This window comes from Drosophila ananassae, assembly GCF_017639315.1.
Source record: "Drosophila ananassae strain 14024-0371.13 chromosome 4 unlocalized genomic scaffold, ASM1763931v2 tig00000054, whole genome shotgun sequence".
Taxonomy (NCBI): Eukaryota; Metazoa; Arthropoda; class Insecta; order Diptera; family Drosophilidae; genus Drosophila; species Drosophila ananassae.
The window spans coordinates 6,174,768-6,463,125 of NW_025319037.1; the positions used below are offsets into that span (position 1 = coordinate 6,174,768).

At 39.7% G+C, this 288,358-nt stretch overlaps 2 protein-coding genes across 4 annotated transcripts; both read left to right on the plus strand.

The window, feature by feature from the left end:
- Positions 1 to 27,270: 27,270 nt before the first annotated feature.
- Positions 27,271 to 27,819, plus strand: LOC6505444 (protein cornichon-like). Its single transcript, XM_032455883.1, is given in 2 exon segments — positions 27,271 to 27,578; positions 27,581 to 27,819. Coding segments are annotated over 2 exon segments (480 nt in total). The 5' UTR covers positions 27,271 to 27,322; the 3' UTR covers positions 27,805 to 27,819.
- Positions 27,820 to 46,441: 18,622 nt separating this feature from the next.
- On the plus strand, positions 46,442 to 224,940 carry LOC6505445 (tau-tubulin kinase homolog Asator). 3 transcript variants are annotated; one of them, XM_044717660.1, is made up of 15 exons: positions 46,444 to 46,675; positions 62,176 to 62,321; positions 62,426 to 62,635; positions 113,166 to 113,531; positions 157,502 to 157,891; positions 157,961 to 158,167; positions 158,366 to 158,434; positions 158,493 to 158,804; positions 158,863 to 159,615; positions 160,671 to 160,813; positions 171,693 to 171,837; positions 172,171 to 172,558; positions 183,778 to 184,371; positions 223,568 to 223,667; positions 223,727 to 224,940. In XM_044717660.1, exons 2-15 carry the CDS (start codon positions 62,259 to 62,261, stop codon positions 223,803 to 223,805), a joined length of 3,819 nt encoding a protein of 1,272 aa, XP_044573595.1. In that variant the 5' UTR covers positions 46,444 to 46,675; positions 62,176 to 62,258; the 3' UTR covers positions 223,806 to 224,940. The 3 variants fall into 3 exon arrangements, with proteins under 3 accessions (XP_044573597.1, XP_044573596.1, XP_044573595.1); XM_044717661.1 differs by lacking the exon at positions 183,778 to 184,371 and having other exon boundaries at positions 46,443 to 46,675; XM_044717662.1 differs by lacking the exons at positions 183,778 to 184,371; positions 223,568 to 223,667; positions 223,727 to 224,940 and having other exon boundaries at positions 46,442 to 46,675; positions 172,171 to 172,243; positions 172,315 to 172,520.
- Positions 224,941 to 288,358: the final 63,418 nt, after the last annotated feature.

Consider the following 288,358-nt stretch of genomic DNA (forward strand, 5'->3'; position numbering starts at 1 on the left):
GCTAAACACAAATTTTGAAATTTGTTGCATTCAACGTTAGATCACATGACTTCTGAGATATAAAAACCACCCAGAGAGTCACCAGCTGGTCACAATCAGACAGAAGATTCAAAACAAATCGAATATGTATACCACCTAGTGGATGATAGATGTGCACCGGAAGTCAAAATTATTATGCAGGCTATCGATTAAATGTCTTATCCATTAATGATGAATATATACATAGAACGCGGATATAACCTATTTAGCAGCATTGATATCCTTCGTGGATTTGTTTTTATTGTAATCCTCAAGATAAAAGGTAGAGCAAGTTAAAAGGCAAACTTTTTTTTATATAAAGTAAAATCATAAGTATAATATCGGCTAGAAATCAAAAGTGCTTGCGTTCTAGCCAGGAGTAGAAATCCCTGGCAATTATTAGCCCCTATAAGGTGGCCCATTTGTGTGAGTTAGTAAAAACTGCATATTAAGGTTACTCACACTAGTTTTTCGCGTTTAGGCGGCCTGCAAAAGTTTAAAGCCTGCTCCCCAAATCCCCGTTGTGTCAACATCCAGCTAGTCGTTCGATCGCCGCCTCAAGTGCTGGGTCGCGAAGCGAAGGGAATCGGGAACAAGGGTGCATAAGTGGAGTCCGCAGCGTCAGCGCAGCCCATTAGAGGCCGTCAGCAGTTTTAAAAAAATTCAGTATTAAGTTAGCGTCAACACAACAAAAACAAAAATAAAATAAAATTTAGATGTCAAATTTTAGATAAAATAAAAATTTAGAAAAAAGTTAAGCGCTAGATCGCTTGTCTCAGTACACTGAGAGTATGGCAACGGGAGCAAAGGTGAACAAGTTGTTATCTCCATTAGGAGATAATTAAGGTAAGCAAAAAAAGCAAATATAATTTTAAAAGAATTTTTAAAAAGAAAATGAAAAATGAATTTATTTTACCCTGAAAACAAAACGAAACGAACCGTCAATGTAAATAAAAATTAGTAAAGTTGTCTCATACAGTAATTTAATGTATCTGTAAAGAATTAACTAAAATATAAATATCTTGCAAGAAAAAATAGTAAGAAAAAGAAATGAACATATAAATAACTGTTAACCGATTCGAGCGGTCTCAAAATAAGTGTTTGTCACTGAGACTTTGAGCAAAAAGTCTGAGAGCAACCGATTGAGTTGCTCGGATACAAATTTTGCTCGCGCTCAGTCAAAGCACACTTTTTTCTGTTTTCGTTTGGTCTGCTCATTCTAGGACCGTTTGCTTGCGTTCGACGATTCAAAAAGTCTTTTGTGCATGTATGTGTGTATGTGAAGTTTAGTGGGCTCAACTTGTCAATTTGCTTTGTAAATCTCTCGTGTGAGCAGTGATTCATCAAATTTATTGAAAATGGAACGAGAACTTAATAAAAAAGTGCATCAATCAACAACAAAGTTGTCCAAAGTTTAGTTGTTAAGCTTAACTCAAAATGAATTTAAAAGGAAACTATTCATTTTTTAATTAAAATAATATATATATTAGTGTTCAAGCATTGAACACGATAAGAATTTCAACATAGAATGTAGGAGATCGGACCCATGGGAATAAGTGATTAACAGTATGGTTTGAAAGACGATCTCCTGCAGTCTAACCAAATATTTATGTAGTGCACTTGAAGCACTTAAGAAAGGGTCACATAGTATGTCAGCGTGCAGTCCGTTGATAAGTAGTTTTAAATAGATTTAAGATTTTCATGTATGTTTCTTGTAAGAGAATTGTAAGAAATAAAAACAGTTTTAAAACGGAACTCATTGGAGTAACACCATTATTTAAGGGGCTCCTCTTAACAATTAGTTTGAAATTGGAAAATTCACGTTTAAAATTTTAATAAGTTTTTTCGTCAAATTTCATGTACCATGTGCCACTGTGCAGCGAAATGAAAACAAATTATTGAAAAGACTTTTTGCGCTGACTTTTTCAGTCAATCGGTCTTTTACTGAGTCTCTCTGTGCGAGTGTCACACAAATCTCTCATTGAGCGATGTTCGGTAGATGAGAGTTTCATGATTTGCTCATCGTAATTCGTTCAACAGAAAACCAAAACAAAACAAATCAAAGCCTGCTGCTCAGAGAGGAACCGAAACGGCATGCTTTGTATCGGTTGCTCTCGCAAACAAAGCGTAAGCAAAAAAACGGTTAACAGTTATTTGCAAGCTATGGAAATGAATTATAAGATTATGTAATTTCCTCAAAAATTTTTTTTTCTTTGCGCGGTTCCCACTGCATACGTACAGCCCACCTCCCGTCCAACCGACCGAGGGACGCTGCCGCGTAACGTACGGCTCGAATTGCGGGAATAGATCCGAGATAGATAAGCGAGGATTAGGAGAAAGATATTACGAGGAAGAGTGTTGCATAGATAAGGCGGTTAATATAAGCGATTTAAGATTGTTAGTAGAGCAAAGTGATAAGATGTGGTAGAGACCGAACATAATACCCTGAACGGATCGTGTTGGGCATATGTCGAACTACAATGGCTGAGGAGTAGAGGACGAAAGTTTCTGGTCCTTCTACTAGGAATGTTAAAGTTTAAACGTGTTAGTAAATGCTGGCTGTCTATATTTCCATAAATAAGATTATATAGAAACATGACACCCAGCATCGTTCTACGATTTGTTAATGTTGGTAAGTTGATTAGTAAAAGTCTACTATGATAAGAGGGGAGGTAAAGATTTGCATCCCAATTAAGTCCCCTAAGAGCAAAAGTAAGGACATTTTTTTGTACAGATTCAATGTGATCTTGGTGTACTCCATATTGAGGACTCCAGACACACGATCCATACTCAAGAATCGGACGGACCAGTGATGTATATAACGTTTTAGTTATGTACGGGTCATTAAATTCTTTTGACCATCTTTTAATAAAACCAAGCACACCCATAGCTTTATTAACCATGGTAGATACATGGTCGGTAAATTTAAGTTTCAAATCTAATAGGACACCTAGATCGTTAACCTGAGTTAATCGTTCTAAGGCGTTCCCATAGAGAAAGTACATAGCCTGGTGGGGACTAGATCGGTAAAAAGACATAAGTTTACATTTCGATCCATTAAGCTTTAGGTTATTTGCTAAACACCAATTTTGAAGTTTATCCAAATCGGATTGAAGTCTAGACTGGGCGCTAGTGAATTTATACTGAAGGCATAGCTTAACGTCATCAGCGTACATAAGTACAAGTGAATTAGTTAAGGCAAGGGGCAAGTCGTTAACAAACAGAGTAAAAAGTAGGGGTCCAAGATGGCTTCCTTGGGACACCCCCGATGTGGCGCGGACTACACGCGAGGTAACATCTTTAAAGAAAACACGTTGGGTTCTCCCTGATAAGTAGCTCGAAATCCACATAAGAAGATCAGTTGGGAATCCCAAAAGACTGAGTTTACTTATAAGAAGCGAATGGTTAACAGAGTCAAATGCTTTACTGAAGTCAGTGTATATGACGTCTGTTTGTAAGCCATTCCGGAAGCCATCCGTGATAAAAGATGTTAGCTCCAATAAGTTGGTAGTGGTGGAACGGCGCTTCATGAAGCCATGCTGGCACGGGGTTATTATTGAACTACATAGGTGTTGCAAATGTGGAGTGATAAGTTTTTCAAAAAGCTTTGGAATTGCTGACAATTTAGAGATGCCTCTATAATTAGCAGCGTCGGATTTTTTCCCTTTTTTATGCAGCGGAATAATGAAGGATTCCTTCCACATAAAGGGAAAGATCGAAGTTTCCAGCGATAGATTAAAGAGTTTAACAAGCGGTTTGCACAGTGCCTCGGCGCAGTACTTCAGAACACAGCCTGGTACTCCATCAGGGCCTGGCGAATACACGGGCTTAACCTTAAGAAGATCCGATAACACACCACTTTGATCGAAAGATGGGCAAAATATAAGGTTGGCTGATTGGATATTATAAGTGTAAGGCTGAGCTAAACTGCTGCTAGTTGAATAGGTAGTTTGAAAAAACTGTGCAAAGAGATCGGCCATTGCCTGATCGGTGTTCGCATAAGAGTTCTCAAACGTAAGCAGTGGGGGAAAAGATACATGTTTACGCTTAGTGTTTACAAAGTTATAAAACTGCTTCGGATCCTGAGTAAACTGAATCCTGCAGCGGCGAATATAACTCCTATAACATTCTGCGTTATGCACGGTGAAATTGGACCGAGCTACTAAGTATCTTGAATAACTAACTGTACAGCCAGATAATCTATGTTTGTTTAAAAGTCTACTCATACTATTCTTTAAATTTATAAGGTGCCTTGAATACCAAGGCGGATTCGTTGAAGCGGACGGATATTTCCACGCAAGCGTCGAACAATATGTTCAAAGTGTAATAAAATTTTTGTAATGCGATGTTTATATCCTCGCATGCCAGTAAATCAGACCAATCAAATTCCAAAATTAACTTGTTTAATTTCATAAAGTCAGCCTTACGAAAGAAACGAACTTTCTGAGATTTAACAGTAGACTTAAGGTCAAAAAAGTAATTATTTTCGATTGAAACCTCAAGAGTGGGATGATATGGATCCTCAGGGTTAGAAAGTGGCAAAGTTCTGGAAAGAGTAATTCCATTAGGATCAGAAACGAAACATAAGTCCAACAGCCGACCTAAAGAATTTCTAACGTGGTTAATTTGCCCGAGTGACATGTCGAACATGCCCTCAGGGAAGTCATGGTGGGAGTTAAGCTGTAAAGACGGTGAATTATCAACATTTGACCACATAAGTTCTGGGATATTAAAGTCACCCAGAGCTATCAGCTGGTCACCATCAGACAGACGATCGAAAACCAAACGAATAGCGGACAAATGTTGCCAGTATGTTGGCGGTTCGGACGAAGGTGGTATGTACGAACAGGTAACATACAAAGATTGATCGGACAAAGTGATTTTGATGCAAAGAAATTCAATGTCACCAAACTCTTGTGATTTTACTTCTTCAGAAGCGAATTTGGAGTCTACAGAAATTAGCACTCCTCCTCCCCTTCGCAAAGTTCTATCACATCTAAAAGTGGTGTACCTACTAGGAAAAACTTCGGAGCTTAAGATCTCCGGCTTTAACCAAGTTTCTGTAAATACAATAATGTGGGATGCAAAAGAAGAACTATCAGAATACAGTTTGGGAAGTTTACTACGTAACCCTCTTGTATTCTGATAGGTAAGTGTTAATGAAGACATTAGTTTTTTGAGATTGAGGAAGATGAGGTGGAAGGTTGATCAGTGGCCTTAACATGTGGGAGTTTTACACCCACAGGTTTGGTTATCTTTTTTTTCACCGTACTTGGCTGATGTTCTTGGACGAAAATGTTCTCTGGCCAAAAGCTGGCGGAACAGATCGTCTTGAACATCTGCAAGGGCACACGTATTTTGAAAGATGACGTGTGCCTGGTGTAAGAATATTTGAATTTTGTAATATCCACCACCTTTATGTCGGCTTTTGCTTTGGCTTTGATGTAAGCCGAGATATCAATCTCCGAAGTATCAGGGGCAAGCCGGGAAACAAAAATGTGTTTTGATGGTGGGATCACCTGCAAGGGTTTTGGTGCCGCCGTAACTAATACTGCGGCATCAGTGCGTACCGGGGGTCCGGACGGTTTATTACCCTGTTTGGTGACTGTTACAGGAGTTTGAATTATTGGGTCTGGGATCACTTGAAGCGATGCCACAGAGGACATATCGGACAATTGCTCATTGAGTCCGAGACATTCGGAAGCCTAATTTTTCTCAGGTCCGGCCCTTGGGGTGGCCAGAGATATCAGCGGCTGCATAGTTGTCGGCTGAGCAGGCTGAAGATTATTCGACCCGAGCACATCACTAAAAGCGGATTTCTTACGCTTTGGAGACTCATTTAGTAGTTGAAGACTACTAAACTGTGTATCAAGCGCACAGAGTTGGTCATTGATTTTTCGAAAACCACTAATCAACTCCTTGAAACCGCTTTTAGTCTGCCTCATGAACGACCTCATTTCGTCCTGAACAGCACGACAACCGTCACAGCAAAAGTGGAGTCCAGACCTACGCGAGATTGCATCCGACACTGAGGCCGTGAACCCGGCACACTTAGCGTGTAAAACGTTTTCACAGAGCCAGCAATGGATGGTAGGCTGGGAAGACGAGATTGTCTTATTGCAAGACTTTAATGCACAGACCAATTTAAAATCCATAATTATTAAAAATTTAAATAATTAATTTATTAAAAATTATTTAAAATTAAATAATTAATTTATTAAAAATTATTAAAAATTAAATAATTAATTTATTAAAAATTATTAAAAAAATTAATAATTAATTTAAAAATATTATTTGATTTTATTAATGAGGAACCTTGAACCACTGTACCAAGGAAAAGAGAAGGGGAGATTAAAGATTTAAAGAAATAGAGATAAGAATCTCTATTGAGCGAGAGTAGAAGCAAAAGAATAGCAACAACACCGTAGGAGATGAAGAAGCAGAGCAGGGCTATGTTTGGAAAGTAAGTTAAATAAATTATTATTTTACCTCCAAATATATCACTGCACACGCGAAGCGATACGGATCTAAAAAATTGCAATTTGTTTTTATATCAGTGAAGAAATAAACACCGATTGTTTATAGAAAGCTTGCAAATTTTACAAAAACGTAGTGCGCACAAAAAAACCGCTTTAAAACCGTAGTCCGCTTTAAGATAAAGAGAGGAAGTTTTTAGAGACAATATAAAACAACATTGAAAGAAAAAAGAACTACTTAAAGCGGCGAGCATATTAGAGTGATAAGCGAGATAACAATAAGATTTGTTTTGTGCCTTCTCTCTAATCCTAAGTTTATAGCTGCATCATACAAGGAAGCGCTTTCATCGGTGGATGAAATGCAATCATCGAGGAAATGCATTTAAAGTAATTAATTTTAAAATTTAAGTAGAATTAAAATATAGTTTAGTTTAAGAAGTTTAAGAAAGAAATGATCCGTCTGAAATTATTATATTATAACCAATTCTTGTGAAAAAATCATAGAAATTTAAGCAAATATTTTTATCTAAATTTATCTTATGTTAGTTTATATTTTTAATATTAGTGAATTTTTTTTTTTACAATGTCTCAGTAATTGTCCTTTTTCTCCATGCTGATCGAGGAGCCGCCGTTTGGTTAATCAAAAGTATTAGATTTATTCGTTTCTGAGCTTCATTAGCGACTGACTTCAATAAAATATAATAGACTGCACGCACGCAGACGAACTTAGAAACATAAGTAAGCGACAATTAGTTTACAGTTAAGTACATAACCATCCACATAGTGCGTTGTACACTCATGTATAAATTTATAATTCCAACACTCCTTCTCAACGCATTATGTCTTCATTACAAAAGTCCTAGTAGACTAATACATTTCTCATGTTTTACTCTATTCAAATTCTTTGTTAATACATCAGCAATCATATTCTCAGTAGATACATATTCAATATTTATAATTTTACTTTTATACATATCCCTGACATGATGATACTTAATATCAATATGTTTGCTTCTCGCATGGAACTTTGGATTTTTGGCTTAACATTGTGCACTTTGGTTGTCGCTAAAGACCTGTAACGTTTTAATGCCACCAAACCCCATTTCGGTAATCAGCTTCTTGATGTACATTGCCTCTTTAGCAGCGCCAGACAACGCAATATATTCTGCTTCGGTGCTGCTTAGTGCCACTACGCTCTGCTTCTTCGATTCCCAACTGAAAGCAGCGCATGCAGCAAAGAACGCCCATCCAGTGTACGACTTCCGATCTGTCGAGTCGCCTGCCCAATCAGCATCCACGTAACAATGGGTATCTCGACCTGTGCGTTTGAAACAAAGTTGTAGCTCCGATGTGCCTCTCAGGTATCTCAGTATACGCTTAGCAGCTGCCTCGTGCTCCCCATGCGGACTTGCATTTCGCTGAGCAAGTTTTACTGTAGAGTGTAGGATATCTGGCCGGGTAGTCATTGCCAGATACATAAGCGATCCAATAAGGGATTGGTACTTGACTTGGTCCACTTGGCTGCATCCTTCATTGTCCCATTTGATTTGATGTCCAACTTCTAGGGGTATACTATTAGGCTTACAGTCTTGCATTTTATACTCACTAAGAAGTGTCTCAATATATTGTTTGTGACCAATCCTTACTCCACCAGTGTCACCCTCTCGCTCAATTTCCATACCCAGGAAATGTTTCAATGTGCCATTGTCGACCACATCAAACGACTGTGAGATTAGCACCTTGATCTCATTCAGGTCATCTTTGCTCGAACTGGATATGATCAAGTCGTCAACGTACACAACTACAATTCCCATGATGCCTTGGGTATTGCGTATGTACAAACATGGCTCACTCGGACACGGAGTAAAACCAATCTTCAATAGAACGGCATTGAGCTGCTCATTCCATTCTCGCCCACTCTGCTTAAGGCCGTACAACGATTTGTGAAGCTTCGGGACCCGTTTTGGAAACTGTTTGTCAACAAAGCCTTCAGGCTGCCGCATATATACCTCGTCTTGCAAGTAACTGTTGAGGTATGCTGACGAAACGTCCATCTGATGCAGAAACATTTTATATTCCACGGCCAGGGCGATGACAAGTCTAATTGTTGAATATCTAGCAACTGGAGAAAAAGTTTCGAAATAATGAATACCTAGGCGCTGTGCGCACCCTTTAGCAACCAGTCGTGATTTAAACGTCTCGACGTTGCCAAACTTGTCTCGTTTAACTGCAAATACCCATTTGCATCCAATGGTCTTCTGGCCTTCGGGTAAGTCAACTAATGACCACGTACCATTGGCTTTCAAACAATTCATCTCCTTCTGAATCGATGCCTTCCATTTGTCTCCATGCTCTGAGCTTAGTGCCATGCTGTAACTACTCGGTACTGAGACATCCTCAGTTGTCAGGATATTTAGCATGGTATATTGCTTCTTCGGGCGTCCAGGTAGCCCAGTGAGTATCATCTTTGGTCGTCCTGGTCCTCTTCTAGAGGACTTCTTCTAAAATGCTAGAAATCACCTCAGGTTCTACTTGCAAACACTCATCAACTGGAGTTTCACATTGGAGTTCAACGATCTGATATTCAGACACCTTAGCCAAATCCTTTTTGGTAAAATCGTCTTCAATAAAAATTACGTCACGGGCTGTGATGACTCTTCTTTTCTCAAAATTATATAAGCGGTATGCCTTTGACAATTCTGCATATCCTACCAAAATATGCTCTTCACCCTTTGGAGAAAATTTCCTCTTTCGCATCTTGTTAAGAACAATGGTCTTCGCACCGAAAACTCGCAAGTGCCCTACGCAAGGTTTTCTGCCAGTCCATACTTCAAAAGGGGTCATACCATGTAAAGTTGACGTCTCTGCGCGATTTCTCAAGTAGGATGCAGTCTTGATAGCTTCTGCCCAGAAACTTTCATTGAGTCCAGCCTGTACCACCATACTACGCGCCATTTCAACCAAGGTTCTGTTTGCGCGCTCAGCTACACCATTCTGTTGCGGTGTGTATGGCACTGATAATTGTCTCTCAATTCCATTGTCAATCAAAAACTGCTCGAATGCCCCACTCAAGTACTCTCGGCCGTTATCGCTTCTCAAGACTTTCAACCTTTTACCGGTTTGATTCTCAGCAAGTGTCTTAAATTCTTTAAATTTTTTTAAAATCTCATCCCGTGATTTTAAGAAGTACACAAACACATATCTAGATTTATCATCAATAAATGTTGCAAAATATCGTGCACCTCCAATAGATGCTTGATTAACCGGACCACATATGTCTGTGTGCACCAAACCGAGAATGTCTTTTGCGCGGCTCTCACTGGCCTTTGGAAATTTCTTTCCGCTGATTTTGCATTTCGCACATATTTCACACACATCATGGTTCTCAAAGTTCGACTTTAGGCCGTTCACCATATGTTCCTTAACCATTTTGTTAAGGCTCCCGAAATTTAAATGTCCAAATCTACTGTGCCATAATTGTGGTGTCGTCACCCGCGTAATATTAAAACACTTATTATTTTCGCTTTCAAATATAAACAAACCGTTTTGTCTCTTGGCAGTCAATATAACCGTGCCATCGTTCTCAATTACACTTGCGTTATCTCTTGTAAATGTAACATTAAGTCCATTGTCAATCGCTTTTGACACCGACATAAAATTACACTGCATGTGTTTCACGTACAGCACATCCATTAATGTAATACCGAAATTTTTCCAGATTACACGTACACTGCCACGGCCTTCTGACTCAACAAATTTATTGTCAGCTAAGAGTATACGCTCTTTATGTTCTTTAAAGTTAGTAAACCGCGATTTTTCACAACATAAATGAGCTGTGGCCCCACTGTCCAAACACCACATCTTTCGACTAATTTCGTTCGGCTGCGCACTTAGACAAACGCTGGAGTATGATTTCTCACTTCTCCCATTCACCGTTTCTTTCTTAGAGTCATTTCGTTTTTTGCAGTTTGCAGCTTTGTGGCCATATTGCCCGCACGACCAACACTCTAACGGCTTTCTCGCATTCGATTGGCGCCCGAAATTTTTTCTGTTCTTTGTGTTATCTCTGGTTTTCTCATTTACGGTGCCCGCTGAATATGCAGTTTTTTCAACGGTTTCTTCATACACCTCGATTCCTTTATGCCGTTCACCTTCTTCTAGAAGCTTCGACTTCACTTGTTCAAACGAAGGCAGTTTATCACGCGTCTGCATAGCAACAACGAAAAGTTCGAATGATTTGGGCAAACTCGATAGAATCATTATTACTTTCACTGGATCAGATAGCACAATATCCAATTCACACAGTTTATTACATATCTCAACAAATTCGTTGACGAATTGTAACACACTCCCGCCTTGTTGCAATTTTAGCCCTAACAATCTTCTATAAAGTTGAAATTGTTGGACAGGGCCATCCGGCATATGCAACTCTTTTAGTTTAGTCCACATTTCGCGGGAGGTCATACACTTTTTCACTTGTGTCATTTGCGCCCCCGTCATGTTCATTACTATGTATGCTCGAGCCTTTTTATCAGTTTTAATCCATTTGACTAAATCGGCACCGTCTTCTGGTTTAACCAGATCACCACTGACACATCCCAGAGGTCTGACGCTATCAGGAAACTCTCCATGGTCATGCACCATACATCATAGTTACTTTCATTTAATTTTTCAATTTGCCACAATACACTCATTTTTGCAAATTCGAGTCACTTTTCGGAATGTTCAGAAATTTTAGGTTACACGCAGTTTATACGCACTCTGGGCCCATAACCTATTAGATTTATTCGTTTCTGAGCTTCATTAGCGACTGACTTCAATAAAATATAATAGACTGCACGCAGGCAGACGAACTTAGAAACATAAGTAAGCGACAATTAGTTTACAGTTAAGTACATAACCATCCACATAGTGCGTTGTACACTCATGTATAAATTTTGTAATTCCAACAAAAAGTACAGGCAATGGTAGAGTATCTGTCTCTTCACCCTCTCAATTTTACTGTGTTGAGCTTATCTCTCTTTTCCGGCCAGCATTGCAATCAAAATTTTTTTTTGCATCTGAGGAGGGATTTTACTCCCACAGGCTTGGTAATTTTTTTCACTGTACTTGGTAAATGTTCTTGGACGAAAACGTTCTCTGGCCAAAAACTGACGGCACAAATCTTTTTGAACATCTGCACGGGCACACGTATCTTAAAAGATGACGTGTGTCTAGACCAAACCGACGAGATATAGTATCCGAATCTGAGGCCGTGAACCCGGTTGTACATTTAACAGCATAGAAGAATTCCATATTTAATTCCATATTAGTATACAAATAATAATTGTAGTACCTTTCACCACTTTATCACTGAACCGAAAAGGGAGCTTAATGACAGCGAATAATGAGAGTAAGTAACAACTTTTACAGTTACATTACAGAGATAAGAATTTCTATTGAACGAAAATAGAAGAAACACAGAGCTTAGATGAAGAACAGAGCAGAGCTATGATTGGAAGAAAATTAACTAATTCATTAATTTACCTCCAAAAATACCACTGCACACGCCAAGCGATATGAACTTAAAATCGATTTTAAATAAATATTAGTAATAAATAAAGGGTAATTTTTAAGGAGTTAAGTTTTTCATTTTGACATCACTGGTTGGTATTGGCATCCAAACGTCATCTGTGAAAGTGAAAAATTTTAAGTATATTATATTTTTTATTTATTTTTAAATTATTATATCTGCCATTTCATCATGGCAGACTTACTAAGAAAGAAAGACTTACAAAGGAGCAACGATTGCAAATTGTTGAAATTTATTATCAAAATTGTTACTCTGTGAAAAACGATATACAAATAATATACAATAATTGTATTATTTGTATAGCCATGGTTTGTTATATATTGTTACCAAAATATGGTCAACAAAATAATCTGAATTAAGTCTTTGTGTCCCCATTTCTTGATAAGATGACTCGCGGAAAAAATTATCCTCATGGATCAATGTTCAATGTTCATTGTACATAAAGCCAAAATATTAAAAATTGTCTGTGCGCTTCCTATTTGAATAAATAACAAGAAAGAAAAGCTAAATTCGGGTAGAGGCGAAGTTTATATACCCTTGCAGTTAAGGTTGTGCTATTTCCGATCGTTCCGTTATATGTCGTCTATAGGATATAGTCCGCCGATCCTTATGAAATTTGGTAGGTTATATTTCCCAAAACAGGATCCGTAGAAAGTCCCACAATTCTAGCTTAAAAGACACCAAAGTTATGCCAATTTAAAATTTGAAATTTAGGAAATCGGATTATTTTGTACCAAGCCCCATCTTTCTAACTTTAAAAACACTAAAGTTATGCAAATTCCGATCAGCTATAGGATATAGTCGGCCGATATGAAATTTTGCAGATAAGATATCTTGGACAAATTTAACATGCGTGCAAAATCCCAACCTTCTTATTTAAAAAAATACCACAGTTAAGGCATTTCCGATCAATCAGTTATATGGCAGCTGTGGGATATAGTCGACCGATCCTGGCCGTTCCGACTTATATACTGCCTGCAAACAAAAAAAGGATGTTTGTACTCGATAGCTTCAAAACTAAGAGACTAGTTTGTGTAGAAACAGACAGGCGGACATGCTTATATCGATTCCGCATGTGCGTTCTGCACCAAATGCGCGTTCTGCACCAACGCTGGGAAGGACGAGGAACACGTGGCTGGAAATGGGAAGTGCCCGATATTTAGGAGCGCCCTCTTAAATACGAAGAAAATATGAAATACACGCAAATAAACCTCAACCACTGCGAGGCAGCACACTCGCTGCTAAGGCAGGCGGTCATAGACGGCGGAACACAGGTCGTCCTCATATCGGAGCCGTACAGGAGCATCCCAGGAAACGGATGGCTTTCAAGCAGCTGCAAGGGAGCTGAGCTATGGTCGACGGAGACGGCCTCTCAGAACACTAGGACATCCTGCGAAGGCTTCGTCCGAGCCTGCATAAAGGGTGTTACCTTTTATACCTGCTACGCCCCGCCGAGATGGGACATTTCGCGCTTCCAAAGGATGCTGAGGAGCCTAGTTTGGGACGCAAGAGGTTGATCGCCAGTGGTCATTGGGGGAGACTTCAACGCTTGGTATCCGGAGTGGGGAAGCAGAGTAGCCAACGAAAGGGGCATCAGCCACTTCGCGACCCTGGATGTGGTCCTTGCCAATCGAGGCCAAAAGTGGACTTTCAATAAAGCGGGGCACGGGTCGATTACCGACATAACATTTATAAGCAGCGCACTAATAAGAAAGTGCGACTGGGAAGTCAGCGATTCTTTTACTTTCAGCGACCACCAAGCCATACACTTTACCCTTGGAGGGGAAAGTAGGAAATGGATTCCCAAGGTGACAGGACCGAAATAGAAGGACTCCAGATAGCTCTCCAGACGCACGACTGGACCCAACCATCTTCTCCAGAGGAGTCAGCAAACGACCTATCGAGGTCTATAGCAGCTGCCTGCGACTGCGCCATGCCTACGAGGACACGGTGCAGAAGAAGAGCTTCGGTATACTGGTGGAATCAGGACATCCAGCGACTCAGGACTGCCTGCCTGCGAGCAAGGAGGCGATTCCAAAGAGCAAGGGTGGCAGAGGATCGGATCACTAAAATGGAGGAATTCAAGGCAGCCAAGAAGGCCCTGAAACTGGCAATAAAAGCCAGCAAGCGATAATGTTTTAGGAAGATCTGCGACGAGGCACAGGTGGACCATGGGGGATCGCCTACAAAGTAGTTATGAAAAAAATGAAAGGGCAGGAATACCTTAGGCCAACATGCCCCATTTTACTAAGGAAAATAGTAGAATCACTGTTCCCAAAGCATCCGCCCAAGCGGGAAATTCTAATTGCCGGAGACGCGGATACCTTCACTCCAGTTTCGGAAGAGGAGGTCAGAAGCTACGCGAAAAAGATCGGCACTACGAAGACTCCAGGGCCCGACGGAATCCCAAACGCCGCCCTAAAACAGGCAATGGAGGAAAAACCGGAGGTCTTCGCAGAGACCTTCAAAGACATTGGAAGATGCAAAATCTTATTTTGCTGCCGAAAGGGAACAACCCGACTGATGACCCATCAGGATACAGGCCCATATGTCTCTTGGACATGGTAGGGAAAGTCCTCGAGATGACCATTGCCACTCGCATCCCCAAAACCATTGAGGAAAAAGGAGCGCTCTCTGGGAACAAATATGGATTCCGGAGGGCACGCTCTACGATTGACGCGATCGAGGCGGTGACCGACATGGCTGAAGCTGCCAACGCAGGATCTAGGTGGAGATGGGGCGATAAGGAGTACTGCGCGATGATAACATTAGACATCCACAACGCATTTAACTCGGAAAACTGGAGACGCATTCACAGAGCCTTATTATTGGCAGGAACCCCAGTATACCTGCAACGGATAATATCCAGCTATCTCTCAGGAGACGGAGGAAGGAACGAAAAGGTACGATGTGACAGCGGGTGTTCGACAAGGATCGGTTCTCAGACCGCTCCTATGAAACATCATGTACGAAAAAGATCTCAGGATTGAGCTTCCGGAGGGATGTAAGCTCATTGGCTTCGCGGACGACCTCGCCCTGATGGTGGTGGCCAAGGAAACCAAGGAAGTACAGACCAAGGCGAACAATGCGAAAAAGTGAATTTCGGCATGGATGGCGGACTCGGGACTAGACCTGGCGGCACACAAAACGGAGGCGGTCCTCTTCACAAGCAGGAAGAAGGTGGAACATATCACCATCCAAGTGGGCAACTGCCAAATAAGATCTAAGAACGCAATAAAGTATTAAGGAGTTATGCTGGACAACAGGCTGTCTTACGGAGCTCACGTGGACTACGTGACCAAAAAATTAACGGGAATCCAAGGAGCACTATCTCGGATGTTGCCAAACATTGGAGGCCCAAAAGAAGGCAGGAGACGCCTTCTGGCCAGTGTCGTTACGTCGGTCCTACTGTATGCCGCGCCGATATGGGCAGCATTAGTCAGGTGGCCTAGGGCTTAAAAGGAAGCTAGGCGCATCATACCGGCTCGCAGCGCTACGAGTCATATCGGGCTTCAAAACGAAAAATATATCATATTTCTTTATATATACTTTTTAGGGTCGAAAATCCTTCACTGCTTTGGGCACTTTTCAATAAAATTATAAAGTTTATAAAATATATAAAATTTTCAAAGGTATGTAATAGAGAATAGAAGGAATATAATGTATTAGAATGAATGAGTGCAAGGGAAAATCGAATTGGGTGAGTAGGAGTAAAAGAGGAAGAGAGCATTCTCATTCATTGCCATTCCTTTTTTTGAGCCCAAATAAGTTGGAATGGAAAGGAAATACAGTTCTTTAGGAATACCAAAAGAAGTCGGATAACTCGATTGGGTTTTGAAACACTCTATAATTCATTGAATATTTTTTTGTTAAAACACACTGATAAATGAATGTTCTGCCAGTCCCGCACTCACACATTCTTTCGTCTCTTCATTCTGTGCTTTAAATGCTCAATTTCGTTTTTTTAGCTATGCATGCAGACCTCTACTATGCAACAGAGAATTACAGAAATCACTTTTTTCTTGCCATAGTCGATTTTTAATATGCTACTCTCTTTTACCATAACAAATGCTTCTAGTCAATAATTTGGAAACTGGTACTAAATCAGTATCGAATGAGTTGGAAATAACATATTTTGCTTTTTTTATTGTATTACTGTATTGTGATGTGATTGATTTTCATCATTTGGTCATTTGTATTTATTTTATTCATTTTTAGTATTTTGCTAGGTAGTTATTATGTTAGGTAGTAATGGAGGCAGTGGCATGCAACCAGACATGATTGGGGGCGATGTAACTCCAGGGTTAACTGTCGTGTCCCGGGTCCGTCACACCGTCACATTGAGGATGTGAGCTAGGTGGTTAACCTCATATCACCTTCCTAGAAAATTCGCACACTTTGTTCCCCACAGGAGTTGGACTATTTATAGCCTACTTATTTATACCATATCGCTATGGTGACTATGTCTTAATATATAGTTCATATATATAATAGTATAGTTAAGAAAGTTCATTCCTATCAACAGATCAGCAGTATAAGGAACGTTATCCTTGTTGGTTGTTCTGCAAGCTTTTCCCCAAGCTTGATGCATTGCGTGTGTTCATATCAGGCCTAAGGCGAAACCTGACAGATGTGCTCTTCGCGGCAAGGCCGAAAGACTACCATAAGAGGTGGAGTCCAATCACGAGAGGTACGCCTTCGCAGCTACCTTCACAAAAAATTAAGAAGATAGGGAGCGTAGACCGAGCGAAAAAACGCAAGGTCGCTAAAAGGTTGCTAAAAGGAACACTCCTCAGTCGACAAATGCTTAAGTTCCTGGCGGAAAAAATCCACACTTCAACGAACTGCACAAAGTTCAGGTTTATGTTGATCAGAAAGGTTACAAATATCAAAGCACCCCTAAGCCAAAACCTATGGAGGTCGATCCTTCTCTCTCTAAAATTATTCCGCCTACCTACACCCAGCCACATTAGAATAGGATGCCTGCTAATTCCTAACGGTCGAATGTCCCAAAAAAACAGCAAAAACTGAACCGCATTGGCCAGGGCGCAGGGGAGACATACGACCGTAACGCTTCCGACGTGGCAAGGGAAATAGACGATGATGCCATCTGTGACTATGATTCAGATGCCATTACTTTTTTAGGGAAAAGTCCCTGCTACCTCTCGTCAGACGAAGAGTAGCGGGGATGGAGATGAAGTTTCTAATCGACACTGGTACATCCAAGAACTTTATCCGACCCCACAAGGTGTTGCGGGGTCTCCGCCCAGTGGATTCCCCTTTTTCCATTCACTCAATTCACGGCGAAACTAGCATAACAAACAAATGCTTTGCCCGCCTATTCAACATAAAAGCAACGTTCTTCAGACTACCGGACTTGTTATCCTGTGATGGGATAATCGGTCTCGACCTGTTCAAGCAGGCAGCGGCATCCTTTTACTTAGCTTCTGACCACCTCAAATGGGGCACAGAAGTTGAGAAGATTTCATTTCATAAGTGCGCTGATGTCAACTTTACGAAAATAGATTGCCCAGACGCACCCCCTTTGGTTTAGACGGCTTTCTTGGAAATGCTAAAGAATAGGAAAAAATCCTTTGCAGATCCAAACTAGGCCTTACCCTACAACACCTCAGTTGTAACCACCATAAGAACGGTGAGCTAACACCCCATTTATGCCAAACTTTACCCATATCCTATGGGAGCAGTGGATTTCGTTAACATTGAAATCCTAGACCTGTTCAAAAACGGCATAATTCAGAAATCAAGCTCCCCTTATAACAACCCAATATGGGTTGTGGACAAGAAAGGAACCGATGAGGCAGATTAGTGATAGACTTTCGCAAGCTGAACGAAAGAACGGTGTCCGACTGGTATCCCATGCCAAGCATCTCAACGATATTGGGAAACCTGGGCAAAGCCAAGTACTTCACAATCGGCTGGATTTAAAGTCGGTCTATCATCAAATCATTATCGCCGAAAAAGACCGCGAAAAAACGTTTTTCTCGGTAAACAGGGAAAAATATGAATTTCGAAGACTCTCTTTTGGACTAAGAACACGGCCAGCATATTTCAAAGAACCATTGACCATTGCGAGAGAAAATCGGCAAGTTTTGCTATGTCTATGTTGATGACGTCATAATTTATTCGGAAGACGAAAACTCCCACATCAAGCACGTAGACTGGGTTCTAAAGAGCGTGTACGATGCAAACATGAGAGTCTCAGCACAAACATCTAGTTTAAAAAAAAAAGCGTTAATTTTGTCGGGTTTATTGACACCAGTAAAGGGGCCACAACAGTCGGAATAATATAAGTCGGAACGGGATCCGGCGACTATATCCTATAGCTGCTTATAACTGATAAATCGGAAATGTCATAACTTTGGTGTTTGTGGGTTGGGACTTTCCACACATGTTATATTTGGCCAAAATATCTTATCTAAAAAAACGATATTCTATAGCTGTTATAGAACGATCGGAATTGGCATAACTTTGGTATTTTTTAAGTTAGAAAGATGGGACTTTTGTATTCTTATGGCCAACTTATCCGTTCTACCAATATTCTTCGGATTAGTTGCATAAGATCGCTTTGGATCGGAAATGACAAAACTTTTATGTTTTTAGTGATATAATATTGGGAGTTAATACAGATTCCATTTGAGGTGTAGAGATAAGATAGATTTTTAAATAGATTAGATATAGATTTGTAGATATATATCTACATATCTATAGATGGAAAATAGAAATGGAATTGGAAATTGAATGGAATCGAAAATCTAGTATAAGGTAGCATTAGGCGGAGCGGGAGCGCAAGAAAAGCTCAGTTGCGCCCAATAGGTAAAGTAGGCTTAAGTGTAACATATTTAAGGTTGGCGTTTTCCTTGCACTAAGGGCGGCCAAAAATTCCCACGACTTTATAAGGCAAATGCTTTATAAGGCGTCGCGGTAACTTTAAACCCAAAAAATAAGTGTAACATGAAATAAAGTTCGAAATACCTAATACTTAATACTTAATACTTAATACTTAATACTTAATACTTAATACTTAATACTTAATACTTAATACTTAATACTTAATACTTAATACTTAATACTTAATACTTAATACTTAATACTTAATACTTAATACTTAATACTTAATACTTAATACTTAATACTTAATACTTAATACTTAATACTTAATACTTAATACTTAATACTTAATACTTAATACTTAATACTTAATACTTAATACTTAATACTTAATACTTAATACTTAATACTTAATACTTAATACTTAATACTTAATACTTAATACTTAATACTTAATACTTAATACTTAATACTTAATACTTAATACTTAATACTTAATACTTAATACTTAATACTTAATACTTAATACTTAATACTTAATACTTAATACTTAATACTTAATACTTAATACTTAATACTTAATACTTAATACTTAATACTTAATACTTAATACTTAATACTTAATACTTAATACTTAATACTTAATACTTAATACTTAATACTTAATACTTAATACTTAATACTTAATACTTAATACTTAATACTTAATACTTAATACTTAATACTTAATACTTAATACTTAATACTTAATACTTAATACTTAATACTTAATACTTAATACTTAATACTTAATACTTAATACTTAATACTTAATACTTAATACTTAATACTTAATACTTAATACTTAATACTTAATACTTAATACTTAATACTTAATACTTAATACTTAATACTTAATACTTAATACTTAATACTTAATACTTAATACTTAATACTTAATACTTAATACTTAATACTTAATACTTAATACTTAATACTTAATACTTAATACTTAATACTTAATACTTAATACTTAATACTTAATACTTAATACTTAATACTTAATACTTAATACTTAATACTTAATACTTAATACTTAATACTTAATACTTAATACTTAATACTTAATACTTAATACTTAATACTTAATACTTAATACTTAATACTTAATACTTAATACTTAATACTTAATACTTAATACTTAATACTTAATACTTAATACTTATGCCTATTCCGATCGTTCTATGACAGGTATAGGATACACTCGGCCGATCCTTCTGAATTTTTGTATATCAGATATTTTTCCATGCGTGGAAAGTCCCAATTTTCTAACTTAAGTCGACCAATCCCGGCCGTTCCGGCTTATATACTGCCTGCAAACAAAAGAAGGCTGTGTGAAACGTTTCAACTCGATAGCTTTGAAATCGAGAGACTATTTGGAGTCGGAAATGTCTCCTTCACTGCTTTGCACACTTCTGACCAAAATTATAATACCCTCTGCAAGGGTATACATAACGTGGCATCATTGTAAATCAAAATCAACTTCAAAACTTTGAAGTCTGTGTCACTTTGCGCCAAGGGTACGCTTTAAAAAATTATAGTACAATTTTGCTTTATATGGTGGGACTACCATATAAATTGATTCGTTTATAGAATCCATTGAATTTTCTAAATTCCTGTATGAGTCATTATTTTTTTGTAGTGAAGGTTCATATACCATTTGCTTGCCCGTAAATATTCTTCAATTTTTCTCATACTTCTTTTAGCATTATAATTATTGTCAAAATCCAGTAATAAATGCAAAACTTAATTTTGTTCTTCCCCTTTTAGAGTACTTTTAAGGTAGCACAGCTTCAAGGATGGACCTAAATCCCCTCATAAATATAGCTTTTAAACTCCTAAAAAGTAGAAAAAAATTTATCTCTATTTTGGAATTTAAAAAGAAAATAGGAAAATAAATTTTTATTTTCCTTCATCCGTCTCTTAATATTAATGAGATCTGAGGCAATGTCTACTCTGCTCAGACACAACCTAAATTTTCTAATTGTATTGTAAAATAGTCATGCCCTGTCGGCCATAGTTTATATCACTGGTTGTGATTTGCATAAAGTCTAACTTCTTAAGCAACTAATAATGACCGTTCCTCATCTGTGTATGCATTTTGGCACTGCCTCTCCAATCGTATGTTATGTCCGCCGCCGTTTTTCTTTCTAGGAGTTCTGCGCTCGCTCTGGTTTTATCCGTGCCGCATCTAGGAGTTTCTGCTCAGCACATCCGCTTCATCCGCTCTTCTTATATTCCCCGCTGTTGTTGATGTTGATGCTGCTTTATGTTTCTGCTGATATTGTTGATGCTTTTTTTGTTGTTAGATATATTTTTTTGATGTTTTGCTGTTTTTTTTTGTACGTGTTTATTGAGCAAAAAATGAACGTTGATAAATTGACCTTGGACGAAAATGTGTTTTAATATTTTGAGTGACCCCTTTTGGCATCCTAGTTTTGGCACCTAATCTCAAGATTTCCTTATTATAGCAACCCAAAACCGAGAACTTAGGTACGGTCTCTATTCTGAGAGCTGATATTCTTCTTGTAGCTTTTTGTAGCTAACCTACCGGTGGAGAAAAAATGCTCGTATCAGCAAATTATTTATCACCTATCACCTAATTCATTGTGATGTTTGTGAAGTACATACATGATTTTTCATGTCTTCCAGTACATAAAAAAGTATCCTGCCATCGTTTGTTTTCCTATTTCATCGTATTTCATACAAAAAATGATTTTCTTAATCATTTGAATATTTTTCTCATACCCTTGGAAAATGCCTTGTCTTATAAACTGTTTGTTTTTGCTATTAAAATATTAGTGCACATACTAAGGGCATCAACATGCTGCGTTTTTTTTACCGATCTGTATCAACTCATTGTCATAATTCTGCAATTCCAACGCCCAACAAGCAATTTTAGGATAAAGCTCAATTTTATTTAACGTAAGAGTTAACGAAGTCTGTAGTCTGTGATTATATTAATATTTTATATTAAATATTTTTGTGATTATATAATATATTTTTTTTTAAATATATTTATTGTGATTATATTAAATATAAATAATTCAACCATTGAAAAAGAATTATTAGCCGTAGTATGAGCAGCTAAATATTTTCGACATTATTTAGTTGGAAGAAAATTCAAAATCACATCCGATCAGTGTATTGTGATCAGATTTGGTTTCACAACATTAAAGAGCTTTATGTATATTTTAAATATATATTATTAGGAAACCACTATATATGGGTATACTTATACTTAGTGGTATAAATTACATCAGAGGAAAAGAAAATTATTTGGCAGTCGCTTTATCGACCGATTTGATTACAAAAAAAAAGTCAAACCAAGAACAACTAGAAGCAACATTCCAAAACGAAGATGATTTACAAAGTACAGGAGCTGGTAACAGCTCCCAAGAAGATAATGGCAACTGTATTCAAAATACAGAACGATAAATGTTTTCAATAATTATATTTATATACTTTAATAAAACTATTAATACAATAAAATATAGTAACGTGACAGAAATTAAAGGGTTTCTTAATAGGAGTTACCGGGTTTTTTTTTTATAAGGATCGGCCGACTATATCCTATAGCTGTCATAGAACGATCGGAATTGGCATATATTTGGTGTTTTTTAAGTTAGAAAGATGGGACTTTGTAGAGATTCCATTTTGGATTCGGCTAAGATTGCATGGGATGATTGAATGGGAAAATTTATTTTCTTTGTTATTTTTTTTGTCTACTATTAGACCCTTGGTCTTAAAAAAAATGTCTTAAATATCTATTTTAAAGATATTGTTGGGCTAAGCAGCCACCAGATAGGCTAATTAGAATATTGATAATTTGTTCATCTGCAGCGGCATTTAATCTTCTCTTTTGACTCCCAGATTCGCATGCACTTTGTTGTCATTTTTGTAGCACATGCGCTTTTGGGAGCTTTGGAAGAGCTTCTGCGCCAAAGCTGTTCTTCTTCTTGTTGTAGTTGAAGAGTTGTTATTGACGGGCCGCTATTTGTTTTATTGTGCGGAATTAGCTCAATAAATTAAATATAAACAATTGAATCTCGTCTTTAATTCGGTCGCTATCAAAAAGTTGATCGCTCAACATTGGTGACCCCGACGTGATCGCGCCCGAAGTTCAATCAGTTTAATTGCCCGAGAAACTGAAAAAACTGCGGTACGAAAACCTCATAAACAAAAAAAAATAACAAACTTCTCTTGGTTTTCGATTTGATTCACACGCGCTGGAGATTTGCGGGATGGAGTCTGGATGTGGAACTATTGGATCTGCTGCCGCAAGCCGGGAAAGGATGCTGCGGAGAAGAGCAGAGGTGACCTGCCAGGAGATGGAGGCGCTGCATCATAAGGTGAAGGCTGCAGCGCGGAATGAGGATGGCACCATTGTGGCGCTGGAGTCAGTGGAGAAGCGTTTGCGTGAGCGGTTCACCGCGCTTCAAGAAGAGTTGGAGGAGCTTAACTTCAGCGAGATCGGGAGTGACCTTTATTGGAGATTCTCGCAGCTGGCGACTGATGTGCAGGTGGACATTCAGGTGGAGGTTGCCAAGCACTCCATTAGAATTGCTGCCCACTCCACACTTCTCGACGGTGCCGGTGTCTCACCCATGCCATACAAGCCAGCCCCTTCCTTACCAGCGTTGCCGATGCCAACATTTAGCGGCGGCTATGTTGACTGGCCGGATTTCTTCGCCCTGTTCAAGGCCACGATTGACAGCCATCCGCATCTAACAAATATGGAAAAGCTCCGGTGGCTCATTTCATGCCTGCGCGAGTCAGCCTTGGAGACGGTGAGAGCGCTGGAAATTACTGACGCGAACTACGATGTGGCTCTTGACCTATTGCGCAATCGGTTTAGTAATAGGCGATTAATTTTCCAGTCTCACATCAACGAGATCCTGCAGCTTCGTGTGGTCGAGCCAGGTTCTGTTGCTACGTTGCGGGAGCTGTCGGATCGGTTCAATGGGCATATGCGGGCCCTCATGAGTTCCGGATCAGCTGCCGAGATCCAAGGATGCTTGCTCATCCAGATTGTCCTTCAGAAGTTGGATCCGGCCACAAGAGCCAAGTGGGAAGACACTCTCGCCGGAAACAACGACAGCCTTCCGTCTTGGGAGTCCATGGCACGATTCTTGGAGCAAAGGTGCCGGACTCTTGAATGCGTCGACTTTTCTTTGGCTGCGTATCCACCATCTAACCAAGTGGGCCGAGGGAGATCTTCGAATAACCGATCGTCATGCATGATTATCAACGCCCGTCCAGCTCTATGCGCCCTGTGTGGTGTTTTGGCGCACCCGCTTCCTACATGTCCAAGCTTCATTGCCTTGCCACTTAGTCAACGGTACGACGAAGTGCGACGGCTGACCCGCTGCTTTGTATGTTTGGAGGATGGTCATTTTGCACGCGGATGTTCAGCTGCCCGTTGCCCAAAGTGCAATCGCCGACATCATGCTTTGTTGCACCATTGCGGGAAGCTGCCCAGCTCAAACAATTCCCCACCACTACGAAGCTTGGGTTCCGCCGTTGGTGTTGCCGTTGCTACCCCACCGTCCCAGTCAATCAACACGGTCTTGACGCAGGATCGCCCTACTGAAGTGCTTCTGCCAACCGCCAATATCCTCATCCGTGGTCGATCAGGTGCCTTCCTGCCTTGCAGGGTGTTATTGGACTCTGGTTCACAAGTTCACCTTATCTCATCGCGGCTGGCAAGTCAACTTCAGCTTCGTCGCACCAAAAGCTGTGTAGCGGTCGCCGGTCTCGGCGGCACTGAGTTTGCTACGGATGGATCCTCCGTTAATGTGTGTGTGAAGTCTCGACTAACCACATATTGTGCGAACCTTGAGGCGGTTATAGTGTCTCATATTGCGGACTGTCAGCCCAGCTTTAAAATTGATATTTCGAAATGGAAGATTCCTCACGGCGTAGCGCTGGCTGATCCCAACTTCCACAGACCGCAAGGTGTGGACCTGCTAATTGGAGCCAGCCTGTTCTTCAACCTATTGTCAGTTGGCCAAATCCAATTAGGTCACTGCCTCCCAGTTGTCCAAAATACACTATTTGGATGGGTAGTTTCTGGACGCAATGGACTATCGCGGGATGCTGGATTGCCCTATGCAGAAGGAGAAGAGGAGAAGAATCAACGTTCCGGACCCCCTGCACTCGTTAGGAGAACTCGACTCCCGCATTGGTCTATTGGGGGGAGCAATGCATGGTCAAGAGTTTGGAAGAAGTTGGTGTGCCTTGACGTGTCTGCTGGCCTTCTAAAATTGTTATTGAAGGCCCACCCTTCAATAGGGGGAGGATGTTGGGCTAAGCAGCCACCAGATAGGCTAATTAGAATATTGATAATTTGTTCATCTGCAGCGGCATTTAATCTTCTCTTTTGACTCCCAGATTCGCATGCACTTTGTTGTCATTTTTGTAGCGCATGCGCTTTTGGGAGCTTTGGAAGAGCTTCTGCGCCAAAGCTGTTCTTCTTCTTGTTGTAGTTGAAGAGTTGTTATTGACGGGCCGCTATTTGTTTTATTGTGCGGAATTAGCTCAATAAATTAAATATAAACAATTGAATCTCGTCTTTAATTCGGTCGCTATCAAAAAGCTGATCGCTCAACAGATATTTAAAAAACCTTTTCAAAGTTGTAAAGCACTTAATATCTTCCTTGATTAAGAAGTAATGAATTTTTTAATTAGGAAAATTTTTTAACGTAAGCTTAAGGTATTTTAAAAAGTTGTAGAACAAATGTTGCTCATATTTTAGTAACAAACATCTCAAATTTTTTTCAGGATTTCCAAGAAAAAATAGTGCAAACAGACAACCAGACAAATAGAAGGACAAACTGCCTTCATTTGGAAAGAGCTGTAAAAATCGAATTTCTTGAAGTATCAATCAATGCGTCTTAAGGATTAAAATACGAATAAAGAAAAATATTTTATCTGGGGACTAAAATGTCTCCACCAGCCCCAATTTAGTAATTCAAAATTTTTTTACTTTCACCCTAATTTCTCCCAAACCAAACTTTTTTTTGGAAAATGTTTGGAAAAAATTATTTAATTATAATAATACCTTTCTATTGGTGTATAATTCATTTAGATCGGAAGCCTACAAAATCTATAATTCTTCGGCTATATATAGAGTCTCCTCGCGCACGCAAGGCATGTGGACTGCCGTCCAAAGAGATTTCTTTTGAAATGCACGATTTTATAAGAAAAGAAATGGCGATGCCCGAGTCTATAAGCCAGATGTGTGTTATGATCGTTTTGGCCATATGTAAAGCTACAATGGCTAAGGAGTAGAGGACGAAAGTTTCAAGTTCTTCTATCGTTAAATTTAAAGCGTGTTTGTTGATGCTGGCATTTCTGCATTACCATTGATAAAGTTATGTAGACATACGACATCTAAGTTAGTTACTAAAAGTCTACTATGGTATGAGGGAAGGGGAATTTAAGTCCTCTAAGGAAAAAATCAGGAAGTTTTTCTCCGTATTCAGCACTTCCGACCCACGATCAATACTCAAGTATCGGGCGGACGAAAGATGTGTATGCAGTTTCTGTTGTATAGGTTGATTAACTGTTGACCATCTTTTTATTAAATCAATCACATCCATTGCTGCGGTCGGAAAATTTAAGTTTCAAATCTAATGGGACACCCAGATCGTTAACCTTATTCGAAGGGGCTAGTCGTTAATAAACAGTTTAAAGAGAAAGGGTCCAAGATGGTTTCCTTGGGGCAGTCCAGATATGGTGCGGACTAAATCTGTGGCGCGAGGTAATATCTTGAAAGAAGATTCATTGGGTTCTTCCAGATGAGTAGCTCGAAATCCAGATAAGGAGATCAGTTGGGAATCCCAAAAGACTGAGTTTACTTACAAGAAGCGAATGGTTAACAGAGTAAAATGCTTAACTGAAGTCAGTGTAAATTGTGTGTTTGTAAGCCATTCTGGAACCCATCCATGTGAAAAGATGTTAGCTCCAATAAGTTGGTAGTGGTGGAGCGTCGCATCATGAAGCCATGCTGCCACGGAGATATTATTGAACTACATAGGTGTTGCAAAAGTGGAGTGATAAGTTTTTCAAAAAGCTTTGGAATTGCTGACAATTTAGAGATGCCTCTATATTTTGCAGCGTCGGATTTTTTCCTTTTTTATGCAGCGGAATAATGTATAATGTATAATAAGGTATAAGAGTTCTCAAACGTAAGCAGTGGGGGAAAAGATACATGTTTGCGCTTAGTGTTTACAAAATTATAAAACTGCTTCGGATCCTGTGTAAACTGAATCCGGTTAAGTTGAAGCGGACAGATATATTTCCACGGCACGCAAGTGTCAAAAAATATTTTCAAGGTGCTTGAGTCATAGGAAATTAAGACGAGATGGCCTTCAACTTCACCGCGTTCACCTATATAGTAGCCTTAATCGGCGATGCTTTTTTGATATTTTTCGCCATATTTCATGTGATTGCATTTGACGTGCTGAAAACTGATTATAAAAATCCAATTGACCAGTGCAATAGTCTCAATCCGTTGGTTCTACCGGAGTACCTGCTGCACATCTTCCTCAATTTACTCTTCTTGTTCTGCGGGGAATGGTTTTCTCTGTGCATCACCATTCCCCTCATAGCCTATCATATTTGATAGGCTACGGGGGATAGGCTACGAGACCCGGACTCTACGACCCAACCACTGTTCTTAAAACGGAAACCCTATCCCGAAACATGCGCGAGGGCTGGATCAAGCTGGCAGTCTACTTGATTAGCTTTATCTACTACATATACGAAATGGTTTATGGTGCCTGGTGCCTGGGGATCTCGTTGTTGCCGCCAGCGCATCCGCATTGTGTATTAATTGTCATTTAACTCGGGTCATCCTCCCTGTTTGGCGGGAAGTACCTCTTCTAAACCGCGAACAATACATACTTCACTTGTAAATTTTAGTGTAAATCCATAAAGACATCGCCTCGTTTGTTTTTTTTATAATTTGTAATCAATTGTGTGAAGTTGGAGACTTGTAACGTATTTTAATAATGATTATTTTTGCATTTGCATCTTTGGTGTAGTTGGATTTTAAGCTATTTTAATAAAAAGGTGTAATAAAAATTTTCGGACCAATCAAATTTCAAAATTAACTTATTTAATTTCATAAAGCCACCCTTACGGAAGAAACGAGCTTTATGAGATTTAAGTGTAGACTTAAGGTCAATTAAGCTGTTATTTTCTATTAAAACCTTAAGAGTAGGATGGCACAGTTCTGGAGTAATTCCATCGGGATCAGAAACGAAACATAAGTCCAACAGCCGACCTAAAGAATTTCTATCGTGGTTAATTTGCCCGAGTGACATGTCGAACATGCACCCAGATCTATCAGCTGGTCACCATTAGAAAGACGATAAAAAACTAAACAAATAGCGGGAAAATGTTGCCAGTATGTTGGCGGTTCGGACGAAGGTAGTATGTAAGAACAGGTACAAGGTCGGACAAGGTGATTTTAATTCAAAGAAATTCAATGTCACCAAACTCTTGTGATTTTACCTCTTCAGAAGCGAATTTGGAGTCTACAGAAATTAACACTCCTTCTCCCCTTCGCAGAGTTCTTTCACATTTAAAAGTGGTGTACCTACTAAGAAAAACTTTGGAACTTAAGATCTTCAGCTTTAAAAAAGTTTCTGTAAATACAATAATGTAAGATGCAATGAAAAAACTATCAGAATACAGTTTGGGAAGTTTGGACGAAAATGTTCTCTGGCCAAAAGCTGGCGGAACAAATCGTCTTGAACATCTGCAAGGGCACACGTATTTTGAAAAATGACGTGTGCCTAGTGTATGAATATTTGAATTTTGTAATATCCACCACCTTTATGTCGACTTTTGTTTTGGCTTTGATGTAAGCCGAGATATCAATCTTAGAAGTATCTGGGGGAAGCCGGAAAACAATAATTTTTTTCGATGGTGGCATCACCTGCAAGGGATTTGGTGCTGCCGTAACTAATACTGCGGCATTAGTACGTACCGGGGGTCCGGACGGTTGATTACCCTGTTTGGTGACTGTTACGTGGGTTGGAATTATTGGGTCTGGGATCACATATCGGACAATTGCTCATAAATTTTAGGTATTCGGAAGCCGGATTTTTCTCAGTGCGGCCCTTGGGGTGGCCAGAGATATAAGCGGCTGCATAGTTGTCGGCTGAGCAGGCTGAACATTATTCGCTACAAGCACGTCACAAAAAAAGGGTTTGCTTTGGAGACTCATTTAGTAGTTGAACACTACTAAACTGTGTATCGAGCGCACAGAGTTGGTCATGAATTTTACGAAAACCGCTAATCAACTCCTTGAATCCACTTTTAGTCTGCCTCATGAACGATCTCATTTCGTCCTGAACAGCACGACAACCATCACAGCAAAAGTGGAGACCAGACCTACGTGAAATAGCATCCGAAACTGAGGCCGTGAACTCGCACCCTTAGTGTGTAAAACGTTTTCACAAAGCCAGCAGTGGATGGTTGGCTGGGAAGAGAAGATTGTCTATAATTTATTATAATTGGCCAATTATAATTGATGCCTGATTTTTTCCATTTTTATAAAATAAAATAACGTTACATACCACCCACATGAGGGAAAAGGTCGAAGCTTCCAGAGATAGAATAAAGAGTTTAAGGAGAGGATTGCACAGTGCCTCGGCACAGTTGTTCAGAAAACAGCCTGGTACTCTATCGGGGCCTGGTGAATATACGATCTTAACCTTAATATGATTCGAATAAACCACTTTTATCAAAAGATGGGCAAAATATAAAGCTGGCTAATTGGATATGATAAGTGGCTGGTGAACTGATGGTATTATTCCAAATACTATATAAACTGGGGTGAAAGAAAAGAGGAAAAGACCCAATCTAAATGCCAATAAGCTAAGCTAAGTTAGGGTTTCTGATAAACCTTTTTAGCTTCGATTGGACCTAGCTCATCCTATTCCCCGAACTCCTTCAGGGCTTCTGGCGTTAAGTCCAACAGGATAAGTCCCACATTGAAGCTAGTATTCTCTGCTTTTTCTACGTGATCCGGTTTTGTGAAGAAAACGACGCTATAAAGGCTAAAGAAAGTGCAAGCGCAGCCTCTTTAATGTGAGTGCAGAAGAGAGGCTGCAGCGAATGAGACAGCGCATAGCGCATGGGTTAATTTTAATTATTTTTTGTTAAATAATTTTTTCAAGAGTGCATCGGCCTGTCTAAAGTCACCGTATGAGCGTGTTAATTGTGCAAATAGTTTAAACAGTGAAGCATCCTTTTAAAACAACTTAAATTGGGTTGGGTTAAAAAAAAGGAGCCATGATAATAGCAGCGGATTCCATCCGATAGATCTCGAATGTCCGGTTTTTTTTATTTGGTTCGGCTTGAATCTAATTTATTATAATAAGCTCAGCCTTCATGAAGCTTTCTTTGTGTTCGGAAGTTCTATTATTCTGACCATTTCACCTCTTGTTTCTACTGAGTGCAGTGAAGAAGCTACTGCAATTTCGAGGGTGTGAGGCCGATCAGGGATCGTCGATTTGCCGCCGTGCCTACCATACCACCTGTGTAGATTTTGCCTTTGAGTCTATTAAAATACTCATAATCATACCATACTTAATGTGGCAATTTAATAGCTGTTTCATTAGAAATGATACGCATTCGAATATTAACGAGCTTAAACACAAAGTTCTGGATCCGGAATCCCTTTACCAGAGCTTTAATTCTAAATTGGACTTGCATCCTAAAAAGTCAGTAGTTTTGTTCGTAGAGAGTTTTCTAAGGTTATTGACCTTCCGGCAAGAATCCCTCTATCAAACACTAGTTCTCAAAAAACCCGCAGTTGGAGCTGTTATTTTCAGCACTTCTCATTTTTCTACTTGTCATCATGTTCTCTCCTTGCTGCGCTACCAACAACAATCGGCGCTGGAACTTGGTGACTGTTGACCCATTTTTCACTTCCTCCGATATTATGCTCCCATCGATGCATAATTTGCCTACGTCCGAAGCGTTTAGAATTGTAAAACCTCGGTGCCTTGCAGCCGGATAGTTTAAAAGATGGTGACGGGTCAAGCAGCCGCCGGAAAGAAGTTTGGCCGGCAATAATTTATTGAATTCGTGGCGTCACTTTCTTTTACATTTATGTTCGCGTCGCCCGCTCTCGTGCATTCGATCGGCCACCTGCATCTGCCTTTTTGCGCTAGCGTTTGTCTCGCTCACTTGAGGGATCTCTCTGTCGCTCCGCAGCATCAAGCGTTGAGTCGCGCTCCCGCGTCATTATTCAAATTCGGTCGTCAACCCTATTCAGTCACTTATGTCTATATATCATTTGTAGAAACGCCAAAACAATTAAATAAATTGTATCAATATCTATAAATCGAACTGTGCTTGTTTTATTAAAGACGATATTTAGAACACAAAAATAAAGCTACCGAAAACGCTCAGTAACTAAACATTTGGTGAACCCAGACGTGATTGTGCTTAGGAAATTTTCCGTTGAAAATTTGAGCTGCGCGGCTTAAAATATATAAACATAAACAAATAAACAAATTAAAAAACATTATTCAGTTTGTGATTTGTGCGCGAAATATTATCATCTGTTGACATACCTACATACGCTGGTTACAGAGTGCTACAATCGCTCATACATATATTACCCCGTGATATAGAAGTTGCACAGTGGGTCGTGAGCTAACAATAAATAAACGAACTAAAAAAATATTTGTGTTGCGAAAATTAATCCGTTTTTCGATTCTTCTGGAAGAAAAGAAGTCCTGAGCCTTAGTGCAGTTGTCCTTTTTGAGGACCTTCAAGGTTTTTTTCCTCCTTGAAAGAAGTGGAGAAATTTCCGGAGGCGATGATAAATATGCGGCTCAGCGAATTAGAGGTATCGTCGCGGATTTCAAGACCACACACAAGGAGCTGTCCGAGCTGGATGTTGCAGAACTCAGGAGCGATCTGCGCGTCAACTTCAACGATGCGGCGAGGGAGGCACGCTTCATCCTGGACCAGGAGATTATGCGGCGCTACAGTTTGTTGCTGGCGAGTTCGACGCTGATCAACGCGTCTTCTGCCACCAATTTTGATGCGTCGTTTGGCAGAACTTTGAAGGCTTTGCCGTCACTGCGACTTTCCACTTTTAGTGGTGGTTATGCGGAGTGGCTTGAGTTTCGGTCACTGTTCTTGACCATGGTGGACACAAACCCATTCATAAGTCGGGTCGAGAAGCTTCAGCGGTTATGGTCCTGCCTTCGAGAATCTGCCTTGGAGACTGTTTGATTGTTGGAGCTCACGGACAAAAATTATGACGTCGCATTGCTAAACAAAAAGTTTAGTAATCGCAGGATTATTTTTCACGCTCATGTTAATGAGATAATGCATCTGAGGACCGTGGAATCCGCATCGGCGAATATGCTTCGCGAGCTTACCGACAAATTTAATTCGCATATGCGAGCCCTGGCAACCATGGGCACAACGAAGCAGATTGCTAGCTGCATTATAATCCAAGAGGTGTTGCAGAAAGTTGATGATGCCACGCAGTCTAAGTGGAAGGAAATGAAAGCTGACTCAGATTCTTTGGATTCCATTGCAACGTTTCCTTGAGCAGCGATGCCAGAGCTTGAAGACCATGGATTTGCCGACGACATGTACCAAACTTTGCGGTACTACGACTCTGCATTTGTGATTTCAAAATCTTCCGCATGCATGATCTGTGATGGCCATTCTCACGTAATAAACTCCTGCCCAAGTTTTTTAAGCTTGTCGCCTGAGGATCGTTTAGGCGAGATTAGGCAATTGGATTTATGCAGTAAATGCCTTGGATCTGGGCACCTATCTCGGCATTGCAATGCATCAAGGTGCCGTGTGTGTGGACGCAGGCATCATAGTCTGCTTCATTTTGGTGGCAATTCGCCATCTGATATGCATGGCCAACAACCCTCTCCCAAGATTTCCGCATCTAGCGACGCTGTTTCTCGGTCAGCGTCCGCAGTTTTGGTAATGAGGTGCTGCTAGTCCCTGCCAATATTCTGCTTAGGAACCGCTCCGGGGTTCTACTGTCCTGCCGAGCGCTGTTCGATTCGGGCTCGCAGGTGCATCTAGTCACTTCAAGGCTGGCGGACCAGCGGCAGCTGCGGAAGATAAGGTCTCCGGTGACTGAATCTGGTATAGGGTTCTTCGCAGGGTTCTATAGATGGGTAGTCTGTGCAATTGCCTCCAACATTATTGACCTTCAGCCCAATTTTGCATTGGACGTCAGCTCTTGGAAAATTCCCGCCAATGTAAAGCTAGCGGACCCCCAATTTCACCAGACTTAGTGAGTTGATTTGCTAGTTGGAGCTGCACTTCTTCGCCGTTCGTTCTGGGAAGTGAAAAATGGCACCGATCCGATTGTGAATGCGTCAAATGGAGAACTTATTGCAAGAGTAATTTTGCTAAGAGCTTCGTGCGGTTAGATGGAGGTGTCTATGCAGTCAGGTTGCCAATTTAACATAGCTCCGGTGTACTGGACGACGCGTACTCGCAGGTTCTGGTTCCGCCGGAGTTGCATCGAGATTGCATATATTTTCTGCCCCATCAGCGTGCTAAACGTGCTAAAGCGTGCTAAAGAAGGACAGCACCACGTCGAAACTTAGAGTGGTGTTCTTCGGTTCCGCTGTTACCACCTCAGGTTATTCTCTGAATGACATTTTAATGGCTGGGCCTTGTCATCCAACCTAAGCTTTTCCACATCCTGCTGAGGCTTCGTTCGCATCGGGTAGCGCTGTCTGGCGACATTTGTAAGATGTACCGTTGTGTGAGGATGGCGTCGTCTGACAGCTACTTGCATTGCATTCTTCGGCGAGATTCCCCTCTGGAGGAGCTATAAACATATAAATTGGACACTGTTACATATGGAACACAGCCGGCGTCCTATCCATCTGTGCGATCGATGCACCAATTGGCTAAGGACGAGGTAGGACTTTCCAGTGGGATCCGAAATCTTGCTTCGAGATTTTTACGTCGATGATCTTATTTCTGGTGGCAGCTCCAAGGAGGAGGTTTTTGGAATTTTAGGGCAGATTTCAGCGCTTTTGTCCAAGGGCGAATTTCAGCTGCGGAAATGGTGCTCCAATATCCCTATCGTGTTGGACGACGTGCCTTCAGAGAATCGGGAGTCTTATCTAACTTTTGATGACGGCAGCAACATCATGAAAACGTTAGGGTTGGCTTGGGATCCTTCCACTGATCAGCTGCTGCTTTCATTTTCTGCTCTTCAGTCCACTTCAAAGCCGTCGTGATACTCCAATGAGTTCCGTTTAAAAACTGTTTTTATTTCTTACAATTCTCTTACAAGAAACATACATGAAAATCTTAAATCTACTTAAACCTACTTATCAACGGACTGCACGCTGACATGCTATGTGACCCTTTCTTAAGTGCTTCAAGTGCACCACATAAATATTTGGTTAGACTGCAGGAGATCGTCTTTCAAACCATGCTGTTAATCACTTATTCCCATGGGTCCGATCTCTTACATTCTATGTTGAAATTCTTATCGTGTTCAATGCTTGAACATTCTGCAAAGGGCCACAAAAAAGGTGTACATTTTATATATTTTTAAATAGCGTACTGTATATGTTTATGTGTACTTCTGCTTTTGTATTAAATTTATAAATTTCTTTTTTCAATATTAGAAAATATTATTATTATGATTCTTCGATAACAATATGTTGTTCATTATATCATTCTATTACATATTTTTAAATATTTTAACATTGTTTAAGTTATTTTATTAGCTCCCATGTTCAACTTAATGTTTAAACATCCTGCAAGGGGCCACAAAAGTGCTTGACTTGTGTTTACATTTTTAAATGAATTATTATTTTTCTTAGATTTTTTAGTGGACTGTAATATTATATATATTTTTCAATTTTTTGATTTTAGTGGACATCTTGAAAACTTTTTTCATTCGATATTTTAGTGGGCTGTAATATTATATATATTTTTTAATTTTTTGTTTTTAGTGGACATCTTGAAAACTTTTTTTTTAATTAAAATTAAATTGAAGTTATAAAACCAAAAAGAAAACAAAACTTGCCGATGACTATAATTGCTGATGTTATTTTGCTGCTCTTGCCGATGCTTTTGTTTCCGTTGTTGCTTTGGCTGCTGTTGCTCCTGATGTTGCTGTCGCTCGGATGTTGCTTCTGCTTGGGGTGCTGCTGCTGCTGTGACTGATGTTGCTTTTGCTGGGGTGCTCACTGCTGCATTGGCTGATGTTTTTTAAATTTTTCGATGTAGGGCCTCGGATACGCCAACACCTTTATAATTTTATTTTTTTATAGTTTCATATGTTATTTATTCAGGTGCTGTCCCGGAAAAAATACCATAGAAAGGAACGATTTTAAACTGGGCTCTTTTTTGCCCAGATCGCACCCTTATTTTATGCTCATTGGCATTTAAACAATTTTACTTTCTGTGTTCCTTACCTATTGGGGGAAACGACAGTTTTGTTTTTTTTCATGACTACGATTTTAAAACTGGGATCTTCTTTGCCCAGATCGCAGCCTTATGTTATGCTTATTGGCACTTTTATAATTTAATTTTCTGTGTTCCTTACCTCTTGGGGGGAAACGACAGTTTTTTTTTTTTCTGACTACGATTTTAAACTGGGATCTTTTTTGCCCAGATCGAACCCTTATTTTATGCTCATTGGCATTTTTATAATTTAATTTTCTGTGTCCCTTACCTCTTGGGGGGGAAACAACAGTTTTTTTTTTTTTCCTGACTACGATTTTAAACTGGGATCTTTTGTGCCCAGATCGAAGACTTATTTTATGCTCATTGGCATTTTTATAATTTAATTTTCTGTGTTCCTTACCTCTTGGGGAGAAACAACAGTTTTTTTTTTTCTTTGACTACGCGATTTTAAACTGGGCTCTCTATTGCCCAGATCGCAGCCTAACCTGAGTCTCTTACCACAGGGGGGAAAACGTCAGGGTGTCCCGAAGGACCACATGATAAGAGGAGCCCCTTATACAAAGGTGTTACTCCAATGAGTTTTCAAATGAAACCTTATTAGTATAGGGGCATCTCCTATCAAGTGATCCGGCTCGAAGGATCAAATGTTAAGAGGAGCCCCGTAAATATTCGTGATATTCCAATGAGTTCCGTTTAAAAACTGTTTTTATTTCTTACAATTCTCTTACAAGAAACATACATGAAAATCTTAAATCTATTTAAAACTACTTATCAACGGACTGCACGCTGACATGCTATGTGACCCTTTCTTAAGTGCTTCAAGTGCACCACATAAATATTTGGTTAGACTGCAGGAGATCGTCTTTCAAACCATGCTGTTAATCACTTATTCCCATGGGTCCTATCTCTTACATTCTATGTTGAAATTCTTATCGTGTTCAATGCTTGAACACTGGGCCTTGTCGGTCCAGTTGTTACTAAAGCAAAAATATTATTGCAGAAGCTGTGCCGTGAGCATATTTCTTGGGATGAAAACTTAACTCAGGGTTTTTACACGGAGTGGCAGAAGATCTGCCGGAACTTCAATCACACCCAACGTGCAGAATTTCCTCGGCTGGCGCTTACGTCTGGAGCACTCGTGAAGATTCATGGAATTTGTGACGCCAGCATTGAAGCCTACGGAGCATGTGTCTACATAGTTTCCAGGTCGCCAGGGACTGAGAACCACCTATGTGAGAAGGCTCGATTATCGCCTCTTAAGACGTTAACTGTGCCAAAGTTAGAGCTGGCTGGAGCTGAGTTGTTTGGGAGAATGATGGGTGAGGTTCACAGTCTAGGCGCTTACAAAGGGAAGTATTTTTGTTGGTGCAACTCTTCAGCCGTGTTATCGTGGATTCGAGATAAGCCTGCCAAGTTAAACGTTTTTGTCGCTAACCGCGTGTCAATCATCCAAAATCTGACGATTTCCATGGAGTGGCGAAATCCAGCTGATATCTTGTCTCGTGGAGCCCTTCCTACTGAGTTTATCGGATCCAGGTTATGATGTCAAGGGTCGCCCTATCTGCTAAAGATACAGGAGCACTGGCCTGCGACGATAGTAGTCGAAAAGCAAGCTTCAATACAGACCTCGTGGCGACATGCAAATACGTTAACTCCTTTCCAGCTCTTCAGCGAGTGTTTGTGTACGTCTATAAGTTTGGCAGCCGGGTTCGGCATGAAGGAAATACTGTTCATGATCTCAAGGCGGGGACTCGCATGTTTTTGTAGGTAGTTCAGCGAGCTTATTTGGGTAATGAAATTAGGACGTGACAGACAAAGGGAATAGTTGCCTCCCCCAGTTCGCTGGCTTCGTTATTCCCCTTTTTGGATCAGTTTGGATTGCTTCGAGTAGACGGGCGTCTCAAGAATTTATCCTTAGATTACGATGGTCGTCACAGTTATTTTGCCCAGGAGCCATCCGGTAACGCGAAACATAATCCTTAGCTTTCATGAACACAACCTGCACGCTGGTCCTCGATCGTTATTGTCGATGATAATTTCTTAGTATTGGCCGATTGGGGGGAGAAAAACTGTGCTCAAGGCGACAAATAAATGTGTGACATGCTTTCGGACGAATCCTCGTTTGTTGGAGCATGTAATGGGCGATCTTTGATGTAACCGGCATCGATTTTTGCGGTCCTGCGGCTTTCATGAACACAACCTGCACGCTGGTCCTCGATCGTTATTGTCGATGATAATTTCTTAGTATTGGCCGATTGGGGGGAGAAAAACTGTGCTCAAGGCGACAAATAAATGTGCGACATGCTTTCGGACGAATCCTCGTTTGTTGGAGCATGTAATGGGCGATCTTGGATGTAACCGGCATCGATTTTTGCGGTCCTTTCTTCTATAAGTCGGAGGTTCGCAACAAGTCTCCCATAAAATGTTACATTAGCGTCTTCATTTGTTTCACGTCAAAGGTCGTCCATTTAGAGCTGGTAAGGGATCTGTCCACCGCCGCCTTTCTGCATGCACTGAGGAGGTTTATTTCTATCAGGAAAAAGCCTCGACAGATCTGATCCGACAACGCTACCAATTTCGTTGGAGCCAAAAATCAGTTGAGCGAATTAAAGAGACTATTTCTTAGCGACGAGCACCAAAGAGCTGTCTTGAATATATATAGCCGGCAAATCCTTATAAAAATCGGCAAATCATATTATTTTATCCAAAATAGAATCTGTACCATGTCCTATCTTCCTAACTTAAAAAGCAACAAAGTTATACCAATTCCGATCGTTCTATGACAGCTATAGGATATAGTCGGCCGATCCTTATGAAATGTACCTAAGATATTTTGGCCAAATATACCATGTGTGGAAAATCCCAACTGTCTAACTTAAAAAACACGAAAGTTATATCATTTCCGACCAAATAGTTATATGGCAGCTATATGATATAGTCGACCGATCCTGGCCGTTCTGACTTATATACTGCCTGAACCTAAAAGAAGGATGTGTGCAAAGTTTCAAGTCTATAGCTCTAAAAGTGAGAGAATAGTTTGCGTAGAAACAGACAGACTCTGGAGGTGATCCTGATATATATACTTACTGAATATATATACTTTATAGGGTCGGAGATGTCTCCTTCACTGCGTTGCACACTTTTGACCAAAATTATAATACCCTCTGCAAGAGTATAAAAAATCTTTACAGATTTTGGAGGTAGCCATTTTTGAAAATATGAGATTAAAAACTCCTATTTAATAGAAGAAAATGTTGTTTAACAAAGTATAATAAAAAAATTATAATTATTTTGAGTTTTCCCTTAAATTCAAAATTTAAATATAGTATAATCTACTGATTTCAATAAGAAAAAAATATTTGTGATATTTCTATTACTGTGGATGGAAGTCCACGAGGTGACGACCAGCATGCCTTGGCGTGCGCGAGGAAACTCTATATATAGCCGAAGAATTAAAAATTTTCTGTGGGCAACCGATCTAAACGAATTATATAACAATCGAAAGGAATTGTTTCAATTAGATAATTTTTGTCGAAACATATTCCAAAAGGTATTTGGTTTGGGAGAAATAAGGGTGAAAGTAAAAGGTTTTAAATCACTAAAGTGGGAGGGTGACACATTTTAGTCCCCAGATAGAATATATTTATACATTCTAGAGCTAAATACGCGTCAATTGGTACCTCAATAGAACCGATCCGACATTTCATTCAGAAGTTATTCGAAAAATTCGATTTTTTCTACTTCTTCAAAATGAAGCCAGTCGTCGGTTTGTCTGTTTGCACTATTTTTTTCCTAACAATCCTGAAAAAAATTGGAAAATGTTTGTTACTGTCATATGAGCAACTATTGTTCTACGACTTTTTGAAATACCTTAAGCTTACGTCAAAAAATTAAAAAAACTTTGTAAATTAAAAAATTTATAACTTTATAATTAAGAAAGATATTAAAAAGAGCAAAAGAGACCGTTGAAAGGGGGTTTTAAATATCTATTTCACTTTTTTGTGACCAAACGTCTATATAGTACACAAAAAATAAATACACTGAAAATAAACTTTTTTTTTAAGAAAAAAAAATATTTTTCAAAATTTGCTCGTTTTCTTTTTATATTGCACGGAGATAGCTTGTGAGATGACGCAACTTTTGATATATCGCTCATATCTGGCAAAATTCGTTAACTCAAGATATAGTCCTGTAAGTGCAGCTACCCATTTTGTGCAGCCTCCTGAGAAGCTTGCATTTACTTATACATGTGTGTGTATTTGATTGGCAACTTTGCTTTTTGGAGTCTGCATATATTTGGGCAATACCCTAAAAAATATGGAGTATATCTTTTCAGATTTTAGTTTAGAGATTTATTTAAAAATAATATCAAAATAAAAAAGGGCTTAAAAAGTAAAACATAAACATTGACTCAACTAGGACTAGAACCCAGGCCCTCCGTGTTAGAAACCTCAACGCTCTTCACTCGGCTAACCTCGAACTTCGTAGCTTGATGGCAAATTTTGATGTAATTCTGCTTTGTGTTTCAGTGTCTCATTTCTTAATTAGAAGACTCACAAGATTGGTACTTTTACCGACCCGGGCCGACATTTCTTTCAGAAGTTATTCAAGAAATTCGATTTTTACAGCATTTTCAAAATGAAGCCAGTGTGTCTGTTTGCTTGGTTGTCTGTTTGCACTATTTTTTTCTTGGCAATCCTGAAAAAAATTGGAGATGTTTGTTATTTTCATATGAGCAATTATTGTTCTACAACTTTTTGAAAAAGATGTAAAAATCGAATTTCTTGAATAACTTCTGAAGAAATGTCGGATCGGGTCGGTTGAGGTACCAATCTTGAGGTACCAAAAAAAAAAAAAAAATTTTCAAAATTGGCTCATTTGGTCATATTCATATTGCACGTGGAGATAGCACTTGAAATGTCGCAACTTTTGATAAATCGCTTAGGTATATCTGGCAAAATTCGTTAACTCAAGATATAGTTCTGTAAGTGCAGTTACCAATTTTGTCCAGCCTCCTGTGAAGCTTGCATTTACTTATACATGTGTGTGTATTTGATTGGCAACTTTGCTTTTTGGAGTCCGCATATATTTGGTCAATACCCTCAAAAATATGGAGTTTATCTATTCAGCTTTTAGTTTATTTATTAAAAAATAAAATCCAAATAAAAAAAGGGGCTTAAGAAGTATAACATAAACATTGACTCAACTAGGACTCGAGCCCAGGCCCTCCGTGTTAGGAACCACGACGCTCTCCATTCGACCAACCTCAAACTTTGCTGCTTAGTGGAAAATTTTGATGTAATTCTGCTTTGTGTTTCAGTTCATGTCTTAATGAGAAGACTCACAAATGCACAATTTTATGAGTAAAATGCACAATTTTACGAGTAAAATGGTTTATATGCATATGCCCCCACTGAACATATAATGCATATAAATAAAACACTGCTTTACTTAAATTACAGCCACCGCCGTTTTTGGGCCAAATCATGGATTAAAGGCTAAAAAAAAACTAGGCAAACCAATTCCGCAAATACTTTTCTAATATTTATTATTATATATCGCACACCCAAAATAAAGTGTTATATTCAACAATTGGTTTAAATAGAGAAACTTTTTTATACCCTTGCAGAGGGTATTATAATTTTGGTCAAAAGTGTGCAACGCAGTGAAGGAGACATCTCAGCTTTAAAACTGAGAAACTAGTTTTCGTAGAAACAGACAGACAGACGGACATGCTTATATCGACTCAGGAGGTGATCCTGATCAAGAATATATATACTTTATAGGGTCGGAGATGTCTCCTTCACTGCGTTGCACACTTTTGACCAAAATTATAATACTCCCTGCAAGGGTATAAAAACCTCTTGACGAGGTAAAGTACCGGTGACGAACCTGCATGCGAAACCCAAAATATCTGATATCAATTTTAGTGACGACAATATGCTATATAGGTGTACAAAATTGCATATAAAAAATATTCTTGTTCGGCACGTGCAAGAAAAACAAAAAAAAAATCAGTCACGTGCCGAACTAGAATATTTTTTATTTGCAATTTTATACACCTATATAGCTTATTTTCGTCACTAAAATTGATATTTTTGTCGAAACATATTCCTAAAGTTATTTGGTTTGGGAGAAATTAGGGTGAAAGTAAAAAAATTTTTTATCACTAAAGTGGGGCTGGTGGACACATTTTAGTCCCCAGATAGAATATTTTTATATATTCTAAAGCTAAATACGCGTCGATTGGTATCTCAATCGACCCGATCCGACATTTCATTCAGAAGTTATTCGAAAAATTCGAAATTTTTTCTTCTTCTTCAAAATGAAGCCAGTTTGCGTCGGTTTGTCTGTTTGCACTATTTTTTCCTTAAAAATCCTGAAAAAATATGGAAAATGTTTGTTGCTATCATATGAGCAACTATTGTTCTACAACTTTTTGAAATACCTTAAGCTTACGTCAAAAAATTAAAAAAACTTTGTTAATGAAAACATTCATAACTTTATAATTAAGAAAGATATTAAAAAGAGCTTTACACCGTTGAAATGGTTTTTTAAATATCAATTTCACTTTCTTTGAGACCAAACGTCTATATAGTACACAAAAAAAAATACACTGAAAATAAACTTTTTTTTTAAGAAAAAAAAATATTTTTCAAAATTTGGTCGACTGATCCTTTTTATATTGCACGTGGAGATAGCTTTTGAGATGACGCAACTTTTGATATATCGCTCATATCTGGCAAAATCCGTTAACTCAAGATATAGTCCTGTAAGTGCAGCTACCCATTTTATACAGCCTCCTGTGAAGCTTGCATTTACTTATACATGTGTGTGTATTTGAATGGCAACTTTGCTTTTTGTAGTCTGCATATATTTAGTCAATACCCTAAAAAAAAATGGAGTATATCTTTTCAAATTTTAGTTTATATATTTAAAAATAAAATCCAAATAAAAAAGGGCTTAAAAAGTAAAACGTAAACATTGATTCAAGTTGGAATCGAACCCAGGCTCTCCGTATTAGGAACCACGACGCTCTCCACTCGGCTAACCTCGAACTTTGTTGCTTGATGGCAAATTTTGTTGTAATTCTGCTTTGTGTTTCAGTGTCTCATGTCTTAATGAGAAGACTCAGAAGATTGGTACTTCAACCGACCCGGTCCGACATTTCTTTCAGAAGTTATTGAAGAAATTCGATTTTTACAGTTTTTTCAAAATGAAGCAAGTGTCTATATTTTTATACCCTTGCAGAGGGTATTATAATTTTGGTCAAAAGTGTGCAACGCAGTGAAGGAGACCTCTCCGACCCTATAAAGTATATATATTCTTGATCAGGATCACCTCCTGAGTCGATATGAGCATGTCCGTCTGTCCGTCGGTCCGTCTGTCCGTCTGTCTGTTTCTACGCAAACTAGTCTCTCAGTTTTAAAGCTATCGAGTTGAAACTTTGAACACACCCTTCTTTCCTTTGCAGGCAGTATATAAGTCGGAACGGCCGGGATCGGTCGACTATATCCTATAGCTGCCATATAACTGATTGATCGGAAATGCCATAACTTTGGTGTTTTTTAAGTTAGTTACATGTTATATTTGACCAAAATATCTTATGTACAAAATTTCGTAAGGATCGGCCGACTATATCCTATAGCTGTCATAGAACGATCGAAATTGGCATAACTTTGGTGCTTTTTAAGTTAGAAAGATGGGATTTGGTACAGATTCTATTTTGGGAAAAACAATCTGATTTGTCGAATTTCATAAGGATCGGCCAACTATATCCTATAGCTGCCATATAACAGATTGATCGGAAATGCTATAACTTCGTTGTTGCCAACTATATACGATCCGATATATATCTAATAATATAAGATGCGTGGCGCCACCTAGCGGACTGCGACTCAACTGCAAGGGTATATAAACTTCGGCTCCGCCCGAAGTTAGCTTTCCTTTCTTGTTTTCTTTGCAATACTGAATAAAATTGGAGATTTTTGTTAATGTCATATGACTCATATGATATGAGCAATTATTGTTCTACAACTTTTTGAAAAAGCTGTAAAAATCTAATTTCTTGAATAACTTCTAAAAGAAATGTCGGACGGGTCGGTTGAGGTACCAATCTTGAGGTCCCAAAGAAAAAAAAGAAAGGAAAGCTAACTTCGGGCGAAGCCGAACTTGATATACCCTTGCAGTTGTGCCATTTCCGATCGTTCAGTTATATGGCGGATATTAGATATAGTTGGCCGATCCCTATGAAATTTGGCCAATAAGATTATTATGCCCAAAATGGAATCTGTACCAAGCCCCATCTTTCTAACTTAAAAAACACCAAAGTTATGCCAATTCTGATCGTTCTATGACAGCTAATGGATATAGTCGGCCGATCTTTATGAAATTTTGTACATAAGATATTTTCAAATATTTCAAAAATAAAATCCAAATAAAAAAGGGCTTAAAAACTAAAACATAAACATTGACTCAACTAGGATTAAAACTCAGGCCCTCACGTGTTAGAAACCACAACGCTCTCCATTCGGCTAATCTCGAACTTCGTTGCTTGATGGCAAACCAGGCAAACCAACTCCGCCAATACTTTTCGAATATTTATTATTTTATATCGCACACCCAAAATAAATTGTTACATTCAACAATTGGTTTAACTAGAAAAACTGGAAAAACATAATTTCCAGTTTTTTTTAATTTTTTATCTTTGCGCATTTATTTTAGATATAATACATGTTTATTATATGATTGATCGGATATGCCATAACTTTGTTTTTTTTATAAGTTAGAAGGATTGGACTTAGTACAGATTGCATTTTGGGAAATCTTATCCGATTTGCAAAATTTTATTAGGATAATTGGCTTAACTTTGTTGTTTTTGAAGCTAGAATGATGGGACTGTCTACGGTTTCCGTTTTGGGCAATCTAATCGTATGTTCATAAGAATCGGCCAACTATATCCTATACCTGCCATATAACTGAACGATCGGAAATGGCACAACCTTTCTATTTTTAAAGATGCTTGGGGCTGTTTCCAATATTTTTATTAGAAATTTTGTTGATGGTGAAATTCTCATAAGGATCGGACCACAGATTGCAGAGGGTATTATAATTTTGGTCAAAAGTGTGCAACGCAGTGAAGGAGACATCTCCGACCCTATAAAGTATATATATTCTTGATCAGGATCACCTCCTGAGTCGATATAAGCATGTCCGTCTGTCCGTCTGTCCATCGGTCCGTCTGTCCGTCTGTCCGTTTCTACGCAAACTAGTCTCTCAGTTTTAAAGCTATCGAGTTCAAACTTTGCACACATCCTTCTTTCCTTTGCAGGCAGTATATAAGTCGGAACGGCCGGGATCGGTCGACTATATCCTATAGCTGCCATATAACTGATTGATCGGAAATGCCATAACTTCGTTGTTTTTTAAGATAGAGGGTTGGGATTTTCCACACATGTTATATTTGACCAAAATATCTTGTGTACAAAATATCATAAGGATCGGCCGACTATATCCTATAGCTGTCATAGAACGATCGGAATTGGCATAACTTTGGTGTTTTTTAAGTTAGAAAGATGGGATTTGGTACAGATTCTATTTTGGGGAAAACAATCTGATCTGCCAATTTTCATAAGGATCGGCCGACTATAAACGATCCGCTATATATCTAATGAAATAAGATGGGTGGCGCCACCTAGCGGACTGCGACTGAACTGCAAGGGTATATAAACTTCGGCTCCGCCCGAAGTTAGCTTTCCTTTCTTGTTTTTTAATAATTTATTATATAGTGGAACTCTCATAAGGATAGGCCTCTCATCTGTTCATTTGTTAAAATAATTTGGTTTCCCACAACTACGAAACAATTTTGGATTTTAAATACATTTTTGGGCAAATTTTTAATTAAAATTTTTAAACTAACCAAATTCCAAAACCTTTGTAAATTAAAAATACGTATAACTTCAGATCCACTGAAGCTATCGAAAAATTCTTTACGTCTTTGGAAAGGTTTTTAATTATTCCACCTTCTTGAATGTCAAAATCTATAGAGTTAAAAAAAAAGAGTTTTGATGTTTATCCCAAAATATCTGATATCAATTTTAGTGACGAAAATATGCTATATAGGTGACTGATTTTTTTTGTTTTTCTTGCACGTGCCGAACAAGAATATTTTTTATATGCAATTTTGTACACCTATATAGCATATTTTCGTCACTAAAATTGATATCAGATATTTTGGGTTTCGCATGCAGGTTCGTCACCGGTACTTTACCTCGTCAAGAGGTTTTTTTATATGATTATATTTTGGTCAAACGTGTGCAACGCAGTGAGACATCTCCGACCCTATAAAGTATATATATTCTTGATCAAAATCACCTCCTGAATCGATATTGTTACGCAAACTAGCCTCTCAGTTTTAAAGCTATCGACTTGAATCTTTGCATAAATCCTGCCACATCCAAGAATCGGTCGATTTTGTCCTATAGCTGCCATGGTTTTATATTATTTGATAATATGATTTTGTAGATAAGATATGTTAGCCAAAAATAACATTTATGAAAAGTCGCAACCCTTAAACTTAAAAATATAAAGTTATGGCATTTGCGATTAATCAGTTATATGGCAGTTGTAGGATGTAGTCGACCGATCCCGCAAATAAAAGAAGGATGTGTGCTAAAACTGCTAGTATCTCAGAAAAGTAGAAAATGACAGACGGATGGACGGACAGATGTACATGCTTATATCGACCCAGGAGGTGATCCTAATTAAGAATATATATACTTTATAGGGTCGAAAATGTCCCATTCACTGCGTTGCACACTTTTGCCCAAAATTATAATACCCTCTGCAAGGGTATAAAAATGGTTATTAATTAGTTAAAATGGTTTTATTATACTAAATCATTTAACGCACATTGTGTTGTTAGAAAGTAAATTTAAAAATTCAGTTAAATAAATTTTTTGTTTGTTTTTCTTTCGATGTAGTAATCGATAACTATACATGCATTAATCGAATGTGTCCTTGCGCCTCATCTGGGCATGCGCGAAAAGTCTTAGAAGATGGAAACTTTTTGTGTGTCAGCTGGCTTTCAATATATTTGCAGGGAAATTTTCTTGGAAGTAAAAGCACCCTAAGCTTACCAATCAATACATTTGTCATTACAAACAAAAAAATTATATTTTTTAGAAGTATTTTGGTGTTAAAGTGCGCGGCAAAATATAATCAAAATTTTCATAGATGTGGATATTGTAAAGCTTTTCATCGGAATAAGGCAAGATATATAATTATATTAAAAAAAAAACGCCCTGTCGTAACACATTCATATAAAGTGCGTAAGAAACCGTTTATATATAGCCTCTTATATGTATATGTATATATAACGACAATTCTTGAAATTTTCAAAGAAAATACAATTTTTTTTCAACTCCGCAGCTAAAAAAAAAAGTTGATAAATTTATTACTTTATACATAGCAGATCGTTACCAAAATTACCATTTCACTAACATTTTCTATGGATTTACTTAGCGGGCGTAACTAAGCGGGGTTGTTTTTCAAGACGGGAAAAACTCGAAATTCTGGTTCCTATGGCATCGAATTAAATAGTTTATAGAAAAACCTAAATTCAGCTAAAAAATGCAATCTAAAATATTTTTTTATATTTAACATATTCAAAATTTAATGTATCTAATTTAATTGAATTATATGTTAAAGAAATATAAGGTTTTAAACAACACTAATAGATATATTCAAGTTTATTAAGGACAGCTGTAGTTGTGTTATGCGACCATATGATACCTGGTACTCTACTGTTCCACATCAATCCCTATCTTTAAAATCTATCTTTATACCCCTGCAGAGGGTATTATAATTTTGGTCAAAACTGTGCAACGCAGTGAAGGAGACATTCCCAACCCTATAAAGTATATATATTCTTGATCATGTTCACCACCTGAGTCGATATGAGCATGTCCGTCTACGGACCGATCTTTAGACAGATGGGATGGGAAAGATGGGTACAGATTACATTTTGGGCAAAGTAATTCGATTGGCAAATTTCATAAGGATCGGCTGACTATATCCTATAGCTGCCATATAACTGAACGATCGGAAATGGCACAACCCTGCTATTTTTAAAGATGCTTTGGTCTGTTTCATATAAAATTCAATAAAAATTATTACAAAAATGATTTGACGATGAAATTCTCATAAGGATCGGCCAACTATATACGATCCGATATATATTTAATATAATATATATTATAAAAGTTGCTACCTAACTGCAAGGGTATATCAACTTCAGCTCAACCCAAAGTTATCTTTCCTTTCGTGTTGTATTTTAATATATTTATTAAAGCTATTCATTATATGGACTATTATAATTTTGCAATAAATGAATATATAATTTATTTATGATCAGAATATGACCTCATCAGTCAGTGTGGGCCTATTTGGGGCCCCTCTTCGGTTGTTTCCTCCAAGTCTGGCTTCCGGACGACAAATGTCGCTGTGGGAAGTGCAGGGATCCTCAGCATAGCTAGGATGGTACTAGCTCCGGCTTCTCCGTTAGCCATACGCGGCCCTCGGTTTGCTGGGGATCTGATCCCAGTCCACTACCTCCAGTTAAGCTCCCGGCTACACCTCTTCAAGCAACGCTATCATTCACATGTAGAGGCATACGGATCTGATATCTTGGTTCTCTATTACCTTGATGCTACCTTGGTACCAGAGTAAAATCAAGATCAAGATCAAGGTATCAGTTGGGAATCCCAGAGTTGGGAAAGACTGAGTTTACTTACATGAACCGAATGGTTATCCGAGTAAAATGCTTTACTGAAGTCAGTGTAAATGATGTCTGTCTTAACCTGTCTTAACTGGCTTAACCTTAAAAAGATTCGATAATAAACCACTTTTATCTAAAGATGGGCAAAATATAAGGCTGATTGGATATTTTAAATGTAAGGCTGAGCTGGAATGGTGCTAGGAGAATACGTTGTTTGAAAAAATTGTGCAGAGGATCGGCCATTACCTAGGTGCAGATAGGTTTTTTATGTTCATTTAACAGTGTTTTCTTGATGTTCTTTAAATTTAATGGGTGCCTTTTATACCAAGGCGGATATGTTGAAGCGAACGGATGTTTCCACGGCACGTATAAGTCGAAAAATATATTCAAAAAACTTATCTAAAGTTTATTTTTCACTTTGATATTAAATTATTAGTGTATATAACACTAGTAGTCACACTATATAGTTATATTACACTATAGTTTATATCATCATATATCAGTTATATTACACTATAGTAAAAAAACAAAGTTTATATAATCACATGGCAGTTGTTTCATACTACTCATACTATTTAGTTACTTATTTAGTTTCATAAAGTCAGTCTTACGGAAGAAGTCACCCAGAGCTACCAGGTGGTCACAATCAGAGAGACGATTGGAAACGAATTGGAAACAAAGAAATAAATGTAAAGAAATAGTGCAAAGAAATAATATGTCACCAAACTCTTGTGATTTGACCTTTTCAGAAGCGAAATTAAAAAATATATAATTTAAAACCAATACAGCTATCTAAACATGGTATCATTTATTAGGGAGGTTTTTTTAATATCAATTTCACTTTTTTTAAGACCAAATGCCAATATAGTAAAAAGAAAACAACACTATACGAGTTTGTTATTTTAATTTTGGAAATGGTTCTTGATATAATTAATATTTTAATATATCGTTCATATCAATGTTAATGCGCTAACACAATATATAATCCGATAAGTAAAGCTACGGATTTTTATGAATTCAAATAAATAAATATTAATAACAGTACATAAATATTTTCGGTTGGCAATTTATTTTTGGGCACATTGGAGTTTGGGCACATAAAAATATACAAAAACAAATAGAAAACATTTAGTTTTAAGCATTTATTTTAGTGAATGATTTTAGATCCCCAAAACAATTTGAAATTTGAAGGAAATTGGCAAAAATGAAATAAGTGTTAGATTCATTTTATTGGTCTTCTTAGCGTCTTCTTTTGTTTATCTCTATATCTACACCGAAGTAGTTTTATTGATTATAACACAGGCCGACAATTTCCACCTTTTTTTTCCTCCACGCATAATTTTACCTGCTCCATATCCTTTAGGCTCCCCTGAACCAAAGTCCAGAACTGACATAGGCTCTATCACCCACAGTTTCCGCGGTACACCATGACTTTTTGAAAATATGAGATTAAAAACTCCAATTTAATTGACGAAAATATTGTTTTAACATCTATAATAAATGCAATAAAATTATTCAAGTTTTTTCTTAAATCCAAAATTAAAACATTGTATGATCTACTGATTTCAATAAGAAAATAAAAATCTTCTATAGAAAAATTATTGGTTAAAAATCATACATGACTAAAAATTAATGTAAACAAGAAAGGAAAGCTAACTTCGGGCGGAGCCGAAGTTTATATACCCTTGCAGTTGAGTCGCAGTCCGCTAGATGGCGCCACGCATCTTATATTATTAGATCTTGGTCAAAAGTGTGCAACGCAGGGAAGGAGACATCTCCGACCCTATAAAGTATATATATTCTTGATCAGGATCACCTCCTGAGTCGATATAAGCATGTCCGTCTGTCCGTCTGGCTGTCGGTTTCTACGCAAACTAGTCTCTCAGTTTTGGAGCTATCGAGTTGAAACTTTGCACACATCCTTCTTTTTCTTGCAGGTAGTACATAAGTCGGAACGACCGGGAACGGTCGACTATATCGTATAGCTGTCATATAGCTGATTGATCGGAAATGCTAAAACTTCGTTGTTTTTCAAGTTGGAGCGTTGGGACTTTCCACACACGTTATTTTTAGCCAAAATGTACAAAATTTCATAAGGATCGGCCGACTATCCTATGGACGCCATATATGTGATCGATCGGAAATGGAACAACCTTAACTTCAAGGGTATATCAACTTTATTTTGATATAAAAGGGTATATTAGCTTTCCTTTCTTGTTTTTTAATTTTAGTTGGTACACAAAAATTTCAAAAATAATATGTACTAGATACAATGATGGTCATCGTCATTACACGGCCATTACATCGCCATTACTTCATGGTGCACAGCGAGCAGGGAGTCTAATTGTACGCCGGGGTCTTAAAGGTGAGGTTGTTTCCGATTGCTCTCCCAGAGCCTGTAGGTGTGGTCCTTTATTTGGTGGTTCCAGCGTTGAGCTTTTGTCTATCGGGTGTTGCATTTTTACGAAGGCGGGCTTGAGGCGGTCCACTGATACTTTGACTGTACGTCCAGCGACGGATAGGGTGAAGTGTTTGTCGTTCCTTTCGATGACTTCAAATGGACCGTCGTATGGAGGTTGAAGTGAAGTTCATCATTTCGTAGGAATACATGTGAGGTGGTTTCCAATTCCTTAAATATAAATGGTTTGGAGGTGTCATGATGAGCTGTTTGTGCTGGACGGATCTCTTGCATGATTTTTTCCAATTCTTTGGCATACAATCCGTTTGGGATTGTATTTTGTTTGATTGGTGGAAAAACACTCCCGGCAACCTAAGCGTAGTTCCGTATACTAGCTGTGCGGGTTTTGCTTGAATGTCCGGTTTGTAAGCTGTGCGAAGTCCTAAAAGAATTATTGCTAGTTTCTGTGGCCAATTCGCCTGGTTTTTGCTCATGATGGCAGCTTTTAGTGTTCGATGCCAGCGTTCGATGATTTCGTTTGCTTGTGGATGATATGCGGTTGTACGTAGGTGATCGATTCCTAGTAGCATTGATAATTCATTGAATAGCCTGTGATTCGAGCCGGTATGCAAAAACTGGAGATCCAGGAGCGAATGAGGGCGGATGCTATGGTATCGGCTTGCATGTCTTCAATAGCGATGGCTTCTGGCCACCTCGTGTACCTATCTATAATGGTGAGGCAATATCTGTACGGGCCAGATTGTGGTAGTGGTCCAATAAGATCCAGATCCAGGGTAGTGTAAAGTGTTGAAGAGGTGAGCGAACGTGGTGATTTTTGATCTTTGGCAAGGAATGCAGTGTTTTACGAACTCGGAGATTTCTTTGCGCATGGAGGGCCAAATGAATCGTTGTTTTAAAAGTTTTATAGTTGCCTTAACTCCACCGTGTGCAATGTTGTGTTGCTTCTCAATGATTTTGTTTCTAAGCGGCTGTGGTATGAAAGGCCGTACGCTAAAAGTCGATACATCGCAAATTAGCGAGTGATGTGTATGAGGAATATATACTGCTTTTAACTGACGCAACCTGGTGTTGGAATTGAGTAGCTTTTGGAGTTCTGGACAGCGTAATTGCGCATCGCTTATTTCATAATAATTAATGCAATTGTCTCCGATGGCTTCGATGCGGGAAAGCGTCTCTACGGTTGTATTTTCGTCTCCTGCTACGTGTGTTATAGATGTGGTGAATTGTCCTATGAAATCCAATTGGAGAAGTTGCCGCGGGGTTGCTTTTTCGGGTTTTTGATCGAAGGCGTATACCAAGGGTTTGTGGTCTGTACGGATGTGAAAAACCCTGCCTTTCAGCATGTAGCGGAAATGTTTTATTCCGAGGTAAATTTCTAGGGGTTCCGGATCGTATGTGGTATATTTTCGTTGTGTTTCAGAGAGCTTAATGCTAAAGAATCCCATTGGTTGGTATTCCGAGTTGATGACTCGATGTAGAACCGCTCCCACTGCTATGTTGCTCGCGTCTGTGCTTAGCAAAAGGTTTGCGTTCGGTGCAGGATGTGCCAATAGAAGAATTTTTTCAACTGTTGAATTTGTCGATTGTTTCTGTTGTCCAGTTGATTGGGGTGGAATCGTTTTTCTTATTACCTGGAATAAGCTGCACCAGTGGAGCTTGATGTTGAATAGAATTGGGGAGGAATCGTCTATAAAAGTTGATCATTGCGAGGAATCTTCGTAATTCTTTGGCCACCTTGGGTAAGGGGAAATTTATAATGGCTTTTACCTTGGTTTGAAGAGGTTTAATACCCTGATGGTTAATTTTGTGTCCTAAGAACTCAAATGATTCTTTTTCGAAACTACATTTGCTGGGGTTTATCTTGAGATTGTACAGATTGTACTTGCAGTTTCTGGAAAACTTGGCGCAGATGGATATGATGTTGTTGTATGTTGGCCGATGCGACGGCTATATCGTGTATGCATATAGCGTTGAAATGTTTGAGCTGCGCTACACGGTCCAAATGTCATGTGTGTGAATTCACACAGACCAAATGGAGTTGTTATGGCCGTTTTAGGGATGTCTTTAGGTTCTATTGGGATTTGATTGTATGCGCGGTTGAGATCGATCTTGGAGAAAATGGTTTTTCCATAGATCACGTGTGTGCAACCTTGTATGTGTGGTAGCGGATACCGGTCCGGTATGGTTTGCGCATTGAGGGCGCGGTAGTCACCGCATGGTCTCCATTCACCAGTAGGTTTTCGTACCATGTGTAAAGGTGAAGCATATGGGCTTTTAGAAGGTCTGCATACTCCCATGCCCATTAAATATTGGAACTCGTTCTTTGCTGCTCGGATTTTCATTGGGGTCAGTCTTCGTGGTCGCGCGAAGGGTGGTGCTCCTTTGGTGTCGTTAACCTGGGTGACGCTAGTCGTTGACGATGGCCGATGTGTGATTGTGTTGAATTGTGTGACGCCTTTGAATTCCTCCAACAGTTGAGCGAATGCGTTGGATGTGTTAAATGTTTTAATAATTGATGAATTTTGATGTGTGTGGATACCACAGCATGTCAAGCGTGTTTTGGCATCAACTAACTTAGCCTTCTTGATGTTGACAAGGAGGTTGTAGTGGTGTAGAAAATCGGATCCAATGATTGGAGTATTGGTATCAGCAATAACGAAGTTCCAAGTGTAAGGACGACGTAGTCCTAGGTCCAGTGTCAAGCGGATGGTGCCGTATGATTTATTTCTGTGCAGTTCGCTGCAAAGAGTGTATGGCGATTGGCGTTTTGTATATTCTTGTGAATAGTACTGGATGGAATGATCGAAACGTCGGCTCCTGTATCGACTAAAAATTTTCTACCAGATTGGGCGTACGAAAAGTCGGTTGCAGTAAGAAATTCATTGAACATTGATTTGAAACGCTTGATGATAAGAAGAGGCGAAATTACTTAATCCGTCAAGGTTGCCTCCTGATCCTCTGACGGTTGCATTTAGTTTTTTTGGTCGTCCTCGTTGAACACTGTAAAGGAGCATGGTTGGCTGCAACGCTGTGCATCTCTGCCGTACTTGTTGTGGTACCAACACAGTTGTTGTGACGTTAGAAGGTGCATTGTAGCGGTAATAATTTTGGGGTCGCTGATTATTTCTGCCACGCGTTTGATTGTGATTTAGTAACTGTCCCAGTTTGTTGTTAATCTGCTGCAGAGCCTTATTATCGTCGAGTCATTTTGTCAGCGTTATGACGCGTTCTTCTTGATGAGACTGCTGTTGTTTGTTTTTTGAAAAAGCATATACGTTGTCAGCCGCATCGTCGTTTAAGGAATCCATAACTGCATCGGCTGCTTTTGCCAGTTGTGAGAGTTTGGTCTGCGGTGAGCTTCCTATCATGCCGACAATTACCGCGCGCACGGGAGGAGGCAAACGTTTGATCCAGTACCGTCGTACTACAGATTCGTCGCAGGTTGCCTTGGTTTGTTGCAGTTGGCAGAGTAAGTGGCTTGGGCGGCTGTCGCCGAGCTGAATTCCAGTTGCGAGTCTGTCCAAACGAACCATTTCCGAGTCCGTAAACTTTGAAAGGATCGCTTCCTTTAAGGTGGAATAAGGGGCAGTTTCGGGTGGATTGTTCACAAGATCGTGTACTTGTTCCAGGTATTTGGGGTCTGCGTAAGCGATGACTGCAGTGAACTTTTCCTGTTCTTTTCGTGCACCAAGTCCTTGTAGTGCGAACCAACTTTCTAACTTCGTGAAGAACATTTGTATGTTTGTGATTGATTGTAAATTTGGGAACGGCATCTTTCCAAATACGGATTGGATCATGGCTGAGCTAGTGAATTGCGCAGCGTCTTGCTCGTCAGCGAAGTCTTCATTTTTGGCCATGTTGTGAAATACTTGTGTGTATGCACTCAAGACTTTGATGTGATTTGAAATTGTTCTAGTTGTCGAGGGTCACCAATTATGGAGACTTATATGCTCCAAATAAATATAACCACGTTGGTTAATAACTATTAATATTTATTAAAGATAGGGTGGATACAAAGATTTGGTTTAATGTCTAGGTTGTGAATATTAAGACTTCTTGAAGAGTGAAGATTATTGTAGCGAGTAGTCTTTCAGTAAGCCCAAAGGGTTTTTTGATACTATGGCGAAGAAGAATTTATTCGTCGCTATTTTAAATTGTGTCGGTTGACTCGCCACAAACTTATAACTTATAAACTGCATGCAAAGAAAATAAATATGTGTGTAAAATTTGAAAATGATAGCTCAAAAACTAAGAGACAAGTTCGAATAGAAACAGATCTGATTAAGAATATATACACGTCATAGGGTTGGAGACACAAAGTTTGCTTCACTGTGTTGCCCACTTTTGACAAAAATTATAATACCCATTTTTAATTAATTACACTGTGCGACAAAATTTAACCAAATTTATGTTTAAGTTACTTTTTTGATTGTTTTCGGTTAAGGGGCACTAATTATGCACAAAAATATTTATGCCACCTTTTAAGTTATAAGATTTATCTTTTTATGATAAATTTTTGATGATCAAAAACGCGCTTTTTTGCATATTTCACGCCCATATAATTACATATTGGGAAAACATTTTTTTTTTTATTTTTTTATTTAAAATATTTTAAGAAAATATACCGTTAGACTTTTATAACAATGCTTAAAAACTTGTTTCTCCCAGCTCTATACAAAAAAGCGACTATGGAACTTGCTACGCGAGGATACCTCTAAAAAAACCAAAACAAGAAAGGAAAGCTAACTTCGGGCGGAGCCGAAGTTGATATACCCTTGCAGTTCAGTCGCAGTCCGCTAGGTGGCGCCACGCATCTTATATTATTAAATATATAGCGGATCGTATATAGTCGGCCGATTCTTATGAAATTTGGCATATTGAATTATTTTGCCCAAAGAGTAATCTGTACCAAGTCCCATCTTTGTAACTTAAAAAACACCAAAGTTATGCCAATTCCGATCGTTCTATGACAGCTATAGGATATAGTCGGCCGATCCTAATGAAATTTTGTACATAACATATTTTGGTCAAATATAACATGTGTGGAAAGTCCCAATCCTCTAACTTAAAAAACACCAAAGTTATGGCATTTCCGATCAATCAGTTATATGGCAGCTATAGGATATAGTCGACCGATCCCGGCCGTTCCGACTTATATACTACCTGCAAAGGAAAGAAGGGTGTGTGCAAAGTTTCAACTCGATAGCTCCAAAACTGAGAGACTAGTTTGCGTAGAAACCGACAGACAGACAGACAGACAGACGGACAGACGGACATGCTCATATCAACTCAGGAGGTGATCCTGATCAAGAATATATATACTTTATAGGGTCGGAGATGTCTCCTTCACTGCGTTGCACACTTTTGACCAAAATTATAATACCCTCTGCAAGGGTATAAAAAATCTGGGAGAAAATTCAATGTCGCACAGTGTTATTAATGCAACCTGCGTCTATTTGTTCTAGGATGTTTGATGAATTCTTTTATTATTTTAGAGTCATGAAATTAGTAGGAGGGAGATCAGAATCGTTTGGATCAAAATCCCTAATTTAATTTAGGTGTAAATGAACAAGCCTAAGTTGAAAAAGCCAAGGGCAAGTTTTACACTTTTATGACAATTACGGCTTGATGGCCCAATAACGTATTGTTAAACATACCAATCGGAAGTTCAAAAAGCGACTATAAATACGCATATTAGGATATTGGAGATAGGGTATATTTTTAACCCCTTCTATCGGACAAACTACTGCCTTCACTGCCATATGTGAGCAACCCTTCATAAATGAAGTGTTAAAAAAAATATTCCCCCCATCAACATTTTTTACTGGAAATTGTACAACCTTGCTTTAAAGATGCTTGGGGCTCTTTCCATCATATTTATTTGAAAATTGATTTGATGGTGAAATTCTCAAAATGAGTTGAAACTTAGAAATAACAATAACGACGAACGAAATATTAGCTTAAAACAAACCCAAGCTTCACCAATCTATTTCTGATAGAAAAGCTCGAACGTCCTGGTTTACAATATTGTTGCACTGGCCGTGTATAAATTTTATGTTGTTCCTCTTATAAAGGGAAACTACTTAGCACTACTGAAATTCATTTCACCGCCATTTCAGGCCATAATGTCAAGTTTCGTTCGAAAAACAAAATCAATTTCGTAAGGTTAGCTTTTCAAACGTCAAAACGAAGTAGTAATTCTGCGCGCCCTCTGCTACTGCTAGAGTTCAAAATTACGCATACTCGATTGGTTATTAATTACTAATATTTTGTTGTCATACTTAATATTTGACGTGGAAAACTTTAACCCCATGGTTCGATGATTAAGATATCTGTCTGTTAATCGTAAGGTCGTGGGCTTAATTCCCAGCAGAAAAATCTTTATTATGAGTTGATTTTTGTTTACTTTATTTTTTTTTAATATCGTAGTCTCAAAATAAACTGTTTTATTCAATATTTAGTATTTTTAATAATTGAGATTGTTTTAAACATGCAAATTTGCATTACATCTTATTTTCGGCCAAATAAAATCAGGGAGCTAAAACCAACAAATTCTGGGGACTTACTAACCCTAAAGTGCTAACTGTTGGGCCAAGTATCCACACAAAAAACTGATTTTTTTTCTTCTTTTTTAAGTGTTATTGGATTGTTTTGGGGCTAAATATCCAAAATGAATTCTGAACTGCGCCTAGATTATTTATCGATCTAGATCTTTTGAAAACGCTTGCTAGCCCAACATTTGGTGATCCCGACTTGATTGCATTTTTTTTGGGCTATATCTGAACCAAAGTAAATATTGAAGATGAACTGCGCCTAGCTTATTTATTGTCGCTTAATTATTTAGTGTCGAATTAATGAGATCCTCCAGTTACGGGTGGTCAAGCCAAGATCTATTGCAACTTTGCGGGAGTTACCCGATCGATTCAACGGTTACTTGAGAGCTTTAATAAGTTATAGGTCGGCGGCTGAGATCCAAAGAAGTCTTTTGACCCAATCAGAAGCTGGTTTATCATTCAAAAGCTGGACCCTGCCACAAGGGCCAACTGGGGAAGACTCCCTCGCCGGAAGCAATGATGATAGGCTACCAACTTGGGAGTCTATTGCTCAATGGCTAGACCGTAGAAACCGTGGATTTGACTTTAGCTGCGAATCCGCCAGCGAATCAGGTGGTTGGTCGTAGACAATTAAATAATCGATCATGCATGTTCTTTAATGATCCTACATTAATGCTTCACATCCCGGCATCATGCCTTGTTTAATTCTTGTGAGTAAATATACGGCGCCAACCCAGTTCCCGCTTTAGTTGTGGAGACTGCCAATGAATCTTTCGTATGGACCCCTCAGACTCCACCAGGTAACACGTTTGTGGCTAAGAATTGCTACACTAAAGTAGGGTTTCTGGCAACCTAAATTCTCGTATGTGGAAGATCAGAAGCCTTCTTTACGAGCAGAGCGTTACTTGACACCGTCTCTCAGGTTAACCTTATAACCTCGCGAGTGGCCTTCACCGGTAAACTTCAGCTTTCAGCTTTGTCAAAATGCTCTGAAGTGGTGACTAACCTTGAAAACGCTGGATTCACCATCTATGGAGGATTCGTCACGGATGGAGCCATAGTAAATGTTTGCCTAAAGTCTCACCTTCTCACGTATTCCGTACACATAGAGGCAGACATCGCAGAAAATTTGCTCGGAATCAACATAGATATCTCCAACTGAAAAATTCCTGTGTACGGGGTTCTTGCTGATCCAATATTCCACAGAGATTGGATGCACAATCCGCAGCGTGTGGATTTGCTGATTGGAATCAGCATGTTCTTTAATCTGCTATTAGTTAGCCAAGTCCTGCTATTAGTTGGCCAAGTTCTTCTACTTGTCTTCTTCGCCAATTCTGGGAATTGGAAGCTGATCGTTCAGGCTATTAAAAAAGAGCTCGATGGCGTGGAGCTGAATTATCCCCCTGGATTTTTGTGGGGATGACCTCATATCCGGTGCCCCGTCAAAGATAGAAGCTATTAAAAAAAAGCCCGATTCTGAAGAATAGCCCGATTGATGGATAATTTTCAATTGAGGAAGTGGTGGTGTAATAACCCAGAGATCTTGAAAAGCCTGGCCATAGATCGGACGGAGCCTGGTCGACGGACGACTGAAGAACTATGCTTTAGATTTTGATCCGATTATTTCTCTTAGAGGCCATATTTATAAGAAGAACCTAAACTTGGGTCTTCGGGCGGTCATAACAAAAATTCGTTCCCCATTGGGGAGAGAAAGACTTTTTCATGAATGTTGAAGAAATGTATACGCTGTTTCCTACTATTCTATGGATACTTCTATGCTACAAGGCTGTTCTACAATATAGAAATAAGCACCATAAAATTTTACCTTTTATAAATTGTGTTGTAAATGTTATCAATGTAAATTTTAGTACAAAGGCGTACCTTTGTGGGCGCCAAAAATGAACATATCGAGTTAAAGCGACGGTTGCTCAGCCAGGATCACCAAACTTCCCTTTACGAGTTTTATCTATCCGAAACTAAGTAGTTTATTTCTCTAGCCTCTCACCATTTTGGTGGCCTATAGGAAGCAGCAGTACACACACACGTGCACACTACAATCGGGCAGTTGGTCGAGAAACTGAGTACCTTGTTATACCACATATCTTCAATTCAAGAAATCCGGCTGACCCGATGTGCTAGGTGCTGCTCATTTTTTGAATGGTACTTTTAACCTTAACCGTCTGGATGGGGCATAGTACTCATAGTTAACAGATTAAAGAACATGCTGATTCCATTCAGCAAATCCACACGCTGCGGATTGTGCATCCAATCTCTGTGGAATATTGGATCAGCAAGAACCCCGTACACAGGAATTTTTCAGTTGGAGATATCTATGTTGATTCCGAGCTAATTTTCTGCGATGGCTGCCTCTATGTGTACGGAATACGTGAGAAGGTGAGTCTCCGTCTGCTCCTGACTCTGTCGATGAGTGGATGCATTCAGTGTGGCCTAGCATTCACACACCAAACTGCTTAGAATAGTTTCAAATTTTTTTCAGGTGTTAAGCAGCTCCGACATTATACAGACCAATCAGCCTAATATCTGGTTTGTCTAAATTATTCGAAAAATGTTTTCTAACTCCCATTATACCATAACTAAAAGCTCAGAATATTATCCCGGCACACCAACTTGACTTCCGAAAAAAACATTGAAAAATAGAGCAAGTCAAGAGAATAGAATCAGAAATACGTTTAGTTTTCGAGCATCAAGAATATCTCAAGCCTTCTATTGGGCTGGCTTCATTGTATGATGCATTAAATCAGAAGGCATTTGCCTTCGTACACATTAAGCTACTTAAATCGTATCTGTACAATAGTGTATTCTCCATGAGATGCAACACAGCAACATTAACAAGATGGTGCATACTAGGACTTTATTTATGCTATCCTATCCAAATGACTGACAACGTCTACTTTTGGAGCCGATAACACTTTTCTAATTCGCTCTAGATTCCCAATGTAAGCTGATCAATTAATGTCTGTCTGACAGGCGTATAAAACGTGAAAAAACTTTAAACAGATCCCCCAAGCTAACGAAGTAGCGTCACCTAGACAGGTGTCTAACCAGGTGTAGAGACATCAATTGGAAAAAGATGTACTTAAAACTTAAAGCTAGCAGCCTTCACGTGATTATAATCACTTGGTCGCTGTGTCTGTGCCTGGACTAAAAGATTTGTCTCTATAAATCAACACTGAATATAGATATTAGCGCAATCCTGACAATCAAATCCTGAAAACTTTCACTGAAGCACCATGGTATGTTCGCAATGAAACTTTCTATAGGGAAATGGGTTTTTTTTACCCACATAGATATATCGACTCTGCTGTTGATGCTGATCAATAAAATTTTTAAATTTGAGTCTAGTTAGAAGTTCTAGTTTCAAAGAACCCGACTTCAAACTTAACGGACATCCATTTGCACGCAGTATATAAGTTGGAACGGCTGAAATGCTATAACTTTTATTATACCCTTGCAGAGGGTATTATAATTTTGGTTAAAAGTGTGCAACGCAGTAAAGGAGACATCTCCGACCCTATAAACTATATATTCTTGATCAGGATATAAGCATGTCCGTCTGCCCGTCTGTCTGTCTTTTTCTACGCAAACTAGCTTTAGATTTTGATCCGATTATTCCTCCTAGAAGCCATCTTGTAACTTCTGCTATGGTGATTCATTTTTATGAGGTGAACCTACACTAGTCGGAATAATTATTTTGACAAAAAACAAATAGTTCAAGTTTTTAAGTAACTTTGCAATTGTTTAATACAAACTTAAAAATAATAAATTCAACATTTTATCATATGAACTTGAAAAAATATAAGCTTTAGTAATTTTCAAGTGGTGGCATAAGTATTTTGACAAGTGTCTTTTAATATGAATAATGAAGTTTAAACTTAAAAAAAAATTAAAGAAAAAAAGGTATTTTAGTAAAATATATAATTTCCTTTAGTTCCAATAACTTTTTCCAGGCGTTCCGGTACTGAATCGATTAAATTTTGGATGATCTCTAGAGACATCTCTTCCCAAAGAGAAGTGACCTCAGAAATTGTATTCTCTCTGGTTTTATTTAACGATACTGTTCTTTTACGTTTCGTAAGAGACCAGACGTTTTCAATTATATTTAAATCTGGACTTTGAGGTGGCCAGTGCAAAGTAGTAACACCAACATCCTTCAAAAATGTTGTAATCATCTTGGCGTTGTGGCATGGGGCGTTATCCTGCTGCAGAATGAACGATTGTCCAATAAACCTGTCTCCAAAAGTAAATGCATTATCATTTAGAACCCGGAGCGGAGCTTTTTTTCTTCCCATAGAACGCTTCTCCAGAACTCCTTTGGCTTTTGGAGATGTTCCTTTGCAAAAGACTGTCTTTTAAGCTTATTTTCTTTTGTTATATATGGTACGTCCTTGGCGCTATAAGTCTTAAAATCACATTATTTTAATCTTCGACGGACTGTTCGCTCATTAATTGGGGTCTAAGCTGTCAAATTAAACTGATCTGCTGCAGATTGAAGATTCTGAAAAATATATTTTTTAAATTCCCGTACAAGGACTCGGACTTTACTAAGCTCTGTTTTTCGCTTAGCAACTGATCTTCTCAAATTTCGCATGTCATTATTCATTTTAAACTTTTTAATTTGGTAGTTCACAGTTTGACGCGACATATTCTTTTCACAACTGTCACAACTCGAAATAATTTTATTGAATTTATTATAGGTGATTAAACAATATTTTCTTCAATGAAATTGGAGTTTTTAATCTCATATTTTCAAAAAGTCATGGCTATTGAATTTATTATAGGTAAATTCAATAAAATTATTTCGCGTTTTTCCTTAAACCCAAAATTAAAACATAGTATGATCTACTGATTTCAATAAGAAAATAAAAATCTTCCATAGAAAAATGTTTGGGGAAAAATCATAGAAGACCAAAAATTAATGAAGAAAATCTGAGATTTCGACTTTGTTTCTTTTCGACACAATTTTTAATGCAAAAATTTAAATATTTGGTTTTTTACAGAGACGATGAACATACAGCAGACTGCAATGTTGATCTTTCGTGTGTGCCACCCTTTAATGAAGCGCATTATATAATTTCAAATCATGAAAACAGAAATCTGCTCAGATTACATCCGCCACCATCTTCGAAGCCGCCATCTGTTGCAGGTACAGTTCTTCAATCCTGTCGTTTGAAACAATTGCCTTTAGAAGCCAGAGCTGACGAAACGAAGCTGATATCAAATAAGAAGCCTTTCCCAAATGTCCTTCAGCGGTCAGCGACACTGCCAGCGAAACACAGCCGGTTAGGCGTGCGGAGTCGTGTTACTTTTAAGGTGCCGTCATCAACAATTCGCCTACCATCCCAGGCTATAGAACTCGAAAAGGATAAAATCGTGATAGGCCCCAAGGAAAAGCAACTCACCAAAATGACTTCAGAAGATTTGCTCCAACCTGGACATGTAGTTAAGGAGCGTTGGAAGGTACGTTTGCATTCCATATTATACATATATGCGTTTAAGTAGCAAGAAACAAAAAAGTAATTTTTTTTTTATTTTTTAAAAGATTGAAAGATTGAAAGATTTGTGAAAACTTAGGTAAGAATTAGAAAAAATATCCAATTCTAAAACTTTCCAAGAATGTATATGTATATATTTTTGATTAGAATCAACAACTCAGTCAATATAGCCATATCCGTTTATCTGTCTATTCGTCAGTCGTATAAGAGCGTGAAGTTTAAACGCTATAGGAAAAAGATCATTAAGAGAAATATTTTGGATGCTAACTACTATAATAATCTGTAAGTTCACGGTTAGTTTAAACATGATCAAAAACGCAAAAAATATAGCCATATCCGTTTATCTGTCCATTCGTCAGTCGTATAAGAGCGTGAAGTTTAAACGCTATAGGAAAAAGATCATTAAGAGAAATATTTTGGATGCTAACTACTATAATAATCTGTAAGTTCACGGTTAGTTTAAACATGATCAAAAACGAAAAAAAAAAAAAATTACAAATGACCAATGTGGAACGTGAGAACTTCGAGAAACAGCGAGATTCAAATGAATGCCCGAAAAACTACCCATTTCCAAGGAGTACGAGCAACAGGTGGCGAACTGGAACTGTGACCAAGGCATCCGGCAGTGCTCATAAATGGAGTTAATCCGGCCTTACAAGACACTCGGCCGTGTCCCTGGTTCCCAATATGGACATGGCCAGCCAGCGATGGGTTGGAGAGGATTTATATTCGATTATTAAAATCACTTTTGTTACAGTAAACAGCGTAGCAAGGTGAAGATAGTTTTAATGCCAAGGAACCACATGCCGACGACATATCACAAATGAATGATAGTGACGGAAGTCACTATCCCACAGGAGTCTGTTGGGCTAGGTCATGGTTATGGAACATACATTTTTTATCCTAACTTGGAATTGGATAGTCCATATGTCTTCTAGCTATTCAAGAGAGCATAAGATCTATGAAGTGCCCCTCAGCAATGGTCTGCACAACTCTTTTAAGATGTGTATGATAAGATCTTTTATGATATCGATTTTATAGAAAATTAATAGTGAATTAACGAACTCAAAGTGGAAACTAAAAATTAAAAGTGAGTAATAATTCAAGAGGTACAACTGAACAATATTTTACCGCCCACTAACCAGTGTCAATCCAGTGCTCCGCCAACAGTAGAAGCAACTATAGGGGTTACGAAAGTTTAAAATGGTCTGTTGAAAAAATGTGCACCTCCGCCATAAATGACACATAAATTTCCTGTCGCACTGCGACTATATTTGTGAAAACTGACATGCCTCCGGAAACAGCCATGCCTTTTCCTATTGACGCTGCCTTTAGTTACGGATGCTGCCAATATCACAGTTGCCCAGCGTATCGCTGTCAGTCATCCACTGTCTTCAAGTCGCGTTGTCATCAGCCATTACGTCGAGCGTTGGCCATATCTCAAATGAACTCGATGGATGTTCTTGTGAGCGCCTGTTTCAAGCGCTCGCTGGGTGACTCTGGTTCTGGATGTACACGACTGCCTGCAAACGAGAATCATAGACCTTGAGATCGTCATTTGATGGAGCTGCCCTTCTAGAGATACCTTAAAAATTTAATTTCGAACGGGGGGAGGATTTTGGGACTTGTTTTTAGTCAAGTTTTAGTCATTTAGTTAAAAGTGTGCAAAGCAGTGAGGGAGACATCAGGGTCACCTCCTGAGTCGAAAAAGGCATGTCCGTCGGTCCATCTGTCCGTCTGTCTGCCCGTTTCTTCTAGTCTTTTTCTTCAAACTAGTTTTAAGGCTATCGACATGCAATTATTACTGATATTATGCGGCATCTATCACCGAGCTTGGGCTCGCGGGAGTAACAGAAGTTTATTGAACTTCACCTGAGTTCGCTTGGTATGCGCGGGGTAATTAGGTCCTGAAATTGGGTGCCAACCTTTGCCGCCCAACCCTTTTCACCATCCACGAGATTAAGTTAACTTACGATAATCTAGGAGTGTCCGGCAGTTGGTCCAAATAATGCCACTAGAGCAACATGGTATATTCTAAAGTTGACATCGTGTGTGGACGCACATTTTCCTCAATGATGGTGATTAATATTGGACCCCAGTCAACTGTTGTCATAATAGTATTGAAGCTCAGTACTATGTAAACTGGGCAGCTGCTCCGCTGATGATTAGTTAGAATTTCAACCGCGGAATTAGGAATGTTGAGGTGGATTCCTATATGTAGCTCCCTGCCTTTCTTGTGGTTCTTTACTAAAAAACGTAAAATATTCCGCTTTTACGAGCTGGAATCGATCCTCGGTATGTGCATCTGTTTTTATGTTTGGATCCAAGACAAGGAGGTCGTGTTAGCTATTAAAATTCCTTTCCTTCAGTGCGATTACGTAGGAAGTCCTCCAGATCGTCGAACCGTCCTTCGTTTCAGTGAGTTGACCCATGAGGGACCTGGTCCTGATGGTATTCCATCTGAAAATGTGGCTTTGTATTTTTGCACGAGTCTGTGTGTGCCTTGGCCTTTGTGAAATAGTCATTCTCCGTTAAGCATGGTGGACTATTGGTAGGATCCGGAGTCGTAGTCAAAACCTGTTGAAGGCCTGACTATTATGTTACTGAATTATCCTATAGGCCTCTCTAATTTAAGAATAAGGAGTGACTCGCAGAGGCCAGGAGGGTTAGAAGAGGTGTGCGGGATGAGAAGTTGAGGTCATACTACTGATGACTGGTCTCGGGTTAGTGTTTATTATAAATCAGTTATATGATCCTTCTGTCGGGAGCACTACGCTGAGTATAACTAATGAACGCGGCTATGGCCTCTGATATGGGCACCGCTGTCTCAGATCACTTGGTATTGGGCCTCACCTGAGTTCGCACTTTTCGTCAACACCTAATTTTAATAATTCGAGAATGTATATTTTGGTATCCCGAACGGCTTTTGCAGCGTTTCAAAGCTTTTTGATTATTTACAAAGTTAGTCCTGAACAAACATAGGTTCCATCACCCACAGTTTCCTCGGTACACCTAAGAGAAAAAATTGATCAAATTTTACCATATATTAGGTAAAATGTAGGCCGTGTAATTGCGTTGACCATCATTATTTTTAGTACATATCATTTTTGAAATGTATGTGTACCTACTCAAATAAAAAAATGGCACAAAAATTTTCCAATGGAAGATTTTTTTTTTATTGAAATCAGTAGATCATACCATGTTTTAGTTTTTGATTTAAGGAAAAAGTCGAAAATAAAACTATCGCGCATATGTATTTTTGATTTTGTGCATCGGTATTGGAATTGCTCTGTCATAAGCAGTGCTTATGACACCCCTGTTTTAGATCATATCTAGACATCAGACGTACCTAATAACTTCTAACCGCTATTGAACATCTTTGATAATTTACTATGTGAATAACTCGGGCGTGTAGCCGGAATGGCTACACAAGTATACAAAATTTCAAAAACTTTCTGCCTTTTACATCCCACCATAATTTTTTGATACATGTAGATCTAGTAAACACGAAAATGACTTTCATAAATTTTTTTATGGTCAAATTTTTTTTAATTCACTTTTGAAAAATTTTTTTTTTGGATTTTTGGAGATGTCCAGACTTTTTTAGGTATATCCCGCGTTCTAATGAACCGATTTTATCGAATGAGCACTTATTTTAATGGTAATTGAGTTTGCTACAATTTCATTTTACTAATTTTTCGCTTCGTTGGAAATGGAAAACATGTCAAAAATTGCACTTTTTTGAGTAAATTCAACTGCAATAATTTACATATTGTCCCACGAAAAATATAAATTGTGAAGACAAGTTATGTTTGAATTTAATCAAAGCTTACACTTTTACGGGTAAAATAAGCTATTGATGATGAAAATCTATTGAAAATTATGCAATTTGAGCATTTTTACTATTCGAACGTTTTTTTTTCATTCTCATTCAATGTTATGTATTTTGCTTTCATATAAACTTTATTAAATAGCATTTGTATTATGCATTGTATATTATGTATTATACATCATGTATTTATTTATCGTTTATTTATAATAAATAATTAATTTTTCTTTTTAAATTCTGACAAAGGAGATACAAAAAATCCCAAATGTTAATCACTGGGGGAATTGGGGATTTCCATAAATAATAACTTTTAAAGATATGTTACGTTGGATTTTTTTTATTTGAAGCGTACACTTGACTGTCAAAGACCAGCTGTTTGTCATATTCAATGCATTTCAGCAGTTCAACCATACAATCATATTACTCTTTGGTGTTTGCTGCATGAGCGATGGGAATCGAAGGTTTTTCGTTGCCGTTGTGCAAGAGAACTGTTTTCAAACTAGCTTTGCAACCATCGATGAACAGTCGCCATTCGTCAGGATTATGCTCTTCATTGAGCTCTTGGAACAAACCGCAAATCTCATTGCTTTTTCGTGAAATTCTTCGCGTATGTTTCGTGGCGATTCCGGTAAATCGTTGTTTTTACTCCTGGAGCTAAAAACCCGTGCTGTTTTTTGCGAGATCCAAAGAGTTATAATTTTTCCTTTGTGAGCTCTAAATCATGAACCCAATCGTTCAAACTTTCCTGTGATAGTGGTTGATTCATCAATATTGATTCCAAATCACTTGTGTCCGACGTTTCATTTTCCGATTAGGGCATCTCTTCTGATTCAACATTTTTGAGGAGTGTATCAGGCCACACGGGGTACGGAACGTCACTCAAATGAGGCGTCGTAAACGTCACTCAGCTCTCTCGGGCATACTTCCAATTGGCATTTTTTCCAAAACCACTGATAATGCTGCCGCAGAAATAGCAATCAGTCGTATGACAAAAAGCTTTTCTCCAAATCATCGTCGTGTCGAATTTCAGGTAACGACTGAAATGGACGTGAATAACGTTTAATATATAACAATCCCTCTAGTCCTTTCATATGACGAAGATATAAAGAAAAGTGAAAGGTACATACCTTTTTCTGAAAGCCCATTTGTTAAGAATTGATTGGCATGTGGCACATACACTTTGTGGAGTCCACGAATCGTTAAGATTCGGCTCAATTTTTGAAGTAATGAAAGTACTTTTGTCGTAAGTCATTAGTAAATGATCGTATATTTTTACGGTGTATATGTTCACCGCACACATTACAAAAACCGTTCGGATCGTTTACGCAGGCGAACTCGCGTTTTCTTTTACTCATTTTTCAAAACCTTACGACGTTTTCGACGAACGTCCAGACGGCAACGAGCAACAAATAAACGCGCTGTTCAAAAACCGTTACCGCAAGAACAGTTCATCCACATTAACAAATCGCAACAGCGTCACGTCTTCAGGTTTGTGTTGGTACCACAGCAAATTTGGCAACGCCGCCAGGAAATGTCGCCAACCGTGCTCGTTTTCATCCGAACCAAAAAACTAAAACAGTCTTCGGATTCGGCGGACAAGTTCGAAGAAGACCACAACACAACTGCCCACCTAGCCATCAACGACAATTACTAAAAACTCAATTTATCATTGACACCGGCGCCGACATTTCAGTTATGCCACCCTGCAGAATCGCAAAAACTGTGCTCACTCCACAGCTTCTATTCGCCGCCAATGGTACGAAGATACAAACCTATGGAAAAAAACGCATAACATTGATGCTGGGAATGGAACGAAACTTCGTTTGGACCTTCGTATTAGCTGACGTCAACTGCGCTATCATTGGAGCCGATTTCCTTCAACATTTCGACTTACTCGTCGATATGAAACGACGCAAACTCATCGATCTAGCTACGCTGCACGAATCAACATGTCACGCGCCTCAACGTAAAATCAACGCGATTTTATCCTACGACACAAGCAACCAATACGCTAGGTTGCTTCACGAATACCGCGATCTCGCAACGATCAACTCGAACCGGATGCCAGCAGAGTCCGAAGTAAAAAAAAACGAAGAGTGGCGACCATGCGGCGACTACAGAGAACTAAACAACGTAACAGTGCCGGATCGATACCCTATTCCGTACATACTGGATGTAACAAGCATCCTACACGGTAAAAAGATATTTTCATAAATCGACCTGCAAAAAGCATATCACCAAATCCCTGTCGAACCGCAAGATATTCCCAAAACAGCAATTATCACGCCTTTTGGGCTATTCGAATTCTTGTTCATGACATTCGGCTTACGCAACGCAGCGAAAACTTTTCAGCGTCACATAAACAACGTAATGCAGGATCTTGACTTAGTTTTCGCATACATCGAAGACATTCTGATCGCTTCAGAATCCGAGGAGCAGCACGAGACGCACCTCCGTACGACCTTTGACCGCTCTCGAAAGGCACATCTCACCGTGAACTTCGAGAAGTGCCAATTCGGTAAATATCAACTCACGTTCCTGGGACATGACATCAGCCAGCACGGTTTGAAACCATCCGAAGCCAAAGTGCAAGCCATTCGCCATTTTAAAAAACCGCTTATAGCTAAAGATTTAAAAAAGTTTCTGGGTATAATCAACTTCTATCGGCCGTTTATCCCACGTGCTGCTGATAACCAACACATACTCCAGACGCTAATCCAAGGCAATAAAAAGAACAACAAAACCCCGATACTCTGGTCTACAGAAGCCGACCACGCATTCGACGCCTGCAAGAACGAGCTTGCAAACGCTACGTTGCTGAACTACATGGCACCTAACTCGCAATTAACACTAACCACCGATGCCTCCGATGACGCCATGGGTACCGTGTTACATCAGATCGAGCAGACGCAACTTCTGGGTTTCTTCTCCAAGAAATTGACACCGACGCAAAAGAAGTACAACACCTACGATAGAGAACTGACTGCCCTCTATCAGGCCATTTTGCACTTCAAGTTCGCATTGGAGTACAGAAACTTTATAATTTTCACCGACCACAAGCCGCTGATGTACGTTTTCAATCAAAACAGCGAGAGAGCATCACCGCGACGCGCGCGCCAAATGGATTTCATCATCCAATTCAGTACCGATATCCGGCACATCACAGGAGAGGAAAACAACGTGGCAGATCTTCTCTCACGCATCGAAGCCATCAAACACATCGACTTCGACGAGATGGCACTGGAATAGGAAAACGACGACGAACTACAATCGCTACTCAATTCTGATCCAGAAAATACCATCTCACTAACCAAATTATCCCTTTCAGGCTCAAACAAGCAATTGTACTGCCACGTCGCCAATAACCAGATACGCCCGTTCGTGCCCAGATATCTACGCCAAACCGTGGTTCAAGCCTTGCATTCGCTGAGCCATCCAGGAGTTAAGGCGACGAATAAAATGGTCGGCAAACACTATGTTTGGCCCCACATGGCGAAGGATGTGGCTAAAATCGTACGCTCTTGCATCCCGTATCAAAAAGCTAAAATCCAACGACGCACAAAATCGCCACTGGGAGAGGTTGCCGCCAGCGACGCCCGTTTCGAACACATCAACATCGACATCGTTGGCCCACTGCGATCATCGAACGGATACCGATACTGCCTCACGTGTATCGGTCGCTTCTCAAGATGGCCCTGGTTCGCTCTGTACGGAATCCCTCTTCTCATCACAACAGATTTAGGCCGACAATTTGAGTCCACACTATTCCAAGAGCTCGCCAAAATTTGCGGTTTAAGCACCTGCGCACGACGGCGTACCACCCACAAGCCAACAGGATGATCGAACGCTAGCACAGAACATTAAAAGCTGCCTTAAAATGCGCTGATCCTATTAACTGGAGCAGTTCCTAGGCCTACGTATAATAGTTAAAAGCGACATCGGGCTGAGCCCAGCTGAAATGGTTTATGGCACCGCTCTACGTGTCCCTGGCGGATTTTTTACACCAAACACACAAAAAAAAAAAATTAAACCATTGCAATGGTTTGTAATTGCAATGCATTGTACCACGTCAGAGTGGATCGAGTCAAAACCCCTCTGGAAGCAAACTACGAGGGTCCGTTCGAAGTGCTAGCAAAGCACGACAAGTACTTTACGCTCAAAGGACACTCAAAAGACAACAAGGTGTCTATCGACAGACTTAAACCGGCATACATCTTTCAAAACGAATATCCTCCGACTCAAGAGAAAACGACAGCGCCAACTGCCCAGCCAATCGAGCCGTTATCAAGATCAGGACGACGAGTCAGATTCCTAGCAAAGTGTCTTTCCTATCTGGAACTCTAGGAGGGGGTAACTGTGGCAACCCTAAGTGCTTACCATAGCACAATCGAACTCGATATCTCACGAGAGTATCGCTGGAGGCCATCTCTAGAAACACAACATTTTCTGCGCCTCACGACATCGTCAGCTTCATCCGCAGATAGCAACGATTTGTTATTTTTTATTAGTTCTAAGCAAATATATAGTGAATAAACGAACATTAAAGATCTATTAAAAACAACTTAAATAATCTTGATAATAAATAATAATCATCTTTAAAATATACGGTTGGGGAAGTTTTCATATAAATAAATGATAAATAAATATAAATAAATAATAAAAAAATACATGATGTATAATACATAATATACAATACATAATAAAAATGCTATTTAATAGAGTTTATATGCAATCAAAATACATAATAATGAATGAGAATGAAAAAAAACGTTCGAATAGTAAAAATGCTCAAATTGAGTGATTTACTCAAAAATTCATAAAATCCATAATTTTCAATAGATTTTCAATAGATAGCTTATTTTAGCCGTAAAAGTGTAAGCTTTGATTAAAAAAATTCAAATTCGTGGGACAATATGTAAATTATTGCAGTTGAATTTACTCAACAAAATGCAATTTTTGACATGTTCAAGCCTTTACCGCCGAGCAGTGATTTATTTGGAGGTAAAATAATAATTTCATTAATTTTCCTTCCAAACATAGCCCTGCTCTGCTTCTTCATCTCTTACGGTGTTGCTTCTATTCTATTGCTCCTATTTCTCGCTCAATAGAGATCGTTATCTCTATTCTTTGCATTTTACTAACTCGCACTATCTGCTCTCTTCAATCTCCCCCTTTCGTTTCCCTGGTACAGTGGTACAAGGTTCATCAATGTTATTAATAAATTATTTATTGAATTTTTAATAATTGTTAATAAATTAATTATGTCGGAGATAAGATAGATTTAATTCAAATAATATTTACTGATTAATTATAAGTTAAGTGTATGGTCCAAAAGGAAATAAATGAGCACTGAAAATGAAGAGAGAGAAGCTTATTAGAATAAGAGCGCGGTAGGAAGAGAGAGTAAAGCCCTGCTGAGCGTGGCGCAATGATGGAAAGAAGGAAGAGGAAAGGGAAGGCAATCAAGAACAGCCATCCGAAGTGAACGGTCATAAGAAAGAATATCGTTGCGACTCGCTGCGCGTGTAAAATAGAAGATGACTGAGAAAAACGACCAACATTTCCGGACATCAGAAGTGGGATCACCGCCCCTACAAGATAACTCGGAAGATAGCTGGCGCAGACTGTTAGAATCGCAAAATAGAGTGATAACCGAACTATTAAAAGCAACGCCGCAACCTGACACGCGCGCCGCATCCGCGATGTTACCGATATTCAACCCCGAAGCTGCAGAAGCCGACGTGGCAGCATGGTGCAAAACGGCGGATATGATTTTAAGTGAACATCCACGAGAAGGTGCATCCTTGGTGATGACGCTCAGCAAATCGCTACTCGGTAGTGCATCGCAGTGGCTTTCGCAAATTTGTTTTCCCGGAATGAGCTGGTCGCAATTCCGAGAATTGTTCATGGAACGCTACGAAGGCAACGAGACGCCGGCAGCAGTGTTGCTCAACATGCTCAAGGGACGTCCCAATGCAAATGAATGCCTCTCGGTGTATTCCAGCCGACTAATTACATCGTTATTGACCAAGTGGAAATCAATGACCCATGAGGAGATCGCTTTATCCCTAGTCTTGGCTCATGCATCCCAATTTGACCCCAGACTGCAGCGTGTAGCGTTCACCACAAACATAAAAACACGTGCTGAACTGCAACAACAACTCAAGGCGCACACGTTCAGCAGAAATTTAGAATTTTCTGGATCAGAGGGACCCGAGAGAAAGAGATTCAAAATGCAGACGCCGATTAGACGCCATAATTGCGGAAAACTTGAACATAAGGCAATGGAGTGCCGCAAGAGGAGAACAGAAGAACGAAACGAGACTAGACAAGCAACAACAGAACAACGAGGGTACGAGAGAGATCAACAATAACTTGCTTCAAGTGTGGCGGCGTTGGGCATATCGCTTCAGTGTGCACGAGAGGAACAGCAACAGCGAGCCGAAGCAACAACGAAAGGAGAGTAGACATGTGCGCAGTACATCAACCAAATGGGACTGCAATTCAATTTGGTGAGAAGTTTCCATTTTTCTTTGATTCTGGATCAGAATGCTCTTTGGTGAAAGAAACAGTCGGTGCCAAGCTGGCCGGAAAAAGAATCTTTAACATGGTTGTTTTGAGAGACATAGGCGACAATGTTGTCAAGAGCAATATGCAAATTCTGTCCACCATACAAATTTCTGAATTTAATTTTTAATTGTCATTTCACGTAGTAGATAATAAGTGCCTCAAATATGATATGATAATTGGACAAGACATTTTTGAGCTTGGTTTTGGAGTAACTTTAGAAAGAGATAGATTCGATATCTACAAAACTCAAACCGTATTGTCTTAAAACAATGATAAAAATGTAAACGAGATAGATCATAAAAGTAATGTTAATTTGGAGCTAAGCAATAGTGATAAGTGAAAATTAAACGACATACTGGCCAAATATTCCAAATTTCACAATGATGGCATTCCAAATAGACGTGTTACTACAGGTTCTTTAGAAATCCGTTTAGTGGATGTAAACAAAACAGTACAGAGACGACCATATCGTCTTAGCGAGAGTGAGAAAGAAATAGTAAGAGAAAAGCAAATGATTCAGCAAATGCTAGAATGCAACGTAATTAGACCAGTAGCTCCCCTTTCTCTAGTCCAATGTTACTTGTAAAAAAGAAGAACGGCAGTGACAGACTGCGCATACATTATCGAGAACTCAACGCAAATACTGTTTCAGATAGATACCCCTTGCCATTAATATCAGACCAAATAGATCGCCTGCAAGGCGGTAAATATTTCTCTAGCCTAGACATGGCCAGTGGCTTCTATCAGGTGCCAATTCACCCCGATTCGGTTGAGCGAACTGCATTCGTGACACCAGAGGGTCAATATGAATTTTTAGCTATGCCCTTTGGCCTCAAAAACGCTTCGTCAGTCTTTCAACGTGCCATAGTTCGAGCTTTAGGGGATTTGGTTAATAAATATGCAGTAGTCTATATCGATGACGTATTAATTGTTTCTAGTACTATAGAGGAAGCATTTGACAGATTGGAAACAGTTCTAAGCATATTATCAAAGTCAGTCTTTTCCTTTAACATTAAAAAATGCAAATTTCTGCAAACGGAGATAGAGTACTTAGGTTTTCTTATAAGAGATGGCGAGTTAAAACCCAATCCTCGAAAAATACAACCGCTAACCCAACTTCCCAAACCAGAATCAGTCACACAAACTAGACAGTTCATAGGTTTAGCATCTTACTTTAGGAAATTTGTCCCACATTTCTCAGAAGTAATGAAGCCTCTTTATCTGCTAACATCAAAAATAAACGAATTTGAGTGGAGCGAAAAGCATGAGGCAATTCGAAAAAAAATTATTAAGGTGCTAACTAGTGATCATGTTTTGATCATATTCGATCCAAATTTACCAATAGAGCTGCATACGGATGCTAGCGCCAATGGGTATGGCTCTATGCTATTGCACATGGTAGATGGTCATCGCCGTGTAGTTGAGTATTACAGTAAATGCACCACAATATCCGAGTCAAAATATCATTCGTATGAACTCGAGACATTGGCGGTGTACAATGCGATTAGAAATTTCCGACATTATTTAAGCGGCAGAAAGTTCACAGTATATACGGACTGTAATTCTGTTAGTGCAAGTCAAAAGAAAGCGGCATTGACCCCGCGGGTTCATCGTTGGTGGTCATTTCTGCAGTCATACGAATTCCAGGTGGAATATAAAAAAGGGAGCCAAATGGCTCACGTTGACTGCTTGTCTAGGAATGCCGTCACCATAGAAGAGCAGGAAAGTTTGAGTAAGGTAGTGGAGGTACGAGTTGACTTGGCAACTATAACCCACAACTGGCTTACATCCGAACAGAAGCGTGATCAAGACATATCGCAAATCATGACCGAGTTAAATAGTGATGAAATGCAGAAAGAAATATCTAGTTCTTATGAAATCAGGAATAGTTTGCTGCATCGTAAAATTCAAAGAAATGGGAAGACACGATGCTTGCCAGTCGTACCCAGGGCATTTAGGTGGTCGGTGGTTAATCATGTTCACGAAGCTGTAATGCACTTGGGGTGGCAAAAAACCCTAGATAAGATTTACGAGCAATATTGGTTTGATGGAATGTCAAAATACGTGCGAAGATTTGTAGAAAATTGTGGGACATGTAAATTGTTAAAATCGGTGTCAGGTAAAATACAATCGGAGTTACATCGCATTCCCAAAGTAGAGATACCATGGCATACGGTGCACATTGATATTAGTGGGAAATTAAGCGGAAAAGAGGACGAGAAGGAATACGTAATAGTTCAAATTGATGCCTTCACCAAATTTGTTTACCTGTACCACACGTGGAACTTGGACACGGTGAACTGCATACAGTCAGTAAAGTCTGCGATATCAGTATTTGGTGTTCCTAACAGAATTATAGCGGACCAAGGTAACGAGCTTCACGAGTAGCGAATTTCGAAAATTCTGTTCCAATAACAAATTTGACCTTCATGTAGTAGCAACGGGTGCCAGTAGGGACCAAACGAAGTTGGATCCAAAGTTTAAGGGGCCATTCGAAATTGTACAATTGCTAGATGGTGACCTATATTTGTTAAAATCATTGACAACTAGAAGAGTATATAAATACCCGCATGATAGTGTGCGTAGTGTGCCTAAAGATCGAGAGACCTTGGAATTTGAAGAAGAGCTTGACGACGGCAAAAAGTAGTGCGTGCAAGCAAGAGATCTGGGACCCAAGAGGGGTGCGAGGGAAACATTTTATGCAGAAGAGAGCGTAGTACTCTGATTTGTATGAGAGAAGCCTGCTAAAATTATGATTTGATGATGAGTGAAATGTTAACCAGATGATTGAGCTTGAGCGGAAGAGAGCGTGTACTCTAAGATATGTGAAAGAAAAGAAAGTTATCCTGCTAAGCTAATCTCTGATGGATATCCAAGTGGTTGGGTTTGTACGGAAGAGAGCTTGTACTCTAGAGAATTTGAGAAGTGTTATCCCGTCAAACTAACGCTTGAAGGCACAAGAAGTGCAATTGAATTTGTTTTGAAGTATAAGTAAGCTTTGTAATCATAGGGATAAGATAAGTAATATTAAATATTGACAATGATGTGTTCTGATAAATCTTGTACTATGCAAAGCAACACGAGGACGTGTTATAGTCAGGAAGGCCGTGTCGGAGATAAGATAGATTTAATTCAAATAATATTTACTGATTAATTATAAGTTAAGTGTATGGTCCAAAAGGAAATAAATGAGCATTGAAAATGAAGAGAGAGAAGCTTATTAGAATAAGAGCGCGGTAGGAAGAGAGAGTAAAGCCCTGCTGAGCGTGGCGCAATGATGGAAAGAAGGAAGAGGAAAGGGAAGGCAATCAAGAACAGCCATCCGAAGTGAACGGTCATAAGAAAGAATATCGTTGCGACTCGCTGCGCGTGTAAAATAGAAAATGACTGAGAAAAACGACCAACATTTCCCGACAATTATTTAAACTTTTAATAATTTTGGAATTTAAATTGGTCTGTGCGTTGAAGTCTTGTAATAAGACAATCTCGTCTTCCCAGCCTTCCATCCACTGCTGGCTTTGTGAAAACGTTTTAAACGCTAAGTGTGCCGGGTTCACGGCCTCAGGTCTGGTCTACACTTTTGCTGTGACGGTTGTCGTGCTATTCAGGACGAAATGAGATCGTTCATGAGGCAGACTAAAGGAGGCGGATTCAAGGAGTTGATTAGTGGTTTTCGTAAAATCAATGACCAACTCTGGGCGCTCGAGTAGTCTTAGCGCACTAAATGAGTCTCCAAAGCGTAAGAAATCCCCTTTTAGTGATGTGCTTGTGGTGAATAATCTATGCGGCCGCTTATATCTCTGGCCACCCCAAGGGCCAGACCTTCGGACCGGAAAATTCGGCTTCCAAATATCTCAGAATTAATGAGCAATTGTACGATATGTCCTCTGTGGCATCGCTTCAAGTGATCCCAGAACCAATAATTCAAACCCCCGTAACAGTCACCAAACAGGGTAATCAACCGTCCGGACCCCAGGTACGTACTGATGCCCGGTACGTACTGATTAGTTACGACTTTATTAGTTACGGCAGCACCAAAACCCTTGCAGGTGATCCCACCATCGAAACACATTTTTGTTTCCCGGCTTGCCCCTGATACTTCTCAGATTGATATCTCGGCTTTCATCAAAGCCAAAACAAAAGTTGACATAAAGGTGGTGGACATTACAAAATTTAAATATTCATACACCAGGCACTCGTCTTCTTTCAAAATACATGTGCCCTTGCAGATGTTCAAGACAAATTTGTTCCGCCAGCTTTTGGCCAGAGAATATTTTCGTCCAAGAACATCAGCCAAGTACGGTGAAAAAAAAAATATCCAAACCTGTGGGTGTAAAACTCCCACATGTCGTGCTTAGAATACCAACATACATCAGAAAATCATAATGATTAACGAAAGGCATTTGGAGTGTAAACTAGTGCTATCTAGTGAGATACAATTATTCACTGCGCGTCACCAGATTAGGGGCCCCCTTGGTGCTTGCGTTTGAAGTGAAATATCTAAACTATAAAAGATTGAACTGTGCAATTATTTTCCAATATAATTCGGTTAATTCTCTAATTAAAAAAATATTTTAGAACGCAGTATGTATTTTCATAGATTTTTATTAAATTAAAAACTAAAGAAACTGTATGTTACAGTGACAAATAGTTATTGTTAGTGACTTAAGTTTTTTTCATGTCCTGAATAGGACCCATTTTTCTGTAGATATTCCGTCGACATTATAAAAATCTAATCTACAACTAAGTGGCGTCCCATTCTATAAAAATTCAGTAACAAATAAAATGAGAAAGAAAAGTAAACTTTTTCAGCAGACGAAGTTATTTTACTCTTGGAGTAAGTTTCAGAGAGCTTACTGAAGCTTGCGTGGGTGAGTGGAAAGAGCGCGAGACTCCTAGCAACTGGTAAAACAATAATTTTTATTTATGTTTTTTTTAAAGAACCATTAAAGTGAATTACCTTTTGTTTATTTTTAAGGAAAAATACTGGCTTATTACATATGTGAAATATTATGCTTTTTAATCATTGTGATCATCATAGTATTTGTGGCCGAGAGTGCTATGGTTCAACACTTTTTGTTCGCGTTTGTGAGCGCATCTTTACTCTTAATAGACAAACATGCCGTCCGCTTTCACTAAACGGTATACAGATCATTCAAGCTAATGAAGTAACCTTGATAGACGACTAACCTGGCGTAACCACATCGAACGCAAGAAGATGCACCTAAAACTGAAAGCCAGCAGCCTCCACTGGATCATAAACTCACGGTCGCCACTGTGCCTGGACTATACGCTCTTACTCTACAATTTAGTCCTAAAGCCAATCTGGACGCATGGCTCCCAGCTGTGGGGAAACGCGAGAAGCAGCAACATATATATCATATAGCGCCCACAATCAAACATCTTGGGAACTATCACTGGGGCACCTTGGTATGTTTGCGACGAAAACATCCACCGGGATCTTTGCATCCCCGCAGTGAAAGACGAAATCCAGAAGCAAAGAGAGCCCTTCAAAGAAAAACTGTCTTCGCACCCAAATTTCCTCGCTCGGGTTTCTAGCGACGCAACGACCTTTTAATCCAGCAATCGATTTTTATGGCCGTCTAACTCTGTATCAGTCAATATGACTGTTAGTTAAGTTAAAAATATAAGATTTGATACACCTCTTGTTAGTCTCGTAAAGAAAAGATTCACGAATTAAAAGGAACGTTTAAAAAAAAAATGCTGAACGTTGAAAATGAATTGAGAAACGAAAGAATGTGCATGTCTCACTCGCACAACATACCCGGGAGAAAAATTTAATTGATTGAGCGCGAGTAAACGTACTTCGAATAAATTCGAATGCGTTCATGAATGTACGATACAACTATTCATGTTTACGTTTATTTTTAGACACTGGAATAATAAAAATAGAAAAACGAAGGCAAGTCAATGTTATTTGTTTTGATAAAATTCGTTATTATTTAATGAAATCCTTTCGCTTAATATGGCTGCATTCGACATTCTGAAGTATCTTTTCTTCCCATTTTAACTCAGTCCGAATGAAGTCCAAAATATAAGAATGCTCAAGAGAGACTCTCTCACTTTTACTCACTTAATTCAGTCTCAGTCTCAGTCTCAGTCTAGCTTTCTTTGCGTTCGGACGTTTATTTTCTGCTATGTCGCCGCTCGTTTGTTCGGAGTGCAGTGGGGAAGTTACTGCTACGCAGCTTCGTGGGTGTGAGGCCGTTCGGTGCTCATCGATCTGCCGACGTGCGTATCATACCGCTTGTGTAGATTTACCATCCGAGGCTATAAAACTTCAAATAAACATTCCAAACTTACAGTGGCAATGTGATAGTTGCGTCATTGGAAACGACTCTCATTCAAAAATTGATGAGCTTAATATGAAGTTTTTTGGCCTGGAATCCCTTTACATGAGCATTAATGCAAAATTGGATCTTGCTCTTGAAAGTTCGTCTGGGCCCATGGCTGCTTCAGAGGGGTCTCAAGAAATGACACCCCCTACTAATTCTATTAACGCTGAAAATAAAAAGTCTTCATTGGCCCAGATCCCCACTGGGTCAAAAGTGGCTGTCCCAAGAAATAAGAGGAATAACCCAAGCAGGCGCATTGTTGGACATGCAGCCAGCTGTGCGCAGCTCCAAGTTCTTCCCACTCTAAAATACCTGCACATTGGTAAATTTGCAACGGCTACCCAACCGGAGGCACTGTGCAAATATGTCGCTGATAAGTTGCACCTGGACCCCAGTGATATAGCCTGTGCTAGATTGGTTAAAAAAGATGCTGATATCAACGCTCTAAAATTCGTCAACTTTAAATTGGGAGTTCCCGAGCAACATTTCCCCGCTGTCTTCAAGGTTGATTTTTGGCCCATGTCGGTAAAAGTCACTCGTTTTCTTCATAGAGAGCCTGCTAAGGTTATTGACCTCCCTGCGAGACTCCCTCGATCAAACCCTGGAGCGTCAAAAAATCCCCAGTAAGCGGCGCCACTGGAGCCGTTATTTTTCCCTCTTCATATTCTCGACCGGTCATCACATTCTCCCTCTCCCGAGCCGCCAACAACATTCGGCGCTGGCAGTTATGTAAACTGTTGATGTCACTTCCTACGTTATTCTGCTCCCGTCAATGCACTATTTGCTCCAACAACAGCAGCTGATCCCAAGGTGGGCTGTTTGCATATTATCTTCGCTTGTGGACCTCCAGCAACAACAAATGGTTCGTTATCGTCTTATTGTGAGCCCCTCTCTGTTTATCTTATCTTTCTTGGATGGGTTGTCCACTGTGAGACTGACCACTCGTGGTCGGTCTCGAAAAAAGTGAAATAGATATTTAAAAAACTTTTCAAAGGTGTAAAGCTTAAATATCTTCCTTTATTATGAAGTTATGTATTTTTTAATTAATAACATTTGTAATTTTTTAACGTAAGCTTAAGGTATTTTAAAAAGTTGTAGAACAAATGTTGCTCATATGTTGCTCAGGGTTGCCAAGAAAAATATAGTGCAAACAGACAAACTGCTTTCATTTCGAAAACCCTGTAAAAATCGAATTTCTTGAGTAACCTTTGAACGAAATGTCGGATCGGGTCGGTTGGATTACCAATCGCGTCTTTATAAGTAAAATGCGAATATTCCATCTGGGGACCAAATTGTCTCCACCAGCCCCAATTAAGTGATTCAAAATTTTTTTACTTTCACCCTGATTTCTCCAAACCAAAAAACTGTTGGAAAATATTTGATTCGACTATATCGGTCGACTATATCCTATAGCTGCAATATAACTGATTGCTCGGAAATGCCATAACTTTTCGAAAGGATCACCCCCAAGATACAAGCTACACGGCATGATGGCTGACTCAGATCCCCTTCATACAAGGGACCCCTTCATTAATCGTTGATGACAAAATTGAGAATAATACCGCGATCTAAAACTTAAAACGTTACGCAGAAAGGACTCGCGGTGCTACGGTGTTAATTCAACCACTTATATATGGATCTCGCAGTCTACGTCTGGAGTCTACAATATGGGGGCGAAATATAAGCAGTTGCACAGTGGGCCTTGAGTGATATTTTCAGTCTCAGTCTAGCTCTCTTTGCATTCGGACGTTTATTTTCTGCTAATGTCGCCGCTCGTTTGTTCGTGGGGAGTGCAGTGGGGAAGTTTCTGCTACGCAGCTTCGTGAGTGTGATGCCGTTCGGTGCTCATCGATCTGCCGCCATGCGTATCATACCGCTTGTGTTGATTTACCCTCAGAGGCTATAAAACTTCTAATAAACATTCCAAACTTACTGTGGCAATGTGATAGTTGCGTCATTGGAAACGACTCTCATTCATAAATTGATGAACTTAATATGAAGGTTTTGGATCTGGAATTCCTTTACATGAGCATTAATGCAAAATTGGATCTTGCTCTTGAGTCCACTTGCAGTGGTTCTTGGAGTCCACTGTGAGACTGACCACTCGTGCTCACTTTTCGGCGTCTGGAGGAAATGTTTGTTTACATCTTGGTCTGGAGCGTAGAGCATCGCTACGCGTTGATGCTCAAAACTATATTAGCTCTATATCTTTATCTTTACCTGTCACTGGATTCGCAGGGCGACTGGACATTCATAGGTCCAATCTGGAGATTAAGGAAAATTTATGTGTGTCCACGTTGGCTATCTTGGAAGCTATGCGTTTGGGATATGTGGCCTCTAGCATCAGGACCCTGCCAGTGCCTTCACATATACTACACTGCCGTCCAATTCCTACAGTGGACTGCATGGATCGTGCTGCCTTGGGCTCTAATAAGAGTTAAAAGTTTTCTTTCGAAATATATCTGGAATGCGGACCAAATCCCGCATGGTGCTTTTGAATTCTGCAGTCTGTGATTTTAATGTAATCGTTCTCGTGGAAACATGGCTCAATAGCAACTTTAGTTCCTCTGAGTTCTTTGAACCCAAATTGTTTCAAGTATAAGTAGAAAAGACCGTGATTCATCAGCACCCATTGTGAGCGAGGAGGTCACTATCCGCCGATCCATGTTGGCCACGGTGGTTTGCCTTAAGGTTGGCGACCCTATACTGGACCAGCTAGCCGTCTCAATTCAGGACATTCAGGGCCCTTTCATCATCATTGCATCGTATGTCCCACCAAACAGCGCATTCAGTACTTATCAAGCGCATATGGAAAATATCGCCAGTGTCTGTGGTAGCATGGAGGACCCTACGACTCTGATGGTTGCTGGCGACTTCAACTTGAGCTCTATTGTTTGGACTTGGGACCCCCACCGTCTGTCTGTCGGTTTCTACGCAAACTAGTCTCTCAGTTTTAGAGCTATCGAGTTGAAACTTTGCACACATCCTTCTTTTCCTTGCAGGTAGTACATAAGTCGGAACGGGATCGGTCGACTATATCCTATAGCTGCCATATAACTGATTGATCGGAAATGCCATAACTTCGTTGTTTTTTAAGATGGAGGGTTGGGACTTTCCACACATGTTATATTTGACCAACATATCTTATGTACATCTTATGTATATCTTATGTATTTCGTAAGGATCGGCCGACTATATCCTATAGCTGTCATAGAACGATCGGAATTGGCATAACTTTGGTGTTTTTTAAGTTAGAAAGATGGGATTTGGTACAGATTCTATTTTGGAAAAAACAATCTGATCTGCCAATTTTCATGAGGATCGGCCGACTATAAACGATCCGCTATATATCTAATAAAATAAGATGGGTGGCGCCACCTAGCGGACTGCGACTGAACTGCAAGGGTATATCAACTTCGGCTCCGCCCGAAGTTAGCTTTCCTTTCTTGTTTTAAATAATGTCGTTCATAGTAAAGTAGATATTTGTAATGTACCATTAAGACCGTGTGATATGCACCATAAGCCATTGTTGATACACATTGAATTTTATAGTTTTCTGCCTTCCCCTTACCTATTTCTTATTATCACTTTAATGAGTCTAACCTTTCACTTATTAATAACGCTATTGTAAGTTTTGATTGGGTTTCCCTTTTTTCGGATGGCACGATTGATGATTGTTATACTAAGTTTTTGGTTGCTCTTTTCAATATTATCGACAATGATGTCTCCGTTAGGGTTCGAAGGTCGTTCAAGCTGCCTTGGTATACAGAGGATCTAAAAAACTTAAAGATCTATTCTTTATAGGGACAAATTTTACAAGCGATTTCTAAAGACAGTGGAACAAATGGCTGGTGAGTTGTACCGGCAATATAAGCGGGAGTTTGAATTCCTCAATAAATTTCTATACAACCAATATATTACTGATGTTGAAGCGATAACTCCGATAAGACATTTCTGAACTTTTTGCGAAATATTTTGCCTCAAACCTTGAGCCGAAGGTCTCCTGGGATGAGCAGGAGGTACTTCAAAAAATTTTGCCTCTTCTTGAGGTTGGAAGCTTGGACACATTAGATTGTGACATTGTTGAGGCCTCTAGTCATTTTAATGAGTCGCATACACCTGACTTAGATGGTATCTCCCCATTCTTCATTAAGAAGGGTATTGCATCCTTAACCACACCTCTGGAACTTCTGTTCTCTTTATCATTATCATCGGATAAGTTTGCTTTTCGATGGAAAATTACCTCGATCACGCCCATTTATAAAGGTGGCAGCAGGGCAGACGTCACTAACTATCGGCCTATCGCCAAGATATGTAATATTGCCAAGTTACTTGAGCGTATCGTCACCAAAAAGCAAGCATTTTTTATTCGCAACTTTATTTCTCACAATCAACATGGATTCCTGCCTGGGCGATCCACCACAACCAACTTTGTGGTTTTCTCTAAGCACTGCCTGGAAGCCTTTGAACGCCGATGTCAGGTCGATACCATTTATACGGACTTCTCTAAAGCCTTTAATAAAGTTTGCCATGCAGCCCTACTTGCTAAATTGTTCAGATTAGATGTTCATTCTTCCATGTTACGTTGGTTGGAGTCTTATTTGGCAGACCGACCATGCCACATTCCCATTGGTGATGCCACCTCGAGTCCCTTTATTGCCTCATCTGGCCTCCCGCAAGGTAGTTCTTTGGGGTCGCTCCTATTCATCATTTTCATCAATGACATCTCCTCTTGCTTTCTTTATTCAAACTTTTTGTTATACGCGGATGACCTTAAAGTGTTTAAGGCCATTAGCTGCATTAGGGATAGCTATCTACTGCAGGATGATTTGCGCCGAGTCTCTTCTTGGTGCGCCCTCAATCTTCTTCCTTTAAATTTAGTTAAATGTCATTTCATTAGTTACAGTAAGAGGGCGCTTGACTTATGTACTTCCTATGCAATTGGCAACCATGACCTGCAGCTCAAGGAGGAGGTGGTTGATCTTGGCGTCCTTTTTGACTCAAATTTAAAATTTTCCAGCCATTTAGATTTTATAATGCCTAAGGCGTATGCCATGTTGGGTTTTGTGAAGCGGCACACAGACCAATTCAAGAGCCCGTACGCGAAGCTTAGTGTTTACGCCGCATTCGTCCGGTAGAGGCTGGAATATGCCTCTATTATTTGGAGCTCCGCAAATAAATTAAAATAAGTTTCAATAGAGTTGAGCGGTTGCAGAAAAAATTTTTAAAATTTGCAATTCTCCCTTTAAGGTTTGTGGATCCTCTACCCTCATACCATAGCCGGTGCCTTCTCCTCCACATATGTACACTTGAGGCATATGTACACTTGTACACTGAGGATCGGGGCACTGTGGCTGCTTTAACTTTCATCAATAATATAGTAATTAGCAGCATTGATTGCCCCATGTTATTGGGGTTTATTAACTTCAATGTGCCCCAAATGGATCTTCGCTCGTTTGCTCCCTTTCGGATTGCTTGTCGTAGGGCCAATTACCTTTTGAACGAGCCTATGATAGAGCATTATCATTTTTTAATACATTGTCGCCTAGCTTCCGAACTAAGTGGGGCTCAGATAAACAAGCATTTAGGGTCTTATTGGTTAGGCATTTATTAAGTAGTATGTAAGTTAGATTGTATAGTAGCCATGTAAGATTAAAATAATCAATGGCGAAAAAGAAATAAATAAATAAATAAATAAATTCGTTTTGTCTCATGCACTCATTTACAACATTAAAAATTTAATTCCTGTTTTTTGTGTGTTTATGTAGAATATGATCGTCCGATCCCGAAAAACTATTGTTAATCAATTTATTCGTAACCTGTGTCTTTTAATGAAAAACCTGTGAGTGAAATCACAAGGAAAAATGTTGAAAAATAAGAAAGTAGATCCGATCGTTCCTATGGGAGCTGTATGTTATAGTAGTTCTAAAAAGTTGTCAAACTTGATTTGCCTGATACCAAATAAATCCATTTGTAACATATAATAAGAAAAAGGGTTGTCGAAATGACTTCGTTTTGACTATTTTTTCGAGCTTTTTTCATAAATAGATCAGAAATGAGGATAGAATATTTTTTATGGAAAAATCGTTCTAAAAAATCTAAACCTGTGCTAAGCGGAAATTTGGGTCAATTTAAATTTGAATTTCCTGAAAACCTGATTTTTTGAAATTTGAAATTGCTTATTGATAAAAAAAAAGTTCATTCGGCATTTGTTGAGCTATCAGCGTTTTGATAGCGGCCGAATTAATAAAAGGAGATTCAAATTATATTCCAATTTATTATGGGTCAATTTAACCCCAAAACAAATTCCGCAGCCGATCCAAACAAAGCCAAATATACAAGTGCATAAACTAAGAGCTTGCGCAGAAGCTCCACCAAAGCTTCCAAAGTTCATACGCTACAAATAACAATAAAGCGCATGCAAAACTGGGAGACAAAACAGATAAGAATATATGCTGATAACAACAGCTGCAGCTAAGCATTGTATGACTATTTTTTAAATGCATTTTTTGGTGGCTGCTTGGCCCAACATCCTCCTCCTATTGAAGGGTGGGCCTTCAATAACACTGTTGGAAGGGGCAGTACTGGAGCGCCGACACATCCCGTTCACCGCGTCCAGAAACCACCCAGCCAAATCGAGTATTCTGAGCAATGGGGAGCCCGTGACCTAATTGGATTTGGCCAGCCGACAATAGGTCACAGAATAAGCTGGCTCCAATCAACAGGTCCACTCGCTGCGTTTTGTGGAAGTTGGGGTCAGCTAGATCCATATTGCCAGGAATCTTCCAGCCCGAAGCATCTATGTCTTGGCTAGGCTGATAGTCCGTTATATGTGAAGCTACAACAGCCTCAATTTCCACTGATTACGTGCTAAGGCGGGACTTCAAGCACACATTACCTGATCTACCACGAACGAGTACATTGGCTGTTGGCAGGAGCACTATCTCAGCATTGCGATCCTGGTTCACAACAGGGTTGATTGAGCGGGATTGGTTCGCAACAGAAACTGCACCGATGGGACGGGAGACTCGTGCGGGTGAAACCTGCCCGCGAGGGTGCAACAGAATATGATGACGGTGATTGCACGTCGAGCAGCGGGAAGCTGAGCATCCGCGAGCGAGATGGCCATCCTCCAGACAAACGAAACAGCGAGCCACGCGCCGCACTTTGTCGTACCGTTCCTCAATTGGCAAAGCACTAAACTTTGAACAAGAAAGAAGCTCGTGCACCGAAATACCACACAGGGCGCATAGAGCAGGACGGGCGTTAATAACCATGCACGAAGATCGGTTATTCGAAGGTCTACCTCGGCCCACTTGGTTAGCTGGTGGATACGCCGCCATAGAAAAGTCGACGCATTCAAGAGTCCGGCACCTTTCCGACTCCCAAGACGGAAGGCTGACGTTGTTTCCGGCGAGAGTGTCTTCCCACTTAGCCTTTGTGGCAACTTCTGCAGGATAATCTGGATAAGCAAGCATCCTTGGATCTCGGCAGCTAATCCAGAACTCATAAGAGCCCGCATATGCCCATTGAACCGATCCGATAGCTCACGCAAATTAGCAACAGACCCTGGCTCGATCACACGAAGCTGCAGGATCTCATTAATGTGAGACTGAAATTTTAAACGCCGATTACTAAAACGATTGCGCAATAGGTCACATCGTAGTTTCCGTCAGTAATTTCCAGAGCTCTCACCGTATCCAAGGCGCGCAAGACTCGCGCAGACATGAAATGAGCCACCGGAGCTTTTCCATTTTCGTTTGGTGAGGATGGCTGTCAATCGTGGTCTTAAAGAGGGCGCAGAAATCTGGCCACTCGGCATAGCCGCCTCTGAATGTTGGCATCGGCAACGGTGGTAAGGAGGGGGCTTGTACGGCATTGGCGATACACTGGCACCGCCTCATGGAGCGCTTGGCAACCTCCACCTGAATTTCCACTTGCACATCAGTTACCAGTTACGAAAATCTCCAATACAGATCACTCCCGATCTCGATAAAATTAAGCTCCTCCAACTCTTCTTGAAGCGCGGTGAACCGCTCACGCAAACGCTTCTCCACTGACTCCAGCGTCATAATGGTGCAATCCTCAGTCCGCGTCGCAGCCTTCACCTTATGATGCAGTGCCTCCATCTCCTGGCAGGTCACCTCTGCTCTTCGCCGCAAAAGCCTTTTCCTGCTTGCAGGAACCTAGGCACTAACTACGCCTTCAGACTCCATTATGTATGTTTTCGTGCAAGGTGCAATGTACTCGAAACAACAGCAACAAATTTTCCTTAACAAGGTTTCCTTTATGCACTTTAATGATCACAAATCAAACAGGGCGCGATCACGTCGGGGTCACCAAATTGAGCTATCAGCGTTTTGATAGCGGCCGAATTACAAGTTCATAATTTAAGAGCTTGCGCAGAAGCTCCACCAAAGCTCCCAAAGTTCATACGCTATAAATAACAAAAAAGCGCATGCGAAACTGGGAGACAAAACAGAGAAGAATATATGCTGATAACAATAGCTGCAGCTATTTTATGATTATTTTAAAATGCATTTTTTGGTGGCTGCTTGGCCCAACAGTATTTGGAAACCCTTTAAATGTTAGATTTCAATAAATTTACTTAAAATTGAAATTATATAATATTAAATTTATTGCAATAATTCTGAAGAAAAAAAATTGTTACTATTTTGGAAAGTTGTAATTGGAGTACCGTTTGAAATGAATCTTGTAGCTGCTTTTTGTTAGGGTAGCCTATTGCCTGTAGCGGCTAAAGTTGCGATTATTGGAATATAGTTTTAGGTTTTGCTGGTCCTGAAAAGTTAGAAGTTGGCCCTTGGCCTGAAGTTAGAAGGCACCTAAGAAGGATAGGTTAAAACCCAGTAGGAAAAAAATTTAAATCGGGGGGAAAAATGAGGAGGAGGAAATAAAGAGGAAAAAACCCACTCCAAAAGCCTATAAGCTAAGTTAAGGTTTCTCATAAACCTCTTTAGCTTCGATCGGACCCAACCTCGTCCTTTTCCCCGGACTCCCTCAGTGCTCCTGGCGTTAAGTCCTTCAGGATAAGTCCCGTATAGAAGCTAGTGTCTGCTTCTAGTGTCGACGTGATCCGGTTTTGTGAAGAAAAAGGCAAAGAAAAGTGCAAGCCCAGCTTTTTAAATGTTAGTGCAGAAAATAGATTGGAGTGAATGAGACAGCGCAAAACGGACGATGCATAAGACCACTGTGGGATTGGGTAATTGTCAAAGTATTTTTTTATACCCTTGCAGTGGGTATTATAATTGTGGTAAAAAGTGTGCAACGCAGTGACGGAGACGTCTTCAAACCTATAAAATATATATAATATATTCTTGATCAAAGAATTATATAATAAAGAATTATATAATTATATAATATAATATATTCTTGATCAAGAATAAAATTCCACACGTGGGACTTTCCGCACATGTTATATTTGGCCAAAATATCTTTTATTAGAAAATTGATTCGATGGTGAAATTCTGATAAGGATCGACCAACTTTAATCGATTTGATATATATATAATAATATAAGTTGCTACCGAACTGCAAGGGTATATCAATTTCGGCTCTGCCCGATTTCCTTTCTTGTAGGTATGTAATTTTTCAGGAGTGGATCGACATGTCCCAGAGCCCCGTATGAGCGTGTTAATAGTGCAAATAGTTTTTAAAGAGAAATATCCCTTCAAGGGATAAAAAACCCTTTAAGAAAACTTAAATATAACTTCTAGCCGCAGCACCAGGAGAGCGCTTTAGTGGGATGTACATTTTCCTGAATAAGTTTTTTTAATAGAAATATTAAATTATATTATTTATTCGGGTATCACTGCAGTATGGGGGAAGCAAAACCAAAAATCAGAAAAACAAGTGCACATTATCGCGGTCCCGTATGCCAGGTTGTTAAACGTAAGCAAAATCACTTTTATTTCTTGATTAAATGCATTTTTATTGCTTGTATACAGTATACAGCTAACACAAAAGGCAATTTGCTTTATATTATTTATTTATTTCTTGTTGAAAAATGTTAGTTTGTAATTATTTGTTATTATAAAGAAAAAATTATTATAATGTTTTAGAAGAATATTAAATTGATCTCGATTAACCTACCCTTTCCCTAATACCTTAAAGCGCCTTAGATTATGGTCGGGAATTGTAGCCAAGAAAAGGTGGGGGAAAACGAAGTAGCCGCAATAACAGCCATTCCATTCGATCGACCCTAGGCCGACTGAATGTCCTAGGCCGACTGAAATTTTTCCAGCGTCTATTCGAAGACATTTTGGGTACGTATCCTAGATCAACAAGTGGAAATGTGACCATTTTTTATAGTCTTTTTTTTTTGCGCGCGGTTCCCACTGCATACGTACAGCCCACCTCCCGTCCAACCGACCGAGGGACGCTGCCGCGTAACGTACGGCTCGAATCGCGGGAATAGATCCGAGATAGATAAACGAGGATTAGGAGAAAGATATCACGAGGAAGTGTGTTGCACAGATAAGGCGGTTAATATAAGCGATTTAAGATTGTTAGTAGAACAAAGTGACAAGATGTGGTAGAGACCATTGTAGTCCGAACATAATACCCTGAACGGATCGTGTTGGGCATATGTCGAACTATAATGGCTGAGGAGTAGAGGACGAAATTTTCTAGTCATTCTACTAGGAACGTTACAATTTAAGCGTGTTAGTAAATGCTATGACACCCAGCATCGTTCTACGGTTTGTTAATGATGGTAAGTTGATTAGTAAAAGTCTACTACGATAAGAGGGGAGGTAAAGATTTGCATCCCAATTAAGTCCCCTAAGAGCGAAAGTAAGGAAGTTTTTTTGTACAGATTCAATGTGATCTTGGTGTACTCCATGTTGAGGACTCCAGACACACGATCCCTACTCAAGAATCGGACGGACCAATGATGTATTCAACGTTTTAGTTATGTACGGGTCATTAAATTCTTTTGACCATCTTTTAATAAAACCAAGCACACCCATAGCTTTATTAACCATGGTAGATATATGGTTGGTAAATTTAAGCCTCAAATCTAATAGGACACCTAGATTGTTAACTTGAGTTAATCGTTCTAAGGCGTTCTCATAGAGAAAGTACACAGCCTGGTGAGGACTAGATCGGTAAAAAGACATGAGTTTACATTTCGATCCATTAAGCTTTAGATTATTTGCTAAACACCAATTTTGAAGATTATCCAAATCGGATTGAAGTCTAGACTGGGCGCTAGTGAATTTATACTGAAGACATAGATTAACGTCATCCGCGTACATAAGTACAAGTGAATAAGTTAAGGCAAGGGGCAAGTCGTTAATAAACAGAGTAAAAAGTAGGGGTCCAAGATGGCTTCCTTGGGGCACCCCCGATGTGGCGCGGACTACACGCGAGGTAACATCTTTAAAGAAAACACGTTGGGTTCTCCCTGATAAGTAGCTCGAAATCCACATAAGAAGATCAGTTGGGAATCCCAAAAGACTGAGTTTACTTATAAGAAGCGAATGGTTAACAGAGTCAAATGCTTTACTGAAGTCAGTGTAAATGACGTCTGTTTGTAAGTCATTCCGGAAGCCATCCGTGATAAAAGATGTTAGCTTCAATATGTTGGAAGTGGTGGAGCGGCGCTTCATGAAACCATTCTGGCACGAATTTATTATAGAACTACATAGGTGTTGCAAATATGGAGTGATAAGTTTTTCAAAAAGCTTAGGAATTGCTGACAATTTAGAGATGCCTCTATAATTTGCAGCGTCGGATTTTTTCCCTGTTTTATGCAGCGGAATAATGAAGGATTCCTTCCACATAAGGGGAAAGATCGAAGTTTCCAGCGATAGATTAAAGAGTTAAACGAGCGGTTTGCACAGTGCCTCGGTAAAGACGGTGAATTATCAACATTTGACCACATAAGTTCTGGGATATTAAAGTCACTCAGAGCTATAAGCTGGTCACCATCAGACAGACGATCGAAAACCAAACGAATAGCGTACAAATGTTGCCAGTATGTTGGCGGTTCGGACGAAGGTGGTATGTACGAACAGGTAACATACAAAGATTGATCGGACAAAGTGATTTTGATGCAAAGAAATTCAATGTCACCAAACTCTTGTGATTTTACCTCTTCAGAAGCGAATTTGGAGTCTACAGAAATTAGCACTCCTCCTCCCCTTCGCAAAGTTCTATCACATCTAAAAGTGATGTACCTACATATTTATTTAGGTAACATACAAAGATTGATCGGACAAAGTGATTTTAATGCAAAGAAATTCAAACTCTTGTGATTTTACCTCTTCAGAAGCGAATTTGGAGTCTACAGAAATTAGCACTCCTCCTCCCCTTTGCAAAGTTCTATCACATCTAAAAGTGGTGTACCTACTAGGAAAAACTTCAGAGCTTAAGATCTCCGGCTTTAACCAAGTTTCTGTAAATACAATACAGTTTGAGAATACAGTTTGGGAAGTTTACTACGTAACCCTCTTGTATTCTGATAGGTAAGTGTTAATGAAGACATTAGTTTTTTGAAATTGAGGAAGATGAGGTGGAAGATTAATCAGTGGCCGTAACATGTGGGAGTTTTACACCCACAGGTTTGGTTTTCTTTTTTTTCACCGTACTTGGCTGATGTTCTTGGACGAAAATGTTCTCTGGCCAAAAGCTGGCGGATCAAATCGTCTTAAACATCTGCAAGGGCACACGTATTTTGAAAGATGACGGGTGCCTAGTGTATGAATATTTGAATTTTGTAATATCCACCACCTTTATGTCGGCGTTTGCTTTGGCTATGATGTAAGCCGAGATATCATTATTTGAAGTTTTAGATCATTATTTGAAATTTGTTCTTCTTAAAGCAGTAAAATAACTGACACCGGATGTCGTGATTAAATATATGTGAGAAGATTTGGTATCTGAACAGCTACGAAGCTGTTTTTCTATTTATATTTTTATTTCTTATTACGGAGAAATAGAATTGTGCATACGGTTACACCAGTCCATGTACCGCAGGCTAATGCGTCAGAACGGGTTAATTCCGAGAGAAATAATTACACAGTGTAACAAAAAAAACAAAAGTGAATGAACTTTTGAAGTGACATAGTAGGAATTGTTTATTGGGTCGCGTATATCACAAAACCATGTTTGAAATATTTGTAACACCCTCAAAATCTTGATTTATGGTCAAAAAACCGTTTTTCGGGACTTCTTTGCGCTTAAAAATTCCTGAACGCGTTTTTTTTAACCGATTTCAAAATTTTTGGTGTTTTTGTTTCGGATTTTGACGCCAGTTTTTCGGTACAACTTACAAATATTCTGTCATTTTTGCCACATAAAAATATTGTCTCATTAATTCTAAATAAAACGAGACAAATTTCTTAAAAAAATAATAAAAATTGTTGAAGTTATAACGCTTTTCCCAAAAAATGTCAATAAAACTATGCGAGCACTATAAGAAGAAGAGCATATTCCTGTCTTGTCATGATATACACGACCCAATAAACAATTCCTACTATGTCACTTCAAAAGTTCAAAATCACTGATACACTGTGTTATTATTATAATATAATATATAAGTCCCGAAGGGTTCACTATACGGTTGGACAGGAAATTTATTTACTTAACTTCAAATAAAGTAAAATTAAAGTTATTTTCAGACGGGTTACAAATCCAAATTTGGCCCGGTTTTTATAAAGGCGAGGATCAGACGGAAGAACTCTATCTATGAGCTGGAGGACATGCAAGAAAAGAGCATCGGTAATTACCACGCAAAGGACTTGCGACAGTAACAGCTAAAATCTGATCAGACTTGTGGTTATTTTTGCCCTCAAGACTGAATTTGGCAGGGGGAATTCGAAATGTATCTTTTAGCTGCTTTCTGTTAAGATTATTACCGGTAGCGGCCTCTATCCTATTTCCCGAACTCCCTCAGGGCTTCTGGCGTTAAGTCCAACAGGATAAGTCCCACATAGAAGCTAGTATTCTCTGCTTTTTCTACGTGATCCGGTTTTGTGAAGAAAACGACGCTATAAAGGCTAAAGAAAGTGCAAGCGCAGCCTCTTTAATGTGAGTGCAGAAGAGAGGCTGGAGCGAATGAGACAGCGCATAGCGCATGGGTTAATTTTAATTCTTTTTTGTTAAATAATTTTTTCAAGAGTGCATCGGCCTGTCTGAAGTCACCGTATGAGCATGATAATTAATTGCTCTAATTGTGCAAATAGTTTAAATAGTGAAGCATCCTTTTAAAACAACTTAAATTGGGTTGGGTTAAAAAAAAAGGAGCCATGATAATAGCAGCGGATTCCATCCGATAGACCTCGAATGTCCGGTTTTTTTTTATTTGGTTCGGCTTGAATCTAATTTATTATAATAAGCTCAGCCTGCATGAAGCTGTGTTCGGAAGTTCTATTATTCTGACCATTTCACCTCTCGTTTCTACTGAGTGCAGTGAAGAAGCTACTGCAATTTGGCGGGTGTGAGGCCGATCAGGGCTCGTCGATTTGCCGTCGTGCCTACCATACCACCTGTGTAGATTTTGCCTCTGAGTCTTTTAAAATACTCATAATCATACCATACTTAATGTGGCAATGTAATAGCTGCTTCATTAGAAATGATACGCATTCGAATATTAACGAGCTTAATCACAAGGTTCTGGATCCGGAATCCCTTTACCAGAGCCTTAATTCTAAATTGGACCTTGCATCCTAAAAAGTCAGTAGTTTTGTTCGTAGAGAGTCTACCTTTCGGCAAGAATCCCTCTATCAAACACTGGTTCTCAAAAAACCCGCAGTTGGAGCTGTTATTTTCAGCACTTCTCATTTTTCTACTTGTCATCATGTTCTCTCCTTGCTGCGCTACCAACAACAATCGGCGCTGGAACTTGGTGACTGTTGACCCATTTTTCACTTCCTCCGATATTATGCTCCCATCTAATGCTAGTGTTACATTTGTTTACTTATTATATCTCTTATGTTTTATTTGTTTCTTATTAAATAACAATTTAGGGATAAAGTTTAGCTTACCGGCTAAGGGACTATCAGTTAAGTGTGTCTATATTGTAGTTTATCCTATTACTATATATTGAAATGAAGAAATGTTATTTCTGTCTTCCCCAAGTTCGTCAAAGAAAGATTTTTGTGCATTTTCGAAGAAAACAATTTTTGTAGATTATTTCTTGTTAATGTGGGCTTTTTTCTACCTTGTGTTTTTGCCACTTCTTTGATATTGGTTAGGATATTTTTCAGTTCCACTAATGTTTTGTCCGTCGTTATCATCTAGGTTTCTGGGATAGAGTTGAGTAAGGTCCTCAGATCATTATTAAGACCTCTTTTACTTCTATTGTGCGGCAAGAATGTATCTATTTAAGTTTCTACCTGTTTGAATTGTTTCGTAGGACTTCTAATAATTCTTTAAAAGCTGGGTGGTTATTAGAAGGATTCCGTAACTACGGGTTGAAGTACGTTGAGAGTTATGTGTTATGTGTCAGTGTTAGTATTTGTTGTTTAAGCTGGTGCTCCGGTGTTTGTAAATTTCTTAACTGTTTTTCTAATTTTTTGTTTTTATAGCTTTTGACCTTTAGTTGTTAGGAAGGTGACGCCTGTGTCTCTACCTACTTTGTGTAGTGAAAATCTCGGAGTTATCGTGATCCTACGGTTTTCTTTTCTAAATACCATATCATTCGGCTCGACTTGGACTGTTATCTCTCTGTCCTCGTTTAATTTAGCCAATCTTTTTTCTGTGGTTGAGTATAAATGTTCCTGTACTTTTGGGTATATGTCTAAATTCGTTTAATTTCTTTAGATAGTCGTGGTGATTGTCGAATGTTATAGTTTTGTTGAATATGTGAGTTCTTCCGTGAAAGAGCTCGAAAGGGGTATAGGAAGTGCTGGAGTGTATTGCATTGTTATATGTTGCAACTGCTTCTGCGAGTATTTGGTCATGCCCGTATTCTAGGCGTGCTTCCTTTCTTTTGTTCATGATTATTCTGTATAGTTCGGTTAAGGTGGAATGCAGTCTTTCGACCGAAACGTTGCCCGTTGATTGTTGGAATGAAGTTGTCTGAGCTGTTATTTGGAATTTTGTTAAGAGGTCGTTGAATAGACTGGCCGAAAATTCCACGCCCTGGTCGAAAATTAGTTTCTTTGGTGCGCCGTAGTGACTTATAAATTGTAATAGGGCATCGGCGACTTTTATTGAATTCCTATTGCTAATGGGGTAGGCTTGCGCTAGCTTGGAAAATTTGTCTATAATGGTGAGGTTACAAGCATTGTTAATGAAGTATTTGTCTATATGCACGACTGCCAATGGTCCCTCTGGTACGGTTGGGGTTTGCAACAGTGGTTTATGAGGATTAGGCAAGTATCGCAATTTTTTATAATTTTTGTGATAATGCCTTTTAAATGCGGAAAATAAATCTCCCTTTTTAAATGGTTATAAGTTTCGTCTATCCCCCTCTGATTGGTGTTAAAGTGATACGCACGAATTTTGTTTTCCTGGTCATGGGGATTAGTGATTTCGGTTAGCCGTATTTTGCAGCGGGAAATTTTGTATAAGTCGTTTTCAAAGAAATAGTTATTATAGGATTCTTCTAATATTTTAAAAATATCGTCTGGTGCAAATGTTGCAAATGTTTTATTCGGTTTCAGGATTGTTTGAAGGGCGTTTGTAACGGAGTCGAAAGTGTGCACGGATTCTGTGATTATGTGTCTTATTTTATGGGCAAATGGTGTTTCTATTTGTCTTGCCGTTGTTAATCCGGTGCGGAATACTATTTGACTATTGAAATGATTTAGTGGTTGTGAAGCGATTGGTATAATTTCAAGTTTGGCTCAATTCTGCTGAGTGCGTCAGCGACTACGTTTTGCGACCCTTTTTTGTATACGACTTCGTAGTTGTAAGCGGCCAGGATAGTTTTCCATCGAAGTAGTTTTGGATTCTGGCCTTTCAGATTTTCTAACCAAGTTAATGGCTTATGATCCGTGACTATTTTGAATCTACGCCCGAAGAGGTATGGTCTGAAATGACCTACAGACCAAATGATAGATAGCATTTCTTTCTCTATCGTAGAATAGCGGATTTCTGTATCCGATAGTGTCCTGCTAGCGAAAGATATGGGTCTGTCATTAGTGTCTGGGCCTTGTGACAACACAGAGCCATCGCATAGTTACTTGCGTCTGTGGTCAACGTAAATGATTTATTAAAATCTGGGTATATGAGTTTAGGATCATTACAAAGAAGATCTTTCAACGTTTCGAATGCTTGTTTAAATTCCTCATCTATTGTGGAAGATTGAGGAAGATTTCCTTCCTTTTAACTGTCTCGTCATGGGTTTAGTTATTTTTGCGAAGTCCTTAATAAATTTCCTGTAATACCCTAATAGTCCCAAAAATGACTTAATTTCCCTAATTGTCTTTGGGCAGGGGAAGATGGTTTGAATTTTAAGAGGATTTGGTTTGACTCCTTCCTGGGTGACGATGTGTCCCAGGAAGTCGATTTCCTTCCTTAAAAAGTGACACTTGCTCGGTTGGATTTTTAGATTTGCGTTTTGGAGTTTTATGAATACGGATTTAATATTTGCTATATGTTTTAGGAGTGAGGGTGAGAATACTATTATGTGGTCGAGATAGACGAGACAGACGTTACCGACTAGATCACCTAAGACGTTGTCCATAACGCTTTGGAAAGTGGCAGGGACGTTTTTGAGACCGAAGGGCATCCTTGTGAACTCATAATGGCCCTTTTCGACGGTGAATGCCGTCTTGCTTGCGTCGCGTGGGTTCATTTGAATTTGGTGAAAGCCACTTGCTAAGTCTATTGTTGTGAAATACATGGTCTTTCCTATGCTGTCTAGTATATCTGCAATGTTTGGAATAGGGTATCTATCAGAGATCGTTTTTTCATTTAATTTTCGAAAATCGATTACCAAACGCTACTTTTTTTCGCCTGTGATGTCCTCTTTCTTAGGTACGACCCAGACGGGTGCACTCCAAGGGGAATGGCTGCTTTTTATGATGTTCTGTTCTAGCATTTTTGAAATTTGCTTTCGAACTTCGTCTTTATGTACAAATAGGTAACGGTAAGATTTTGTGTGAATCGGTATATTATCTGTCGTGGGTATAGAGTGTTTAATGGCATTAGAAAACGTTAGTTGATTGTTTTCGTTGTGAAAAAGTCTTTTGAATGATTTGCATAATTTGAGAATATGTTGTTTTTCCTCGCTGTTGAGGTGTTCCATCTGAATGTCTAATTGTTGATCGTCCGGTAATTCTGTATTAGTTGCCGCGGACATGCAGTTTAAGTATTGGTGGCTTCGTGGAGAGAACTCTTCTGCCTGTAACGGTTCTTCTAGATAAAGTGTTTGGGTCTGGTATGAGTTATTACAGACTTCGAAATAGGCGGATACTGCGATTGCGGTATATAAGCCACCTGTTATGACTATTTGATTATTTCTGGTGTTACTAATATGGAGTCGGCACAGTTTATTTTTGCATTTAGCCGGATAGAAAATCCATGCCTAGAAGACCATTGAAGTGGGGGTGGAAATTAAATAGTAAGATTTTAAAATTGGGAATTTTTTTGAACTGTTTGAAATTTATTTCATCTGTAAATTCCCGAATTTTGAATGTACTGAGTACAGTGTGGATATTTATATCGGAGTTAGTTTTTTGATGCGGTCTTCGTTAATAAGTGCTGGATCCAAGGGTGCAATGAAGATCCGTGACTCTTCTTGCTTATGTAACCGACTGGTTTCTCGAGGCTTCTAGTGAAAAATTTGCATCGTTGATGTTACATAGGGGAGAGTTTGGATTATGGTTGTTCTTGTCTTGGTCGTTTAGGGTCTGATCTGATTTGTTGTTATTGTGGAAGGGGTTCCTACCCAGAATTTGTCTATCGTGTCGACCATTACTATCGTTTTTGGAATTATATTGACGTGTGAAGCGTCTATTATCATTGTTAAAATTTTGTTGTCGCTGTGTGAAGCGACTATTATTGTCGTTGTTGGTGTTATCATGTCGTGGTACATGGCGGCCGTTGTTGCCATTATTATAATTCTGTTGTCCTGATATGTAGCGTCTATTATAGTCATTATTGATTGGTTGTCCTTTCGCGTATGGGTGATTCCTGTATGTCGAGCTGTCGTGTCGTTGATTTTCTTGGTGTTTATTCAGGTTTCTAGAGAAGTTTAATTCGATATCTGGTCTTTGGTTCCTAATGGCTGACCTAATTAGGTCCTTTAATCCAACTAAGAATGTATTTAGGCAGAATCTGTCATACTGGCCACGTTTGGCTGTGAGTGAGCGTCCACTAGGGTCTGCTCCCTGGCCAGGGACATTAATTCGCTTCTTATTTTAGTGGCTGTGTAATATAGTTTTCCCATACTGAGTCCGTCTGGAAGGTTATGTAGCTCTCTAACAAGCATTTCTTCCGTTTTTTTGCTAGAGTATAGTCGCTTGAGGTTTGCTTTGATGTCATCCCAACTGAGGAGTACATCGCAGACACTCAGCGCCTCGTCCGCCCTGCCTTTAATTTTGTCACGGATGATTCCCAGTAAGTATTGTCCGCAAGTTGATTGGTCCACTGATCTTACAGTCTCGTGTCTGAGGGAGTAGAGGAGATCTCGTATAAGATCGTCGCTTTTTAAAATGCTGAAAGGAAGGCTTGCAAATAAAGTGACTGTGTTGCTTGGAGTACAAAATAAGAATGAATGTTTTATTATAAAGAAGTATGTATGGGTAATGAGTGAACGAGAGTAGTCTGTCTTTGTCAGAATTGTTGCGTTGGCGATCTTTTTGTTGTTACATCGGCGCTAGTCTTGCAGTTGCCGGGTCTGTGTTCTCTCTCTATGTCTGTGGAGAGGGGCATGTTAACTCGTTCTCTCCCTGTGGTTGTGGAGAGGCGCATGTTTACTCCCGCTCTCGTGCATTCAATCGGCCAACTGCATCTGCCATCATGCGCTAGCGTTTGTCTCGCTCACTTGCGGGATCTCTCGGTCGCTCCGCAGCATCAAGCGTTGAGTCGCGCTGCCGCGTCATTATTCTAACTCGGTCGTCAATATATCATTTGTAGAAATGCCAAAACAATGAAATAAATTGTATCAATATCTATAAATCAAACTGTGGTTGTTTTATTAAAGACGATATTTAGAACACAAAAATAAAGCTACCGAAAATGCTCAGTAACTAAACATTTGGTGAACCCCGACGTGATTGTGCTTAGGAACGTGATTGTGCTTGTGCTTTTCCGTTGAAAATTTGAGCTGCGCGGCTTAAAATATATAAACATAAACAAACAAACAAATTAAAAAACATTATTCAGTTTGTGATTTGTGCGCGAAATATTAGCATCTGTTGACATGCATACAAATTATTTAGTTGCTTGTGCCGGCTGGCTGTGCCTCTTTGGCAGGGGTAGAGCCTGCTGGTTGAATATCCGTGGCAGGGGTCGGCGGTAGGTTGCTGCCGCTGGTGGCCCTCGTCGCTATAGCTCCCAAGGTTCGGGTAGTGGTGACCACCAAGGTTGGCAGCCACAGGAGAATCGAGTGGTCGCTTCGACTTCCTTCCTTCTTCCGAAGTTTACGGTGGGAGATACTTCTCTCCGTTGTTACGGCCCTTAAGGCACGATAACCAAATTCAATAAATGTGACGGCTAAAGCCGGAGTTTCATAATCGAGCTAGTGCTCTTTATTCCAAATCCAATTTAAAACTAAACTTAAGAATGACAAAAGCTAAAGCCTGGCCTGATGCCCGTGGCAGATCGCTGACCTTGCACATTTTGCAGAAGTCACACGATCGCTGTCCACCAATCAGACAAAGCTACATCAGACAAAGCCGCAAATTGCACATAACGGTCCATCTTGCTGGCTAAGCTTTCGGGCCCGTTAGGCTGGAACCAACTTAAGGTGGACCACACAAGAGTGTGTTAATAATAAAAATGATTAACCTTAATAAGAATTGATAATTATTGGATAAGAATTGGCCTGCTCAGCCTACGCTGGGAGTTGGTTGTTAACTACTCCCCGTTTAAATTGGACGCCGTCCTCGGTGACAGCCAATTCGTCCATGGACCCTTGTAACTGGGATGCATCTCGTTTGCGCCTGCAGTGTTGTTGGAGCAGGATTCAGCCGCATAGTGTGAGGCTAACGGCGACTCCCGCGGCGAACCAAATCTTCGGGGATCCTCCGGCCGACACGTCATCTCTGAGCTCCTGCATCAAACGCAGGTTATGCTCGTTCAACCGCTGTAGTAGTGGCAAACTTAGTATGTGATCGTGTCCCATGATGTTAATTAGAGGGGAGGCCGCAATACCCGGGCTCTTATTCACAGTGTAGTTGAGGTTCAGATACATGGAGTCGTTGCTCACCGCCTTCCTCTCGAAAGTGATAAGGTGGGTCCCTACTATAGATGTTGTGGGACCGTCATCGATAGTAATCCTCGTTAATTTTTCGTTGACGATTATTATTCCGTCGTCCACAATTGTAAGGGGTTCCAGGTTGCTGGGCCGCGTCCGGCATGTAGCCGCCCCGCTTGCATATAACTGCCTTTTTGCAAAATGTGGCCAAGTTGGTAGAAGCGCAATCGGAGACTGCTAGGATTCCATCATAACATTCCGCCACGATGTTGTCTTCTGTTTGTAGCATCGTATGGTAGTGTGCGACAGGGAAGAGCAGGACTTTCTTACAAATAAGCTTAACTCTAGGATACTGAACTTTGACATGGATAATGACATTAGATTGGAAAATTGTAATCTAAGATACATTCATAAGGCTAACTATGGGGACCTCTGTGAGCTGTTCGTCAAAAATAGCCTTTAGGTCATTATGGCTGAAAATAATAGGGTTTATTATGTTGTTTTTAGCGAGTGTAATAGTGAGCATACAATTTTGGATTTCGGATATTAGCATTCTATTTCTGGCGAGGAGTGTTTCGAACAAATGACCTGAGTCGACAAGGCCGTCCCTTTTCTACTTGATGATCCTATTTACTGTGTCTGTGAACAAATTAATGTGTTTCTGTGTCTCTGTGTTAATAACAACCTGTCTATTGTTGGCCTCGATAAGCGATGCTTGATTGATTTTAATACTACTAAGATCATCCGCGTCGGGTGTACCCGCCACGACCTTAAGGACTGAGCCCAAAAAATCGAGGCTCCTGGCCATTCTATGGTGTATATTAAGCTCATCCAAAATGTTCTGGGCATGTTCGATGTCAACTTTCAGCAGCTTCCTCATGTGGGATTGTGGGAACAATTCCAGCATTCCGACCGTAGAGTAAATTATGCTAGAATACTCGGACCGATTTTGCGAGTGCCTGGGATTTATTTTGCATGCGAGAAGTCGGTGATTCTCGCGCTTGCGGTGGGCAGCAGTATGATGGATATAATGGCAAGCCTGTGGGAATTATAGCGAATTTTCGAGTTTTATTATAAGGGCGAATGTGGTAGGCCTATCTGATGTTGTCCATATGGACCACCCTCCCCTTAATGAGAACAGATGTTCCCAGATCTGCTTCTACCCGCTCTTCTGAATAAAGCGGTGTCAATTTGTTCCCTAGTCTCTTTTTGTTGCGCAGGTGTACTCTTTCACCGACTTCGAAAACTCGGTTCTGCCTCGAAGGATTAACACTGTCTAAGTTAGACTGCTGTACCTTGTCAATTTTGGCTTTAATTGCCAGCTTCATCTCATCGCTGCTGGCGTGGACGACCTCCACCGGCCTAAACTCTGTGACCGAATGTAGCGACCTATTGTATTCTACCGTAGACCGCAATATAAGTTCCACAGTATCCTCGATTTTTTTATCAATTTTGTGGCATCTGGCAATTTCCGCCAGGGTACTGTGAAATCTCACTACTTGGCCATTGGAACTACTGTGTAGCGGTGGCGCATTGACGACATCGATGCTGTTTTCCTACACAACCTTATTAATGGTGATGTAGATAGCCAGCACTTACTAACACGCTTACAGTTTAACGTTCCGAATAGAAGGACCAGAAACTTTAGTCCTTTATTCTTAAGCCATTGTAGATCGACATATGCACAGCATGATCCCATTAGGATTTTATGTTCGAACTACAATGGTCTGTATAATATTATTTCTCTTTCCTCCCAGTCAAATTTGAAAACCTCCATTTTAAATTACCTGCAAGAACATACTAATTCTTCCTCGTTTTCTTTATAATCCTTCTATTTAAACTTATATACTATACTCATTATACTAACTCGAATTTATTCCCGCGATTCGTACGTTATGCGGCAGGCGCCCCTCGGTCGGTTGGGCGGGAGGTGGGCTGTACGTGAGCAGTGGGAACCGCGCGAAAAAAAAAAAAAAAAAAAAAAACGTACTCAGTGTATCCAAGAAAAAAGAAATTTTTACTATTTTGCCAGCCAACTAGTCCATGGGCTGAACTTTATTCTGGTCTAAGGTCTCAGAATTCCTGCGGTTTGGCCAGGAATTGTCCTCATGAGGCCTACCTTGGTTTTGCTTAGGAATGAAGTGCGGATTTTTGTCCTCACCTCTCCATTGCTTTCCCTGACCTTTATTGTTGCGCCTGTTGCCCTCATTGAAAGGGGCCTTGTCTTCCATAGCTTCTCGGCTTCTCGCGCTAACGCTAGTGCAGACGGAAGGTCTTTAGGTTGTGCTGGTAGCACGGGTGACCTAAGTGGTCTTTTAAGCCCTGCAATGAATGCATGAAGGGCGTCATCCCTAACCTCCCTATTTAGGATGGTTGCCGTGTCCGAGTTGTGTGATATGACTATTTTGTTGGTGACGAGCGTGAGTTTCCTCTCGACCTCGTCATAGTATACCATAAGGTATGCATCTCCTTGCCGAACCATTTCCAAATTATGCCGTAGCACTCTTAGGGACGTTTTGTCCGCGTATGTGCAATCTAGTCTGGCTAGAATTGCATCCGAGGGACCGAGCGGGACCGCAAATTTTGTTTTTAATGATAACTACGGCCTCGTAGTGGGCTTCGCTGCCGCCGTATTTTTTGAATACTTCGTATGCATCTGATGCAGCATGCCTCCACGAAACGTACTCATCGCGCCTTCCACTGAACGTCGGCAGAGATTTTACTATGTCTAACTTGACATCGCATTTTATTTCAGGGTGCGGCACTGCTCTTTTATAGACTTCTACCCGCAGCGCTTGCACTATCAGAGCGCTAACATGTGTTCTAACCGCTTCTAATTCTGAGGCGAATTGGCTTCTCAAACGCTCGTTCTGATCGGCGAGAGCGGTGCTGACCGCATTTGCGACATGCGCTTGGATCATGTCCGCGTTCATTTCTGGTTGATGTATGTTCCTAACTTCGGGGCGGAACCCTACTTCTTCGTTATCGTCGCTATCAATTTCCTGTTTCACTTCCCTATACTCCCAACTTATTGGCAGCTAAGAGAGCTGGGTAGGTTAGCGGTGTTTATACTGGGCAGATACGAGGTGTTTAACGATTGAACACAAGGCAAAAGGTTTCGATGGGCCACTTCAGTACAAAATCCAATCTATGCATATATGCACAGTGGATAAAATAGTAGCGAAATACAAGGAGAAAAGCGACTGGCAACCTCTAAATGTGTATAGAGACCAACACTAATAAAGAAATAAAATATTTCATTGCCTAATTAATTCATGTAAATATTGATTGCCTTGGCACCAGTGTGCGTTATTGGAGTTATTTAATTTTCTTTATTTCCAGTGCACTCGAAAAACTCCACATGGAAAAAAATTAATTAAATCAACTCCAAGAATACGAGTGTACGTAACTTGAGTTGTATGTTTTTTTTTTATTTTTGTAACGTACTCAAAAAACAATCTGAACCAAAATCGAAAATCGAGTCAGTTTTATTTATTCGTAGAAAATTCCTATTGCCGGGCATAGGAATTTATATGTACTGTTTAATGAGTATGTGTGTAAGTGTAGACCTTGGCTATTGTTGGCTCACCTACTTACATATTACATATATAACTTCAGGGGTAGAGTTCGAATATTAATAGTAATATTAATCCGTTGGGCGTCAATTATTTAGTTGATTGTGCCGGCTGGCTGTGCCTCTGTGGCAGGGGTAGAGCCGGCTGGTTGAATATCCGTGGCAGGGGTCGGCGGTAGGTTGCAACCGCTGGTGACCCTCGTCGCTATAGCTCCCAAGGTTCGGGTAGTGGTGACCACCAAGGTTGGCAGCCACAGGAGAATCGAGTGGTCGCTTCGACTTCCTTCCTTCTTCCGAAGTTTACGGTGGGAGATACTTCTCTCCGTTGTTACGGCCCTTAAGGCACGATAACCAAATTCAATAAATGTGACGGCTAAAGCCGGAGTTTCATAATCGAGCAGTGCTCTTTATTCCAAATCCAACTTAAAACTAAACTTAAGAATGACAAAAGCTAAAGCCTGGCCTGATGCCCGTGGCAGACCGCTGACCTTGCACATTTTGCAGAAGTCACACGATCGCTGTCCACCAATCAGACAAAGCTACATCAGACAAAGCCGCAAATTGCACATAACGGTCCAACTTGCTGGCTAAGCTTTCGGGCCCGTTAGGCTGGAACCAACTTAAGGTGGACCACACAAGAGTGTGTTAATAATAGTAATGAAAATGATTAATAATAAAAATGATTAACATTAAAAGAATGGATAATTATTGGATAAAAATTGGCCTGCTCAGCATACGCAAAGAGTTGGTTGTTAACTTACGCTGGTTGCAGAGTGCTGCAATCGCTCATACATATATTACCCAGTTATATAGAAGTTGCACAGTGGGTCGTGAGGTAACAATAAATAAACGAACTAATATAATAATTGTGTTGCGAAAATTAATCCGTTTTTCGATTGTGCCTCTCTTGGAAGAAAAGAATTCCTGAGACAAAGTGCAGTTGTCCTTTTTGAGGACCTTCATGACCCTGTCAAGCATGGGCACAACGAAGCAGATTGCTAGCTGCATTACAATCCAAGTGATGTTGCAGAAGGTTCATGAAGCCACGCAGTCTAAGTGGAAGGAAATGCAAGCTGACTCGGATTCCTTGGATTCCATTCCAACGAAGTTAGGCGATTGCATTTATGCAGTAAGTGCCTTGGATCTGGGCACCTATCTCGGCAATGCAATGCGTCAAGCTGCCGTGCGTGTGGACGCAGACATCATAGTCTGCTGCATTTTGGTGGCAATTCGCCAGCCCAAGGCCAACACCCCTCTCTCGAGGTTTCCGCATCTAGCGACGCTTTTTCTGGTTCAGCGTCCGCCGCCGTCAATTCTCTCGTCGCTAAGGATCGTTTTGGTGATGTGGTGTTGCTAGCCACTGCCAATATTCTGGTTAGGAACCGCTCCGGAGTTCTACTGCCCTGCCGAGCGCTGTTCGATTCTGGCTCGCAGGTGCATCTATTCAAGGCTGGCGGACCAGCTGCAGCTGCGGAAGATAAGGTCTCCGGTGACTGTATCCGATATAGGAGGCGCAGGGATCTCTACAGATGGGTTTTCTGTGCAAGTCAGCTTGGAATCCCAATGCTCTGACTACTCTGCGCAATTAACCACGATCGTAGCCTCCAACATCACGTGCTGTGCACCTGCATCTGCCGTCATGCGCTAGCATTTGTCTCGCTCTCTCGCGAGATCTCTCGGTCGCTCCGCAGCATCAAGCGTTGAGCCGCGCTCCCACGTCATTATTCTGATTCGGTCGTCAACCCTACTAAGTCACATATATGTAAATATATCATTTGTAGAAACGCCCAATTTTGCATTGGACGTCAGATCTTGGAAATTTCATCTGTCTCCTGGTTTGCCCTCCATCCAAAAAACTCGGCCCGGTTGGATTGCTTGTGGAGGCGGAGGCCCTGACGATGGTAAGGTCCTCTTGGCAGGCTCAGACGGAGCCAGTGAAGGTGGAGTATCATCGCAGTTTTGTTTCCAAGCCAAATAATAAGCGCCTCCGCAAAGTGCTCAGCGAGAAGGAGAAATATTACACGCACCGTGCGCTGCTGAGCGAACCCGCAATCAACAAATTGTACTTGCTGCCCCTTCATGAAGTTGTTGAAAGCTCATCTTCCAACGGGGGAGTATGTCGGGTCAAGCAGCCGCCGGAAAGAAGTTAGGCCTGCAATAATTTATTGAATTCGCGACGCCACTTTCTTCAGGCTTCGCCTGAAGATTGCTGTCCTTTGTATACCCTCACAGAGGGTATTATAATTTTGGAGACATCTCCGACCCTATAAAGAATATATATTTTTGATCAGGATCACCTTCTGAGTCGATATAAGCATGTCCGTTTGTCCGTCCGTCTGTACATCCGTCTGTTTCTACGCAAACTAATCTCTAAGTTTTCTTCTTCTTTGTTTGGCTAGGATGGGTCGACTATATCCAATAGCTGCCATATAACTGATTGATTGTAAAAAGCGTAGCTTTGGTGTTTTTTAAGCTAGTAGAATAAGACTTGGTAAAGATTCCATTTTGGGCAACTTAATTCGATCTGCCATAATAGGATCGGCCGACTATATCCTATAGCTGCCATGTAACTGAACGATGAAAATTGGCACAACCTTACTATTTTAAAGGATGCTTGGGTTTGTTTTAAACATTTTTATTAGAAAATTGATTTGATAGTGAAATTCAATAGGTTCGGCAAACTATTTACGATCCTATATATAAGTTAACACCCAAAATGTCAAACACTAGATAATATTAATAAAACGCTAAGTCCAAGCACATAAGTTCTCAATAACAACTGCAAAAGAGCTTACATAAACGCATTGAGTGCACCGTGCACCGGATGCAATATGATGCCGTGGCACCAATAAGGGTCACACGGATCGAAAGACACGTGCGCTGAGTAAGCATTGATTATGCTTGCGATCGTGGGAAAGCCAAAAGAAAGAAAACACCCAAATATTTGGCAAAGCTCACTGAACTTAATGGCAAGTGCATCCACCAACAACACAATGCACTTGCATTGACCAATTAGCAACGAAGATATGGACTTAAGCTACAACGACAACATCAGCTACCAATGACATCGAGGGACGCCAGCAGCAGCAGCAACCGCGACCGAGATCGTGTAATTATTAATTATAAGAATCATAATTGTCAGTTCTAATCCGATACTCAAATAAACAAAACGTGAAAAAGATTAATTTCTTTTTTTTTAAGAATATTAATAAAATCTTTTTAACTTATATATAATAAGATAAGCTGCTGGCTAACTGTAACGGAATATAATCTTCGCCTTCACCGGAATTAGCTTTCCCGTCTCGTTTAATTCTTAATTCATTATACCCTTGCTGAGGGTATTATAATTTTGGTCAAAAGTGTACAAAAATCACTTGAAGTGATGGCTGGTTTGTTGCCGCAACATGCACCTAAACAAATTGGATGTAGGGAAAGAAATGAGTAATCAGCCGTTATTGCTGCCGTTTCAGTTTGTTGTTGCTGTAGTGTTTGGTTCTTTAAGCACCAGCCATCACTTCATGTGATTGTTGTACACTTTTGACATCGTTCTTTATGTAGGCTATGACCTAATATTTTCTCTAATATTGATTGTGTTTTTGCGACTTAATATTAAAAGCTCATGACTTAACATTCTTCCGGCCGTTGAACAGCTATTCAACCGTCGTCCAACTCTATAGTAAACTGTATTGGGTAGTGCTTTTAGGTTTCGGAGTTCAAATAGACCGTCTGTGTCGCATGATAGGAATGCTCATCAGTATCAGTATGATGACTGCAATGGCCAATGCTGTGTACGTCATGGCTGTCTGGTGGTCCAGTTGGTGCGGTGCATTTTTTCTTTTTATGTCGGCTGATGTTGTAGAAACTCCAATTCTGGGTCCAATTCGTCCATACTTGTTGATTGGGTGGAAATCCTTAAACGGGTTCTGATGTTTCTTCTTATGGGCTCGGAGATATTTCCGAATCGACTGAACGAACTGTACTTCAGTGGTCATAGTGCCGAAGGTATCAACTTATACGTCAAATTTATATTGACATTGCGTGCTGTGCAATCAGTGGGCGAATTCTGCATACCAGTCTTGTTATTAAATAACTAAAATTCGCATCTTCTATCAACATTGAACGACGCTAATTGATACCAAAGTGGTGCAAAATTTTTATAGTTATGCATCTTTTGAATTCGTCCTCATTAAAACCTACAAAACGATATCTATGGGAATTGACAGCTATGATCGTTGCCTGAAGATAGTACAACGTACAACCTTTCGATTTCCATATTGGAATGGGCATGATTCTGAAGACATCCAATTACTCTGACGACACTAGTGGTATTATTCTAAAAATGCCGTAAGTATAATTTGTACTGTCTTGGGCATACATTATTTTGTAGAGCTGAAGGACATCAGTGGTGGCGACTGGCAAGATTGCCACCTAAAAAGGTTGGGTAGCAAATGATCCCGAATATGGTCGAGTTGGTCTCGTAGCTGTGTCGGTGATATTAAAGTTGGGCTGATTGTTTTATGGCGAACATCAGTTAACACATTGGTTATCCCACTCTGCATTCGCTGTAAACTATTTGCAAGAAAATTCGTTTGTGTTGGGACAATCATAAATGCTTGCTCCAAATGTGCGCCTTGGTACTGTCATCGTTGCTTATTTATAAGGGTCATCTGTTATTTAAAAGATCTTCAGTGGTTGTTGGAAGCCGAACTTCATTTTTGCCCCAAATTGATGATAGAGGCAACAATGGATGTCTAGTTTTGAAGCAGCTGTTTGAGGAAGTCTTCGTTACCCTTAACATTTGTGATAGTTTTGGTAATATTTTCTGCGTAGGTAGAGTCGACTAAACCGAATAATGAATTGGCTATAGTTTCCACCATATTAAGCGGTGAGTGATGCATTAGGTTATTTACTGGCTCAAGCTCTACAAATAGATGTTTAAAATGGTCCAGAATGGTCCAGAGCCAGCACTTGTGTGCGAGCTCCGTTAATAAACTGAAAGTACCTTCATATCATTCCAGGGATCCAAGTCGTAATATACTATCATTGTCCATTCCGAAACTACCATTCCCGTGGTTCCTTTCGTAGAATGTTCCTGGCTTGTTACTGAACTCTGTTATTTTAATTCCGTTGTCATGGATAGTGAGAATAGCAACATAAGCGCTAGACTTACATTGATGAGAGGATTCCTTTTTTGCGTTGTACAGGAGGCTCATTAGACTGGCCCGCCTTGAGGGTGTTGTCTAATGGGCTCTTGTTGTTGATTTCTCCTGGGTACAGGGGAGCTAGCCGAGTCACTGGCCTCTTGAATACTCCAGATGACGTTTTGATCTCCACTACCCGAACGAGGTTGTCCGGTCCAGAAAACGTTTTGAGAACTTTTCCCATAGGCTAGATCATTACAAGCACATTGTCTTCCTTTATAGGGACTAGCAATTCCTCTTTAATGTTAAGAGATGCATGCTTTCATTTATGCCGATTCTGGAGTTCTTGAAGATACTCACACGATCATTCTACCATCATTCGATCGTGATACCAGTTCCCATCTTTTTATTAATGGTTTGCTGCATGGGATGATGTTGGTATTAGGAAGCGTGTCCTGGCGTTAAAGCTGATTCGTCAGTGGGTCGCCTCAAAGTTAAAGAACGGGTGAGCCTAAGATTTCACATAATTTCACTCATTAATTTGGACTTGACTCGCACGTAGTTGTGCACAATACTACTTGCCATTGTTTTGTCGTTAATGATCCAATAAGAATAAGAATAAGAATAAGAATAAGAATAAGAATAAGAATAAGAATAAGAATAAGAATAAGAATAAGAATAAGAATAAGAATAAGAATAAGAATAAGAATAAGAATAAGAATAAGAATAAGAATAAGAATAAGAATAAGAATAAGAATAAGAATAAGAATAAGAATAAGAATAAGAATAAGAATAAGAATAAGAATAAGAATAAGAATAAGAATAAGAATAAGAATAAGAATAAGAATAAGAATAAGAATAAGAATAAGAATAAGAATAAGAATAAGAATAAGAATAAGAATAAGAATAAGAATAAGAATAAGAATAAGAATAAGAATAAGAATAAGAATAAGAATAAGAATAAGAATAAGAATAAGAATAAGAATAAGAATAAGAATAAGAATAAGAATAAGAATAAGAATAAGAATAAGAATAAGAATAAGAATAAGAATAAGAATAAGAATAAGAATAAGAATAAGAATAAGAATAAGAATAAGAATAAGAATAAGAATAAGAATAAGAATAAGAATAAGAATAAGAATAAGAATAAGAATAAGAATAAGAATAAGAATAAGAATAAGAATAAGAATAAGAATAAGAATAAGAATAAGAATAAGAATAAGAATAAGAATAAGAATAAGAATAAGAATAAGAATAAGAATAAGAATAAGAATAAGAATAAGAATAAGAATAAGAATAAGAATAAGAATAAGAATAAGAATAAGAATAAGAATAAGAATAAGAATAAGAATAAGAATAAGAATAAGAATAAGAATAAGAATAAGAATAAGAATAAGAATAAGAATAAGAATAAGAATAAGAATAAGAATAAGAATAAGAATAAGAATAAGAATAAGAATAAGAATAAGAATAAGAATAAGAATAAGAATAAGAATAAGAATAAGAATAAGAATAAGAATAAGAATAAGAATAAGAATAAGAATAAGAATAAGAATAAGAATAAGAATAAGAATAAGAATAAGAATAAGAATAAGAATAAGAATAAGAATAAGAATAAGAATAAGAATAAGAATAAGAATAAGAATAAGAATAAGAATAAGAATAAGAATAAGAATAAGAATAAGAATAAGAATAAGAATAAGAATAAGAATAAGAATAAGAATAAGAATAAGAATAAGAATAAGAATAAGAATAAGAATAAGAATAAGAATAAGAATAAGAATAAGAATAAGAATAAGAATAAGAATAAGAATAAGAATAAGAATAAGAATAAGAATAAGAATAAGAATAAGAATAAGAATAAGAATAAGAATAAGAATAAGAATAAGAATAAGAATAAGAATAAGAATAAGAATAAGAATAAGAATAAGAATAAGAATAAGAATAAGAATAAGAATAAGAATAAGAATAAGAATAAGAATAAGAATAAGAATAAGAATAAGAATAAGAATAAGAATAAGAATAAGAATAAGAATAAGAATAAGAATAAGAATAAGAATAAGAATAAGAATAAGAATAAGAATAAGAATAAGAATAAGAATAAGAATAAGAATAAGAATAAGAATAAGAATAAGAATAAGAATAAGAATAAGAATAAGAATAAGAATAAGAATAAGAATAAGAATAAGAATAAGAATAAGAATAAGAATAAGAATAAGAATAAGAATAAGAATAAGAATAAGAATAAGAATAAGAATAAGAATAAGAATAAGAATAAGAATAAGAATAAGAATAAGAATAAGAATAAGAATAAGAATAAGAATAAGAATAAGAATAAGAATAAGAATAAGAATAAGAATAAGAATAAGAATAAGAATAAGAATAAGAATAAGAATAAGAATAAGAATAAGAATAAGAATAAGAATAAGAATAAGAATAAGAATAAGAATAAGAATAAGAATAAGAATAAGAATAAGAATAAGAATAAGAATAAGAATAAGAATAAGAATAAGAATAAGAATAAGAATAAGAATAAGAATAAGAATAAGAATAAGAATAAGAATAAGAATAAGAATAAGAATAAGAATAAGAATAAGAATAAGAATAAGAATAAGAATAAGAATAAGAATAAGAATAAGAATAAGAATAAGAATAAGAATAAGAATAAGAATAAGAATAAGAATAAGAATAAGAATAAGAATAAGAATAAGAATAAGAATAAGAATAAGAATAAGAATAAGAATAAGAATAAGAATAAGAATAAGAATAAGAATAAGAATAAGAATAAGAATAAGAATAAGAATAAGAATAAGAATAAGAATAAGAATAAGAATAAGAATAAGAATAAGAATAAGAATAAGAATAAGAATAAGAATAAGAATAAGAATAAGAATAAGAATAAGAATAAGAATAAGAATAAGAATAAGAATAAGAATAAGAATAAGAATAAGAATAAGAATAAGAATAAGAATAAGAATAAGAATAAGAATAAGAATAAGAATAAGAATAAGAATAAGAATAAGAATAAGAATAAGAATAAGAATAAGAATAAGAATAAGAATAAGGTGCGCCGTATTCGACGTGTTCAGCCCGAATATCGCGAAGATGGAAGTTGCGGTTTGTTGCACGATAATGCGCCGTCTCGACGCTTGTTATCGAGTATTTGACCAAAAATCACATTTTAAGCATCAACCACTCCCGTATTCACCTGATATGGCACCGAGCAACTTCTACCTTTTCGGAAAAATGCATTTGCCGAGGAAAGGAAAGCGTTATGCAGACGTAGAGGCCATTCAAAAAGCTTGCACCGGCATACTGGCGGCCATACCGGGCAACGAGCTAAAAGTCTCGTTCGACATGCTTTTGGACCGTGCAAAAAGCTTTAAAGCAGAAGAAGACTATTTTAAATAAAATAAATTGATTTTGCCGAAAAGACTATTTGTTCTGTTTTTTTTTTAAGTTTACTTGGAACTCACCTTGTATTATAAATAAATAAAATATATATGGTAGCCGCCTGTATAATTATATATGTACATACAATTTTACCATCAAATCAATTTTCTAATAGAAATGTCAGCAGCTCTCGAGTAGTTTAGCGAGCAGTTTAGCGAGATTTACGAACAGCAATTAGTGTATATATGTAAATAAATCAATGCAGATCTTAATAAAAGCTTATATTTTATATATTTAGGTAATGCGAAAAATCGGAGGTGGCGGATTTGGAGAGATTTACGAAGGGCAAGACCTTATAACTCGCGAGCAGGTGGCTCTTAAGGTAGAATCTGCTCGGCAGCCTAAACAAGTACTCAAAATGGAAGTGGCTGTTTTAAAAAAATTACAAGGAAAGGAACACGTGTGTCGTTTTATTGGATGTGGTCGTAATGATCGATTCAACTACGTGGTGATGCAACTGCAAGGAAAAAATTTAGCTGAGCTTCGACGAGCTCAGCCCCGCGGAGCTTTTTCACTCAGTACAACTCTTAGGTTAGGCTTACAAATTTTGAAAGCCATTGAATCTATTCATTCTGTGGGATTCCTTCACCGTGATATAAAACCGGTAAGCTGCTAAATTTCAAATTGTATATAAACCAAATTTTCCTTCCTTTGCTCTTATTTTTCCAATCTTCCTTTATAATTTGGCATAACTTTTTCAGATAAACTCTCAATTAAATCATTTATTAAGTGTGTCCTTTTATTGCCTTAATTGCATTTTATCGTTTCGTTTTTGTAACAACTTTCAATTTGAATAGTGGGACGTTTTTTTTTCTTTAATACTGATTTAATACTTTAACTTGAATGTTTGACTTTTAAACATCTTCTTCGATAATTTTTTTCACTATTATTTTTATAATAATTGTCTCCTAGTTTATAATTTGAGCAATTATTTTGATCTATTTTTATCCTGAAAAAGTTCTGCCAGTCTGTCCAAAAGATTCGGCACAGAAAAAAAAGCTACCTCATTAATGTGATCAGGTCTGTTCGCGATACTTAAGTTTGGTCATCCCCAGCATTTTCGCCACAGTGTGACTCAATTGATATAAGTTTTACATAGAATTTATCGATGCTATCCACACGTTGACGGAAATATTTGTATATTTGTATAATTTTTATGGTAGTACAATTTCCTTCACAATGAACAAAAGATTCTTGTTGTCAATGAGAACAGAATTTTGTTGTTTTCCAATGTAGCCGCCTCGATGTTTGGTTCAGCTCCATTTTTGTCGTTCGATGTAGCAGCATTAGACGTGGCAACATCTGATAAAATGAATGAAATAGCTTCGCTCGTCGTCTTCTATTTTAGAACATTTCGCGATCATACATGGAAGGTGCTTTTTATAAGTTATCCTAGAGAAAAAGTGACAAAAAGCTTATACAATCTGGAATCAACCTGAAATAAATATTGAAATCGAACTCTACCTCTGTTTATTTTTCGAGTGGTTTTCGCTGCATACGTACAGCCCACCTCCTGCCCAACCAACTGAGGTGCGCTGCGCATAACGTACGGCTCGAATCGCCGGAATAAGTCCGAGACAGTAAGAGTAGTAAGTATCACGAGAAAGAGTGTTGCAAAGAGTTAAGGATGAAAGATTTTAGGTTAAACGTAAATTATGCTGATAATATATGGTAGAGACCATTGTAATCCGAAAATAATACCCTAAAGGATCGTGTTGGGCATAAGTCGAACGACAATGGGTCGAAAGTTTCTAGTCCTTCTACTAGAACGTTAAAATTTATGCGTGTTAGTAAATGCTGGCTGTCTACATTTTCATTAATGAGATTATATAAAAATACTACACCCATCATCGTTCTTCAGTTTGTTTGTGATAGTAAGTTAAGGTGAAGATATACATCCCAACTAAGTCCTCTAAGAGCGAAAGTGAGGAAGTTTTTTGTACAGATTCTATGTGATCTCGGGGTACTCCGTATTTAGGACTCCAGTCACACGATCCATACTCAAGAATCGGACAGGCCAATGAAGTATATAACGTTTTAGTTGTGTACGGGTCATTAAATTCTTTTGACCATCTTTTAATAAAACCAAGCACACCCATAGCTTTATTAACCATGGTAGATATATGGTCGGTAAATTTAAGTCTCAAATCTAATAGGACACCTAGATTGTTAACCTAAGTTAATCGTTCTAAGGCGTTCCCATAGAGAAAGTACACAGCCTGGTGAGGACTAGATCGGTAAAAAGACATGAGTTTACATTTCGATCCATTAAGCTTTAGATTATTTGCTAAACACCAATTTTGAAGTTTATCCAAATCGGATTGAAGTCTAGATTGGGCACAAGTAAAATTATTCCAAACATTCCAGACAAAGCTAAATGTGTTGGCGCAGTTCTTCAAAAAATAGCCTGGTACTCCATTAGGGCCTGGAGAATAAACGGGCATAACCTTAGGAAAATCTGATAACACACCACTTTTACCAAACTTTTACTCTTGATGTTTACAAAGTTATAAAACTATTTCGGATCCTGAGTAAACTGGATCCGACAGCTGCGAATATAACTCCTATAACATTCTGCGTTATGCACGGTGAAATTAGACTGAGCTACTAAGTGTCTCGAAAAACTAACTGTACAGCCAGATGAAGGTGGATTATTTGAAACAGACGCATATTTCCACGGCTCGCAAATGTGGTAAATGCCAGTCACATGGCAGTAGATAGGACAAGTCAAAACCAAAATTAATTTAGTCGGTTTCGTAAAGTTAGCCTTACGAAAGAATCAAACTTTATGAGATTTAAGTAGAGACTTAAGGTCAATTAAAGTATTAGTTTCGATTTTAAACCTCAAGAATGGGATGATAGGGCAAAGTTAGGGAAAGAGTAATTCCATCCGGATCTGAAACGAATCACAAGTCCAAAAACCGACCTAACGAATTTCTAACGTGGTTAATTTGACCAATTAATATGTCAAAATTATTTTTCTGCAAATGAATTCTATGTTTTCAAACTCTTGTGATTTTACCTCTTCGGAAGAGAATTTGGAGTCAAAAGGAATTAGCACTCCTCCTCCCCTTCGCAGTGTTCTATCACATCTAAAAGTGGTGTACCTACTAGGAAAAACTTCGGAGCTTAAGATCTCCGGCTTTAACCAAGTTTCTGTAAATACAATAATGTGAGATGCAACGAAAGAACTATCAGAATACAGTTTGGAAAGTTTATTACCTAACCCTCTAGTATTCTGATAGGTAAGAGTAAATAAAGAAGTTAGCTTTTTAAAACTGAGGAATACGAGATGGAAGGTTGGTCAGTGGCTCTAACATTTGAGAGCTTCACTCCCACAGGTTAGGTATTTTTTTTCTTCACCGTACTTGGCTGATGTTCTTGGACGAAAATGTTGTCTGGCCAAAAACTGACAGAACAAATCGTATTGAACATTTTCATGGGCAGGCTTATTTTGAAAGGTGACGTATGCATGGTGTAGGTGTATTTAAATTTAGAAATATCCCCCCCCTTTATTTCGACTTTTATTTTGCCTTTGATGTAAGCCGAGATATCTATCTGAGAAGTGTCAGGGGCAAACCGGGAAACAAATATATGTTTCGATGGTGGAGTCACCTATAAGGGTTTTAGTGTTGCATTTACTAAAACTGCTGCATCAATTTATACCGGGGGTCCGGACGGTTGATTACCCTGTTGGGTGATTTTTAAGGTTATGGTTTTTTTACCATATTTTATGGTTTTTATGGATTTTAACTAATGGGTCTGGTGGTATCACTTGAAGCTATGCCATAGAGGTAACATTTTCTTTTTAAAACTGAGAAATTCGGAAGACGATTTTTTCCTATGTTCAGAGCTTGGGGTGGGCAGCGATATGCCTGGCAGAGCCAGCAGTGGATGGTAGGTTGGGATGCAGAGATTGTGTCGCACAATTTTTTTTATTAATTTATAAAAAAAATGTTATTTCAATATTTAATAATATAATATGTTATTTCAATATATAATAATAATAATATCAAAATTTGAATATAACATAAATAAGCACCAGGAAATGGATGCCCAGCATCATAAAGTCAGGGCTGCACTGCGGAATGAGGATTTGACATGATCCTTCTGGAGTCTATGGAAAAACGGTCGCGTTATAAATTCACCATGCTTCAGGAGCAGTTAAAGGCACTGAGCTCGAGTGAAACTGGAAGCGACTTATTCTGGACGTTTTTTCAGTCTGCCACCGACGTACATTTTGACATTCAGGTGGAAGAGGCCAAGCGGCGATATTCAGTCGGCTTTTCGTACTTTGGAACTACAAGGAAACCTGAACGACGATTGCTGTAATATGTACGTGGCAAGTTGCATCTTTTCAATACACCGCTCCGTCAGTGACCGCAATTTTAGTATGCCATTTTTCTGCGATGCATTTTCTTAAGCTGCAGCTCCCAATCCCTCGACTGCGCCGGGATTGTGTTTATTGACACCGGTTGGACTCTATTCTCGACTTTGACCTGCACCCTTCCAATGCCGCGAGAGCTCCTGACCCTGTAATCACCCTGTAAGTTTCCCGTCGCACTCTCAACTATATTTGTTAATACTGACATGCTCTCGGATACAGCCATACCTTTTTCTGTTGACGTATCCCCAACTAATAGGCCTTCAGTTTCGGCTGTTGCCAAGATCACAGTTTCCCAACGCGTTGCTGCCAGTCACCCACTGACTTCAAGTCGCGTCGTCGTCACCCATTGTTTCGAGCGTTGGCCACATCTCAAATGAATTCGATGGATGTTTTTGTCGTTGGATGTGCCTGTTTCAAGCACTCGCTGGATGCCTCTGGTTTTGGGTGGACACGGCTTCCTGCAGACCTTGGGATAATGAACAAGATTATCTGATAGATAATTTGCTTAAATTTAACCATTCCATGTTTAGAGGTTTTGCATATTTTGCAGATAAATTACATTTTTATTTCTTTACTAACCCAATATGAAAAAAAACAGGTGCAAGAGAAGATTAATGAACTTGGTCAGAAATGAAACTGCTTCTCAGTGGACTGTATATGAATTTTGTGGTGTTTATTGATTGACGGTTAAGAAATAACTGAATAAACTAAATGCGACGCAGCGCAATGATGCTAGGTATACATACATAGATTTACATGTGTGAGAAAGGGAAATTATTAAGTATATAAGAAAATGGCGGCGCGTCGATCAGCGTTGCCATGGTTATTTGTATATAGAACTTCTTACAATATGATTAAGGGAAAATAAGATTCATGTTGCCTAAATCTCAGCAACATGAATAGATTCAAAGTTGCCCAAATGCATTCCGTTCCTCAACATCCCGGCCCGCCCTGAAACATCGTTTCTGAATTTGGTAAAACTGCGATCTTGGTTATAGGGCGAGTTGCTTCTCCTGAAGCAGTTTTCAATTTGACAGCACGAACTCTACCATCTGTTCCTGTGTGAGTTGAGATTACCCTTGCAAGTGGCCAGGCTGCTGGCGGAGTATTCCAATCTTTGATGAGAACAACTGATCCAAATTCCACATTGGGTTGCGGGGTTCCCCACTTGGGGCGATGCTGTAGCGTAGTTAGGTATTCCTGGTGCCAGCGCTTCCAGAATCCTTGGTATAGTACTTGAACTCCCTGCCAGTAGTCCAGTCGATTTTCCTGTATGTGGCTCATGTCGCCTTCGGGAATTGTTGTGAATGATCTGCCTATCAACAGGTGTGCTGGAGACAGATATGTGACGTCGGTGTCCGGTGTATAGTACAGTGGTCTTGAGTTTATCACTGCACTTATTTGTGCTAATAGGGTGTGCATCTGTTCAAACGTTAGGATAGTGTTGCCAATGACGCGGCGCAGGTGAAGCTTGACTGATCTTACGGAAGACTCCCACTTTCCTCCCCAGTGAGGTGCGTACGGTGGAATGAAGACCCATTTAATGCCTTCATCTGCCAATGTCTGCGAGACTCGATCCTTATGCTGTGAAGATGCCAAGAGTTGTTGCATCTCGTCCAATGCTCGCCTTGCTCCGACAAAATTCCTGCCATTATCACTGTAGATTTGTGCACATTTTCCTCGGAGCGACATGAATCTTCTCAGAGCTGCCAGAAATGTCTCCGTGCTGAGATCAGTGGCTAGTTCCAGGTGTAGTGCCGAGCTGACGAGGCACACGACGAGACATATGTAGCCCTTTGACTTCTTAGCGTTGCGACCCTTTTGATCCTTGAGAGTAATTGGTCCACCGTAATCACATCCAGAATTGACAAAGGGAAGTGATTGTGTGATTCTGATACTTGGCAAGTCGGACATGAGTTGATGCGTAGTATGGTGTCTTCAACGAAAGCATCTGATACAGTTGTGGGTGACCTTTCTTATCAGGTTGCGTGCTCCAATTATCCAATATCGTTGGCGAACTATTACAAACAGTGCAGATGTGCCTGGATGTAAGTTTACCCAGTGCTCGTGTTCCAGGATTAGCTTCGTAATCTGGTGTGTCTTAGGAAGTAATATCGGGTGTTTGACTTCTTCTGGTAATTGGGACTGCCTCAAACGGCCTCCAACTCGTAGCAGACCATCCTGTCCAATGTACGGGGTTAGCTTGAATAACTGCGACCTGTTTCGCAGTGGTTGATCCTTTTGTAGAAGCCTTCTGTCATCTCCAAAGCACGCCTGTGCGTTCCGCAGGCATACTACTTGTGCTGCCTTGATTTCTTCAAAAGACAGTATCGTGGATTCGACTCGTTTTCGCGGCTCTTTCAGTCTTTGAATAAAACGTAAAACATAGCCCACGGTATGTACCAGCCTTTGCCAGGATGAGGCGCGGTGGACTAGTTCGTCAAATTCTGATAATGAATTGTCCATCTCCTTCAGAGTGAGCATGGCTGTTGTCTTCAATTCGTCCTGTGCATGGGTTTCTGAAATATTCAAAGAGAGTTCTGAGTTTTGCATTTTGACTGTATACTCATCTTCATCGCGCAGCCAAGATGGTCCATTCCACCAGAGGTGAAATTCCATGAGCTGAGTAGCCGTCATTCCCCTCGATGCACAATCTGCGGGGTTTTCCTTGGAGCTTACGTGATGCCAGGCGTGTCGTGGCAACGTTTCAAGAATTTACGATGTTCGATTTGCGACAAATGTTTTCATCTTCGATGGTGGGTATGATAACCAGGCTAATACAATTGTTGAATCACACCATGCGTAAACTTGTATATCCTTGTGTCGTAAACCATCCTTGAGTGATCGTACCAGGCGACTTAGCAGCAATGCTCCACAAAGCTCCAGCCGTGGTAGTGATTGTTGTTTCAGTGGTGCTACCCTAGTTTTGGCAGCCACCAATGAAACCGAATATGTTCCGTCTTCATGTCGAAACCTACAGTAAACAGCAGCAGCATATGCCTTGGTTGATGCGTCGGAAAAGGCGTGTAGTTCAATCGAGTCCTCCCTGTTGGGAACAAATCGTGGTACTCTCAGCTTTTTTAGCGTGTCGAGATCTGCTCTGCACTTGAGCCATGGTTCGGCAATGTTTGGTGGAAGCTTCGTGTCCCAGCCCAGGTCCAATAGCCATAACTGTTGAAACATGATTTTAAATTGAACCCCAATCGGCGATAATAAGCCAAGAGGGTCAAAGATACGCGCAACATCTGATAGGATTTGCCTTTTAGTACAACTCGGATTTGATGTCAAGCATGTCTTGTACATCAGCTGATCGTCGATTGAATTCCAGTAAATTCCAAGTACCTTTACTGCTTCTTCTTCTCGTTCGGTGCTGGATTCGCGTCTGCAGATGCGTGATGAATTGGACACCCACTTGTCGAGTTCCAATTTGGCGTGTGACATGAGTTCTAATAACTCATTCCTAATAGCTATTAGCTCATTCTCGTTGTTCGATCCAGTAAGTACATCGTCTACGTAGAAATCCTCCAAAAGGATTTTCGATGCAGTAGGATATTGCTCCTTGTGATCATATGCCAGTTGTTCTAACACTCGTACAGCCAGGTATGGTGCACAAGCGGTTCCATAAGTTACAGTGTCTAATTGATAGTTCTTAAGAGGCGCTGATAGATGCTCTCGCCAAACAATGCGTTGATAGTTTTGATGATCGGGGCTTACCCAAATTTGGCGAAACATTTTGACGATATCTGCGGAGAATACGTATCTATACATTCTGAAGCGTAGGCATACGGAAAAGAGATTGCGTTGAATACTAGGCCCAATGTGTAATACGTCATTAAGTGCAACTCCGTTGGCGTCCTTAAATGACCCGTCGAATACGATCCTAAGTTTTCGCCCAACTATAGGATGATGCGGCAAATAGAAGAAATTGCCTGAATCGAAGCTTGGTGTTCTGATTTCGTGCATATGGCCAAGACTGATGTATTCCTGCATAAACTTGATGTACTTTTCTCGTAAATCCTGATTGCGCTGTAGTCGTCTTTCTACAGCCATGAAGCGGGATTGCGCTCCCTGGAGCGTGTCTGCAAATTTCGGGTTTGCTATTTTGAAAGGTAGCTCGACTATATACCTTCCAGCGTCATTCCTTTTGTGAGTTTCGAGGAAATGTTTCTCCACCTTGTCTTCGTCGGGATCCTTGTGTGCGTAGCTGACTTCTTCTATCTCCCAAAATCGTTGTAGTGTAGTGTCAATGTTGCATTTGGAGAATAGAGTTGTAGTTGTTGGAGACTGATTAACTCCAACCGATGTGATGACCCATCCAAATATTGAAGAAATGGCAATAAGATTGCCCATGTTGTCGTGCATCTTTTGGCCGGCTCCCCAATAAAATGTCTATCGGGGCCACTGATGCGAAGTTGGTATCCGCCATCAGGAATCCATTGAACACATTGAGTGATGATGGATCAACATTGTGTCTCTGCAGCGAAGATGTGATCTTACTTAGAACGTGTGCGGTAATCTTTAGAGTGTTGTCCGAAACTCTAGATTTGAGATGCAGCTGAGTGACCCCTCTGGTTGCCTCAGCCTTGATGGCAGAAATTCCTGACACTAGAATTCGTGATGATGAACGTGCTAGCCCAAGTGCGTTGATGCAACGTTCCGAAATGTATGACAATTCAGATCCACTGTCGAATAGTAGCCGGCAGCTTGTATATATCCCATTTGCGTTTTGGACATATACCAATGCAGTCGGCAGCGTGCTTTGGCGACGCCCATAATTGTTTGGAATTGCTACAGAGCCTTGTGCGTCTGCAGCCGATTGTGAGCCGTATGCTCGGGCGATGTGACTCACTGTCACCGATGTAGTGTGAGGAGCATCCTGATTATGCTTGTCCTCCCTTCCTGTTGACACGGTCTGTGCCGTATCCTGCGAACTGATCGTGGTTGCTGCAAAGCCTTGCGCGTTTGCAGCCGGTTGTACATGCAATAAAGTATGATGCCGAGCATGGCAAATCCTACAGTTGAATTTGGATTCACACTGCCTGGTAAAGTGTCCAGGCTTCAAACAGTTGAAACATACCGATTTCTCTTTTGCCGTTGCTCTTCGTTGTTCACAACTTAGCGCCAGAAAATCCGCAGATCCAATCAGATCGGGTCCGTTCATGTTGCCCTTGACGCCATTCTCTTCGACAGCCATCATAATATGCATAGGTTTTCTCGCCTTTTCAACTTGCTTGATCTTGCCATCCCCGATGCTTTGTCGTTGACTGAGTTCAAACTCCTCACAGCGTGTATCCAGGAACTTGAACAAATCCTTGGTTGTTGGTGAGTTTAGATCGCGACTGTCCTCGATCCATTTGCGACGTATTTCTGCATCCATTTTTTGCAAAATTAGAAAAATGATCCAGCAATCACGTGTGTTTTCCCCAATCCAATGCACGAACTATTTCGTTTGCTCCATCAGTCACTTTCCTTAGCACTGATACATCAATCTTTGTTGTTTCTGGTAGCTTTGTGAACTGTTCCAATAATGAAAACACAATATGGCGTGGTCTGTCGTACCTCTCGTTTAAACGCGACACTGCTGTTTCATATGCGCTGTCAGTAATTGGCAAATGTGCAATTAGATTCGCTGCTTCATCGGTCAATAGTGATTTCAAATAGTGAAACTTCTGTGTATCTGATAGTTGTCGCTTCTTATGGATAGTGCTTTTATAGATATCCCAAAATGCCGGCCATTCCTTGTAGTCTCCCGAAAAACGTTTGATTTGAATTTTCGGTAGTTCATTATGCGTTGCTACCGCGTTCATTGCGTCATCTTGTGAAATAGGTGTACTTGCTGCTTCAGAAACAGCCATTCGTTCTAGCATCTGTTGTTGTTGTTGTTGTAGTAACCGGAAAAGTGCATCTCCATTACCTGGCATTGACTCATTGCTTTGAGTGCTTGTTTGTGGCTCCAGTGAGCGCTTTCCTGAGACAAGTAACTCCCTTGTCCTCAGGTACCTTCCTTCGTACTCCTCGTAGTCGTCGGCTGGATCTACGTACCCATCGACCGCATCGTGAAGCGATATCTTGTCGCCAATCTTCTCGAATTCGCTCCATGCCAAATCCAGTCGATCCAACAAGACATCGATTCCAGCCTTCGTTTGTGTTGCAGGTAAACGCTCAGCTAAGGACACGATCCTCGTGATCCTACCCTTCAGTCTGCGGCGGCCTACAACCAGCAACTTGTATTCCTCCATTTAAGGCAATACTCCGTGTAGTGGTGAATTATTCCTCCAGTCAATCCGGCTCGAAGGACCAAACGTTACTATGGTCAGAAATGAAACTGCTTCTCAGTGAACTGTATATGAATTTTGTGGTGTTTATTGATTGACGGTTAAGAAATAACTGAATAAACTAAATGCGACGCAGCGCAATGATGCCTTAGGTATACATACATAGATTTACATGTGTGAGAAAGGGAAATTATTAAGTATATAAGAAAATGGCGGCGCGTCGATCAGCGTTGCCATGGTTATTTGTATATAGAACTTCTTACAATATGATTAAGGGAAAATAAGATTCATGTTGCCTAAATCTCAGCAACATGAATAGATACAAAGTTGCCCAAATGCATTCCGTTCTTCAACAGAACTAATGAATTACATTTTTATTTCTTTACTAACCCAATATGAAAAAAACAGGTGCAAGAGAAGATTAATGAACTAGTAGAACATAAGATCATAAATCGAGTTGCTTACCGTATTTAAGTCTCATTGTTAAAAGGTTGCTAAAAAGAAAGTTGGCTCACATCGTTTGTGTGTTGGCAACCGTATATTAAATAACTCCAAATTAGTACCGTCTGCATCTAATTTCAGACCAAAAACGCAGATTTCATGGAGTATATGAATATGAATTTTCTGTATTCAGCGTACCGTGATGCAGACACTTCTTGCATTTGTACAAAAAGCCACATTGAATTTGTGGATGTTTATATCGATTAAGCCGCAAAAAATGGGACTTTGAAAAGGTTACAGGTTGTGCTTGATTTTTACAGTGAAAAGTTCAATATTTAGGATATGAAGGTGAAATCTGTCAGAATTCGCTAAAGCGGCGAATTAACTGATTTACCTGCACTGAATCTTTTTTTGCTTTAAAATTTAGTGGCTTAGCGTCGTATTTTCGAGACAAAAAATTATTTCCATTCTTACTCTTTGAGTTAGCTAGTTTAAATCATTTTTGATTGGCAGTAATCAAATTAGTTGCATATACGAACTGAATTTTTGAGACGAGGACGTGAGAAATTTTGTTATGATCATAGAGTGTGGGGCCCTGATTCGAATGCAACCTCTTCTTCTCCGAATGTTGGGCGAATGAGACATAAACAACCGCACTCACATATTCATTTATTCTCTTCTCTGCATTCTATTTTAGTCATTTCAATTTTATACCCTGGCATAGGGTATTATAATTTGAGTCAAATTTGTGCAACGCAATGATTAGAAAATCTTCTGGATCGATACGTTAAGCGATACGATAAGCATGTACGTTATCCAACCCATGAAACGGTTCCACTTATGGAATTAAAAAACAAATTTTAAAATGTAATCTCAGCAATATTGTCTATATTGCCTTTGCCTTTGTTTTAGATTCTTCCTTTGGATTTACATTAACTTCGACCGACTTGCTAGATAAATAAACATATCGTAAAGTAAACACAAGCACGATCGCTAAGACCAAAAAATTGCGTTCTAAAGTTCAGATCATATTGCGTTCCGATATTCAATCAAATGCATCGCTCAGCATAATTTAATTTCACAACGAGATGCGACAGTTTTAGCATAAGCTTTTATTAAAAACAAAAACTATATCCAACCTATTAACCCAGCACTAGTAGACGGCGCCAGAAGCAGAAATCAGCATATCAGCGGGAAGAATGACCGACTGACCGATGCAAGAAAAAACCAGCCAGCTAAGCCGAAATGCGTGTGCAAGCAGTACCTGAACAAACAATCTGAGTCAGCAGACTCAGAGGTGGGTGACCCTGGCATTAACATTAGTTTTAACACGTCCATAACATTGACCTTTTAATTTAGCATCTTATATAAGAGTTGTTCTTCTAAAATAAAGATAGTTGCGAAATCAGAGTCAATCGTCTCGTTACCAGTGTCTGAACCACGGCACTTAAAATCAACCTACTTCGAGTGATCCTGTGTAAAACGGTTCACAAGTAGGACTCTCTGAAAGCTATCTACTTCGCGTGGCTCCAGTGTAAATAGACCACCAGTAGAACTTTCATCATCGAATCTACTTCGAGTGGCTCCTGTGTAAACGGACCACAAGTAGAATCCGCGTCATACCAGTCTACTTCAAGTGTTGCTCCCGTGAAACGGACCACAAGTAGACCCCGCATTACCTAACTACCAGTCTATTTCGAGTGTTGCTCCCGTGAAACGGACCGCCAGTAGGACCGGCCGATAGGGAATCAGCCGAACCTCCATACCACCGGTAGTTGAGGAAAACCAGCCCAGGACTTCAAGCACCTCACATCAACTCCTGCCTGATCACAGCAAGCGCCTGGTCAACCCAAGCATTCCTTGCAGAATCCAGGTAAACTTAGTCAGACTATTTACGTGCTTTGACTACGACTCCGGGACCTACCGCTACTCCCGCGAGTTCGAGTTGCCGCATAACGCTCTACGGACGAACAATAAGTGACTTGATGTATTAAAGAGTTTGTAAATTAAAGTCTAATACCAAGAAATTTTAAAAAAAGTTTTATATTTAAAAAAAAAAACAAGCAACATATTTAATTGGCGCCCAACGTGGGGCTGAAATTTAACAAAAAATAAAGTTAAATAATTAAACGGAGCTCGCGCAGTCAAGAACACTGATTTTTAGTGGATAAATTTCTAAATTAATGGAAAACAATGAATGAAATTCAGAGTCAGCAGAATTTTATTGATTTAACAATTTTACGGAATAAAATCAGGGGCGCAGCACATGACGCTTAAACCAATCATAGCACTGTTTTAAATTTTCAAGCAATCCTATCTAGATTAGATTTTATATACAACTAGCAAGCCCGGCGAACTCCGTTTCGCCACCAGATGGCTTTATTTATTTTGGTGATTAAAAGATGAAGACATTTTTTTTTGTTTTTTTATTTGGAAATGAAATATTTTTTTTCGTTTCACAAGAGTAATGAATTCATTTCAACTACAAAGATAAAGTGTTATTTAGTTGAACTTCTGTAAGTACTCTAATGGAAATGAATACTGAATCGTACGTGTCGCGAATTATCCGTGTCATTGAAGTGCTCTTTGGTAAACCGCATTTTTTGTTTTTTGGTCTGACGTTTACACAAACAAGAAAAGAAAGCTAACTTCGGGCGGAGCCAAAGTTGATATACCCTTGCAGTTAGGTAGCAGCTTATATTATTATATATATATTTCGGATCGTATTTAGTTTATCCTTATGAAAGTTTCAACATCAAATCAGTTTTCCAAAAAAAATTTTGCAAGGTTGTGCCATTTCCGTTCGTTCAGTTATATGGCGGCTATGGCATATAGTCAGCCGATCCTTATGTACATAAGATATTTTGGCCAAATAAACCATGTGTGAAAACTCCCAAACCTCTAACACCATGGCATGGGTTATGGCATTTCCGATAAATCAGTTATTTGGCAGCTATGAGACATAGTCGACCGATCCCGGCCGTTCCGACTAATATACTGCCTGCAAACAAAATAAGGATGTGTGCAAAGTTTCAACTCAATAGCTTTATAACTGAGAGACTAGTTTGCGTAGAAACAGACAGACGGTCAGACGGACAGTCGGAGATGACTCCTTAACTGCGTTGCACTCTTTTGACCAAAATTATAATACCCTCTTCAAGGGTATAACAACTTTTTGATGAGGTAAAATACCGGTGACGAACCTGCACGATGCCAAGCCCAAAATACCTGATACCAATTTTGCGTGACTAAAAAAATTCTACATAAGCGTACAAAATTGCTCATCAAAAATATTCTTAACCGGCACGTGTTTGACGTATTATTTGTTTTTCTTGCACATGCCATTTAAGTATATTTTATATAAATATAAATGTAGTAAAATATATTCTTATTCGGCATGTACCTGATTTTTTGTTGTTTTTCCTTGCACGTGCCGAACAAAATTATTTTTTATATGCTATTTTGTAAACCTATGTATATAGCATATTTTCGTCACAAAAATTGATATCAGATGTTTTGGGTTTCGCATGCAGGTTCGTCCCCGGTATCCAAAATTGTTTTGTAGTTGTGGGAAACCAAATTGCTTAAATAAATAAACAGAGGCCGGTCCTTATGAGAGTTTCACTATATAATAAATTATCAAAAAACAAGAAAGGAAAGCTAACTTCGGGCGGAGCCGAAGTTTATATACCCTTGCAGTTGAGTCGCAGTCCGCTAGATGGCGCCACGCATCTTATATTATTAGATATATAGCCGATCGTATATAGTCGGCCGATACTTATGAAACTTGGCATATTGAATTATTTTGCCCAAAGAGGAATCTGTACCAAGTCCCATCCTTCTAACTTAAAAACACCAAAGTTATGCCAATTCCGATCGTTCTATGACAGCTATAGGATATACTGGGCCGATCCTTATGAAATTTTGTACATAAGATATTTTGGCCAAATATAACATGTGTGGAAAGTCCCAACCCTCTTACTCTAACTTAAAAAACACCAAAGTTATGGCATTTCCGATCAATCAGTTATATGGCAGCTGTAGGATATAGTCGACCGATCCCGGCAGTTCCGACTTATGCAAGGAAAAGAAGGTGCAAAGTTTGAACTCGATAGCTCTAAAACTGAGAGACTAGTTTGCGTAGAAACCGACAGACAGACAGACAGACGGACATGCTCATATCGACTCAGGAGGTGATCCTGATCAAGAATATATTTACTTCATTTTGACCACACACTTTTGACCAAAATTATAATACCCTCTGCAAGGGTATAAAAAGCGGATGATTTCTCAAGTCGTGAACACTCAACGTATAACTGCCCATGTGAAAAAAATTTTCAAACATGAGCCCATTTCTAAATTTATCCCGCAAACACTCAGCGATTGGCCTTGCGACTTGTTAATTGTCATTGCGAACTCAAGGCGAAGTGGAAATATAAATCTTTTGGAGTTAAATGAAAGATCAGTGGGAATCATTGGTATTCGAGGAATACATACATTTACCCCTGCGCACTTTCTGGTAATAGTGGTTGCCTCAATCAAAATTGGCCTTTTGCCAAAAGTTGATAACCGTTTCAAAGTCGCGGAGGATTTAAGCTACGCAATATCATAATAACTGTTCCAACTTTGAGTTGCGAGTTATGTTCAAAAACTCCTTTGGATAATTTACTACATCATCGGGATTTGTTATGGAATCAAAGGATCTATATGCCACCATATTGCAAGGAATTTTTGATTGAATGGTTCAATTCAGTGCGTGTACATCATAATTCTCATAACCAGTATTATTGTCCACCGCTTGCATTAATGTCTCGTATCCTTGTTTTTGCTGTTTATTCAGAATCGGCAGATTATTTCATTTCCTGCAATGTATCAACATTGTATTGCATCTTTCGATTCTTGGTTGAACATAGGGCATCGATCAAATTGGCGCAATTATTCCTACTTCAATCAGCAGCTTGTTTGCTATAGTCAAGCATTGATCCTAAATCAGAATCATTCCTTTATTGTAGATTTCATCGGTTATTTGGATGTCAGGATTGTTCGTTCGAATGCGCAAGCGATGCGATTTATCTTCACATGTCATCTTTGTATTTGTTCCATAATTGATTTGGTTGTAAAGGAAAACATGTGGTTATGATAATTGTGAACAATCATTTCAAATTCGCAAATGATTTTTGTCCGTATGATTGTTGGTGTCAGTGAGTGGTTATGTTTGTTGTATCTTTTACATTCCAAGTCGGCTTGTACAAAGGTTTCAGTGGCTGTGTGGTGATCCAGTTTGACTTTTTCACTTGCTTAGCACAATCCAGCCGTTTCTCTTTTGAACTTTAACGAATACCAATATCGACATATAGTCGTCATTGGTCCAATATCTAAATTTTCATTATCACTGTAGTTCCCAGTGGGATCATATTGGAATTGCATTTTCTCTTTTTATATTTTGTCTTTCTTTGCTTAAAATGTATCACGTACCGGCGCCTACTATTATTACAGATATTATTGGTTTATACTAGGAATAATAAATAGCAATCAAGGCAAGTATAGTAATAACACTAGTTTACAAAATTTCAAAAACTTTCTGCCTTTTACATCCCACCATAATTTTTTGATAAATGCAGGTCTAGTAGACACGAAAATTACTTTCATAAATTTTTATACCCCTGCAGAGGGTATTATAATTTTCGTCAAAAGTGTGCAACGCAGTGAAGGAGACATCTCTGACCCTATAAAGTATATATATTCTGGATCAGGATCACCTCCTGAGTCGATATGAGCATGTCCGTCTGTCCGTCTGTCTGTTTCTACGCAAACTAGTCTCTCAGTTTTAGAGCTATCTAGTTGAAACTTTGCACACATCCTTCTTTCCTTTGCAGGCAGTATATAAGTCGGAACGGCCGGGATCGGTCGACTATATCCTATAGCTGCCATATAACTGATTGATCGGAAATGCCATAACTTTGGTGTTTTTTAAGTAAGAGTAAGAGGGTTGGGACTTTCCACACATGTTTTATTTGACCAAAATATCTTATGTACACAATTTCATGTAATGTACAAAAAAGGATCGGCCGACTATATCCTATAGCTGTCATAGAACGATCGAAATTGGCATAACTTTGGTGTTTTTTAAGTTAGAAAGATGGGATTTGGTACAGATTCTGTTTTGAAAAAAAAACAATGATTTGTCGAATTTCATAAGGATCGGTCGACTATATCCTATAGCTGCCATATAACTGATTGATCGGAAATGCTATAACTTCGTTGTTTTCAAGTTAGAAGGATGGGACTTTCTGTGCATTCTAATTTGGGCCAACTTATATGATCTGCCAAATGTCATAAGGATCGGCCGTCTATATCCTATAGCTGTCATATAACTGATTGATCGGAAATGATATAACTTCGATATGATATAAATGATATAAATTTTTGTTTTGATTTTTGGAGATGCGCAGACTTTTTTAGGTATATCTCGCGTTCTAATAAACCGATTTTATCGAATACTTATCGAGCACTTATTTTAATGGTAATTGAGTTTGCTACAAATTTCATTTTATTAATTTTTCGATTCGTTGGAAGGTAGAGGCTCGTTCAGGCGGTAGGGGCTTGAACATGCCAAAAATTGCACTTTGTTGAGTAAATTTAACTGCAAAAATTTACATATCGTCCCACGAAAAGTATAAATTGTGAAGATAAGTTATGTTTGAATTTTTTTAATCAAAGCTTACACTTTTACGGCTAAAAAAAAGCTGTTGGTGATGAAAATCTATTGAAAATTATGGATTTTATGAATTTTGGAGTAAATCACTCAATTTGAGCATAATAATTCTAGCTTCAGGTATACATCAGAAAATCATAATGATTAACGAAAGGCATTTTGAGTGTAAACTAGAGTAATTATTACAAAAACAATAGTCGTCCAAACCATTATTATTTGAACCAAACAAGGGAGCAAACTCAAGCTCAAAAAAGAAATCCAGAAGAAACATCTAACCAACCTGCTAAAGAAGATCATTTTTTAGATCAAACCCCTACAGAGGAATGCATTATATAAAAAAGTAAATAGAAAAACTAAGAAGGAGTTAAAGATTTTAATAAACACGGGAGCCACAGCTTGTTATATTAGGAAGGGAATTTACGAGAATAAAAAAGAAATACCAATTTATAAAAAGGTATCTACAGTTCATGGGTACTCAATTTTTAAATATTACCATTATATAAATATATGTTAAAAAAAAACATTGGTTTTATGAAGTAGAAGGATGGAATCTGACCTTCTAATTGGATTTAATTAAATAAGAAAAATTGGAGCTATAATAAAAACAAAAAAGGGAGTGTTGGAGTTAGAGGTGCAGAACTATCGATGACGCTATCGACACTATCGATGGCCACTTTCGAACCGAAATCGATAGACAGACACGTTCGATAGTGACCCACTATCGATGGTGCCTTCGATAGCTGGCGTCTCACCTCGCTAAAATAATTTCAACATTCCCTTGTGTAAAAATTGAAAAATTTAGTGTAAAATTGACGGCAATTAAAGAGGAACTAATAAATATTGATCCCTTTTTAAAAAAAGGAATGTTTAATGTATTATACATAAGTATTTTGATGGATAAAGTGGCGAATTTAAGGTACACGTCGGAGGTCCGCAACGCCTACTAGAATCGGAAAAATCGTTAGCACGGCAGGGCAAATTGTTTCTGAGAGACGCATCCGGCTCAAAGAGGAAAATATTAACATACAGTTATTTTTAAATCAAAACTTTTGGTTACAATAAAACAATTTTCTTGAAAATTAAAAAAAAAAATTTTAATGTCGGACGATAGCCACCATCGATGGCACTATCGACACTATCGAGGGTTTGAGAAAAACAATCGCCGGCTATCGATGGCGCCGACTAGCGATAGTTCTCCCCCTCTAGTCCTCACAAGGCAATGTACTATCTCTATGGGATTGCCTTAGAAAAATTAACTCAGGTTAATAACCTGGGTGTCCTTTTAGACATAAAACTCAAATGAATAGTTTAATCACACTTTTAATGCGCCTAGGCATACTTTCGACAAAATTCACCAACATTTCATTGGAAATAATTTTCCATCCTGATTCTATTCTGACGCACAGTTTCCAGAGCCCTTCGGTGCAATATCGTTCTTTGCCAGTCGTTTTTTTAGCAGATCCCATAGATTTTCCTTCGGATTCAAATTCGGGCTCTGAGCTGGCTACTGCATAGGATGAAATCTTCGATTTCTTAGCCAATTTTCTTCGATTTTAGCCGTGTGCTTGAGGCTTCCATCTTGTTGATTTCTTCAATGCAATTTTTCGACTCAGCTGAAGGAGCCAAATTTAGTAATTTTTTACGAAACAAAGCAGAATACGAGAAAAATATGAAAAGCGGTATCAAATACGCGACCAGTGCGGTTGACAGATGGAATATGATTCGAACTACCCCCAAAATTAAAGAAATTTGTGGTGCAACAATTAAATCAGCCTGGACGACAATTTCGTGCAAGTACTCGAATATTTATACAGCTCACTGCTCAACCGTGTATGATATTATTTCAAACAAAGGACGATTTACTCACTATTAACACAAATTAAAATTTCATTAAAATTGAATTAAAAAAAAAAATTTAAAAAGAAGTTGTTGGCACTTAGTGCCAAGACCTACTACCCTATATTCACACTTAGTAATCTGATCTTATCATCAGCTTGTCATCAGCAATACACAATAATCAGACCCACTAACCTATTGGCACACCTAATAATAATTAGCAATAGGCATAAGACAATATCCAACCTAATAACCCAGCACTAATAGACGGCGCCAGAACCAGAAATCAGCATTATCAGCGGGAAGAATGACCGACTGCCCGAAGCAGGCAAAAACCAGCTAGCTAAGCCAAAACGCATGGACAAGCAATGCATAAACAAGCAATCTGAGTCAGCAAACTCAGAGGTGGGTGATACTGTGTAATGTGTGGGTGTGGCTCGAACTCCCTACGTTGTTAGCCAACTTCTAACGTGGGGGTGTACGGGCTGTAGTTAAACAGAACCAAATTGCAAGATCTACTGCAAGGTCCAGAGGATATACCTTGGGGACGTATGGATGGGAGTTAAGGGCGTGAACTTCTTGTGATCTTAGACTAAGCTCGACGGATGGGGGTGGTTCTTTTCACGTATCCATACTACACATCATCAAAATAAATTTAAGTGCACTAACTAGATGCAAATTAATAAAGGAAACCCGGATGATTGTCCTACTGACTCAAATTCAAAAGAAAACTAAGGAAACAAAGCACCTAAAAGGCAAACAGGCTCAGAAGAAAGAGAGAGAGAGAATGACTTTGATCAGTTGTAGGGTATTATATGTTCATTATACCTTATTCTTAACCCACCCGACCTTGGCGAGATCAACGACGTTTGATTCGCCCCATATCACAATCCTATGTGATACCTATTGTGGTTCCAGCATGGCTATTTGAAGTTTCGGTGACGGATTTGTAATGGCCTTTCGGTGACGGATTTGTCACGCCTTAAGCCTTCATGAAGTTCTTAATACTCAAATATAAATTGGAGCGAACTTGATTCATTTTTCCCTATCGGGTATTTCTGTTTCATTATAAAATTTCTCCTTAACAGCTACTTTATATAATTTCATTAGAATTTATATTAATATATATAGTAACATATCAACAAAATTTCTTTAAGTGTATATCAGTAAATTTTGTAAACCAATTTTGTAAACCGAAGCTGAAGCCTTTTGTATTGAAATTCGTAATCCAGCTGCAAATTGCATCATTCCAATTTTTGTAAAAACATAAACATTTAATTTTTCAATTCGGGAAAACAGTCTCATTTAAGATTTCCAATTTCTAAGAGCCACTTCAGATTGAAAACCAAAACAATATTTTGGTAAACAGAATCCCGACTCAAATCTTTCTCACTCCTTTTAAGTGAAATAAAACTAAACAGCTCAAACCATTCTTAAATGGGCATCCACTTCACAGGAAATTTCACATTTTCTTGTCACCTCGATTAATTGAGACCCAAAGTCTTCCACGTCAACTGACACCTCAAGTAATAGGTTCCGACTCAATCGATTTCCTTCAGAAAACAAAGCCTCTCTGAGAGAAAAGCTTCTTTCGAGCTTTGATCTGCAAAAAGCTTCAGCAAGGGTAGCTATAAAAGGGACTTAGAGCCCCAAAGTTAAGTTAGTTCTGAAACTCCAAAAATTCTAAGCAGTTTTAAAAATCACACTGTATCAAAAACGGAACTCAAATAAAAATATATTTTTTCAAACTATTTTTGAAGAAGATATTTAATTGGCGCAGTCGGTAGGATGTGTAAAAGTGACCAGTGATCAATCGAGATCATAGAACATCGTTGAAGTATTTTGTGCTAATGCAACTGCAGCCTTAATACTAACCACGAGTGTTAATCGCTATTCACATCCGCAAAAGAACTTACGTGTTAGTTTCAATTTGTAGCCCACTTTTCGAAGTGTGACTGCTACCGAAAATATACAAAACACAAAAACTTAAAATAAATTAGTAGCCCGGTTTCATAGTGTGACCGCTACCGAAACAAATAAGAAATACGAACATTACAATGGCCGAACCAGTAGCACAAGTCCAGTTACTCTCCGAGCTACACCTTAATCAGGCTTTAAGCCAGATTAGGCAAGTTCCCAATTTTAATGGAAGCACCAGGGAATTAAGTGCATTCATCAGACGGATCGAATACATTTTAAATTTGTATCCATCAACTGATCCGCGTCAAACAGCTGTATTCTTCAGTGCAATCGAGATGCAATTATCAGGAGATGCCCAGCGAGTGTCACAGATATCAGCAGCAACCAATTGGCCCGATCTAAGGATTGCTCTCATCGATGAGTATAAAACCCAAACCCCATGCGAGGAATTACTAAGACGACTCTACAATACCCCTTTCAATGGAAGCATTCGTAAGTTCGTCGAGGATCTAGAATATAAAATATTTGTCATAACAAACAAATTGTCGTTAGAAAATAACAATTTAAATACAATGATTTATAATAATGCCATGAATAATACTGTAAAAGATGTAATAATGAGAAAACTTCCTGACAGGTTATTCATGACATTAGCAAGGCACGATATAACTACAGTCAGTAAACTTAAACAAGTAGCACAACAAGAAGGTTGTTATGATTCTGGTTCTGATAAAGTTAAATCACAACATAATTCAAAACAAAACGGACAAGATAGGAGAAATTATCAAAGAAATAATAATTTCCAAAGAAATAATTCCTTTTATAATAATAATAATCAACAAAATTATAATCAGCAAAGTAACTATAGACAACCAAATAATTTCAATCAACAACAATTTCAACAGGAATTGCAGCAAAATTTAAATCATGGTAGAGCTCAGAATCCTATGAATTATCAACAGCCAACATCTTCTTTACAAGGTTATAATTCTAACAAACCAGTGAAAAGACAGCGTGAATATTCAAGCGATCAATCTAGAATGGAAATCGAAAATTTTCATCAAATAGCCTCGGATCCAATAGAAGAAATAGAAATCCTTACATCAGAATAACTATTTAAATGCGCATTTAAATGTGTAATAGATACAGGAAGTTCAATAAACCTAATAAAAGAAAATTATTTTAATTTCCCACAAACATTAAAAACGTTAGAAGTACACACAATTAATGGTGTAATTAAATTAAATAAGTCCGTAAATTTTAAATCAAGTAAACTTTGTCCGATCGATCAACCATTTTGGGTTCACAATTTTTCGCAAAAATATGACATATTGATAGGAAGAGAGTATTTAGAAGCATGTGAAGCAATTATTAATTATAAACAGGAAACAGTCACTTTGAGCGGATTTGTTTTTTCCATGATATATAACCACGAAGATTTCAAGAATTCCGAAATTGAAACATTGGAAGATTATCTCAGTCCACCTTCATCTGAGGATATATCTTTTAATTTTGCAATTAATAATGACTTAGAAGAAAATAATAAATTTTGAATAAATCATCTTAATAAAGAAGAAAGAACTAAATTAAATAACATTTTATTTGAATTTAGGGATATCCAGTACAGGGAAGGTGAAAATTTGACCTTTACCAGTGCTATAAAACATTCAATCCAAACCAAACATGAAGATCCTATTTACAAAAAACCTTATAAATACCCCCAAGCTTATGATCAAGAAGTAGAAGTCCAAATTAAAGAAATGATGAATCAGGGAATAATACGTAAATCGAAATCCCCTTATTGTTCTCCAATATGGATAGTCCCAAAGAAAGAAGATGCATCAGGTAAAAAGAAATTTCGAATAGTAATAGACTATCGAAGTCTAAATGAAATAACTATTGATGATAAGTATCCGATACCAGTTATGGATGAAATACTTGACAAACTTGGAAAGTGTCAATATTTTACAACAATTGACCTTGCCAAGGGTTTCCATCAAATTCAAATGGATGAAAATTCTATTTCAAAAACAGCTTTTTCTACTAAAAATGGACATTACGAATACACACGAATGCCATTTGGTCTGAAAAATGCGCCTGCATCTTTCCAACGTTGCTTGAACAATTTATTAGAAGATTTAATATACCAGCATTGCCTTGTTTACATGGATGACATAATTATATTTTCTACTTCATTAGAAGAACACATATTGTCCATAAAAAAGGTGTTTTCAAAACTTCGAGAAGCTAATCTTAAACTTCAACTTGACAAATGTGAGTTTATGAAAAAGGAAACTGAATTCCTTGGACATATAATAACAACAGAAGGAATAAAGCCAAACCCCCAAAAAATTGAGGCAATACAAAAATTTCCAATACCAAAAACTCAAAAAGAAATAAAATCATTTTTAGGTCTCTGTGGATTTTATAGAAAATTCATACCTGATTTTGCTAAAATTGCAAAACCTATGACTGTAAACTTAAAGAAAGGTTCCACTATAAATTCAACCAATAAAGAATATTTAGAAGCATTTGAGAAATTAAAACTTCTTATTACATCAGACCCAATTTTAATTTACCCTAACTTTGAAAAATTATTTTCCTTAACAACAGATGCTAGCAATGTCGCCATAGGCGCAGTATTATCGCAAAATCATAAACCTATTTGTTATGCAAGTAGAACTCTTAATGAACATGAAATTAATTATTCAGCAATAGAAAAAGAGCTTCTGGCTATAGTCTGGGCCACTAAATATTTTATGTCTTATCTCTTTGGTAGAAAATTCGAAATCCTTAGCGATCATATACCATTAGTTTGGCTTCATAATATAAAAGAACCAAACATGAAACTACAAAGATGGAGAATAAAATTAAACGAGTTTGACTTCACTATTAAATATTTGCCGGGAAAGGAAAACCAGGTAGCTGATGCTCTGTCAAGAGTGAAGCTAGAAGAAAATTTTTTAGGAGAAACACCGGATAATACCGAGTCATTACCCACAATAGCAACAGTTCATAGTGCACATGAAGACAATCAGAATTATATAGAAATAACGGAAAGACCTTTAAACTATTACAATAGACAAATTGAATTTCATAGAGGAAACTCAAATGAAGTCAAATTGAGCCAATACTTTCATAAAACCAACCTTAAAATAATTTATAAAGAAATGACCCATGAATATGCAAAAGAATTAATTAAAGAATATTTGTGCTCTAAAAAAAGTGTTATTTATTTTCCTTGTGAAATGGACTTCATAATATTTCAAAATGCTTATATAGAAATCATCAGCCCAAACAACTTAACCAAAGTTATGAAAACTAGTACAATATTAACAGATGTCCAAACATTCGCCGAATTCAAGGAAATTGTCCTTAAAGCTCACGTAGAATTATTACATCCAGGAATAGAAAAACAAACAAGCCTTTTTAAAGAAAAATATTATTTTCCCGATTATCAGAGATTAATTCAGAATATTATAAATGAGTGTGAAATTTGTAACCTTGCTAAAACAGAACACAGAGATACAAAACTTACATTTGAATTAACCCCAGAAACCTTTAACCCCAGAGAAAAATATGTTATAGATTTTTACATGATCGATAATAAACAATTCTTATCTTGCATTGATATTTATTCCAAATATGCTGCTTTAATAAATGTCAACAGTAGGGATTGGTTAGAAGCAAAAAGGGCATTACTCATGATATTTAATGTAATGGGTAAACCAAAAGAAATTAAAGCCGACAAAGACTCTGCATTTATGTGCTCAGCATTGCAACTTTGGCTGCAATCAGAAGATGTAAGAATAACTATAACCACAAGTAAAAATGGCGTTTCTGACATAGAGAGATTTCATAAAACTATTAATGAAAAATTAAGAATTATAAATTGTGAACGGAATCCTGAAAATATAATTACTAAATTTGAAACAATCGTTTATATTTATAATCATAAAACAAAACATAGCTCTACAGGTAGAACACCAGCAGACATTTTTATTTTCGCCGGAACTCCAAGTTATAATATTCAAGTGAATAAAATAAAGAAAATAAACAAGCTTAATAAAAATCGTCATACATTCGATATTGATACTAGGTATAGACAAGCTCCACTTATAAAATCTAAAACAACAAATCCTTTTAGGAAAACAGGCCAAATTACACAAACTGACGAAAAACATTATGTAGAAAAAAATAGAGGTAGAGAAATCACACACTATAAATCGAAATTTAAAAAGAAAAAGAAAATTAATACCAGCAAATATAATAATTCCAGATTTCCACCGGAAGACAACCCAGCTTAATAAAATTATCTTTTATATAATAACTTTATTATGTCTTATATATCACGCCATGTGTCAGAACATAGATATCAATCCAATTCAAGCAAAAAATGGATACTTAATTTTCCAAACAGGTAACATAGATCTTCCCACTAATTATGAATATCATTGTCTCACAGTCAATTTAACTAAAACTGAACAAACTTATAAAAATCTAATGGAACAAACACGAGAATTTGAACATTTGGATCAAATTCAATATCTAAAAGAAAAATTAAATAGAGAAATGAATGGAATAAAAATTGCTCAACGAAACAAAAGAGGACTTGCAAATTTTGTAGGTACCTTTTATAAATATTTATTTGGCACATTGGATCAACAAGATAGGGAAGAATTAGAATCAAAAATTGATAACTTGTCCGAAAATAGTATACAGATCAACGAATTAAATAAAGTTATTGATGCAATTAATAAAGGAATAGAAACAGTAAATCGTTTAAATGAAAACCAAAATGAAAACCAAAGGTTAGCAATCCTTATTTTCAATTTACAAGAATTTACAGAGTACATAGAAGACATTGAATTAGGAATGCAATTTACAAGATTAGGCATATTCAACCCAAAGCTCCTAAAACATGACCCGCTTAAACATATTAATTCAGAAAAATTGTTAAATATTAAAACATCTACTTGGTTACAAGTTAATACTAACGAAATATTGATAATTTCTCATATTCCTCGTACTATTATTAAAACCCCCATTTACAAAATTTTACCGTATCCGGATCAGAATCAGAATATAATAACCGAAACATTGCATGATAAATATTACATAAAAAATCAGCAAGTCTTTAAAGTAAAAACAAAAGAAATAGTAAATAATAAATGTATAATAGGTCTCTTAAGACAAACAAATACAGAATGTAGATATACAAAAATGTACAAGAACTTCGAATTAAATTATATTGAACCCAACATTATAATAACATGGAATTTACCAAAAACTTTGTTAAATCAGAATTGTATAAATAAAGATCTAATAGCAGAAGGAAACAATATAATAAAAGTATTCAACTGTTCTATACAAATAGAAGATGTAATAATAACAAATACTATGCTTGATTACACCCGAACTATTTATGTAAACAACAACATAACTAAACTCGAACCTTTATCGTATATCGTAGCCAAAGAAATATTCCAAAACCACTCAAAACAATATTTTAAAACTCAAACAATTTTACTAATACTACTAGTAGTAATAATTATTATTATAATCATATATTTGATTTATAAATTTAAGAACATCCCAAAAAGGATAATAATTAATTATAAAAAACAAAAGGTTATAACTCCCGAAGAAGAAACTATAAGTTCAGAGAATAAAGAACATGACCTACAGTTATACCCCAAACTAACCGCCTGAGGACAGGCTAAATTCTTAAGGATGGGGAAGTAACATATCAACAAAATTTCTTTAAGTGTATATCAGTAAATTTTGTAAACCAATTTTGTAAACCGAAGCTGAAGCCTTTTGTATTGAAATTCGTAATCCAGCTGCAAATTGCATCATTCCAATTTTTGTAAAAACATAAACATTTAATTTTTCAATTCGGCTGAAAACAGTCTCATTTAAGATTTCCAATTTCTAAGAGCCACTTCAGATTGAAAACCAAAACAATATTTTGGTAAACAGAATCCCGACTCAAATCTTTCTCACTCCTTTTAAGTGAAATAAAACTAAACAGCTCAAACCATTCTTAAATGGGCATCCACTTCACAGGAAATTTCACATTTTCTTGTCACCTCGATTAATTGAGACCCAAAGTCTTCCACGTCAACTGACACCTCAAGTAATAGGTTCCGACTCAATCGATTTCCTTCAGAAAACAAAGCCTCTCTGAGAGAAAAGCTTCTTTCGAGCTTTGATCTGCAAAAAGCTTCAGCAAGGGTAGCTATAAAAGGGACTTAGAGCCCCAAAGTTAAGTTAGTTCTGAAACTCCAAAAATTCTAAGCAGTTTTAAAAATCACACTGTATCAAAAACGGAACTCAAATAAAAATATATTTTTTCAAACTATTTTTGAAGAAGATATTTAATTATATATATATTTATATTTAGATATAAAGAAGAGATTTAAAAATATCGGGTTAAATTCAATAAATCAGTTTAACTATGTTTGGAATTAATGCAGTAATTAAATTAGGAATTAAAAAATTTGCGATTTCATTAATTAAAATTATTCATGTAATTATTAATCCAAAATTATTCAATTCATGCCTTGCTAAAATTTACTGTTTGCGTCGCAAATCTTTTTTTTTTTTTTTTTTTTTAAACTTTGCTTTTATTTATTGGATCTTCTCTTAATTTTGAGACTAACAATAAGTTTTCAAATCTTAACATTAACATTTAACTAACAGTAGACTAAGACTGCATTCTGGTTGCACGTTCCTCAAGACGGTCGCTGGGTGGGTAGGTCATTCCGACGAAGTCGTGATTGGTTACTCAACCTTGTTAGACCTCTCGCCAGGTGGTTAGGGTGCGACAATAGCTTGCTAAAGTACTTTTCCTTCTGTTCTGCGATCACATCTTTGACTGGAAGAATGTTTAAGTCGCGATGTATGTTTTCGTTGCGAACGTACCAAGGTGCCCCGGTGATTGTTCTCAAGATCTTCGACTGAGCTCGCTGGACTATGTCAATATTGCTATTGCTGGCATTCCCCCATAACTGGGAGCCGTACATCCATATAGGTTTAAGTACCGAGTTATACAGCAGGACTTTATATTCAAGGCAAAGGGGAGACCGAGCGTTGATAAGCCAATAAAGGCTGCTGGCTTTTAGCTTTAGGTGGGTTCTTTTAGCTTCTATGTGCCGACGCCATGTGAGTCTTCTATCGAAGTGTACTCCTAGATATGTTACCTCGTTTGCTTGCGGGAGTAGGGTGTTGTTTAGCGTAAGGGGCGGGCAGTTTTGCCTATTCAAGGTGAACGTAACGTGCTTGCATTTTTGTTCGTTTACTTTAATTCGCCAGTCTGATAGCCATTTTTCAACATCCACCAGATGAAGAGCTAGCTGCGCAGTTGCTTGCATCGGGCATTTTGAGCGGCTAAGAATAGCTGTATCATCAGCAAACGTAGATGTTGTTAATCGTGTGCTTGTCGGGATGTCTGCTGTGTAGAGAACATATAATGTTGGTCCGAGTACGCTTCCTTGAGGAACTCCAGCTCCAACAGTGAATTCGTCAGATATATCAGTGTTGCACCTCACAGCAAATTTTCTGTCGTAGAGGTAAGACTCTAAAAGCTTGTGGGTATTACAAGGGAGCATTGTCTTGATTTTGTACATTAGACCTTCTAGCCAGACTCTATCAAATGCTTGAGAGACATCTAGAAATATTGCGGTACAGTACTCGCGTTTTTCGAATGCATTCCGAATTTCTGCTGTTATCCGGTTGACCTGCTCAATTGCACCGTGCTTTTCACGAAACCCAAACTGATGTGACGGGATTCCTCCTGGATCCTTAGGTATGTGTTTATTCGAGTCAGAATGCATTTCTCAAAGAGTTTAGATAAGCATGAAAGTAGGCTTATAGGTCTATACGACGTGGGAATTGTGTGGTCTTTTCCCGGCTTTGCTATCATTATTATAATTGACTTTTTCCATCTCGCTGGAAAGTAGCCAAGTTTTGCGATGGCATTGAAGAGCTGGGTGATAGTGCAGACGGCGCAATATGGAAGCTCAATGATCATTTTGGGAGTTATGAGGTCGCAGCCTGGTGATTTTTTCGGATTTAGTTGGTTTTTGATGATATTAGCGATTTCGTTTGGGCGAAACTCGATTGGTTCATGTTGAAGCTGAGGCTCATATGGTAAAGTCGGCAGAGTAAAGGCACTAGTGGCCGGATTTGGTTGGAAGATATTTTTGAGGTGATTGGCAAACGTGCTGGCTCTGTCTGCATCGCTGCGCGCCCAGCCGCCTGTGGGATTTCTAATAGGCATCACTGTTTCTTTCGGTGAGCTTAGAGTTGGGTGAGCTCTCCATAGTGAGTGTTTTGTACTAGAAGTTGACAATTGCTCTATATAGCGGCGGTGGACATAAGCTTCTTCTTGCTGTAGGGCTTTAGTAAGTTGACGTGAGGCATGTCTAAAGCTTTGCTTAGTAGATGGCGATCTGTGGAATTGCCACTCGCGACGTGAACGCCGCTTTTCGAGGACGAGCTGTTCGATTTGTAGATTTGTCTTTTTATTGCTTTGTGTATTTATAGTTTGCGATGTTGAGGCTCGAGCTGCAGAGACGAGTACAGACTCAAGTGAATTAACAAAGCTGTCTACGTTGGCTTCATCGTGGAGATGAGGACTTAGCTCAATGTGTGAGCTGATATATTTTCTGTACTTAACCCAATTGGTTTTCTGTGAGGTCAATTTTAATGGTTGTTCCAATGTTCCTGGATGTCGCAGTAGAATAAACAGGACAGGCGAGTGATCAGATGAAAGATCCGATAGGCAATTGGCGCTTATCAGATTTTTAGGGATGTTTTTGGTAATCGCAAAGTCTATTAAATCTGGTAGTTTCCTTGGGTCTGCCGGCCAGTATGTTGGTGTGCCAGAAGAAACATAGTCGAGCTTGTTCTTGGCTTTGATAATTGCATTATAGAGCTGCTTCCCTTTTGGAGTCACGAGACGGGATCCCCAGTGTGTGTGCTTGGCATTGTAGTCTCCTGCTGCTATGAAGTGGTCTCCAAGTGTGTTGAAAAACTGCATAAACTCATCTTCAGCTATATTGAAGCGAGGGGGGCAGTATACGGCGGCTAGTGTAAGTTGGTTGCCAGTATTTAGTTGTATATTTATAGATGTGGCCTGTAGGTAGTTTTTAGCAAATTTGTTTTGATAATGGTGCTTTATGCGGCTTCTGATTAGAATTCCAGTCCCACCATGTGCTTTACCATCTGGATGATTTGTTCCGTAGAATGAATATCCTCGTAGTTGAAAATTGTATTTGTTTGTGAGGTGTGTTTCCGAAAGCAGCATTACATCGATGTGATTGTCGAGTAGGAATTGAGCTAACTCAAGTTTATGTTGCGAAACGCCGTTAGCGTTCCACGTAGATATCCGTAGGAAAGCCATTATTTGGATTGTTGTGAAACCAGCATTTGAATCAATAGATTTTGGTTTCGCATTAAATCTTGCATAGTTGTGCGCATAAACGACATAAATTCCGTCAGGCTTTGTTGTAGGCTGCATATCATAGCTTCAAAGTTGCTTTTTGGCTGCTCTGTTGGTTGATGTTGCTGAGCCGTGTTCGGTTCTTGATATGCTGATTGCAGAAATGAGCTTCTTGAGGCAGGTGTCGCCGGTCCTGATTTTAAGGCGCTTGCGTATGTCACATTTTTGTCAACGTTAATGGGTCCTAGTGAGGATCTGGCTGCAGTCGAGAAGAAGACTTCAGGGTTTGATCTGGACGCCGTGAACTGTCCATTTTGGGTGCGGGCAGCTATTCCTTTCTGGTGGATGCGACTTTTCAGCTCCTTATAGACTGGGCATCCTCTATAATTAGCAGTGTGATTGCCACCGCAGTTGCTGTCATCTTTGCTCGCTGGGCAGTGTGCGGAGTCATGAAGCTCTCCGCAAACTACACACACCGGGCGCAGTTTACAGTATGACCTTGTATGGCCATATTCCTGGCAGTTCGCACATTGTACCGGGCCATTGCGTTTGTGCGGTTCCTCAACTGTAATTCTGCGGTGCAGCAGGTACTGAAGATTGTATATTGGGTGCACTTCGTATTTCTTCAGGAGCTTGGTTTCTGGTTCAAGCTCAACCTTAAAGAGTGGCTGCGGCTTTCTATCCCTGTTAAGGATATTAAAGACTGTCTTGGCGCTAAAACCCTTCTCCTGTAGCGCCTTTTTTATCTCTGCAGGCGTTACTTCGGGCTCTATGCCCTTAAGTACGACTTGCAGGCCCTTGCTGCTTTTTAGCTGGTACGTGTAAAAGTTCTTTTTATTCTCGGTAAGATATTTTGATAATACTCTATAGTTATCTTCAGACTTCATTTGAACTTTTGTTTCTTGAATGTTGCCCTTTACAAGGGGTATTATGTGGAAGTTATCCTTACCAATAAGCTCAATAATTTTGTTGACAAGAACATTGGAACTTTTTTCGCGTATATAGATAGGCGGAGGTTTTGGCTTCCTTTTCCCAACTTCAGTGGATTCGACCGCCTCAACCTCATCGGCGTCTGCCAAGATTTTAAATCGGTTTGAGTTAATGGGCGTTTCTTTTGCTACTAGGCTAGCATTGCCACGGGTTATTTTGCGTTTGGAATTCAGGGGGCTCAGCTTCCTTTTGATTTGGATGTAGCGATCCATGCCAGTCTGCACAGCCGGCTTAATATAGTCATTGTTTTTGTTTTTGTTTTGGTTTTCGGGCAGCGCGGACGTATTACTATTTGCGCTGCTAGCTGATGACGTCGTTAAACGCGCTGTCGATACAGTTGCGGTTGTTGTTGTTGTTACTGTTGACGTTGTCAAAGAAATTGAGGTGCTAGTTACTGCACTCTTTGGCTGCAGAGACATCGATGGTATCGAGGGGGAGCAGGAACGCGCTCTCTCGCTCTCTACGTTTAAGAATTCGGTCAAGTTGGAGGTAATTGACCGAGCTTGATCGGAGCTTGCATGGTTTTCGGTTGCTTTAAAAGAGAAGTACGCGTTGTTTCTTTGTACTGAGAGCCGTCTCTCGTCTAGCTCACGTTGACGTTGTGTGCGAACGTCGTTTGAACTCATTGCAGTCGAGGTTGATTTAGTTTGAGTTTTAAGTGTTGTATTTTATATTAATTAATTAATTAATTAATCAATATAAACATTAGCGATTTCATCGCAAAAAGCGTCTTTTCGCGTTATTGTAGATTTCTTAGAGCAGTCACTGCACTTTTATGATTTTATTGAATATTTTTTCCCGGAGCACAATAAAAAACACGTCTGCATGCGACGACTGCAATCGAAATTCGAAATCTATCGCAAATCTATTAAAATTTAATTTAGTGATATTCACTTACCGATGTTCGCCGCCGTTGAGCTCAAGGACAGGAATAGCTAGACATGTTTATAATTATTAATCTAAATAGAACAATAAATTAGCCTGGCCATGTCTTTCCTTATATTTTCATATCACTTATATATATATACATAAATCTATATATTTATAATAAAATACAAAGGATATTAAGATATTAATTATTGAAAAAACAAACTAAAGGGTGTGCAAGATTCTAATTAATGTATTCTTTCTTCCGCAGAATAATTTCATAATTAACAAAAGGGATTTGAAAGCTTTGTATAAATTTCAGCAGGCCCATATTCACATTATTACACTGCTTCTAGTTACAAATTTATAAATAATTCGCTGGAGTTTTCTCTCCGTGTAGCGAAAAGGGGGGCTTGTCGTCAAATCCAAAAATATATTAAAAGATTGCGATCCCGCGTCGAATCTCTGCACTATTTAATTTCAATATTTCATCTATTTCGGCTTTCAGATAACCGCATGCTGCTTGCATAACCTGATACTAGCCGGTTGCATAATAGGGTGCTAGCCGATTACATAATCTGATACTAGCCGCACTGGCACGTGGCACTGGGGGGGTAATAATTTCATAAAAAAAACTGCACTGCACTGAATTTATAACATACCTGGTATAAAATAACTGAACACTATTAAACGAATCCCACTAATTCGTCTGGGATTTACTGCAGTTTGATCATTTTTAAAGCACTTTTTAAATATTTTTTAAGTCTTGGCTTCAGATAACAGCCGTATTGCTTTCAGACTCGTAAATTAATGTAAAAGCTCTCCAATGCAAATCTAGCCCTAACTATGCTAAAGAAAAAAGCTTTTACATAACGGCACTGTTATCTCGATATGCAAAATCATAGATAAGAATCGCGTGATGTTTGTTCGCTTATACAAAGTAACCGCAGATCAATGATATTAGCTGATAAGCTTTTAAGCTTTTCTCTTTCTATCTTATGACCGCTCTTCGTATGAGTGCCTTATTGGAAGTCCACACACTACACCACAGTTAATGCTCCAAAAATCTGATTAGCAGGGGTCATTAACTGAAATCACTAATATCTACTAATATTTTTTTATTTTATTTTATTACTTGTATGTCCTTTAAGTGGTAGGTTCCTAAAATTTTCCCTGATTCATTCACCAGTTCATAATAAGAACGTCCTACTTTCTTTTTCACTTTGGCTTTAATAAAGAGAGGTGCTAATTTAGCGTTAAACTTCTTGCTGGCATTGCTTTGTGCGAAATTGCGAGCAAGGACTTCTTCACCATTTTTAAATTCTATCGATCTAGTCCTTAAATTATAAACCTTAGCGTTTATTTCATGTGCCAAAGATATATTACTCTTGGCTTTATTTCGAATACACTGCAAAGCGTCGGTACGTTGTATTTCCGTATTGTCCTTTAAAAGATTCAAGTTTCTCAGCAGTTCCTAGTCTTTCCCGCGAAGGACCATATTCTGACCGAAGGTCAGAAAGTAAGGCGAAAATCTAGTACTTTGATGGATATTGGCTCTAAGGGCTCCGCTTATCTCCGGCAGATGTCTATCCCAATTGGAATGATCTGTGCCGATGTATGTGCGTATTGCGGCGAGAACTGACCTATTTAGGCGTTCGCTTGCGTTAGCCTGGGGCGAATAGATAGCTGTACAAATATGCTTGGTTCCGAACTGGGTCAGAAATGATTTGAACTCGGCCGATCAGAACTGTGAGCCATTATCGGTTAATATCATCTCAGGAATCCCGAATTTGCGAAACCATTCCTGGCCAAAAGAAAAATCGTTTAAGATTTACTACCATTTTCCCAATGCCGCAATGAGCTGCGTCTGGGGGGACATGTGATCTGTATAAAGTCCCTTGTCTTAAGTTTGAAGGTACCCATAATTTCCATGAATTCATTTCTTGGACAACGTCACCAGTGGCCTGCTCTATTCTTTTATAAACAAAATTATCCATAATCTTGAGATCTGGTAGCTGAGACTGATTCCGTTGGATGTTTTCAATCAGATCCGTGTATTCTGCTGATTTAAATTCAACTGAGGTCAAATCTATCAATGGACCGAAGTCTTTGATTTCAGATACCGCTGGTTCATGTTGACGGGAGAGAGTGTCAGCTACTACGTTTAGAGTTCCACGCCTATGCTCAATTTTCATCTGCTTGGCAAAAGGCTGTAACTTGACCGCCCATCGACCCACGCGACCTGTCAAATCTTTCTGTTCCATTAGCCACTTCAATGATGCATGATCAGTGACTACTGTAAGCTCTAGACCTTCAATATACGCTCTAAATTTCTTCACCCCTTTGACTACTGCCAAGCACTCAAGTTCGGTCACTGTGTAATTGCGCTGCGCTTTTGTCAGTTTCTCGGACATATAGGCAATCGGCATTTCGTCGCCGTTAGCATTGGCTTGTGCCAAGACACATCCCACTCCATATATACTTGCATCGCACAGTAGTAAGAAGGGTCTAGAAAAATCGGGAGTGTGCAGTATCGGTGCTGATGTTAGCTTTCCTTTCAACTCAGCAAATGCTTTATCTGCCTCCTGGGTCCATTCTAATTGTCTATTTTTCCGTAGCAACTGAGTTAACGGGAAACTAACAGTTGCATAATTGTCCACAAAGCGTCTAGCCATCCTGTTAAACCTAAAAATCGTCGCAGTTGCTTGACGGAAGTGGGAACTGGGAATTCGTTGATAGCTATAATTTTCTCGTTGTCTGTTTTAAGCTGACCATATCCAATGATGAATCCTAAATATTTTACTTCGCGCATGCAAAAGTTAGACTTAGCGACGTTTATTGTCAAATTGGCTTTCCTTAGACATACAGCCACTTCTTAAAGAAGCTGCATGTGCGACTCAAAGTCTTCCGATAAGATAAGAAGATCGTCTAAGTAAACAAAAACTCTTGTACGAAAGTGAGCCGGGATCACAAGGTCCATTAATCTACAAAGTGTCTGGGGTGCATTGCACAGACTAAGAGGCATTACTTTATATTGGTATAAAGGCCTGTTCGGAACTGTGAACGCGGTGTACTGCCGAGAGTTTTGTCCCAGAGGGATCTGCCAAAAAGCGTGCTTCATGTCTAAGCCGGTTATGTAACGTGCTGGTAGTAAACGGCTGAGAATTCCGTCAATATGTGGTAGTGGATAGGCGTCCTTTATAGTTACCTTATTAACCACTCTGGAATCGAGGCAAAGACGAATCTTTTCTCCTCGTTTTACAATGACACTGTTACTACTCCATGGGCTTTTCGATTCCTCTATGATACCTAATTCCAACATCCTATCTACTTCCTCAAACATTAATTTTTCAATCGCAGGGGATATAGGCCAATGTCTCTGCTTTACTGGCTTTGCTTCGCCTACCTCGATGACGTGCTCCATGAGATGGGTACGGCCCAAGCCTTCCCTATCGAACGATGGAAATTTACTGATGACCTTATCAAGGTTGCTTTGTTGATCAGGTGACAAAAGGTGTATTTTTGGGCTTCCCTTTTGTTCATCCCTCTCAGTATCTAATTCTGCAACCTTAGGGCTAATTAGGTGGTTGATTAAGTTGAAGCATTTCCAGAAATCAATTCCTAAATAAACATCCTGACTTAATGTTGGGATAACATAAAATTCAATAGGTCTTATTTTGTCACATTTCCCTACCACGGGACATTTATTATTATTGGCTGTTCGGATATTTCCCGAACATTTTTTAAGTTGGTGATTGCTCAAGATTTCGGTAGCTGCTTTTCCGCCTAAGCAACTTACTGATGCTCCCGAATCTATTAATGCAACATAGTTCCTTTCTCCTATAATAATATCGGTATACAACATCGGAGTTAAAAAATATAGAGGAAACTAACTTTTTCCTGGTATTGGTAACATTCTTCCAAAATAACTTCAACCGAGTGGTTGAGCGTCTTGGTTTCAATTTGGCCGTCGTCTTCGGGTATCCGAATATGCGACACTTTGCTTCATTGTACCTTTTTCATCGAAGGTGTAGAGGTACGAATGAGTGATGTTCGGTGACTGCGCAAAGGGGCTCTGCCTCTTCCTGAACTTTGTTATTCTCTGAAATAGGTGTTGTAAATTCCGTTTGAGAATAATTTTCCTTAACTATTGGTTTGGATTTTAAGGATGCGTCAGATAGGTGGTGTTCTGCGTATCCCGCTGACGGTTTTCCGACGGGTTACACCGAGAGCATTTTGGCTTATAAACATCTTTGGCTCCGCAACCATAACAAAATACTGATCGGACCTCCATACAATCGTCGAACCTATGACCTGGCTTCTGACAATTCCAGCAAACCATCTTCCTCTTATGGATTTCGTCTACTTCCATTTCTAGTTCATCTGCTGAAGTGCCAAATAATTCTGAAACGGAACGATTTGGTATCTTCGGTTTCAAGGATTGGGCCTTGACGTGCTTTTGAAATTGCTCGTGAGTACGAATTTCTTCACGTAATCTAGCAATGGTGTTCATACCTAAATGCATCAACTCGTAACGTAACTATATCTTTGCATTTCTGATAAGAATTCGTACGGTAGATTGTTCGGATATGGGAATCTTTAGTCTACCTAACAAAGTTTCTACAGCGAACTGGTATTCTTCGAATGGTTCGTGTTCTGACTGTCGTCTAACATTGATCAAGTCCCAAATGTCCATATCGGAGTCCACTTCCTGAAATTTTTCTCGAAATTCCTGTTGGAAGGTTTGCCAAGAGAAATTAGGACGAGAACGATGAAACTTCCAAAACCATTCATTCGCATTTCCTGAGAACAACAAGTACAAATGATCACACAAAAGTTGATAGTCGCCTCCTAAATTTTGTGCTGTAAGGGAGCGAATACGATATAGGGAGTCTTCGACTTGCATGCCGTTTCGCGCACCGTCGAATTTAATCCGCCAGCCTTTTATAATGCTAGCGACTTTTTCGGGGGAAATACTGAACGTTCTAGAATTTCCGGCTGATGTCTCACTATGATGACTGATATTTCTCTGAATGGGTGGTAATTGCGATTGGTAATCGTCAAAGCATCGGGGAACGCTAGGTGACCTTTGGTCCTGTTCTGTTGACTCGATATTAAGGGAAGTCATTTTGCTTTTTAGAGCTTGTTCTACCGACGGGACAAATTGTAATGAAATTTATGAACTCGTAAGTTCGCGACAAGTGGAACAAATAGTTTCTTGCTCTCCTACGCTTTCTTCTGGATTCTCTAAGCTGTGTCGTACTGCCATGGTAAAATATCAAATTATCTATTGAATATAAAAAAAAAATTACTATAAAAACTCCAAAATTAAAAAAATCAAATAAAAAAAATCAAAACCAATCCGCCACCAAAATTCGTATAGCGCTTTTCGGAAATCCGAAATGTGCTGAAACACTTAACTGATCAAATCTCTCTTTCTCTGATACTGTTTGGGGATACACTAGAAAATTACTGGCTCGTAAAACTTCCGATAATATGTACATCCAGTAGGTCAAGAACTAAAATTCTTCCAGCGTCTTGCGATTCCTAACCAGAGGACCTGATAAATCTGAAATTCAACTTGGAGAAGTCAAGATGCACACAACAGTCGCTCTGGTCGATCAGTCCAAGCTGCTGAACTGCAATCGCAATTCCTAAAGATGAACAGTTGGTGAATTCCATCGAAATTCAAGTTAAACAGATCTAATAGGTTTTACTAAAAAAATACTACTACGATATATCATTGTCTAATGGGTCAAGATGCCAAAAGAAACTCTAGCCTCTTGCAGTTCCACAAGAGACGATATGAAAAAAAATGGAAACTGACTAGATAACTAATCAGGCCTCACCGTTTGGGCGCCAATTTTGTAATAGGTGGGTGTGGTTTGAACTCCCTACGTTGTTAGCCAACTTCTAACGTGGGGGTGTACGGGCTGTAGTTAAACAGAACCAAATTGCAAGATCTACTGCAAGGTCCAGAGGATATACCTTGGGGACGTATGGATGGGAGTTAAGGGCGTGAACTTCTTGTGATCTTAGACTAAGCTCGACGGATGGGGGTGGTTCTTTTCACGTATCCATACTACACATCATCAAAATAAATTTAAGCGCACTAACTAGATGCAAATTAATAAAGGAAACCCGGATGATTGTCCTACTGACTCAAATCCAAAAGAAAACTAAGGAAACAAATCACCTAAAAGGCAAACAGGCTCAGAAGAAAGAGAGAGAGAGAATGACTTTGATCAGTTGTAGGGTATTATATGTTCATTATACCTTATTCTTAACCCACCCGACCTTGGCGAGATCAACGACGTTTGATTCGCCCCATATCACAATCCTATGTGATACCTATTGTGGTTCCAGCATGGCTATTTGAAGTTTCGGTGACGGATTTGTAATGGCCTTAAGCCTTCATGAAGTTCTTAATACTCAAATATAAATTGGAGCGAACTTGATTCATTTTTCCCTATCGGGTATTTCTGTTTCATTATAAAATTTCTCCATAACAGCTACTTTATATAATTTCATTAGAATTTATATTAATATATATATATATTTATATTTAGATATAAAGAAGAGATTTAAAAATATCGGGTTAAATTCAATAAATCAGTTTAACTATGTTTGGAATTAATGTAGTAATTAAATTAGGAATTAGAAAATTTGCGATTTCATTAATTAAAATTATTCATGTAATTATTAATCCAAAATTATTCAATTCATGCCTTGCTAAAATTTACTGTTTGCGTCGCAAATCTATTAAAATTTAATTTAGTGATATTCACTCACCGATGTTCGCCGCCTTTGAGCTCAAGGACAGGAATAGCTAGACATGTTTATAATTATTAATCTAAATAGAACAATAAATTAGCCTGGCCATGTCTTTCCTTATATTTTCATATCACTTATATATATATATACATAAATCTATATATTTATATAAAATACAAAGGATATTAAGATATTAATTATTGAAAAAACAAACTAAACGGTGTGCAAGATTCTAATTAATGTATTCCTTCTTCCGCAGAATAATTTCATAATTAACAAAAGGGATTTGAAAGCTTTGTATAAATTTCAGCAGGCCCATATTCACATTATTACACTGCTTCTAGTTACAAATTTATAAATAATTCGCTGGAGTTTTCTCTCCGTGTAGCGAAAAGGGGGGCTTGTCGTCAAATCCAAAAATATATTAAAAGATTGCGATCCCGCGTCGAATCTCTGCACTATTTAATTTCAATATTTCATCTATTTCGGCTTTCAGATAACCGCATGCTGCTTGCATAACCTGATACTAGCCGGTTGCATAATAGGGTGCTAGCCGATTACATAATCTGATACTAGCCGCACTGGCACGTGGCACTGGGGGGGTAATAATTTCATAAAAAAAACTGCACTGCACTGAATTTATAACATACCTGGTATAAAATAACTGAACACTATTAAACGAATCCCACTAATTCGTCTGGGATTTACTGCAGTTTGATAATTTTTAAAGCACTTTTTAAATATTTTTTAAGTCTTGGCTTCAGATAACAGCCGTATTGCTTTCAGACTCGTAAATTAATGTAAAAGCTCTCCAATGCAAATCTAGCCCTAACTATGCTAAAGAAAAAAGCTTTTACATAACGGCACTCTTATCTCGATATGCAAAATCTTAGATAAGAATCGCGTGATGTTTGTTCGCTTATACAAAGTAACCGCAGATCAATGATATTAGCTGATAAGCCTTTAAGATTTTCTCTTTCTCTTTTAAGATCGCTCTTCGTATGAGTGCCTTATTGGAAATCCACACACTACAACTGGCATTAACATTGGGTTTAGCACGTCCGTTACATTGACCTTCTATATCTATACCTTCTATGGTATAATTTAGCATCTTATATAAGAATTTTTCTTCTGAAATAAAAATAGTTGCTAATACAGAGTAGATCGGTTCGTTACTCAGTGTCAAGGTAAGGCACTTAAAACCAACCTACTTCGAGTGATCCTGTGTAATACGGACCACAAGTAGGGCTCTCTTAAAGCTATCTACTTCGCGTGGCTCCAGTGTAAACGGACCATAAGTAGAACTTTCATCCTCGAACCTACTTCGAGTGGCTCCCGTGAAACGGACCACAGGTAGAACCCGCGGTACCCAACCTACTTCAAGTGTTGCTCCCGTGAAACGGACCACAAGTAGAAACCCCGTTACCCACCCTATTTCCAGTCTTGCTCCCGTAAAACGGACCACAAGTAGGACCAGCCGATAAGGAATCAGCCGAAACCCCGTACCATCCGTACTTGAGAAGAACCAGCCCAGGACTTCAAGTATCCCACATCAACTCCAGCCTGATCACAGCAAGCGCCTGGTCAACCCGATCAGTCCTTTGCAGAATCCAGGTACATTTAGTCAGAACTTTTATACGTTCTTTGACTACGACTCCGGTACTTACCGTTATGCCCGCGAGTTCAAGTTCGACGTAGTGGCCGCATAACGCCCTACGGACGAATAGAAGTCAGGATTTTTTTATGTTTTAACCGTCATGATTTTGCGCGGTTCCACTGCATACGTACAGCCCACCTCCCGTCCAACCGACCGAGGGACGCTGCCGCGTAACTTACGGCTCGAATCGCGGGAATAGATCCGAGATAGATAAGCGAGGATTAGGAGAAAGATATTACGAGGAAGAGTGTTGCATAGATAAGGCGGTTAATATAAGCGATTTAAGATTGTTAGTAGAGCAAAGTGATAAGATGTGGTAGAGACCATTGTAGTCCGAACATAATACCCTGAACGGATCGTGTTGGGCATATATCGAACTACAATGGTTGTTTCTGGTGGAAACAATGGAAAGTTTCTGGTCCTTCTACTAGGAATGTTAAAGTTTAAACGTGTTAGTAAATGCTGGCTGTCTATATTTCCATAAATAAGATTATATAGAAACATGACACCCAGCATCGTTCTACGATTTGTTAATGTTGGTAAGTTGATTAGTAAAAGTCTACTATGATAAGAGGGGAGGTAAAGATTTGCATCCCAATTAAGTCCCCTAAGAGCAAAAGTAAGGAAGTTTTTTTGTACAGATTCAATGTGATCTTGGTGTACTCCATATTGAGGACTCCAGACACACGATCCATACTCAAGAATCGGACGGACCAGTGATGTATATAACGTTTTAGTTATGTACGGGTCATTAAATTCTTTTGACCATCTTTTAATAAAACCAAGCACACCCATAGCTTTATTAACCATGGTAGATACATGGTCGGTAAATTTAAGTTTCAAATCTAATAGGACACCTAGATCGTTAACCTGAGTTAATCTTTCTAAGGCGTTCCCATAGAGAAAGTACATAGCCTGGTGAGGACTAGATCGGTAAAAAGACATAAGTTTACATTTCGATCCATTAAGCTTTAGGTTATTTGCTAAACACAAATTTTGAAGTTCATCCAAATCGGATTGAAGTCTAGACTGGGCGCTAGTGAATTTATACTGAAGGCATAGCTTAACGTCATCAGCGTACATAAGTACAAGTGAATTAGTTAAGGCAAGGGGCAAGTCATTAATAAACAGAGTAAAAAGTAGGGGTCCAAGATGGCTTCCTTGGGGCACATCTCTAAAGAACATCTCTAACATCTTTAAAGAAAACACGTTTGGTTCTCCTTGATAAGTAGCTCGAAATCCACATAAGAAGATCAGTTGGGAATCCCAAAAGACTGAGTTTACTTATAAGAAGCGAATGGTTAACAGAGTCAAATGCTTTACTGAAGTCAGTGTATATGACGTCTGTTTGTAAGCCATTCCGGAAGCCATCCGTGATAAAAGATGTTAGCTCCAATAAGTTGGTAGTGGTGGAGCGACGCTTCATGAAGCCATGCTGGCACGGAGTTATTATTGAACTACATAGGTGTTGCAAATGTGGAGTGATAAGTTTTTCAAAAAGCTTTGGAATTGCTGACAATTTAGAGATGCCTCTATAATTAGCAGCGTCGGATTTTTTCCCTTTTTTATGCAGCGGAATAATGAAGGATTCTTTCCACATAAAGGGAAAGATCGAAGTTTCCAGCGATAGATTAAAGAGTTTAACAAGCGGTTTGCACAGTGCCTCGGCGCAGTACTTCAGAACACAGCCTGGTACTCCATTAGGGCCTGGCGAATACACGGGCTTAACCTTAAAAAGGTCCGATAACACACCACTTTGATCGAAAGATGGGCAAAATATAAGGTTGGCTGATTGGATATTATAAGTGTAAGGCTGAGCTAAACTGCTGCTAGGTGAATAGGTAGTTTGAAAAAACTGTGCAAAGAGATCGGCCATTGCCTGATCGGTGTTCGCATAAGAGTTCTCAAACGTAAGCAGTGGGGGAAAAGATACATGTTTACGCTTAGTGTTTACAAAGTTATAAAACTGCTTCGGATCCTGAGTAAACTGAATCCTGCAGCGGCGAATATAACTCCTATAACATTCTGCGTTATGCACGGTGAAATTGGACCGAGCTACTAAGTATCTTGAATAACTAACTGTACAGCCAGATAATCTATGTTTGTTTAAAAGTCTACTCATACTATTCTTTAAATTTATAAGGTGCCTTGAATACCAAGGCGGATTCGTTGAAGCGGACGGATATTTCCACGGCACGCAAGCGTCAAACAATATGTTCAAAGTGTAATAAAATTTTTGTTATGCGATGTTTATATCCTCGCATGCCAGTAAATCAGACCAATTAAATGATTTTTTTAATGATTTAAAAAATATGTAATAAATATGGAATTAACAATACATGTATTTATGAATATCAGACCGTCTAATCAATAAAGTTTGGAAGAATTATAAAAACAACAAGACTGGAAAGCTAACTTCGGGCGGAGCCGCAGTTGATATACCCTTGCAGTTAGGTAGCAGCTTATAATTTTATATATATATCGGATCGTATGTAGTTGGCCGATCCTAAATTGTCCAAAATGGAATCTGTACCAATCTTTCCCATCTTTCTTACTTAAAAAACACTAAATTTATACCAATTTCGATCGTTCTATGACAGTTATAGGATATAGTCGGCGACCTTTAGGAAATCTAACTTAACCATCTAACTTAAGAAACACCAAAGTTATGGCATTTCCGATCAATCAGTTATATGACAGCTATAGGATATAGTCGACCGATCCGGGCCGTTCCGTTTTAAATACTGCCTGCAAACAAAGGACATTCTTTCAAAGTTTCAAGTCGATAGCTCTAAAACTGAGCGACTACTTTGCGTAGAAAAAGACAGATGGACGGACTTGGGATTTGGTACAGATTCCTTGGTAGAGATTTCGGCATGTCCGAAATTAGCTTTCCTTTCTTGATGAGACTAGTTTGCGTAGAAACAGAGCGGATTTATGGGGTCGTAGGTGTCTCCTTCACTGCGATGTACACTTTTGACAAATATTATAAAACCCTCTGCAAGAGGGTTCGAATGCATTGGAATTAATGCGAATTCGAATTAATACCCTTAACTCTAATCCGCTTTCATTCATTTATTTTCGTCTGCATTCTATTTCACTCAAATCATAAGTAAAGTTGGGCATTTGAATATAATTTTTTTCCTATTCATTCATACCACTAATATGCAGTCAAAAAAATTACGTTTTGCACATCGCACATAAACTTTCACTCTAAATTGATATACGATTTTGCGCATAATCTGTTTTTTTTTCCATTTTTAGAGTAATTTTTCCGTGGGTCGCTTACCTTACAACTGTCGTCGTGTATATATGCTGGATTTTGGATTAGCGCGTCAGTATACTACAGGCACCGGTGAGGTGCGATGTCCAAGAGCAGCAGCTGGTTTTCGCGGGACTGTCCGATATGCTTCCATAAATGCTCATCGAAATAGAGAAATGGGACGTCATGATGATTTGTGGTCGTTGTTTTATATGCTCGTTGAGTTTGTAAACGGACAATTACCGTGGCGAAAAATAAAAGACAAAGAACAAGTTGGCTTAACAAAAGAAAAGTATGATCATAGAATATTGTTAAAGCATTTGCCATCAGACCTAAAGCAGTTTCTGGAACACATACAATCCCTAACATATGCCGACCGTCCAGATTATACGGTAACTGAAATTTTACCTAAAAATAACCATATAATTCTCATCGTATATTTTTATTAATGTTTTTAATAGATGCTTATCAGTTTATTTGAGCGCTGTATGAAAAGGCGTGGAGTCAAGGAGTCTGACCCATATGACTGGGAAAAGTTAGAAACTACAGCAATTGGTAATATTAGTTCAACAACTGGAAATACCTTGGCTGCTGTTAAAGCTGATTATATTCATGGAAACTTAACACAAATGACCGTGGCCGCTTCTAACGCGAGTGGGACCGAATACGTGAGTTCTAAAGTGTTCTAATTATTTTATAGTCCAAAACAGTCGAAATTTAATGCATTATCCAATACTTATTTCCCACGACAATCCTATCGTACTAATTAACTTACTTTATTGAAATTGAATTCAGACTGTTAAAAAAATATTGTTTATAATAAATGTAATGAGTAAATAAAAAAAATGTTTCATCCTTTGAACCAGGTTCGAAAGCGGACTGATATTGAAACCGCACATATTACAGCAACTGAGCCCGTACAAATGAAGGAAAAAGTATAATTTTAGATCTATAAAAAATTATTCATTTTTTCACGTATTTTATATTTTTTAGGTTGATAGAAATTGTAATGCCAGCGCCTCGATCCCTCATCCAAAACCTTTAGTCGAAGCCGCATCTCAATATGGAATTAATAATCAAAACAACCTTGCGAAAGAACTGTTACAGCAACAAAAATCTGTAATACCTACAGATCCCTTAGTGGAAACACCCAATGTACAAAACGCCATAATAAAATCATCAAATTTGAGTTTCGATAACAATGATATCCATGCAATAATTAATACAAAAAACTCCCAGCCTATTCCAATGGGATCACTTTCAACAAATAACCAACACAATTCCGCACCTGTTTATGGAAATTCCGTAAGTATTAATACATAATATTATAAAATATTTTTATAAAATTAATATTTGTTTGCAGTATTTACATTCGGAGGGTAAAACAACTAAAAAGTGTGAATGCCTTTTAGTGGAAAGTATGTTGGAACGAAATAGCCCGGCCATAAATCCCATAGAAAATACAACAAAGTCTTCCCTTGAGATTATTAAAGAAACTCAAAAATCACAAGAAAAAAATTTGAATTCTTCAAGCTTCACCTATGAACAAAATCAAAAATTAGAAGTTTTAGAAAAATATGTCGATGGAAAAAAATTGGATGAACAAAAATCAACGTTTGGACGACTTCGAGTTCTTACAGCGCCACCTATGAGCGTACATGAATTGACTGTGGGTGAGGGACATTCACAAACGAACGAAAATGAGCAAAATTTCGCCACAGCTTGCACCAATACCGGAATTCCTGGGAACACTTTATCATCTAAACATATAAATCAACATGGACAAGCTTTAACAATGGTTTCAATGCCACCTGTAAACCGGCGTTCTGTAACATCTACAAACTTAAGACCATCTTCATCTGGAGGAGGGTCGAGCTCCATTCAAAAATTCAATAGTGGATCAACCTGCTTTGGGCCTTCAGTCACTATGAGCAATGCAGCACGAAGCAGTGGTGGTGATCATTCAGTAACGCAATTTGCCTTAATAGACGATGAAAACGTATCAGCTTTGCAACAAGTCACTAAAGGGGGTGCTCTTACGCTTGCATCTCAATGGAAAAGTCAGTTTGATGACTCTGAGGACACAACTGATAATGAATGGAATAGAGAGCCACAGGTAAATAATATTTCCGAACCTTGAACTTATTATCTGGCGGCATTTGCTTTACATTTCAAGCGTTCTTTTAGTACCCTTGCCTTGCAGTATAATTTTGATCAAAACTTTAAAGAAGACATCTCCGACCCTATAAAATATATTTATTGTTGATCAGGATCACCTCCTAAGTCTGCCCGTCTGTTTTTATACCCTTGCAGAGGGTATTATAATTTTGGTCAAAAGTGTGCAACGCAGTGAAGGAGACATCTCCGACCCTATAAAGTATATATATTCTTGATCAGGATCACCTCCTGAGTCGATATGAGCATGTCCGTCTGTCCGTCTGTCTGTCTGTCTGTTTCTACGCAAACTAGTCTCTCAGTTTTAAAGCTATCGAGTTGAAACTTTGCACACACCCTTCTTTCCTTTGCAGGCAGTATATAAGTCGGAACGGCCGGGATCGGTCGACTATATCCTATAGCTGCCATATAACTGATTGATCGGAAATGCCATAACTTTGGTGTTTTTTAAGTTAGAGGGTTGGGACACATGTTATGTTTGACCAAAATATCTTATGTACAAAATTTCAAAAGGATCTGCCGACTATATCCTATAGCTGTCATAGAACGATCAAAATTGGCATAACTTTGGTGTTTTTTAAGTTAGAAAGATGGGATTTGGTACAGATTCCATTTTGGGGAAAACAATCTGATCTGCCAATTTTCATAAGGATCGGCCAACTATAAACGATCCGCTATATATCTAATAAAATAAGATGGGTGGCACCACCTAGCGGACTGCGACTGAACCCCTTGCAGGGTATATCAACTTCGGCTCCGCCCGAAGTTAGCTTTCCTTTCTTGTTTTATATATGAACTCGCTTTTTTAAAGCGAAAAGAAAATTGATTTGAAAGTGAAATGCTCATCAGGAATAGTCAATATAAGATCCCATATTTATCTTACTGCTACTTAACTGAAAGGTATATTAACTTCGGCTCCTCCCGAAATTACCTTTCCTTTCATTTTTCAGTTTGTGTCGTTCGTAAAATAAGTAACGTGTTCGTTTTGCCTTGCAGTCGCAACATAATTTGGAACAATTAATTAAAGTGGATATTTCATTGCCTCTGATAAATGAAGTCACTCACATTTCCAAAAATAAAACCACCTATACAGGCAAGAAATCCATATCGAAGCTCGATGTAAAAGGAAGAAAAAAGAGGTAAGTTTCGATGCTAAATGAAATCCGAGGAACATTAAATTTTTTATGTGTAACTCGGTGCAGTTTATTAATAAGACAGGCCGACCTTTTCCATTTTTTTTCCTCTACTCAAAATTTTACCCACAATCTTCGCGGTAAACCTAAGAGAAGAAATTCATTAAATTTTACCACATATTGAATTATGTAGGCCATGGAATACTCATCAAAAGTTGAAATCTCCGATTTTCTACATTTGTTTTTGTGCTTCTATGTTTTTTTCATAGCTTGCAAATAACTGTTAACCGTTTTTTGCTTACGCTCTGTTTGCGAGAGCAACCGAAACAAAGCATGCCGTTTCGGTTCCTCTCTGAGCAGCAGGCTTTGTTTTGTTTTGTTTCGGATTTCTGTTGAACGAATTACGATGAGCAAATCATGAAACTCTCATCTACCGAACATCGCTCAATGAGAGATTTGAGTGACACTCGCACAGAGAGACTCAGTAAAAGACCGATTGACTGAAAAAGTCAGCGCAAAAAGGTCTTTTCAATAATTTGTTTTCGTTTCGCTGCACAGTGGAACATGGTACATGAAATTTGACGAAAAAACTTATTAAAATTTTAAGCGTGAATTTTCCAATTTCAAACTAATATATTGATTATTTTAATTAAAAAATGAATAGTTTCCTTTTAAATTCATTTATTTTGAGTTAAGCTTAACAACTAAACTTTTGACAACTTTGTTGTCCATTTTGTTAAATATAAAAAATGGATGCACTTTTTTATTAATTTCTCGTCCCATTTTCAATAAATTTGATGAATCACTGTTTACACGAGAGATTTACAAAGCAAATTGACAAGTTGAGCCCATTAAACTTCACATACACACATACATGCACAAAAGACTTTTTGAATCGTCGAACGCAAGCAAACGGTCCTAGAATGAGAAGACCAAACGAAAACAGAAAAAAGTGTGCTTTGACTGAGCGCGAGCAAAATTTGTTTACGAGCAACTCAATCGGTTGCTCTCAGACTTTTTGCTCAAAGTCTCAGTGACAAACACTTATTTTGAGACCGCTCGAATCGGTTAACAGTTACTTGCAAGCTATGGTTTTTTTCCTAAACATTTTCGTATGGATGATTTTTATACCCTTGCAGAGGGTATTATAATTTTGGTCAAAAGTATGCAACGCAGTGAAGGAGACATCTCCGACCCTATAAAATATATATATTCTTGATCAGGATCAGGATCCGTCTGACCGTCTGTCTGTTTCTACGCAAACTAGTCTCTCAGTTTTAAAGCTATCGAGTTGAAACTTTGCACACACCCTTCTTTCCTTTGCAGGCAGAATATAAGTCGGAACGGCTGGGATCAGTCGACTATATCCTAAAGCTGCTATACAACTCATTGATCGGAAATTCCATAATTTTGGTGTTTTTTAAGTTAAAAAGCTGGAACTTTCATTAGTTCCATTAACAGAAAAATAATCCAATATATAAATTGGGTCAAAAATATTCGTAGTGAAGGAGAAATCTCCGACCCCGTGAAGACCCCATTCTAGATCAGGATCACCTCGTCAGTCGATATAAGCATGTTCGTCTGTCTGTTTCTACGCAAGCTAGAAACTGCGTACACATCATAGCCGAAAGTCCCATGTCTTTACTATAGGAAATTTAAAAAGGGGGAACGAAGAAAATTATTATAGAGAAAAGAGCTAAACTGTAGGAGAGTAAGACACCGCTGTCACTTCGGCGACAATCCATGGCCCCCGAGCCGAAGCATACGACGAAGCCAAAAACGTATCGCGTCGCCCGAAACATCCACGACAGTTTTATCTAGAAGACCGCAGGAAGCGAGCTAAGAAATGTCCACACCCTCAACCGGCACAGCGCCAGATGGTGCTGATCAGAAATACGACCGTCACAGTCAGAGGAAGAGAAGTTTTTCACCGCGCTAAGTGAAAATTTCGCGACCACCACCATGGGAGGCCCCCTGGTTCCAGGCCCTCCTCACGGATTTGAGGCTGGATTCTACAACAGGCCTACAACATATAGCTCAGCGAAGTCTCTCGAGCCGGACCGAGCGTACCAATTGAGTTCCGTGTCCCGAGAGACTTTTCGGAAGGAATTCTTGAAATTTTTTTTTCCGCTGTATCATCGTGCGTCTCGAGGATTCCATTAGAGCCCTGTTCCAGCGAACTGGAGAGACTTTAAAGTATTAGTCCTGGAACCGCGGCTCATTGTGCAACGAGCCAAGTATTTAGTCGAATAGGAGCTCGGGCGGATCTACGAGATCTTACTATTGGAGTACCAACTTTTCATTGGCCGACACTAGTTCTTGTGGCAATACTAATGCAGCTGGCCACCGCCTACGAAAATGCACTAGATCAAGGCCCAACACGGCACATCCTCCTCGTGCCGCATAAGGATGTGCACCCGGGAGGGAGAGCTCAGTCGCAGCGCCTCGGGCCAACACCCCTAGTTTCGGAGCCTCTAGATCAACGAAGCACTGCCGTGTCACACGGAATGATTCGCCTGAAAGTGTCAATCAGCTAAGCCAAGGAGACGATTCGCATAGCCATGCTGGTCATGCCAAACATCCTGGACGAGATAATTTAAGGCATCGACTTCATTTGCAGGATTTGAGCTACTTTGATCTGCGGCCAGGTATGCATTGCCAGCGTCCCGAATCCGTACCAACACGGCACCACTGAACGCACCTACGTTTGGCATCACCCATTCAGTAGACCCATTAACTATAGCATCGCAAGTGGAAGCGGGAAAACACCAGGGCAGAGCTGGATGGATCCACCCCCGCTCCACGACGGCTGCAACTGCTACGATTACGCCGTGCGACCCTAGAGGCACACCCCAGGAGAAGGGAGATACATCACGAATCTTACTATACTTCCTTAAGAATCCGGCTTCGCAGCTGATCAATCATCTGATCAATCATCTCTTAGAGCGCCTTCGGAATACGATGTACATATCTTCACTGGATTTAAAAATCGGATACTGGCAGACCCCTATGACCTGAGGAAGCCGGGAGTTTACAGCCTTCACGGTACCAGGACGAGGACTCCACTGGAAAGTTATGCCATTTTGACTTTACTCTGCACCCGCGACGTTTCAGCGAGTCTTAAACAGCGTCTTTGGACCGGCCATGGACCCATACGCTTCGCTTATTTGAACGACATCATAGTTATCGGAGCAAATTGGGAAGAACACTTCCGGAACTTTTAAGAAGTCCTCCCCCGACGGCGAGCTAACAATCTGCGACTCAAAAGAGACAAATGCATGTTATTCCAAAGCAGCCTAGTATACGGGGGCCACCTGATCAGCTCTGACGGGATCAGGAAAGACACCGACAAAGTAGCCACAAAAAAGAAGCTACGACCCCCGATCAACGTCCTGGAATTACGACGCCAATTGGGAATCGCGTCGTGGTATTTACGCACTTGACCGCCGCCTCTGTTCTAGCGTGCCCAAATTAATTTACTCTGCTATGGAAAATAAGTGTAATTTTTTAGGTCATGCGCAAACTACGCTGCTATCTTGATGGATATTTGACTATGATCTGTAATCACGTCGCTTTCAAATGGCTGAACTCCATCGTCAATCCTATCGGACGTGTCACCAGGTGGTCATTGTAGTTACAACAACAATACCAATTTAACGTAATTTATAGAAAAAAAAAATATAACCTGGTAGCAGACTCACTCTCGCAGAATCTCAGACTCACCCCACGGATATGGGAGAGTGCCGTCCCTGGAAGTTTTGCGTAGCCTAGGAACAACGCCATCGAGTACTAGAAAAGTGATCATTCTGCAACGTTAACGCTATTTTTTGACCGAAATGCATCAAAACGTAGTAATGCACGTTAGCAGCTGCTTGAACTGCCAATGATATAAGGCGATATAGGGCACAAGCCCGGGGGAAAAATGTTGATCCATCGACCCATAGAATCATTCAAAATAGTTGGAGCAGACTTTATCGGTTTCCTGCCGCGGACCAAACGTGGTCATACCATGCTCCTTGTGTTCTTCGAAGTTTTTTAAAGTTGGTGGACCAACTGGAACTGGGATTTTGCGAGAGGATTATATCGGAGTTCAGGACGCCCAGGGATACGATTCACCAGCCGCGCCATTAAGAATTTCTGCAAGCGGAGCGGAATTAAAAAATTAGGATTTGGAAAAAAAAACGACGAGCAGCGATCAACGGAGCCAACAAAGGGTGATTCATCCGCGGAGAGTGAAATCGAGCATATGGCGTTGGCAGAAGCACCGAGGATGAAGAGGCGATCGGTGATAATGAGGAGAAAAATAACTGCGAAAGTTGGGGGCGAAGGCAATGACGTCCCATGACCACACAGCATTCCCGAAGCAGACAAAGCTGGTAATTTAGAGAGTCCATTCCGAACGCTACCCGCCGTCTTCAATGGACGGGGTGTCCCATGGAAGGAGCTGGAAATAGAGGTGGAGAACTATCGATAGCCGGCGATTGTTTTTCGCAAACCCTCGATAGTGTCGATAGTGCCATCGATAGTCACCGATACTATCGTCCGACATTAAAATTTTTTTTTTCAGTTTTCAAGAAAATGGTTTTATTTTAATCAAATGTTTTGATTTAAAAATAACAATATGTTAATGTTTTCCTTTTTGAGCAGGTTGCGTCTCTCAGAAACAATTGCCCTGCCTTGCTCAACGCTCTTTCCGATTCTAGTAGGCGTTGGGGACCTCCGACGTGTATATTAAATTTGCGATCAACGACAACCCCTAGATCCGAACCCGATACTGAGCAACGGAGGAGGACCGGAAGTTCCGGCATTTCACCAGAACAGCGCGAAGCTTTATCATGGTCTTTGTAGAAAATATCCTCCTCCATTTTTCCAATTTAACCAATTAGTCTTAAGGCCGTTAGTTCATAGTTTTTCCTAGTTTACATCGTTATTTAGTTAAGTAAAGTTAAGACCCCATCCCTATAGATTCGAAGGGGTCACTATCGATAGGCGTAATGAGATACCGTTACTATGGATATTGTTAAGAACAGACCGGGTAGGCGCGAAAAAGCGAGGTTACAAGCACCGATCGTCACCGATTCTTATTCGTCGGCAGTAGAGGACTCTGGTTGAACACGCGGAGAAACCAAGACGACAAGGGAAACCCCAGACGAGGTAGGTGGCCTACTATCAGCAGGTGCGAGAGAGTTGGGAATAACCATCAAAGAAACTAAAGATAGAGTAACGCTACCAGATTTTTGCTAGCGGTCGAATTAAACAATTTCGATTCAAATTTCCAATATTTATTGTGCGTCAATTTAACACCAAAAAAAGTGCAAAACAAAAAACTTAGGCGCAGAATCTCTACCAAAACATCCAAAAGCTAATGCGCTACAAATAACAACAAAGCTCATACGAAACTGGGAGACAGACAGACAAGAATAAATGCTGTTAACAACCGCTGGATCTTAAAATATTATGATTATTTTTAAATGGTTTGGTGGCTGCGTGGCCATCATCCTCCTCAATTGAAGTATGGGCTTTCAATAACATTTCTGGAAGGTGCAGCAGTCACATAATTGCAATGGTTATTCGCGTACGCTTCCCGTGATGGTCCACCGCGTCCAAATCGTGTATTCTGACCAATGGGGAGCGCGTGACCTAACTGGATTTGGCCGGCCGACAACAGGTCAAGGAATAAGCTGGCTCCAATCAGCAGGTCGACTCGCTGCGTTTTGTGGAAGTTGTGGTTCAGCCAGATAAGAATCATTCACCTCGAAACATCTATGTGAAGGCTGGACCAATAATCCGTAATGTGAGAGGCTACCACAGTCTCAAGAATACGTGCTAAGGTGGGACTTCACGCCCACATTAAACGATGCTCCATCCGTTTCAAACCCAGCGCCGCCGAAACCGGCCACCGTTTTAGAACACTTGCAACGGCAAAGCTGAAGTTCACTCGCCAGCCACGAAGGCAGAAAGGCCACGAACGAGTGCATTGGCCGTTGGCAGGAGCACTAGCTCAACATTGCGATCCAGGGTCACAACACAGTTGATTGAGCAGGATGGGTTTGCAATAGAAACTGCATCGATGGGACATGAGACTCGTTCGGGTGGAGCATTGGTAGATCTACAAACCCGCGAGAGTGCAAAAGAAATTGATGACGGCGATTGCACGTTGAGCAGCGGGAAGCTGAGCATTTCCGAGCGAAATGGCCATCCTCTAGGCAAACAAAACAGCGAGTCAGACACCGCATTTTGTCGTACCTTTCCTCAATTGGCAAAGCAATGAAAATTGGACAAGAAGGAAGCTCGTGCGCCAAAACAACTCACATTAAAGTCGGGCTGATTTTTCTATGGCGAACATTAGTTAACACATTATTTTTCTCACTCAGCATTCGCTGAAAACCATTTGCAAGAAGAATCATTTGTGTCGTGAGGATCATAAATGCTTGCTCCAAATGTGGTTCTTGCTCCTTGCACCAAATGTGGCTTGCTCCTTGGTACTGTCCTCGTTGCTTATTTATGAGGGTCATCTGTTATTCGAAAGATCTTAAGCGCTTGTTGCTAGCCAAACTTCCTTTTCGCACCAAATTGATGGTGGAGTCTACAATGGATGTCTGGTTCTGAAACAGCTGTAGGAGGAAGTACTCGTTACCCTTAACCTTTGTGATAGTTTTGGTCATATATTTTGCGTAGGTAGTGTCGAGTAAACCGAATAATGAATTGGCTATAGTTCCCACCATATTAAGCGGTTAGGGATGCATTAGGTTATTTACTAGCTCAAGCTCTACAAATAAATGTTGAAAATGGTCCAGAATGGAACTGCATGCTGCATGCTTTGTCAATTCGCGGCACTTGTGTGCGAGCTCCGTTAATACAACTGAAAGTACCTTCATATCATTCCAGTAGGGATCCAAGTCGTAATATACTATCATTGTCCATTGCGAAAGTACCATTCTCGTCCTGAACTCTGTTACTTTAATTCCATTGCCATGGATAGTGAAAATAGCAACATAAGCGCGAGACTTACAGGCATTGATGAGAGGATTTTTTTTTTTGCGTTGTACAGGAGGCTCATTAGACTGGCCCGCCTTGAGGGTGTTGTCTAATATGCGCTTGTTGTTGATTTCTCCTGGGTTCAGTGGAGCTAGCCTAGTCACTGGCTTCTTGAATAGTTTTGATGTCCACTACTCGAACGAGGTTGTCCGGTCCAGGACTCCGTTTGTCCGTTTTGAGAACTCTATGGGAAGAGGCCAGATCATTACAGGCACATTGTCTTCCTTTATAAGGACTAGCACTTCCTCTTTAATGTTTAGAGATGCATGCTTTCATTTGTGCTGATTCTGGAGTTCTTGCAAGTACTCACACGACCATTGTATCCAAAAGGAGTGCTTCAGTCGTGATACCAGTTCCCATCTTTTTATTAATGGTTTAATGCATGGGATGATGCTGGGATGATGCGTTAGGGGAATTAATTTGAAGTCTATTTCTCTTTTGTTGCAATGCTGAACTATGGTTTCGTTCGCATTTATTGTTGGCTCCAATAAAAAAAAATTTGCTGCATTATCGCAATAAATCGTTTGGCACTTTCCTCGAAGGTTTCCTTTCCCTTCCTTTGGCACATTGTTTTGCTATTGATGATCCAATATTGTTGCCGAGCAATGGCACGCAATGCTTGGGCACCGCAGTGCTTGTTGGTCTCATAAAATTCTCTTAGGATCATTTTGGAGAGTTTGCTAGCTGTTGTTCCTGTGGTCGGCTGCATTATTGGCGGATGATACGTGATTTGCGACAAATGTGTGGTAAAGGGAAGCCGTTGCATTGATCCACCCTAACATGACGGATGAATCAGTATTAAAGAACCAGTTTTGCAGCGCAAACTCTAGTCTGGGCAGGGATTCCTTCGCCGTGGATGCTACTCTAGACTTGGAACATAGCAGTCTCACAGAGGTTTGCTTATTTTTATACGTTGATCTACGTATATTGCTGCGCCAACAAACCTATTGGGTCAAAGATTTGTGAAAATTCAGATGAAACCACTCGATTTGGGATGACCAGAGCTTCGCTTTGCTGCGTTCGTCCGCAAAGTTGGTCTTTTTTGGGCATCCATATATAATTATTTGAGCACCACTTTCGTAATTTGAAACCATGTGGCATTAATATTTTATTTAGTTGAGTTTGGATTTAAACTGCTGAAGGTTTTAAGTCTTTAGTACTTAAGATCCTAAGATGGAATGTTTCTCCAAACTATGTTGATGGAAATCTTTTCTATGTCCGCTATGAACACATATTTGTATATTATGATGTTGCATGTTGTTTAACGATATTATAATTGATGTACCATTCGTAGTTTTGTGCGGCTGCTTTCAGGTTTCAGAACACAGTGATGTCATTCTTGTTGTCATTCTTGTTAGCCGTGGCACCGACAGTTAGGGAAGGATTCCAGGTGCAACAAGGTGTGATATTTTTTGTCGCCCTTGAAACAATTCCTTCCTTTACATTCCTTTGATTGGTCTTGAAATAGTTTTTTTTTTTTTGTACCCAATTTAACTTTTCGGATACTGTTTTTGCGCGGAACTCCTAACATATATATAAAGCGTAATTTGGACCTTTGCAATAGTAGCATGATGATTGTCTTTCTGACGTACTGGAAGCGCACGTCAGATTTTTTGACTCTTTTTTAAATTATGCCTTTGTCTTTTCTGAGCTCAAGACTCTGATTCTTTGCTCTAAGAATTCCAGCATCGTTTGTAGGGGTTGGATCTCTACTGAGTTACCACTGTCTGCTCAAATAGACCTCTATTAGTCATGTCAAGCTTATCGGTAAACAAGACCATTAAAAACGCATCGCATAAAAACTCAGCTCTGATGAAGAAACCAACGAATAACTGTATTCGGGATGAGGCGTATGATCCAACTTCCAACTTTTATGCGCCATGCATGTAAGTAGTTTTCCTCATATAGCTCGATGTAGCGTATTAATCTCTCTGCTTTTTCAGAAAGATCGAATTGAAGGTACCACATTTTCTTCACTGATGGCATGTTAGTATCTTGATCCACACAGGAAAATAAATCAATGAATTGTTTTAAATTCATTGCATCCCCATCAAATTTTGGAATGTTTATCCGGGGCATTTGCACATCAATGCTATTTGTTATAAGGCTTATCTTTGCCATAAGTGCATTCTGCACCTCTGCTTGCAGTAGGTATACCTACTTGTTATATCCACTGTCCATTGGGTTTTCAAACTCTTCATAGACTGTCAAATGGATTTCTTGGACTTGAGCCCATAACGATTTTGAGTAGATCTTCTGGGTTTCCCCCAAAAACTTTCTGACACTACTAGGTCTCTTTGGCGCCGAAATAATCGGACTAATCGTTTATCCATGGGGGCAACGACACGGGATTGCTGTTAAACTTGATTTTCTACTTGTTTTTGAGGCTCTTCCTATCGTCTCGTGCCTTGCATAAGCTTGTCACGGTTGCTTTCGAAAGTGGCGGCATATTTCTAGCCACTGATTCGGAGGTCCTCAGTTACTTGATGTAGCTTTTGTTCCAGGCGATGTAGTATTTTTTTTGCGATTCGGCCCATCCTTTTTATAATTTCGGGTGAATCTTGAGATCTTATGCCCAATTTATTGTTCGGAATCTAGGAGGCCTTGAGCGCTCGCCTCATCAACGGCTGTCTTTGTAATAATTTAAGGGGCAATATACTCCTTTTCATCTTTTCGTTCTTCGTTTCTGCTCGTTGGAAGTGTTTTATTTGCTGCTAGAGTGCTAGTAGCTGGACACGCTCAGACTCGCTACCGAGAGTGGTCGAGGAAACTGAACCCTTTTTTGATGGACTAAGGGAGGTGTGGTGCCCTTAATCTACCGATTAGAGGGACAGCGTCACACTGCTGAAAAAATCCCATTGCTCACTGAGCAGGAGTCTTCCCGAATTCTCTATTGCGGAACGATAGAAATCACTACTCGTTCCTTTTGACTCTTGTTCAAATGGTGATCCTGGGCTTTCAGGATCACGTCGGAGTCACCAAAATGTTAATCTTTAATAATTAAGTTAAATCAAATGGTATATAAACCGATTGCTTGTTTGTTGTCGCAACTTGCACTTAAACAAATTGGACGTGGAGAAATAAAGGAGTTCAGAATAGGTTTCAGTATTTATTCAGAATTTATTGCTTATTTGATACATGAATATTGCTTAGATGGTAAATAACTGGACATATAGCAAAAACATAAAAATGATAAATTATCAATTGAATTGTTAATTAACTGTTAATTGGAATGAACTTTCTATTACAAACTCTATGAAATTTAAGACCACACCTCGTGGTGTATTTATCTTCTGATTCTATTAAGTTGCTACAAACGCTGCAAGTACTGGCCATTAAACTTACAATATAACGATATTATATAAAACAAGAAAAGAAAGCTAACTTCGGGCGGAGCCAAAATTTATATACCTATACAGTTAGGTAGCAGCTTATATCATTAGATATATATCAGATCGTTTATAGTTTGATTCTTATATAGGCCGATTCCTATGAGAATTTTACTATTGGTGGCCCAATATCAATTCAACAATTTAATTCCTAGTCCCTTCCTTTTTTTCTTATAGTTATATGACAGCTATAGGATTTTGTCGACCGATCTCGGCAATTCAGACTTCCGTATAGCGTGCAGTAGAGTCAAGGATGTGTGCAAAGTTGGAAGTCGATAACTTTAAAACTGACAGACTGGTTTGCTTACAAAGAGACAGACTGGTTTACTCACTCGGCTCCACCCGAAGTTAGCTTTTCTTTCTTGTTAATGTGTAATTTTTTACACCTATATTCGTATTGTTTTCCATTTTTTATTCAACGCAAATAAATTGATCTTGTTTTAATTTACCTCCGTTAGACATACGCTTAACATAACTGGAATTGAGAACTATGACACCTTGAGAAACTCTATCCCGCATTGCTGGTCTGAGCCTGCTATGGGTAATGTATTGAGAAAAAACCTAGAGCCACCGGCTGTGCAGCAAGCAGCATTTGAAAACATAGTAAGCATTTCTAATACTATTAGCAGCTGTTCATCTGATAAGTTATTAATAATTTTAACTTTATAACTTTAATATAAATAAAAAATTTGATATTTATAACATTTAAATATTGGATATTTTGAATATTTGGATTTTTACAATAGAATAGAAACAAACTTCGTTATTCCAATTTTCCAAACTATTTAAATTATTATAAATTCATATTTCTTATAAAATATTATATATGTCTTGCTAGATTTTATTCATTTAAAATAAATTACCCAGTAGCATCTAATTATTTTTCACATAAAACCTTTTGTTGATAAATATTTTAATACCAAAATAAAATTTCAGGTATATCGGATGGATATAGCTAGAAACATATGTGTTCGGGAAAATTGTTTGGAAATTACATCCTTTGCTAAATGTAGGTCAGCCGCTTCAAAGGTCACAAGAAAAATTACACCATCAACATTTAAAGATGAAACTTTGTTTCAGTCAAAGGGCTCGACGGAAAGACAAACAAAATATCGAAACAGCCTTCCGAATATTTCTGTATCGCATATTTTTGAAGAAAAAAAAATTAAAATAAATTCAGATGCTCACCTTTTACAAAATATATCGATTCCCTGGCAAATGAAAACCACTTCCTCTCACAGAAGCAATTTTCCGTCATGTGGTAGTGTAAATGAAAGTAACGCTTGTATTAGTGGGAGGTTGCAAATTCGTGTTGTTCCAAAAGGTAAGTCTCTTTTTTATACAAATTGGGATAAAACAAAATAAAACCAGAAAGGAAAGCTAACTTCGGACGAAGCCGAAGCTTATATACCCTTGCAGTTAGGTAGTAGCTTATATTATTATATAACTATCGGATCGTATATAGCCCATTCTTATGAGAATTTCACCATCGAATCAATTTTCTAATAAAAATGTTGAAAACAGCCCCAAGCATCATTAAAATTAGAAATGTTGTGCCATTTCCGATCATGCATCTATATATAGCTATAGGATATAAATAGCTATAGTCGATCGATTCTTACGAAATTTGGCAGATCAGATTAGATTGTCCAAAATGGAATATGTACCAATCTTTCCCATCATTATAACTTAAAAAACACCAAAGTTGTACCAATTCCGATCGTGCCATATATAGGATATAGTCGGCCTATCCTTATGAAATTTTTTAGATAAGATATTTTGACCATCTGTGGAAAAATAAAACGTCCTTAAGAAACTGGAAAAAATCCAGCAAGCAGCACCACTATGCGTCAGCGGTGTACTTTGATCCCAAACGAAACGAAATGCCTTACCAAATCCAGGACTAGCTGGAATAGAACTAGCACCCTTAACAAGGGCCACTCTAACATTTTACTTAATTTACATTTTATTTACTTACGCACTCATTGGCTCCAAACTAGACAATAGAGTAAGGGGAGGAATATATACCGAACAACTAGGCGACAGAGCCTCTTTCAGAATACCCAATCACTCCCGGGACCGCCCGAGGGACGAAATGGAGAAGAGGCGGTGGGCCTGGCAACAGGTTTTGAGTTATATTTTTTTAGCATACTTTTTAGCTGCTGTGATTTTTTGATATTTTTGTATGGGAGAATCCCTCCTCGGGGGTCCAAGGGGGGTATCACAAGCATGGGTGGGTCGACCCTCCAAAGTTAAAATAGAATTGTCTAATTTGCAACTCGTGTTTACTCTTGGGTCCTATTTCTATTTTTTTATTTTAATGGCAATATAAAATAAGGGAATATAAATAAATATATAAATAAAATAAAAATAAAACAAGAAAGGAAAGCTAACTTCGGGCGAAGCCGAAGTTGATATACCCATGCAGTTAAGGTTGAGCCATTTTCGATCGTTCCATATGGATCGAAAGCCATATGGCGGCTATAGGATAAAGTTGGCCGATCTTGTTGAAACTTGGCGGAGCAAATAAGATGTCTACGGATATGGAATCCGTAGAAAGTCCCACCATTCTTGCTTAAATAAAACCAAAGTTATGCCAATTCCGATCGTTCAGTTATAAGGCAGCTATAGGATATAGTCGACCGATCCCGACCGTTCCGACTTATATACTGCCTGCAAACAAAGGAAGGATGTGTGCAAAGTTTCAAGTCGATAGCTTTAAAACTCAGAGACTAGCTTGCGTAGGAACAGACAGCCAGACGGACAGACGGACATGCGTATATCGACTCAGGAGGTGATCCTGATCAAGAATGTATATACTTTATTGGGTTGGAGATGTTTCCTTCACTGCGTTGCACTCTTTTGACCAAAGTTATAATACCCTCTGCAAGGGTATAAAAAAAAATAACAAAGTTAACTTCGGGCTGAGCTGGCTATTAGACATAAAAATGAATCGAATCAGATATAGTTGGCCAATCAATATGAGAATTGAGTTTTAGAATCATTATAAGTGTGGCATGGACAGAATTTTGAATTTAATCATTTATTTTAACTGTATAAATTTACAGTTCAGCCTATAAATATGGATTTTATATACGTATAGTCTAGTATGCAAAAAATTTTACTTGCATACTTTTGTATGTTTTAAAACTAACATCTCAAAAAAAACGAGGGTTGCTATATATATATCTGACGTTTTCATTGGGAAGTTTAACATGTTTTAGCAGAAACATGCTCAGAACGTTATGACGTGAATTAACACGACAAGAGTGCATCGATGAACTTAAATCTTTGTATGGCAATGGAGCACCATCTATAGCACTGTGAAAAACTGTAATAATGAATTCGTGGCCGACGCTCGCTCGAAGACGAAGGTTGTGAAGGTCTTCCAAAAATAGTCGTTGTTCCAGAGAATATTGACGCAGTGCATGAACTGATAATGCATAATCGTCATGTGACATGAATTTTTTCTCATTGAATATCGCACAATTTGACAATCGCTCAAAAAAAAGCTCGTGTGGATTAGTGCAAAAAAAATTTGAAAAAATACAATCGCGGTGTTTCAAAAGACGTCACAGGTGACGAATCATGGATCTATGAGCCCGAAACAAAACAGCAATCGACCGTGTGGGTTTTCGAAGCCAAATCCAACGAAAGTTGTTCGTGGAAGAAGCACTTCGAAGCAAATGGTGGCCTATTTCTTCGGTAAAACAGGTCATGTGACGACTGTTCCGCTTGAGAAACGTAGGAGGGTCAATTCTGAGTGGTATACCACAATTTGTTTGCCTAAAATCTTCGGAGAAATTCGAAAAACGAACAAGAGAAGACAGAAGATGCTGTTAAAGCGTTCAAAAACCATGTTTTGGAGATGTCTCAATCGGAGTGGACAAAGTGCTTCGACAATTGGTTTGAGCGCATGCAAAAGTGTATAAGTCTTGATGGAAAATTCTTTGAATATCAATAAAACCATTTTTAATCATAAATATTCGCATTTTCATTATTAGGCCAGAAATATATATAGCAACCCTCGTAAAAGTAAAAAAAAAAGTTTCCACCTGAGCTGCTAGGGCTAATTGTGCTACGGCTAAGGCAAAGTATCCAAAAATTCATCCCCCCTTCCTGTCTACTCGGATTCCTTATCCTATCCAACGCCCAAGTGCCGGGCAGTGGTATAGGAAGTGCATAGCCGACTCTTTCTCCTCCTCGTCCCTGCAGCTCCCGCAGTAGTCATTATGGGGCACTAAAAGCCGTGCTTAGGTCGCACAGCGTTTGCGGGAATTTCCCTACAAAGACATCGTCCGCGTACTCAATAACTCAGCAGCCGCCACCGATGTTGTTCCGATGTGGATCGACTGTTCCTGTAAGAATGCTGTTAGCCCGAGATGACAGTTGGGTTTATAGTTAGATGAAGACAGAGACTGAAGAGTCTCTCCATTGTTTTAAGTTGTGGTTGTGGATATGTCTTGGTTCCTGGAAATGGTCTTGGAATTCGGTGGTTACATAATGCAATAAAAGATTATGTGTAATTTGCTTTTAATTTTACTTTAAAAAAAGCTGCTCGGCTTGGTTATAACCAAGCTTTAAATGTAAAATATTACATGTTGGGATATTTCCGATGGACCTGGATCACGAACATCGATTCTTCCGACCACCACTTCTGCCAAATTCCTCGTGTATTTGTGACGCCGGGACTGCGGGTTGCTCGATGAAGAGTTCAGCCCTTAATTTCCCTTCAGTTTCTGCTATGCCCTTTCTGCATATAACGTATACTCCACACACGCCGCTACTAGGCTGGCTATTTCTATCATTCTTATCCCGGACTATTGACCAGTGGTTTCCATACCTGTGCTGTTTTCAGTACACCCTTGAGCTTGCTGGGTGCACTCCACCATAATCAGATCTGATTGTTAGCTTCCCTATGCCTTCGATAATAATCTGGTCAAAGTCTTTGGAGCACCCATGCGTCATTGTCATTTGCCTTTTTCATATTTCCAAAAATTCAGGCACTAGGTTCTGTCAATTATGCCCAGTAGCTGGTACTACTGAGTGGCTATAGATTAAATGTGGATACAGCTTTTTTTCACGGTATTGTATGGGGTAACTGGTTGGCGTCATTAGAGAGAGCTTTTTTAATTGCCGCACCTTATTCCCCTACGTTCCACCGATGCGCAGACGCTCAGTGTATCATATAAAACCTTTGACCTTCTCTACCAGCGGAATGTTAGTGTGAAACATCAGCCATACTCGAGTAGTACAGGACCTGGATTTCCACGACTCAAAAGCGGAAAGTTAACTTGAATTTTTCTGATAACCTGCTTTACGATTAGGGTCAAAGTAATCTTTCTTTTGTGTACCAATTAAATCATTTAAAATTGCAAATTGGAACATAGAGACCTAATTGACGGCCTATGTAACTGCCTTTCTTGATTTTCGCCATGCTTGCTGCTATCTTTTATGTGCTTAATCGTCGTCTTTCGCATTATGTCGATGGTGGTGTTATACAGTGTTAATATTTGGTTCTCAGCTGCTTGATTTGTTATGGCTCTTCAGCCTTCAGATAAACCCCTCCTTCCTTTTTGCGTATTGATCAACCAGAATTCGGAAGAGACCATATAAGAGGTAACCAACATTGTTCAGCGTCGGTGATCAGCTATTAACTTTCGGCATCTTGAATCTCTGCTACCTCCAGTACTAAAATCTGGACTATTGTTGGACTGTTGCGTACCATTGTTTATCGCACGTGTACCCTGATTAAGTGTTTTGATTACTCGAGCCAAGTGACTAAGACTCGTATATTTCTGTCCTTTCCGGTATGGACTACTTCTATCCGTCCGAGAGACCAATTCAAGGGAGGTGCGTTATCTTCTCTTATTAGGACTAGATCCCCAATCTTGACCATCTTGCTGCTTCTTGTCCACTTGGGTTCTGTAGCTCGTGTAAATATTGGTGGGTCCAGCATTACCAAAAAAAACACCTTGCGCGGTTTGTGAAAGTGCTACCAGATGAGCAGGCCAGTGCGCCACGTGGATTGAGGAATATTGGGTGATGCAGTTTGTGGGTTGCTAATGAAAAAGTGTCACAGGGTTAATGCGGCCAGATTCATGGGTCTGGAAGAAAAATATGTCAAAAAGCGTTTCGAGTTTTGCATGAGTTAGATGAGCATGAGTTATATGGCAGCTATAGGATGTAGTCGGCCGATCCTTATAAAATTTGGCAAATCGTATTATTTTGTGGGAGTGGAATTTGTACCAAGTCCCATCTTTCTAACTTAAAAAACATCAAAGTTATGCCAAGTTGCAAAGTTATGCAAAGTTATACTTAAGAAGCGATCTTTCTATGACAGCTATAGGATATAGTCGGCCAATCCTTATACAATGTTCTAGATAAGATACTTTGGCCAAATATAACCAAACTTAAAAAACACCAAAGTTATGGAATTTCCGATCAATCATATGGCAGCTATAGAATATAGTCGACCGATCCCGGCCGTTCCGACTTATATACTGCCTGCAAACAAAAGAAAATGAAATACTATCTGCAAGGAAAAAAAGGATGTGTGCAAAATTTTAACTCGATAGCTCGAAAACTGAGAGACTAGTTTGCGTAGAAGCCGACAGACAGACGGACTCATATCGACGTAGGCGGTGATCCTGATCAAGAATATTCGGAGATGTCTTCTTCACTGCGTTGCACCCTTTTGACCAAAATTATAATACCCTGTGCAAGGGTATAATTAAGGTGGTTATGCCCAGGTAACCAGATAACGAGGCGATCGTATGAAAATGAAGTTATACTTTTGGCGTCCTATTAGACTTAAAACTTAAGTTTGCCGACAATATCATCTCAATATTTATCAACGGTAAGGGTGTTCTTGGCTTTATTAAAAACTCTTCAAAAGAATCGAATGATCCTATGTAACTAAAATCGTATATACCCTTGGTCCGTCCGTCCGGAAAAAAGGAAAATAAGTCCCTTTTACCACAAAAATGGCTTATGCTAATTAGTAACAGTAATTAGTAACAGAGCAAGATGATGATGACTCAAGTCAAGAGATCTTGTCAAGTTGGTCTGAAACTTAGGTCTATAACTGGTCCTCATATTAATAACATGTTTCAAACAAACCTTGGTCCATTAATTAACGAAAATTCATTTAATATTAAGCTTGCTCGATCGGAAACCGTCATGATCATCCCCAAGGATTCAGATTCTCACCACTGTCGATCACCAAGGCTTTCACCTATTTGGTATGGGCAACTTCAATTGCTTACTGCTTAAGCTATTCCTGCAAAAAATTAAAAAATTACTGCAGCCCTGGGTTCCAGATACGGTCGTGGTCAACCGCACTGCTCTCAAATCAAGATCCTTGGAACTTGTCTATGGGAGTTATGAACATTTTTATAGACTTACGCAGCACTGTAGAATAGTTCGCTTCAATAATGACGAGCAAAACTGATAATAAATCGTTTAATTTAAATGACTGAATCTATGGAATTTCGAGATCCATGTGCGAGCGTGAGCACTTTATACCATAGAGCTTCCCAAAGTAGCGTCTTCGGGTCCATCCTGTCATTTTACTGTCATTTAAAATGGTTTAATTTTCACTTTGTGGCTTAAATTGCTATAAAAATAATAGATTGTTTTAAAATATTGTTCTGCAGCTTAGCTATTCAAAAGTCCTGCAGATTTTAATTGACTCTTCAATTCAGTAGTTTCAGTAGTAAAATTTGTTATTGGGAGTGGGGCGATCTTGTGTATTGGTCGTTGAAGTGATCCCTTTTTCGTCCTTAAGTCGATAACTCGGACTTTATTGGTCCTTCCGGCGATGGTGGCTGTTACTCGGACTAAATTCCAAATTTGTGGTGGAACATTATCTTCGTAAATTGGATCTTTTTTACAAAGATATAGACACGGTGACACATTTCCAAAACTGCTGCTTGATGAACCATCAAATCGTTGGTGTTGCCATCGAGAGAGCATTCCATACTTAACTTCGTCGTTATTGGTTGCGCTGAGACTAAATTGCTCATCGGGTGCGAATACCATTTGGAATGAGGTTCCAAATAAGACATGAGCCGGCATTAGTGCGGCGACATTGGGATCCTCTGACAGTGCTTTTAGAGGCCTCAAATTCAGAAACGCTTCAATTTTCACAAGGCCAGTAAGCAATTCTTCATATGTAGATTGGCTTCAGCAAAATTTATATCATGAAGTTTCTTGGCGGATTTCAAGGCGGCTGCACTGTGTGTGAAGTTGTATGATTTGAAGTATTTGAGTGCTTAACTTTATTATTATTATTAATGTTAATTAATATGTTTATTATTATTTATTACCCATCTGCGGACCATTGGACGTTACAAGCTATGACCTTGATACTTCCTTAGATCAACCCCACATCTTTGCAGACAGGAGAAGGGCCTGCTTGCTTGGCCAAAATGTCGAAGCATTTGGTTGCTTGGGCTGACTTTACCCATTTCCTTTATCGCACATGAAGGCATCACGTCACATAGGCTGGGAGAAGGCGCTATGAAGGCAGTTGTGGGTGTTTGCTATCGGCCACCCCTAATATCGGGCCTGCCTAGTGGTCTTGGCCGGACAGTTGGGCCCACTCGTCTAGTTTATATACTCTTGCAGTTGAGTCGCAGTCCGCTAGGTGGCGACACGCATCTTATATTATAAGATATATAGCGGATCGTATATAGTCGGCCGATCCTTATGAAATTTGGCATATCGAATTATTTTGCCCAAAGAGGAATCTCTTTGCTTTCTATCTTGAGAAACAACCAAGTAATGGCATTTCCGATTAATCAGTTATAAGGTAGCTATAGGATATAGACGGCCCATCCTTATGAAATTTGGCAGATCGGATAAGTTTGCCCAAATTAGAATGCATAGAAATTCCCATCCTTCTAACTTGACAACAACGAAGTTATGGCATTTCCGATCAATCAGTTATATGGCAGCTATAGGATATAGTCGACCGTTCTGACACATGTACTACCTGCAAGGAAAAGAAGGAAGTGTGCAAAGTCTCAACTCGATAGCTTTGAAACTGAGAGACTAGTTTGCGTAGAAACCGACAGACAGACGGACAGACAGACAGACGGACAGGAGGTGATCCTGATCAAGAATATATATACTTTATAGGGTCGGAGATGTCTCCTTCAATGCGTTGCACACTTTTGAACAAAATTATAATACCCTCTGCAAGGGTATACAAATCCCAGAAGTAGGTAAATGGTGAATGTGAAATATGCAAGTGGCCAAGCAGAAGAAGCATAGATATGAGATGAAAAGACCCTTGAGGAAGCACCGTCTGGTGGATGCAGAAGGAAGTACGTTTTTGCGAACAGTGCCATATGGAGCTGTTAAACCTTTTCGCAATTTTTTTCAAAGGAGTAAGCAGTCGAATGCTAATGGGAGAAGAGGCATTTACTGAGAGTTTTAAATGTAGCATGAACAGACTACCACAGCAAATGGCAAAAATTTCCAAGTTGTCAGCAGGACAGCCATCGAATTGGTAGCATGTGTCGCAGGTGCAAAGGCCTTGAACATGCATTGTCATGAATAGTCTGCTGAATAGCAGGTTCAGGAGGCGTATAAGCGCGACAATGACAGAAAGCGAACAGAAGAGCGTATGTAAAGACTGAGCAGTTTAGTAGCCAAATAGAAGACGTAGTTCATTGCAGGGCAAAAACTACAAAGTTCATTCCTAGGACCTTATAAAGTAACAATTAGGCAAGAGTAACGGGTGCTACGACTTAAGGAAAGTTTTAGATGACGAGGGTCCTAATATCCCGTCAACCAGTTGTTGTAACTCGAAGCTTGGGAGATACGTAGCTGAGACCGAAGAAATTTTTGTCATCAGGATCAGATGATGATCAAGATGGCCGAATGTAAAGTAGAAATCTTAATATATATAAATCTCGTGTCACAATGTTTGTCTTCAATGGACTCCTAAACCATTTAACCGATTATAATAAATTCGCACACCATGTGCAGTTCGATCCAACTTGAGAGATAGGATAGTTTAAATCTCAAATTATAGTCACAATTTTAATTTATTGCTAATTATTTGCTGTTATTATTTGACACTCACAATTATTTGTTAACTCCAAATGATTTTAACAGATGTCTCTACCTTTCGACTGGGTTGAGTAAGTAATCAACCATTTTGTCTGGGAAGTTTAAAGGAAAAGTGGTCCTGCTGCCACGTATTCCGATGATACCATCAGATTCTACCATACCCTTCAAAAGGCTACCGTTTCCAATTCGTTTAGCTTTCGCCATGTTTATAAATAAATCTCAAGGTCAAACAATGTCCATTTGTGGTTTAGATTTGAAAAATCCATGTTTTTCTGATGGGCAACTATATGTATGTTGCGTGTTCACGTGTTGGGAAACCGTCGAATCTATTTGTGTTAGGTAAAGACAGGTTAACCAAAAACATTGTGCACCGATTGGTGTTAAATTAAATTGAAAGTATTTAAAGGGTTTTTCAATAGGTGCGCTTCAACTTTTTTTTTTTTGAATAAAACACAAACGGTTTGACTTTTCAACTAACTTTTTTTTTTATTATCGAATTTGAACATATACATTTAATTATGAAACTCGATTTCTTTCGCATGACCACCGCGTGCACGTTTTACGAAGTCCAATCGTTGAACCCAATTTTCAACCACTTTTTCGCATAAAATCATCTTCAGCGATGAGGCTCACTTTTGGCTAAATGGATTTGTCAACAAGCAAAATATGCGTTACTGGGCAGAAAGCAACCCATACGTGGTTCGTGAGGCACCGTTGCATCCCGAAAAAATCACTGTTTGGTGCGGATTACATGCCGGCGGCGAAATGGACCGGTCGAGTGGCCGCCGCGCTCGTGTGATTTGACACCTCTAGACTATTTTCATTGGGGTTACGTGAAGTCATTGGTCTATGCCAATAAGCCGGCGACGTTGCAGGAGCTCAGAACCAATATTGAACGCGAAATTGCTGGAATTTCGACCGATTTATGCGAAAAAGTGGTTGAAAATTGGGTTCAACGATTGGACTTCGTAAAACGTGCACGCGGTGGTCATGCGAAAGAAATCGAGTTTCTTAATTAAATGTATATGTTCAAATTCGATAATAAAAAAAAAAGTTAGTTGAAAAGTCAAACCGTTTGTGTTTTATTCAAAAAAAAAGTTGAAGCGCACCTATTGAAAACCCCTTTATAATTCAAAAAAATACATTGGTTGATCATTGAGATTTTTCAATGACTTTTATCCAAAATAATAACAAAGTAATTATTTGTTTCACCACGTTATAAAAATGTTTATTTATTCGCATATGAAATGGAGACAGAAAGCTCCGATTTATGATGCGTATGCACTGAGATAAAGAGTAAAAGTGGGCCCGCCTTTTAGCATAGGACGGGCGAAAGCTCGTTAACTTAATGACAAAGATAAAATAAAGCCGAGCGGCCGAGAAGAGTCGGCTTGCGACTAACAACAGCGATTAGAAAATGACTATATGCTAAACTATAATTAATACATTCATATATATATGTTACATTTATTTATATATGATTCGATTTATGCCGTGGCTGCTGCCTGACCCGACATACATATTAATGTTTAAAAGTTTAAGACTGTCTGCCTTGCCTACCTCAGTTAAAGCGTCACATATTATTTACTATATTTATTTACATATTATTACTATACTAAAGTATAGTAATATACTTTATTTGTTATAAATTTAAATGGAAATAATAAATCTGATAAATTTTTTTTTGATTACCTATTGATTTCTGCTTAATATCAAGTGTAAGCACATTTTAATTAATTGTGTTCAAAGTACTTCCCCTTCAAATCTCAGTCCAGTGAATTTGTATACCAACATCAACATTTTCGTCTTTTTTCGTAAATAATTTCATTGTACTAAAATGTTATAGTAGTAGAAAGTCAAAAAGGGAAATCACCTTATTTTTTTACAAATACCATCTGTATGAAAAAGTCACAGCAACGCGTGTCCGGGTCAGCTAGTATATTATATATGGTAGGTTCGAATACACTCTTTGGTATGTAGGAGTTGCATTAGCATGGAGTAAGTGCGAGCAAGTTTGATGACAGGAAGTTATAGATCAGCAGTCAAATAAGTCGGTCAAAAAAAAAGTTAAAAAAGTTTTCGTCAATTTGTCAAAGTTGATTTAAACTGATTTAACTTAACTTAGACTTTAAAGTTATATGTAATATAACGAATTCTGTTATCTTGATTTGCTTGAAAAGTTTTGGTTAAAACTGGGGAAGGTTATCTTCACCTTCCTTCTGGCCATATTAATAGATTTACCCTCATTAATACCCCCTCGCAGTAATACGATGCAGGGTGACATTCTTTAGTACATTGCTACTAGGCAAACTATAAATTGTATTTGAATAATTTGGAGACTATTAAGCTTAATGTAATATATTTTTAATGCTTTTTATTTCTATACGTTTCATGGAATATTCAAAACCTACCTATTTATCACCTTCATATTAACCGATTTTTATTTATTTGATTTATTAGAAACTACCTATCTGGAGGATTCTATTTATTATGATGCTTTAGCAGCTGTTAAAAATAATCTAAGTGAAAATGAAGGGAAGAACGATGGAAATGCTGCAAAAAAATATAATGAAATAGAAAAAAATGCCGCACTACGACCATCTACTACAACTTCAATCATGAAGCCAGTGAACAAAGTCACCCGCGAAGAGATAAACAAATTATGTTCAAATAGCAAGCTGGATAGTTGTGGTGAAAATGTTCATATAAGGAATGAAAATAGTGAAATGCGCTATACAAGGAAAGAAGAGACAAATTTAATTGAAAAGGATTTTACAAATGAGGTAATTAACCCCGGAACGGTTATTTACGCTGGAATTGACCTGGAATCTGAAGTTTCTTCGCTTACACCAAGTAAAATTCCTGTGCGCCAATCAAAGTGCACATCATGGGCAGGTACTGATACTACACCTAAACAAACAACCACATTAGAATCAACATGCCCCTATAATCCGATGTTAGAATCAACAAGTATGCGAACGGAATTACTTCCTCGAATTAACAAATACTTCATTGGTTTAGAAAATCCATCCAATATTAAGGATCTTACACCAGGTCAGTAATAATTGTCAAGCAAACTTGAAAATGTTATAGTTTACTTGAAAAAAATAATTTAAAGATTGTATGAAATACTGGTCAAATGAAAAAATACAACCATGCCAAAGAAAAAACTAATAATTATACTGAACATAGATGGGACATCTCATAGAAACAAAAGTCTTCCGCTCGAACATCCGGGTTCCACGGAGCAATACATTTATTTTCATATCCTTGCTGAGGGTATTATAATTTTGGTCAAAAGTGTGCAACGCAGTGAAGGAGACACCTCCGACCCTATAAAGTATTTATATTCACCGCCTACGTCGATATGAGTCCGTCTGTCTGTCGGTTTCTATGCAAACTAGTCTCTCAGTTTTAGAGCTATCGAGTTAAAACTAAAATAAAATACATTAAAATCATTTTTTCTATTTATTTTTCAATCCGTAAACTGCAAAAAAGCAAATTGGCAACCGAATATGTTTATGTAATGCTATAAATATGTATCTTTGCTGGCACTATCGGTAGCTCTACCTAATGGAATACACCTTGAGAAAGCGACTTTTTCCAGATATGAACGAAATATCAAGAGTTGCGTTATCTTAACAGAATCGTTAGAGACAATTTTGAAAAAAACAATATTTCTAACGAAGTATAGCATGTGAAGTTAGGAGCATTGATTGTAAAGTTTCGCGTTTTTTAAATTTAAGAGTCTTTGTAATTTTTTAAGGTTACTTTGAATAATTCAAAAAAAATAAGACAACAAAAGTTGCCTCAATTTGACTAACAAACACACTTCCATTTTTTCATTTTTTCAAATTTTTTCGAAATTTGTCAGTTCTGATCCGATTGCCCAAAATGGAATCCATAGAAAGTCCCATCATTCTAGTTTAAAAAACACCAAAGTTATGCCAATTCCGCTAGCTGATATAGATATAGTCTATGATATAGTCCGTCTAGACGGTCTATGATATAGTCCGTCTGTCAGTTTCTACGCAAACTGGTCTCTCAGTTTTAAAGCTATCGAGTTGAAACTTTGCACACATCCTTCTTTTGTTTGCAGGCTGTATATAAATCGGAACGGCCGGGATCGGTTGACTATATCTTATAGCTGCCATATAACTGATTGATCGGAAATGCCATAAATTTAGTAATTTTTAAGTTAGAAAGATGGGACTTGGTTATTTTGAACAAAGTAATCTATTCTGTCGAATTTCATAAAGATCGGCATGATGATAGAATGATAGATAGAATGATGGGACTTCCTACGGATTCCATTTTGGGCATTCGAATCAGATCAACAAAATTTCATAAGGATCGGCCAACTGTATTCTATAGCCTCCATATAAATGAACGATCAGAAATGGAATAACCTTAACTGCAAGGGTATATCAACTTCGGCTCCGCTCGTAGTAAGCTTTCCTTTCTTGTTTTTCTTACGATTTAGAAATTTGATCTTAAACAAAGCGAACAAGATGTTTAAGGGGGCAGGATGGTTTAGCAGTTCAAAAACATTTTTTCTCTAAATAGAACATTATCTAAGGAATATCTGAAAGTTTCATGTCGATCAGACTAAAACTTGTTGAGATACCGATTATCTAATTACTTTCTATCCATATACTTTCAATTGCTTTTAAAACTTTAGACGCGTTTTTCTTAAAACAACTTTTTCAAGTCGGTGCGTACCGTAACTCAAAAAGTAATGCTCGGATAATAAGTTCTTGAGTATGAACGATCGCATTTATTAATAAAAAATTTTTTTACAATTTTTACGGTGGGCTGATTTTTGTTTTTTTTTAAAGGTACCTCCGATTTTACAACTGTGCCAAAAATTTAAAACCGTATTTTTCAATATTGCTTCGTTCATCCGCACAAGAAACTAATATTTTAAATAAATCAATTCAATTTTTTTATTTTCGATAACATTGTGGGGCCAGATTTTACGCACCCTTGTAAGGCCAGAGTTTACGAACAATTTTTTTAAGCGACTCCGGCCAACTGCCCGTCACGGGATTAATAATAATTATTTCTTAACAAAAAATTCCTAGATACTCTCCACATATAGCCATTTATAGTGTAAAAAAAAATTTAATAATTTTGTATATTCACTCAGAAATGTAAAAAAACCGCAAAAATCTGATTTTTTTCAGCCTCGGAAACCTTCCTGCCCCCTTAAAAAACCTTTCTATCGAAGTAAAGTATGTGAAGTTAGGTGCATTGGTTAAAGGAAACCCTAAGTAATTTATAAAAATAGTAAAACAAGCAACGTTTGTTAAATTTTATTGTTAAATTTTATTTACTTGACAGAGAACTTGACAAACTTCTTCATTTGGGTAATTCTTTAAAAATCGTTTTTTTCTAAATAATTTTTGAAAGAAATGTCAGATTGGGATGTTTGTGGTGCCAATCGACGCGTATTTTGGAGAATCTGTGTATTTTAAATTATTTTGTCTGGTTACACCAATGTCCCCATTATCTCCAATTTGATGAATCAAAAATGTTTTACTTTTACGCAAATTTCTCCCAAGCCAAAATACTTTTGGCAAATGATGGATAAAATCCATCTAATAAAAAACTTCCTCTCTTTATCTTAAAGCGGACGGACGTGTTTTTTTGTGCGCACTGCGTTTTCATAAAATTTGCTTATTAGCTTTCCATAAACAATCGGTGTTTATTTCTATTCACATAAAAAAATCTTCCCAGCCTACCACCCACTGCTGGCTTTGTGAAAACGTTTTACACGCTAAGTGTGCCGGGTTCACGGACTCAGTTTCGTATGCAATCTCAGGTAGGTCTGGTCTCCACTTTTCCTGTTCAGGACGAAATGAGATCGCTCATGAGGCAGAAAACGGCTTCAAGGAGTTGATTAGTGGTTTTCGTAAAATCAATGACCAACTCTGTGCGCTCGATACACAGTTTCGTAGTCTTCAACTACTAAATGAGTCTCCAAAGCGTAAAAAATCCTCTTTTAGTGATGTGCTTGTGGTGAATAATCTTTAGCCTGCTCAGCCGACAACTATGCAGCCGCTTATATCTTTGGCCACCCCAAGGGCCGGAACTGAGAAAAATTCGGTTTCCGGTCGGAATATCTCAGAATTAATAAGCAATTGTCCGATATATCCTCTGTGGCATCGCTTCAAGTGATCCCAGACACAATAATTCAAACCCCCATAATAGGGTAATCAACCGTCCAGACCCCCGGTACGTACTGATGCCGCTGTATTAGTTACGGCAGCACCAAAACCCTTGCAGGTGATCCCACCATCGAAACACATTTTTGTTTCCCGGCTTGCCCCGGCTTCTGAGATTGATTTCTCGGCTTACATCAAAGCCAAAACAAAAGTCTACATAAAGGTGGTGGACATTACAAAATTTAAATATTCATACACCAGGCACACGTCATCTTTCAAAATACGTGTGCCCTTGCAGATGTTCAAGACGATTTGTTCCGCCACCTTTTAGCCAGAGAATACTTTCGTCCAAGAACATCAGCCAAGTACGGTGAAATAAAAAATATCCAAACCTGTGGGTGTAAAACTCCCACATGTTACGGCCACTGACCAACCTTCCACCTCATCTTCCTCAATTTAAAAAAAACTAATGTCTTCTCTAACACTTACCTATCATAGTGTTAGAGGTAATAAGTAATACAAGAGGGTTACGTAGTAAACTTCCCAAACTGTATTCTGATAGTTCTTTCTTTGCATCTCACATTGTTGTATTTACAGAAACTTGGTTAAAGCCGGAGATCTTAAGCTCCGAAGTTTTTCCTAGTAGGTACACCACTTTTAGATGTGATAGAACTCTGTGAAGTGAAGGAGGAGTGTTAATCACTGTAGACTCCAAACTCGCTTCTGAAGAGGTAAAATCACAAGAGTTTGGTGACATTGAATTCCTTTGCATCAAAATCACTTTGCCCGATCAATCTTTGTATGTTACCTGAACCGATCCGCCAACATACTGGCAACATTTGTCCGCTATTCGTTCGGTTTTCGATCGTCTATCTCAGTGGTTCCCAAAGTGGTCCAGGTGGACCCCTAGGGGCCCACGGGAGACTCGACGGGGGTCTACGTTGGGTGTAACAAAAAATGGTCTACACTTTGTAAGCGGGGGTGCATGAAAATTAATTTGGTTTCGATAGTGAAGAACTAAGATATTGGCTTGACTTCTCCTATCAATATAGGCAGATAATATTTTGAGAAGCTCAGCGACTGTTACTTGTAAAACCCTGTAAAATTGTAAAAATTTGTTCCATATTCAGTACAACGCGTCGAGACTTGTCGTCGACGCGGCGCTGCCGGCAACCGTCCCGTCCGCAATACTTGTTCAAACGTGTAAATGAATTAATAATCAATTTTAAAGCAGACGTCGCCTATTTGACAGATTTGTTTAAAAAATTTAATGACCTCAACTTACAATTACAAGGGGCAGCCTTAATTTAATAAAAACAAAGAGTGTAATTTCAGCTTTTATTGGTAAATTGAAGTTTATGAAGGGAAATATTGGTCGGCGCGAATTTTCACAGTTTTCAAACTTATCGCAGGTAGAATGCCTTGATGAAGATATTCAGACATACATTCAACATTTGATTGCCCTGCATGGTGATTTTAAAACTAGATTTGAAGACATTCTGTCGATGGAAATACCACCATGGATCATAAATCCATTTGATGAAACAGAAGTGGAGAATGTGATATTACAAGAGGAGCTACTCGAGCTCAGCACTAATGAGGAGCTGAAAGTGACATTTAAAAAAGGGTATCAGAAATTTTGGATGCAGGCAGAAATACCAAAAAAATATCCTGGACTGTGGGCAATCACGCAAAAGCTTCTCATAGCGTTTCCCTCATCATATCTCGTCGAAAAAAGTTTTAGTGCCATTACAAACTTATTAATAAAAAAAAAGGAGCAGATTGAATATCACAGAACGGGGAGATTTGCGGTTATTTCTTACAAAACTCAAGCCAAATATTGATAATTTGCTAACCATACATCAAGCACATCCATCTCATTAAAATTATATATATTTTTCTTAATTACCATTGTAGAAGTTACATTACGTTATAAGTGTCCAATTTTGATAACATTACGACTGTTATAACAATAATAATTATTAGTGTAATAATTTTAATATTTGAATAAATATCTACAACACAAGGATATACCTACTTCTTTTTGCAACTTAGTTTTGACGTTTTTTAAATAAAATTTGCAAAAATTGATTGGTACTTGTGCTATGAGCTACTTTTTCGATTGGCCAACTCTTCTTTTTTGACATGCGTTCGCAGCACAATCAATTAAAATTTAAAATTTGTTCAGTCGACTTTATTATCAAATGATTAAAACCCTATCAAGCAATAAATTTTAACCTTTTTTTCCAAAACTGTTGATTCGTCGTTGATTACGAAAATTGATAGTTATTTAGCTGCAGGGGGTCCACCGGATCCAGCAAAGTTTTGAAAGTGGTCTATGAGAGAAAAGAGTTTGGGAACCACTGGTCTATCTGATAGTGACCGGCTGATAGCTCTGGGTGACTTTAGTATCCCAGAACTTATGTGGTCAAATGTTGAAAATTCACCGTTTTTACAGCTTAACTCCCACCACGACTTCCCTGCGGGCATATTACTCATTTTGGTATATTACTCATTGAACGCACATAGAAAATTTTTAATTCGTCGGCCAGCTACTAGCTGAAAGGGCATGCTTGTCGCCACTTAGCGGACTGCCGTACGCAGTGATGTAGTTGTATAAGATCCTCCTCATCATCCACCCAGATCCTCGCTCGGGGCCTTCAAGGAACGTCACACCAGATCAGTGCAACGAATTTGGCACCTTTGGCAACTTTCCCAAAGCCCTACTGCAGACTGTAGATCTCTACAGACCGCTCATCGTCATAGGCCACAACCTTGACGCTGCACTAGAACCACCCCATGTCTTTACAGACAGATGCAGGGACCGGTTCCCTTGTTAGGATTTCAAAGGACCTAGTGGCTACTGCGGCACCTAGTAGCTGTGCTCTGTGCTTTGGCGTCATGCCATACGATGGAAGCTCACTCCTCGCATATTTCACCTTTATTATTTTTTCATCACAGCCCTTGGCAGTCTTCGCCCGCTCTTGGTTGCTGAGCCAAATAGGTTGCAGCTCTCTTTTGGGCAATGAACTTCTATGAGTAGGTGTAAATCAGAGTTTCTGGCTCAGAAGAATACAATGCGCTCTTTTTCATGAAATTAACTACTTTTATAGCTGCTTTAGAAAAAATTGTAGTGAATTCCGGGAGCAAGATTAATTTTAAGAGAGCTTCATTAGTAGTAAATTTCAATTAGTAAACAAACAAATAATATTTATTTTACTTACCTACGTAGTATTTATATCTGTAGTAGTTATTCACCATAACCACCTTCGTAGACTAAGGATTTTTAGTGTTGAGATTTAAAAATTAAGCGAAGTGCTTGGCCCTCGGACTCGTGCCTCTCACGGTTCGGGTTGTTTCGACTGAGGTCAAGTATTATGGCAGAGAGTGTAATGATGCTGGTTGTAGGTGTTGCGTGGATTTCGCGGTTGTAAAAATGCTTAATCAGGACGACGAGGTAATAAAACAAGAAAGGAAAGCTAACTTCGGGCGGAGCCGAAGTTTATATACCCTTGCAGTTGAGTCGCAGTTTCCTAGGTGGCGCCACGCATCTTATATTATTAGATATATAACGGATCGTATATAGTCGGCCGATCCTTATGAAATTTGGCATATCCAATTATTTTGCCCAAAGAGGCATCCATTGAAAATCCCATCCTTCTAACTTGAAAAACAAGTTAGTTATGGCGTTTCCGATCAATCAGTTATATGGCAGCTATAGGATATAGACGGCCGATCCTTCTGAAATTTGGCAGATCGGATAAGTTGGCCCAAATTAGAATTCATAGATAGTCCCATGCTTCTAACTTAAAAAACAACGGAGTTATGGCATTTCCGATCAATCAGTTATATGGCAGCTATAGGATATAGTCGACCGATCCCGGCCGTTCCGACTTATGTACTGCCTGCAAAGGAAAGAAGGGTGTGTGCAAAGTTTCAACTCCATAGCTTTAAAACTGAGAGACTAGTTTGCGTAGAAACAGACAGACAGACAGACAGACAGACAGACAGACAGACAGACAGACAGACAGACAGACAGACGGACAGACGGACAGACGGACATGCTCATATCGACTCAGGAGGTGATCCTGATTAAGAATATATATACTTTATAGGGTCGGAGATGTCTCCTTCACTGCGTTGCACACTTTTGACCAAAATTATAATACCCTCTGCAAGGGTATAAAAACATATCCGTCTGTCTGTCTGTTTCTATGCATTCTATGCATGCGATTTACATTTAAGGAGGCAGTATATTTATAAATTGGTTGACTACAGTGTTTTACTACTTCGAACTTGACCTCGCGGGCGTAACGGTAAAGAACGTATAAAATGTCTGACTAAATTTACCTGGTTTCTGCAAGGGTTTGCTGGAATTGAACAGTCGCTTGCTGTGGTCAAGAAGAGGTTGATGTGAGATACTTGAAGTCCTGGTTGGTTGTCCTCAAGTATAGGTGGTGTACCACGTAATGATAATGACATTACGAGATATTTCGTATTGACATGAGATGTACATGAGATGATAAAGAGCAACGAACCGATTCACTTTGGTGACCAAGTGGTCTTTTATAAGATCAGAGAATATCATATTTTGTGGCTTAACTATGGTTAGCTAGACAATTTTACTATTGAGTTTCGATGACCCTGGCGGTCCATTGTTGAGGTGGGTGGTGATCATCTGCGGCCAGGACCAGATCGCCCTTCCCGATGACCTCCTACTCCCGCTGCCACTTCGACCGCACCTGTAGGCCGAAGACGTAGTCCCGGGACCATCGCTGCCAAAACATTTGCTTGGTTGACGAGACAAGCCGCCATCACCGCAAGCACGTTAGACCCTGCTGGTCCGGGGTCCGCGGTGCTGGTGGGGCGAAGAGCGCTCCGCTTGTCAAAAAGTGCCGGGAGTCAAAGCTTCGCCGTCGCTTAGGTCCTGAATGAGGGCGCCCAGAGGCCTCGAATTCATAACGGCCTCGACTCGAACTAGGACGGTCTGCAGCTCCTCTGCGATCAACCTCGCGCTACCTACCGCTCGTAGAAGTAGGTGCTTGGTAGACTTGACACTGCCTCTCATAGTTCGTCCATGCGCAGAGCCCGCGATGCTATGAATGTATTTGCCTTCTTTTTTGATGCGTAGTGTCGCAGTTCGTCCGCTTTGTCCTCGATTAGCTTCCGCAGTGCCGCGAAGTGGCAACTCGCACCGACAAAGTTCGTCGCGTTATCGCAGTGAATGATCAGCGGACATCCTCAACGCCCAACGAACTTTTGAAATGCCAATAAAAAGGATTCAGTTGATAAATCAGACACTTCTTCTAAATAAACTGCCTTAGACGTAAAACAAACAAAAAGGGAAATATAGGACTTGTACGATGGCCTACCACGAATTTTCAATGTCGTCTCAATAGGCCCCTTGAAATCCACGCCACATATTAAGAATGGACGAAGAGCAAGGATTCAATCTAGGGGTAAATCTCCCATGATTTAAGTCATTAGATGAGGCTTGCATTTAAAACAGCGTATGCATGACCGTACTATATTATGTACGATATAGAAGCATTTGCTAGTCGCCCCCCGACCCGCAAAAACGAAAAGGTAAGTTCAGCCTGAGAAGCTTAATGGACAAATGGATTAAGCTTCTGTAGACTTGGCCTAACAACCAGGTTTTTTTAATGTTCTTAATTTCCTCTTGATACTCGTGCTCTTGAACTATCTCTTGAGCAGTAGTTTTAAGTTTGAGGAGACCTTTTTTGCTTCCATCTGCAAAAGCTCTGGTGACGGATCAAACCGGGGACTCGTTGTTCATTTATCTTCCAGCTCCGTTAAAACGATGGACCTGTAAACCAGATCGATTCTATCTTCTCCTTTACGTCTCCACCTCTTGACTCATGACTGAAGTATCAATACCCAATAACCCAATAGACTTTAGCAGCTCGACGGAATGTATTTTTCGCGGATTGACTCAATCTCTTCAAACACCTTATGGTTAGGAATGGGGATGGTGCAGTGCCATATGTAGCGGTGTTGAGGTTGCAAAATTTCAAGGACTCAGATGGGCCTTTTCTCCACACTATCAACTGGTATCGTCGATCCGCTTCATTTACCATCACTTGACGATACATCTTTTTTATGTCGGCTACCAGAGCGAATTTGTGTAGCCGAACTCTAAGAAGAGTTGAGTAAAGCTCCTCCTGAATTGTTGGACCCACCATCAACAACTCATTTAAACACTTCTGTGTGGATGTCTTGCAGGACGCATCAAAAACGACTCGTAGTTTGGTCGTTGTACTTTGAGGCCGAAAGACACACTGGTGGGGTATAACTTAGTGTGGAGAAGCAAGAACATCATTGCTTGCAGGGGACATATGACTTAGGGATTCGTATTCTTCCATAAATTCCAAATACATTTTCTTTAAGTTCGGATCTCGAGATAATCTTCTGTCGGAGTTTGGTTATCTCGAATGAGTTGCCCAAAACGCTTGGATCCGACTTAAAAGGAAGTCTGACTTCAAGTCGACCTGAAGGCAGTATTCTAGTAGTCTTTTGATAAAGTTCCTCACAAAACTCCTTTTCTGGTGACAACATCTTTTTAGAAGATGAAACTTCTTTCAAATACCAGTATTTTTTCAATTTGTAGTCTATTGATTCTAATATTTTTTCTTGGCGATTCAGGCTAGAGACCGGCTGTTGAGGAGTTGAGGAATTTTCCATATATTTCCTTAATACGAACCATCCAAGGAGCGTTTTTTGACCAACGGAAAAAAGTTTGAAAAATGTCTCTCTCTTTGGTAGGGTCAAATCTTTTACGTTCACTGACTGGCCATAGCCTGGTGATTGCCTGTTTTTGTTTTTAAAATCCAAAAGTCGAACAGAAACTCACTACCAGTGATTCTCGACTTCACTACGGTGTGTATCTTTTTCTGTACTTGTGAATTAGATTGGCCAATTCCAAGCAAGTTGATGCACGATTCCTCCCAACGGAACTCTAAGCGTTGAGCAAGATCTTCAGTAATGAAATTCATTTGTGAACCTGAGTCAATTAATGCTCGGGCCAATATGTGCTCGCCATTTTTGGTTTCAACGCTTACGATCGCCGTCTCTAACAAAACCTTTTCTAGGGACGACGCTTGCAAAGCATGTGAAGTAGAAGGACCATCATTCGTTAACGCTGGTGGAGGATTTTCTGTTGGTGTAACGCAACGTTTTTTTCAGTCACTGTAAATAGATGCAGAAGTTTATGGTGCGATCTTTCACAGATTTGACATCTAGTCGATTTGCACTTCGCTACGATGTGACCTTTTCGCAGACAATTTAAACAGAGAGAGGCTGACTTAACAAACTTAAACCTAAGCATTACAGCACGGCGACCAAACGGACTGCACTGGGCCAAAAAATGGTCTTGAGCGTTACAATAACTGAAAGTTGGTTTGGTGTTGGCAGAGGAGCAAGCCCACAAACTTTTATTAAGTTGCTAAACCCAGTTTTCTTCTTTGTCGGTTTGCTTGTCTCTTCAGCGGACAGGTGCTGATACCTACGATTTAATATTTTTTCGAAACACAGCGGAAATTCTTCATAATCCAGTGACTCTTCCCATTTTTGCCTGGTCACTGGATTTACTCTACTCAAAACTAAATGTATAATCATTAAGTTTGCAATTTGAGTATAATCTCGTATGGATAATAATGATCCATAAATCGATGACACACTGTCGGTGAGACCCCTCAACGACAAATCAGACGGCTGCGAAATTTTCGAGAGGCTGAACAATTGACTTATTCGTTTCGCAAAGATGAGACATTCGTTACCATAGACTCTTTTTAGACTAGTGATAGCTTTGTCATAATTACTCTTGGTGACCTGGAATGCCTTGATAGTTCCTAAGGCTTCACCAGAGAGGCATGAAATTAAAAGGTTCAATTTCTCGATAAAAGGAATGTTCATATCTTTGTGTACTAAGGTCTCAAAAAGACATAAAATGTTTGTACTCCGAATAATTTCCACAGAATTTCGGCACAAACCATGCAACATATAGACTTCTCATTTCATACATCGAAAATGGATGCAAAAATTTCTTGCGACAGGCCCCCGGAGGCCCAAGAAAAAGTCTTACTCTCATTCTTACGCTTATTTTAACGCTCATAATCTCATTGAACTTTTTTGGTTGTTCGCGGAAGGTTCTTCTGCGGTTAAATCGATCTTTATAGCGTGTTCACACATTCACATACACGGTTTCATGTAAGTGCGTTCGACTTCGTTTTGAAGCCAACTAAAATTTTTCATTTTTAACTTTTCAGGCATGCTACGTTTTATATTCAGGCATGATAAAATATGTTTTATATTTTAATATTTCGGCATATATTTAATAATTGTTATGGAAAACGATAGCTGTAAAATGTTTTTCATAATTATTCAGAAGTTGTCCGAACTAAAATCTATATATAATATCAAGTCGATTGCCTTTAAGTTGTTGTAGTTCTGCGGATGATGTTCCAATCCCTTCTGATGGATGATTTTTAGTGGAGTGAGAATAAACAAAAACAGCCGACAGCAAACAGCATTTTTTGTTTCTGTGGGCATCAGTAGGGTATGCAAGCACCATCCGTTTGAAAATAACAACAGTGAAATTTGGGAAATTTAAGTGAAATCGATTAAAAGATACCCTATTCCTATCTTAGTACAACGATTTTTATTTTTTCCTAAATATATAAATACGTTATTTGGTAAATATGTATGTAAAGGATTTTACTGCTGCCACCTAATCGTATTCCTAAATATGTATAAAAAGTATGAAATAATAAAAAATATTTTTTTTTTTTAACTCTTCATTTATTTACAATCTTTTTATAAACAATAAGTAAATTTAATAGTTAATATTAAATGAACAGAAATAGCAGTTTTCCAGTGAACCCCGCTATTATATGTAACATCGTTTCTGTTAGTTGAATTTATCTATCGGGGATATCGAGTTTGCGGTATCTTCTTAGTCTTCGTAATGATAAGCTGTTATCTACTAGACTTAAAGTTAAGTATTTTCATGATTATGGAGTCTGATGATATACTAATTTTTACTAATTTTATTTATTTCTTCTCTTATGGTTGAGATATTGAGATCCTTGCCTTGAGCATTGACAAATTGTCGTAAACTTTTTGACTGGTAGCGCTGTAGTATCTCAATATTTGAGTTGCTAGCAGTTCCCCAAAGCTGTATAGCGTAAGTCCAAACAGTCTTTAATATAGCTTTGTAGAGGCGAATTTTGTTTTCCAGTGAGGTTTCCGATTTTCAACTTATCAATCAGGACATTTTTAGTGTTTTAAGTCTGAGTTGCTGACATTTGGCATTTATGTGATTTTTCCATGTTAATCTGCAGTCGAGATGCAAGCCCAGATACTTGATAGAGGTACTTTGTGGAATTGGCAAGCCGTTAAGTAAAACATTTGGGCAACTACCTAGTCTCAATGAAAAGGTTATTTGGACAGATTTTAGGGAGTTAATTCTAATTTTCCATCGAAGGAACCAGTTTTCAATCTGGCTTAGCTCACGATGCTGAAGTTCAGAAGCTTCATTTCTAGATAAGCTTGTGGCCAAAACGGCTGTATCCTCAGCATATGTTGCAACAGTGGAGTTGTTTGTGACTGGCATATCCGCCGTATATAAAGTGTAGAGGATTGGTCCCAATACGCTTCCTTGTGAGACGCCTGCATTAATGAGAAGTAACGTTGATGAATAGTTTTTCTGCTGCACGTAAAAGTATCTTTTATTAAGATATGATTTGATTATTAAGTAATACGGAGCAGGTAGCAATTTGTTTATCTTGTACAATAAACCTTTGTGCCAGACTCGATCGAACGCTTGTCGGGACGATATGATGTCAACTCCGTTTCCACTTTGTTTGGCTTTAGGATTATTATGGTCTCTGCACATTTCCATTGACTTGGAAAGTTGTCTAGTCTGATTGCGTTAAATATAAAGTATTTTTCGAAAGAACACTAAGTTTCAAAAATAAATTGTAAGCACTTTGACGTATGAATTTTGGTGGTAAGCTTTTCAGGGTGATGCCGTTTATTTCATCAGGACCTGGTGCTTTTTTATTGTTCAAGCCTTTGATTTCTGTTTCGATTTCTTCATATTTGATGCTCTTTATAAGTAAGCTCATTTGGCAGGGTGACTCAAGAAATTTTTCTACTTCGGTCTCTGTTATAGAATATATAATATCGTTGGGCAGGAAGACAGATTGCAGATGTTGTGCAAATGCTTCCGCTTGTTCGGTATTAGACCTACACCAAGTTCCATTGCTATTACGTGTTTCTTTTAGCTGGTCTCTTTAAGTATTTAGTCGCCTTTCATAGGTTGTGTTCGTTGTTGCAGGAATTAGGATCTAAGTTTCTCAGATACGCAGCTAGAGATTCATTGCGTAAGTTCAACAGGAGTTGTCTAAGCTCAGATGCAGCCTTGTTGAAATTTCTTTTGTCAGCAGGGTAGTGAGTTTCTTGCCACCGTTTACGCGGATTTCTTTTTTTTTGTACTTTTTGTCGAATCTTGCTAGAAAGGTACAATTGGTTTGATTGTTGATGATTAAGAGCATGATCCGTGTTTATGAAGCTCGCTTTATGAATTGTGTTTGTGAAAAGCGAGGATAGTCTATCTCCTCTCCTGTTTTTAACGAAATATCCAGGCTTATAACTGAGTCTAAATAGCTCTAGAATGCGTTAATGTCTGTAGAGACTTAAATGACTGTGTAGGGCATTTCCAACATATGGGTTATTGAAGTCTACATTCTTCAGCTCTTCCTTAACAACTTTCTCAGTTGCCTTGAAATTGGTTCCATTATCCGAATATATTTCTCTTGGAGTTCCTCGTCGGGCCATAAAGTTTGAGAGGCACATTACACATGAGCTTGTATCGAGGCTATACGCTATCCCTATACGTACGGCGCGTATAGGCACGTAAATATCACGCCCAACCTTTTCTCCTTGTGTCGGCCTACGTTGACCGCGATGGGACCAAAGAAGTCCTGTGGCACTATTGGAGCTTCTGTATTGTTTTTACATTTCTGGCACCCTTTTCGAACGGACTTGTATACCACGCGTAACTGGGGTATAAAGAACTGACTCCTGATTATGTTTATAGTTCCCTCATGCAGCAAATGGTGGTTGCTCTCGTGAAAGTGCTTGACAAGGAGATATGTAACCGGGTGGCGTTTTGGTAGTACTATTTGGTCGTCGTTCGGGTTTTTAGTTTGTGACCTTCCTTGGGTGCGAATTATGCCGCAATCGTCTAGGTAGATGTTTAACCCAATAAGCGCGCTGGTCCTTTGAATGTTGTTATCTTTTTGGAGAGAATCTAATTCGTCCTTGAATGCTTCGTTTTGGGATACTTTATAAAGTAGGTTATTTCCTTGCATAATTATTTCATCTGACAACGTCTGGTGATCTGGTGATGGTTTTTCCTCGACATTTCGCTTTCAGGTTTTTTACGTACATGATGAACGTCGCTATGGCTCGATAAAGTCGTTTCCAGATTGAGAATGATTCAATGTTTTGTTTTAGAAGCACAGGTCTGTATACTTTGGTTACTAAAACTACCTTTTTGAGCTCGTTATTATCGTTTTCCGGTGGAAGACTTGGTTGATGATTTGGCCACTGGTCTTTGGGCATTTTCAGGAATGCCGGTCCGCTTGTCCACTGCTCCAGGTTTGGTTTGGCGATAAATTTCGAAGCCATATCCGCAACGTTTTCATGTGTTGAAATCCAGCGCCACTGTGCAGCGCTCGTTGTTTCCATGACAGGACGGTCTTGGAGTCTGTCCAAAAGGTGCATTCGCCAATGTTCAAGATCCGTGTGAGTTGTGTTTTATGAGCCAGGCGGACGCCGGCTACGGTGGCGAGCAGTTCCATTCGTGGTATCGAAAGCGGTTTCAAGGGAGCAACTTTACTTTTAGCAATGACTAGATTTGTCGTGATGTCAAATCCTTTGATCACGCGAAGGTAGCACACAGCTGCATATCCGTTGGGGCTGACTCTTCATTTAATGCGTTTAAGACTTCGGGTGAATTGGAAGTCCAGTTTCTGATGTGGAAACCCCCAGCTGACTGTATTAGTTTGACCGCCTTCGACACTTTAATAGCTTCCTCTTTGTCGTTTAGACTGTCTATATAATCGTCGACGTAATGAGCTCGGGTGATGGCTTCATAGGCTCTTGGATACTGCATCTTGTAGTCGTCCGCATTTTTGTCCCTGACGTAAAAAGCTTTACAAGGGGCGCAAGATATTCCGAACGACATTGCTCTCATTACGTATTCCTTTGGACTTTGCGTTCGCTCGTCGATCCACAGGAAACTCTGTACATGAATGTCGCTTTCCTTTATTCTTATCTGATGGAACATTTCGGCTATATCACCGCAGACCACTATCTTGCCGACCGCAGACCACTATCTGAATGCCATCAAAACGTCGGACAGTGGATGTAAAAGATCCGGACCAGTAAGCATGAAGTCATTTAAGGAGACGCTATGAGATTTAGCTGCTGCATCCCAAACCAGTCGAATCTTACTGGGTTTGTTGGTGTTATGAGCTATGAAAATTAGAAGGTACCAAATATGGTTGTGATGGACTTCTTCATTTTTTAACTCGCTGGCGTAGCCTTTTTCCAATAGATTGTTGACTTGCTCCTGAATTTTTACTCGCAGATCTGGTTCCTTCTCAATTTTAGCTTTCAGCTTACAAGAAGTACCGTATCTTTATGGCGCCAAAGCAGGCCGATTTCGTACCGTCCGTCGATTTTTACGGACGTCTCCTGCTTAATTTCGAAAGCTTTTTCATCATCTTTAGAGCGAAGTGTCCTTGGAATTACTTGGAATTAACGGCCTTATCAATTTCAGTCCAGTTGCATTGACAGTGGTGCATAGAAAAATGTTTATTGTCTTTTCCGGATCCTTGCACACTCCTGCCTAGCATCTTTTTGGATGCGATGGGATCTTTCCACCTTCCTTCTTTTATTTTCCGGGGAACGGCTAACTTCCAATTGTCTATTTCAATCAGCAACATTGGTTCAGCATCCGTATACGATGCGATCGGTAATCTTTGCAGGTGAGTGTATTTATTAGTTAACTCCTTGATGTCCAGCGTTTGCTTTGGTAATCCTAAATTTTGTACTGTATGTATGTTGTTTAACCAATAGGTTCTTTTGGTGCCAATGCTAGAGACTTTTATGTTAAAGCGAACGGATTTGTTCTCCCTTCTTGTCGTTTGATTCGTCCACAACATGCAGAGTGGATCCATAGTACCTTGGATGTTTAACTTTTTGAAGAGTTTTTCGTCTATAAGTGTGACCGATGACCCTTTATCTATAAATGCAAATGTACCAATATAGGAGTTTTGAGTGTACATTTTGATGGGAACGATACGAAAATATTGTTCCCCTATAGGTGGATTAGTTCGGTACGAAGAGACGATGTTAGGATTAGCATGGCCTTTGTGCAGCAGAGGGTGGTGTCTCGACTCGCATCCTCCGTTCCCACACACCTTATTTGAAGCAAAGCTTGTATTCCCTAACCATTTCCTGCTTCTTTTCGTAAGGGAGCTTTTGGGATGCCTTGCATTCAGTGATAGGATGGAGTGTACTGTTGCAGGCGTTGCAATGGGTGGCTTCCCTTTGCGAAGCGTTGTACCTTGGTGGATTGTATTCCAAGTTATCTTGGGCATCCATGCTGTACTGGACGTGGGTGTGTACGTCGCTGGCCCTGGAGTAAATTGATGGCGTCACTGTGGATGTTGCTTCGGCGATTGTATAGAGCCAGTCGCTGAACGACTTAATCAATGCAGCGCTTGAGTCTTTTGGGAGCATAGCCCAGGTCAGTTTGTAATGGCTGTGAAGTTTGTCTATTAACTCTCTCAACAGCAAGGGGTTGTTAAGGTGCTCATTAAGCTGACAAGCCTCCATTGTAGTACAAATATTTCGTACTGCTAAGGCATAATCTATGAGAGTGTCAAGTCGTTCCTTATTGATGGAGATTTTTCTCGCCTTTTCAATTAATCTCTCTAGTATCTGATCGGGACGTCCGAAGAACGTCTTGAGCGTATTTATGACGTCAGGGACCATAACTAGAAGCAGAAGCTTATCTCTTACTAGTTCGAGTGCCTTTTCCTTGAGGAATTTTAGGAGTCGTAACATATTTTCGACATTTGAAAACCCAGCTACAGTGGTGCTATTTTCAAATGCACTGAGGAATGCAGGCCAGTCATCCGGATTGCCGTTGAATGTCGGTAGATCGGGTGACAATATTGATGTGGTGTGGTCAGAGAGGCTCCACTTTGCTGAGCTAATATATTGTACTTTTGTTCGATGTAGCTTTGATCGCTTTTCCTCTAGCATTTGTAGCATTAGAGTATTGTTTTGTCTCAAAATATGTTCATTGGCACGTTCAGCTTGTAAAGAAGTCGGCAGTTGCTTGTGCTGTTTTTTCACAGCCCTGGTCGAGTGTCCCGATGTCGGAGAGATGTTAGTACGGTCTAGCGAAACGGTTCTTTACGAAGCGGCATTTTGGACAGCGGCTATGTCGGCGTCAGTTAGCGAGGTTAGGTCAGGTGGCTGTTCACTGCAGGAGACGCACTTCCATCCTATTGTATCCTGGGGGTTCTCGTCTCGAACGCAGCCAAAGTGGTACCACGTCGTGCAAATATCGCAATGCACCCATATAATGTCTTTGCCGGTACTACTCTTTTTGCATGCACTGCATTCTGTTTGGTTGTATTCACGGGATATCATGGTTATTACTTCTGTTCTTCTTGCTTCTTGTCTTTGTTGTAGCTATGCCTGTTTTCAGCCTTATTAGACAAGAAAGAACTGAGCTGTATTTTTGTTCACGTTAATTGCGCAGAAGAGTTTTATATGATTTCGTAGGTAAACTTCGTTTTTTCGCGGTGCCTACTCGCTTATATTCAACTTCGACGCCTGTCTGTATGTGGTCCGATGATGCAGCGGAATTTATTCGTTCATGCATGACAATGTCAAAAAAAAAACAAGTTCTAATAGCACGCTATTAAATTATTATAATATTTATTTGATCAAATTACGCGAGCTTTAAAAAATCTTGTTCGTCTTTTTCTTCTTCTGTGACTAACGATTGAAGATGACATTTTTCAATTCGCTTGTTCTGCTACTCGTTCGTTATTTTACCATATGTTGTCGTGTTGACGCTAACATAGCTATTATTGGAGAATGATCTGGGTTAAGGTCAAAGCTTTCCATTACTCGCATATGTGATTGTGGAATTCCAGAGAATACTACGAAATTAATCAAGTCTGGGATTTTAAGACTATCAGAAGGCCATTAAGTAGGCTTTCCTGTTGACAAAGTTGTTATATTATTGTTTCATATGCATTTGTATAACTCCGATCCCTTCGGGTTAGTCAGTCTGGACCCCCACCATGGATGTTTGGCATTGAAGTCGCCTCCGACAATAAATTTTGTGCCCAGTCCTTGGAAAAAGTTTTGATTATCAAGCTCTTTTATTGTAAATCTGGGAGGCAGGTAAGTCGCTGTTATTGATACATCTACGTGCATACATTTTATCTTAATTGTGGCAGCCTGCATAGCGTTTTCCCTAGTACTGTCCATGATTTGAAACTTAAGGCCCTGATTGACAATAATTGCACCACCCCATGAGCTCTATCTGATGGATGATCAGCTCTTACTGTGTCGTATCCAATAATTGTAAAATAAGATTTGCTAGTGAAGTGAGTTTCTAAGATAAGCATGACGTCAATGTCGGGTCAGGCAGCAGCCACGGCATAAATTCAATCAATATGAATGTATCATATATATATAAATGTAATAATTATAGTTTAGCATATAATCATTTTTTTCATCGCTGTTGTTAGTCGCAAGCCGACTCTTCTCGGCCGCTCGGCTTTATTTTATCTTTCTCATTAAGTTAACGAGCTTTCGCCCGTCCTATGGTAAAAGGCGGGCCCACTTGTACTGTCTATCTCAGTGCATACGCATTCTAAATAGGAGCTTTCTGGCACTCCATTTCATATGAGAATAAATAAACATTTTATAACGTTTTAAAACAGATAATTCCCTGTTTTTTTATTTTGGAAAAAGGAAAAAAGTCATTGAAAAGGCTCAATGACCAAACATTGGTGACCCGACGTGATCTAGTTAATAAAAATTATAATTATTAATTATAATTAATAAAATAAATAAAACAATTCCACGAGCATAAAACAGTGCGAACATACCCGTTTCAGGGTTTGCGGTGTATTAACATATGTATGTGTATTTTTGAACATAAACGGCTCACAGTGCATCAGTGAAACAATTATTTTGTATAAATCATTTAATAATATAAATAAATACAATACATACAATTGTTATCCAGTCCGCCAACATACATACATACATACATACGTTCCACTTGAAAGTGCATTCGACTCACAATTCGATTCCACAACTCAGTGTACGGTTCTGAGCGCACAGTGGGATAAATCGTGTTCGCTGCCATCAAATATAATTAAATATAATAAAATAAACAAGAACTATAATTTTGGCGCCAAAATTAATTTGTGCGTGTTTCAATTATAGTGGCGATAAACTCCAGCGGCGCCGTCACAGGAGAACCCACTCCATCTCGGAGCGCGATTTTAAAATGCAAGGCAAAGGGTATCCTCCAGGATTTGAAGAGGATCCAAGGCGCCCTGCAGCCAATATCAAAGGTGGAGGATGCTATGCTCCATGTGCGTCACGGCCAGTTGGTCGCCATGTACGAGGATTTTAAGGCCATCCACGGGGAGCTTGAAGAGTAAGACATTGCTGAAATAAGCAGCGACTTGCGATGGACAGTGTCTGAGCTTGTAGCTACGATGCATGCCGAAATCGAGCACGAGACGTCGTTGCGCTCTGCTCGAATTGCTGCCCATTCCATCCTTGCCAGCGGAGGTTCCAGTATCCAGGTGGAACCAGCGCTCAGTCGGAGTTTTCAAGCCATGCCTCCTCTTCCTCATCCTACTTTCAGCGGAGGATATTCAGAGTGGGCTGAGTTTCATTCGGTCTTTTCGACGATCGTAGGCTGCAATCCTTATATAAGTAAGGTGGAAAAGTTTCAAAGGTTGCGATCTTGTCTTCGGGACTCCGCTTTAGAGGCAGTCCGTTCCTTGGAAATCTCCGAGGAGAATTATGATGTCGCAGTGCAGCTTTTAGAGAATCGATTTAATAACCGTCGGTTGATATTTCAGGCTCATGTGAACGAGATTCTGGGCCTCAATCTATTGGAAGGTGACTCAGTGGCAGCGCTTCGAGGGCTGTCCGATAAGTTTAATGCCCATATGTGAGCCTTAAAAAATTTGGGGACGACAGTTCAGATCGCCGGCTGCATCATTGTCCAGGTACTTCTTCAAGGTTGGATCCAGCTACTCAGGCCAAGTGGGTCAAAATGCCTCGAACTCGGATCTCATCCCTACTTGGGAGTCGATGGCAGAGTTTTTGGAACAGCGTTGCAGGACTTTGGAGGCTATGGATGTGGCCTTGGCCGCTTACGCGCCGGGCACTCAGGTGGGAAGACGTAGAGTCGCAAATAACAGTAGAGCATCCTTTATTATTACTAATTACCCTGCCTCTGCTTGTATATTATGCGGTGGGTGGTCCCATGTAGTTTCTGCATGCCCAAGATTTTTGTCATTGCCCCCTGAGAGCTGCCTTGGCGAGGCTAGGCGACTAGGTCTATGTCGGAAATGTCTCCAAACTGGCCATCACCTGCGTGAGTCCCTCGCTGATAATTGTCGCAGTTGTGGGAGGAGGCATCACAGTCTGTTGCATTTTTTGGAGTTACAGCCTTCCAGCAGCCAGCCTTCTGCTGTGCCGTCTACATCAGCCGCATCCGAGTGCGCCGAGCCAATAGGCGCTTCACCATCCACGGCTAATGCACTAGTTGCCCAGGGTCGCAGCGGTGAGATAGCCTTACTGGCCACAGCGAACATTCTCATTCGGAGTCGTTTTGGGGTTTTTGTTCCATGCCGGGCTCTTTTGGATTCTGGATCGCAGGTGCACGTGATTACGTCCCGACTGGCTAGTCAGCTTCAGCTTCGTAGACGCGAATCGTACGTGGCAGTGTCGGGCATTGGCGACACTGGCTTCGCGACAGACGGATTCTCTATTGTTCTGAGTATTTGGCCCTCGTCAATGCTGTAATCGCCACCAACATCACGGATCTCCAGCCTAGTTTTAGCTTGGATGTCTCCAGCTGGAATATTCCGTCAAACCTCACTTTGGCTGATCCCCAGTTTTTTCGACCGCAGCGGATTGATTTACTTATCAGAGACAGTCTATTCTATGATCTGGTGTGTGTTGGTCAAATCCAGCTCTCAGCTGGCCTACCGGTGCTGCAGAAAACTCGGCGTAGATGGGTTGTATGTGGCGGTGGTTCACATCTGGAGAGAAAGTCGTTCGTAGCCACAGCCCGCAAGGACGTTGTGAAGAGCTCAAGCCGGCTGGATGAGCGCTTAGAGTGACTGCTCCGTAAGTTTTGGGAAATCGAAGACTGCTCCGAGCCCATTGTGAAGTGGACGAAAGAGGAATTAGATTGCTAGACGCATTTCGTGCAGAATTCTGCTCGGCTCGAGTCAGGCGCCTACTCGGTGAAGCTGTCGTTGAAGGTCAGCTCTGAGTTGCTAGGTGAGTCGTACTCACGAGCCTTGCGGCGATTTCTCTCCCTCGAAAGGAAGCTTTGCCGTCAGCCTCAATTAAAGGATCAGTATGCTGCGTTCATAAAGGAGTATTTAGATGTGGGGCATATGTCTCGAGTCCTGCCTAGTCTACGACCAGACAGTATTTCCTGCCACATCACTGCGTTTTGAAGGAGGACAGCTCAACAACCAAGCTCTGGGTTGATTTTGATGGTTCGGCTGCCACTACGTCTGGGTATTCATTGAATGACGTTTTGATGTCTGGTCCAGTTATCCAACCAAAGCTGCTGCACATTCTTCTAAGGTTTCGTGGCCATCGAGTGGCCATTACAGGAGATATTTGCAAAATTTACCGATGCGTCAGAATTTTCCCCGAGGACAGCTATCTGCAGTGCATTCTTTGGCGGAATTCCACCCAGGATGAGTTGCAGGTTTTCAAACTGGATACGGTCACTTATGGGACAAAGCCAGGCTCATTTTTAACAATTCGAGCAATGCATCAGTTGGCAAAGGATGAGCAGTCTATGTTTCCAAAGGGTGCCGAAATTCTGCGTCGCGATTTTTATGTTGATGATCTAATTTCCGGAGGTGACTCCATAGAGGAGGCTACCAACATAAAGCAGCAAACATCGGGGATCCTCGCCAACGGCCAATTTCGGTTGAGAAAGTGGTGCTCCAATTTTTCTGAAGTGCTCTCTGACGTACCGGAAGAGGATCGAGAGTCGTTCCTAAGGTTTGATGATGGCAGCAACTTTACGAAGACTCTTGGCCTAGCTTGGGACCCTTCTACTGATCGCTTGCTATTTTCGTTTGAAATGCTTCAGTCACCCTCGAAGCCCACTAGGCAGATCATCCTCTCCTCAATCGCCGGCTTTATGATCCGATAGGGCTTGTTGGACCTGTCATTACGAAGGCGAAGATTTTTCTTCAGAAGCTATGCCGTGAGAAGTTGTCCTGGGATGAAAGTCTACCTCAAGCTCTTCACTCCGATTGGGACATGATTTGTTCCAGCTTCGCCATGGCGCAGAGTGCTGAATTCCCTAGATGGTCAGTATCATCACAGTCTGAAGTATCGAAGGGTACAAGGTCAGAAAGTCATTTACTCTGCTCAAAGTCCCGAGTCGCTCCTCTAAAAACAGTTATGGTACCAAAACTGGAGTTATCTGGAGCAGAGTTGCTGGCTCGGCTTATGTCGGAAACAGCTCAGTTGAAGGTCTACGATGGGAGGTATTTCTGCTGGTGCGATTCAGCTGTGGCGCCGTCCGTCACAAGGGTGTTACTGCTAGCGACATCAAGGCTGGAACCCACCTACTATTGCGTCTGGTGACATAAAGGCGCTTCAGAATGGAAAGGAAATTTCGTCAGCCAGCATACTTGCCACATCCTCTCCTTTTTTAGACAAGTTGCCTGTTGCGTGTGGACGGTCGTTTAAGAAATTCTATATTGGATTTTGATAGTCGTCATCTAATTATATTGCCTAGGAGCCATCCAGTTACTCGGGCTATAATTGTTGATTTCCATGAGCGTAATCTACACACGGGGCTTCGTGCTCTGCTGGCTATTATTTTTGCGGCCCATTTTACTATAAGCCAGAAGTTCGCAATAAAGCTCCTGTAAAATGTTACGTGAGTGTTTTCATTTGCTTTGCTACTTAAGCCGTGCACTTAGAGCTATTGCCTCTTAGGATGAAGTTGAAGGACAGGCCTCGAAGGTAGTATGTCGGGTCAGGCAGCAGCCACTGCATAAATTCAATCAATATAAATGTATCATATATATATAAATGTAATAATTATAGTTTAGCATATAATCATTTTCTAATCGCTGTTGTTAGTCGCAAGCCGACTCTTCTCGGCCGCTCGGTTTTATTTTATCTTTGTCATTAAGTTAACGAGCTTTCGCCCGTCCTATGGTAAAAGGCGGGCCCACTTGTACTCTCTATCTCAGTGCATACGCATTCTAAATCGGAGCTTTCTGGCACTCCATTTCATATGCGAATAAATAAACATTTTATAACGTTTTAAAACAGATAATTCCCTTTTTTGTTATTTTGGAAAAAGGGAAAAAGTCATTGTAAAGGCTCAATGACCAAACCGTCAATTTCATTCGTTTTTAAAAATAATGATATTTCATTTACATGGTTGGAGAGCCCATTGGCATTCAATATTCCTAAGTTTAGGTTTATTTTCATAGCTTGTTTACAAGTAACATTATCACATTGAGTAAATTATTCGTAAGTTGAAATTGTTGTTCTAGAAGCTTTTCTATTCTTTCTAGGGACGTGTTTGAGTTACTTTTTCCTGCAGCAGCTTGAGCGTATGATTGATAATCCTTGGGTTGTCGAGTCAAATTATTAGACGGAGCAAATGATTGAGGTGTAGCATAGTCATTTCCTTTATTGTCATCTTTGGTGTTTTTTAGGTGGTTGCGTCCGCTTACAATTTTTTTTATATAATTTCCTGATCAACTTTACACCATTTGTAACTAGCAGCATGATCTTCATTGCAGTTGGCACATTTTGGTGGCTGTTCTTTGTCTTTTAGACAAATGTTACTAGGATGACTAAGAGAGCATTTTACACATCTGTGAGTTTGACTTTGTATGTCCAAATTCCTGGCAACGGTAGCACTGTACGATTTCTTTGGTTTTATGGGGTGGGGGGGGGGGGGGGGGGGGGTTCTATATTAACCAATGTGTTTTACTTCGTATATATCTAAGTTCTTATTGTTGGGATCAATATCTAAGTAAAACAAGTTCAATGGCTCTTTGGTTACGACTTTTAATATTACTTATATTTCTAGAAGTATGGCCTTCGGACTCCACATCCTGTTTAATTAAGTCTATATCCGTTGAGAAAAGAAAATTCTGAATGACTACTCTAAATGCCCTCTCATTTTTGAGCTTATATGTGTGAAATTTGACAAAATCTCCAGAAAGAGTTTTAACAAGTTTCCTGTATTCTTTAATAGACTTATCCATAATTCTTACTTGACCATCGCGTTGAACTTTATAAAAGAAAAGCTCTTTTTTATTTTTTGTCTCGAGATAAGCTAGCATTTCTTTTATATTACTGACTTCAGATAAGAATATAGGTGGCGGCTTGGCAGTTTTATCTATGGTGTCTTCAGTTACCAAGTCCAGTGCTTCGCTTTCGTCTTCAATTCCATTGATTGGAGCTGGTGCTGGGTGCATGGGCCAGAGCAATTTATTTCTTTAGAAGGATCGGAGACACTTGGTTTTGTCTCTCGTTGTTCATGTTAACAACAACGCTTTTTTAGTGCTTATCAGCAACCACAGGTTTTTTTTCGTTTTTTGTTGTAAATCGAATAATAATAGCTTTAGTGCTAACGCAGCTTCCGCTTAAATTATAGGCACGTCTTAACTCGGGGAGTGTTTGATTGCGACTATAAAAAAATATAAAATAAAATTTTTTCATAGTTAAATTATAATGACTACTCCCATATTCTTAGGTAGCATGCCCGAAAAGTTACAAAATTCAAAAAATTTAGCTGGCTTCAAAACGAATTCGAACGCACACACATGAAACCGTCTATGTGAATGTGTAAGCACGCATACATATAAAAATCACTTTAACTGTGGAAGAACCTTCTTGATGATGCGCTTCTCTGGATGGGAGTCTTCAGCTGTATTGAAGGCATTATATAAGGACATAACCCTTGCCTTGGTTGTTATTGCTAATTCTTCCAACTCGACTCCAAATTCATCCATTTCATCTAATTGCTCGATCTGGTCTTGCAACTCATTATTCCCGCTTCCAAACGTTCCTCTAACCGGCGAATGCTTTTTACTTTAACATTTAATCTTCTTTTCATTAGAAAGATTTCTTCAAAAATCATTAAGGGTTATGTAATCAAATCAAATTTTTATATTTAATATTATTTATTTAAATAGTTTTTAATTAATTAAATTAAATAAATTTTAATTTTAATTTCGAAAGAAATTAATTAAAATAATTTATTAATTTTATAAAACGAAAACTAAAATAATTACTTAATAAATTGAAAGTCGAATAATTTAATAGTCGTGGCGCTGAGTATCTAAAAAATAATAAGGTGGGAAGCGAAAACAATTAGTTTACCGCTGTATCTTTTTGTATGTACACCAAATAATTTATGCCAAAATATATAAAATTATTTTTGGGGGAGGTAGGGGGCGACAGGGATTTTAGAATTATATATAAATTAAGTTAATATATCAATTAATTAATGTATTACTGCTTCAGTTGCTGCGCTGCTCTCCAGTAGTATTCCTCTGCTACCCTGTAGAGTTACGAAGATTACGTTGCGGAGTTTACTGTCTCCGTTGCCGCTGGCTTAATGACTCAGCCAGCAAATAAAAAATAGATAATTATGATGGAGACTGCCGGAGTTAAATCTTTATTAAACAGTGCGCTCTTACTTCTTTGAGATACAGACATTAACTAAAACTCTTTAAATCTAAGCTATGTTCGGTTGCCCGACCGCGCATAACCGGGATGTGCTGACCATGCACTTCATGCATAATACACCATACATAATGTAATACACAATACATAATGTATTATATATCAGCATAGCCGTCCCCTAAAAGCGGCTAAAAGCGGATTCCTGGAGTTTTCTTGTTGTTGTAATTGATGTACGGAGTCTTGTTGATCATGAACTTCTTCCAAAACTTCTGACCCGTTGACAACCCGAACTTGCGCTGAATAGTCATTGATGATGATGGTAATCTCATCTACGTGGGTGATTGGAAGCAAGTTGCTTGGCTGGGCCTCGCAGTGCAGTTCCTCCTGCGTATAGATCTCTGGCGCATGAACTGACTCCAAATCTACGTGAGGCTGAAGATATTGATTTTAAGGAAATAGCAACCATTAAATTTTGCAACTTCATCATTAAAATTCTATTGCGAGCCAGTAAGGTCTCGAATAAATGGCCAGTGCCGATTTGTGAAATTTTTGGCTGAATTCAGAACCTGCAGTTGTTAGTAAATTGATTTGGTTTTGAACTTTAGTATTAATTTCTATTTATCTATCGTTTGAATATTATTAGTTGAGTTTCTATGAACCTAGTTTTCTCCAAATCCTCTGCATCTGGAGTTTCCGCCACGGTTCTGGCCACTCTGCGGTGCACTTCCAACGAATCCACCAGATCTCGAAGGTGGTCAGTGTCTACTTTTAGAAGCTTTCTCATGTGAGACTGCGGAAATTTGTCATCCATGCCGGCTGTATCTTCTACGACTTGTTTGTGTTCCGAGAGGTTTGCCGAGTGTGTTACATGCGCGAACTCTTCTCATAGTAGGGTGCGGCCCTCCACGATAGGGATGTACTTGGCTTGTGAAAAGTCCGCGATGTATGCCGATGCCAATCTTAGCAAATGGAGAACTATAAGTTCGAACCTGGAAATTTAAATTTTCTTTTTAGATTATGTTTATATTGATAATTCCCACCACCAGAAGGTATCACTTACCATAAAATAACATGATCTTATAACTAATGCCAAGTGGCCAAAACCTATACCTATAGGAGGCGTATAGCCTAATGGTGTTATTTAAGGTTGTCTTTGTGGACAGGTCCGGGTCCGCTTCAACGGTTTTTTCCTCGCACAACGATGTGAGTTGGTTTCTGAGTCTTCAGTTTGATTTTACCAGGACTTTGTCGCCAACTTCAAAAACCCTGTTTTGGCGAGAGGCGTTTTCCCTAGCCCTGAGCGCAACTTGGGCGCCTCTGATCCTCTCTCGGATGTCTGTTGGTGTGTTCTCCGTTTGCGTTTGTATAACGTATACATAACGTCTACCGCCCACATATCAATGACAGAGTGGTTTGACTTGTTATATCTGGTGGTGGCTAGTAAGATCAGCTCCACAGTATCGATTTTTAGACATCTCTTCTTCGATATTTAGACATCTCTTCTTTTTGCAGTGCATTGTGTTCAGTGTATGGCGCATTTGAAATGCCAACCACAAAGTGGTCGGTCAACATGGTCGAAATTGTGTGCGAGCTTAACGATGGTTCCTTGTCGCAATAAACAGTCTTTGCCTGCAGGAAGAAATTCATGAGCATCACCATCGGTTTGAAGTCTTCGATTGTGCTGGAGGCAATGGGCTGCACCACAGACTTTCTGTCTGTGGAGAAAATTTCAATGTGTAACAATTTCCCCACATCAGAACCCTATCTACTGTTTACTCGGGTGACTATCATATTTGGCCCTGGCGGGTTTTTTGCAGTTGGTTACAATTTCGTTGCCAGTTTGTCCATTTTTGGCAAGTAGTACTCGGTGAGTACCCGCTTCTTGTTTTCTTGGGCTGCTCTATGGGCCCTGTTATGTTCGGTCATGAGAATTTCTCTCCTCTCGTCAACTGCAATAATATCTGGCACTCTATTTTTGCAGTTGCAGAACTTTGTGGCTGGGAATGCATGGACCAGATCGACTTGGACCATTGGATGACTGTGTCTGCGAGCTTATCGAGTAATGTCTCTTTGCAAATAAAATAAAATTATATGCCATCTTTTGTTTCCAAAAAGTACGAAACTAATGCCGCAATTTGCCTAATGTCCATATATTCGCCAACACTTCTCTTTCATTGGTAGCATAGTTAACCTCCCTGTTCTTCAATGTTCTCGAGATCATTGTGATAGGACGAGCTTCTTGGGACCACGCTGCCTCAATGCCGTAGGCTGGGGCATCTGTCATTAGATCAAATGCCTTCTTGTAGTCCGAATATCTGAGCATGATATCATTCGACGCTCATATGTTCCGCAATTTTTTATATGCTTTTAGCTGCTTTTCAGAAAACCCCAGTGCAGTTATTTCTGGATTTATGCCTAGATACACTTCCACTTTCCCCTTTTAAGATTTTGGAAGTGGGTCTGGTTATTGACGCAAAGTCTTTTATAAAGCATCTTAAGAAATTTGCTAGACCTAAAAATTATATGAAAAGGAATAATGAATTCCTTTATTGCCTTTACCGTCTCTGGATCAGCTGTGGCCCCGTTACTGGTGACAATAAACCCGACAAAATTAACGCTTTTTAAAAAAAAACGAGATTTTTGTGCTGAGACTCTCATGTTTGCATCGTACAGGCTAGAACCCAGTCTACGTGCTTGATGTGAGAGTTTTTGTCTTCCAACTAAATTATGACGTCATCGACATTGAAATATCAAAACTTGCCGATTATCTTTCACAAGATATCGTCAATGGATCTTTGGAAAATGCTGTCTGCATTTTTTAGTCCAAATGGGAGTCTTCGAAATTCATATTTTCTCCCGTTTACCGAGAAAGACATTTTCCGCGGTCTTTTTTGGCGAGAATAATTTTATGATACCCGGACTTTAAGTCCAGCGTTGTAAAGTACTTGGCTTTGCCCAGGATTCCCAATATCATTGATATGCTTGGCATGGGATACCTGTTGGACACCGTTCTTTCGTTTAGCTTGCAAAAGTCTTTCACTAATCGCATGTTTCGATTACCCGCCTCATCGGTTCCTTTCTTGTCCACAACCCATATTGGGTTGTTATAAGGGGAGGCCGATGTCTGAATTATGCCGTTTTTGAACAGTTCTTGGATTTCAATGTTAACGAAATCCGGTGCTCCCATAGGATATGGGTCTAGTTTGGCATAAATGGGATCTTCGCTCACCGTTCTAATGGTCAATACAACTAAGGTGTTGTAGGGTACGGCTTCGTTTGGATATGCAATGGATTTTTTCCTATTATTTAGCATTTCCAAGAATGACGTTTTTACCAAAGCAATCTATTTTCTTTGAGTTGACATCAGCACACTTATGAAACGACATTTTCTAAGCAGAGGGATGCCCTGCCCCACAGATGGCGTCATCGTATATTTCCCTTGCCACGTCGGAAGCGTTACGGTCGTATGTCTCCCCTACGCCCTGGCCAATATGGTTCAGTTTTTGCTGTTTTTTGCGGAATTCGACCGTTCGGAATTAGTAGGCCTCCTATTCTGGTAATCTTGCTGATCAGCACGAACCTGAACTTGGGTTGTTTGTTCATGTGTGGAATTTTTCCGTCAGGAACTTGAGCATTTGCCGACTGGGGAGCCTTTCCTGTTGGCGACCTCGCATTTTTGCTCTCGATCTACGCTTCCTATCTTCTCTATTTTTTGCGAAGGTAGCTGCAAGGCGTACCTCTCGTGATTGGACTCCGACGGCAAGTCTTCCGACTTTCGGTTTACGCGGAATTTTCCACACAGGTTTTTTATCAATTTCTTTATCGTAGGACATGTTTACTTTATTGGTTAACAAGATGAGCTTTTTCTCTACCTCTTCATAATACTGCAATAAGTTTAGGCCCCTTGTCTTAAGGTTCCTAATTTCTGCTCGATGACGTGTATCGGCCGTTTGTCACTGTATGTGGAATCGAGGTGACTTAGTATCGCGTTGAAATTTAAAACCGTGCCTAAGGAGGATAGTACCCTTGATTTAAATCGTACCGAAGGAATATGTGATATGCAGCAAAGACCGTTTGTCTCCAAAAGACGTGCGACTCCTGCGTCCCCGCAAATTCTGGTAAACATTTGACGGCATCTAACGGCTCGTCACAACGGATAGTGTCTAAGGTTTGTACCACTTTGGCAGCTAGCGTATCAATTGTTTGGCGTAATTCCTGTTTCTTGTGCAGGTTTTGAACGACTTGCTTTGTCAAAGCATTGCCGACAGCAATATCTATGATAGCGCTAAGCTGTGTGGGGTCCATAATTAGTTCTTCGCGAGGGGTTGCAATTGCGAGTTTCGCCAATGGCGATAGAACGCCCCCTTCGCCCTCAGATTCCAAACCTAGAATAACTTTTTCTGCTTCTATGGTAAATAATGAATCGGTCATGAGTAGCTAGATTAATGTTGGGTGAAAATCTGCTAACAGAAAATTCTGCTACAAAGGCGGCTTAAATTACGGAAAATATTCATATGGGCAGCGACAATAAAAAAACAAAGACAAAGTCAGCCAGCACATAAGTAGGGTCAGCCACAGGAAATAAAAACAAACACACAAAAAAAAGTTGTTCGACCGCGGGTTTCATATTACCGTCCGGGCCGGGCAAAGTGATGAACAACAAAATTAAATTAAATGTAAGATGGAAAAATGACTCCTGTTTTCTTTTAAATTGGTGTAAAATAATTATAATTATTTTTTTTAAATTAATTTATTTGTATTTATACTTTTTTTTTTTTTTTTTACATAAGATTTAGTGTAAAATTTAGCTGCTAACTCTTTTCTACACTATGAGTCGCAATCAACTTCTGTACTGGCATCAGATAAAAATACCTTTTTAATGAGTGGTTCAAATCATTCGTTAATTTCATGTTTTTGTTTTTGTGACTCAGCCGGCAAATAAAATATAGATATTTTTTCCGGCGATTGTCGGAGTTAAATCTTTATTGAACAGCGCGCTCTTACTTCTTTGAGATACAGACTTAAACTCTTTAAATCTAAGCTATGGTCTTAAATCTAAGCTAAATATTTACGGCTGGTGCCTATTACATTGTGTTTATTATAAATGTTTTAATGTCATTTATTATTTTTTTTATTAAATTCGTTAACTATTGTTAACTCATAAATGCTTTTAATTTTTTTCACAGGCAATTGTTTATTTATGTTAGTAAATATTCATTTATTTACAAGACAGATTTAAATTTGTCTTTTCTTGACTTTCAATTTTTTGCACAAATACCTGCGGTTTTGATTTCGGATCCTTTAATAAACTCTTTTATTTATTTAAATGTATATATATTGTGCCAATGTCACTTGTTGTTGCTTTGTTTTATTTAATAATTACATACAGCTGTCCACCCGGGGGCGCCAAAACATTTAATGAGATTATTTTACCTCACAAAATCACGAGAAAAAAGAAAAAGGGTGGCTGCATAAATTATTAAATGAAAAAACTACGAAAAACAAATGCGTGCACCCGGCTTTACGTTATAATTCGATCTATATTCCAAGCGCAACTGAGCTTTTCATAGGGCTCCGCCCTATGCTAATTTATACTAGACTTCCAATTAACTTCATTTTCTTTTTTTTATTAATATACCTATTTTATTAATTCATATAAACTCTACAGGTATAATAAAAACTGCAAGGGGATTGTTTGATCATTGATATTTTTCAATGACCTTTTATCCAAATAATAACACGAAATTAAATATCGGTCGTTTTGCGACCAACAATTGGGAAAAGACAATACAACTTACTTTAGTTAATATATTTTAGTGATCTAATCTTATCTATGCCGTGGCTGGTGCCTGACCACACATTTTCCCCCTAGTTGAAGCCTGTCCTTTAACTTCACCCTTGAAGGGCAATAGGGAAAGCTTAGCCGCTGCGCGCTTGGGAGTTTCAGATGCGGTAGATCCAGAATTCTTGCCAACGGCCACTTCATTCGGGGTAGGTTCTCGTCCTTGATTAGAACCACATCGTTAATCGCCAAGGCAGGGCCGGACGCACGCAATTTGGAGCGCTGGTGAAGAAGGCTTAAATACTCCTCTTTCCATCGGGCCCTGAAGACTGTCCATACGGTTGACTCGATGAAACTGACTGACAGACCACCAGTCAAAAAATTAACTGGAGTTAGGACATCAAGGGCTGGAGGATCTTCAGAAAGAGACAATAAAGGCGGTGAGTTTATGACAACACTAATGTGACACAGCAGAGTGACACAACTGAGGATCCCACAGCCCGGTAAAAAATATACTTTGCGGTTTTGAGAGTTGCTTTCCAGAGCCCAATAAATGGACTCAATCGCGCAAAATTCCAGAAGCGCTTGTTGAAGCTCATTGCTTATGTAGAGTTGGAGCAGGTCCTTTAGCTCCAACAAAATTGGTTGCATCGTCAGACCAAATGTGCTGCGGCTTTCGGCGAGTGCATATAAACCGTTTTAAAGCTTTTAAAAATGCAGCGGTGGATAGATCCTTTACAAGCTCTAAATGCACGGCTTTGGTAGCAAAGCTAATAAAGGACACTCACGTAACATTTTACGGTTACATTTCACAGGTTATCATCAATTAACTTCTTGGAAAGAACACCACGCGAAAATGTCGCACCTGCAGAAAAACCTTCAACTGAGCTACCTCCGACAGCAACTCTAATCCAGATAACTGCAGTTTCGGCCCCGTAACAGTTTTTAGAGGTGCGACTCGGGACTTTAAGCAGATTAAATGACTCTCTGACCTTGTATTCTTCGATATGACATAAATGCAAGCTCCATAAGCCTCGATGCTGGAGTCACAAATTCCTTGAATCTCCATTTCAAACGCAGGGTCTCATCTATAGAGTCATCTCCGGAAAATAGATCAACAGTATAGACTGCTTATCCTCTGCCAACTAATGCATTGCTCGAACTGATAAAAATTGTACCCATAAGTGACAGTATGCAATTTGAAAACCTGCAACTCATCCTGGGTGGAATTCCGCCAAAGAATGCACTTCAGATAGCTGCCTTCGGGGAACACTCTGACGCATCGGTATATTTTACTGTAATGGGCACTCGATGGTAACGGAACCTTAGAAGAATGTGCAGAAGCTTTGGTTGGGTAACTGGACTACACATCAACACATCATTCAATGAATACCCAGAGGTGGTGGCAGCCGGTCCATCAAAAAGTATCATGAGCTTGGTTGCATACTGATCCTTCAATGGACGGCTGACGGCAAAACTTTATTTCGAGGGAGAGAAATCGCCGCACGACTTGGGAGTAGGATTCACCTAGAAACTCAGAGCTGCCTTTCAGCGGAAGTCCCACAGAGTAGGCACATGAGTCCTCCTCCTTCATCCTCCTTCATCCACTTCACAACAGGCTCAGCGTAGTCTTCGATTTCGCAAATTTTACGGAGCAGGCAATCTAAGCGCTCATCCAGCTAGCTTGAGCTCTTCTCATCGTCTCTTTCTTTCTATATGGGAACCACAACCACACACAATTCATCCAAGCCGGTTTTTTGCAGCAACGGTAGGCCAGCTGAGCGCTGGATTTGCCCAACACACAGCAGCTCATAGAAAAGACTGGCTCCGATAAGTAAACCAATACGTTGTGGTCGGTAAAACTTGGGATCAGCCAAAGTGAGGTTGGATGAAATAATCCAACTGGAGACATCCAAGCTAAAACTAGGCTGAAGGTCCGCGAATGCTGACTGCTGAAAGACTGTAACTTCAATAAATGCAGAGGGGTACTTCCTCCCTCTTGGCCTGGGTAGTTGGGTCCAACCTTTGAAGATGATGCAGCCGGCGATCTGAACTGTCGTCCCTAAGGTTTTCAAGGCTCGCATATGGGCATTGAATTTATCTAAAAGCCCTCGAAGCGCTGCCAATGTGCCACCTTCCAATAGATGGAGGCCCAGAATCTCGTTCACATGAGCCTGATATATCAACCGAAGGTTATTGAATCTTTTCTCAAAAAGATGCACTGCGACATCAAATTCTTCTCAAAGATTTGCTAGGACTGCCTCTAAACTGAGTCGCGAAGACAAGATTGCAACCTCTGAAACTTTTTCACCTTACTTAAATGAGGATTGCAGCCCACGATTGGGGGAAAAAACCACGAAAAAACCGAGTGAAACTCAGCCCTCTCCGAATATCCTCGCTAAAAGTAGAAAGAGGAAGATTAGGCAAGGTTTGAAAACTCCGACTGACCGCTGGGTCCACCTGAATACTGGAAACTCCATTGGCAAAGGTGGAGTTTATCGTCACTATAATTGAACTACGCTTAATTAAAATAAAGACCCCCAAAAAAATTTATATTTCTTTTAATTTATTTGATTATATAATATTTAATTATAATTGTGCGCGGCGAACATCAAAAATCTACGTACATATGTTTAGACAAACATAATCTGCGCAAAACAGAATCAAATATATTGACTGGTTCTATTTTATGTTCGTGAAATTGTTAATTTTATTAATTTAATCACGTCGGGGTCACCAATGTTTGAGCACAGAGATTTTTCAATGACGTTTTATCCAAATAATAACACGGAATGAATTATTTTTAGAACGATATAATATTGTTTATTTATGGGCACATATGAAATGAAGTGAGACAAAAGCTCCAATTTATGATGCGTGTGCACTGGGATAAATGGCAAAAAGCCTTAGAATATAGGCTGAGCGAAAGCTCGCAAGCTTAATGCAACAGATTAAGCCCGTTAAAGCCGAGCGGCCGAGAAGAGTCGGCTTGCGACCATCTATAGCGAAAAGATAAATTAAGATAATGCAAACTATACTTATTATATTTTAGTAATGTAATCTATGTTGTGGCCGCTGCCTGGGCTTTTTTTTCAAGCGCTCGCCGGAATTAACGTCTCAACGGCAGAGTTTTGATTTTTTTGATATTTAATATACATTTTCGGGATGAGTTCAAACCCATACACATAACCTCTCGACTATATAATTCGACTGGAAGGCTTGCACTCAGTCAATCTCTGTAATTTAATTCTTCTATGCAGATCCCACACTAATATTATAAACAATCTGGCAAACCCGCTTTATTCAAAGTAAATATCAATATCGATCCCGTTTTATCAATTTGACAACAATCAAGTTCAAAATTGCATCTGCATTGTAATTGAATTTTTCTGCTCTCATATTAAGAACTGTTTTGCGCAAACCCCAAAATAATATTTTAAACAATATATGCCTCGATTCAATTTCAAAAGCAGAGCCCCTTATTAAAAGTATACATAAATTTCCGGTCAGTCGGTTTCCAACCAGATCGGTTAAATTTTTTTTTTATTAATTTGGTAATAATAAATTTGCAAATTGTATCTGCAGTTGCATCGTCATCTCCTTGATAGCTTGTGAAGAGTTCCATGTTCCCAATTTCTCTTAGGCCGAGGTCAAATTATTAATCATAGAATTAAGAAATGACAGTCTTAGTCGGAAGTCTGAATTATTGGCGTCCAACGTTTGGATACGACACAAAAAGTTCCAAAAACTATTTAATAAAACTAATTTAAATTTAAAAAATAAAACTCGTGCCAACCAAAATTTTTAGTGTAAATATTAATCCAACGCTTTATTATAAAAGTGACAGTGATCTTTAAAAATCAAAGGTGAACCGAAATCTAAACAGCAGACAGAACCGAAATCTAAACTCTTCGCAATATAAGAACACATTTAATAAAGCAAAATAAATACAAATTTAATATATAGTTGGCTGATCCTTATGAGAATTTCACCATCAATTCAACCTATCTATCTGTATACTTAAAAAGAATGCTTAAAAAGAAAAGAATACTTAAAGAAAGCAAGAAGAATTGCTGTTCGGCTGAACGGATTTATCTTATCTTGGTATTGAATTATTCGTGAAGGTCTAGGGAGAAAAATTCGAATAATTGCCGGGAAAATTCTCAAACAGCATTTTTATATTTCGGATACAAATTTTTTCTAAATAAAATGGAGAGTCAATTTGTAATTTATTACCGCTGCATGAAGTTCAAATTCGCGTGCGCGTTGGAGGATCTAATATCACGTTCCGAAACTCAATCTATATATATAAAAATGTTGTGTCCGTATCTCCAACCTCTATACATTTAAAAAGTACTGAACTATTCAAGCTCAAATTTTGGCACACTATAGAATCAGGTTTGGGCTTGATTTATGTATACAATATTATATACAAGGCTCCTTATAAATTTAAAGAACATTATGAGTAGAATTTTAAATAAACATAGATTATCTGGCTATATAGTTAGTTATTCAAGATACTTAGTAGATCGGTCCAATTTCACCGTGCATAACGCAGAATGTTATAGCCCAGCATGGCTTCATGAAGCGCCCCTCCACTACTACCAATTTATTGGAGCTAACATCTTTTATTACGAATGGGTTCCGAATGGTTTACAAACAGACGTCATTTACACTGACTTTAGTAAAGCGTTTGACTCTGTTAACCAGTCGCTTCTTATAAGTAAGCTCAGTCTTTTAGGATTCCCAATTGATCTTCTTGTCTGGATTTCGAGCTACTTATCTGGGAGAACCCAACGTGTCTTCTATAAAGATGTTACCTCGAGTTTAGTCCGCGCCACATCTGGGGTCCCAAGGAAGCCATATTGGACCATCACTTATACTTATATACGCTGATGACGTTAAGCTATATCTTCAGTATAAATTCACTAGCGCCTAGTCTAGACTTCAATCCGATTTGGATAAATTTCAAAATTGGTGTTTAGCAAATAACCTAAAGCTTAATGGATCGAAATGTAAACTTATGTTTTTTATCGATCTAGTCCTCACCAGGCTATGTACTTTCTCCATGGAAACGCCTTACAACGATTAACTCAGGTTAACGATTTGGGTGTCCTATTAGATTTGAGACTTAAATTTACCGACCATATATCTACCATGGTTAATAAAGCTATGGGTGTGCTTGGTTTTATTAAAAGATGGTCAAAGGAATTTAATGACCCGTACATAACTAAAACGTTATATACATCATTGGTCCGATTCTTGAGTATGGATCGTGTGTCTGGAGTCCTCAAAACGGAGTAGAATAGAATCCTCAAAACGAATAGAATCTGTACAAAAAAACTTCCTGACTTTCGCTCTTAGGGGGCTTAATTGGGATGCAAATCTTCACCTCCCCTCTTATCGTAGTAGACTTTTACTAATCAACTTACCATCATTAACAAACCGTAGAACGATGCTGGGTGTCATGTTTCTATATAATCTTATTTATGGAAATATAGACAGCCAGCATTTGCTAATACGCGTAAATTGTAATGTTCCTAGTAGAAGGACTAGAAACTTTTGTCCTCTACACCTTAGCCATTGTAGTTCGACATATGTCAAACGCTATCCGTTCAGGGTATTATGTTCGGACTACAATGGTCTCTGCCACATCTTGTCACTTTGCTCCACTAACAATCTTAAATCCTAAACGCCTTATCTGTGCAACATTCTTTCTCGTGATATCTTTCTCCTACTCTTCGCTTAAACTATCTCGGATCTATTCCCGCGATTCGAGCCATACGTTGTGTGGCAGCGTCCCTCGGTCGGTTGGACGGGAGGTGGGCTGTACGTATGCAGTGCGAACCGCGCAATATCCGATATATTTAAAAAAACCTCTTGACGAGGTTAAATACCGGTGACGAATCTGAATATGAAACCCAAAATATTATGTAAAAAATTGCATATAAAAAATATTCTTATTCGGCACGTGCCTGATTTTTTGTTTGTTTTTCTTGCAAGAATATTTTTTACATAGGATTGCCATATAAAAAAATTTATAAGATTGCAATTCAGGATTGCCATGAAAAAAATAGTGCAAACAGAACCAGATAAACTGCCTTCAATTGTAAAAGCTGTAAAAATCGAATTCCTTTAATAACTTCTGAAAGAAATGTCGGATCGGGTCGGTTGAGGTAACAATCAACGCATATTTATAAATTCGAATATATAAAAATATTCAAATAAATGCCCCAATATAGTTATTCAAATTTTTTTTACTTTCATTCTAATTTCTCCCAAACCAATCGACTTTTGGAAAATGTTTGGCAGCTAAAAATTAACTTATTAAATCAATACCTTCGATTGGTGTAAAATTCATCCAGATCGGATGCCAAAAGAAAATTTTCGACTATAGAGTCTTATAGAGTCTTCTCGCGGATTCCAGGGCATGCAGGTCATCACCTCCTCCGATCAATCAAATATATGGCAGCTATAAATAGTTATATATTGCCTGAAAATAGAAGAAGGATATCTGCAAAGTTTCAAGTCAATTAAAACTGAGACTAGTTTGCATAGAAACAGACAGAAAGTCGAACAGACGGACGGACAGATGGACACGCTTATATCGACTCAGGAGGTAATTTTTATCATGAATATATATACATACTTTATAGGGTCGGAGTTGTTTCTTACACTGCGTTGCACACTTTTGACCAAAATTTTAATACCCTTAAAAAGGGTGAAGAAGTTTTTTTGTTAAAATTTAACAAAAAATTAAAAAATGTCAATTTGGAAAATTTAATAAATACCTTTGGTGATTATAATTTAACTATGGCAACCGGAGAATCAGCATCAATTTTTTTTTTTGCAAAAGCCAAATTTCCGATCAATCAGTTATATGGCAGCTATAGGATATAGTCGACCGATCCCGGCCGTTCCGACTTATGTACTGTCTGCAAAGGAAATAAGGATGTGTGCAAAGTTTCAACTCGATAGCTTTAAAACTGAGAGACTAGTTTGCGTAGAAACTGACGGACAGACGGACATGCTTATATCGACTCAGAAGGTGATCCTGATCAAGAATATATTTACTTTAAAGGGTCGGAGATGCCTCTTTCACTGCGTTGCACACTTTCGACCAAAATTATAATACCCTCTGCAAGGGTATAAAAAATATAATTACCAACCTTGTATGGGTATAATAAGTGTATAGTAATTATTAAATGAAGCTTAAATTTCTTTATAGCATTAAGACGCCGGCGTGAATCTATGGAAGGAAAGTATGTGACCGATTCCACTCAATTACAACTTAGATTCCAAAGGCCTCGATCTAGAACTTCTAGCCGGTAACTTAAAATTTAAAAATTGTTTGACTGATGTTTGTTGATAATTAATATTTTTAAAGGAACCGTGGTGTATCTAACCAAACACCAGAAAATTTTGATGGCAACATACTTAACACCAACGATGACAATTTTGGATAGCATGAGGTGTCAGGTTGTATTTCATGGAATGAGCTAAATCCAAAAGGAAATGTTTCGCCGCCCCTTGGAGATCAAAAAATTGAAAATAGTACGCGGCTTCGTCGTTACAGACATCACGTAGAATAACCACATATTAAAATTGTTTAAAATTATGCAGTGTTGGTATAATGTTTTGAAGTGCTGGTAGATCTCCCCTAATATTTTATTTTTTTGTTGTTAAGATGACGTCTACGTTTTGAAGTTAACCACAGTTTTCTTTGATATTTATCAAAAGATAATTAAGTGCCCATATCCATTATTTTTTGATTAGGCATGTGAAAATCATTTATAAAATGGTATATTTATGATTAATTATTAACTAAATATTGACTAAAAACCGAAAACAATTTTTTTAATAGCTAAACATAAACATTAATTATTTAGCTTAAATAGTTAATGCTTAAACCCACACACTACGATTCATTATTACAATTAAATATATAATAATGAAACGAAATTCTGTTTTAAAAAAATACTTAATTTTGACTACGTTATTTAGTTTTATATGATTTTGACTGCTCCAGATGTAATTTTTTTCAGGGACGTGTCTATGAGCACGAATGTAAGATTCTTGTTTATAACTGACCTTATAAGGTGCTTTCTATATATTCTTTATTTATTAAAATATTGATAAAAAAATATATGAATTATTGTATATATTACGCTATTGTCGAAATGTACTAGAAGAATTCAACTTCAATAAAGTGTAATATTAATTCTAATAAATTAATTATTGATCAGAATTAGCAATATTGGGCAATATCATACATATGCATACTAAAAAAAATTTGCAGATATGCAAACTTATTGGAAACTATATTACAAGCAAAATACGTACTTTTACATAATAAGCTAGAATTACAAGCTGGTTGATTAGTACCCCTAGAGCCTAGAATTCAAAGCTGCCAATTCCCAAGACAATGAAACCATGAAAAAATGTTTACACTACCGCTAACTCCAATCTTCTGGTGCAACTGTTTAAGGAAGTCTTACGCTCTCTGAACTGCTGTCAAAGTCTTACGCTCTACACAAGTTCAAGAACTGTACATCTAGAATATAAGAACCACATAAGCAAATAAAGTCAGTTACAAATCAATAATCAAGTGTCGTAAAATTAGTATCGCGAGTGTTTTTTATGCAATTCTCTACTCACAACTTGAAACAACCCATCAACTGTTAAAATAAAATTGAACCATAATCTACAGCAGCAACAACATAATTTCTGTAGAAAACTCGCAGGTAAGTCTTTTAACTTCCCCCATTTTTGCGTCAGCATTAATAACAGTTTACGAACGGAAGAACGCCTATATTAGTTTGTGGCCACAACCAAGCTAGCTATGATCCCGTGCAAAAAAACAATAAACGCAGCCTGTTTGTGATCATAAAATTTTGATCAACATGAACTTTTGGAAAGGAAAACCACCAGACAAGATACCTTCATAAGCAATAAAAATAAATGAATGCAAAACAATATTTTGGATAAAAAAAAGTTTATTTTATTTTTCGTATTTAAAAATATGAGAAATAACCCTCACTCCAAAACATATTTATCAAATGATACAGAACTTATAATATAAAAAGTTGATTGTTGAAAATTATTTGGTATTTAATTTATTGGCAAAAAACTAATTTGGATAGTCGTCCTATTTAAACTTCCCATAACAGTAGTTCCAACACGAAGCTGGCACAGTCAGCAAGGCGAATAAAAAGGTGCTCCAGAGTACTGATGAAATATAAAGACTGCACTCAAAATCTTGTGCCTGGCGTACATTAATGGTAAGGTCTAACAGTGATCGTTTCTTCGGCATCCTTCTAAGCACAAGTGCAAAGAAGTCCACCTATAACTAAGGGATCACACAGGACTTATCGGCTACATGGCGGATGTTGAGTTTGACTTCAATCTTTAACGAAAATCGTATTTTTGGCGCAATGGCGCGATAATTGAGGACACAAGGAGGATCCCAGTCAAGGAAAGGCAAGATGCTTTAGAGATGCTTTTGATACCTACATATGCCGTTTGAGCGTAGGGCAGGAAAACGCTTAATACAAAATATGTGTATATATATTGTATTATCATGGATTTACTCTCTAAAATCTTGCATTGAGCCATTAGCCTAGCATAAGCCTAATATATCTTCTCTTGTCTGTGTAAAAGTTATTTTCAAGAGAAACACGAGACCATCGAATTAGTAAACCATAAGACAAATGAGATACGGGAGTATTGCTCCTCAGCTTCTGTGCATGAAACCCAGTCATTCAACCGCGTTTGACTGGGATGCTTAATACAAAAAAGTCAAAATATTTCTTCCACCGAATATCCGTTTTATAATGAAGTCATACCTACAGCTAAGAAGTGCGGTACAAAGATTTTCTTTCCGAATATCATCCATTTAAAGTACCATAAAATAGGTGACCCACGTGATGTGATGAATAATGCCACAATAACTGTAACATTTGCAGATTATATTGGTGAGCAGAACCGCTCTAAATGCCCATTATATCTATGGAACATTTATGACATGGCATTGGAAAAATGCCTGAATCTCTGAATAACAAACACATTCCAAAAATATTTAAAGTAACATACCTTGGTGTCCATCTGGACAGACGGCATAAACACCAGAGAATGGCACGGGTGGCACTTTTCTACACCCAATGCATGGCATGGATAACACTCGCCACTTATCAGAAAAATGACATGATGTGACACACACAAGTTCCTATGAGTTAAATGGTTGTATTGCCTTTCTTGCACTTGTTCATATAGTGCATGTGCTTCTTCAGATGCAAGACACTCTGGAATTTTACGATCGTGAGTGCGAATCATTCTTGCCACCCTAAAAAGTTGTGGAATGAGAGACTATTAAAAATCATGATTGTGCAAAAACTACATGAATAGTAAAAACACACATGACAATTTTGAGTGTTTTCATAAACACCTGGGTGTCTACGCATTAATCTATGGGATCTATGGGAAAGAAATAGTGATTTGTTGCCAAAAATTAGTATACAGATACGGACACACATGTGTACATAGGTATGCGCATGTACTATCCATAAATTTTCGTTACACTTCAGTCATTTATTAATGGTTGTCCAATTGAAAAACATGACAAGTGAATCCGAAGCTATTCGCCGAAACATTGCAAGTGGCGAGCTTAAAACTATTCCAAGACGGAAAAATAAAAGGAATATTCTAAATGATCGTCATAGAGAAGATGCATCACTGGTGGATGGGTGGATTTTCTGCAGCACTTACGTAAAATTACCAAAATACTCTCATATGCAAACCTCCAAATAGTCAAGACACGAGTTCTGCATTCAAAAAACCCACCGAAGGAGTAAAAGTGACGGATGCGGATAAGAAGAAGGCAATCAACAAGTGTACATCATGGATCGTCCAGGATTGTCGCCCTTTGACTGCAGTATCGGGACTCGGCTTTAAAAAGCTGGTCAAATTTTGTATTAAAGTAGGAGCCACATACGGGAGCAACGTGGATATTGACGACTTACTTCCCGATCCGACGATTCTAAGCCGAAAAACCGGAAGGAAGCAGCCGAAAAAAGAGTGGAATTGGCAAAAAAATTTAAGAAACGCTGTCGACATGTGGACTGACAACTAAGAGCAGCGGAACTTCCTGGGAGTAATCGTCCGCTTTTTTAAGAACGCAAGACTTCAAAGTCTGGTCCTGGGTCATAAATCGATGGATTACCAGAGGTCCACAGCGGAAAAAATGTCTCGACAAAGTAAACAGCTAGACAGCATAGACAAAGTAAAATTTGTAACTGATCGAGGATCAAGTATAAAAAAAGCGCTGGAAGGAAATATCCGACTGAACTGCAGCATCCATCTGTTGGCCAATGCATTGGAAAGCTCCTTCGATGTAGCATAGGATTTGGCGGAGACATTGGGCAGGTGCAAGAAGGTGGTAAAATATTTCAAAAAACCGAATATGCAACACCATTTTCAAACCCGTGCCCCACCCGATGGAACTCGCAATATACCACGCTAAAATCTATTGTTGACAACTGGGCGGAGGTCAACAATATAATAAGTGAGACGCCAGCGGCACCAGTTCTAAATGTTAATTTTACTAATAATAACTTATTATTTAAACTAATAATTTAGTTAAAAACGTTAGTGGCATTGTTAGAGGGCTTTGAGAGCGTTTTTATGGAGCTACAAAATTGTAAATCTCCCGCACTTTGCCTCGTTGTTCCTTCATTCGCGAAAATTGGTAAATTATGCGAACCAATATTTAAATACATTTCATCAATTGCTAATTTAAAAGAAAATATTTTGATACTTATAAAAGCGATCTGGAAGGAAAATTTAAGTATTTGGCACAAAGTCGCATTTTCCTTTATCCATGAGCTACTTTAATCAAACAACAAGCTATATTTGAAATAAAATCTTTTTGCATTTACCAAATGGAAACAAATTCCGGCGAAAATTGATTTAGTCCGACCTAATAGCTACATACCAGAAAAGCCATTCGACGAACTATAAAGATATTGCCGAGAAAGAGTTGCTCTAACCGAGGGCTTTAAACCAACTGATTGGTAGAATAAAAAAAAATTCAGACTTTCTTATCTCGCACTACGAGTTCTTTCTATACCTGCGGTTGTAGTTCACCCTCTGAGAGGGTTATTTCTATGTCCGGTAATATTAATGCCGAAAAGAGGAATAGGCTTACATCAAATGTAGATGATATGTCTGTAGATGATATGTTTAAGTTTTTTTAATAAACACTAAATACCGGTGCCCAAAAAGACACGCGTGCCCAAAATCACCCTTTCTTATAATGGTTTTATGACTTTTGTTTAGGCCTTTCTTCCACTCATCCTTTTTTATGGGTGCCTACATTTACTTTTAAAAATTGTACCGAGTAAAGAAATGGCAAGTACCCAAAATCATGGGTGTTTACAGATACCCGAACTTTCTTGCACTAACTACTCTGATTGGGTGAGTGGCATGCTGCCATTCTCTGGTAAACACATTGAAGCCAAGTAAAATCTACTTAAACTTCAAAATTGGCCTCTTCAAACTTAATAAATAAATTAATAAAAACATTAATACCGCACGTTGCCCACAAAATGAGAGTATAAAATATCATAGTATTTGTACACATGGCTTGAAATTATGGGGAATAGCATGCGGCAATAACTTAGAAATAATCTAAAGAGCTCAATCAAAGATATTGATAACCATCACCGCTTAGGTTTATACAGAATGAAAATATTCACAAAAATCTAAAATGTGCATATGTCAAAGATGAATTCGCAAAAAATCTAGCAAAATTCGAAGTCAAACTTCAGTCCCATCCTAACAGACTTTGGCAGTCTTAAACCTGACACGCTAAACATACACGACTTCGTTGAAGTGACCTCTCTATCCAGGATCCAAGTTAAGGGAATATTATAAGTCAGATTTGACAGACACCTGTGTGTTTCTACGCAAAATTATTTTAAAGCTATAGACTTTACATCCTTACATCCTTATTTTCTTAACACGCAGTATACAGGGTGCGTTCCAAAGTAAACAGGACATAAAAACAGAAAACAAAGGGCTTTTTCGCAAAATCAATTTATTTTATTCACAATAGTCTCCTTCTGCCCTAATAGAGTTTTGCACGATCGTTGAATGGCCTCCCAAAGGCTCTTCCTTTCATGCGAAAATGCCTTTTTCCGAAATATGAATATGGCGAGAGTTTAATGGTTAAAATGTGATTTTTGGCCGAATAATCGGTCACAAGCGTCGATGAGGCGGAGCATTAACACGCAAAACAAAAACATTGAATTTAGCGCACCATATTTTTCAAAACTCCCTTGTAGAATACCGCATTAAGTATTTGAGTGGGTGGAATAAATTCTTTGTTGCCAATACTCTTGGAATCATAAAAACAAATTAGCATTGTCTCCACTTTTACCTACTCAATGCTAGAATTTTTGGGGTTCGTCTCGTCCGTCCATTTAGCACTCTAGCGTTTCGTTTCAGAATCATATTGGAAAGACCACGTTTCATCATTAGCTACAATATTGTAAAGGAAGTTTTTGTCCTTTTTGCCTTTTTTGAATTTTTCAATTCTGAGCAATTTTTTGGTCGTCGTAATTTCGTAATACCAAAAACAAGAGTATTACCAATTAAAAAAAAAAAATTAATTTTGGCTCTTTTTTCGAAGGTAATTTTTGAACCGATAACACAAAAATACTGTAATAACTTCACTTGCAATCGACGAAATATCATTGAATTCTCACTGGACGACTAATAAAGAGAGCAGATTCCTGGTACCGACTGGTACCGCCAAGGTGCTGTGACGGTTGCTAGCCCAGTTTGCAGAATCGTCGGAATTTTAATTGCAGCGTCTTCTCCATGGAATCGACACAATAGGTTTAAATCAAACGGAGATATTGGCTTGCATGATACGTCTTGCACCAGGCCTAGGTAACGAACCAACCGTACGTGCGCTTTTCATAAACGAGATGCCATCAACCATTCGGTCACTCTTAGCAGAAAATAATTTGAGCATGCTCGCCAAAACAGCTGACAAAATGTTGGAGACTAGTAAGGCGGGCAACATAGCAAGTGTGCACGCTATTTCCCAGGCAACTAAAGAAGGCAATGGAGATCCAATCTTAGATGCAAAGCTGGACTCAATAAAACAGCTCCAAAGGGAAGTGAAAAGCATTATGAATGACAACTCGACATCACGATCGTGTTTACAGTCGTCTTCAGCAACTAAACATGTCCAAGACGACTACTGCTGGTATCATCAAAAGATCGGGAATGCAGCCCGCAAATGTCGAACGGGATGCATATTCCCAACTTAGACAAACAAGTGCAGCTTCCGGCGGTGGTACTCGGCAGCTGCATGACCACCAGCACAACGTCAAACTTCACCCCCAATTCTTCATGCGATCTGCATAAAAAAAATTAATACACTCAACCAATCAAAGATCCATACGTATGGAAAAAAAGACATAGAACTCGATTTTGGACTACAACGCACATACACCTGGTCTTTCATCATCGCTGACATTCAATCACCCATCATCGGAGCCGACTTTCTCGCCAAAAATAACTTGCTCATCGACTTATAAAAAAAAAAGACTGATCGACGCCGCGACTTCTTACGAGTGTCATTTCGGTCTCTGAACCGCCAACCTTGTCAACTCTCAGCATTGACGACTTCCGAGGTTTGCTGAGACAGTTTCCCAGCGTAACGAAGGATACATCTGAACACAAAATGGTTTGTGTAACACACCACATCGAAACCACTGGACAACCTACCGCAAAACGTCACTGTGGTAACTTTTTGGTGGACCAAGGTATCTTTCGGCGGCCCAATAGTAGCTGGGCTAGCCCACTGCACATGGTTCCTAAACGCAATGGAGGTGTGAAGGAACAGACACACTATATACAACAAAACTTTCATAAAATGTGATATTTAACTCACTTCTGCGAAGAAACAGACACTCCAATTTTGTGGCATCCATGGGGATTCTTTTCACGGAAACTTACACCGACCGAAAGGAACTACAGTTCTTACGATCGCGAGCTGCTCGTCATGTATGATGCAATACGACATTTTAAGCACCTGTTGGAGGCACACGTTTTTGTCATTAAAACAGACCATACGCACCTCACGTATGCTTTCTCGCAAAAACCTGAAAAAGGTACGCCACGACAATGGCGACATCTTGACCTTATATCACAATATTCGATAAATATAGAACACGTCTCAAGATCCAGCAATACAGTGGCCGATGCGCTATCCCGAGTTAGATTTTTAGAGATTTCTATGCCCACTACCATCACACACGACAGCATCGAAAAGGCCCAAAGTACGGACAGGGATCTGCAACACTTTTCAGAAGGAACCACAAGCCTGAAGTTACAACTTATAAAATTCAGCAACAATTCAGTATATTTTGACATGTCTACCGGAGTAACTCGTCCTTACGTACCACGATTCCATAATATTTCCCATTCGACCAATCGATCCACTCACCAGCAAATAGGACGTAAATACGTATGGCCTGGTATGAGAAAGGACATCACGACCTGGGTTCCGAATTGCATGGCCTGCCAACGGGCAAAGATCCATCGATATAATAATATGATCCCCGAAAAAATCAGCATGCCGGAGAACCATTTTGAACATGTATGTCATTCCATTGGTGGAAGGATACCTAAGAATATGCCTAACAATAATTGACAGATTTTTAAGGGTGGCCTGAAGCTATTCCATTAAAGGACATGTCAGCGGACACAGTCGTCACTATGTTTTGGGAAAATGGATTACTCGTTTCGGCTGCCCCAAAACCATCACGACAGATTAAGGCACACAGTTCGAGTCAGAATTCTTTGCAGCTCTGTGGTCGAAGCAGAGCCAATTCATACCACGCCTTACCATCCTCAGTCAAACGAAATCATTGAGAGATGGCATCGTTCCTTTAAGACCGCTTTAATGAGCACACCTGAGACTCCTTGGATAAAACTCCTTCCCACAGTGCTACTCGGTTTACGAACATGCTACAAAGAGGATCTAATGCTCATACGATTGCCAAACGAGAATTACGACGACATCTATAACCCAATGAATCCAAGAAATTTCATAGAGAAATTTCGAGAGCATATGCGTGTGGTTCGACTCATTGCCACGGCGCATCACTTAAGCAGCAGTATGTTCGTCCTGAAATATATGAACGGCTGCAGTCATGTCATGCTTCGCACAAATGAAGTGCGTCAACCATTGGTACCACCGTATACAGGACGTTACGAAATATTGAGACGCCCCCCAATCGTGTGTTTGTTATCAAAGTTGATGGAAGGGAAGTAGCAGTATCAACAGAGCGCCTCAAGCCAACCTTCATTCCAGTCAGCACCTATTCAAATCAACGAACGGCCCGATTCGCGCCCAATATGGTCACTGGAGAGGAGTAGCTGTGGCAACACAAAATGGTGGCAACGCCATGAGTGAAAAAGTTGATAATCCGCTTGAAGTAGAAGCGACGCACCTTTAACATGTATTAATTAGATATAAGTGTAAGCTCGATAATAAAGAACAATTAAAGTTACAGGTCGACTACACTAAATTCAAAAGTCCAAAATATTGGGTAAAAGCCATAAAGAACTACGAGCCACGAAGAACCAAACTCTACACCAACAACAAAAGGAAACAGCACCAAGAACTGCTGACATGCAAAATATGTTAACAATCGAAAAAATATTGTAACAGGATCCACATTTTTGAATTGTTAATTTATTAAATTTACGTTTTTCTATATTTCCATTCAGTTGCCACCTAAGCAATTTCCATATTATAAATTAACTATAAATATTGAACTTTTATATTAATAAAAGTCAGTCTCTGACAACCTATTTTGAACTAATTAATTTCTCCACGTCCAATATGTTCAAGTGTAATTTGCGGCAACAAACCAGCAATTGATTTATGTACGATTATCCGGGTTATGTCGACGCCAAGGATAACTAGTAGAGTCCGTAAACGTTGCCTACGAAAGTTTAAAGCATCTGGAAGAGCACCAGCAGGCCTACAAAATTTTTAATAAAAACATTAATACCGCACGTTGCCCACAAAATGAGAGTATAAAATATCATAGTATTTGTACACATGGCTTGAAATTATGGGGAATAGCATGCGGCAATAACTTAGAAATAATCTAAAGAGCTCAATCAAAGATATTGATAACCATCACCGCTTAGGTTTATACAGAATGAAAATATTCACAAAAATCTAAAATGTGCATATGTCAAAGATGAATTCGCAAAAAATCTAGCAAAATTCGAAGTCAAACTTCAGTCCCATCCTAACAGACTTTGGCAGTCTTAAACCTGACACGCTAAACATACACGACTTCGTTGAAGTGACCTCTCTATCCAGGATCCAAGTTAAGGGAATATTATAAGTCAGATTTGACAGACACCTGTGTGTTTCTACGCAAAATTATTTTAAAGCTATAGACTTTACATCCTTACATCCTTATTTTCTTAACACGCTGTATACAGGGTGCGTTCCAAAGTAAACAGGACATAAAAACAGAAAACAAAGGGCTTTTTCGCAAAATCAATTTATTTTATTCACAATAGTCTCCTTCTGCCCTAATAGAGTTTTGCACGAAATATAGAGTTTATCTTGCGATAATCACCACAAGCTCGCCATACTCCATTAGGTTTTTTTTTTTTTATTTCAGTAGTAGTTTTATTTAAAATCTGTCCGAGAAAAGGACAATAGTTAAATGCTGGGTGGGTGCCTGAACATAAGGAAGGTGTGAGTTACAATATATCTCTTGTGTTATACATAAAATTGGAGTGTCTGTTTCTTCGCAGAAGTGAGTTAAATATCACATTTTATGAAAGTTTTGTTGTATATAGTGTGTCTGTTCCTTCACACCTCCATTGCGTTTAGGAACCATGTGCAGTGGGCTAGCCCAGCTACTATTGGGCCGCCGAAAGATACCTTGGTCCACCAAAAAGTTACCACAGTGACGTTTTGCGGTAGGTTGTCCAGTGGTTTCGATGTGGTGTGTTACACAAACCATTTTGTGTTCAGATGTATCCTTCGTTACGCTGGGAAACTGTCTCAGCAAACCTCGGAAGTCGTCAATGCTGAGAGTTGACAAGGTTGGCGGTTCAGAGACCGAAATGACACTCGTAAGAAGTCGCGGCGTCGATCAGTCTTTTTTTTTTATAAGTCGATGAGCAAGTTATTTTTGGCGAGAAAGTCGGCTCCGATGATGGGTGATTGAATGTCAGCGATGATGAAAGACCAGGTGTATGTGCGTTGTAGTCCAAAATCGAGTTCTATGTCTTTTTTTCCATACGTATGGATCTTTGATTGGTTGAGTGTATTAATTTTTTTTATGCAGATCGCATGAAGAATTGGGGGTGAAGTTTGACGTTGTGCTGGTGGTCATGCAGCTGCCGAGTACCACCGCCGGAAGCTGCACTTGTTTGTCTAAGTTGGGAATATGCATCCCGTTCGACATTTGCGGGCTGCATTCCCGATCTTTTGATGATACCAGCAGTAGTCGTCTTGGACATGTTTAGTTGCTGAAGACGACTGTAAACACGATCGTGATGTCGAGTTGTCATTCATAATGCTTTTCACTTCCCTTTGGAGCTGTTTTATTGAGTCCAGCTTTGCATCTAAGATTGGATCTCCATTGCCTTCTTTAGTTGCCTGGGAAATAGCGTGCACACTTGCTATGTTGCCCGCCTTACTAGCCTCCAACATTTTGTCAGCTGTTTTGGCGAGCATGCTCAAATTATTTTCTGCTAAGAGTGACCGAATGGTTGATGGCATCTCGTTTATGAAAAGCGCACGTACGGTTGGTTCGTTACCTAGGCCTGGTGCAAGACGTCTCATGCAAGCCAATATCTCCGTTTGATTTAAACCTGTTGTGTCGATTCCATGGAGAAGACGCTGCAATTTAAATTCCGACGATTCTGCAAACTGGGCTAGCAACCGTCACAGCACCTTGGCGGTACCAGTCGGTACCAGGAATCTGCTCTCTTTATTAGTCGTCCAGTGAGAATTCAATGATATTTCGTCGATTGCAAGTGAAGTTATTACAGTATTTTTGTGTTATCGGTTCAAAAATTACCTTCGAAAAAAGAGCCAAAATTAATTTTTTTTTTTAATTGGTAATACTCTTGTTTTTGGTATTACGAAAGGTTTGTGTACGGATTGTTCAGCACAAATTGAACGACGACCAAAAAATTGCTCAGAATTGAAAAATTCAAAAAAGTCAAAAAGGACAAAAACTTCCTTTACAATATTGTAGCTAATGATGAAACGTGGTCTTTCCAATATGATTCTGAAACGAAACGCTAGAGTGCTAAATGGACGGACGAGACGAACCCCAAAAATTCTAGCATTGAGTAGGTAAAAGTGGAGACAATGCTAATTTGTTTTTATGATTCCAAGAGTATTGGCCACAAAGAATTTATTCCACCCACTCAAATACTTAATGCGGTATTCTACAAGGGAGTTTTGAAAAATATGGTGCGCTAAATTCAATGTTTTTGTTTTGCGTGTTAATGCTCCGCCTCATCGACGCTTGTGACCGATTATTCGGCCAAAAATCACATTTTAACCATTAAACTCTCGCCATATTCATATTTCGGAAAAAGGCATTTTCGCATGAAAGGAAGAGCCTTTGGGAGGCCATTCAACGATCGTGCAAAACTCTATTAGGGCAGAAGGAGACTATTGTGAATAAAATAAATTGATTTTGCGAAAAAGCCCTTTGTTTTCTGTTTTTATGTCCTGTTTACTTTGGAACGCACCCTGTATACAGCGTGTTAAGAAAATAAGGATGTAAGGATGTAAAGTCTATAGCTTTAAAATAATTTTGCGTAGAAACACACAGGTGTCTGTCAAATCTGACTTATAATATTCCCTTAACTTGGATCCTGGATAGAGAGGTCACTTCAACGAAGTCGTGTATGTTTAGCGTGTCAGGTTTAAGACTGCCAAAGTCTGTTAGGATGGGACTGAAGTTTGACTTCGAATTTTGCTAGATTTTTTGCGAATTCATCTTTGACATATGCACATTTTAGATTTTTGTGAATATTTTCATTCTGTATAAACCTAAGCGGTGATGGTTATCAATATCTTTGATTGAGCTCTTTAGATTATTTCTAAGTTATTGCCGCATGCTATTCCCCATAATTTCAAGCCATGTGTACAAATACTATGATATTTTATACTCTCATTTTGTGGGCAACGTGCGGTATTAATGTTTTTATTAAAAATTTTGTAGGCCTGCTGGTGCTCTTCCAGATGCTTTAAACTTTCGTAGGCAACGTTTACGGACTCTACTAGTTATCCTTGGCGTCGACATAACCCGGATAATCGTACATAAATCAATTGCTGGTTTGTTGCCGCAAATTACACTTGAACATATTGGACGTGGAGAAATTAATTAGTTCAAAATAGGTTGTCAGAGACTGACTTTTATTAATATAAAAGTTCAATATTTATAGTTAATTTATAATATGGAAATTGCTTAGGTGGCAACTGAATGGAAATATAGAAAAACGTAAATTTAATAAATTAACAATTCAAAAATGTGGATCCTGTTACAATATTTTTTCGATTGTTAACATATTTTGCATGTCAGCAGTTCTTGGTGCTGTTTCCTTTTGTTGTTGGTGTAGAGTTTGGTTCTTCGTGGCTCGTAGTTCTTTATGGCTTTTACCCAATATTTTGGACTTTTGAATTTAGTGTAGTCGACCTGTAACTTTAATTGTTCTTTATTATCGAGCTTACACTTATATCTAATTAATACATGTTAAAGGTGCGTCGCTTCTACTTCAAGCGGATTATCAACTTTTTCACTCATGGCGTTGCCACCATTTTGTGTTGCCACAGCTACTCCTCTCCAGTGACCATATTGGGCGCGAATCGGGCCGTTCGTTGATTTGAATAGGTGCTGACTGGAATGAAGGTTGGCTTGAGGCGCTCTGTTGATACTGCTACTTCCCTTCCATCAACTTTGATAACAAACACACGATTGGGGGGCGTCTCAATATTTCGTAACGTCCTGTATACGGTGGTACCAATGGTTGACGCACTTCATTTGTGCGAAGCATGACATGACTGCAGCCGTTCATATATTTCAGGACGAACATACTGCTGCTTAAGTGATGCGCCGTGGCAATGAGTCGAACCACACGCATATGCTCTCGAAATTTCTCTATGAAATTTCTTGGATTCATTGGGTTATAGATGTCGTCGTAATTCTCGTTTGGCAATCGTATGAGCATTAGATCCTCTTTGTAGCATGTTCGTAAACCGAGTAGCACTGTGGGAAGGAGTTTTATCCAAGGAGTCTCAGGTGTGCTCATTAAAGCGGTCTTAAAGGAACGATGCCATCTCTCAATGATTTCGTTTGACTGAGGATGGTAAGGCGTGGTATGAATTGGCTCTGCTTCGACCACAGAGCTCCAAAGAATTCTGACTCGAACTGTGTGCCTTAATCTGTCGTGATGGTTTTGGGGCAGCCGAAACGAGTAATCCATTTTCCCAAAACATAGTGACGACTGTGTCCGCTGACATGTCCTTTAATGGAATAGCTTCAGGCCACCCTTAAAAATCTGTCAATTATTGTTAGGCATATTCTTAGGTATCCTTCCACCAATGGAATGACATACATGTTCAAAATGGTTCTCCGGCATGCTGATTTTTTCGGGGATCATATTATTATATCGATGGATCTTTGCCCGTTGGCAGGCCATGCAATTCGGAACCCAGGTCGTGATGTCCTTTCTCATACCAGGCCATACGTATTTACGTCCTATTTGCTGGTGAGTGGATCGATTGGTCGAATGGGAAATATTATGGAATCGTGGTACGTAAGGACGAGTTACTCCGGTAGACATGTCAAAATATACTGAATTGTTGCTGAATTTTATAAGTTGTAACTTCAGGCTTGTGGTTCCTTCTGAAAAGTGTTGCAGATCCCTGTCCGTACTTTGGGCCTTTTCGATGCTGTCGTGTGTGATGGTAGTGGGCATAGAAATCTCTAAAAATCTAACTCGGGATAGCGCATCGGCCACTGTATTGCTGGATCTTGAGACGTGTTCTATATTTATCGAATATTGTGATATAAGGTCAAGATGTCGCCATTGTCGTGGCGTACCTTTTTCAGGTTTTTGCGAGAAAGCATACGTGAGGTGCGTATGGTCTGTTTTAATGACAAAAACGTGTGCCTCCAACAGGTGCTTAAAATGTCGTATTGCATCATACATGACGAGCAGCTCGCGATCGTAAGAACTGTAGTTCCTTTCGGTCGGTGTAAGTTTCCGTGAAAAGAATCCCCATGGATGCCACAAAATTGGAGTGTCTGTTTCTTCGCAGAAGTGAGTTAAATATCACATTTTATGAAAGTTTTGTTGTATATAGTGTGTCTGTTCCTTCACACCTCCATTGCGTTTAGGAACCATGTGCAGTGGGCTAGCCCAGCTACTATTGGGCCGCCGAAAGATACCTTGGTCCACCAAAAAGTTACCACAGTGACGTTTTGCGGTAGGTTGTCCAGTGGTTTCGATGTGGTGTGTTACACAAACCATTTTGTGTTCAGATGTATCCTTCGTTAAGCTGGGAAACTGTCTCAGCAAACCTCGGAAGTCGTCAATGCTGAGAGTTGACAAGGTTGGCGGTTCAGAGACCGAAATGACACTCGTAAGAAGTCGCGGCGTCGATCAGTCTTTTTTTTTTATAAGTCGATGAGCAAGTTATTTTTGGCGAGAAAGTCGGCTCCGATGATGGGTGATTGAATGTCAGCGATGATGAAAGACCAGGTGTATGTGCGTTGTAGTCCAAAATCGAGTTCTATGTCTTTTTTTCCATACGTATGGATCTTTGATTGGTTGAGTGTATTAATTTTTTTTATGCAGATCGCATGAAGAATTGGGGGTGAAGTTTGACGTTGTGCTGGTGGTCATGCAGCTGCCGAGTACCACCGCCGGAAGCTGCACTTGTTTGTCTAAGTTGGGAATATGCATCCCGTTCGACATTTGCGGGCTGCATTCCCGATCTTTTGATGATACCAGCAGTAGTCGTCTTGGACATGTTTAGTTGCTGAAGACGACTGTAAACACGATCGTGATGTCGAGTTGTCATTCATAATGCTTTTCACTTCCCTTTGGAGCTGTTTTATTGAGTCCAGCTTTGCATCTAAGATTGGATCTCCATTGCCTTCTTTAGTTGCCTGGGAAATAGCGTGCACACTTGCTATGTTGCCCGCCTTACTAGTCTCCAACATTTTGTCAGCTGTTTTGGCGAGCATGCTCAAATTATTTTCTGCTAAGAGTGACCGAATGGTTGATGGCATCTCGTTTATGAAAAGCGCACGTACGGTTGGTTCGTTACCTAGGCCTGGTGCAAGACGTATCATGCAAGCCAATATCTCCGTTTGATTTAAACCTATTGTGTCGATTCCATGGAGAAGACGCTGCAATTAAAATTCCGACGATTCTGCAAACTGGGCTAGCAACCGTCACAGCACCTTGGCGGTACCAGTCGGTACCAGGAATCTGCTCTCTTTATTAGTCGTCCAGTGAGAATTCAATGATATTTCGTCGATTGCAAGTGAAGTTATTACAGTATTTTTGTGTTATCGGTTCAAAAATTACCTTCGAAAAAAGAGCCAAAATTAATTTTTTTTTTTTAATTGGTAATACTCTTGTTTTTGGTATTACGAAATTACGACGACCAAAAAATTGCTCAGAATTGAAAAATTCAAAAAAGGCAAAAAGGACAAAAACTTCCTTTACAATATTGTAGCTAATGATGAAACGTGGTCTTTCCAATATGATTCTGAAACGAAACGCTAGAGTGCTAAATGGACGGACGAGACGAACCCCAAAAATTCTAGCATTGAGTAGGTAAAAGTGGAGACAATGCTAATTTGTTTTTATGATTCCAAGAGTATTGGCAACAAAGAATTTATTCCACCCACTCAAATACTTAATGCGGTATTCTACAAGGGAGTTTTGAAAAATATGGTGCGCTAAATTCAATGTTTTTGTTTTGCGTGTTAATGCTCCGCCTCATCGACGCTTGTGACCGATTATTCGGCCAAAAATCACATTTTAACCATTAAACTCTCGCCATATTCATATTTCGGAAAAAGGCATTTTCGCATGAAAGGAAGAGCCTTTGGGAGGCCATTCAACGATCGTGCAAAACTCTATTAGGGCAGAAGGAGACTATTGTGAATAAAATAAATTGATTTTGCGAAAAAGCCCTTTGTTTTCTGTTTTTATGTCCTGTTTACTTTGGAACGCACCCTGTATACTGCGTGTTAAGAAAATAAGGATGTAAGGATGTAAAGTCTATAGCTTTAAAATAATTTTGCGTAGAAACACACAGGTGTCTGTCAAATCTGACTTATAATATTCCCTTAACTTGGATCCTGGATAGAGAGGTCACTTCAACGAAGTCGTGTATGTTTAGCGTGTCAGGTTTAAGACTGCCAAAGTCTGTTAGGATGGGACTGAAGTTTGACTTCGAATTTTGCTAGATTTTTTGCGAATTCATCTTTGACATATGCACATTTTAGATTTTTGTGAATATTTTCATTCTGTATAAACCTAAGCGGTGATGGTTATCAATATCTTTGATTGAGCTCTTTAGATTATTTCTAAGTTATTGCCGCATGCTATTCCCCATAATTTCAAGCCATGTGTACAAATACTATGATATTTTATACTCTCATTTTGTGGGCAACGTGCGGTATTAATGTTTTTATTAATTTATTTATTAAGTTTGAAGAGGCCAATTTTGAAGTTTAAGTAGATTTTACTTGGCTTCAATGTGTTTACCAGAGAATGGCAGCATGCCACTCACCCAATCAGAGTAGTTAGTGCAAGAAAGTTCGGGTATCTGTAAACACCCATGATTTTGGGTACTTGCCATTTCTTTACTCGGTACAATTTTTAAAAGTAAATGTAGGCACCCATAAAAAAGGATGAGTGGAAGAAAGGCCTAAACAAAAGTCATAAAACCATTATAAGAAAGGGTGATTTTGGGCACGCGTGTCTTTTTGGGCACCGGTATTTAGTGTTTATTAAAAAAACTTAAACATATCATCTACAGACATATCATCTACATTTGATGTAAGCCTATTCCTCTTTTCGGCATTAATATTACCGGACATAGAAATAACCCTCTCAGAGGGTGAACTACAACCGCAGGTATAGAAAGAACTCGTAGTGCGAGATAAGAAAGTCTGAATTTTTTTTTATTCTACCAATCAGTTGGTTTAAAGCCCTCGGTTAGAGCAACTCTTTCTCGGCAATATCTTTATAGTTCGTCGAATGGCTTTTCTGGTATGTAGCTATTAGGTCGGACTAAATCAATTTTCGCCGGAATTTGTTTCCATTTGGTAAATGCAAAAAGATTTTATTTCAAATATAGCTTGTTGTTTGATTAAAGTAGCTCATGGATAAAGGAAAATGCGACTTTGTGCCAAATACTTAAATTTTCCTTCCAGATCGCTTTTATAAGTATCAAAATATTTTCTTTTAAATTAGCAATTGATGAAATGTATTTAAATATTGGTTCGCATAATTTACCAATTTTCGCGAATGAAGGAACAACGAGGCAAAGTGCGGGAGATTTACAATTTTGTAGCTCCATAAAAACGCTCTCAAAGCCCTCTAACAATGCCACTAACGTTTTTAACTAAATTATTAGTTTAAATAATAAGTTATTATTAGTAAAATTAACATTTAGAACTGGTGCCGCTGGCGTCTCACTTATTATATTGTTGACCTCCGCCCAGTTGTCAACAATAGATTTTAGCGTGGTATATTGCGAGTTCCATCGGGTGGGGCACGGGTTTGAAAATGGTGTTGCATATTCGGTTTTTTGAAATATTTTACCACCTTCTTGCACCTGCCCAATGTCTCCGCCAAATCCTATGCTACATCGAAGGAGCTTTCCAATGCATTGGCCAACAGATGGATGCTGCAGTTCAGTCGGATATTTCCTTCCAGCGCTTTTTTTATACTTGATCCTCGATCAGTTACAAATTTTACTTTGTCTATGCTGTCTAGCTGTTTACTTTGTCGAGACATTTTTTCCGCTGTGGACCTCTGGTAATCCATCGATTTATGACCCAGGACCAGACTTTGAAGTCTTGCGTTCTTAAAAAAGCGGACGATTACTCCCAGGAAGTTCCGCTGCTCTTAGTTGTCAGTCCACATGTCGACAGCGTTTCTTAAATTTTTTTGCCAATTCCACTCTTTTTTCGGCTGCTTCCTTCCGGTTTTTCGGCTTAGAATCGTCGGATCGGGAAGTAAGTCGTCAATATCCACGTTGCTCCCGTATGTGGCTCCTACTTTAATACAAAATTTGACCAGCTTTTTAAAGCCGAGTCCCGATACTGCAGTCAAAGGGCGACAATCCTGGACGATCCATGATGTACACTTGTTGATTGCCTTCTTCTTATCCGCATCCGTCACTTTTACTCCTTCGGTGGGTTTTTTGAATGCAGAACTCGTGTCTTGACTATTTGGAGGTTTGCATATGAGAGTATTTTGGTAATTTTACGTAAGTGCTGCAGAAAATCCACCCATCCACCAGTGATGCATCTTCTCTATGACGATCATTTAGAATATTCCTTTTATTTTTCCGTCTTGGAATAGTTTTAAGCTCGCCACTTGCAATGTTTCGGCGAATAGCTTCGGATTCACTTGTCATGTTTTTCAATTGGACAACCATTAATAAATGACTGAAGTGTAACGAAAATTTATGGATAGTACATGCGCATACCTATGTACACATGTGTGTCCGTATCTGTATACTAATTTTTGGCAACAAATCACTATTTCTTTCCCATAGATCCCATAGATTAATGCGTAGACACCCAGGTGTTTATGAAAACACTCAAAATTGTCATGTGTGTTTTTACTATTCATGTAGTTTTTGCACAATCATGATTTTTAATAGTCTCTCATTCCACAACTTTTTAGGGTGGCAAGAATGATTCGCACTCACGATCGTAAAATTCCAGAGTGTCTTGCATCTGAAGAAGCACATGCACTATATGAACAAGTGCAAGAAAGGCAATACAACCATTTAACTCATAGGAACTTGTGTGTGTCACATCATGGCCAACGAGGACATACAAAAAACCGTTTGGGCACATACTAATTGGGCGACATACTAATAATGTTTGCGAACCCTGCCCTGACGAGCACGAGTAACATCTGATTTCAGTACTAGCCATCCTTAAGCATCAACACTAGTAAATCACAGATCGCAAAGCACCAAGTAGAATTCCTAAGCTATGTTATATGTTAAGCTAAGTGAAATCTGTAAAGGGATGAAAAAAAATTACAATAGAAAAATTGAATGGTCGTCTAATGCTATTAATGCCTTTGAATTATGCAAATGTTATTTAGCATAACCTGCAACCATGGCGCGCCCGAACGTAAACGTGAATGATTGTTTAGTTTGCGACGCTTCGGACATAGCACATGGCAGTTGTAGAACAAGAGGACGGTAAGATGTGGCATCCATGGGGATTCTTTTCACGGAAACTTACACCGACCGAAAGGAACTACAGTTCTTACGATCGCGAGCTGCTCGTCATGTATGATGCAATACGACATTTTAAGCACCTGTTGGAGGCACACGTTTTTGTCATTAAAACAGACCATACGCACCTCACGTATGCTTTCTCGCAAAAACCTGAAAAAGGTACGCCACGACAATGGCGACATCTTGACCTTATATCACAATATTCGATAAATATAGAACACGTCTCAAGATCCAGCAATACAGTGGCCGATGCGCTATCCCGAGTTAGATTTTTAGAGATTTCTATGCCCACTACCATCACACACGACAGCATCGAAAAGGCCCAAAGTACGGACAGGGATCTGCAACACTTTTCAGAAGGAACCACAAGCCTGAAGTTACAACTTATAAAATTCAGCAACAATTCAGTATATTTTGACATGTCTACCGGAGTAACTCGTCCTTACGTACCACAATTCCATAATATTTCCCATTCGACCAATCGATCCACTCACCAGCAAATAGGACGTAAATACGTATGGCCTGGTATGAGAAAGGACATCACGACCTGGGTTCCGAATTGCATGGCCTGCCAACGGGCAAAGATCCATCGATATAATAATATGATCCCCGAAAAAATCAGCATGCCGGAGAACCATTTTGAACATGTATGTCATTCCATTGGTGGAAGGATACCTAAGAATATGCCTAACAATAATTGACAGATTTTTAAGGGTGGCCTGAAGCTATTCCATTAAAGGACATGTCAGCGGACACAGTCGTCACTATGTTTTGGGAAAATGGATTACTCGTTTCGGCTGCCCCAAAACCATCACGACAGATTAAGGCACACAGTTCGAGTCAGAATTCTTTGGAGCTCTGTGGTCGAAGCAGAGCCAATTCATACCACGCCTTACCATCCTCAGTCAAACGAAATCATTGAGAGATGGCATCGTTCCTTTAAGACCGCTTTAATGAGCACACCTGAGACTCCTTGGATAAAACTCCTTCCCACAGTGCTACTCGGTTTACGAACATGCTACAAAGAGGATCTAATGCTCATACGATTGCCAAACGAGAATTACGACGACATCTATAACCCAATGAATCCAAGAAATTTCATAGAGAAATTTCGAGAGCATATGCGTGTGGTTCGACTCATTGCCACGGCGCATCACTTAAGCAGCAGTATGTTCGTCCTGAAATATATGAACGGCTGCAGTCATGTCATGCTTCGCACAAATGAAGTGCGTCAACCATTGGTACCACCGTATACAGGACGTTACGAAATATTGAGACGCCCCCCAATCGTGTGTTTGTTATCAAAGTTGATGGAAGGGAAGTAGCAGTATCAACAGAGCGCCTCAAGCCAACCTTCATTCCAGTCAGCACCTATTCAAATCAACGAACGGCCCGATTCGCGCCCAATATGGTCACTGGAGAGGAGTAGCTGTGGCAACACAAAATGGTGGCAACGCCATGAGTGAAAAAGTTGATAATCCGCTTGAAGTAGAAGCGACGCACCTTTAACATGTATTAATTAGATATAAGTGTAAGCTCGATAATAAAGAACAATTAAAGTTACAGGTCGACTAAACTAAATTCAAAAGTCCAAAATATTGGGTAAAAGCCATAAAGAACTACGAGCCACGAAGAACCAAACTCTACACCAACAACAAAAGGAAACAGCACCAAGAACTGCTGACATGCAAAATATGTTAACAATCGAAAAAATATTGTAACAGGATCCACATTTTTGAATTGTTAATTTATTAAATTTACGTTTTTCTATATTTCCATTCAGTTGCCACCTAAGCAATTTCCATATTATAAATTAACTATAAATATTGAACTTTTATATTAATAAAAGTCAGTCTCTGACAACCTATTTTGAACTAATTAATTTCTCCACGTCCAATATGTTCAAGTGTAATTTGCGGCAACAAACCAGCAATTGATTTATGTACGATTATCCGGGTTATGTCGACGCCAAGGATAACTAGTAGAGTCCGTAAACGTTGCCTACGAAAGTTTAAAGCATCTGGAAGAGCACCAGCAGGCCTACAAAATTTTTAAATTGTTATGGGTTCAAGTTCATTCAAGGGGTCCAGAATGCACTTATGGCTAAGGTTAGCCCTACTACAAATAGCATTGACGCCCCGGATAATTATTCCAAAATTTTATTCGGATGCAATGAAATGGAAACAATTCCACGATCTATTTTCTGCATGGTCCATGATACTAACATGCCAGCAGTAAAAAAATTGTGGTACCTCAGAGAGGGCACCCCTCTGGAAATGTGGAGAGATTGATACGCATTTGATACGTCATTGAGTTAAATAACGACAACTATTTGCATGCGTAGCGCATAATTGTTGGATCATATGATAATCCTCGGCTTATTAATAGTTATTTGTCGGCTACTTCATCAGAGCACAGTCTCTGACAGTGCCAAACCAATACAGGAGCTGTACATAACAACCCTAGAAACCCTTGCTTCATTTAAGGGACTGAGCATCTGTTGAGCTAACAGCGTTTTGATAGCTCAACAGATAACGAGATTCAAATTATATTCCAATTTATTATAGGTCAATTTAACCCCAAAACAAATTCCGCCGCCGATCCAAACAAAGCCGAATATACAAGTGCATAAACTAAGAACTTGCGCGGAAGCTCCACCAAAGCTCCCAAAGTTCATACGTACAAATAACAATAAAGCGCATGCGAAACTGGGAGACAAAACAGATAAGAATATATGCTGATAACAACAGCTGCAGCTAAGCATTTTATGATTATTTTAAATGCATTTTTTTGGTGGATGGGCCTTCAATAACACTGTTGGAAGGGGCAGCAGTCACTTCATCGCAGTGGTTCCTCCTTAGCATAGAGCGCCGACACATCCCGTTCACCGCGTCCAGAAACCACCCAGCCAAATCGAGTATTCTGAGCAAAGGGGAGCCCGTGACCTAATTGGATTTGGCCAGCCGACAATAGGTCACAGAATAAGCTGGCTTCAATCAACAGGTCACCTCGCTGCGTTTTGTGGAAGTTGGGGTCAGCTAGATCCATATTGCCAGGAATCTTCCAGCCCGAAGCATCTATGTCCTGGCTAGGCTGAAAGTCCGTTATATGTGAAGCTACAACCGCCTCAATTTCCACTGATTACGTGCTAAGGCGGGACTTCAAGCACACATCAACGGATGCTCCATCCGTTTCAAACCCAGCGCCGCCGAAACCGGCCACCGTTGTGGAGCATTTGGAGCGGCCAAGCTGAAGTTCATTCGCCAGCCGCGACGAGATTAGGTGCACTTGTGAACCGGAATCCAATAAAACTCGGCAAGGCAAGAAGGCTCCAGATCGACCACGAACGGGTACATTGGCTGTTGGCAGGAGCACTAGCTCAGCATTGCGATCCTGGCTAATAACAGGGTTGATTGAGCGGGATGGGTTCGCCACAGACACGGCACGGATGGGACGGGAGACTCGTGCAGGTTAAATCTGCCCGCGAGGGTGCAACAGAATATGATGACGGTGATTGCACGTCGAGCAGCGGGAAGCTGAGCATCCGCGAGCGAGATGGCCATCCTCCAGACAAACGAAACAGCGAGCCAGACGCCGCACTTCGTCGTACCGTTCCTCAATTGGCAAAGCACTAAACTTTGAACAATAAGGAAGCTCGTGCACCGAAATACCACACAGGGCGCATAGAGCAGGGCGGGCCTTAATTACCATGCACGAAGATCGGTTATTCGAAGGTCTACCTCGGCCCACTTGGTTAGCTGGTGGATACGCCGCCAAAGAAAAGTCGACGCATTCAAGAATCCGGCATTTTTGCTCCAAGAATCGTGCCATGGACTCCCAAGACGGAAGGCTGTCGTTGCTTCCGGCGAGAGTGTCTTCCCACTTGGCTTTTGTGGCAGGATCCAACTTCTGCAGGATAATCTGGATACGACAACGGCGGCAAGGAGGGGGCTGGCTTGTATGGCACTGGCGATACACTGGCACCGTCGAGAAGTGTGGAGTGGGCAGCGATTCTCATGGAGCTCTTGGCAACCTCCACCTGAATTTCCACTTGCACATCAGTCACCAGTTGCGAAAATCTCCAATACAGATCACTCCCGATCTCGCTAAAATTAAGCTCCTCCAACTCTTCTTGAAGCGCGGTGAACCGCTCACGCAAACGCCTTTACCTTATGATGCAGCGTCTCCATCTCCTGGCAGGTCACCTCTGCTCTTCGCAGCATCCTTTCCTGGTTTGCGGCAGCAGCTCCAGACTTCATTATTTAATTAATATGCAACTTGTAACAACAACAACAACAAGGGCGTTTTCTTGTCACTTTTAATGCTGATCACAATAATGAACCAATTCACAATTTTTTGACTTAATGAAAAAAAGTCAAAAAAATTTTTTTTTGTATGGATTGAGGGAAGTGTGGTCCAGGCAGATAATGGATAAGTAGCTAAATTTTGAGGCCTGCTACACTCAGGATTACAGATCAATTTGATCACTGATAGATCACCATCAATGTTGAAACGTCAAGATAGAAAGCATCGGATCGAAGGCATTGGAGGACAACTAAGAGTAAGTATGTTAACTGTAGTCGTTAACTCTCTTCATGGATTTTTCAGCTAGAGCATAGAAGCCTTTGTTCTTCCCCACATTACTCACTCATACTCACTTACTCATTGCGCATTGCAAATACGCAATGAGTGTCTATTAGCAGATCCCCAGTTCTATAAGCCCGGAAGGATAGATCTAATAATCGGCACCGAAGACTATTACTCGCTGCTCCTTCCAAATCAGCAAAAAGTCGGACTTCCTACGGGAGCAGTAAGAAGAATTAAATCAAAAACTCAATCAGCCATACCATGTGGTATCGTCATTGGTGAAAAAACTGACGCATTGATCGAAAGATTTTGGCAGCTAGATTATTTGGACAACCAAAGGAAACATCGATCTCCGTCAGAGGTACATTGTGAGAAACACTTTGTAGAAAATCTGCAACGAGAAGAAGATGGGAGACTTTTTGTAAAACTGCCTTTCGCCGAACACCTTTTGACTAAGTGTGCCGTGGAAATATCCGTCCGCTACAAATAATCCCCCTTGGTTTACAAGGTGCCTAACAAAATTAAAAACAGATAAAGACAGGCATTTAAATAAATATAAAAGAACCTGTAGCAGCATAGATTTCTCAAGATACTTAATAGCTCGGATAAATTTCACCGTGCATAACGCCGAATTTTATAAAAATTATATTCGCCGCTGTCGGATTCAGCTCACTCAGGATCCAAAGCAGTTTTATAACTTTGTAAACACGAAGCGTAAACATGTATCTTTTCCTTCCCTACTTACGTATAAAAATTTATTAGCGACTTCAGATCAGGCCATTGAAAAATTTTTCCAAACAACGTATTCACCTCCTAAAACTTCAGATCAACCATACGCTTACAACATTTAACCAACTAATCGTATATTTGTTCCATTTCTTTCTGAAAAAAAATTATTATTGGATCTTCAAAAGGTAAAGTCAGTTTATTCGCCAGGCCCCGACGGAGTACCAGGCTGTGAGCTAAAATACTGTCCTAGGGCTCTGTGCAAACCTCTTCAAAAACTTTTCAACTTATCTTTGGAATCTTCGATTTTCCCCTTTAAATGGAAGGAATCTTACATAATTCCTCTGCACACAAAGGGGAAAAAATCCGATGCTGCCAACTACAGAGGCATCTCGAAAATTGTCAGCGATTCCAAAGTTATTCGAAAAATTAATAACTCCCCATATGCAACACCTATGCTCATCAACCATTTCTCCATGTCAGCATGGTTTCATAAAGCGTCGCTCAACCACCACTAATTTATTGGAGTTGATATCCTTTGTTTTAGATGGCTTCCAAAAGGGACTTCAAACTGATGTTATTTACACAGGCTTTAGCAAAGCATTTGATTCAGTTAATCACTCACTCTTGTTGAGTAAACTAAATCTTTTGGGATTCTCAACCGACCTCATTACGTGGATCTCGAGCTATTTAAATGGAAGAACACAGAGAGTCTTATTTAAAAATCAATACTCCCGCTTAGTCCGTGCCACATCTGGAGTCCCTCAAGGAAGCCATCTTGGCCCATTACTATTCACTCTTTTTATACCCTTGCAGAGGGTATTATAATTTTGGTCAAAAGTGTGCAACGCAGTGAAGGAGACATCTCCGACCCTATAAAGTATATATATTCTTGATCAGGATCACCTCCTGAGTCGATATGAGCATGTCCGTCTGTCCGTCTGTCTGTTTCTACGCAAACTAGTCTCTCAGTTTTAAAGCTATCGAGTTGAAACTTTGCACACACCCTTCTTTCTGTTGCAGGCAGTATATAAGTCGGAACGGCCGGGTCGACTATATCCTATAGCTGCCATATAACTGATTGATCGGAAATGCCATAACTTTGGTGTTTTTTAAGTTAGAGAGTTGAGACTTTCCACACATGTTATATTTGACCAAAATATTTAGTGTACAAAATTTTATAAGGATCGGCCCACCATATCCTATAGCTGTCATAGAACGATCGAAATTGGCATAACTTTGGTGTTTTTTAAGTTAGAAAGATGGGATTTGGTACAGATTCTATTTTGGGAAAAACAATCTGATCTGCCAATTTTCATAAGGATCGGCCGACTATATACGATCCGCTATATATCTAATAATATAAGATGCGTGGCGCCACCTAGCGGACTGCGACTGAACTGCAAGGGTATATCAATTTCGGCTCCGCCCGAAGTTAGCTTTCCTTTCTTGTTATAAATGACTTGCCCCCATCCTTAACGAACGCGCTTGTAGTAATGTACGCAGACGATGTTAAGCTTTGCCTGCAATATAAGTTCCCGTCTGCGCAAAACAGGCTCCAGTCCGATCTCGATAATTTTCAAAAATGGTGTTAAGCTAATGACTTAATACATAATGGATCAAAATGCAAACTTATGTCTTTTTATCGTACTAGTCCTCACCAGGCTTCGTACTATCTCTCTCTCAGGTTAATGATCTTGGTATCCTTTTAGACATAAAACTTAAATTTTCCGACCATATTTCTTCAATAGTTAATAAGGCTAAAAGTGTTCTCGGGTTTATTAAAAGATGGGATAAAGAATTTATCGACCCTTATATTACTAAAAGCTTATTTATATCCTTGGTCCGTCCGATACTGGAGTACGGTTTATGTGTCTGGTGTCCCCAATACGGTGTTCATCAAGACCGCATAGAATCCGTACAAAAGAACTTCTTATTATTTGCTCTTAGAGGACTTAACTGGGACGCAAATCTTCACCTACCTTGATATAATAGTAGACTCCTACTAATAAACTTACCCTCGTTAACAAATCGTAGAACAATGCTGGGTGCCGTTTTCCTACACAACCTTATTAATAGTGATGTAGATAGCCAGCACTTATTAACACGCTTACAGTTTAACGTTCCGAATAGAAGGACCAGAAACTTTAGTCCTTTATTCTTAAGCCATTGTAGATCGACATATGCACAGCATGATCCCCTTAGGATTTTATGTTCGAACTATAATGGTCGGTATCATATTATTTCTCTTTCATCCCTTTCAAATTTGAAAACCTTCATTCTAAATTACCTTCAAGAGCATACTAATTCTTCCTCGTTTTCTTTGTAATCCTTCTATTTATATTTATATTTATATTTACTAACTCAAATTTATTCCCACGATTCGAACCATATGCGGCAGGCACCCCTCGGTCGGAAAAAATTCCGACTTTATGAAAGAATATGAACCCTTGGGACATATAAAGTTTGTTCCAGTAAAACATGTGCCCATGTGTGCTACTGAACCTGACAGAAGCACCACCAAATTACGAGTGGTGTTCGATGCTTCATGCAAAACATCAAGCGAAAGCCACATTCAGGCCTCACCTGAAGGGCGAGTTATTGTCCATACTACTACCCTTCAGAACACAAAAATATTTATTCACAGCGGACATAGAAAAGATGTACCGTCATGTATGGGTCAATCCAGGTAATCAGTTCCATCAACTTATAGTTTAGAGAAACATTCCATCTTAGGATTTTGAGTACTATAGGCTTAAAACCGTCAAGTATGGAACCAAAACAGCCCCATTTTTGGTCACAAAATACATAAATCACCTAGCAATCCGATCACGGGACAACTACCCGTTAGGGGCTGCGACGCTCGAAATTACGGGTGCTAAATCAGTGGCAGAAGCAGTTCATCCAATGTGAACGGAACAACATACTACTACCGTACGGTTTCAAATTACGAAAGTGGTGCTCAAATAATGCAGAACTACTGCAAAGAATACCCAAAAAGGATACCGTGAGCGACGTAAAATAGGATAAGACCTTGGACCAAAACAGAGCCCGGACGAACGCAATAAAGTGAAGCTCTGATTATAACAACGCGAGTGGTTTGCTCTGAGTTATCACAAATCTTCGATCCAATAGGTTTATTTGCGCCAGTTCTCGTAAAAGCAAAGATATTCTTTTGGCTTGAAAAATGGCTTGCGATTATGAACTGCCCTTCGAACTTCAGTCAAATTGAAAAAAACAATCGTTTTAACCTGCAAACTCTAAATAAACTACAAATTCCAAGACATATATTTGGCGGAAAGGATCCATTCACGCAAGAACTACACACATTTGTGCACGCCTCAGAAAAGGCCTATGGCGCAGCAATATACGTACGGGCAACGTATAAAAATAAGCATGCCTCGGTGAGACTGCTGTGTTCCAAGTCCAGAGTAGCACCCATAGTGAAGAAATCCTTGCTCAGACTGGAGTTGTGCGCAGCAGTCCTAATCGCAGAACTGATGCACAGAGTCAGACAAGATTTACTCTTGTCTTTAGACAAGGTTGCTGGGTTTTTTTTTGACTGATTCATCCGTCGTGTTCCTTTTCAAAAGAAATAACAGCTAGCAAGCTCTAGAGCAACTGTATGTGTTTTTATGGACACCTGTCCTTCATACATGGATCAAGGGAGAACTGCACAAAGGGGTCAGCCATTATTTGAACGAATTTAGAACACAAAACAAAATTCATCAGCATGGCGGCCGCTAATGACACATTTGCAGGAGAGATGGAAGGAAAAAACGCACAGTATTTTCTTTTACAAATTGCAATGTATTGTTGCGCAAATTCTGCGGTTCTGTTATGAGGCTATTAATAGTATAAGTATAGTATAAGTATAAGTATATACTATTAATAGTATAAGTAGGATTATTTTTGAGTTAGAAAAAAGAACTAGAGGCATTTTTGAAAAACTCGAATTGGAATCTTACGTCGTCGATAAAATTAATTATACTAGACTTTTAGCAAAAAAAACCATAATCAGAACCATTGATAGAAAACTTCCCTATAGGATTGATGGAAAAAATATTTATGAAAGAATTATGAAAATGAAAAAAGAAACGAAAGCTAACTTCGAGCGGAGACGAAGTTGATATACCCTTGCAGTTAGCAGCTTATCTTATATATATATATATCGGATCGTAAATATTCGGCCGACCCTTATGAGAATTTCACCATCAAATGAATTTTCTAATAAAAATGTTGCAAAGTTTCAAGGAGCGATTAAAAAGGAAAAAGCGAAAGTAGGAGAATTTGCTCCTTTCCCTGGTTAATATGGTGGTGGTGGTCTACATTAAGTTGCGATTAAGTGATTGCAGTTCCAGGATTGGCTGGTCCCGAAAAGGAGTACATAGTGTGAAGTTGGAAAGCACCTGAATCACCCGCGACTGTGGTGCCGCAGAACAGTGAGAAAAGAATATAGAGCAGTGGAAAAAGCCCACAGCAATGCGAAACTCGTAACAATACTCGGGGGTCAGCTCCGGGTTAACCCCCTCTAAATTGAGGTTCACGATCCTCGCGGGAAGAGGTAAAAGACTCTAGGCAGGATAAGCTAAGGGCTATAGGAAAAATGATGAATCGGGCGGAAAAAAGAGCAAAATAACGCACTCTAATTGGCCAAATACTTAGTTTAGTTAAGGTTTCTCATAAATTTATGAAACCTCGGTCGGACATAACCTCGTTCCGTTCCCCATACTCATCCAATGATCCTGGCGTTATGTCCTGCAGGGTATGCGTTTACGCTCCCGCAGAAGCTGGTGTCTTCTTCTTTCTCGGCATGATTCGATTTCGTGAAAAAAAGGCTCTAATCAGGTGAAATCAGGTTTCTGTTGACTCCGTTATTATTTATTAACCACGTTAGAAATTTATTAGGTCGGCTGCTGGACCTTTGTTTCATTTCTGATCCTGATAGAATTACTCTTTTCAAAACTTTTCCCCTTTTTAAACCTGAGGACCTATATTATCCAACTCTTGAGGTTTTAATAGAAATCAATAGCTTTAAGTCTTACCTTAAGTCTTAAGGTCACTTAAATCTCATAAAGTTCGTTGCTTCCGTAAGGCTAACTTTATGAAATTAAATAAGTAAATTTTAGAATTTGAATGGTACGATCTAATGGCGTGCAAGGGTATAAACATTGCCTTACAAAATTTGTATTACACCTTGACTATTTTTCGCTTCAACTAATCCGCCTTGGATTAGACCTATTAAAAATCCACCTATTAAAATTTTTTCAAACAACGTATTCACATAGCAGCAGTCAAGCTCAGCCATACACTTATAATATCCAATCAGCCAACCTTATATTTTGCCCATTTTTCGATCAAAGTGGTGTGATATAAGATCTTCTTAACCAAGCTGGGTTCTGAAGAACTGCGCCGAGGCCCTTGTTGGGACTTGTGTCAGCATCAAATAACATAATTATTTCAATTTAATTCTCCCAGTGTAACTAGCCGCAGCGGTCCACTAATTGCCCGTTATCAGCTGTACCATATTCTTTGTTTCTCCCAGATTCGCATGCGCTTTGTTGTTCTTTTGTAGCGCATGCACTTTGGGAGCTTTAGTGGAGCTTCTGCGCAAGCTCTTAGGTTTTATGACTTGTAATTCGGCATTGTTGGGATCCGCCGCTGCAGTTGTTTTGGGGTTAAATATACCCAATAAAAATATTGAAATTGAATTGTGGATTCTTTATTAATTCGGTTGCTATCAAAACGCTGATAGCTCAACAGCCCTCTTTTAATAAAACCAAGTACACCCATAGCTATATTAACCATGGTAGATATATGGTCGGTAATTGTAAGTCTCAAATCTATAAACTTCCTGACTTTTGCCCTTAGGGAACTTAAATGGGATGCAAATCTTAACTCTTATCATAGTAGACTTTTATTAATCAACTTACCATGATCAACAAACCGCAGCACGATGCTGGGTGTCATTTTCTATATAATCTTATTTACGGTATTGTAGAAAGCTAATTACTAACACTCTATTTACTAACACTCTTAATTTTTAATGTTCCTAGTAGAAGACTAGATGACTATATACTTTCGTCCTCTACTCCTCGCCATTGTAGTGCGCCATATGCCATTATGGTCTCTACCACATCTTGTCACTTTGCTCGACTAACTCTTAAATCCCTTATACTAAACGCCTTATCTGTGCAACACTCTTCCTCGATATCTTACTCCTACTCTTACTCCTACCTACTCCTACTCTTAAACTCTCTGGGATTTATCCCCGTGCCGTACACTATGCGGCAGCGTCCCTCGGTCAGTTGGACGGGAGGTGGGCTGTACGTATGCAGTGGGAACCGCGCAATATCTGATTTTGGCTGGGGGAAATCGTGTAGCTGCTCTCTGTTAGGGTAGGCTCTCACCAGTAGCGGCATATGTTATATGTTAGCTAATGGTCGCTTTCACGTACTTAAGAGTGGAATGAAAATAAAAAAGGGTCAAGGAGCGCTGGAAAAAAGAAAGGCGATTTGTAAAGACCTTTATTTAAATACAAGAAGATAAATATTGAATACTATTTAAATTTTATTTGGCTCAAATGTTCACCTTTTTTCTTGATGTGCTCTTTTTCAGCATTTCCATCACTTTCTCAAGTGTAACTCTCGGTATTTTTTTTTTTTAGTTGAGCCAAACTCCGTAGTTTGTTAATGTATGATTGACTTTTGATTTCAAAAATCCCCACAAATAGAAGTCGAGCGGTGTCAGATCGGGTGAACGCGGTGGCCAGTCAAAATCGCCATTTTTTTTATATCAGGCGACCAGGGAATAATGACTTCAGTAAATCGATCGTGGCAGCGGAATGTAATTATCCATGGTTAATAACTTCTTGAAATGACGCATCCACTATGGCATGGCGTTAGTCGATTTGACAACATTTGTCAAAGTTATTGAGAGTTTACATGGGTCACGAGTTTACTAGAGGTGGTCTAGCGTAGTCGGAGATCAATTTTATAAATGAATCGTTTGATTATCACTGGGAAAAAAAAAAAATAAATAAATCAAATTAAATAGATAAATAAAATAATATAGCTTTATTTTTAGGGTAGAAGCAATAACACCCCAGGCACTAGAAGGAAACTTTTCTCTCTCGTGCAACAATGCGAATACCTTGTTTAAAGGAAAAACTGAAGACTTCTTTTGGCGACATGACAAAGTGCTGGTAAGAGCTGTGTTCGGCCCTAAGAAAGCAGTTCAGGGACTCCAAAACGGATGTAGACATCCTCCAGAATATAAGAGATCGGGAAAAACAATAAAGGGTCCTTTGAGGCATTTAAGATGCTATCTTGAAGCTTGTGGACCGATTATATCAACCCTACTCAGAAAAATTAAATAAAATTTAACAGCTATCGTTTAGTGAACTATCTATTTCTCAAAACAAGGAGCCTACAGTATACTGGCATAAGAAAATCGAGGTTCTTAAAAATTATGCTTTATCCACCCAAGAGCAAAACTTCTCGTAATAGCAAACGGATGAGAGAATTTTGGAAAACCACTAAGATGATAGGAGCAATTCAAAAAAATAGTCAGGATAATGGATCGTATGCGGTAGTGAATCTAGGAAAAAAAATGGAAGGTGATCTCTATGCAGAACACATCATGACGAAGACGCTTAACACCAGAAAACATACCTCACTTATCTCTATTGACTTTACAAGACCTTTTGACCGAGTAGGTATCCACTCAATATTCGACCAACAAATCGAATGGAAATGTAGCTACAATATAATTAACTACATCAAAAATAGAATGATTAATTGAAATTAAATTTCATCAAAAATAGAATGATAGCAATCCGAATAGGGCCACGTATCTCAAAGTTCTACCCCTTAGAAAACGGAATTACACAAGGATCGCCCATCGACTGCACTCTTCACGCATGTGGATACACGCTGAAAAACTTACTAAACAAATTAAAAACCACATTAAGCGCAGCCCTCAGAAAAGTCTTAAGCGCCTTTCGCACCACTCCAGCACACAACCTAATTTATGAGGCCAACAATCGAGCAACAACATGACCACATCACAACCTGTTCATAACCTTACAAACTGTTCATAAACCTTACCCGCTTCAAAAATACACCATTATAAAAGCACATCCAACAAAAAACCAACAACAAAATATGGACCTTAACTCTGGAACGAACTTTAAGGAACTGTCAACTCCATAACATCCCATTCAAACTTACAAGTAACTATACAAGACCAAACCACCAAGCAGCTACCCCAAAATATAATCACCACCTCTCTGCATGACTACAAAAAAAAACACGTCATCTGAAACATTCCAGAAACTTTTCTATGAAATCAAAGAAACCTACAAAAACCTCACATTTATCTACACTGACGGATCTAAAATAAATTTAAACTCAGCCTTCGCCATAACCACTGAAACAGAGGTTTTGTGGTACGGAATTCTACCACCCTGCTCATCAATCCTAACAGGAGAAATGATCGGAATCCTTGAAGCCATCAAGATGTCAACCAACAAGAGAGGGAAATCGGTAATCTGATGCGACTCCCTTGAAGCCATCAAAGCCATTTAAATCCCACCAAAAAAATAATCTGCTTGAGCCGAAGTTGATATATCTTTGCAGTTAAGGTTGTGCCATTTCCGATCGTTCAGTTATATGGCGCCTATCCGATATGATGATATGATATAATGAAATTTGGCAGAACAAATAAGATTGCCTAAAATGGAATCCATAGAAAGTCATGCCAATTCCGATCGTTCAGTAATATGGTAGCTATAGGATATAGCCGGCAGATCCTTATAAAATTTGGCAAATCAGATTATTTTCAAAATGGAATCTTTACCAAGTACCATCTTTCTAACTTAAAAAACAACAAAGTTATGCCAATTCCGATCGTTGCATGGCAGATATAGAATATATTCGGCCGATCCTTATGAAAATTTTTAGATATAATATTTTCGCCAAATATACCATGTGTGGAAACTCCCAACCCCAAACTTAAAAAATACCAAAGATATGGCATTTCCGATCAATCAGTTATATGGCAGCTGTAGAGTATAGTCAACCGATCCCGGCCGTTCCGACTTAAATACTACCTGCAAAGAAAATAAGGAACAAAAGAAGGCTTTAACTCTTTTCTTTAAAACTGAGGGACTAGTTTGCGTAGAAACAGACAGACAGACGGACATGCTCATATCCTCTCAGAAGGTGATCCTGATCAAGAATATATATTATAGGGTCGGAAAGGAGACATCCTTCACTGCGTTGCACACTTTTAACCAAATTATAATACCCTCTGGGTATAATACCCCAATGGTATAAAAATATTATGGGTCTAATATTATTATTATGCATACAAGCATAACATACAAGCACCTCCTCGACCCCATCACCCCACCCAACTGCTATCGCTGCCAATCATCAACCCCCACAAACATGGAACACGGCTTAGACTCTTGCCCAGCAATATCTGAGGATAAGAAAAATCTTCTAAAAAATTGGTCAGTCACTGAGTATTTAAAGAACCCAACAGCAGAAAACATTAAAGCAATTATCAAATTCCAACAAAAAAAATTATTTTTTACAACAAAATTTAAAATGAAATAACTATACTGTTAACTTAGCTAATTATAAACATACTAAATAGTTAAAACACGTAGTCGAAGGCCTCGTTAGCTAGCACTACGCCCCAAATCTGTAAGTCATAGTTTTGTAAACTTTACCATCATATCTAATAAATAAATAAATACATTTATATGTTGTGAGGAGATTAGATCTCCCACACGCCAAGACAAGAGTGGCAGCAGAAGGGGGGAACAAGCAAGTCAGCACGGCAGCGTCGGACGGGCCAGCGCTGCTGTGTTTAAAAAGTACGGAAAATAAGAAATGCGTCGAGCACGGACGGCATGCGGGGGCAGCAGCGGGGGCAAGAGGAACAAGCACGGCGTCGCGCACGAAAGAAGGAGGAGGAGGAATCACCGTGGAACGTAACGGTCCCGGGCGGGCCTCCGCGGCCGCGCTCGAAGGTGATAGGAGAGAGCGGGGAAGGCGGGGAACGAAGCGGCCGCGACTGGGCAGCTCTGTTTTGAAGAATGCAAAAACACAGAAATGCATTTTGGGAATGTCCAAAGGGGGGGAGTGGGGTTGGGGGGTGGGGTAGCGGGGCAAACAAGGGGGCAAGTAAAGAAAGCCCGCCGATAGAAATGCGGCGGGAATTCGAGAAAGCTAACGGAGAAAGTAGATGAGCGAAGGATTAACGGCAGGAAGTAGATTTGCAAGGATTAACGGGCGCAAATCGAGACCGAGTCTTCTAGGGAAGCTGGAAGAGTTGAGTGGCAGACCCCCCGTGGGTGAGTCTGACATTCAAGCGGGAAAGTTTCCTTGGAGGAATTAGGAGTATAGGCTGAAGGGCCCCTCGTGGGTAAGTCCAACGGTCTCAAGTGCGGTATTTAGAGCGAGTGCGAAGGACCTGCGAGTCAGTAGCCAAAGGACCCCCTGTGGGTAAGTCCGGCGGCGGTGCGCGAGTCAATCAAGCAATAGAAGTCAGGAGCAAGTGGGAACAGGATCAAGGATCCGCGGCGGAACCAAAGCCCAAGGGTAAATCAAGTCGGGTTAGGTTATTCTCGGACACGACAGGTATCCTGGCGATAGCGACGGATCGGCCTGGCGTACGCCTTGTCGGTTCCTGATCAATAAGTAGAGGTGTGATCATGTGAAGAAAGAGATAGCCAGCTCGGGAACTCAAGCCCAACAGTGAAAACAAGCAGGGACACCCCGGGAGAGTCATTAGAATCTTGATCCAGGCGCTGGGGCGTATGCACAGCGTATCACCTGGAGTTAAAGTAGACGCGACGCCAAAACCTCTGGCCTGCCATAGATCCTGCGGGGCGTATGCACGCAGGTGTTTGGAGGCGAGTGACGAACGCGACAAGGGGTGTGTCCTGCGGAGTAGGTAGGCCCTTTGTGCCCTGATCCGGCCGCTAAGCAGCGAAAAGCATATCCTGCCCGGCGTATGCCTGGGAGGTGAGCCGATCGGTCTGTTAACACGGATTAGGTGCCGGCCACGGCGAAAGGGCATCCACGGTGAGCCGAAGATACCAAAGGTCCACGGCACCCGCAACGGAAGAGCAGCAACAGAAGCGGCGACGACGAGGGAGCAGCAGTGACGACGAGGGAGAAGCCGCGACGACGAGGGAGCAGCAGCGACGACGAGCAGGCAGCAGCAGAAGAAGACAACAGCAACAACACAGGCCCCGTAACCCAGAGCCCGTGAGTCCAAACGAAGGGAACCGTGAGCCGTTTCGGCGCCAGGCACCAAGACCACACGACCTGCCGGGCGCAAGCTTTGGGAGGGCGTGTGTATTGGCAACAACCCGGAACGGGGATCGGGGATCGACGGGAGGACGAGCGGTCGGTCGGCTGAGCCAAGCGGCCGGTGAGATTCACCCTTTTTGTAAACTTAGCATAATAAAGGGGATTTGTTTTAAACGAAGCATACCGTGTTATTTCTGGGATCGGGCAAATCGCGTCGAATCCATATATTCGGTGGAACGTACCCCAAACTCTGTGAGCTAGTCGCGGCATTTGTTGCGAACAAAATATAGCAAAAACAGTTCGTTTTTGAACGTCATTGCTTTAGAGTCCTAGGAGTAACACAGCTTCAAGATGGCAAAGAGGAGTTGTGCGAAGTGTGCAGAGAGCTCGGTCTCGCAGCGGATGGAACCGTTGAGATCATGAGGGCACTTGTTGCAAGGTGGGTCGACGAGATGAAAGACGATGAAGTGATGGTGGTTGCGCGTGGATTCAAGGAGAAATACGCGCGGAGATCCACGCCGAGGCAGAGAGCGGTGAGCGAATCGGAAAAGCTCATTCAAAGTCTGGCAGTGCTAGAAATAAAGAGCATAAGGAGCAAGGAGCCACAAGTGCGGAGGCCAGACCCGGTATAGGTGGACTATGCGAAAGTGGCGAAATAAGTCCTAGAGTGGTCGTTCCGATTCGATGGAACAGGGGATCCTCTCGAGTTCGTGGACTGAGTAGCATGGTCTGCCAAAACATACGGGATGGATATAAACACAATCCCGCGAGCGATGCCCGAACTACTCCAGGGCAGAGCGCAAAAATGGTTCCTAATGAACGACGAGGAGTGGCCCACATGGAAGGAGTTCAGAAGGAGCTTCGAGGCCTTTTTCCTGCCAAAAGGATACTTCGAGAAACTGGCAGACCAGGTAAAGCAGCGGAAACAACAACGAGGAGAGCCTTTCAAAGAGTACATGGTGGACCTTCAGGCGCTAATGAAGCCGTTAGGAAAGTCCACAAAAGAGGTCATTGATAGGCTTGTGGAGAACTGCATGCCACGCATGAAAGTGTTCATGAGACCCTACGTATGTTCATCACTCGAGGAGGTCATGGGTCTAGCCGAGGAGTTCGAGGAGCTGGTTTTGGAAGAGGAGGTCTTCAATAGACAAACCTCAGCGGTACACGGAAGATGGCCAAAAGAGGAACCGCACCATAAACCACCGGAGCAACAGAGCCATCCAGGACAGGGATGGGGGCAGAGATGACAGCCGAGCCAGCAATGGACAGGCCCAAGGCAACAGCAGACGAATCAACGATGGGCAGCGAACCAAAGTAGCCAGGCGAACATGAAGTGGGCAGCGACGCCTAGACAGGGACATGTGGAAAACCCAGCACAGGCATGCAACAGATGTGGAGGCATGGACCATTGGGCCAGCGGGTGCAGGAACCCCAGAATTTTGTTCTGCAGGATGAGCGGCGCAGTAGGGGTGAGAAGCACAGAATGCTGCCAAAGAGCGGGAAACGTGCAGCGATCTCAGCCGTAGAGAGGAAGGCAGAGATCGCGAGGTGCTGCCTCTCAGAACTAGTTGGAGGATTAACAGGAGACGATCAGCAATTGGCGGCAGTCATCAAGGTCGGAGGAGCAGAAATGAGGGCCATGGTGGACACCGGGGCAACGGCTAGCTTCATTTCAGAAAAGCTAGCAGAGGACCCGGGAATCGCCGGAGAACGGAGAGCAACAAGGAGACTAGTAAAGTTGGCCAACGGGAGCCACATAGAGACTCAAATGGTACTCCTAACAACTGTAAGCTTTGGCAACAAGAAAATGGATTTAAATATGATAGTGTTGCCAGGCATGGGAGACAGCGCGGTGCTTGGATGGGATTTCCTCGCAGAATTCGGCACAACAATCAACTGCGCAGGCCACCAAGTCACGATTCCGAGCAGAGAAAGATGGAGCGGATGCCTGGAGGATAGGCTGTCCATAGCTATAGCGGGACCCTCGGAGGGCGGGTCAGAAAGTTCATCGAAGAAGAGCTGAGTTTACAAAATGCACAAAAACACAGAAATGCATTTGGAATGTCCAGGGGGGGATCCCGGGGTATGGGGACGAAGTCCGATGACCGGCACAAAAATAATGCGGATTGGAGGCCCAAGCGGGGCAATCGGGGGAGGTACAATAAAGAAAGCCCGCCAATAGAAAGACGGCGGGCTTGGAGAAAGCTAACGGAGAAAGTGAATGAGCGGAGGATTAACGGCAGGAAGTAGATTTGCAAGGATTAACGGGCGCCTCTGGCACTATATAAGGAGGGCCCCTGGAGCGAATCGAGGCCGAGTCTTCTAGGGAAGCTTGGAGAGTGGGTGAAAGACCCCCCGTGGGTAAGTCTGCCATTCAAGTTGGGAAGTTTCCTTGGAAGAGTTAGGAGTACAGGCTGAAGGACACCCCGTGGGTAAGTCCGACAGTCCTAAGTGCGGGATATTAAAGCGAGTGATCTACGACAAATAGCTTAAGGACCCCCTGTGGGTAAGTCCGGCGGCGGTACGCGCATCTAACAAGGAGCAAGGGGAAAAAGGATCAAGGATCCGCGGCAAAGCTAAGGCCCAAGGGTAAAAGAGTCGGGTGTAGTTATTCCCGGACACAACAGGTATCCTGGTGTAGTGGCGGCAACGACGGATCAGCCTGGCGTACGCCTTGTCTGCTCCTGACCGTTCGATCCAGGTGTGATCCTGTAACGCGAGGGATAGCCAGCTCGGGAACTCAAGCCCACAAGTAAAACCAGGCAGGGACACCCCGGAAAGTCAAGAGAATCCTGATCCAGGCGCTGGAGCGTATGCACAGCGGACCACCTGGAGTCAAAGGAGACGCGACGCCCAAACCTCTGGCCTACCATAGATCCTGCGGGGCGTAGGCACGCAGGTGTTTGGAGCCGAGTGGCGAACGCGACCGGGGGCGTGTCCTGTACGGTAGGAAGGCCCTTCGTGCCCTGATCCGGCCGCTAAGCAGCGAGGAACATATCCTGCCCGGCGTATGCCTGGGAGGTGAGCCACTCGGTCTGTTAACACGGATTAGGTGCCGGCCACGGCGAAAGGGCAAATTCAGGCGAGCCAAAGATTCCGAGTCCACGGCACCCCAAACGAAGGAACTGCGACGGCAGCAGCGACGACGAGGGAGCAGCGGCAGCAGTATAGCAGCGACGACGAGGGAGCAGCGGCAACGGCAGAGCAGCGACGACGAGGGAGCAGCAGCGACGGACAGGCAGCGGCGGCAGAAGACAAGCAGCAACACAGGCCCCGTAACCAGAGTCCGTGAGTCCGAACGAAGGGAACCGAGAGCCGTTTCGGCGCCAGGCACCAAGACCGCACGACCTGTCGGCGCAAGCTTTGGGAGGGCGTGCGTATTGGCACCAACCCGGAGCGGGGATCGGGGATCGACGGGAGGGCGAGCGGTCGGTCGGCTGAGCCAGACAGCCGGTGAGATTCTCTTTATTCCTTTGTAAATTAATAACAATAAAGGGGATTTATTTGAAAAGAAGCAATAACGTGTTATTTCTGGGCTCGGGCAATCACGTCGAATCTATAAATTCGGTGGAACGTACCCTCAACCTCTGTGAGCTAGACGCGGCGTTTGTTGCGAGCAAAACATAGCAAAACAGTTCGTTACACCTGGCGCCCAAACTACGTGATTGCTTGAGAGTCTAGGAGTAACACTGCTTCAAGATGGGGAGGAAAAATTGGATCTACGCGCTTCGCAAAGAAGAGTTGTGGGAAGTGTGCAGAGAGCTTGGTCTCGCAGCGGATGAAACCGTGGAGATCATGAGGGCACTGGTGGCAAGGTGGGTCGACAAAACAATGGAGGATGAAGTGATGGTGGTCGCGCGGGGATTCGAGGAGAAGTTCGCGCAAAGGACCACGCCGAGGCAGAGAGCGGTGAGCGAATCGGAAAAGCTCATCCAAAGTCTGGCAGTGCCAGAAATGAAGAGCATGAGGAGCATGGAGCCACAAGTGCGGAAGCCAGTCCCGGTACAGGTGGACTATGCGAGGGTGGCGAGACAAGTCCGAGAGTGGTCGTTCCGATTCGACGGAACAGGGGATCCTCTCGAGTTCGTGGACCGAGTAGCATGGTCTGCCAAAACATACGGGATGGATATAAACACAATCCCGCGAGCGATGCCCGAACTACTCCAGGGCAGAGCGCAAAAGTGGTTCTTAATGAACGATGAGGAGTGGCCCACATGGCAGGAGTTCATAAGAAGCTTCGAGGCCTTTTTCCTGCCAAAAGGGTACTTTGAGAAACTGGCAGACCAGGTTCGGCAGCGGAAACAGCAACGAGGAGAGCCGTTTAAAAAATACATGGTGGACCTTCAGACGCTAATGAAGCCTTTAGGAAAGTCCACAAAGGAGGTCATTGAAAGGATAGTGGAGAACTGCATGCCCCGCATGAAAATGTTCATGAGGCCATACGCATGCGCATCGCTCGAGGAGGTGATGGGTCTGGCCGAGGAATTCGAGGAGCTGGCCTTGGAAAAAGAGGTTTTTAACAGGCAACCAGAAGCCACCGTAGCAACAGAGCCCACCAGGACAAGAGTGGGGGCAGAGATGGCAGTCGGAGGAGCAACGCCAAATGCCACTGCAACAGCAGCCGAGCCAGCAATGGACAGGCCCGAGGCAACAGCAGCCGAGTCAACGATGGGCAGCAAGCCAAAGCCAAAGGCAGCCGAACATGCAGTGGGCAGCGACGCCTAGACAGGGACAGATAGAAAACCCAGCGCAGGCGTGCAACAGGTGCGGGGGCATGGGCCATTGGGCCAGTGGGTGCAGGAACCCCAGAATTTTGTTCTGAAGGATGTGCGGCGCAGTAGGGGTGAGAAGCACAGAGTGCTGCCAAAGGGCGGGAAACGTTCAGCGATCTCAGCCGTAGAGAGGAAGGCAGAGATCGCGAGGTGAATAAGTTGGAGGATTAACAGGAGAAGATCAGCAGTTGGCGGCAGTCATCAAGGTCGGAGGTGCAGAAGTGAGGGCCATGATAGACACCGGGGCAACGGCTAGCTTTATTTCAGAAGAACTAGCAGAGAACCCGGGAATCGCCGGAGAACGGAAATCAACAAGGAGACGAGTAAAGTTGGCCAACGGGAGCCACACCGAGACTAAAATGGTACTCCTAACAACTGTAAGCTTTGGCGACAAGACAAAGGAGTTGAATATGTTAGTGTTGCCAGGCATGGGAGACAGCGCGGTGCTTGGATGGGATTTCCTCGCAGAATTCGGCACAACAATAAACTGCGCAGGCCACCAAGTCACGATCCCGAAAAGAGAAAGATGGAGCGGATGCCTGGAGGATAGGCTGTCCATAGCCATAACTGGACCCTCGGAAGAATGGGAGAGCGAGCGGGACAAAAAGTTCATCGAAGAAGAGCTGGCGGCGTTCACAAGCCAGAAGGGTTGTTCAAACATAACCCAGCATAAAATCACGATGAAGGACCACATCCCAATAAAACAAAGATATTACCCAAAACACCCCAAAACACAAGGGGAAATCAATGAAAAGGTGGAAGAGCTGCTGGAGAAGGGATGCATCGAGCCGTCCTATAGCGCCTACAGTTCACCGATTGTCATGGTGAGGAAAGAGACGGGTCAGTGGAGGATGTGCGTGGACTTTCGGCAGATCAACGCAAAATCAGTAAAAGATGCGTACCTTATGCCAAGAATAAACTTCATATTGGAGCAATTGAGGGAGGCAAAATTTTTCAGCAGTCTCGACATGAAGGATGGCTATTGGCAAATCCCACTGGAGGAAGAGAGCAGGAAGTATACGGCCCTTACGGTACCAGGGAAAGGTCTGTACCAGTGGAAGGTGATGCCATTCGGATTAACAGTAGAATTAATGTAGAAGATTTTGTAGAAATTAAATTGTATTGAAGTCTAGTATAAGTTAGCATAGGGCGGAGCGGGAGCGCAAGAAAAGCTCACTTGCGCTCTCCCGTGAATTCGCCAAGCTCCGCCGCAATAGATAAGCTAGGCTTAAGTTCTTTTGGTAAAAATATAGCGAATTATAACGTTGAGTAGAACGCTTGTGAATTATTTTTCGTCGTCGTTTAAAATTATAGTAAACAGCCACCTTTAGTTTTTTCGAAAGTGTGAGGTAAACTTATCTTAATAAACATTTTGGCGCCCCCGGGTGGATTGGGTTAATAATATTTATAAACAAAAGCAACAAGTGACAGTGACACAAAGAATACATTTAAAAAAAAAAAAAACGAAAATAAAAAGTTGCTGGCGACGGTAGTGTTGTGAAAATTTAAAAACGATAAACACAAAACAATTTAAAGCTCGCGTCGCGAAACAAATTTTTATCAACTAGAGTCATCGTCATCCCCATGTCCTGCACCTCCATCGACTGTCCTAGGGAAGTAGCCGCAGGATTAAAGGATCAAAAATTAGAACTGCAGGTTAATTATTATTGTTTTCGTTGTTTTTACCAAAATTAAAATTAAAATTTATTTAATTTTATATGCATATTACAATTTTATTTATTTATTCAATTTTAAATAATTTTTAAATATTTAAATCGCAACGAATTCGCTTTTTTTCAAAAAATATATAATTGTAGAATGGAGAGTTGTCGGGTCAAGCAGCCGCCGGAAAGAAGTTTGGCCGGCAATAATTTATTGAGTTCGTGACGTCACTTTCTTCTATACTTATGTTCGCATCGCCCGCTCTCGTGCATTCGATCGGCCACCTGCATCTGCCGTCATGCACTAGCGTTTGTCTCGCTCTCTCCCGGACTCTCTCGATCGCTCCGCAGCATCAAGCGTTGAGCCGCGCTCCCGCGTTTGTATTCTAATTCGGTCTTCACCCCCTCGCAGTCACATCTATCCCTATATCACTTTGTGTAAAGCCAAAACATTTAAAATAAATTGCATGAAATTGAACTGTGCTTGTTTTTACTAAAACCAAGATTTAGAACATTGAATATAGCTCCCGAAAACGCTCGGTAACTGAACATTTGGTGAACCCCGACGTGATTGTGCATAGGAAAATAAGTTGTTAAATTATTTTCCGTTTAAAATTTGAGCTGCGGGGCTTAAAACATATAAACATAAACAAATTAAAAAACATTATTCGGTTTGTGATTTGTGCGAAAAATATTAGCATCTGTTGACAAACATACATACGCTGTTTGCAGAGTGCTACAATCGCTCATACATATATTACCCCGTTATATAGTAATGACACAGTGGGTCGTAAGCTGACAATAAATAAACAAAATAAAATAAATTTTTTGTTGAAAAAATGAATCCGTTTTTCGATTGTGCCTCTCCGGGAAGGAAAGAATTCCTGAGCCAAAGTTCGGCTGTCCTTTTTGAGGATCTTCAAGGGTTGTTGTCCTCCTTAAAATCAGTGGAAACATTTCCGGAGGCTATGTTAAATGTGCGGCTCAGCGAATTGGAGGGAATCGTTGCGGATTTCAAGAGCACACACAAGGAGCTGTCCGAGATGGATGTTGTAGAACTCAGGAGCGATCTGCGCGTCAACTTCAACGATGCGGCGAGGGAGGCACGCTTCATCCTGGATCAGGAGATTGTGAGGCGCACCAGTTTGTTACCGGCGAGTTCGACGCTGAACAACGCATCTTCTGCCGCCAATTTCGATGCATCGTTTGGCAGAACCTTTCAGGCTTTGCCGCCACTGCCACTTCCCACTTTTAGTGGAGGTTATGCCGAGTGGCTTGAATTTCGGTCACTGTTCTCGACCATGGTGGACACAAACCTATTCATCAGTCGTGTCAAGAAGCTTCAACGGTTGCGGTCCTGCCTTCGTGAATCTGCCTTGGAGACTGTTTGATCGTTGGAGCTCACGGACAAAATTTATGACGTCGCATTGGAGCTGCTAAACAAATGGTTTAGTAATCGCAGGCTCATTTTTCAAGCTCATGTTAATGAGATAATGAATCTGGGGGCCGTAGAGTCCGCATCGGCGACGAGGCTTCGCGAGCTTTCGGACAAATTTAATTCGCATATGCGAGCCCTGGCAAGCATGGACACGACGAAGCAGATTGCTAGCTTCATCATTATCCAAGTGCTGTTACAGAAGGTTGATGATGCAACGCAGTCTAAGTGGAAGGAAATGCAAGCTGACTCGGATTCCTTGGATTCCATTCCAACGTTGGAGTCCATCGCCAGTTTTCTTGAGCAAAGATGCCGAACTTTGGAGAGCATGGATTTGCCGACGACATCACATGCACCAAACTTTGCGGTAGGACGACGTAGACCCATTCATCCAGGTAACTCTGCATTTGTGATCACAAACTCTTCCGCATGCATGATCTGTGATAGCCATTCTCACGTGATAAACTCCTGTCCAAGGATTTTAAGCTTGTCGCCTGAGGATCGTTTAGGCGAAGTTAGGCGATTGGATTTATGCCGTAAGTGCCTTGGAGCTGGGCACCTATCTCAGCATTGCAAGTCGTCAAGCTGCCGTGCGTGTGGACGCAGGCATCATATTCTGCTGCATTTTGGAGGCAATTCGCCAGCTCAAGACCAAAACCCCTCTCCTGCGGTTCCCACATCTTCCGACGCTGTTTCTGGTTCAGCGCCCGCCGCCGTCAATTCTCTCGTAGCTAAGGATCGGTTTGGTGATGTGGTGTTGCTAACCACTGCCAATATTCTGGTGAGGAACAGCTACGGAGATCGCTGCTCGATTCTGGCTCGCAAGTGCATCTAGTCACTTCAAGGCTGGCGTACCAGCTGCAGCTGCGGAAGATAAGGACTCCGGTGACTGTATCCGGTATAGGAGGCGCAGGGTTCTCTACAGATGGGTTTTCCGTGCAAGTGAGCTTGCAATCCCAATGCTCTGACTACTCTGCGCAATTAACTGCGATCGTAGCCTCCAACATCACGGACCTTCAGCCCAATTTTGCATTGGACGTCAGCTCTTGGAAATTTCCCGACAATGTAGAGCTAGCGGATCCTCATTTTCAACAGCCTCAGCCAGTTGATTTGCTTATTGGAGCTGGACTATTTTACGAGCTGCTTTGTGTGGGGCAAATTCATCTGTCTCCTGGTTTGCCCTCCATCCAAAAAACTCGGCTTGGTTGGATTGTTTGTGGAGGCGGAGGCCCTGACGATGGTAAGGTCATCATGGCAGCTGAGCAGTCAGAGTTGCTCGTCCAGCTTCAGACGGAGCCGGTGAAGGTGGAGTCTCATCGCAGGTTTGTTTCCGAGCCAAAGAATAAGCCCCTCCAAAGTGCTCAGCGAGAAGGAGAAATATTACAGGCACCGTCGTCACTTCGAGCAGCTCATGGAGAAGCGTCTTGCCGGGATCTGCACAGTGGTGGCTAGTGTGATAGGTCATATGTTACCCAGTGTGGATGTGAAGCCGCTCTTGGATTTTGGCGCTCTTGGAAATGGCTACCAAGGTGCCATCGCCCAGCTGCAGTAGCATCGAGGATGAAGGCGACGGCGACGGAGTGTGTCGGGTGCGCTGCTGAGGACGGCATCCGGAGCTACAAGGCGAGCAATCAACAAATGGTAACTGCTGCCCCTTCATGAAGTTGTTGAAAGCTCATCTTCCAACGGGGGGAGTATGTCAGGTCAAGCAGCCGCCGGAAAAAAGTTTGACCGGGAATAATTTATTGAGTTCGTGACGTCACAATCCTCCTCCACCGTTAACGAATGATGGCCCTTCTATTTCACATGCTTTGCATGCGTCGTCTGTAGAAAGGGTATTTTTAGCAACGTCATTCGTAAGCGTTCGAACAAAAAATGGTGAGCACATATTGGCCCGAGCATTACTTGACTCGGAATGAAATGAATTTGAAATGAATTTTATTACAGAAGATCTTGCTCAATGCTTACAGATCCGTAAGGAGGAATCGTGCATCAACTTGCTTGGAATTGGTCAAACTAATTCACAAGTTAAGAAAAAGATACACACCGTGGTGAAGTCGAGAGTCAATGGTAGCGAGTTTCCGTTCGACTTTTGGGTTTTGAAAACCATTTCAGGCTATCACCCTGACCAGTCAGTGAACGTAAAAGATTGGACCCTACCAAAGAACTTGCCGTTAGCAGACCCATATTTTTACAAACCTCAGCGGATAGATATGCTAATTGGAGCTGAGTCATTTTTCGAATTGTTGTCCGTTGGCCAAATAAAACAAGGTCCGAACCATCCCATCTTTCAAAAAACTCTCCTTGGGTGGATAGTATCGGGAAAATATCTGGCAAATTCCTCAACTCCGCCACAGCCGGTCTCTAGTCTAAATTGCCATGAGGAAGTATTAGAGTCAATAGACAAAAACTTGAAAAAATTCTGGTCGTTGGAAGAAGTCTTCCATCTTCTAAAAAGATGTTGTCGCCAGAACAAGAGCTATGTGAGGACCATTATTGGAAGACTACAAGAATACTGCCTTCAGGTCGATTTGAAGTTAAACTTCCATTTAAGTCGGATCCAAGCGTTTTGGGCGACTCATTCGAGATAGCCAAACGCCGATTTCTGTCGCTCGAGAGAAGATTATCTCGAGATCCGAACTTAAAGAAAATGTATTTGGAATTTTTGGAAGAATACGAATCCCTTGTCCCCTGCAAGCAATGACGTTCTGGCTTCTCCACACTACATTATACCCCACCAGTGTGTCTTTCGGCCTCAAAGTACAACGATCAAACTACGAGTCTTTTTTGATGCGTCCTGCAAGACATCCACACAGAAGTGTTTAAATGAGTTGTTGATGGTGGGTCCAACAATTCAGGAGAGAGCTTTACTCAACTCTTCTTAGATTTCGGCTAAACAAAATTCGCTCTGGTAGCCGACATAAAAAAGATGTATTGTCAAGTGATGGTAAATGAAGCAGATCGACGATACCAGTTGATAACGTGGAGAAAAGACCCGTCTGAGTCCTTAAAATTGTGCAAGCTCAACACCGTTTCTTATGGCACAGCACCAGCCCCATTCCTGGCCATATGGTCTTTGAAGAGGTTGAGTGAATCCGCGAAAAATACATTCCGACGTCCGTTACGTCCGATACTTGCACGAGTCGAATTTTCATGTGGGTCCACGAGCACTGGTGAGTCTCTTGTGACAGCGCGTTTGGATAGTAAACGCGCAGGAAGTCTGCAGTCAGATAGTGCGGTCATGCATATTCTGTTTTAAATGCAAGCCTCATCTGATGACTCAAATCATAGGAGATTTACCCTTAGATCGAGTTCGTGCTCTCCGCCCATTCTCCATATGTGGCGTGGATTCTGTGGCCCTATTGAAACGACGTTGAAAATTCGTGGTAGACCCCCCTAGATGTCTTACATAGCCCTTTTTGTTTGTTTTGCGTCCAAGGCAGTTCATTTAGAAGTAGTATCTGACTTGTCAACTGATTCCTTTTTATTGGCATTTCAAAGGTTCGTTGGGCGCCGAGGATGTCCGCAGATCGTGCACTGCGACAACGTGACGAACTTCGTCGGAGCGAGTCGCCACTTCGCGGCACTGCGGCAGTTAATCGAGGACGAGGCGGACGAACTGAGACAATACGCATCAAAAAAAGGATGCGTATTTGCGTTCATACCTTCGCGGGCTCCGCACATGGGCGGACTATGGGAGGCAGGTGTGAGGTCTGCAAAGCACCTACTCCTACGAGCGGTGGGCAGCGCGAAGTTGACCGCAGAGGAGCTGCAGACCGTCCTCGAGGCCGTCCTGAACTCGAGGCCCCTGCGCGCCCTCAGTCAGGACCCAAGCGACGGCGAAGCGTTGACTCCCGGGCACCTGTTGACAGGCGGGCCGCTCCTGGACCAGCAGGGTCTAACGTGCTTACGGCGATGGCTTCTTGTCTCGTCAATCAAGCAAACGTTTTGGCAGCGATGGTCCCGGGAGTACGTCTTGGGCCTACAGACGCGGTCGAAGTGGCAGCGGGAGCAGGAGGACGCCAAGACACTGTTTTCGAAAGTGTGAGGTAAACTAATCTCAATAAACACTCGGCCTCGGCAACGTTTCATAGGGCTTTAGACCAGGTAATAGGCCCGGACATGGCTCCGCACGCATTTGCGTATCAAGATGACATCATCGTGATCGGACGCACGGAAGAGGAGCATATGACAAATTTGAAGGAAGTGTTCCGAAGACTGAAGGCGGCAAACTTAAGAATAAAAACAGACAAGTCTCATTTCTTCAGGAAAGAGATGTTGTACCTGGGCCACCGGATAACTAGTGAAGGGATTGGTATGGATCCCGGAAAAGTTGCAGCGATTACGGAATTGGAACCCCCGACAAACGTGAAAGGGGTACGGCAGTTCATCGGGTTGGCGTCGTGGTATCGGCGATTCGTCCCTGATTTCGCTGGGATCGCAAGGCCTTTGAACGATCTCCTACGAAAGGGAACAAAGTGGGAGTGGACGGCAAGACACCAAGAGGCGTTTGAGAAGTTAAAGTCGCGTTTAGCAGAGGATCCAGTGCAGGCATGCCCCGATTTCACGAAGAAGTTTGTGCTGCAAACAGATGCCAGCGACTACGGCGTGGGTGCAGTGCTGACGCAGGACACGGATGAGGACGAGCGAGTGGTCGCTTACGCCAGCCGAACGCTAAAAGGCGCAGAGAAGAATTAGAAGTGCCTAGCAATAGTATGGGCAATTCGGCAGATGAGACCATACCTGGAGGGGTACCAGTTCGACGGGATCACGGATCACATGGCGCTGAAATGGTTGAACCATTGTCTTCGAGTTGCAACAGTACGATTACGTTTTCAGCTACAGAAAAGGCAAGCTGAACGTAGTCGCGGATGCACTTTCTCGCCAGCCGATAGTGTAGAAGCTGAGGTGTGCCACAGCAATCGAAGACACGGAATGCATTTGGATAGGCTCACTGAAGAAGAAGATAAAGAAAAACCCACAGAAATATCCGGAATACGTTGAGGAGGCAGGCCTGATTTACCGACATGTTCCACATAGAGCTGGGAGCGAGGAAGTAGCATCACGAAAGCTGTGTGTGCCGATGGACATGAGGCAACCGGTGCTGAAGGAAAACCACGACGCACCGACAGCGGGACATCTAGCATGGTACTTCTGGCCAGGGATGCAAAGAGGTGTAAGGAGACATGCATGCGGTATGAACCGAGCCAGATGCAGGCCGCAGGGAAAATGCTGACACAGATCCCAGAGGAGCCGTGGGCGACGGTATGCGCGGACTTCGTAGGACCGTTGCCGAGGTCCAAGCATGGTAACACCATGCTACTAGTGATGATCGATCGGTTTTCAAAAAGGACAGAAATGGTCCCAAAGCGGAAAGCCACAACGGAGACGCTGCAGAAGGCAATCCGCGAGAGGATCATCGCTAGATACGGGGTGCCAAAGGTGATGGTGACAGGCAATGGTGTCCAGTTCACCAGTAGGAGCTTCAAGAAATTTCTTGAGGAGCTCGGAGAGCGTCATCAGTTTACAGCACCATACACGCCGCAGGAAAATCCTACGGAAAGGGCAAAAAGGACGGTGAAGACGATGATCGCCCAGTTTGCAGGCAAGGACCAAAGAACATGGGACGAGCACTGGGCAGAATTAACACCATGCTTCATCACCCAAGGCAGAGAGCCAAGAATGCCGAAAGCGATATTCGACAAAGGGGCATTGGGGACAGGAGAAGCCCAAGCCACCCCCTCAGAAAATGCAGCAAAATTACAGGAAGTGTTCGAGCTGGTGCGGAGAAACATGGAGCGCGCGGCGCAGGAGCAAGCTCGACACTACAATCTGAGGAGGCGGGAGTGGAGCCCTAAGATCGGCGACACGGTGTGGGCAAAAGGGCACCATTTGTCCAAGGCGGCCGAAGGATTCGCGGCAAAGTTAGCGCCAAAGTACGACGGGCCGTACACAGTGGTGAACTTTGTGTCGCCAGTGATTGCTGGGCTACGTCACGCTGGCACAAGGAAGGAAAAGAGGGCCCACCTGAGTGAGCTGAAAGCCCAAGCACAGGAGTCGGTGCCGGTATAAAAATAAACAAATAAACATAAACAAGACAAGAAAAATTTGAAATCAATAATTGAAAAAAAAAAACATGAACACACTGGAAAAAAATTGATGGAAAAAATGATTAAAAAAAAAAAATGAACAAGAAAAATTGAAAAAAAATAATGATGGAAAAAGAAATGAACAAAAAAAATAGGAGGAAAAAAATTTAAAAAAAATTAAAACAAAAAAAAATGCCTATAGTAGGGAGATGTAGGTTTTAGGAGAAAGGAAAAAAAAAGGAAAGAAAAAAAATATAAAAAAAAATATAATAAAAAACAAAATAAAAATAAAAATGCATGCTAGGAAAATGTAATGATTACCAATTTCAAAGGGAAACAAACCAAATGTCACCCGAAGAAGGGGGAAGGTGGATAGGTATATCCACACACAAAAAAACAATAAACTATAAAAACAAAAACATAAAAAAACTATAAAAATAAAAACAGGTGGCAACAAGAGGGGCAGCAGCGGGGGGGAACAAGCAAGTCAGCACGGCAACGTCGGACGGGCCAGCGCTGGTGTGTTTAGAAAGAACGGAAAAGGAGAAATGCGTCGAGCACGGACGGCATGCGGGGGCAAGAGGAACCAGGACGGCGTCGCGCACGAAAGAAGGAGGAGGTGGAATCACGGTGGAACGTAACGGTCCCGGGCGGGCCCCCGCGGCCGCGCTCGAAGGTGATAGGAGAGAGCGGGGAAGGCTGGGAACGAAGCGGCCGCGACTGGGCAGCTGTGTTTAGAAGAATGCAAAAACACAGAAATGCATTTTAGGAGGGCCCCTGGAGCAAATCGAGACCGTGGATTTGCCGTGGATCTGGAAGAGTTGAGTGGAAGACCAGCCGTGGGTGAGTCTGACATTCAAGCGGGAAAATTTCCTTGGAGGAATTAGGAGTATAGGCTGAAGGGCCCCTCGTGGGTAAGTCCAACGGTCTCAAGTGCGGTATTTAGAGCGAGTGCGAAGGACATGCGAGTCAGTAGCCAAAGGACCCCCTGTGAGTCCGGCGGCGGTACGCGAGTCAATCAATCAATAGAAGTCAGGAACAAGTGGGAACAGGATCGAGGATCCGCGGCGGAACCGAAGCCCAAGGGTAAATCAAGTCGGGTTAGGTTATTTCCGGACACGACAGGTATCCTGGCGATAGCGACGGATCGGCCTGGCGTACGCCTTGTCGGTTCCTGATCAATAAGTCCAGGTGTGATCCTGTGAAGAAAGAGATAGCCAATTCGGGAACTCAAGCCCAACAGTGAAACCAAGCAGGGACACCCCGGGAGAGTCATTAGAATCCTGATCCAGGCGCTGGGGCGTATGCACAGCGTATCACCTGGAGTTAAAGGAGAAGGAAAGGAAATAAAAAATATTCTTGTTCAGCACGTTCAAGAAAAACAAAAAAAAAAGCAGTCACGTGCCGAACAAGAATATTTTTTATTTGCAATTTTGTACACCTATATAGCATATTATCTTCACTAAAATTGATATCAGATATGTTGGGTTTTCATGCAGGTTCGTCACCGGTACTTTACCTCGTCAAGAGGTTTTTTTATATGATATTCATTATAACGAACTGTTAACTGTGGAATAATTAAAAACCTTCGAAAGAATTTTTCGAAAGCTTCAGTGGTTCTGAAGTTATACAAATTTTTAGTTTACAAAGAATTGGAATTTGGTTAGTTTAAAAATTTTCCCAAAACTCTATTTAAAATCCAAAATTGTTTTGTAATTGTGGGAAACCAAATTGTTTAAACAAATTAACAGATGAGAGGCCTATCCTTATGAGAGTTTCTCTATATAAAAAATTATCAGAAAAAAAATAAGAAAGGAAAGCTAACTTCGAGCGGAGCCGAAGTTGATATACCCTTACAGTTAAGCAAAAGCTTATATTATTATTATATATATCGGATCGAATATAGTTGTCCGATCCTTATGAGAATTTCACCTTCAACAAAATTTCTAATAAAAATATTGGAAACAGCCCCGAGCATCTTTAAAAATAGAAAGGTTATGCCATTTCCGATCGTTCAGTATGGCAGGTATAGGATAAAGTCGGCCGATCCTTATCAAAATTTGTCAGATTGGATAATTTTTCCCAAAGTGGGATCCATAGAAAGTCCCATCCTTCTAACTTATAAAAAAAACAAAGTTATGGCATATCCGATCAATCATATTATAAGAAACATGTATTATATCTAAAATAAATGCGCAAAGATAAAAAATTTAAAAAAACTGGAAATTAAGTTTTTCCAGTTTTTCTAGTTAATATATATATAATAAAAATAATAAATATTAGAAAAGTATTGGCGGAGTTGGTTTGCCTGGTTTTTTTTAGCTTTTAATCCATGATTTGTCCCAAACACGGTGGTGGCTGTAATTTAAGTAAAGCAGAGTTTTATTTATATGCATTATATGCTCAGTGGGGACATATGCATATAAAGCTTTCTAATCGTAAAATTGTGCATTTGTAATTCTTCTCATTAAGACATGAGACACTGAAACACAAAGCAGAATTATGTGAAAAAACGGATGTGAAAAACCCTGCCTTCCAGCATGTGGCGGAAATGTTTTATTCCGAGGTAAATTGCTAGGAGTTCCCGATCGTATGTGCTATATTTTCGTTGTGTTTCTGAGAGCTTAATGCTGAAGAATCCCATTGGTTGGTTGATGACTTGATGTAGAACCGCTCCCACTGCTATGGTGCTCGCGTCTGTGCTTAGCAAAAGGTTTGCGTTCGGTGCAGGATGTGCCAATAGTGCAGCTTGTGCTAAAGAATTTTTTCAACTGTTGAATTTGTCGATTGTTTCTGTTGTCCAGTTGTTTGGGGTGGAATCGTTTTTCTTATTGCCTGGTATAAGCTGCACTAGTGGAGCTTGATGTTGAATAGCATTGGGGGAGGAATCGTCTATATAAGTTGATCATTGCGAGGAATCTTCGTAATTCTTTGGCCACCTTGGGTAAGGGGAAATTTGTAATGGCTTTTACCTTGGTTTGTAGAGGTTAAGAACTCAATTGATTCTTTTCCGAAACTACATTTTTTGGGGTTTATCGTGAGATTGTACTCTTGCAGTTTCTCGAAAACTTGGCGCAGATGGATATGATGTTGTTGTATGTTGGCCGATGCGACGGCTATATCGTCGACGTAAACAAAGACAAAGTCAAAATCTCTGATTGCTGTATGCATATAGCGATGAAATGTTTGAGCTGCGCTACACGGTCCAAATGTCATGTGTGTGAATTCACACAGACCAAATGGAGTTGTTATGGCCGTTTTAGGGATGTCTTTAGGTTCTATTGGGATTTGATTGTATGCGCGGTTGAGATCGATCTTGGAGAAAATGGTTTTTCCATAGATCACGTGTGTGCAACCTTGTATGTGTGGTAGCGGATACCGGTCCGGTATGGTTTGCGCATTGAGGGCGCGGTAGTCACCGCATGGTCTCCATTCACCAGTAGGTTTTCGTACCATGTGTAAAGGTGAAGCATATGGGCTTTTAGAAGGTCTGCATACTCCCATGTCCATTAAATATTGGAACTCGTTCTTTGCTGCTCAAGCGTGTTTTGGCATCAACTAACTTAGCCTCCTTGATGTTGACAAGAAGGTTGTAGTGGTGTAGAAAATCGGATCCAATGATTGGAGTATTGGTATCAGCAATAACGAAGTTCCAAGTGTAAGGACGACGTAGTCCTAGGTCCAGTGTCAAGCGGATGGTGCCGTATGTTTTTATTTCTGTGCCGTTCGCTGCAAAGAGTGTATGGCGATTGGCGTTTTGTATATTCTTGTGAATAGTACTGTATGGAATGATCGAAACGTCGGCTCCTGTATCGACTAAAAATTTTCTACCAGATTGGGCGTCTGGTACGAAAAGTCAGTTGCAGTAAGAAATTCGGTAAACATTGATTTGAAATGCTTGATGATAAGAAGAGGCAAAAATATTTAATCCGTCAAGGCTGCCTCCTGATCCTCTGACGGTTGCATTTAGTTTTTTTGGTCGTCCTCGTTGAACACTGTAAAGGAGCATGGTTGGCTGCAACGCTGTGCATCTCTGCCGTACTTGTTGTGGTACTAACACAGTTGTTGTGACGATCTATCGTTAGAAGGTGCATTGTTGCGATAATAATTTTGGGGTCGCTGATTATTTCTGCCACGCGTTTGATCGTGATTTAGTAACTGTCCCATGTTGTTAATCTGCTGCAGAGCCTTGTCGTTATCGTCAAGTCTTTTGGTCAGCGTTATGACGCGTTCTTCTTGATGAGACTGCTGTTGTTTGTTTTTTGAAAAAGCATATACGTGATCAGCCGCATCGTCGTTTAAGGAATCCATAACTGCATCGGCTGCTTTTGCCAGTTGTGAGAGTTTGGTCTGCGGGGAGCTTCCTATCATGCCGACAATTACCGCGCGCACTGATTCGTCGCAAGTTGCCTTGGTTTGCTGCAGTTGGCAGAGTAATCGCTTCCTTTAAGGTGGAATAAGGGGCAGTTTCGGGTGGATTGTTCACAAGATCGTGTACTTGTTCCAGGTATTTGGGGTCTGCGTAGGCGATGACTGCAGTGAACTTTTCCTGTTCTTTTCGTGCACCAAGTCCTTGTAGTGCGAACCAACTTTTTAACTTCGTGAAGAACATTTCTATGTTTGTGATTGATTGTAAATTTGGGAACGGCATTTTTCCAAATACGGATTGGATGGCTGTGCTAGTGAATTGCGCAGCGTCTTGCGCGTCAGCGAAGTCTTCGCTTTCGGCCATGTTGTGAAATACTTGTGTGTATGTACTCAAGACTTTGATGTGATTTAAAATTGTTCTAGTTGTCGAAGGTCACCAATTATGGAGACTTTTATGCTCCAAATAAGTATAACCACGTTGGTTAATAACTATTAATATTTTTTAAAGATAACTGCATGAATAGTGTTGATACAAAGATTTGGTTGAATGTATATGTTGTCAATATTAAGATGATTTCTTGAAGAGTGAAGCTTCTTGTAGCGAGTAGTCTTTTAGTATGCTCAAAGGGATTTTTGATACCATGGCGAAGAAGTATTTATTCGTTGCTATTTTGAATTGTGTCGGTTGACTCGCCACAAATATGATCAAATGAGCCAATTTTGAAAATAATTTTTTTTTCTTTGGTACCTCAAGATTGGTAACTCAACCGACCCGATCCGACATTTCTTCAGAAGCTATTCAAGAAATTCGATTTTTACATCTTTTTCAAAAAGTTTTAGAACAATAATTGCTCATATGATAATAACAAACATCTCCAATTTTTTTCAGGATTGCCAAGAAAAGAATAGTGCAAATAGAAAACCAGACAAACAGACACACTGGCTTCATTTTGAAAAAGCTGTAAAAATCGAATTTCTTGAATAACTTCTGAAAGAAATGTCGGACCGGGTCGGTTAAAGTACCAATCTTGTGAGTCTTCTCATTAAGAAATGAGACACTGAAACACAAAGCAGAATTACATCAAAATTTGCCATCAAGCAACGAAGTTCGAGGTTAGCCGAGTGGAGAGCGTTGAGGTTTCTAACACGGAGGGCCTGGGTGTTCTAGTCCTAGTTGAGCCAATGTTTATGTTTTACTTTTTAAGCCCTTTTTTATTTTGATATTATTTTTAAATAAATCTCTAAACTAAAATCTGAAAAGATATACTCCATATTTTTTAGGGTATTGCCCAAATATATACAGACTCCAAAAAGCAAAGTTGCCAATCAAATACACACACATGTATAAGTAAATGCAAGCTTCACAGGAGGCTGCACAAAATGGGTAGCTGCACATACAGGACTATATCTTGAGTTAACGAATTTGGTCAGATATGAGTGATATATCAAAAGTTGCGTCATCTTAAAAGCTATCTCCACGTGCAATATAAAAAGGATCAAACGAGCAAATTTTGAAAAATATTTTTTTTTTCTTAAAAAAAAAGTTAGTTAGGGTCTCTTTTGCTCTTTTTAATATCTTTCTTAATTATAAAGTTATAAATTTTTTAATTAACAAAGTTTTTTTAATATTTTGACGTAAGCTTAAGTTATTTCAAAAAGTTGCAGAACAATAGTTGTTTATATGATAGTAACAAACATTTTCCAATTTTTTTCTGGATTGTTAAGAAAAAAATAGTGCAAACACACAAACCGACGCAAACTGGCTTCATTTGGAAGAAGAAGAAAAAATCTAATTTTTCGAATAACTTCTGAATAAAATGGATCGGGTCGATTGAGGTACCAATCGACGCGTATTTAGCTCTAGAATGCGAATATATAAAAATATTCTATCTGGGGACTAAAATGTGTCCACCAGCCCCACTTTAGTGATTAAAAATTTTTTTACTTTCACCCTAATTTCTCCCAAACCAAATAACTTTTGGAATATGTTTCGACAAAAACTATCTAATTGAAACAATACCTTTCGATTGGTATATAATTCATTTAAATCTGTTGCCTAGAGTTTCCTCGCGCCCGCCAAGGCATGCAGGTCGTCACCTCGTGGACTTCCGTCCACAGTGATTGAATGATTGTTTAAGAAGTAGTTAAGTTACCGAGCGTTTTCGGGAACCTTTTATGTTCAAAATCCAGCCTTTAGTAAACAACAAGCTCTCTTAGAATTTATAAGCACAATTTATTTTTCTAACTTGATGATTTTATTGATATACAAAATATGGGATCTGTGCGTAGCGTTGATGACCGATTTAAGAAGTGAGTGACGCGGGAGCGCGGCTCAACGCTTGATGCAGTGGAGCGACCGAGATATACCGCGCGAGAGTGAGACACCGATATCGCCTGACGGCAGGTGGCCGATCGAATGCACGACAGCGGGCGACGCGATTTGGTCTCGCTAGCGGCATTTAATTCAAATTTTCAAATTTAAAAAACCGTTAATATTTTTTCACATATCGATAGAAAATGCTTTGATTAGATTGTTAAAAATCAAATTAACAGATGAGAGGCCTATCCTTATGAGAGTTTCTCTATATAAAAAATTATCAGAAAAAAAATAAGAAAAGAAAGCTAACTTCGAGCGGAGCCGAAGTTGATATACCCTTACAGTTAAGCAGAAGCTTATATTATTATTATATATATCGGAACGAATATAGTTGTCTGATCCTTATGAGAATTTCACCTTCAACAAAATTTTTAATAAAAATATTGGAAACAGCCCCGAGCATCTTTAAAAATAGAAAGGTTATGCCATTTCCGATCGTTCAGTATGGCAGGTATAGGATAAAGTCGGCCGATCCTTATCAAAATTTGTCAGATTGGATAATTTTTCCCAAAGTGGGATCCATAGAAAGTCCCATCCATCTAACTTATAAAAAACAAGAAGGGAAAGCTAACTTCGGGCGGAGCCGAAGTTTATATACCCTTGCAGTTGAGTCGCAGTCCGCTAGGTGGCGCCACGCATCTTATATTATTAGATATATAGCGGATCGTATATAGGCGGCCGATCCTTATGAAATTTGGCAAATCAGATTATTTTGTCCAAAATAGAATCTGTACTAAGTCCCATCTTTCTAACTTAAAAAACACCAAAGTTATGCCAATTCCGATCGTTGTATGACAGCTATAGGATATAGTCGGCCGATCCTTATGAAATTTGTATTGTACATAAGATATGTTGATCAAATATAACATGTGTGGAAAGTCCCAACCCTCTATCTTAAAAAAACAACGAAGTTATGGCATTTCCGATCAATCAGATATATGGCAGCTATAGGATATAGTCGACCGATCCCGGCCGTTCCGACTTATGTACTGCCTGCAACAGAAGCAAGGGTGTGTGCAAAGTTTCAACTCGATAGCTTTAAAACTGAGAGACTAGTTTGCGTAGAAACCGACAGACAGACAGACAGACGGACAGACGAACATGCTCATATCAACTCAGGAGGTGATCCTGATCAAGAATATATATACTTTATAGGGTCGGAGATGTCTCCTTCACTGCGTTGCACACTTTTGACCAAAATTATAATACCCTCTGCAAGGGTATAAAAACAAAGTTATGGCATATCCGATCAATCATATAATAAACATGTATTTAGTTATGGCATATAGTTGTATTAAATAACATGTACAAAGTTATGGCATATCCGATCAATCATATAATAAACATGTATTATATCTAAAATAAATGCGCAAAGATAAAAAATTTAAAAAAACTGGAAATTAAGTTTTTCCAGTTTTTCTATTTAAACCAATTGATGAATGTAACAATTTATTTTAGGTGTGCGATATAAAATAATAAATATTAGAAAAGTATTGGCGGAGTTGGTTTGCCTGGTTTTTTTTAGCTTTTAATCCATGATTTGTTCCAAACACGGTGGTGGCTGTAATTTAAGTAAAGCAGAGTTTTATTTATATGCATTATATGCTCAGTGGGGGCATATGCATATAAAGCTTTCTAATCGTAAAATTGTGCATTTGTAATTCTTCTCATTAAGACATGAGACACTGAAACACAACGCAGAATTACATCAAAATTTGCCATCAAGCAACGAAGTTCGAGGTTAGCCGAGTGGAGAGCGTTGAGGTTTCTAACACGGGAGGGCCTGAGTTCTAGTCCTAGTTGAGCCAATTGTTCTATTTTACTTTTTAGGCCCTTTTTTTTGGATTTTATTTTTAAATAAATAAACTAAAATCTGAAAAGATATACTCCATATTTATTAGGGTATTGACCAAATATATGCGGACTCCAAAAAGCAAAGTTGCCAATCAAATACACACATGTATAAGTAAATGCAAGCTTCACAGGGGGCTGGAAAAAATTGGTAACTGCACTTACAGGACTATATCTTGAGTTAACGAATTTTGCCAGATATACCTAAGCGATATATCAAAAGTTGCGACATTTCAAGTGCTATCTCCACGTGCAATATGAATATGATCAAATGAGCCAATTTTGAAAATAATTTTTTTTTCTTTGGTACCTCAAGATTGGTACCTCAACCGACCCGATCCGACATTTCTTCAGAAGTTATTCAAGAAATTCGATTTTTACATCTTTTTCAAAAAGTTGTAGAACAATAATTGCTCATATGATAATAACAAATATCTCCAATTCTTTTTTCCCTTTTCCAAGGGTTGCCAAGAAAAAAATAGTGCAAACAGACAACCAGACAAACAGACACACTGGCTTCATCATCATTAGAACAATAATTGCTCATATGATAATAACAAACATCTCCAATTTTTTTCAGGATTGCCAAGAAAAGAATAGTGCAAATAGAAAACCAGACAAACAGACACACTGGCTTCATTTTGAAAAAGCTGTAAAAATCGAATTTCTTGAATAACTTCTGAAAGAAATGTCGGACCGGGTCGGTTAAAGTACCAATCTTGTGAGTCTTCTCATTAAGAAATGAGACACTGAAACACAAAGCAGAATTACATCAAAATTTGCCATCAAGCAACGAAGTTCGAGGTTAGCCGAGTGGAGAGCGTTGAGGTTTCTAACACGGAGGGCCTGGGTGTTCTAGTCCTAGTTGAGCCAATGTTTATGTTTTACTTTTTAAGCCCTTTTTTATTTTGATATTATTTTTAAATAAATCTCTAAACTAAAATCTGAAAAGATATACTCCATATTTTTTAGGGTATTGCCCAAATATATACAGACTCCAAAAAGCAAAGTTGCCAATCAAATACACACACATGTATAAGTAAATGCAAGCTTCACAGGAGGCTGCACAAAATGGGTAGCTGCACATACAGGACTATATCTTGAGTTAACGAATTTGGTCAGATATGAGTGATATATTAAAAGTTGCGTCATCTTAAAAGCTATCTCCAGCTTTGAAAAATATTTTTTTTTTCTTAAAAAAAAAGTTAGTTAGGGTCTCTTTTGCTCTTTTTAATATCTTTCTTAATTATAAAGTTATAAATTTTTTAATTAACAAAGTTTTTTTAATATTTTGACGTAAGCTTAAGGTATTTCAAAAAGTTGCAGAACAATAGTTGTTTATATGATAGTAACAAACATTTTCCAATTTTTTTCAGGATTGTTAAGAAACAAATAGTGCAAACACACAAACCGACGCAAACTGGCTTCATTTGGAAGAAGAAGAAAAAATCTAATTTTTCGAATAACTTCTGAATAAAATGGATCGGGTCGATTGAGGTACCAATCGACGCGTATTTAGCTCTAGAATGCGAATATATAAAAATATTCTATCTGGGGACTAACATGTGTCCACCAGCCCCACTTTAGTCATTAAAAATTTTTTTACTTTCACCCTAATTTCTCCCAAACCAAATACCTTTTGGAATATGTTTCGACAAAAACTATCTAATTGAAAAAATACCTTTCGATTGGTATATAATTCATTTAAATCTGTTGCCTACAGAAAATTTTTAAGTCTTCGGCTGTATATAGAGTTTCCTCGCGCCCGCCAAGGCATGCAGGTCGTCACCTCGTGGACTTCCGTCCACAGTGATTAAATGATTGTTTAAGAAGTAGTTAAGTTACCGAGCGTTTTCGGGAGCTTTTAATGTTTAAAATCCAGCCTTTAGTAAACAACAAGCTCTCTTAGAATTTATAAGCACAATTTATTTTTCTAACTTGATGATTTTATTGATATACAAAATATGGGATCTGTGCGTTGCGTTGATGACCGATTTAAGAAGTGAGTGACGCGGGAGCGCGGCTCAACGCTTGATGCAGTGGAGCGACCGAGATATACCGCGCGAGAGTGAGACACCGATATCGCATGACGGCAGGTGGCCGATCAAATGCACGACAGCGGGCGACGCGAATAGAGACATAAAGATAAAAGAAAGTGACGCACAGTGGGCGATTTGGTCTCGCTAGCGGCATTTAATTCAAATTTTCAAATTTAAAAAACCGTTAATATTTTTTTACATATCGATAGAAAATGCTTTGATTAGATTGTTAAAAGCTTTTTAAAAGCTTTACGATTAGCTGGTCATATGCTGTGAGCGGTCAAACACACCATATGATTTTGCAAAGCACTTTACACAATTTTTTCTCTTTGCGCGCATTGAATTTGAGTTCCTCGGAAATTTACAATTTTTAGCGAATTTGTTAAAAGTTTGGCTTTTTATTATCTTCAAGGTATGTATTACAAAAAAAGTCAATGTTTGTGTCCGGTCTATAAATGTGTAGCTCATAAACGTAGAAAAAAGTGCGCAACCAGAGAGAGTGGACGTGTTGGTGTGCTGCTCCGCCAGCAGCTATGCAAATACAAGAAAACTCAGTGAAAAATCAAAAGAAGTGGTGTGCTCTAGAAATCGCGAAAGGACGATCTTCCAATGCCTATTTCTCATTCGTCGCAAACGAAGAGCGTGCAAGATCATGCTCTCCCAGGCACAAGCAGTGCAGTAACCTGGAATGCGAAGTCCACCTCCCCAGCACTATCACCCTCTGGTCTATCAACTCTGTTATATTTGCCTACAACGAGCACTACTACATCGATTACCACATCGTGTACATCAACCACAACAGCAACATCGGTAGCTGTCTCTCAGCCCCCCCAAGCAACAATCCAAACGGGCATTGACCGATATATCCAAGTAAAACGAAAGCTCAGTCCCCAGCCGAAAAAAAATGCTAACGCTGCAAAAGCAATGAAAGTCAACAATCAAGACGAACCGATTAATTCTCTGTCTGAAAACAGATTTTCTATATTAAGCGAAGACCGTAAAAATGAAGAGAATACGGAAGATCCCAAAGCCAAGCAAAAGCCCCCACCCATTTACATACGTGATCAAAACTGCAGGGATATGGTAAAATGTCTCGCTAAGCTAATTGGAAATAACAATTTTCATATAATGCCACTGACCAAGGGCAATATACGGGAGACCAAGATCCAAGTCTACACGGAGGAAAATCATCGCTTAGCCACGAAATACCTATACAACAACCAGAAAAAATATTACTCCTACCAATTGAAGAGCAGCAAGGGCCTTCAAGTGGTCATAAAGGGTATTGAATCGTCGGTACCAATAAAAGAAATCATCGAAGCCCTTTCAAGCGCAGGTTTTAAAGTTAAGGGAGCCATTAATATCATCAACAGACAAAAAGTCCCCCAGCCTATGTTCAAAGTTGAGCATCTGAAACGAAAATAACTCATAAAAATATGATTCATCCCACATACAAACTACAGTATTTTCTGCATAGAAGAATCACGGTAGAGGAACCTCATAAGCGCAACTAACCTCAACAGTGCTCAAACTGCCAAGAATATGGACACTCAAAGTTGTAATGCACCTTGCGTGCAGTCTGTGTGGCTTGTGGCGGTCTCCATGACACTGCCACCTTTACCAGAAATAAAACCGACCATAACTCTAAGAAATGTGGCAACTGCGGTGGAAATCATACTGCCAATTACAGGGGATGCCCAGTTTATAAAGAGCTAAAATATCGTATGAATACAAAAAAAACTCTTACAACAACGTTCGTTTGCCAATCACACTAACCACCAAACCACGCGCTCTGCGATGGCCAAGACTACTAAATAGTATAGGTTCAGTACCACTGGAACCTGAAATAGGACATCCACCTCCGCCTACGGGTACAACGAGGGAAAGAGTAGGCCAAGAATCTGCAACACCCGAAATAAAGGGTATCGAAGGAATGTTGTCCACTCCTATAAGTCTAATGGTCATAATGCAAAATAATATGCAGGAGCTCATGCGAAACCAAAATCGAATAATGGAGCTTTTAGTCAAAGAAAAATCCAATTAGATGGCTTATTTGAAAATCTGTCTATGGACTGCTAACGGCATTTCAAAGCGCAAAAATGAGCTTAAGACATTTTTGAGCTTTCAGCGTTTTGATAGCGGCCGAATTAATAGACCAGGTTCAATTTTACAATTCAATTTATTATGGGTTAATTTAACCCCAAAACAAATTCGGCGGCCGGTCCAAAACAATACCGAATTACAAGTGATAAAACCTAAAAGCTTGCGCAGAAGCTCCACCAATGCTCCCAAAGTGCATGCGCTACAAAAGAACAACAAAGCGCATGCGAATCTGGGAGAAACAAAGAATATGGTACAGCTGATAACGGGCAATTAGTGGACCGCTGCGGCTAGTTACACTGAGAGAATTAAATAGAAATAATTATGTTATTTGATGCTGGCACAAGTCCCAACAGACATTTCTTGATGATAATAATATCGATATTATGCTCCTCTCCGAAACTCATCTAACGAACAAAAACAACTTTTATCTGACGGGCTATATATTTCATGCAACAAATCATCCAGATGGGAAGGCTCATGGAGGAACTGGGATCCTCATAAAGCAGCGCATGAAACACCATTCCCTCTTCTACCCACCAACTTCAATACGAATTCAGACCATGGGAGGTCATCTAAACCTATCTGCAATATACTGCCCACCACGTTTCTGCATATCTGATATGGAGTTTATGCAATTCTTTGATACATTAGGCGATTGCTTTATAGCAGGCGGCGACTACAATGCCAAGCACCCTCGCTGGGGTTCTCACCTAACCAACCCAAAGGGTAGACAACTTTACAACGCTTTGATACAGCCAGGAAATAAACTAGACTTTCTATCACCGGGAAAGCCTACATACTGGCCAGCGGACCCACGGAAGAAGACAGACCTAATTGACTTTGCGATCACTAGAAAAATTCCACGAAGCATTATTCGAGCCGAACCTTTGGATGACCTATCATCTGACCATTCAGTTGTCCTTCTTCACCTATTTCAACATGCCGAATTACAAAATAATTAAATTTATCTCACATCAAAAAGGACAAGCTGGCTTAGGTACAAAAAGTACATAAGCTCTCACATAAACATAAGACCGTCAATTAACTGTAGCAAGGACATTCAAGATGCAGTCAACCAGCTGGAAGACATGA

What these genes read in the sequence shown, in the direction of transcription:
- LOC6505445 (XM_044717660.1), top strand. Translation starts at nt 62,259, where the DNA reads ATGAAAACAGAAATCTGCTCAGATTACATCCGCCACCATCTTCGAAGC. An exon ending in TAGTTAAGGAGCGTTGGAAG is followed by an intron (nt 62,636 to 113,165) that starts GTACGTTTGCAT and finishes TTATATATTTAG; the next exon opens with GTAATGCGAAAAATCGGAGG. An exon ending in ACGCGAGTGGGACCGAATAC is followed by an intron (nt 158,168 to 158,365) that starts GTGAGTTCTAAA and finishes CCTTTGAACCAG; the next exon opens with GTTCGAAAGCGGACTGATAT.